Source organism: the organism of the source record quoted next, unplaced genomic scaffold, assembly GCF_019419815.1.
Source record: "Pyrus x bretschneideri cultivar Hongxiangsu unplaced genomic scaffold, Pyrus_bretschneideri_v1 Contig7, whole genome shotgun sequence".
In the NCBI taxonomy this organism is placed as follows: Eukaryota; Viridiplantae; Streptophyta; class Magnoliopsida; order Rosales; family Rosaceae; genus Pyrus; species Pyrus x bretschneideri.
Window position 1 is genome coordinate 11265135 of NW_025999809.1, and position 282999 is coordinate 11548133.

General features: G+C 36.7%; 32 protein-coding genes, 2 long non-coding RNA genes and 4 pseudogenes across 46 annotated transcripts; 12 read left to right on the plus strand and 26 right to left on the minus strand.

The window, feature by feature from the left end:
- The first annotated feature begins 11014 nt into the window (after window positions 1-11014).
- Window positions 11015-11761, plus strand: LOC103966074 (LOB domain-containing protein 36-like). Its single transcript, XM_009379202.3, has one exon. The coding sequence runs from the start codon at window positions 11015-11017 to the stop codon at window positions 11759-11761; it is 747 nt and encodes a 248-aa protein (XP_009377477.1).
- Window positions 11762-14488: 2727 nt separating this feature from the next.
- LOC103966112 lies at window positions 14489-16033 on the minus strand (annotated as a pseudogene).
- Window positions 16034-18213: 2180 nt separating this feature from the next.
- LOC103966075 lies at window positions 18214-21784 on the minus strand. Its single transcript, XM_009379203.3, has 4 exons — window positions 21200-21784; window positions 20563-20787; window positions 19497-19877; window positions 18214-19013 (listed from the first exon to the last, which is right to left on the minus strand). Exons 1-4 carry the CDS (start codon window positions 21779-21781, stop codon window positions 18552-18554), a joined length of 1650 nt encoding a protein of 549 aa, XP_009377478.2. The 5' UTR covers window positions 21782-21784; the 3' UTR covers window positions 18214-18551.
- A 1752-nt stretch (window positions 21785-23536) lies between these two features.
- On the minus strand, window positions 23537-26978 carry LOC103966077 (annotated as a pseudogene).
- An 8841-nt stretch (window positions 26979-35819) lies between these two features.
- LOC103966076 (CSC1-like protein ERD4) lies at window positions 35820-40216 on the minus strand. Its single transcript, XM_009379204.3, has 6 exons — window positions 39767-40216; window positions 38329-38477; window positions 37906-38181; window positions 36908-37752; window positions 36510-36765; window positions 35820-36374 (listed from the first exon to the last, which is right to left on the minus strand). Exons 1-6 carry the CDS (start codon window positions 40035-40037, stop codon window positions 35982-35984), a joined length of 2190 nt encoding a protein of 729 aa, XP_009377479.2. The 5' UTR covers window positions 40038-40216; the 3' UTR covers window positions 35820-35981.
- Window positions 40217-47814: 7598 nt separating this feature from the next.
- LOC103966078 (CSC1-like protein ERD4) lies at window positions 47815-51632 on the minus strand. Its single transcript, XM_009379206.3, has 6 exons — window positions 51342-51632; window positions 50384-50532; window positions 49960-50235; window positions 48960-49804; window positions 48564-48819; window positions 47815-48428 (listed from the first exon to the last, which is right to left on the minus strand). Exons 1-6 carry the CDS (start codon window positions 51610-51612, stop codon window positions 48051-48053), a joined length of 2175 nt encoding a protein of 724 aa, XP_009377481.1. The 5' UTR covers window positions 51613-51632; the 3' UTR covers window positions 47815-48050.
- A 5206-nt stretch (window positions 51633-56838) lies between these two features.
- Window positions 56839-62526, minus strand: LOC103951351 (probable inactive methyltransferase Os04g0175900). The gene is made up of 5 exons (XM_048574224.1): window positions 61908-62526; window positions 61493-61557; window positions 61000-61294; window positions 58209-58639; window positions 56839-57608 (listed from the first exon to the last, which is right to left on the minus strand). Exons 1-5 carry the CDS (start codon window positions 62524-62526, stop codon window positions 57132-57134), a joined length of 1887 nt encoding a protein of 628 aa, XP_048430181.1. The 3' UTR covers window positions 56839-57131.
- On the minus strand, window positions 58073-59107 carry LOC103966113 ((S)-scoulerine 9-O-methyltransferase-like). The gene has a single exon (XM_048574271.1). It carries the CDS (start codon window positions 58764-58766, stop codon window positions 58176-58178), a length of 591 nt encoding a protein of 196 aa, XP_048430228.1. The 5' UTR covers window positions 58767-59107; the 3' UTR covers window positions 58073-58175.
- A 2125-nt stretch (window positions 62527-64651) lies between the features above and the next one.
- Window positions 64652-66349, minus strand: LOC103951323 ((S)-scoulerine 9-O-methyltransferase-like). The gene is made up of 3 exons (XM_009362676.3): window positions 65635-66349; window positions 65078-65142; window positions 64652-64957 (listed from the first exon to the last, which is right to left on the minus strand). Exons 1-3 carry the CDS (start codon window positions 66347-66349, stop codon window positions 64652-64654), a joined length of 1086 nt encoding a protein of 361 aa, XP_009360951.2.
- Window positions 66350-67071: 722 nt separating this feature from the next.
- LOC103951321 (hydroxyproline O-galactosyltransferase GALT2) lies at window positions 67072-72052 on the minus strand. The gene is made up of 7 exons (XM_009362674.3): window positions 70556-72052; window positions 70093-70328; window positions 69600-69890; window positions 68577-68705; window positions 68241-68414; window positions 67710-67817; window positions 67072-67560 (listed from the first exon to the last, which is right to left on the minus strand). The coding sequence occupies exons 1-7, from the start codon at window positions 71442-71444 to the stop codon at window positions 67351-67353; spliced, it is 2037 nt and encodes a 678-aa protein (XP_009360949.2). The 5' UTR covers window positions 71445-72052; the 3' UTR covers window positions 67072-67350.
- Window positions 72053-72893: 841 nt separating this feature from the next.
- On the plus strand, window positions 72894-78733 carry LOC103966081 (protein PLASTID TRANSCRIPTIONALLY ACTIVE 12, chloroplastic). Of its 4 annotated transcripts, XR_007254356.1 has the most exons (12): window positions 72895-73104; window positions 73339-73407; window positions 73570-73640; window positions 73923-74603; window positions 74954-75066; window positions 75548-75807; window positions 76069-76190; window positions 76320-76388; window positions 77379-77429; window positions 77582-77683; window positions 77976-78138; window positions 78286-78733. XR_007254356.1 is itself a non-coding variant. In XM_048573786.1 (11 exons), the coding sequence occupies exons 2-11, from the start codon at window positions 73374-73376 to the stop codon at window positions 78072-78074; spliced, it is 1602 nt and encodes a 533-aa protein (XP_048429743.1). In that variant the 5' UTR covers window positions 72894-73129; window positions 73339-73373; the 3' UTR covers window positions 78075-78237. The 4 variants fall into 4 exon arrangements, 3 of the variants coding, with proteins under 3 accessions (XP_048429743.1, XP_048429742.1, XP_048429741.1); XM_048573786.1 differs by lacking the exon at window positions 78286-78733 and having other exon boundaries at window positions 72894-73129; window positions 77976-78237; XM_048573785.1 differs by lacking the exon at window positions 78286-78733 and having other exon boundaries at window positions 72894-73124; window positions 77976-78237.
- A 7977-nt stretch (window positions 78734-86710) lies between these two features.
- On the minus strand, window positions 86711-87511 carry LOC125472412. The gene is made up of 2 exons (XM_048573790.1): window positions 87307-87511; window positions 86711-87231 (listed from the first exon to the last, which is right to left on the minus strand). The coding sequence occupies exons 1-2, from the start codon at window positions 87502-87504 to the stop codon at window positions 86884-86886; spliced, it is 546 nt and encodes a 181-aa protein (XP_048429747.1). The 5' UTR covers window positions 87505-87511; the 3' UTR covers window positions 86711-86883.
- Window positions 87512-92819: 5308 nt separating this feature from the next.
- On the plus strand, window positions 92820-98717 carry LOC103951320 (auxin response factor 6). Its single transcript, XM_009362673.3, is given in 15 exon segments — window positions 92820-93319; window positions 93322-93333; window positions 93864-93976; window positions 94184-94282; window positions 94365-94421; window positions 94494-94649; window positions 94812-94896; window positions 95141-95231; window positions 95329-95493; window positions 95570-95692; window positions 95956-96031; window positions 96169-96316; window positions 96409-97544; window positions 97678-97868; window positions 98275-98717. Coding segments are annotated over 15 exon segments (2679 nt in total). The 5' UTR covers window positions 92820-93291; the 3' UTR covers window positions 98474-98717.
- Window positions 98718-101829: 3112 nt separating this feature from the next.
- On the minus strand, window positions 101830-105170 carry LOC103951319. The gene is given in 7 exon segments (XM_009362671.3): window positions 101830-102290; window positions 102561-102642; window positions 102801-103227; window positions 103427-104021; window positions 104023-104117; window positions 104250-104418; window positions 104988-105170. Coding segments are annotated over 7 exon segments (1596 nt in total). The 5' UTR covers window positions 105018-105170; the 3' UTR covers window positions 101830-102092.
- Window positions 105171-114588: 9418 nt separating this feature from the next.
- LOC103951317 lies at window positions 114589-116609 on the minus strand. Its single transcript, XM_009362666.3, has 3 exons — window positions 116303-116609; window positions 116110-116175; window positions 114589-115266 (listed from the first exon to the last, which is right to left on the minus strand). Exons 1-3 carry the CDS (start codon window positions 116474-116476, stop codon window positions 114751-114753), a joined length of 756 nt encoding a protein of 251 aa, XP_009360941.2. The 5' UTR covers window positions 116477-116609; the 3' UTR covers window positions 114589-114750.
- Window positions 116610-120015: 3406 nt separating this feature from the next.
- Window positions 120016-124425, minus strand: LOC103951318 (putative hydrolase C777.06c). 2 transcript variants are annotated; one of them, XM_009362667.3, is made up of 10 exons: window positions 124235-124425; window positions 123991-124126; window positions 122842-122969; window positions 122313-122460; window positions 122118-122223; window positions 121417-121475; window positions 121290-121325; window positions 121105-121214; window positions 120850-120910; window positions 120016-120488 (listed from the first exon to the last, which is right to left on the minus strand). In XM_009362667.3, exons 1-9 carry the CDS (start codon window positions 124396-124398, stop codon window positions 120853-120855), a joined length of 945 nt encoding a protein of 314 aa, XP_009360942.1. In that variant the 5' UTR covers window positions 124399-124425; the 3' UTR covers window positions 120016-120488; window positions 120850-120852. The 2 variants fall into 2 exon arrangements, with proteins under 2 accessions (XP_009360942.1, XP_009360943.1); XM_009362668.3 differs by having other exon boundaries at window positions 120831-120910.
- An 825-nt stretch (window positions 124426-125250) lies between these two features.
- LOC103951316 (pentatricopeptide repeat-containing protein At1g62680, mitochondrial) lies at window positions 125251-128944 on the plus strand. The gene has a single exon (XM_009362665.3). It carries the CDS (start codon window positions 125315-125317, stop codon window positions 127949-127951), a length of 2637 nt encoding a protein of 878 aa, XP_009360940.3. The 5' UTR covers window positions 125251-125314; the 3' UTR covers window positions 127952-128944.
- Window positions 128945-132830: 3886 nt separating this feature from the next.
- LOC103951315 lies at window positions 132831-136400 on the plus strand. 2 transcript variants are annotated; one of them, XM_048573787.1, is made up of 7 exons: window positions 132831-133475; window positions 134435-134988; window positions 135111-135187; window positions 135287-135343; window positions 135447-135536; window positions 135819-135932; window positions 136084-136400. In XM_048573787.1, the coding sequence occupies exons 1-7, from the start codon at window positions 132988-132990 to the stop codon at window positions 136126-136128; spliced, it is 1425 nt and encodes a 474-aa protein (XP_048429744.1). In that variant the 5' UTR covers window positions 132831-132987; the 3' UTR covers window positions 136129-136400. The 2 variants fall into 2 exon arrangements, with proteins under 2 accessions (XP_048429744.1, XP_009360938.2); XM_009362663.3 differs by having other exon boundaries at window positions 132834-133475; window positions 135756-135932.
- A 377-nt stretch (window positions 136401-136777) lies between these two features.
- Window positions 136778-143807, minus strand: LOC103951314 (solanesyl diphosphate synthase 3, chloroplastic/mitochondrial). The gene is made up of 12 exons (XM_009362662.3): window positions 143435-143807; window positions 143244-143339; window positions 142793-142873; window positions 142578-142649; window positions 142265-142393; window positions 141747-141833; window positions 141075-141146; window positions 140209-140294; window positions 139491-139623; window positions 139163-139252; window positions 137968-138069; window positions 136778-137334 (listed from the first exon to the last, which is right to left on the minus strand). The coding sequence occupies exons 1-12, from the start codon at window positions 143573-143575 to the stop codon at window positions 137155-137157; spliced, it is 1269 nt and encodes a 422-aa protein (XP_009360937.1). The 5' UTR covers window positions 143576-143807; the 3' UTR covers window positions 136778-137154.
- Window positions 143808-144413: 606 nt separating this feature from the next.
- On the minus strand, window positions 144414-145910 carry LOC103951313 (annotated as a pseudogene).
- A 152-nt stretch (window positions 145911-146062) lies between these two features.
- LOC125472408 lies at window positions 146063-151910 on the minus strand. The gene is given in 9 exon segments (XM_048573783.1): window positions 146063-146358; window positions 146659-146760; window positions 147022-147275; window positions 147577-148516; window positions 148518-149339; window positions 149441-149769; window positions 150498-150621; window positions 151068-151335; window positions 151753-151910. Coding segments are annotated over 8 exon segments (2865 nt in total). The 5' UTR covers window positions 151809-151910; the 3' UTR covers window positions 146063-146358; window positions 146659-146688.
- Window positions 151911-154239: 2329 nt separating this feature from the next.
- On the minus strand, window positions 154240-159242 carry LOC103951310 (CBL-interacting serine/threonine-protein kinase 23). Of its 2 annotated transcripts, none has more exons than XM_048573789.1 (15): window positions 158552-159242; window positions 157705-157788; window positions 157323-157394; window positions 157122-157229; window positions 156855-156935; window positions 156620-156673; window positions 156415-156540; window positions 156178-156267; window positions 155932-156051; window positions 155721-155846; window positions 155436-155552; window positions 155245-155301; window positions 155059-155133; window positions 154712-154790; window positions 154240-154632 (listed from the first exon to the last, which is right to left on the minus strand). In XM_048573789.1, exons 1-15 carry the CDS (start codon window positions 158729-158731, stop codon window positions 154565-154567), a joined length of 1437 nt encoding a protein of 478 aa, XP_048429746.1. In that variant the 5' UTR covers window positions 158732-159242; the 3' UTR covers window positions 154240-154564. The 2 variants fall into 2 exon arrangements, with proteins under 2 accessions (XP_048429746.1, XP_009360931.2); XM_009362656.3 differs by having other exon boundaries at window positions 157705-157767; window positions 158552-159241.
- A 2491-nt stretch (window positions 159243-161733) lies between these two features.
- Window positions 161734-165371, plus strand: LOC103951309 (thymidine kinase a). Its single transcript, XM_009362655.3, has 4 exons — window positions 161734-162219; window positions 164450-164594; window positions 164713-164834; window positions 164944-165371. The coding sequence occupies exons 1-4, from the start codon at window positions 161909-161911 to the stop codon at window positions 165188-165190; spliced, it is 825 nt and encodes a 274-aa protein (XP_009360930.2). The 5' UTR covers window positions 161734-161908; the 3' UTR covers window positions 165191-165371.
- On the plus strand, window positions 162237-164402 carry LOC125472411 (annotated as a pseudogene).
- Window positions 165372-182365: 16994 nt separating the features above from the next.
- Window positions 182366-184608, plus strand: LOC103951305 (pentatricopeptide repeat-containing protein At2g20540-like). Its single transcript, XM_009362651.2, is given in 2 exon segments — window positions 182366-183870; window positions 183872-184608. Coding segments are annotated over 2 exon segments (2115 nt in total). The 5' UTR covers window positions 182366-182409; the 3' UTR covers window positions 184526-184608.
- LOC103951306 (p21-activated protein kinase-interacting protein 1-like) lies at window positions 184578-188007 on the minus strand. Its single transcript, XM_009362652.3, is given in 4 exon segments — window positions 184578-184948; window positions 185221-185296; window positions 185298-185519; window positions 187295-188007. Coding segments are annotated over 4 exon segments (1017 nt in total). The 5' UTR covers window positions 187952-188007; the 3' UTR covers window positions 184578-184886.
- A 626-nt stretch (window positions 188008-188633) lies between these two features.
- LOC103951304 lies at window positions 188634-191166 on the plus strand. The gene is made up of 4 exons (XM_048574000.1): window positions 188634-188749; window positions 188839-189056; window positions 189960-190072; window positions 190776-191166. Exons 2-4 carry the CDS (start codon window positions 188933-188935, stop codon window positions 190860-190862), a joined length of 324 nt encoding a protein of 107 aa, XP_048429957.1. The 5' UTR covers window positions 188634-188749; window positions 188839-188932; the 3' UTR covers window positions 190863-191166.
- Window positions 191167-191315: 149 nt separating this feature from the next.
- Window positions 191316-195540, minus strand: LOC103951303 (endoplasmic reticulum oxidoreductin-1). Of its 2 annotated transcripts, none has more exons than XM_018648439.2 (10): window positions 195211-195540; window positions 194746-194877; window positions 194322-194577; window positions 194059-194169; window positions 193435-193553; window positions 193188-193292; window positions 192829-193031; window positions 192476-192599; window positions 191587-191914; window positions 191316-191488 (listed from the first exon to the last, which is right to left on the minus strand). In XM_018648439.2, exons 1-10 carry the CDS (start codon window positions 195355-195357, stop codon window positions 191475-191477), a joined length of 1539 nt encoding a protein of 512 aa, XP_018503955.2. In that variant the 5' UTR covers window positions 195358-195540; the 3' UTR covers window positions 191316-191474. The 2 variants fall into 2 exon arrangements, with proteins under 2 accessions (XP_018503955.2, XP_009360923.2); XM_009362648.3 differs by having other exon boundaries at window positions 191583-191914; window positions 195211-195539.
- Window positions 195541-213346: 17806 nt separating this feature from the next.
- LOC103951300 (transcription factor TCP2) lies at window positions 213347-220045 on the plus strand. Of its 2 annotated transcripts, XM_009362644.2 has the most exons (5): window positions 213347-213642; window positions 213758-213810; window positions 214005-214165; window positions 214622-216569; window positions 219828-220045. In XM_009362644.2, exon 4 carries the CDS (start codon window positions 215071-215073, stop codon window positions 216520-216522), a length of 1452 nt encoding a protein of 483 aa, XP_009360919.1. In that variant the 5' UTR covers window positions 213347-213642; window positions 213758-213810; window positions 214005-214165; window positions 214622-215070; the 3' UTR covers window positions 216523-216569; window positions 219828-220045. The 2 variants fall into 2 exon arrangements, with proteins under 2 accessions (XP_009360919.1, XP_009360918.1); XM_009362643.2 differs by lacking the exon at window positions 213758-213810.
- Window positions 220046-224026: 3981 nt separating this feature from the next.
- Window positions 224027-226474, minus strand: LOC125472477 (F-box protein At5g46170-like). Its single transcript, XM_048573982.1, has 2 exons — window positions 224963-226474; window positions 224027-224443 (listed from the first exon to the last, which is right to left on the minus strand). The coding sequence occupies exon 1, from the start codon at window positions 226291-226293 to the stop codon at window positions 224983-224985; it is 1311 nt and encodes a 436-aa protein (XP_048429939.1). The 5' UTR covers window positions 226294-226474; the 3' UTR covers window positions 224027-224443; window positions 224963-224982.
- A 15752-nt stretch (window positions 226475-242226) lies between these two features.
- LOC103951298 (ornithine aminotransferase, mitochondrial) lies at window positions 242227-246596 on the minus strand. The gene is made up of 10 exons (XM_009362640.3): window positions 246430-246596; window positions 245808-245916; window positions 245152-245382; window positions 244640-244799; window positions 244404-244459; window positions 244080-244232; window positions 243791-243888; window positions 243417-243497; window positions 243089-243322; window positions 242227-242638 (listed from the first exon to the last, which is right to left on the minus strand). Exons 1-10 carry the CDS (start codon window positions 246579-246581, stop codon window positions 242476-242478), a joined length of 1437 nt encoding a protein of 478 aa, XP_009360915.2. The 5' UTR covers window positions 246582-246596; the 3' UTR covers window positions 242227-242475.
- Window positions 246597-249881: 3285 nt separating this feature from the next.
- LOC103951297 (KH domain-containing protein At4g18375) lies at window positions 249882-253953 on the minus strand. 2 transcript variants are annotated; one of them, XM_048573836.1, is made up of 9 exons: window positions 253842-253953; window positions 252946-253561; window positions 252040-252531; window positions 251300-251536; window positions 250948-251214; window positions 250797-250858; window positions 250614-250710; window positions 250306-250466; window positions 249882-250214 (listed from the first exon to the last, which is right to left on the minus strand). In XM_048573836.1, exons 2-8 carry the CDS (start codon window positions 253534-253536, stop codon window positions 250335-250337), a joined length of 1878 nt encoding a protein of 625 aa, XP_048429793.1. In that variant the 5' UTR covers window positions 253537-253561; window positions 253842-253953; the 3' UTR covers window positions 249882-250214; window positions 250306-250334. The 2 variants fall into 2 exon arrangements, with proteins under 2 accessions (XP_048429793.1, XP_009360912.1); XM_009362637.3 differs by having other exon boundaries at window positions 249882-250466.
- Window positions 253954-255131: 1178 nt separating this feature from the next.
- On the plus strand, window positions 255132-255826 carry LOC103951296. Its single transcript, XM_009362635.3, has one exon. It carries the CDS (start codon window positions 255267-255269, stop codon window positions 255594-255596), a length of 330 nt encoding a protein of 109 aa, XP_009360910.3. The 5' UTR covers window positions 255132-255266; the 3' UTR covers window positions 255597-255826.
- Window positions 255827-255886: 60 nt separating this feature from the next.
- LOC125472337 lies at window positions 255887-258298 on the minus strand. Its single transcript, XR_007254258.1, has 2 exons — window positions 256418-258298; window positions 255887-256195 (listed from the first exon to the last, which is right to left on the minus strand). It is a non-coding gene; the product is annotated as an uncharacterized LOC125472337 (long non-coding RNA).
- A 2144-nt stretch (window positions 258299-260442) lies between these two features.
- LOC103951295 lies at window positions 260443-261201 on the minus strand. Its single transcript, XM_009362634.3, has one exon. It carries the CDS (start codon window positions 261199-261201, stop codon window positions 260443-260445), a length of 759 nt encoding a protein of 252 aa, XP_009360909.1.
- Window positions 261202-266418: 5217 nt separating this feature from the next.
- Window positions 266419-267905, minus strand: LOC103951294. Its single transcript, XR_007254229.1, has 3 exons — window positions 267679-267905; window positions 267248-267326; window positions 266419-267116 (listed from the first exon to the last, which is right to left on the minus strand). It is a non-coding gene; the product is annotated as an uncharacterized LOC103951294 (long non-coding RNA).
- Window positions 267906-274087: 6182 nt separating this feature from the next.
- Window positions 274088-277859, plus strand: LOC103951291 (glycolate oxidase 1). 4 transcript variants are annotated; one of them, XM_048573611.1, is made up of 12 exons: window positions 274088-274361; window positions 275163-275340; window positions 275532-275656; window positions 275805-275851; window positions 275958-276035; window positions 276244-276368; window positions 276477-276543; window positions 276639-276701; window positions 276784-276853; window positions 276965-277065; window positions 277259-277363; window positions 277552-277859. In XM_048573611.1, exons 2-12 carry the CDS (start codon window positions 275264-275266, stop codon window positions 277735-277737), a joined length of 1044 nt encoding a protein of 347 aa, XP_048429568.1. In that variant the 5' UTR covers window positions 274088-274361; window positions 275163-275263; the 3' UTR covers window positions 277738-277859. The 4 variants fall into 4 exon arrangements, with proteins under 4 accessions (XP_048429568.1, XP_048429566.1, XP_048429567.1 ...); XM_048573610.1 differs by having other exon boundaries at window positions 274090-274361; window positions 275163-275336; window positions 277259-277414; window positions 277552-277675; XM_009362627.3 differs by having other exon boundaries at window positions 274091-274361; window positions 275163-275336.
- Window positions 277860-281485: 3626 nt separating this feature from the next.
- Window positions 281486-282592, minus strand: LOC103951292 (protein TIFY 5A-like). The gene is made up of 2 exons (XM_009362628.3): window positions 282316-282592; window positions 281486-281890 (listed from the first exon to the last, which is right to left on the minus strand). Exons 1-2 carry the CDS (start codon window positions 282496-282498, stop codon window positions 281681-281683), a joined length of 393 nt encoding a protein of 130 aa, XP_009360903.2. The 5' UTR covers window positions 282499-282592; the 3' UTR covers window positions 281486-281680.
- Between the last annotated feature and the right edge of the window lie 407 nt (window positions 282593-282999).

Consider the following 282999-nt stretch of genomic DNA (forward strand, 5'->3'; position numbering starts at 1 on the left):
TATATAAAGTTTCGAACCCGACAAACATGAATGAAAACTCAACACTCTATCTATTAGGATATTAAGCCGAATGCAAATTATATTATCAACAAAACAGACATACATAACTAAAGGCCCAGATACATGTAAAGTGCACATACAAGAAACTGGGCCTGTAAAGCAACTCCAAAAAAAACCCAACCCAAACTTTGAGCCCAAAAAAAAAAAAAAAAAAAAAACACAAAACAAAAAGAACCTAACAACTTAGCCGCTGCCGAATCTGCCACCGCCGACCATGAACAAATACCTTCAGCAAAGGATCTAACCAAGCAAAGCCCCATAATCGGGGGGAAAGAAAAAAAGGACTCCAGCATCCTCCACCAAGCACCTCAAAGTTAGAATCCGTAGCCACCAAAGAAAGGAAACAGTAGGAAAACACTTCCCACAAGCAACAGTGCCGAAATCGACACATATATGAAAGGTGGTGGTGTGAACGCCCGAGCTAACCAAGCTGGAGCCTTACACACCTTCTAATTAAGCTGCGAAACGCGGTAGGAAGAAATGGTTGCAAATCTGAAATACTGCGGGATTGAGGGAGGACGGAGCCGATTGGGATAGAGAGAAGATGGATTGATTAGAGCCATGGAGGCTGAAAAGCAGAAGGGAGAGAAAAAAGAGGGAGGTTGGAGTTGGGGCCTTTCCGATTGGACGATTAGGAGGTTTGGATTACTGAGAAATCAGGCCCAAAAAACATGAAATACAATAGACAAAGGAGGAAAGAAAGGAAGACACAAAGGAAAGAGCTTGCCACCGATCCTTGACACTACTAAGGCCGACAGCTGAACGGCTTGACGGAAAGGAAGCACTCACATAGAAGTGAGAAAGTCTCTCACACAGAGAGAGATACTCTCACCTAACGGAGAGAAAATTATTCCTTCTACACTTGAACTTGCTCAATCACATGAATACAACAACACCAACAAATTAACTTTAATTTGTACTTTCTTCAACCATTTAAATTGTCTAATTTTAGTGCATCTTTTTTACAAAAAATTCGACAAATTCAAAACTATTAAGACATTCAATTGCAATGAAGAAGGTAGACGAATACAGTTTTTCAAAGAAACAATAATATGACTATCATTTAATATAACAATAAATGATTTTAGATTTGGATGATTTTTAATAGAGATAAACTTTGATGGAATTACCTCAAAAATAAATGGTTGAATTGTTGAGTTACAATATTAAGTAAGTCCTACAAAGAATACACACATACACACATATATATTTATATAATTTTGTCATTCACAGTTAAAAAAGACAATCAAAAGAAGGATAAAATAACGAAATTTATCGAACTACGCTAATGTTGGATTTTGAAGGGGCTCCAAATGAAATAGGATATTTTGCTTTTGTTTCATTCTTCTCTACCATATATACTAGTCTATTGACACACACTCTCGTGTATGCATGAGGCCTTTAATCACGCATGCATCTAATTCATCACACTGTGCTAATGTTGGATTTTGAAGGGATTCCAAATGGAATTGGATATATTGCTTTTGTTTCATTCTTCTCTACCATATATATTAGTCTTTTCACACATACTCTCGTGTGTGCAGAAGGCCTTAATCACGCACGCACGTAATTCATCACAATATGCTAATGTTGGATTTTGAAGTGATTCCAAATGAAATTGGATATATTGCTTTTGTTTCATTCTTTTCTACCATAAATACTAGATTTTTTCACATACACTCTCTTGCGTGCAAAAGGTCTTTAATCACGCAGGTACCTGCGATTTAAGAATTTTTATTTTTATTTTGGCAATTACTAGTACCTGCACCATTAGACTACAGAAGTAAATTCCTTAAACAGGCTGTGCATTTCAAACAAGCCTAGAAGCAACATATATAATTTACCCTGCAAAATAGTGATAGGCCTCACGTACACTCTTCAAAAAACAAGTTGTCAAATGTATAACAATTAACGAATACATCTCAAAACTATTAAGTCAGTCCACCATTTATTTTCCTTCATTTTCCCAGCAATCAAACAGACCTCACACTGATTAAAGCCTTGTTAGACCAAACCTGCCTCTACTCCCCATCTCTGTATCACAAAATAAAATCATGGAGTAGTAATGTAATTTTGCACAACCTAAATTTGCTATTTTTAAAAGCATCACACACATATTGTTTTTTCATAGAAGCATCAAGTACATGTCATCACAGCTTATCCCTGCTTTAAAAAATAAAATAAAATAAAACCTCTCTCCACTCCACGTTCTCTCTCACTATAAGAAAAATGGCCTTTGGGAACAAAATTAGGGGCACAAAATTAGGGACACAAATGAGGTGTTTGTGTCTGTTTAAACACCAATAGGGTGGAACGGTGCTCATTCCGTAATGGGCACCATGTATGGTAATCAATGTGAAGAAAAATAGACACAAACACATTATTGGGCATATAACCATGACTTTTGTGCATTTAATGTCAGCAACAGAATTTTTTTTATTAATTTGCAATGACACCATAAATTGTTATCGTGCCCTGTAATTTAATATATTTAAGTAAAGGTAGATTTTTTGTGCCCTTTTGTTCAAAATAATGTTTTAAACAAAATAAAAAACACTTTCCTCAATCTTTACACCTCTCACTGTCCTCATTTTCCTTCATTCTGCCTCTCTGTGTTTCCCCATTTAAACCCACCATCTCCTCAATTCCTCCGCCTCTCCTCTCTCTCTTGTTTTCCCTTAATCGAACCGAGCCTCTATTCAACCCCAAGCTCTCTCTCTCTCTTTATCATTTTCCCCAAATTTTTCTATTTCCCTCTCTCTCTCTTTTTCATTCGGTGGTATCAACGAGTATGTGGGATTTGGTAAGGGGATAGGTTACGAGAAAGAACCTTCGACTTGCAGAGAGGGAGGGGGAGAGAGAGAGAGAGGAGAGAGAGAGAGAGAGAGAGAGAGAGAGAGCTTGCGGATAGAAGAAGAAGCTCAGAGGTATGATATGCCACTTCGGAGGAACCCTAAAAACCAGAGAAGTAGAAGATGCTAAGAAATCGAAGCATTCAAATCATGGGTCGAGGAAGATGAGGCAGATACGATTGTCAGATCACAATTTTCTTGCCTGAAGGTTGCCTTTTCCAAGTCGGTATGTGATAATCTCCAATCCCTTCTATGCGATTTCTCTGATTTTGAATATCGAATGGTTCCTTAGGGAGGGCATATTTGTGGGTTTTTGGTTTTTTAGGGTTTCATGTTTTGGAAATTTTCTTTCTTTTTTGGGTATAATTCTTGAGGTTTTGGGGGTTTTTACAGTAGTGGGTTTTTGGAAATTCAAATTCTTGCATTTGCAAATCCATGTAAAACCCTTCAATTTTGTTTTGTTTTACCTTTTGAGGTATGATTTTATAGAAATTAATGGTTGGAATTAACTTTGGTAATCTTGATTTTAGTTTGGTTCAGCTAGGGTTTAGATGAGTCCACCTACTATGGTGAAGATGGAAGATGCTAAATTTTGCTTGATGGAGGTAAATTTTGCTCAACTTTACTTATTTGTTGTTGTGAATTTAATACATATGTATGTTTGGCTTTGGGGTTTTGATTTGGGGAATTACCATTGATAGATAGCATTCAAGCAAGATGCATAACTTATACACACATTTTTTTTTTTTTCCACAGTCCTCTTCTGCCATCTCTTATTTAGATTTTTCATATAATAGACAAAAGAGAAGGATTTTCCTTTGGTATTCTACTGAACTATAACAAACTGGATAATTGCTAATACATCCCCTCGCAACCCTTTTTTTGGATTTAGGTTCTGAAAGTAAAGGTTTTTTTGACATAGAATACATCTTACCCATGCTTTCATCTGTATGTTTGATTAAATATAGATTTTTTTTTTCTTTTCAAACCGTCTTTGTCAATTGTGTAGGGATTGTTTGAATTGCTTGGTTATCTTGGGGGTTTGCTTCATTTGAAAAGTTAAATCAAATTGAAAGTAATAAATTATTTTTAACAAGTTGGTGCTTTCTTACATCCCATTATATCTATTTGCTCCCTCCTAATCTCTGAAAAAAGGTCCTTAGTTTTATTCATTGTATGATACAGGAAAAATGGAAAGGGAATATGAGATGGTATTGAAGAAGACCTTGCAAAGCATCTGCCTACTTGATTCAAATACCACAACCTCATTTATTGTTTAGGTGAGGTGCTTTATTTATATGAAAATATTTGTCTGAAATATCTTAGGCATTGTGTCAGCAGCTTGAGAAGATTGTAAAACAGTACATGGAGCCTTGATGTCTTTTGCTTTACTCACATATTTGTTTCATTGGAATTAAACTTGCATGTACAAATTTATGCCAAGGAAAGGTCACATGCTCTTAACCCCTTCCCTTCCCTTGTCATTAGTTGTTAAACGATCTCTTTGTATGAATTTTTTTTTTTTTTCAATTTATAATTTTTAATCCGTGTCTATTCCTTCTAATCTTATCCACCCTGCATCTCCTCTGTCGTTGTCCATATTCTTCTTAGTGAGTCAATGATTAATTTTCATGGGCGGTGCAAAATTTTTTAATGAAAATTTTGATGGATGAAATTGGTCTATGTAAAAATAAGGGAACTTTTGGGTCTGATTTGTTGGGAACTTGGCATAAAAAGGAACTTGATTTGAGACAGAGAAAAGAAGATGGTATGGACGTGTGCTTAATATTTTTCGTGGGTAACACTCTCTTTACATTTCATAAACACCATTCAATAAATTTGAGTAAAGGTTTTGTTCAATTCAATTTCATTAGTTTGATTCTAATTCAGTGAATAAATTTTCTTTCATAGTTCATTCAATTTGTTTCATTTTCTGATTTGGATTTTGTAAGTGAGTAAAGTTTCTATTTGTTTGCTTGCTACAATTATTGAACTTATGCCGCTGCAATATTTGTTTCCTTCTGTTTTGTCTTCTGCATTATTTATACGTAGAACTACCATTTGGATCAAGTGAATGACAACTTTCATGTATATTTTTGTTGCATCTACACATGATCAAGACGTCTTCAGCTTCGATGAGGACGAGCAACATTGTAATGGATTCGAAGAAGTATTGACACGATATGGAGACATTGTTCCCCATATTTGACTTATAGGTAGTGCGGCCTCTAGCCATCGTAAGGGTTAATCTGTATTTTTTTGTTTCTTATTGCAGGACCTATGTCTTTTGGACCAACTATTGAGATGGCCATGACAAAAGCAGAAACCTCACCTTCCATTTCCCTCAAAATAACTTCCATTTCAAATTGCAACCTTCAGTTGAACCACTGCTTAGTTCTCTCAGAAACTGCTAACGAGAACATCTTTTGAAAATCGCAAATCTGGTGCACATTCAAAGAAAAGCTTAATCCTAGAGGAGGTTGGGTTTCTTGGTGAGTTTTATGGCCGATTTCGCGTTGGTCATCTTTTGGTTTGAATATTATGTTTTTAGAATTGAAATTTTCCAAATGGATTTTCTGTGCAAATTTTGTTTTAGTGATTTGGGGGGTTTTGTTTCCAGGAGGAGATCAGCTTGTTGGTGATGAGGATATGCAACAGCAGGGGTGGTATGATGATGCATCTGCATTTGATAATAAATGCGATGAAATTGACTAGTAATTAACAATATTACCATTTAGATGTCTTTAATTGTTCTTATTGAAAGTATTTAGTTGAATTCTACTATTTACAGCGAACCATGTAAACAATGATATGTAATTATGAGATGAGAGATTTAATGGCAATACTGTGTTTTGAGTTCGATTCAATGATGCAAACTGTTAATTTTCTTTGCGGTTACTTTTATTTCAAGATTTTGCACTCTTCTTTCAATACTGCAGCATTGCGGAGGCATTCATTGGTAGTTGTACATAAGATGCATTTTTTTCTTTAATTATTCTTACGAAAGACTAAAGAATACCGACTTTTGTTTGTGTGTTTGTCTTGTTACCAGAGATTTGGAAGTACCAGCAAGCTGGCCTCCCTATTTAGACGTTCCATGCTTTGAAGATTTAAGTATCACCAACAATTCAGACTAATTTTTTCCATTGTTTAGTTGTAGATTTGTGAATATTCTATTTATCCATTGTTTCCAACAGTTAAGACTCATTTTCTCCTTTAAAATTGCAAGTTTATTGATGATGTATACTAGATATGTCATTAAAATAAGCAACTCACCTTGACCCTAAATAATATGCAAACTTACATATTTTTTCCATTCAAGTTTTATTGTATTAGAGATAAAATATGTAACATTACATTATGTTTGTGAAATTGGGAATGTGTTGTAGGCCTTTTCATTTTCAGAAAATTAAAAATTTTCATTTCCTCAATTTTAGTTTCAATTTTTTTTAATATTTAATTCATGTTGGCATAATTACAATATGAAGTGCCAACTTGTATGGAAAAGGTTATCTGACAAGTTGTAAAAAACGAGGCACAAATTTACCACTATTTGTGCCTGCCTCCTTGAGCACCAAATAGTCTATTGTGCTCTTTTAGCAAAGGCAACGCCTATAGAGGGCACAAATAGAAATATAGTTGCTGCACTATTGCTATTGGTATGGGCACATATGTTGGTGCTCTTTGGCCTCAAGGGGCACAAATAATTTATTGTGTGCAGTGACCATATTTTTTGTAGTGTCTCTCCCTTTCTCATTCCCATTCTAAAAACAAAAATAAAATATGTTTTCACGCACATATGTGGGCATATACTAGTATTTAATTAATAAAATGTATAATTAATTTTAATCATTTAAATCTAGTTATCAGTAAAAAGTAAGGGTAATCTAGGACGACCAAATTTATTTGTAAATTAAATGATGTAGATGTTGATAATTGGATTATTACTTAAGTGTTGATTAACCTGTTTATTTTTTATTGGTGACTGTAGACATCGAAATTTTAGTGAAATAAAGGTTAACCAATGTATTAAAATTACAACATTTATTTCACCTACAACCTCCACTCACTTCACCAACAACCTCCAATCATTTCACCTACATCATCCACTTACTTCACCTACATCATCCACTTACTTCACCTACAACCTCCACTCACTTCACCTACAACCTCCATTCACTTCACCTACATCATCCACTCACTTCACCAAAAAAATGAAAGGTGGTGATTCACTCTCAAAGCCTATAAATAGGCTTCTCCACCTATAAATAGGCTTCTCCATCAAGAGGAATAGGATACCAATTCACAAATACATTTCTCTACTCCCAAAATGGAAGAGAATACTCCCCACACATCCAAAATCCTTGAAGCTTTGAAACTCTAAAGCTCTCAAGCATCCAACCCCCAAATTCCCAAGAATCCCGAAGGATCAAGAAAGCCCTCTTCATTCTTCGTCAAATCCTCCTTCAAGATCAAGCCCCGACGGCCCTTGAAGAAAGTGTTCATCGTTCATCCTAAGATCAAGCCCCAACGGCCCTTTGGATCAACAACACAAACAAATCCACACATCTATCCTTCAAGATCAAGCCCAAAAGCCCTTGAAGAAATCCACACATCTATTCTTTAAGATCAAGCCCAAAAGCCCTTGAAGAAAACCATCCATTCTTCAAGATCAAGCCCAACGCCCCTTGAAGATCCATTCATCAACTGTTCATCCTTAGATCAAGCCCCGACGGCCCCTTGGATCAACAAACAAATCCACACATCTATTCTTCAAGATCAAGCCCAAAAGCCCTTGAAGAAAACCAACTGTTCATTCAAGATCAAGCCCCGATGGCCCTTGAAGAAAACCAACCGTTCTTCAAGATCAAGCCCAAAAGCCCTTGAAGATCCGCTCATCCATCAACATTCAAGATCAAGCCCTGAAGGCCCTTGAAGAAACTTCCATCAACCTTCAAGATCAAAGCCCCAACGCCCCTTGAAGATCCATTCATCAACTATTCATCCTTAGATCAAGCCCCAACGGCCCTTTGGATCAACAACTCATCCACAACACACACCAAAAAACCTTGAAGCCTTAAAGTTCTAAAGCTCTCAAGAAAATCCCGAAGGATCAAGAAAGCACTCTTCGTTCTTCGTCAAATCCTCCTTCAAGATCAAGCCTCGACGGCCCTTGAAGAAAGTGTTCATCGTTCATCCTAAGATCAAGCCCCAACGGCCCTTTGGATCAACAACCTCAACAAATCCACACATTCAATCGTTCTTCAAGATTAAGCCCAAAAGCCCTTGAAGATCCACTCATCCATCAACCTTCAAGATCAAGCCCAAAAGCCCTTGAAGAAATCCACACAACCATTATTTAAGATCAAGCCCCGACGGCCCTTGAAGAAAGTGTTCATCATTCATCATCCGTTCATCCTAAGATCAAGCCCCAACGGCCCTTTAGATCAACAAACTCAACAAATCCACACATCCAATCATTCTTCAAGATTAAGCCCAAAAGCCCTTGAAGATCCGCTCATCCATCAACCTTCAAGATCAAGCCCAAAAGCCCTTGAAGAAATCCACACAACCATTATTCAAGATCAAGCCCCGACGGCCCTTGAAGAAAGTGTTCATCGTTCATCCTAAGATCAAGCCCCAACGGCCCTTTGGATCAACAGCACAAACAAATCCACACATCTATTCTTCAAGATCAAGCCCAAAAGCCCTTGAAGAAAACCAACTGTTCATTCAAGATCAAGCCTCGACGGCCCTTGAAGAAAACCAACCGTTCTTCAAGATCAAGCCCAAAAGCCCTTGAAGATCCGCTCATCCATCAACATTCAAGATCAAGCCCCGAAGGCCCTTGAAGAAACTTCCATCAACCTTCAAGATCAAAGCCACGAAGGTCCTTGAAGAAACTTACAACTGTTCATCCAAGATCAAGCCTCGACGGCCCTTGGATCAACAAATCTACATCTTACGGAGATTGAATCAGAGGACCAAATTTAAGAGATCGTAACCCAAAAATCATAAACACAAAAATATTATTTTGTACACGTATTCTTGTTTTAGGAATTTTTCGTGTTCACAGTGACACATCATTTGGTTTGCAAATTTGGTTCAAAATTTTGGTCTCCCTAGCATTATCCAAAAAGTAAAAGGAGAATGCTATGTAGACCAAACTTTTAAACTAAATTTACAAACCAAATGATGTGTCACCAATAGGAATGAAGCACGTTAATCAACACTTAAGTAATATTCAACCACCACGGGATGATCCAGTGGTGGGAGACGAATTCCAAGCCTGTATTTCACACGGCACATCCTTGGTTCGATTCTTAGCGCTAGTGAATCACACGATGGTGGCTATGAGAGGTCAAAATGTTTCTGAAAGTCTTTCCGGGCCTCAGAAGGGTAGATTGCCATGACGAAGCCACTAGCCGTTTTTTTTTTTTTTTTTTTTTTTTAAAGAAAAACTTAAGTATCAACAACCACATCATTTGATTTACAATTTAATCTCCTTAACATTACCCAAAGTCAAAACAATGTCAAGTCTTAATACAATAAAAAATTAAAAAAAAAAAAAAAAATATATATATATATATATATATATATATATATATATATATATATATATATATATATAGAATAAACAAACGCCCAGCCACCAGAAGGAGCCGAATCACACCTAACTCCTGCAGCCTCCCAATCCTACCGGCCGGCTCCTTCCGCTACAAACGAAATTTGGGATATGGGTTATGTAACCCACTTTTGGATTCATATAAAACGTTTCAGGATTAGGAAGAAAACCCATATAGGATTTCAAGACAACCCCAAATCCACTCCATAAACTTGCCTTAATAGGAATTGGAAGGGGTTCATACCGTACCGACCCAGGATAGATGTAAATACATGCCTTTTAATTGATTTACCACAGCTGAACGATGGGTAGTCACTTTTCATGAAAAAGAAACCCTAAAATTTTGCTCCGAACTTTCATAACATCACTTTAGTTGATGCTCCATTACAGCTTATGTGTCAAAATATTGAATTGAATGATGCTCATTTATAGGGTAAACGCATCTATATATGCATCACAAACCTTTAAAATTAAAGACTAGAGTTCCTTTAACAACAGAGTTGACGGTCTCATCATAATCAAAATTATGTTGTTGATGACAACTTTTGGCAACAAGGCAAACTTTATAGCATTTATTGGTGCCAATGCCATTTTAATTGCGCTTGATACGGATCGAATAGAGACTTGAAAACTCTCATCACGTCCCAAATCAAATTTCGTCAACAGAAAGAGGAATATGGAATGTCTTGTTGAGTTTATTATAATCAAGTTTCATATGGTTAATATGGTACTATATATATGTATATATACCTTATATATTATTTTGCCTAATTACCTTCTATATTAGCATATATAACTCCCCATAAAAGATTTTTGGAATACTACTAACGACACCCATTAACATATATAACATCTATATATATACCATATATATAGATTCTGCCAGTTATACTTCTTATTAGTAGCAGAGGCCCCGGAGGAGAAAAAATAACCAGTCTCTCGCTTCCCTTCTTCACTCTCTTAAACACTTCCCTCTAACTAATTCATCTCACTTCTTCTCATCGAAAGACAGAAAGACGAAGAGGCGACAAAGGAAATTCGAAATTGTGGAGATATCGCTTCGCCTGTCTATATAAAAAATTCTTCCTCGCTGCTTTCTTCATTGTCTATCTAGGGTTAGGGTCTTCTTTTTCTTTTCCTTTTTTTTTTTTTTTGTCAAAGGTTAGGGTTTTCTTTTTCCAATAGAATCAAAATTTAGCTATAGAACTCTAAAATTATTCTCATCGTGGGTTAAAGAATAAGGAACATAAATAAATGGATTAAATTTAGGGTTGATTACGAACTAATTATTTTCCTTTTCTTAATCCCAATTCTCCTAGGGTGTATTCGATTGAGATTTTAGGAATTTTAATTCTTTTACTGAATATTTATCGTTCTCTGACAATTAATTTATGCAAATGAAATGATCACTGATTCTTGTTCTTGTTAATTCCTCTTTGCAGTTTGTTGTGACAAATCAAGTAAAACCTAAAAAAAAATGTCGTCAAACACTCATTCACCGTGCGCTGCGTGCAAGTTTCAACGGCGAAAATGTACGCAAGAATGCGTGTTCGCCCCCTATTTCCCACCAGACCAACCTCAAAAATTCGCTAACGTTCACACCGTTTACGGTGCGAGCAACGTCGGCAAGATCCTGAACGAACTCAATGTTGCATACCGTGAAGATGCAGTGACGTCATTGGCCTATGAGGCAGAGGCTCGTCTTCGGGACCCAGTGTATGGGTGTGTTGGTTTCATCTCATTTCTCCAGAACAGGCTTAGGCAAGTCCAGACTGATCTCTACAACGCCAAGAAAGACCTATCTGCCTATATTGGCCCTCAGGCATTGATGATCCCTCTGTTGGGGGCTACCACTGGTCCTCCGCCCCAGCAGGGCTGCAGGGAAGGCCAGCTTTTGATTCGCGACCAACATCAGCAGCAACTGTTCGAGGCTCATCAGCAAGAGCTTGTGAGGTTCAATATCAATGGGATGGACGCCGCAGCGAGTTTGGTTAATGGAAATGGGTTTAATCAGATTCCCGCAGCTGCTGCTAGTAAAGGTGTGGTGTCTGGTTCATTGGGTTTGGGTGGAGCTTTTGATAATAACCATTATAACCAGATCGAACAACAAGCAGCTGCACATCACCTGAATTCCCTAGACCATCAGCTTCAGGCTCAGCTGATGTTCCAACCACACCCGGCGGCCCTGGAATCACAGCAGAAATCAGTAGGCGAGGAGAGTTGAGATTCTCCCTTGCATGTCTGCCTTCTTCTTCAATAAACAATTTCCCATCCTTGGTATGTACTATGTACCTAGTACACTTTCTTTATTAATTCATCCATAGATCGATAGAGTAAAATTGTACTATAAATTAAAAGAAAGTTGTTATTAGCTCTCCAAAATGATTATCCTACACTCCAATTTTATAAACATATAAATAAAATTTGTATAGAAAGAAGTGTGTGATTATTTTTGAAGTGTCAATAAAAGCCCCGACACCAAAATAAACAAATTAAAATTCTGGTTATTTTTCCTGTTTGGTGGTTTTCTACTGGTTTTATTTGCATTAAGTGATTGTGGTCTTAGGTTTAAGTTTGTGCCCATGAAAGTGCTTCAGAATTAGATGTATGCTTTTCTTAAACGGGCAAATGTTATATAATGCTTTGACGTGCAATTCGAATTAATGTTCCACGACTAAACTTTTAGCCATATCACCTTCTCAATTCTGTAAGATTTTTTTGCCGATAATTGGCATTATATATGGATTCTTACTGGAAAAAATATAAAATCAGTGCCCTATTATCTGATACATATTCTTCCGTCAGTAAAGCATCATTTGCATGCCAAAGTGTGTGTGGGAACAAAACTGATTAGAAATATGGACATCTTGCTTTATTTTTCTAACAAAGGGGAGTTGAAGTACCAATTGTTTGGTATTTAATTTGAAACCAATTTATAGTTTTAGGAAATGATGAATGTAAATATTGAAGCTAATACTCCTTTATTTCAAAAACAAAAAAATAGATCCAAAAGGATACGAAACATGACCTAAACTTAGATCGTATAGGGTTTCTTAGGATTCATGAACAATATTTGATCATCAGTGTACTCTTAATAAGTTTGTTGCCCTTTATCATTTCTTCAAGGTCTACGTATTTACGTACTTGCTGTGCAAAATAAGTTCTTTAAATTTCTTTTCTATTTCCCTTTTTGGAGAGGAGTGTTTTTCTTTGCTCATTGTGGTGAGAAAGTTTGTTTCTGTGTTTTCTGTGCTTTGAATTTGTCTTTGAATTTGCCTTAGTCACTTGAGTTGCAAGCTCTTAGCCCAGTTGTGTGCATGCATTGTATTTGTAATTTGTCCTTTCTATATAGGAAAGGCTCACACATAAACCACTCACAACCTAGAGCTCCAACTACACCATTGTACTCTATCAAGTTTCTCACACGTTCATGATGAGTAACAATCTTTGGCTCTCAAGTTTCTCCGACATTCATTAGTTTGGTGTTTTCTTAAACCTTTGCACCCTTTTGTGTTGGGTTCTCCGGGCACAATCACTTTCTCTTGACAGCAGCCGCCCCTTGACTGAGACACTCTCTCTTGTTGCCTTTGATACGGGACATTCTTGTGTGCTCTGGAGTACTCGGTACTACTAGTGTTTTAACCATTAGATGTACTCATATACTTCTTTGCTTTATCTTTTGTATATTGTAGTTTTCCTTCAGGTTTTATCTTATTTAATTTTGTTGATGAAATGCAAGACATCATGACAAAAACATAGAAGGATGCTCTATGTATCAAAGGAAAATTTTGAATTTGCTACAACATAGAGGTTTAGAACTGCGGAATGTCTTTCAGTACATTGTAAAACTACTCCCGTGATTTATTAATTAAATGACTATTGCTTTACTTATTTCCTCTATTCCCCTCCACTCTTTGCAGTTTAATTTGTAAGTCCAGCACAGAGATGAAGATACATACTGAAAGATAACTCCATTTATGAAACTCCACGAAGATGTGCAAGTGTAGCCAAACACTATAAGTTGGTGAGGGATTGGTTTCGAGCTTAAAGAAAAACTCTGCTTGGTGATGTGATTGAATTGTAAAATCATGTTCTTGAGCAAAGACTTTCTTCCGATATGCATTCTCCATTGGTTTTCTAGTTTATTACTTGTGTTGTCGCAGTGGTTGGCTGGTTGGCTTTGACATTTTACAACGACAATTGTTGTTATTGGTAATAAGCAGTAGTTAATCGTTGTAGTAGTTCTTAGACCCCACTTAATGTGACAGTCGTACTATGTGTTCTGGAGGTCCTATACATGTTTTTAACAAATAAGAGACTTTCATCATGTATTAAGATGAGTTGGGAACCACAATTTGAAAAAATTGTTACTGCATACCTTTACATTCATTGTGATTGTCTCGTTTAGTTATGTATGGAGTATCTAAACATCTTTTTATTTCTTGTATGCCAATTTTACATGTATTAATCAACTTTTTCAGAAACATTTAGAGCTCTGGACCCTAAACCACTACTAGAAATCTTGGCATAGGGCACCTTTTTTGAAGTGTGCCAATGTTAGACATCTGTTAAAGGTGCCCACTGAGCATTAGGCACCAAGTGCGCACACTACCATCAAGAGTTCCCTATAACATAGTTTCTAAAGATCATTAGGCACCAAAACCATCTTCGCGTAAGAAAGCCTTGCCCTATGCCAACATTTCTTGCAGTGAGCCCTTAGCAAATAAACTTTCATGATAACAAGATTGGAGCTGTCAAACTTTTCGGTTGGCACTTGTGATAACACCTATCATGTTACATTCCACTCAGCAATAAAGTTTTCGATTGTCACTTTAAAAAAATTATTGTGCACCCCAATTTTATTTGTATAAGAAAAAGTACAACTCATCCCTGATATAAGGGGTTTAGTCCCGGTTGAATTTCTAATAATACAAAACACCCCTAGACATGTCTAGCAATACATGCTGAGGATGGCATCTGTATGCTCTTGCACCACCTTAAAAGCCATGACTACGTGTTTTTCCTCCGTGAGAGTTGCACCAATTGCACATCGTAACACATACATACCTCGCACCACAGCATGAGTCATGTACACACGACCTGACCCATTGATGGCCTCCAGTAACCTGCAATTCACCTCGTTAATTACACGGTTTTCATCACTTGGAGTTGGAGCCTTGTTGCTAATTGCCAATGGCGAAACCCTGAAACAAACCAAAGAGAAATTCCTGGGGACAACAACTTCAAACCTTTTTTCCATCCCCACAAGCCCTTCAAAACGCTTGGCCATTTTTACACCACTTCTAATAAAGTTTCTAAGGTTTTCCACTCCATAGCTTCTAAGCACAAGCCATAGCTTCATGGCCGGAAACCCTCGGGTTAAGGCTATTTGCCAGTCTTTGTAGTCCACCACTTACTTTGAATCTGTGGCCTTGTTCCTCAACCCCTCAAGATTCACAGACATTGAGTTTGTCAATGAACTTGGATTCTTAACCCAAAGGCAGCAACAATTGAGAGTAGTGAAGAACCATTTATGCGCACTAAGACTGAACGAATTTGCACCCTCAATAGTCAATTCCATCAATAAAATGACAAAACTCAGGGCAAATGCAAGCATTCCCGGCATATGCAGCGTCCACATGAACCCACATGCCATAATCTTTTGCAACATCGCATAGTGGCCCCAATGGATCAACGGCAGTGGTTGCGGTTGTTCCTACTGTGGCACATAAATAAAATGGAACCAACCCAGATTTCACGTCTGAACAAATCGCCAATTGTAGCAATTCGGGTGAGAGTGCAAATGATGATGATCTTGTAGTCTCAATGGCCCGAAAATTTTTCGAGTGGATTCCAACAATTTGAGAAACTTTTTGGAGTGCGCTGTGTGTTTGATCTGATCCATACACAACTAACTTTCCTATATTCTCTTTACCGATTTGACTTAAGATTTGATCTCTTGCAGCTACCATGGTACAAACTACGGACTCATGCGTACTCCCATGTAACACACCACCACCATTGTCAGAGAAAAGAAAAGACTTGGGAAGTTTGAGCATGTCTCCAAGCCAATCCATGACCATGGTTTCAAGCTCAGTGGCAGCTGGTGATGCCATCCAGTTGAACCCCACGACATTGAATCCCGTGGTGAGCATTTCGCCGAGGAATCCTGCGGTGCTGATAGTTGCAGGGAAGTAGGCAAGGTGGTTAGGGTTTTGCCAATGTGTTATGCCAGGAACAATATGGTCCTGAACATCTTGGAGGATGGCTTCTATGGATTCAGGGTGATATGGGGCAGTTCTGGCAAACGTTTTCGGAGATAGCCTGGTTGGACTTGGCTTAGAACCGGGTGTTTCTCTATGTTTTGGTAATAATCTTCAATGAAGTCTATCATCATGTGTCCTTGTCTCCTGAACTCCACAAGTTCCAGAGGGTTTTTAGTAATGTGGTGGGCAGAGTTGTTTTCAGGTGGATTGTCAATATTTAAGCTACCCATTGGGATATTGAGGACCTACTAAATCTCAATTACGAAAACACGAAGTAGAAGACGAAATCAAAATAGCTTTTGAGTAGTACTTGAGTTCCAGGGCACGAAGATATATGTATTGGTTTGTTTATATAGATGTATTTCAGAATAAAATCGTATCACACAAACAACTTGGGGACATGTGTTCCATATCACTCAACATAATTATGCGTTCGACTTATTTTAGCCTCACACATGAGTAAAATTTCAAGGACTTTCTTTTGTAATACTAAGACTTGCATGCATTGCAAGGCTTGAATGCTCTAACATTAACAAGGAAATAAGAATCTGGCCAAACTCTGGTACTTTGCCTATTGTAGAATTAATCAAAATTCATATCTTAGTACGTTGTTGTGTGGTACAATTCTCTCAAGGTCCAAATCGAGGCACATATAGAAAGTGCGCAATTGCTTCTGCCGAGAGTTTTGGACGTTTTGTTAATTTGTATGGCTGGAGAATAATGATATGTCTTGTCCAATAAATAGTTTTATTCCACTTATTTTTCCAATGTTAAGATAATTTTGTGAACCATTTATTTTTTTATATAAAAAACTAATGAAAAGGGTTTGAAAACTTTGAGTTTTAATTATTAAGACAAAATAAAGGGTAATGTAAATAGTACCAGAATTGACTTTTTAGTGTAAAAATATGATTTTTCGTTAAAGTGAACAGTATCGGGAGCTTTTCATTAAAATTCTCTTTTATATATGCTTAACAATATGGGTTTGTAACTAATTAGTAGGGCAATAAAATAAGGGTTGTGTTATACATACAATTATTTTTACTTCTTGCATACATTTATCAATTTTCAACCGTCAAATCGAATGAATTGATGAAGATTAATCGCAAAAAACTAATAAGGATCCTAAAGTAATGATTATATGAGAAAATTGAGTCCAGCTCTAGGCCAACAGGACACACTCTACCCACCACGGGAAGGCAGCAAACACCAAATGATTTGAAATATGATAACTAGGTGGGCAATTGCTTCTGCCCAGAGTTTTGGACGTTTTGTTAATTTGTTTGGCTAGAGAATAATGATATGTCTTGTCCACTATGGTGTGCAAAATTCTCATCCATTAATCGGAGTCTCGCAATAAAGTCCCACACCGAACAAGAGTTTACAGTCGCCCTCGACTCTTGCATGGCTGCTTTGGTTGTTATTCTCATGTTAATTTGGTCATGGTTATCATTATAAATGACTTTGGATTCCAAATTTCTACGTTCATAGTGGCGAAACTATAAATTTAACCTCATGAGGTCATGATAATGGAGAAGTTAAATACGTATCATAAGATAAATTTTGAAGGTTTAGAGACTCTCCGTTTAAAAAGTCTAAGACTGACTAATAAAAAATTATTATCTAAGACTATTTGTCACATCCCGACCCGGGCTCCACCACATCCTGGGCTCGACTCCGTCGTAGCACAATATTGTTCACTTTGGACTCCGATCACGCCCTCACGGCTTGCCAGTGGGTCACCACTCCTGAGATTGCTCAGGCGCGAACTCGCTTAAGTGAGTGAGCTCCCAAAATACCTTGTGCTATATGAAGGTGGGCATGTACATATAAGGCATAGAAGATTCTCTCCCCTGGGCAATGTGGGATCTAACACTATTCCCATTAGTTGTTCCATAATTATGATCCTAATTGTATGTCACTTAGTACTATGGTCTGATAGTATTCATCTTCACTTGTAATTGAGAGGTTTTATATTGTATTCGATCACTTGTAATTGAAAGGTTTTAGGTTGATATTCGTCTTCACTTATAATTGAGAGCTCTTAGGTTCGATTTTTATTACAGTCCGACACCAACAACTGATAAGCGACATTCTTTTTTCCTTCTATAGTTTGATTCTTTAGCATTTTCTTATGTACTTTTGACTAACATTAGTGGTTTATAGAAGTAAAAGCCAAACAAACAAAAAAAGAATCGTTCCATTTTGTCAACTTTTTATTTGCTCGGATCATCATCCCAGCAAAGCATGGCCAGAAATACTCAAATCATGTCGTTGACATGTTAGAAATAGCTTGAGTAAGGCATTACCAATTTGATCCAGGCTTAATCCTACTAGCAGAGCATAATAAGCAATAAGAACAAAGTAAACGAGGGAAATATTTTTGAGAAAAAAATAAAAACAAGGGAAATAATTTAACCATCACGGGATGTTTTAGTAGTTGGAGAGAATCAGAGCACGTATTTCATATAGCTGGTTCTAGGTTCAATAGGCAATAATACAAAGTAAACCGGAAATTTTTTATTTCGGTATACTAGTTGATGCTAGTGCTTCCTATCAACCATACAACTTAATTATAAGATCCAAATTTGATATTTCTTTGTACTAAATCCGATGCTATCTCCTTCAGCTCATCCCATCCACCAATCATGTTTGGGGTTAAGAAACAAAACCAGCTCTTCGTATGCGTCCGCAAGTCAGTCCAATGATTAAAGGAAGAGGCTTGAATCCCAGCAAATTAACAAGCAATTAGCTGGCTCTAAAGTCGAGGAATAGAAGCAGTTTCTGCACAAGAAGTTCGCGTGGTCCGAAAGGAGGCTTGCCCCTAACGATCCAATCCTTCTCAAGAAAGCCCTTTTTAGCACTGCTTGCCATCTGATCATGGAAAGCAGACACAATTTGGTAGATTGAGTTCCTCAGTACATCAGCAACAGCATATGCTTTTGAATGAAGCGGGCTGGCTCTCTTTTTACTCATGCTAGTATTGGCCATGCTCGTGTTTCTCAATTTAAAACCAGTTAACCCCATGAACTGATTAGCAGACTGCAAAGTGGTCTTCTTCCCCATGTATGTTTCAACAGCAAGAAGGCAAGAAATCAGCGTTGACATCACAGCAGCGTTACTACCAGTGATCTGGGAAACCCCGTATCTGTCCTCTTTGTGTGAGCATGCAGTTAGCGAGGCAGCTGTCCACGCACACCATGCATACAACTGCATTAAAAGAGTATATATTAGGTTTTTTTAGTTGATGAGAAAAACAATTGAAAGTTATTCCAAATATTCAATAACATTCTCTTCACATGCATAACTGCAAGTTGCCGCCAATTAGCATACCGATTATCATTTGTGACGTACTGACTCCTATAGATAACAAACTGTCCCAATCTAAGAACAATTGCCCCTGGTCCAAACCCGTAGAACAATACTAAAATGCATTGTTAGAATTTCAGGTGGAGAAAATGGCATATTAATGCTATTCAATCCTCCAAAATTCAGCCCTTCATCCATCATATCAACAAGTAGTTCGTGAAGCTCAGCATTTACTCATGTAACGTTTTGCCACAAAAGATGAGTAAGTTATTATTTATTACTCTCCATAGATGATGCTAGTTCACAGTTTGACTAAACGGAGTAGGAAGACATACACACATGTAGGTTATATCCACAAGTATAATCAAGAATCGAAATGTTTACCTGGAAGTTATTCAAAGGTTCAGAGTATTTTGAGTCTAGTCGCTGGTCAGTTGGGGACAGTAACTGACTGGATATTCGGGAGCCGTTTTCAATGGAACTTTCCAAGCCTTCACCCAGCTTTGATGCAAGCTGCTCCAGAGGCCGCAAGCATACAGATATAACTCTTCTGTAAGTTTCACCAGTTTCCTCAAAAAATGCAGCTCTTCTCCAAGCATCCACGTTATTCTCGCAAACCATACAGAGATCAAGATAGGCAAGATACTGAAGAAGAGAACTAGGCCTGCTCTCCTCCAGAGCTGCAAGGAGAATTTCACTTGGATTTGTTTCTGCTGCTGCTGATCCTTTAGGTGGTGCAAATACGAATCTCTTTGTATGAAGCACCTACATTACAACACAATTTCAAACACATATAGATTCAAATCAGAAGACTGACATGGTTAACTATAAAAGGAAAGGGGCAAACAAATAGCACCAAGTATTCAGGTTCTTAACAAGAGATCAAGCTGTGTAATTTATAAAGAGTATGCCATATAGCATGGCATATGACCAAGATGTATGTTTTCTAGTGTCATTAAGTAGTAAAGTTCACATCTAGAAAAAAGAGAAGTTATCTGATTCATATTACAATCCCATCAAAAGCTACTAAGAATAAACACTGATATGCATGTCCATGGAGTGATGTCTGAATGTTCAATGCTAACACCAGACCCACAAGGTTCCTAATGCAATCATATAAGATGGGCCAAATTAAAGTAGCACAAAATTGCAAGAAATATTCTTCATCAATTGAACAGGTCAATGCTGCATGAAGCTCTATTTATTCCACTCACGACTTCTGTTACTTTTAAGTTATATTCATTCTTATAACTGTAGGGGGAGAGGATCCAATGAAGAGCAAGCATTTGAAGGGGTTAATAAAACAAGCAAGAATGTTCCACAAACTTCTATATTCAAATAATCATAAACACAAGTCATAAAAACAATAGCTAATTCAATGCTTCTTTCAAGTACCTGCAGTAGTATTAATGAAAATTAACAAACATGTTGATATGTTTGAAGAACCAACCCGATGTAAATGGTGACTTAGTTCCCAGCATAGTAACACTAAGAAACTCCCAGTGTAGAGTCTGATCTGCTCAGCAATAAACTTTCCGGTTGTAGCCTGGTTCTGATTGAGGTGTGGCAGAAACACCAGCAGAGCAGCTGAAAAAAGGTACGCCACAAGGGAAAGCTTCAAGGATTGTGTGATAGCCGAAGGAAGCCCCATTTTGAAGCTGAAAAAAGGAGGACGCTGTTGACATAAACAAGTAGTGTAAGAGTCATGACTTGTGTGAGTAGAAAGCAGAACACAACATGAGAAAATCAAAGCAAGGCTAAGAATTTCTTATGATAGAAAACTTAGTAAATGAGTGCAAAGCAATCTCAAATCTCTACCAGTAAATTGAACATGCTTCCACGCGCAATGTATTGCAAGCCAGCAAAAAAGAAGTAGAGAGAATTAGGCCAGGATCGTAATTCAAAATAACAACTAAGATAAAAAAATTAACGATCTGATCTCCTAGACTGAAAAATCATATCACATAAACTGCATATTTTTGTCATATTTTTGTACTCAGCTATGCATTTCTCTTAACACACCTCATGTAACATCACATTACACAGAGAAAGATTCAAACTTTGTATAAAAGTAGCCAAAAACTGACCTGAATAATGGGAAACTCCAAGACCCACCTGCGATTGTACACATAATACAGCCCATAAAGCAACCCCATGACTAAACCCCTAAACCCCACTCTCCCAATCGCCGAAACCCCATCGCCAAACCCCCCACACACCGAAGCCACCGCAACAAACCCTGACACCGCCGCGGCGCCCAAAAACATCAGGAAACCCACCGAAAGCTTAGCCCGGGCCCGGGAATCCGGCGTCTCTGACGAATCAGGGCCGCCCGGAATGGAAAGGAATCGAACGAGCCCAAGAACAAGCTGGAGAAGAGAAGCAGGGCGGTGGGGGTGGGGCGAGGAGACGAGGGAGAGCGAGAACGAGAAGAGGACCTGGGAAAGGTGGAAGGTCAAAAACGTAAAAAGGGCGAATATCGATGGGGAGAACGGGAATGTGAGTGGGGGTTTGGCGGCCGAGGGAGAAGCAAAGGGGACGGCTGATGAGAGGGCTTTGAAGAGGAAGAAGATGACGATGGAGGGGATGGACTGCCATATGAGGAACCCTAAGAAGCGGTTGTGGACCACCATCTCCGGCGGCATCGACGGTGAAGCTGGAGGCGGCATTGATTTCTTGGCAGAGGGTTTTAGGTGGGTTTTTGGAGGTTCAGACAACAGGAGTCGATTTGAAATCTTTCATAGGAGGGATTTGTGGTGGCGTTTTGAGGTTTTTGGTCCTAAGACCACCTACTCCAAAGATGTCAAAAATACCATGTAAACTTATAACGGTAACAAATAACATCTTACTTGCTCCGTCAAATATGACATGGAAAATAAGGATGTCAAAAATACAACATAGATTTATAACAGTAATAAATGACGTATCACTTACTCCATCAAAGATGACATGAAAAAGAAAGCTAAGTTTACATGGACAAAGATATGTCAAATTTGAAGCTGTCTTCGTATTTAATTTTTGCTATTTCCAAAGGCATTCCACTTGCCTTCCCTTAGAGCATCTCCTTTCAAAATTTAAATATCAAAATGATAGTTGATAGCTTATGTGGCAATTTGACACTTTGTACAATATTTTACTTCACCCGATATGTTAAATAATAATGTCATTTAATAAATTTTTTTATCTTTTTGTGGAGTCCAATAATTAAGGCAACCAATCAAATATTTCAAAAACATAACAACATTTATTATATATTACATTAATCTATTAAAAAATCATTTAATGAATTTGACATCTGCTGTCAAATTTGACAACAAAAAACTTTGCCTTCAAATGACTCAACGCCACGTAAGAAATTGAAGAATCGGATGGAGAGAGTTTGCCGCCATTTTTTATTATTGTATGCCTATGTGGCAATTTTGACATCTCTTTGAAGATGCTCTTATATGCTACCATATTTAAGTATTATTTTATTATTTTTAAACCAACAACAACCCAACTTTTATTATTTTTGTTTAAAAAAAACCATAAATGAAGCAATAAATTTTGACATACTGGGTGGAAGGAAAATATTGACAATATTTTAACTTGTCAAGTCAGCCATCAATTTTATTTTGAATTTGACGTTTCTTTTAAGATGCTCTAAGGCACCAACTAAAAACTATGAACTGAGAAAGTACAGGGATTTTGTGAGTCTTCCTTGCTTTTACTTTTATTTTGAAATTATATTTTCTTCTTTGGGTTTATTTATTTTTTAGGGTTTTGCCAATTGACTTTATATTCGATCCACTGACATAAATTTTTTTTGTCTATGCGCTCTGGTGCAGTTTCGATTTCTACCAATTTTCCTTCCTCCTAACAACTAACTTTAACTCAGTAATGATATCGTTTTAATAAAAAACAAGTTAACTGGTAAAATATGAAATGTTTTTACAATAACCCTTCAAACGAAGCCACAGTCAAAAGAATTAAGGTTTTATATCAAAACAACCCCCATGGGGTTGGTCTAGTAAAAAGCAAGAACAAAGAATTGGAGTCCTTAGTCCGAATTCAAACTCCCACAGATAAATTTATTGGGACCACTAGTTCTGTTTTGGTGTACTGTTTGATTCGAGACCAAAAGTACGCTACTGCCTCATACAGTACTAATAAGGTTTAATTACTCGAAATTGCATATTTTTCAACAAAACTTTCTGTTTTTTTATCTCAATTAAATTTTAACCAACATAAGATCTCCAAGTTTGTGGAAAATGTATGAAAACACTTTGTTATCCTTTTCCAACAACAATGTAACCTAGAATTGCAATCACCATCTTCAATCTATTCCTTCTACTAAGTGGTTATTTGAATCCTCAAGTGTCACTGCGCTCTATTTTCGGCTAAGTCATAATTTAAAAAAAAAAAATCACCAAACACACTTTGCAAGGAATAATATATCCAAAATGCTACAACCAACCAACCCAATCAAGCTCGTGCTTACTAATCACATGTTATATCAACAAACGACACTCCAAATGCAAACTAGTTTCACTAAACTCAAACTAAATCACCCCTGGCTAGTAACTACACTACAGCACTATCATACATTAGGCCAACGATGCTGTTCTCGAAACGTGAGATTGAGCGTCTTTGAATTAATCATCGTCTACCTTCACGGAGCCTCGTCGTCTATCTTCCCGGAGCTCAGGCTCGGTGGGATGAAAGCTCTGTAAACTTGTTCCATGTAAGGAATTTCCTTGAGCTCGTGTGCAGCAACTTCAAGCGCAGTGTGTTGGAAAAACCGGTAGAATTTCTTGCCGCAGACGAAACTAAAGACAAAGGACATGATAGGAAGTGGAATTAAGAATGGTGCATAGTAGAATTTCTTCACCCCAAAGTAACCAAACATGGTAACTTGGTACAGTATCAGAGATGCAATGAGTCGAATTTGGATGTACAGCCACATCCTTCCATAGCTTTCATACGATGGAATATTAACTTTCAGTGCCTGCTCGATGAAACAACAAAAGCTTTAGTTTTCGATAGCATATACTTGCTTTAGAACAAAAAAGTAGGCTATGTTGTGTATCCCTTTGGTAAAACTTGCAAGCTCGAAAAAGGCTGAGGATACCTGATTTTGAAGGACAAGCTATCCAAGGCCAAAGTAGAGCACACCAAATGGAAGAATCAGCAGAGCAATAACAGAGTAGCAGAGGACAATTGTAATGATGAGCGTATCACCGGGTACTCTAGTCCCATATCCAAGATCCCTAGGATGCAAGCTGCTTTCACCTCAGCTTCGGACTTACAGTGATACTTCCTCTTTATATGGAAAATGATCAGAGGAAATAGTCGGGACAGTTCAAGACCATATCCAATGAAAAACCTGTCATCAACAGTGAAGTATTTTGCAATCTTGTTTCGGTTACTGATATGGAAAACAAGAGCTAGAAGACGTAAATTGTTACTTACTTCAGGGCCACAAAGGTGAGGAAGTAAGTCGCATTGTCGGGGAGGCTAGTTGCGAGTAAGTCAACAAGAGAGTTAGGATCCTTCTTGATGCTCTTGAATGTACTGAATAAAATAAGGTTCCACCTACCGTAACTCCAAGAAAAATGTTGAAGATAATGAAGTAGAAGTATTTCCCGGAAGTAGCCCTTACTGCATGGCTCTGGGAAGGGATTCCCTCAGCCTTAGACAAAAACAGAAGGAACTTTGACAAGAAAGCTAGAAAGAGTATAAGTACAATTTGAGGTAGATAAGCCTCTAGCACTGTCCTAATCGTCTCTTGCTTCAAAATTGGCTTCAGAAACGGAAGAAGTTTCTTCAGATTGTCCAGAGTTGTGAATGCAGAGACAAAAGCAATCGGAACCATAAAAAAAAAAAAAAACTACGGTCAGAGCCACAACGATATACACAACATACTGCCGCGCCCGTCTCTGAAAAAACTTGATACTGAGATTACGCCGAAGTAGTTGACGAGGTTCAGGAGCATCTGTGACTGTCCATGCGTCAACAAGTTGGGCATGTAGAGTCTGAGCTGCAGCAGCTGCAGTCACCCTATTGGTGAAAAAAACTAAAGCGGCATTTTGCTGCTTGTCTCTGAGAGTGGCTTTCTGTTCAGCTTCCAATTTCAGCGTTAATTCATTAATCTTCTCAGTGTAGTACTCATTACCGTCGATTTTTGCCCCACAAAGGACCAAGGAACCCAGTTTTGTTAGTGGGTCTTGTTCCTTCTGAGTTGCCAGTTTCCTTCGATAGTGCATAAACTGCTTCAGCGCGCGCAAGTTTCTTCTTATACCCTTCTAACTCTTCCCAAATTTTGTTCACCTATAAGAATAGCGTTAATATGAATGGAAGAGAAATACTACTCAAACGACGAACACACCATCAAAGAGTCGTATTACCTAAGCAACGATTCCAGATATATGTAACAGTTAACAAAGGCATAAAATGAGGAGAAAACGGAGGAAAAACAAGCATACCTCTTTGTTGTCTGTGACAATCAATGATCTGTAAAATGTATCAGGGTAGATGGTCTTAAAATAAGAATCGACCTGTTCCTTTCTAATTTGACCTTCGGGGAAGTTAGATATGTCTCTGACAAGAATGGCAAATTGTTCAGGCTTCGCTTGAGGAGACATTAAAGCACTGGCTCTCAGGTCGGAGGCATGTTTATATGCCTTCCACAGCAAGGCATACGTGACGAAAGAAACCCAGTAAACACCAAATAGAAATGCCCACAACCTAGGACTCTTCTCCTGCACATAGAGAAAGACATACGTAAATGCAATCAGCACTCAGAAGACAATTCAATTGAGAGAATTATTCTAAAAACCACAGCTAAAAAGACCATGACATTTCATGAAAATGTTTTATATCTTACCTTGAGATGTCCAATGGATAACTTGTCAAGGTCACTGAAAGTGCCATTGCTTACGGTTGTGTTGGTTAATTTCGGCTCGACTTCGGTGGCAGCAACCGGCAGAAGGCTTGGTAGCAGAACAATGCTAGATAAAACCAATATACCCAACACTGCCACATCAAATAGGAAAGTTAGAGCCTTGAGATTTCTGGCTTTATAAATTAGGCCAACCATTGCATACTGTTATTCCAAAACAGGGAAGCAATATAATCACATGAAGTAAGATCATTTCATTCTTTCAAGAGCAACTCTCTCTCCCTCTCTCTCTCTTTCTCAACAGAAAAAATTATTCGAAACGCTGAAAGCATTCTCAGAGTTCCAGAATTTCACTTCTCAAAGCCAGAAAGAAATTAACTTACCAATTTCATCAAATAAACTTCAAGTATCCAAATTTGCAGCAGTAAAATAATTAGAAATCTGAGAGTCAACTTCTAAATTAGTCCATCCAACAAAAACAACCACAAAGCAGCAATAATTTCAAACTTTTGAGCAAACAGAACCAAACCCAGAAACAGTATCATGGTAAACACAAAGGAGACAAAAAGTAGATTTGAAAACTATCAAACAGTTAAAGGGGTAGAGAGACAAACAAACCAGTGCTCAAGAACACAAAGTACACAGCAGTGTCGACCCCTGACATGGAAATAACTTCCCGCTCAGTGGAAGAGAGAACCTCTTTGAGCCAAGCAAACGGGTTCCGGGTCATAGACCCGCCCTCCCACGGTTCCAACCCTCTCAAGATCCGATTCGGATGGTAAACTACAGTGTTCCCAGGCTCTCTCGAAAGCCATGCAAACAAAAACATCAGAAGCAAAAATATGAGGAAGGAAGTCCCTAAGGACGTCAAGAACGAAGAGAGATCCATCTGGGGTTTCTTTAAATTGCCAAAGATTCTAGCTTTTTCTCTCTCTAAGCAGTTTGGAGTGAAGGTTCTACTGAGAGAACATGCACAGAAGTAGTGTAAAATCAGATAGGAACGGTCCAACGGAAGTAAAACGAGGGAAAGTGGGACAGATTTTTTAACGAAATTGGAACACGAGATAGTACATCACGTGTTATTATACTAATGATGGAATATGTGTGTTAAAAAATTAATAACTTAAAAATATAATTTTTCACTACTTATATAAAAACACATGATGTACCACATGTTCTCATCACAACTAAAAATTTATTGGAAAGTGGAGGGTTAGATAGAGATGTTAGAGGGAAATTGCATTGGGAACAATGATTGTCTACTCACTTAGTCATTTGGCCCAAAAAAAAAAAAAAAAAAAAAAAAGATTGTCTACTCGTTGTAGGAACTTCTACTCAATGAGTGGTACCTATTACGCAAATGTGTTCGAATTATAGAATTTTTTATTTTTTATCAGAATTATTTATATTATAAATCACTTAATAAATTGTTTTTGAAAAAAAGGTAAATTACAGTTTACCATCAGGTTTGAGGTCTATTATAACATCATACCACATCTTCAAAAAATTTCACTTTCATACATCATGTACTATTTTATTTCAATATAATACATTTGTTACATTTTCTATCCATTGGTTCATTAAGAAATAACGTGGCTGCCAAATTTGTGTCACGTGGCAAAAAAAAATTATGCATTTAAAATATTATAATAATTTATCCTATTTACAAAAAAAAAAAAAAAAAAACCCAAACCCACAAACAAATCCCCTTCCTTCCCCCTCACCTCTTTGCAACTCACGCCTTCTCTTCCTCCATCTCCACCTTCTTCCTATGGCGCTCCTCCCCCTCCTCCTCCTACACACCCATCACCATTTTCTCCCTTCTTCGTCCAAACCATCTTCCCCATCCACCTTCCTCGTTTGATATCCTCACCCATCTTCCCCGTCCATCTTCCACGTTCTCTACAATTTCTAGGGTTTCTGATACCTTCACATGGCTTTCATGGCCGCATCGTCTTCCTGGTGCTACATGTGTAGCCAATATATTCAAGTTGGTTCGGACCCAAGATTCAAACTTATGCCGCGAGATTCATTCGATCCCCCACCTTGCCCAACGAATCGCGCCCGTCGCTCGCCCGCAGTTCATCCCCATTAACCTGGTTATCTGGGCTTGCATGCCTTCACATGGAACCTGCATGGGGAAGTCGAGAGGTCTAAGTCCAGTGGAGGAGATGGTGGTGGGAGCGGTGGGGGAGATGTGGAAGGTTCTAATGATGGGGTTGATTGCATGGGAGCGGAGAGGGTGGAGTGGGAGATGGGTTTCTGGGTTTGTTGGTTTTTTTTTTTTTTTTGGGTAAATTACACTTTCATACCTCAGGTTTGGGGTTTATTTCAATTTTTTACAACATCTTCAAAACATTTCACTTTCATACCTTAAGTACTATTTTATTTCAAAATAATATATCCGTTACATTTTCCATCAATTGATCCGTTAAGTGCTGACGTGGCTGCCAAATGTATTACACGTGGCAAAAAAATATTAATTTTTTTTATAACCTTAATCTTCAAAAAAATAAAAAAAAAAAAAAAAATTCAAAAGCTGCAACCCACCCCGCCCATTATTCCTTCTGGCCCCCCCTCCCGGTGCGCGAACGACCCACTCAAACCCACCTTCCTCCATGACCTACCTCACCCAGAAACCCACACTCTTCTACACATCCCACTCTTTAAATCCACACCTATCGGGATGATCTGGATTGCAGGGAAAGGATATGGGTTTTTTTTTTTTTTCCTTTTCTTTTATGGGTTGCAGGTAGTGGGTGTGAAGGAGGACGTGAAGGATGGGTGCACAGTGGGTTTGGGGAAGACGGGAAGGAGAAGAAAGTGGTGATTTTTTTTTTTTCCTTCTTCTGGGTTGCGGGTTGGGCTCAGGTTGGGGAGGATGGGAAGATGGGTGCGGAGGAGGATGTGGAGGATGGGTGGGAGTGGTTTTGCATTTGGGTTGTAGGGAGGGATAACGAATGGGGGTGATGATGAAAAGGATGGGGTTTCGGCGGTGCCCCCGGGCGGGGGGGAGGGGGGTGATTAATGGGTTTTGGTTTGGGGGGGGAAGGAATAATGGGCAGGGGGTGGGTTGCAACTTTTGAATTTTTTTTTTTTTTTTCTTTTTGAAGATTAAGGTTTTAAAAAAAATTAATATTTTTTTGCCACGTGTTATACATTTGGTAGCCACATCAGCACTTAATGGATTAATAGATGACAAATGTAACGGAGGTATGATTTTGAAATAAAATAGTACATAAGGTCTGAAAGTGAAATGTTTTGAAGATGTTGTAAGGAATTAAAATAGACCCCAAAGCTGAGGTGTGAAAGTGTAATTTACCCTTTTTTTTTTTAAATAGGGTCAATATTATAATATTTTTAATGCATAATTTTTTTTTGCCACGTGGCACAAATTGGCAACCACGTGGCACAAATGTGGCTGCTCTTAACAAACCAATGGATGGAAAATGTAACAGATATATTATATTGAAATAAAATAGTACGTAAGGTATGAAAGTGAAATTTTTTGAAGATGTTGTATGAGGTTGCAATAAACCTCAAACTTGAGGTGTTAAAGTGTAATTTACCCTTGAAAAAATAAATTAAAACTAAGGTGAAAGTAACCATTGGAGGATGAGGGAGAGAATTAAAGGAAGGAAGGTTGATAGCTTTTGGTAGTTGTGAAGTTGTGTGGAAATGAAAAGAGTAAATCTAAATAGAGCAATATTTTAAGGATAATGCTGGAGAGACTAAATTTAGAGACAAAATTTGTAAACTAAATAGTGTCACTAATAAGAATAAGCATGTTTATCAACGCTTAAGTAATAAACAAATCATCAATTTTCATATCTTTTATTTTCCAAAGTTTTGTTTACAATTTTAGTTTTCTTAGCATTATCCATTTTTTAAATCATATTTGTAAATTATGTGATGTGTCATTAATAAGAATAAGTATGTTAATCAATCTTTAAATAATAATTTAATCATTACATAATATTATTTAAATAGATAATCTCCACAGTATTGCCTTAATAAAAACTAGCATATGCCTACATACTGGGAACCGGATCCCCTTAGGATCCAAAGGAACTGAGCCCAATGATCAAATGATTCAGGCCATTGAAATTTGATCCAACGGCTACAATTATTATAACTTTCAGAGGGTCCTCTTGTTTGTAGTCGTTAGATCAAATTTTAATGGCCCAAATCATTTGATGAGTAGGCTTAGTTCCTTTAGGTCCGGAAAGGATCCGGTTCCTACATACTGGGAGTGAGAGTGGGAAGATAGTTTTTTTATTTATTTTATATATATATATATATATATATGCTAAAATACCATGTAGGTGAGGTTTCAATAAAAACTAACAAATTTGATTTTGTGAAATTACATTCTTGCCCATTATTTTTTTATTTTTGTTTCTTTTGTGATAGAAGACTGTGCGAATGAGCAAGACATTGAGGAATTGTGCATACGTAAAATCACAATTATTGATACGGCCCTTTTCCACATAAAAAGAAAATCCTTTTGTTACAATAAAAGCAGAAGTAATGTGAATTATTCAATAATCGAAGTCAATTTGCATTATAAAAAGCAGAAGTGATGTGGATGGTACTTTTGTTTTTGGGAACAAGGAATTGGAGTGTTTTAGTTGAAAGGAGAAAAATAGAAATATTAAAAACTTCATGTGTAAAACATTCTTGTGCCATTGATGACGTTTATGTAGACATAATTTGCTGACTGCAATGACATGAACACATTTTAACTTAAATAATGGATGGTTGGTGCCACTTAGTACTATAGTCTAGTGGTATTCATTTTCACTTGTAAGTGAGAGGTCTTAAGTTCGATTCTCGCTAAAGGTGCATTTAAACCATATTATTGCTAACTCATTGTGAGGCTAGCCCACTCCTTCCCCATAGTGTAGATACTATTGTTTGGTCCAAAAAAAAAATAGGACGGTAGGTATCATAAACAAAAAAAACTACATTGTATTATGTGGAGTAATTACTTTTTAGGGTTAATCTCAGTTTACTACCCTTCAATTTTTTGGTTTACAACATTTCATACATCAAGCTTTTTTCGTTTCAGTCTGGTACCTAAAGTCATAATTTTGAGAAACTTTCATACAACCATTAAGTTTTTTGCATGAACCACCTTTAACTGATGATGTAGCACTTTTATGGACAATGACTGGGCACCACGTGTCAATATAGGCCACATGAATATTAAAAAATTTAAAGGGGCCAAAAGGCATAATTTGTAAAGTGATAAATAATAGGCAGTGTTCGAAGTTTCTTCAATACAACGGAAATATTCAAAAAATCAAATAGATATTAAGGGGGTGAAGTGTAAACTGCATTATATATCGGAGAAACTCTTAAATTTTGGCTAAATTCGACATATTTCGTCAATATTTCCAACAAATCGGTTGAATATCAAAGAAACTTTCATATTTCGTCTAAACCATTCATATTTCGTCTAAACCATGCATGATATTTCCTAAAGTTTCATTTTAAATTTTCACAATTTCACTATAAAACAACTGATATTGAAATCGATTGAATATCAAATAACTGCATACCATTGCTATTATGATTGATCAGATTTGAAAAAAAAGAAACGAAAAAATCATAGCTCCGACCGTTTCGTTCCCAATCGCAGCGTGTGGGCTCCTACCATCTTGGCCAACCTATTTCGCCGTTCTCTTTATTCAGCGACCCATCATCATCATCTTCATCTTCTTTAGCTTGATTTTCTAGTTTTTCTGCAATGAGTTTAGTTTGCTCCTTGCTGGGTTTGCGATTGCGAGGCGGACGAGCACAAAAGCCGAATGCTATTTTTGTGCTAGATTTACCATTGTTCGATGAGAATAGACGCTCCAGATTAACCCGTTTGGTTTAACTTTTGGTTTTTATTTATTTTTTAGTTATTTTATTAAAACTTAATAGTGTTAGAAGTGGGTGTAAAGTAAGAGACACATGTTAAAAAATTAAACGAGACACAAACAAGACATGAAATCCAGGACAACAGACCTCAAGCCAAAAAAATGATAGTCTGCTCATTGTAGGAACTTCTACTCGATGAGTGGTAACTATTAGTCTATTACGCAAAATTCTTTATGTTCGAATCATAGAATTTTGTGATTTTGATCATAACTATTTATATTATAAATCACTCAATAAATCCTCTTTGAAAAAATGAATTAAAACTAAGGTGAAAGTAACCATTGGAGAATCAGGGAGAGAATTAAAGGAAGTTGTGTGGAAATGAAAAGAGTAATGCTAAGTAGAGCAATATTTTAAGGGTGATGCAAGGGAGACAAAATTTGTAAACTAAATAATGTGTTACCAATAGGAATAAACACATTTATCAACCTTTAAGTAATAAACCAATCATGAACTTCTATATCTTTTATTTTCCAAAGTTTTGTCTACAATTTTAGTCTCCCTAGCATTACCCATTTTTGAAATCACATTTGTAAATTATGTGATGTGTCATTAATAAGAATAAGTATATTAAACAATCTTTAAATAATAATTTAATCATTACATAATATTATTTAAATAGACAATCTCTCCAGTATTACCTTAATAAAAACTAGAATATGCCTACATATTGGGAGTGAGGCTGGGTACATAGTTTTTTTTATTTTTTTATTTTTTTATAATTATATATATACTAAAATGTAACATCCCACATCGCCCAGAGGAGTGGATCATGTAAGCCTTATATATATATATTCACATCTCTACCTAGCACGAGACCTTTTGGGAGCACTGGCTTCGGGTTTCATCGGAACTCCTAAGTTAAGCGAGCGGACAATATCGTGCTACGGTGGAGTTGAGCCCAAGATGTGGTGGGGACCCAAGCCGGGATGTGACAATTTGGTATCAGAGTCAATCCCTAGCCGGAAGTGTACCGACAAGGACGTTGGGCCCCAAAAAGGGGATGGATTGTAGCATCCCACATCGCCCAGGGAAGTGGATCCTATAAGCCTTATATGTATATTCACATCTCTACCTAGCACGAGGTTTTTTGGGAGCTCACTGGCTTCGAGTTCCATCGGAACTCTGAAGTTAAGCGAGTAGCGCGCGAGAGCAATCCCATGATGGGTGACCCACTAGGAAGTTCTCATGTGAGTTCCCATAAACAAAATCGTGAGGGCGTGGTCGGAGCGCAAAGCGGACAATATCGTGCTATGGTGAAGTCGAGCCGGGGATGTGGGATGTGACATAAAATCACTTGTAGGTGAGGCTTCAATAAAAACTAACAAATTTTGGTTTTGTGAAATTACATTATTGCCCATCATTTTTTTTTTTATTTTTTTTTTGTGATAGAAGACTATGCGAATGAGCAAGACATTGAGGAATTGTCCATACATAAAATCACAATTATTGATACGGACATTTTCCACATAAAAAGAAAATCTTTTTGTTACAATAAAAGCAAAAGTGATGTGGATTATTCAAGAATCGAAGACAATTTGCTTTATAAAAAGCAAAAGTGATGTGGATGGTACTTTTGTTTTTGGGGGACAAGGAATTGGAGTGTTTTAGTTGAAATGACAAAAATAGAAATATTAAAAATTTCATGTGTAAAACGTTCTTGTGTCATTGATGATGTTTATATAGACATAATTTGCTAACTGCAATGACATCAACACATTTTAACTTAAATAATGGATGGTTAGTGCCACTTAGTACTATAGTCTAGTGGTATTCATCTTCACTTGTAAGTAAGATGTCTTAAGTTCGATTCTCATCAAAAGCAAATTTGAATCATATTATTGCTAGTCCATTGTGAGGCTATCTCACTCCCTCCCATTAGTGTAGATACTATTATTTGGTCCAAAAAAAAAAAGGATGGTAGGTATCATAAACAAAAAAAAAAACTACATTGTATTATGTGGAGTAATTATTTTTTAGGGTTAATCTCAATTTACTACCTTTAAATTTTTTGGTTTTCAACATTTCATACATCAAATTTTTTCGTCGTAGTCTAGTATCTAAAGTCATAATTCTGGGACACCTTCATATATCCGTTAAGTTTTCTATCAGAACCTCCTTTAACTGATGATTTAGCACCCACATGGATAATAACTAGGCACCACGTGTCAATATGGGCCACATTGATATTAAAAAAATTAAGGGGGCCAACGGGCATAGTTTGCAAAGTGAAGGACGGTAGGTATCATAAACAAAAAAAAAAACTACATTGTATTATGTGGAGTAATTATTTTTTAGGGTTAATCTCAATTTACTTGTAGACATCAAAATTTCGGTGAAATGAATGTTGACCAATAATTAAAATTTCAATGTTCACGTGTCACATAAATTTTACATGTAGCGTGTGATTCAACGAAAAATCGAAATAAATTGGAAAAGTCATCAAATATGACACGTGTCAATACCTGGCAGAAATGATTTATTTCATCTGATTATTTAAATCCAAAAATCAAGTTTTGAAATTCTATAAATAGGAGGCCAATGCATTCATTTTAAAGGAAGAAGGAAAGGAAGAAGGAAAAGAAGAAAAGAAGGAAGGAAGAAAGAAAGAAGCCTTGAAACTCTAAAGCTCTCAAGCAAATCCCGAAGGATCAAGAAATCACTCTTCGTTCTTCGTCAAAACCAATTCAAGATCAAGCCCCAACGGCCCTTGAAGAACTCCCACCAACTCAAGATTAAGCCCCGACGGCCCTTGAAGAAAGTGTTCATCGCTCATCATCCGTTCATCCTAAGATCAAGCCCCAACGGCCCCTTTGGATCAACAACCTCAACAAATCCACACATCCGTTCATCCTTCAAGATTAAGCCCAGAAGCCCTTGAAGATCCGTTCATCCATCAACCTTCAAGATCAAGCCCCAACGGCCCCTTTGGATCAACAACCTCAACAAATCCACACATCCGTTCATCCTTCAAGATTAAGCCCAGAAGCCCTTGAAGATCCGTTCATCCATCAACCTTCAAGATCAAGCCCCAACGGCCCCTTTGGATCAACAACCTCAACAAATCCACACATCCGTTCATCCTTCAAGATTAAGCCCAAAAGCCCTTGAAGATCCGTTCATCCATCAACCTTCAAGATCAAGCCCAACGCCCCTTGAAGATCCATTCATCAACTGTGCATCCTTAGATCAAGCCCCGACGGCCCTTTGGATCAACAACTCATCCACAAACTCACATCCTACGAAGATAGAATCAGAGGATCAAATTACAAAGAGATTGTAACCCCAAAATCATTAATACAAAAAATATATTTTGTACACGTATTCTTGTCTCTTGTTTCAGGAATTATTCGTGTTTACATTACTACCTTTAAATTTTTTGGTTTTCAACATTTCATACATCAAATTTTTTCGTCGTAGTCTAGTATCTAAAGTCATAATTCTGGGACACCTTCATATATCCGTTAAGTTTTCTATCAGAACCTCCTTTAACTGATGATTTAGCACCCACATGGATAATAACTAGGCACCACGTGTCAATATGGGCCACATTGATATTAAAAAAATTAAGGGGGCCAACGGGCATAGTTTGCAAAGTGGTAAATAATAGGCAGTGTTTGAAGTTTCTTCGATACCACGGAAATATTCAAAAGAATCAGAGAGATATATGATGGGGGTGAAGTGTAAACTTCACTATATATCGGAAAAACTCTTAAATTTTGGCTAAAGTAGACAGATTTTGTCGATATTTCCAACATATTAGTTGAATATCAAATAAACTTTTATATTTCGTCTAAACTATGTATGACATTTCCTAAAGTTTCATTTAAATTTTCACCATTTCACTATAAAACAACTGATATTGAAATCGATATTGATATATCCTTCGATATTGCCACAAATTTGCATATCGATATTTCTACTAATAACCAATATTTTAAACATAAATTAATTCATCTTAAACACAAAATATTTCACCACACAAACATTGCAAGGAATAATATATTCAAGATGTGCTACAACCAACCAACCCAATCAAGCTTGTGCTCCCTAATCACATGTTATGGGAACTCCACAGTTTCACTAATTTGGTCAACGTTTCTGTCAGGTGCAGCGTCTTCGAATAGATCATCGTCTAGCTTCTTGGAGCTCAGGCTTGGTGGGATGAAAGCTCTGTAAACTTGCTCCATGTTAGGAATCACCTTGAGTTCGTGGGCAGCAACTTCAAGCGCAGTGTGTTGGAAAAAATGGTAGAATTTCTTGCTGCAGATGAAACTAAAAAGCAATGACACGACAGGAAGTGGAAGTAAGAATGGTGCATAGTAGAATTTCTTCACCCCAAAGTAACCAAACATGGTAACTTGGTACAGTATCAGAGATGCAATGAGTCGAACTTGGATGTGCGGCCACATCCTTCCATAGCTTTCATACGATGGAATGTAGACTTTTAGTGCCTGCTCGATGAAACAACAAAAGCTTTAGTTTTCGAAAGCATATGCTTGCTTAGGAAAAAAGCAGGCTAAGTTGTATATCCCTTCGGTAGAGTTTTTTTACTAGAAACTTGCAAGCTCGGAAAAGTCTGAGGATACCTGATTTCGAAGGACAAGCCATCCAAGGCCAAAGTAAAGCACACCAAATGGAAGAATCAGCGGAGCAATAACGGAGTAGCAGAGGACAATTGTAATCATGAGCATATCACTCGGTACTCTAGTCCCATATCCAAGACCACGAGGAAGCCAAGCTGCTTTCACCTCATCTTCGGACTTACAGAAATACTTCCTCTTTATATGGAAAATGATCAGAGGAACTAGTCGGGACAGTTCAAGACCATATCCAACGAAAAACCTGTCATCCACGCAATTGCGAAAACCAGTTCACTAATAAAGGCATAATTTAGATAGTGTGGACAAACGGTAAAGTATTTTGTAAGCTTGTTTTGGTTACTGACATGGAAAACAAGAGCTAGAAGATGCAAAATGTTACTTACTTCAGGGCCACAAAGGTGAGGAAGTAAGTTGAATTGGCGGGGAGGCTAGTTGCGAGTAAGTCAACAAGAGAGTTAGGATCCTTCTCGATTGTCTTCAATGTACTGAATAAGGTTCCACCCACCGTAACTCCAAGAAAAACATTGAAGATAATGAAGTAGAAGTATTTCCCGGAAGTAGCCCTTACTGCATGGCTCTGGGAAGGGATTCCCTCAGCCTTAGACAAAAACAGAAGGAACTTTGGCAAGAAAGCTAGAAAGAGTAAGAGTGCAATTTGAGGTAGATAAGCCTCTAGCACTGTCCTAATCGCCTCTTGCTTCAAAATTGGCTTTAGAAACGGAAGAAGTTTCTTCAGATTGTCCAGAGTTGTGAATGCAGAGATAAAAGCAATCGGAACCATAAAAAATAATACGGTCAGAGCCACAATGATATACACAACATACTGCCGCACCTGTCTCTGAAAAAACTTGATTTTGAGGTTACGCCAAAGTAGTTGACGAGGTTCAGGAGCATCTGTGACGGTCCATGTGTCAACAAGTTGGGCATGTAGAGTCTGAGCTGCAGCAGCTGCAGTCACCCTACTGGTGAAAAAAACAAGCGCGGCATTTTGCTGCTTATCTTTGAGAGTGATTTCCTGTTCAGCCTCGAGTTTCGTGGTTAATTCATTAATCTTCTCAGTGTAGTACTCAATACTGTCTACTTTTTCCCCACAAAGACCAAGGAACCCAGTTTTGTTAGTGGGTTTTGTTCCTTCTGAGTTGCCAGTTTTCTTCGATAGTGCATAAACTGCTTCAGCGTGCGCACGCTTTTTCTTACACCCTTCTAACTCTTCCCAAATTTTGTTCACCTATAAGAATAGCGTTAATATGAATGGAAGAGAAATACTACTAACTGAGAAACACACCATCAAACAACCGTATTACCTAAACAACGATTCCAGGTATATGTAACAGTCAACAAAGGCACAGAAGGAGGAGAAACCTATGAAAAACAAGCATACCTCTTTGTTGTCTGTGACAACCAACGATCTGTAAAACGTATCAGGGTAGATGGTCTTAAAATAAGAATCGACCTGATCCCCTATAGTTTGACCTTCGGGGGCGTTAGGTATGTCTCTGACAAGAACGGCAAATTGTTCAGGCTTCGCTTGAGGAGACATTAAAGCACTGGCTCTCAGGTCGGAGGCATGTTTACATGCCTTCCACAGAAAGAAATATGTGACGAAAGAAACCCAGTAGACACCAAATAGAAATGCCCACAACCTAGAACTCATCTCCTGCACATACAGACAGACATACATAAATGCAATCAGCACCCAGAAGAAAATTCAATTGAGTGAATAATTCTAAGAAATCAATACAATAAATCAATGGGAAAAGGAAAAAAAACCAACACATTTCAAGAAAAATGTTTTATATCTTACCTTGAGATGTCCCATGGATAACTTGTCAAGGTCACTATAAGTGCCATTGCTTACGGTTATATTGGTTAACTTCGTCACTTCTTCGGTGGCAGCAACTGGCAGAAGAATTGGTAGCAGAACAATGCTAGATAAAACCAATATACCCAACACTGCCACGTCAAATAGGAAAGTTAGAACCTTTAGATTTCTGGCTTTATAAATTGAGAACTTTAACGAAAAATTCTCGGTACTGTTCATTTTAAGCCAAGCATTGCATACTGTTATTCCGGAACATGGAAGCATTATAATCACAGGAAGTAAGATCTTTTCATTCTTTCAAGAGCAACCCTCTCGCTCTCTCTCTCTCTGTCTCTCTCAAAACAAAAGGAAGTCCATTAAAATTCAAAAGATTCAGTTGTAACCAAGGTTTCAAATTCTTCCAGACAGATTGAAACTGTTATTAACTGGCCAAAATTGTTATACAACTTACTACTTCAGTCGTATTGATCATATCTAAGCAAGTACGATATCCAAAATCGTCGGCGAAATAGAAGAATATCAATTGCAAAGTAACATCTTAAAACAACAGATTTTTTTTTTTTTGTTTTTTTTTCAATTCCAACCGCACTCATCTTAAAACTATATTTAACATTTTTTTTATAAACAAATCAATAACTCTTAAAATTAAAATCTAAAGTCTAATCTAGTTTTATAAAAAAAAATATTCTCACATTGTCCAACTGAAGAATAATAAACTTTCAGTTTTTCCTCCTCTTTCTTGAAATCTCATGTATTTTGTCCTCAAAATTCCAGCCACAACAATATCAAGGTTTATAAATCTCTATGTTCTCTCTAATTTTTTACCAAATTCATAAAATTTTATATATTTTTTGTTCTCTAAATTCTCAATCCATTTTTCTCATTTTTTGTTCGTAAATTCCAAATCCATTCTATTTTCATTATCTTGATATTGGAAAGTTTATTTCTCTTAGTCCTCTTTAACTTTTTATTAACTACTTTTCACGTTGACTATTTGACTTGGTATTGGAAGATTAATTTTAACATGAAAAAAACATTTAGCGCCTCAAAAATTTTAATTAGTTCACAATTTCAAACATGTATTCTACTCTATTGTAAATACTATCCATTTTTTTTTTTTTATCTTTTTAACGTTTATGTGAGGGCTCTCATCACATAAAATCTTAGCTCTGTCACTAACCAAAAAGAAAATAACTTTACCAATTCACCAAACAAACTTCAATTATCCAAAATTGCAGCTGTAAAATAGTTAGAAATCTGAGAGTAAACTTCTAAATTAGTCCATCCAACAAAAACCACCACAAAGCAGCAGCAATTTCAAACTTTTTCGCAAACAGAACAAAACCCAGAAACAGTTTTTGTCTTTTTTTATGTGAAATTCCACTGTCAAACAGTTAAAATGGCAGGGAGACAAACAAACCAGTGCTCAAGAACACAAAGTACACAGCAGTGTCGACCCCTGACATGGAAATAACTTTCTGCTCAGTGGAATACAGAGCCTCTTTGATCCAAGCAAACGGGTTCCGGGTCCTGGACTCGCCCTCCCACGGTTCCAACCCTCTCAAGATCCGATTCGGATAGTAAACTACAGCGTTCCCAGGCTTTCTCGAAAGCCATGCAAACAAAAACATCAGAACCACAAATATGAGGAAGGAAGTCCCTAAGGAAGTCAAGAACGAAGAGAGATCCATCCGGGGTTTCTCTAAATCGCCAAAGATTCTAGCTTTTTCTCTCTCTAAGCAGTTTGGAGTGAAAGTTGTACTGAGAGAACATGCACAGAAGTAGGTATATAAAATCAGATAGGAACGGAAATAAAACGAGGGAAAATGGAGGGTTAGAGAGAGACGTTAGAGGGAAATTGCATTTGGAACAATGATTGTCTACTCATTTGACCAAAAAAAAAAAAAATGATTGTCTACTCAATGAGTGGTAACTATTACGCAAAATTATTTAGGGTCGAATCATAGAATTTTGTAATTTTGATCAAAACTGTTTATATTATAAATTACTCAATAAATCATCTTTGAAAAAATGAAATAAAACTCAGGTGAAGGTAACCATTGGAGGAGGAGGGAGAGAATTAAGGGAAGGAAGGTTGATAGCTTTTGGTAGTTGTGAAGTTGTGTGGAAATGAAAAAAGTAATGCTAAGTAGAGTAATTTTTTAGATCATATTTGTAAATTATGTGATTTTTCATTAATAAAAAATAAGTATGTTCATCAATCTTTAAATAGTAATTTAATCATTACAAAATATTATTTAAATTGATAATCTCCCTAGTATTACCATAATAAAAACTACCATATGCCTTCGTCTGTGAATATTTTTTATTTTTGTTTTTAAAATATGAATGAGAGGGAGAGAGAACGTGGGAGTGAGAGTGGGAAGATTGGTTTTTTTGTTTTATTTTTTTATTTTTTTTTATATTAGATATATGCTAAAATCACTTATAAGTGAGGTTTTAATAAAAACCAACAAAATTTGGTATTGTGAAATTACATTATTGCCCTTTTTTTTGTGATAAAAGACCATGCGAATGAGCAAGACATTAAGGAATTGTCCATACGTAAAATCATAATTATTGATAGGGCCCTTTTCCACGTAAAAAAGAAATCATTTGCTACAATAAAAGCAGAAGTGATATAGATTATTCAAGAATCGAAATTGTCACATCCCAACCCGGGCGGGACCACTTCCCGGGCCCGACTCCACCGTAGCACGATATTGTCTGCTTTGGGCCCCTAGCACACCCTCACGGTTTTGTTTCTGAGAACTCAGACGATAACTTCCCAATGGGTCACCCATCATGGGATTGCTCTCACGCGCTACTCGCTTAACTTCGGAGTTCCCATGGAACCCGAAGCTAATGAGCTCCCAAAAGACCTCGTGCTAGGTAGAGATGAGAATATACATATAAGGATCACTCCCCTGAGCGATGTGGGATGTCACAATCCACCTCCCTTAGGGGCCCGACGTCCTCGTCGGCACACCACGGTCAGGGTTAGGCTCTGATACCAAATTGTCACATCCCGACCTAGGCGAGACCACTTCCCGGGCCCGACTCCACCGTAGCACAATATTGTCTGCTTTGGGCCCCCAGCACAGCCTCACGATTTTGTTTCTGGGAACTCACACGAGAACTTCCCAGTGGGTCACCCATCATGGGATTGCTCTCACGCGCTACTCGCTTAACTTCAGAGTTCCCACAGAACCCGAAGCCAGTGAGCTCCCAAAAGGCCTCATGCTAGGTAAAGATAGAAATATACATATAAGGATCATTCCCCTGAACGATGTGGGATGTCACAAAAGTCAATTTGCTTTTATAAAAAGAAGTGAATAAAAATTAAAAAATAAATATGAAAACATGATTAGCAGGTTGTGTGCCCTTTTGATTGGATTGTACTTTGGTTTTTGGGGGACAAGGAATTGGAGTGTTTGAAAGGACAAAATTAGACATATAAAAAGCTTCATGTGTAAAACGTTATCGTGTCATTGATAGTGTTTATATGACATAATTTGCTGACTGCAATGATATCGACACATATTAACTTAAATAATGGATGGTTGGTATCATAAACAAAAAAAAAAACTACATTGTACATGTTTTTAATTATGTGGAGTAATTACTTTTTATTATGAGAGATTGGGAAACTCTGTATTTCCAAAGATGGTAATATTGCTTGCAAGAATTTTATTATTATTATTTTTTTCTGAACAAATGCTTGCAGGAAATATAAATGTGGTAAAAATGAGTAATCTGCAAACGTGTGACTGCAGCTTGGGAGTCATGTGATCCCTTTAAATGGAAAAAAAAAAAAAAAAAAAAAAAAAAGAGAGAATGTTGTAGTTATGTATTGATATGGATGTTTTGTAAAGTTTAAATCGTCCATTGAAGGAAGCAAACAAGCAAGACTTGGCGGTTTTAAAATTGTATAAAATAAATCGATTGAAAAAGGTTATGCCCCACATCACTGGTATGAATCAATCGGCTTTTGTTTTTTTGTTTTTGTGTTTGGGGGTGGGTGGGGTGGGGTGGGGTTGGATAACATATTAGTGGTGCACGAGATATTACATTCTCTCAAGCGACAAAGTAACAGTGAGGAGTCTTTCATGGCAATGAAATTGGATATGGCTAAGGCGAATGACCGTGTTGAATGGCCATTTCTCTTTGCCATGATGCGAACATTGGGGTTTTCTAAGTTTTTGTGTCGAAGAATTGAAGAATGTATATCTACGGTGTCTTATAGTATTTTGATTAATGGGTCGTCCTTATGATTCATACAACCGCAATAAGGGTTGCGGCAAGGGAATCCTATGTCCCCTTTTTTGTTTTTAATTTGTGCTAAAGGCCTTTAGGCTTTGTTGCGACGTAGAGAGGAGATAGGTGGTCTCCACAGCATTAGGGTGTCTGAGGGAGGATTGCCTATTTCACTTTCTTTTTTTTTTTTTGGCCGATGATGCGGTTATTTTTTGTAAAGCTTCGGAAGGTGAAGCGTTGGAGGTTATGAGTGGACGGTTCTGGGCGAGTTATAATCAGGGAGAAGATTTTGCTTTTTTCGATGCTCATTGTGCGAAGAAAAGGAGGAAAAAGTTTGTGGGGTGTACAAATATTAGGGGAAGGGATGACTTTGGGAAGTACCTAGGGTTATCTGCGGACTTTGGTCATTCCAAAACTGCGGTATTCGAGGAAGTGAGAGAGGTGCTAAATGGTTGGATTAATGGATGGGCCGAACAATTCCTTTCTTTGGCGGGGAAAGAGATTTTAATAAAGGCGGTAGCTATGGTCTTACCAAACTATGAGATGTCTTGTTTTAAACTACTGGTCAAATTGTGTAAAGATATGAAGAGGCTGATTGCAAATTACTGGTGGTGTGGTAATAAACGAACTATGGGCATGCATTGGATTTCTTGGGACAAAATGAAGAGAATGAAGAAAGTGGGTGGTTTGGGTTTTCGGGATCTCTTACGTTTCAATCTTGCGTTTGTTGCTAAGATTGGCTGGAGGGTAATGATGAACCCCACCTCACTGATGTCTCGTGTTCTCAAGGAAAAATACTACCTGGATAGACCATTTATAGAGGCAAAACAAGGGAGGATATCTTCATGGGGTTGGAAAGGTATACTTCAGGGACGCCATATTGTGGAGCGAGGGCTAAGATGGAGGGTTGGAGATGGGTAGAGTATCAGGATTGTACATGATCCTTGGATTCCAAGGTTATGTACGTTCTGTATACGGTCTAGGCATGCGGAGATGTCGTTGATGGTAGGAGACTTAATTAAGCATTCTACGGGATCGTGGAAAAAGGAGTTGGTACTTAACTATTTTGAAGAGGAGGAAGCAAAACTTACCAATTATTTTAGATGGTTGTCATGATTAACTAATTTGGCATTATTCTAGGAACGGAGAGTACACAGTCAAAAGTGCCTATGGAGTGGCTATGGATCTTCAAGCAAATGGGGAATTAGGTAGGAAGGGTATGGGAATGGGAAGTAGAAGTATGGTCTCTGACCGTGTTTGGGAATCTAGCCCGAAGTAGAATGCGAGTGGAGACGACATGCGTTTTGTGTGGTTCCTTTGAGGAAACGGATGAGCATCTGTTCTTTGGGTGGGAATTTAGCCAAGTCTTTTGGTATTGCTGGCCTTTACAAATTGATGTGGATGCCATCAAATGGATGGATTTTCTGGAAAGTTGGAAGAAGATTGAAGCATGGTTTAAGGATGAAGCGGTAAGAGACGAGTTGCTACAGGAAGTTGTTTTCGGCCTTCGGAGAATATGGAAATGTCGAAATGCATTGGCTTTTGAAGGTACGTATAGAACTCCAAAGGATGCGATCAATTTATCACAAAGCCATATTCAAGAGTTTAGAGATGCCCAGCCGGTAAAGACAAGGGAGAATGAGCGATGCGGGAGACCTTCAACGTCGGTTTTTGCTGGGCAATAAGTTCATTGGAAACGTCCTAGTTTTGGGACTTTGAAAATTAACTGTGATGGGGCATAGCATGGGAAATCAATGCTAGGTGGCTATGGGTGGGTGGCGCGAGATTTGCGAGACTTTTGCAGATGGCTGGTGGGGTGGGAGGTGAGTTTTTCCATGATGTAGCTATGGTAGAAGCGGCCGCAATTTGTGCAGCTTTGGTGATGTGTAGGGACATGCATTATGAGATGGTAGAGACAGAGATAGAGTTTTAAACTCTATCTCTTATCAACATGATAAATGGGGAATGCTTAATTGATGCAAACTTGGAGTGCTTCATTTTTTATATTCAGAATTTGGCATCTCATATTAGGGAAGTGAAGTTTATGTATGTTCAACGGAGTAGCAACCTTCATGCCTATGCAGTGGCTTCCTATGCTACCTCACATGGTGGTTCATTCCTGTGGAATGCTTATGGTCCTGAATTTCTTTTTAATATTATTGTATAAGATGTAAACGTTTCTATTAGAATTTAATAAAATTTATCCTGTGACCAAAAAAAAAAAAAAAAAACTTTCACCAACAGTGATTTGACTGTTTCATCCCTGCTTCACTATTTCTTTTCATTTTTATTTTTCAATATGTACAATAAAATGACTAAAATGCCCTTTAGTCATCTGCTTCTTTCCGTTCCCTTCGCTTCCCTTCGCTTTTCCTTTCTTTCTCCTTTCTTTTTCTCCCGACTCGCTTCGGTTTGTCCGACTAATTTTCTTCAAATCTGGGCACGGCGTGGCTCGGATCACCCCTAAACGATTTCTATTGAAATCAGGTGAATCGTAGAACAATTGCATGTCAATTTTCATTTGGGTTTTATTGCTTTCACCCCTTCTTATAATTATATTGGTTTTGTTGTTGTTGTTGTTGGCTTTTTTTTTTTTTTTTTGTTAGTATGAATTTTGTTTGATAATAGGTTGGTTCAGTGTGTAAAAGATTGTATTGGTCCTCTGTATTTGAGGGAATATTGTCATATAATCACTATAATTTTTGTATGGGTTCAAGTTAATTACTTCGATGTGAACTAATGTGTCATATATGTTTCAAAGATATGAAATGGATGTAGGATTAAGGTAATATTTCTGCAAGATTGAGCAAAAGAGAGGATCAATTGAAAGATACATAACTATGAAGCTAAACATCATGGTAAATATCTGGATATGAATACTGCTTCCAATCCCGTAGAGAGGCCCGGAAGAATTGATTGAGAATAACAAGACGATTGACCCATTTTTTTTCATCTTAAATAAAGACATCATGCCCTAGACGCGAAGGTGAGTAAGAGACTCAGGTGAATTTTGCGAAGATAAAAGAGCGGACTTCTGAGGAAACCAGAAGCCTATAAATAATAGGAATGGTGAACTGGAACCTCATCCTTCAAAGGCTTGGTGTATATTTGTCCTATTCGTAACGACCCCGACCTTGCGTCAGGGAAAGTGGGAAAACCCCTAAGACTCATTGTGACGCTTAGCTCGTTCCCCCACTTCTTTAGTATAAATAATATCGTTTGTTCAAGAAAAAAAAAATGGTAACAGAGGATTTATAGAGATTGCTCACACCCCCAAAGGAATGTGATGGTAAAATTAATTAAAAATTGCATTCAACTGATTGAAACATTATACAATACTAAAGTTCACAGAGTAATTGCAATACATCTTTACAAGTCATTAAGATTATGGAAACGTAATTGCTGGTGTTGTTAAGAAATTTGTATAGCTTGGGCGGACTCTCTCGTTGGATTGCCCATCAACTGCACTTTCCTCCTCTTTAGATCTGTCATCCAACTTATAGGTTGTGCAACGTATGTCATTTTTAATACTATTTTTCTTTTATGTACCATCGGATATGATCAGAGATGTTAGTCGTAAGTGCAATTTGAAACATTTCAGTGCCAGATATGTTCATCCTGTAAGGCTATATATGCTGAAAAACATTCTCATCATCATCATTTCTATTCTAAAGGCAAATCTGTTTAACAATCAAGGGTGGTTCGTAAGTTTTTGTTTGGTAACTGAGAAAATGTGATCCCATCTTTTAGTTTCTTTTTTCTTTCTGTTTTTATGATATTGAGAATTTTGTGGGATTTTGAGAATTGCACTGATTAAATCCAATTTAATTTTCTACGTTAATAATAAGAATTAAACCAATTACCCAAATATGTGTTCAGATGCAATGTGTTAAATATGGTTTACATTATCATTCCACCATCAGTAATTTGGTTTCAAAACTAAACATAATTTATTTGTGTGCGACGCTCTTTTTTCCTAGTCCAGGTTGAAACTCCGGGCATGTTTTTATCGACACCCTTGTATGCACACTATCTCCTATTTGCATTTGTGCTTGTTCTCTTCCAATAAATGAATATTGTTACTCTTTAACCAAAAAAAATACGAAACATAATCTGTTTAGCATGTGTAATTTATTGCAGGCTCCCTGATATTGGTGTCACTTATTGCAGGCTCCGTGATCTTAAACAACTTGGGGCGTTCAACTTACAAATGAATTAGCAATAACAAACGTTAAGACTTACAAATATCTAGGATATTAAATTTCTAGATATTGATTGTTATGCCAACATAACCTAAGAGTATCTCCAAAGGAGATGTCAAATTTTGAACATAAATTTTAAATTTGATAGCCTATGTGGCATTTTAACATCTTTTAAAGTTTTAATATGTCAAATTAAATATTATTTTATTATATTATAAAATAAATGATTTAATAAAAACTTAATAAAAGACCTTTAATAAAAGGGTTTTTTGAAATAGGTGCAAAGTAACTAAAAATTGAACCTATTTCAAAAGTCAAAAGTCACTAAAAATTGAACTTATTTCAAAAGTCAAAAGTCACTAAAAATTGGACCTATTTCAAAATGTAAGCTATAAAATTGGACCTATTTCAAATTTTTCCTTTAATAATTATTATGAAATCCGGACCTTTCACCTTTTCTTTTTAACAAGAGGGGACCGTTCACTTACCTCGATTGAACAAAAGAGAAACGGGTCAACAACAACATTAATTGCAATAATGATTAAACCGATAAAAAGCATTAATAGTTAATTTTGAAACTGCTGTCAAATTTGACAGCAACTCTCTTGCGGCCAATCCATGTTATCGCCACACAAGATTTGACATTTCGGTTGAGAACATTAATGTGGTCTTTTTTTACTGTTACAGCTTATGTGAACATTTTGACATCTCCTTTGGAGATGCTCTAATAATCTCTTTCCCCAACTTCATGAAAGTTGAGTACCAATTTCATTTTGTTTGTGATTGTTACTGTGTGTATTTTGGGTTGAAGAGAGGAGAAGAAGGAAGAAAGAGAGTAAAGGAGGAGAATTTTAGAAATTGGAGAGAAAGAGTAACATTAGGCAGACAGAAATATATTTGTGCTTTTCACATGTAACCGTTCGATATCATCACATTTTATAGGTATTTGTGAATACGTTTCAGAATAACGGTGTCTTAATTTTCACCATTTTCAGTAAAATTTTTGGTATTTAGCAAAAATATTCACTCACATTTGTCATTACTATTTTGTGCAAGGAATAACATATCCAAAGATGCTACAACCACAAAAAAAATCACCACACAAACATTGCAAGGAATGATATATCCAAGATGCTACAACCAACCAACTCAATCAAGCTTGTGCTTCCTAATCACACGTTATATAAACAAATGACACTCCAAATCCAAACGAAATCACTTCTAACTACACAGCACTATCATACATTACGCCAACGATGCTGTCCTCGAAACGTTAGATTGAGCGTCTTCGAATTGATCATCGTCGAGCTTCTCGGAGCTCAGGCTTGGGGGGATGAAAGCTCTGTAAACTTGCTCCATGTTAGGAATCTCCTTGAGTTCGTGTGCAGCAACTTTAAGCGCAGTGTGTTGGAAAAAATGGTAGAATTTCTTGCTGCAGATGAAACAGTAAAGCAAGGACACGATAGGAAGTGGAAGTAAGAACGGTGCATAGTAGAATTTCTTCACCCCAAAGTAACCAAACATGGTAACTTGGTACAGTATAAGAGATGCAATGAGTCGAACTTGGATGTGTGGCCACATCCTTCCATAGCTTTCATACGATGGAACGTAAACTTTGAGTGCCTGCTCGATGAAACAACAAAAGCTTTAGTTTTCGATAGCATGTGCTTGCTTAGGAACAAGTAGGCTAAAGTTGTATATCACTTCAGTAGAGGTTTTCGACTAAAAACTTGCAAGCTCGAAAAAGGCGGAGGATACCTGATTTCGAAGGACAAGCCATCCAAGGCCAAAGTATAGCACACCAAATGGAAGAATCAGCGGAGCAATAACAGAGTAGCAGAGGACAATTGTAATGATGAGCATATCACCAGGTACTCTAGTCCCATATCCAAGATCACTAGGAAACCAAGCTGCTTTCAACTCAGCTTCGGTCTTACAGAGATACTTCCTCTTTATATGGAAAATGATCAGAGGAACTAGTCGGAACAGTTCAAGACCATATCCAACGAAAAACCTGTCATCAAAGCAATTGTAAAAACCAGTTCACTAATAACGGCATAATTTAGATAGTGTGGACAAATAGTAAAGTAATTTGCAATCTTGTTTCGGTTACTGATATGGAAAATAAGAGCTAGAAGACAAACTGTTACTTACTTCAGGGCCACAAAGGTGAGGAAGTAAGTTGCATTGGCGGGGAGGCTAGTTGCGAGTAAGTCAACAAGAGAGTTGGGATCCTTCTCGATGCTCTTGAATGTACTGAATAAGGTTCCACCTACGGTAACTCCAATAAAAACATTGAAGATAGTGAAGTAGAAGTATTTCCCGGAAGAGGCCCTTACTGCATGGCTCAGGGAAGGGATTCCCTCAGTCTTAGACAAAAACAGAAGGAACTTTGGCAAGAAAGCTAGAAAGAGTATGAGTGCAATTTGAGGTAGATAAGCCTCTAGCACTGTCCTAATCGCCTCTTGCTTCAAAATTGGCTTTAGAAACGGAAGAAGCTTCTTCAGATTCTCCAGAGTTGTGAATGCAGAGATAGCAGCAATGGGAACCATAAAAAATACAACGGTCAGAGCCACAATGATGTAAACAACATATTGCCGCACCTGTCTCTGAAAAAACTTGATTTTGAGATTACGCCAAAGTAGTTGACGAGGTTCAGGAGCCTCTGTGACTGTCCATGTGTCGACAAGTTGGGCATGTAGTGTCTGAGCTGCAGCAGCTGCAGTCACCCTACTGGTGAAAAAAACTAAAGCAGCATTTTGCTGCTTCTCTCTGAGAGTGGCTTTCTGTTCAGCCTCCAGTTTCGGGGTTAATTCATTAATCTTCTTAGTGTAGTACTCAATACTGTCTACTTTTGCCCCACAAAGACCAAGGAACCCAGTTTTGTTAGTGGGTCTTGTTCCTTCTGATTTGCCAGTTTCCTTCGATATTGCATAAACTGCTTCAGCGCGCGCAAGCTTCTTCTTACAACCTTCTAACTCTTCCCAAATTTTGTTCACCTATAAGAATAGCGTTAACATGAATGGAAGAGAAATACTACTCAAATGAGAAACACACCATCAAACAGTCGTTTTACCTAAGCAATGATTCCAGATATACACGACAGTTAACAAAGGCGCAAAATGAGGAGAAAAGGGGAGAAAAACAAGTATACCTCTTTGTTGTCTGTGACAACCAATGATCTGTAAAATGTATCAGGGTAGATGGTCTTAAAATAAGAATCGACCTGTTCCTTCCTAATTTGACCTTCGGAGGCGTCAGGTATGTCTCTGACAAGAATGGCAAATTGTTCAGGCTTCGCTTGAGGAGACATTAAAGCACTGGCTCTCAGGTCGGAGGCATGTTTATATGCCTTCCACAACAAGACATATGTGACAAAAGAAACCCAGTAGACACCAAATAGAAATGCCCACAACCTAGGACTCTTCTCCTGCACATACAGAAAGACATACATATATGCAATCAGCACTCAGAATACAATTCAATTGAGAGAATTATACAAAAAACCACAGCTGCAATAAATCAAGGGGGAAAGAAAAAAAGACCAACACATTTCATGAAAATGTTTTATAGCTTACCTTGAGATGTCCCATGGATAACTGGTCAAGGTCACTAAAAGTGCCATTGCTTACGGTTGCGTTGGTTAACTTATGCGCTTCTTCGGTGGCAGCAACTGGCAGAAGAATTGGTAGCAGAACAATGCTAGATAAAACCAATATACCCAACACTGCCACATCAAATAGGAAAGTTAAAACATTGAGATTTCTGGCTTTATAAATTAGGCCAACCATTGCGTGCTGTTATTCCAAAACATGGAAGCAATATAATCGCAGGAAGTAATATCTTTTCAATCTTTAAAAAGCAACTCTCTCTCTCTCTCTCTCTCTCTCTCTCTCTCTCTCTGTGAACAAAAACAAGTCCATTAAAACTCAAAAAATTCAGTATGTATTATGCAACCAAGGTTTCAAATTCTTCCAGACAGATTGAAACTGTTAATAATTGGTCAAAATTGTTATACAACTTACTACTTCAGTCATAACTACGCAAGTATGATATCGAAAATCATCAGCGAAGTAGAAGATTATCAATTCCAAAGCAACATCTTTCTTGTAAAACAACTGTGGTCTGTGGTCAGGTGCCAATGACATAAATTCCCTTTCATTTTACACAAATCCATAGTTTTTAGAGTATAAGCAAAACTGGTACACACTCTTCCGTAATACAAATATTGTTCGAAACGTTGAAACCATTCTAAGAGTTCCAGATCTCACATCTCAAAGCCAGAAAGAAATTAACTTTACCAATCTCATCAAACAAACTTCATCTATCCAAATTTACAGCAGTAAAAAAGTTAGAAATCTGAGAGAAAACTTCTAAATTAGTCCATCCAACAAAAACAACCACAAAGCAGCAACAATTTCAAACTTTTGAGCAAACAGAACAAAACCCAGAAACAGTATCACGGTAAAAGTAAAGGAGACAAAAAGTAAATTCGAAAACTGTCAAACGGTTAAAATGGCAGAGAGACAAACACACCAGTGCTCAAGAACACAAAGTACACAGCAGTGTCGACCCCTGACATGGAAATAATTTCCTGCTCAGTGGAATACAGAGCCTCTTTGATCCAAGCAAACGGGTTCCGGGTCATGGACCCGCCCTCCCACGGATCCAACCCTCTCAAGATCCGATTCGGATAGTAAACCACAGTGTTCCCAGGCTTTCTCGAAAGCCATGCGAACAAAAACATCAGAACCACAAATATGAGGAAGGAAGTCCCCAAGGACGTCAAGAACGAACTGAGATCCATCTGGGGTTTTCTCTAAATTGCCAAAGATTCAAGCTTTTTCTCTCTCTAAGCAGTTTGGAGTGAAAGTTCTAGTGAGAGAACATGCACATAAGCAATAGAAAATCAGATAGGAATGGAAATAAAACGAGAGAAAATGGAGGGTTAGAGAGAAAGAGAGACACGTTAAAGGGACATTAAATTGGAGGAAGGGGAAAGTAACCGTTGGAGGAGGAGTGGGACTGCGGGGGGGAGGAGGAGGGTGAGGGAGAGAATTCAAGCAAGGAACGTTGATAGCTTTTGGTGGTTGTGAAGTTACAAATATCTTAAAAGCATGATCGGCAAGTTGTGGGGCCCTTTTGATTAGTTGGTACTTTTATTTTGGGAATATTTTTGTTAAAAATTGTTATGCGGAGTATAAATTTTAAGATATATTTAATGAATAGATATAAATCTTAAAATTTAAACACATTTAATAATAATAAATATCATTATCACTTGAGAATGACGAGAAAAATGCACCTCTTTTATTTTTGAGGGACAGTAATTGAAGTGCTTCAGTTGAACTGACAAAAGTAGGAATAGAATGCATCACAATCACTATAAAATTCCATTAAATTGGTGTGGCTCCATCTGAGCCTTAAAATATATTTAAAACTTTATGTGTGAAACGGTTCACGTACCGTTGATTATGTTTACACGGATATAATTTGTTCATCCAATGATATCGACACATATTAATTTAAATAATGAACGGTCAGTATCAGATGGACAAACAAAAATTGCATTGTACAAGTTTTTAATTATGTGGAGTAATTACATTTTATTATGAGAGATTGGGAGACACTGTGTTTCCGAAAAAAAAAAAAAAAAGATGATAGGTACAATTATGTATTGATATTGATGTTTTGTATAGAGCTTTTCGTTTTAATGTTATACATTTATTAGAAAATTCATCAATTTGATTGTTAAACTACTAACGTGGCAAGCGTAAAGCCACTCTCTTGTCAGCATGAATTGAGAAATTAATTAAAAGATGAGGTATAAGTTAATTTTTTTCATTATGCTATACACATAAGCATATTAGAATTTTGGTTTGCAGAGGTATTTCACATGCATTGTAAATCACTAATTAACACATACTTATAAAAACATAAAATCTTATTTACACTAAAGAGTAAGTGTATGAACTCAACTTCACAATGATTTAGGTATAAAAAAATTAGTTCAAATTTATCTATAGCGAGAATTGAACATAAGACCTCACACTTTCAAATGAAGAGGAATTAAAGAAAGTTGAGGTTCCACCATAAAACGAATTGGCAGTATAGGGAGTCACTCGATTACTTATAAGCACATGCAAGGTCCCTCATATCTCTAGTGTGAGATTCATACCCTCAACAGGAATATCACTTGACCGTAATGCGTATACTTACGCAATTTACATTGTAAAAGTAATGAGCTAAGTATTTTCCTTATCAATTTAAACTTTAGGGTCTTTCATTATCTTTTTTAAAACAAAAAAAAAACAAAAAAAAATTGTGGAAAGACATTTGGGTTGAGATTTTAACTAAATTACTGAATAAATTATCATAATTAGATATAAAATTCGTCGGCAATAAGAGTCGAAATCATTTACGAAAGAAGAATAATATGTGGGTAATGCAGTGGAAATGGCTGGCCCTTCAACGTGACTTTTCATAATTTGGATTGAAGATAGTGTTTGGTGAGTGAGGTCGGTCAAGTGCTTTTTCGACTTAAAAAACAATCTTTTGTGATTCTGTTTCTTTATGTATGTGGGTGGATTCTTTACTCTTCTTTTATCATCTTTCTCTTTCATTCCCTTATACTCTTTTGTTGTTTTTTTTTTTCTGTATAAATAATTCAAAGTAAGATGTTAACGTGTTTTAATCGTAACATTTAAATAGGAAGAGAGAAAGGAAGAGAGATTAGAAAGGAAGAAAATTCTACCGCTTTCTGTATTGGCATCAAACAGTTATATTTGTGAGATTTTTTTAATCAAAGTTAAACCCATAATTGGTATTTGAAGTGTTTCGTGTTAAGGAAAACATGTACCCTTTCCACTACTAACACCCATTTCTACGATTGCATTATGTCAAACAGCCTTTGGACATTTATCTTTTGGGTTCATTTTAATCATATAGGTTTTGGGATTAAATTGTGTCAAATAGCTCTTTTTTTCTTCTTCTTATATATACTAACTTGGTATTAATAACTCTAAAGAAAATAATAATGTGAGAAGTGGAGGAATGCAAGAAAAGTACAGAATTTTTAGGGTCCCATTGAAAAATAAGAAGGAGAAATTACAGGAGGTTTCAAAATGCTTCAAATTGCATGAGGTTTCAAATTTTAGAAACAGCTTCTGCAACACAAGAAATGACATCAACTATCAAATTCTTAAACCCTTAAATTCTAAAATTCAACCGCAATTCGAAAACCCTACTTCAATCTCAAAATCCCCAAGTCGAAAACCATAATTCCAATTCAAAATCACCAAAGTTCAGTTGAGTTTCTTTTCATCCCTCGCTCTTGTAATGGAGCTTCGCATTTGGTGGCAACTCACGTCACGCATGTGGGTCATAGGTGGGATTGTTTTAAACCGAAGTGGTTGTTTAATATTCTGGTACATGATGTAAACATTTCAATTCGTGTCTAATAATATTCTACTCTTTGGAGAAAAAAAAAAAAAAAACCCTCATTTCTTTTCAAAATTCCTAATTTCATGTATGTATATTTTTTATTACATTCACTTCGGTTCGATATCACCGAACTTACGTCGGTGATCCTAATTTCAATACCGATGTTTCAAGAATGTTTAATTTCAGTTACCAAATGATTCGATAATATCGATTCGATTTTTTTTTTTTTTTTTTAAGTCGGATTTCGATATGACTCGGTCGGGTTCCTTTTTTTGTTTTTTTTTTTCAGCCCTACTTTGGAGTGTCCACAAGATAATATCGGTGCGGTTTGTTTTTTTCTTTTTATATGTCGGGTTTCGATATGATTCGGTCGGGTTCATTTTTTTCAGCCCTACTTTGGAGTGTCCACAAAATCGCCCTTACCTCTATTTGGCAGGGTAGAAATATGAGATTCAAGATCTTCTTTTCCAATAATTTAATAAAATTCTATCTTTTTTTTACAATAAAACAATAATAATAATAATCTAAATATTTTTATTTTGTCAATTTATTCAGGTCTTGCAGATATCGAAAGCTGCTGTTCAATGTTTGGGTCTGTAAAATTTCGATTTTAGTCACTTAGTATTATTATTTAGTGGAATTTTTTTTCACTTGTAAGTTAAAAATTTTAAATTCAATTCTCGTCAAATACAAGTTTAAATCAACTTTTATTTAATATAGATAATATTATTTGTTTAAAAAAAAAGAAAAAAAGATCGCGAAAGGTAAACGCTGTCATCTGATGAATTAGGTGACCTTTGACCTCTGTATTCCGCCTCAAACGCAAACCAGTCGTCTTAAATGCCAGCCAACACGTGTCATCACAAGTATTCTGCCGACAAACAGTGTACGTGACTTTTGACCGTTGCGCGTTCGTAACGCAATCCGTTACAAAGGTCCCAACTGACGTGGAGGGACCCAGTTTCGGATAAGGTGATTTATTTCTGTTTTTGTCCGATACGAGTCAGTGTTGTTTCCGCGTATTCGTTTTGTCGGTCTTTGCAGGGCTTAAAGATTGTGATTTGATGCCACGCGGTGCACAGGGGACTCGTGGGGCCGTTACACGTGGGAGCAGGATGGAGGTTGAGAAGGACAGTTCTATAGTATGAGGAGGACTGGACTGATGGAGTTCGACCCACCTATCGATGTGGCGAGTTCTACCTAGGTTGTGTTAAAAATAGTAAATATTACAAGGACCAATTTCCAACCGTAAGAACAGATGAAAGTCGTATGCCACTCACATATTTTATAATATGTTAATTATGTGAGAGGTCGACGATTCATCTGTATTGTTACGGTTGGATTCATCAAACTCTTCAATACATTAGCTGTTAAACTCATTTATGCTTGCATGCATGCGAGCAACTGTACTTAACAATATTAGCTGATTTATTGTACGTTATGATTTCAATATGAAAACAATGATTGCTTCCTTGGTTGATAAGCATGCAGACTGGAAGGCTTTCCAATTATTGATCCCACAAAAATCAATGAAAACTACCTGTGAAACACGAGAAGTTTTCGAAAAATGAATACTACATCACGTATTATTATATAAGTAAAAAAAAGTTTTACTTTTTATATTATTAATTTTTAACACAAATACCTCATCATTGTATAATAACACGTAACGTATCATCCTATGTTCCAAACCTACTTAAAAATTTCTCGTAAAATACAAGAAAAGTGGGGTTCCATTCTAGTAAGCTCTTTCAATAATGCATTGCAGTCCTATTCTTTGTGGCTCAAATCATGACACACCAGTCAGACACAAGAAAAGTGGGATCCTATTTTAGTTGTTGTACGTGGTGGGACCGATATACCTGATTATGCAGAAGAAACTACATTGTACTTCCTTTTTTTCGTTAAAGTAGTCTTTTTTTTTTTTTTTTTTTTTTTTTTTTTTTTTTTTTTTTTGGTTGATGGTCGCTTGGCTGCAGTGACTTCTAAGTTATGTATTAGAGGAGTTTTGGTCCCTTTCCCCTCTTTTCTTAGTATTTATTTTCTTCAAGTTTCAAGAAGAATCAAGTTTTTGTTCCCTCTTCGTTTTTAATTTATGAGAGGTAAGATTTTTGTTCTTTTTAATTAAGTGAAAATTGTATTTTTTATATTAATAATTTTTTCTCGTACCACTGAGATTTAATAAAATGCTATACATAGCTTTCCCGGCAATTGGACAAATTCTACAGTTAGTAGATCCAATCCCAACCACCTAAATCCTACTGCGCGCACACAAAAACATCCCTGTTTCCTTGCTTTCTTGTAGTTTGGAGTTGATTATTGTACTATCTCTTAGTAGCTATTAACTTGATATAATGACTCTTTAACTTCCCAGATTTTTCAAAGCGACCATTGAGTGCGTTCGTCGAACACATGATTCAAATAATGACACTTGGTGCCCTTACTCAGGAGAAATCTTAAATTACAGAATAATACTACGACGTTAACGAAATATGTATCATTTATCATGCAAATACATAACAAAAACTATTATTTGATTATCAGTTTGATAAATTTTTCGTAATACAAGAGTTTATTTTAGGATCAAAGAAACCCAAGATCTAGCACATTCTAAAGGAAGGAGATGTGGTGTATATAGACCTGGATCTTCGCCGGATCTTCTTTGTGAGGATCTCGGGAATTCGTCATTCATGTCCGTTCATCGTATATCATGCAATCAGAAATTATTTTAAATATTTTTATTTAAAATTAAACACAAACAATACTTGATAAAAACTGATCACACGATATACGATGAACAGACATGATTCATGAATCAGGATCCTCGCCAAAAAGATCCGGAGAGGATCTTGTTGGGTGCATAAGTAAACACACAGATGCATACTACTTCTTGAATGGTTTACCCTTGATAAACTCAATCGCATGATATCCATATGAAACTGGAAAAAGGTTTGTTCCAACAAAACCTGCAGATTTTGCTAGGTTATCAAATTCAACTGCTGTTCGCTCCTTGCCCCCAGGAAAAAGGGCCGTCATCGTCATGTCCAGTGCGAGTGTGTTCCTTGTTTCTGGTGTATTTTCCAGTACTTCAGGTACTACAAATTCCACAACTATTACCTTCCCAGTTTCCGGTAACGCATTCCAACAGTTTTTCAGCAACTTAATGCACACGTCATCAGCCCAGTTATGAAGTACCCACTGCAAAGCATAATATTGTGAACATGCATGACGTAGGTTTTGATGAAGGGTAATGCTAAGGGGACAACGACCACATTGTACTACTTTTTTAATACGAACAGAGGTCATCTCTATTAAAGAGATGGTAAAATATAGTCCCGCTAACATTTTCTTTGATAAATACTAAAAGTAAGCAAAACCGTACCTTCAACATTATCGACTGAGCAAAGTGGTATTGACTCAAAAATATTTCCTGCAACATGCTTCACACCTATATATAAATGAAATCAGTAAAGAACGTGAGCCAACTAATAGTTAAATAAGATCTGTAGCTGTTGCATTTGTACCATAATTCAGATAAGAAAGTGTGTGAGCTGAATTAAACGCTATTTGATTAAGTATTTCAGCTTTAGCCAATTCTTTATATTTTGGTTTTAGTTTTCAATTTTCTATTTCAATTTTTGTTTTTCCAAAAATTTGTATCGTAACTGTTTTCATTTTTTCAAAAAATGAAAATTGAAAACTTAAATCAAGCCAAATTTTGAAAACCAAAAACCGAAAACCACCTTCGTACGTTAATTTCTAATTGGTTTTCAGTTTTCGGTACTCTTTGGATATACTAACCTTGATATTTAGGAGCACGGGCAATAGCATCAGGCAAATCGAAGTTAATACCATGGATGTAGGGATATTTAGATACTATTTTCGCAAGCGAATTACCCATGCCACCTCCTACATCCATCACCTCTGTCACCTCTTCAAAACCTCTATATTCAGTGATACCTTTTGATCAAAACATATAGTAGAGTAAACGGTCATAGCCTCACTGAACAATCGACCAAGCTCAGGTCTTTTCGACATATGCTCGAACGTAGTCTCTCCATGGGCCTTGTAGAAAGGATCGCACCCCTCTTCGAGCACGCAGTGCTTGAGCATGTACAAGCTCTTCACAGGGACCATTTCAGATGATAGCTTTAGTATTGGGGCTAGAGAAACTCCACTCTCATTGGACACTAAACAAAGTGTGTCCTTTATTAGGGCATAAGTCCTTTCTTGCTTGGACTTACCAATTGGGCATGGTCTTAGAGATGTAGATAGGAGGGAATTGACACTCAGCAATCTTAGCATTCTCTCCAAACTCAAAATTGCATTTGGATGATTTGCAGTCGGAATTCGAGAAGCGATTTCCTCCACAGTAAGATGAGCTCCAGGCCCTGAGTTGGAAAGGATATTGAAGACATTTAGGTCAACTGCAGCTCTTAGAACCATTTGATTGCAGATGGAATTTGTCAAACCCCAAGCTGAGATGTAATTTTCTAAACTTAATCCCTGGCTTTCCATCTTCTTTTTTTTTTTTTTTTTTTTTTTTTGGATTTTTCAAGCTCTCAGTCAATTTTAGTTTGTTGGATTGCCTTGTTTATTTTGGCTCCGAGCATCAGTTCTCTATATATACAGATACACTTGCATGCATGATAGACGTCGTATTGAACGCAAAAAAGTGGGTGAGCATGTCTAGCCAGCTGGGTTTAGCTAAGGGGCGCCTAACCATATATGGCCCCCAAGAATAGTAGGTTTTTAGGTAGATAACTCACCAATCTCTTTACAACAACAACAATTAAGTCTTATCTCACTATGTGAGGTCGGCTATATGGATTATAGAACATCACAGCATTCAGTTTTGCGATATATATTTTGTTAGCTCCAAGTACTCCATATCTTTCCTTAAAGTCTCTTTCCAAGTTTTTGTCTCAAACTCTTTGACAAAAAATACCCACCAAACTCATGACAAATTGGAAGGAATGGATGGAAACTCTCAAACATTGTCCATGGAATGTTGAAGGTAGAATACCGTTAGAGCATTAGTAAGGGAGAAGAAATGAAGGACCCCCGCATGTAAGACCATTAGTCAGGGTTATATTGAGGCTAAATAGCCAAAATGGTAAATATATTATAAGGACCAATTTTCAACCGTAGTAACAGATGAAAATCGTATGCCACTCACAGGTTTTATAATATGTTAATTATGTGAGTGATCGACGATTCATCTGAATTGTTACGGTGGATGCATCAAACTCTTCAATACATTAGCGGTTAAACTCATTTATGCTTGCATGCATGTGAGCAACTGTACTTAATACTATTACCTGATTTATTGTATGTTATGATTCAATATAAAAACAATGATTGCTTCCTTGGTTCATAAGCAAGCACACTGGAAAGCTTTCCAATTATTTGATCCCACAAAAATCAACGAAAACTACCTGTGAGAAATTTTTTATTGTGCTTCAAATATGAGTAGTACATCACGTGTCATTATATAAGTAAAAGAAAGTTTTATTGTTCATGTTATTAACTTTTAATACAAGTATCTCACTACTTATATAGTGATACGTGACGTATTATTCTGTGTTCCAAATACACTGAAAAATACAGGATAAGTGGGGTTCCATTCTAGTAAGCTCCTTTAATAATGCATTGCAGTCCTATTCTTTGTGGCCCAAATGATGGCACACCAGTATGACACAAGAAAAGTGGGATCCTATTTTGAAAGAGAAACTCTCTGGATCTCTTCCACCAAGGTCACCAGATTAAATGATCTGTATTCTTAAAATTTGATCCAACGGCTAAAAACAGGGCCCTCTTTTAAAAGTTATAATAATTTTAGCCGTTTGATCAAATTTCAAGGGTCCGGATCACTGTATTTGATGGTCTTGATGGAAGAGATCCAAAGAGGATATCTTTCCATCCTATTTTAGTTGTTTTACGTGGTGAGACTGATACTTGATTATGCAGGTGCATTATATAGAAGAAACTACGTTGTACTTCTATTTTTTCCGTTAATCTTTTTTTTTTTTTTTTTAATATGGTTTGTTGGTTGTCGCTTGGCTGCAGTGACTTCTAAGTTTTGTATTAGAGGAGTTTTGGTCCTTTGTTCCCTCTTTTTTCTTGTAATTATTCTCTTCAAGTTTCAAGAAGAGTTAAGTTTTTGTTCCCTCATCGTTTCTAATTTTATGAGAGGTAAGATTTTTATTATTTCACTAAGTGTAACTTGTATTTTTTATATCAATAAATTTTTCTCGCATTACTAAGATTTAATAAAAAGCTATATATAGCTTTACCAGCAATTGGACAAATTCTACAGTCGGTCGTCCCAACCACCTGAATCCTACGGCGCACACACAAAAACACCCCTGCTTCCTTGCTTTCTTGTAGTTTGGAGTTGATTATTGTACTTACTATTTCTTAGTAGCTATTAACTTGATTTAATTACTCTTTTAACTTCCCAGATTTTTCAAAGCGACCATTGAGTGTGTTCGTCGAACACATGATTCAAATAATGACACTTGGTGCTCTTACTCGGGAGAAATCTTAAATTACAGAATAATTCTATGACATAAACGAAATATGTATCACCTACCATGCAAATACGTAACAAAAACTATTATTTGATTATCAGTTTCATAATTTTTTTGTAGTACAAGAGTTTATTTTAGGACCAAGGAAACCCGAGATCTAGCACATTTTAAAGGGAAGAGATGTCACACAGATGCACACTACTTTTAAAATGGTTTACCCTTGATAAACTCAATCGCATGATATCCATATGAAATTGGAAAAAGCTTTGTTCCAACAAAACCTGCAGATTTTGCTAGGTTATCAAATTCAACTGCTGTTCGCTCCTTGCCCCCAGGAAAAAGGGCCATCATCGTCATGTCTAGTACGAGTTTGTTCCTTGTTTCTGGTGTATTTTCCAGTACTTCAGGTACTACAAATTCCACAACTATTACCTTCCCAGTTTCCGGTAACGCATTCCAACAGTTTTTCAGCAACTTAATGCACACGTCATCAGCCCAGTTATGAAGTACCCACTGCAAAGCACAAGGGTAAATCAAATTTTCATATTGTGAACATGCATGAAGTAGGTTTTGATGAAGAGTAATGCTAAGGAGACGACCACCACATCATACTACTTTTTTAATATGAACAAAGGTCATCTCTATTAAAGAGATGGTAAAATGTAATCCCGCTAACATTTTCTTCGATAAATACTAAAAGCAAAACCGAACCTTCATCATTATCGACTGGGCATGTGGTATTGACTCAAACATATTTCCCGCAACATGCTTCACACCTAAATGAAATCAGTAAAGAACGTGAGCCAACTAATAGTTAAATAGGATCTGTAGCTGTTGCATTTGGACCATAATTCAAATAAGAAAGTGTGTGAGCTGAGTTAAAGGCTATTTGTTTTAGTATTTCAGCTTTAGCCAATTCTTTATATTTTTGTTTTAGTTTTCAGTTTTCTATTTCAATTTTTGTTTTTTTTCCAAAAATTTGTATCGTAACTGTTTTCACTTTTTGAAAAAATGAAAATAGAGAACTTAAATCAAGCCAAATTTTGAAAACCAAAAACCGAAAACCACTTTCGTACGTTAATTTCTAATTGGTTTTCAGTTTTCGGTACTCTTTGGATATACTAACCTTGATATTTAGGAGCACGGGCAATAGCATCAGGCAAATCAAAGTTAATACCATGGATGTAGGGATATTTAGATACTATTTTCGCAAGAGAATTACCCACGCCACCTCCTACGTCCATCAGCTCTGTCACCTCTTCAAAACCTCTGTAGTCAGTGAATACCTTTTGATCAAAACATATAGCAGAGTAAGCGGTCATAGCGTCACTGAACAATCGACCAAGCTCAGGTCTCTTCGACATATGCTCGAACGTAGTCTCTCCGTGGGCCTTGTAGAAAGTATCGCACCCCTCTTCAAGCACGCAGTGCTTGAGCATGTACAAGCTCTTCACAGTGGCCATTTCAGATGACAGCTTTAGTATTGGGGCTAGAGAAACTCCACTCTCATTGGACACTAAACAAAGTGTGTCCTTTGTTAGGGCATAAGTCCTTTCTTGCTTGGATTTATCATTTGGGCATGGTCTTAGAGATGTAGATAGGAGGGAATTGACACTCAGAAATCTTAGCATTCTCTCCAAACTCAAAATTGCATTTGGATGATTTGTCAGTCGGAATTCGAGAAGCGATTTCCTCCACAGTAAGATGAGCTCCAGGCCCTGAGTTGGAAAGGATATTGAAGACATTTAGGTCAACTGCGGCTCTTAGAACCATTTGATTGCAGATGGAATTTGTCAAACCCAAAGCTGAGATGTAATTTTCTAAACTTAATCCCTGGCTTTCCATCTTTTTTTTTTTTGGATTTTTCAAGCTCTCAGTCAATTTTAGTTTGTTGGATTGCCTTGTTTATTTTGGCTCCGAGCATCAGTTCTCTATATACACAGATACACTTGCATGCATGATACACGTCGTTTTGAACGGAAAAAAGTGGGTGAGCGTGTCTAGCTAGCCAGCTGGGTTTAGCTAAGGGGCGCCTAACCATATATGGCCTCCAAGAATAGTAGGTTTTTAGGTAGATTACTCACCAAACTCTTTACAACAACAACAATTAAGTCTTATCTCACTAGGTAATCGAGGTCAGCTATATGGATTATAGAACATCACAGCGCTCGGTTTTGCGATATATCTTTTGTTAGTTCCAAGTACTCCATATCTTTCCTTAAAGTCTCTTTCCAAGTCTTCGTCTCAAACTCTTTGACAAAAAATACCCACCAAACTCAAGACAAATTGGAAGGAATGGATGGAAACTCTCAAACATTGTCCATGGAATGTTGAAGGTAGAATACCGTTAGAGCATTAGTAAGGGAGAAGAAATTAAGGACCCCCACATGTAAGACCATTAGTAAGGGGTATATTTATCACCCTTAATTTCGTGTAACTAGCCACGACTTTTAGCAAATTCACCAACATTTCGTGTAATATTTGGCAAATTCATGGACTACACATCCCTAATTAATATATATCAACGAATTCAAGTGGGCATTGGACTAGCTAGAGGTAGCCACGAAATGAAAGGTTGTCACCAGCGTTGAAGATTTTAAAGAATTATAGATTAGGGCATGTCTAATGCAAGGCATGAATGGTGGATTATTGCAGTGATTATGATTTGTCTGTTTAACTTATTGTGTTTCAGATTCAAATTATCTTTCCACTCCTTAATTTAGTTTGAGTAGAAATTTTGCTTACTGAACAGGAAAATACTTAGGTATTATCAATGAATACTCACTTTTTGATTTGGCTCAATAAAAAAATGTCACGTTTTTCTTTTTAATTAATCCCAAAGAAAAATTAATAACATGTCCATTATTTTTTATAAGAGTAAATTGGAGCAATGGTCCTTCAACTAAAAATTCATTACCATTGGTCCCTCAACTCATCAAAATGCGTAGCTAAGGTTCTTTTCATCAACTTCATTAGAATTTTGTCAAAATAAGTTATATTTGAAGGACTATTGCTACAATTAGAGTCCCTCAACTCATGAAAAAGTGTAGCTACGGTCATTTTCGTCAACTTCGTTAGAATTTTGTCAAAATGAATTATGTTGGAAAGACTATTGCTACAATTGGGTTAAAGTTGAGGGACCATTGCTCTAATTGGGTTAAAGTTGAGATACCATTACTCCAATTGGGTTAAAGTTGAGGAACCATTTCTCCAGTTGAATTAAAGTTGGACTAATGGTAATGAATTTTTAGTTGAGGGACCATAACTACACGTTTTGCTGAGTTGAGGGACCAATGGTAATTGATTTTTAATTGATGGATCATTGCTCCAATTAAGTTAAAGTTAAGAGATAATTGCTATAATTTACTCTTTTTATAACAATTAAACATGTGTTAAAATATCATTGCACAAAATTAAAATGTGAGTAGTACTCGAGTATTATCTATTAAAAAGGGTCATGTTTTAATGGGTTCTATATATATTATAGATTGAATAATGTGTATTTAATTAGTATTTTGTATATAGCAACAGTTTTCAGACAAAAGAATTAAAAAAAAGATATAAACTAGGGAACTTTAACGAAAAACTTTTGGTACTGATCACTTTAATGAAAAATCACATTTTTACTGTTAAAAAGTCAATCATAGTACCTATTCACTTTACCCTTTATTTTGTCCTTATTATTAAAACTCAAAGTTTTCAAATTATTTTCATTAGTTTTTATAAACTAATCTTCTGCTCATTTCAAAACTAGATCATGCACGTGATTAGAAAAATAGATACAGTAGCAATTAATGTACCTGAAGATAATAGACTACTGCAGAATAAAAAAATATAAACCAAGACGCATTGTTTTGTTTACTATTTGTATCATGCTTCTTCCCTCTTGAGAAATTCCATAACACAAATCCCCTGTGCGATTGGAAAAATCGTTGTTTCCACAAAACCCACAGATTTTGCTAAGTTATCAAATTCAGCAGTTGTTCTTTCTCTACCACCAGGCAATGCCATCATTGAGATGTCCAACGTTACTATGTTCAGCACTGCTTTAGTATTCTCCAATACTTCTGGAATTGTAAATTCCACAACTATCACCTTCCCATTTTTTGGTAATGCCTCCCAACAGCTTTTCAATAATTTCTTGCACCGGTCGTCTTCCCAGTTGTGGAGCACCCACTGAAAGTGAAAACCATGTATAAGATTATATCAGGGTTGATGATAAATTAATTTTCAATAATTCATGGGAAAAAAAAGAACAATTAAAACGAGTACAAGCTAGAAGCAAACCATGCATACCTTCAGCATAATTGATTGTGCATTTGGTATGGTCTCAAACATATTTCCACCGATATGATTCACACCTGCATGTATTTATAATGATTTATATAACCAAATAAGGGGTCAAATTGATTAATATTAAGAAGTGTACATGAGATGATGATAACAACTAAATAATCGTATCCGGCAAGAGGCTTATAATTCTTTTCTTTTTTTTTTTCTTTTTTTCCAAAGTAAGAGGCTTTTAATTTAAGTTGTTACGATTATTTATTATTGCAAGCGAGACTCAGTGTTTGTATATAAAAAAATAAACCGACTGCCTTCTAATCTTTTAGTTTCATTATTAATCTATAAGGAATAAAGGAGGAAATTTTATGTGTGATACATATGTCATATTAAAGTCAAGTTTAGTATTAACAAAGATCTATTATGGTTTGAGGACCCTCCTGACACTACTTAAGACGTTCTCATCCATAATTGAGTGTAATCTTCTTCCTTTAAACAAGTGAAGGAAAAAAAAAAGACGAGATTATAAAATCTATTTTCTAATTAATTGACGATACTAAGTTACTAACCTTGGTAAGGAGGAGCTTGAGCAACAACATTAGGCAAATCGAAGTTAATTCCATGGATGTGGGGATACTTGGAAACTACTTTCCAAATCGTTTTTCCAATTCCACCTCCAACATCCATCAACTCTTTCACCTCTTCAAAACCTTTATAAACCTTCAACACCTCATCAAAATTTAGGTTAGAACTCTCTGCCATGGACTTATTAAACAACTGGCTCAGCTCAGCTTTCGTGGACATGTACTCAAATATGGTGGTTCCATGAGCCTTGTGGAAGGGCACAATCTCCGGTTCGAGCACGGAATCCTTGAGCATGGAAAGGCTCTTCACAATGTCAAGCTCACAGTTGAAACTAATCAATGGAGCTAATGAGACTCCATTTTCATCCGGCACCAAGCAAAGTGTCTCCTTTGTGAGGCCATAAGCCCTGTCTTGCAATGCCTCATTGTCCGCAGACGGTTTTAGAGAGGTCGAGAGGAGGGAATGGACGGCCAGCATTCTTAGTATTCTGTCCAAATTCCGGGCTGAATTCGGATTCAAAGTCGGAATTTGGGAAGCGATTTCTTTTGCAGTGAGATGAGATCCTGTAGGGCCTGATTTGGCAATGATGCTGAAGACATTTAGCTCAATGGCAGCTTCTAGAGTCATTTGGAGGGGAATGAAATTCATCAAACTCCTAGCTGACACAATATTTTCAATGCTTCTTTGGTTTTCCTCCATGTTTTTGGGAACGTTGTTCTAGATTGCTTGTGCTTTGCATGGCTTCGCTTTCGGGCACCAATTTATATTTTGATAGTTGAAGGCAAAAGACTTTCTCCCCTGGCGGAGATTAATTTCCGCACCAAAACTAAAGCTTGACCTAGTTACACAGTGGTTGATTTTTTTGTCCCGTTACCTTGGAATGCTTTTTTAATATAAATACACAACGATATTCTATTCGAGAGTTCTAAAATGCACCCGTGGATGAGATACATTGTTTTGGTGGATGTTTGAATTTTTGTATTTAATTTAAACATTTCTATCCAGCCATCCATAAAGTGCATCAAATACACCGGTATACTGTAGAATTGGTCATTCATAATAAATTGATATCGAACTCGCCATTCACGAGGTCAAACTTAAAATCTCCCACTTACAACCATAATGTTAAGTAGCAAAATTTGGCACGTTTTATATACACTGAATTTGAAGAGAACAAAATTTGTATAACGAAAAAAGATGGTGGAAAAAGAAAAACACATTTTCCTTATTTGAAATCCACTTTATCTCAACAAAAAAACTTCACATGTTGATAAAAATAAGTATTTGAAACACAATGTTACTCAAAATTCGAATGCAAAATCTGTTCACATCGAAGCGAAATGCTGCATATGATGCTATGGTATATGGTGACTACTAGTTTTATGATCGAGATGGCAGGTGCAATTTTGCTCAACGACAAATGGATAAGACATTCTACGTCTTTTGTTAAATCTCAAGATTTTGAGCATAATTACAATCTAGTGGTACAAGGAGAATTTGTCAATCATCCCATTTTACAACACAATCTATACTACTCTTCGATGATTCATTTTTTGACAACAATCATTTATCACGATTCATCGTTAGGAGCTTGTACTTTCAATTGAAACTAGTAGATAAAAACCGGCACAAGCGTGAGGATACCAGAAAGAAGGGTGAAGAGTGCTGCAATCTACTTGTATGAATTAGACGGCTCAGTGTCATCGGAAGTTACAGCATTGAGCTTGACCTCTAGCCAACTTGTCCCAAAGACAGATCATTTGCCTTGGCGATTGGTAATGTGCGGTGAAGTAGTTCTCCATGCACCCGTACTGACAAAACTTCCAGTTATGGGAGTATTGGACAATTGCTGTGGTGCTGTTGAATTGCTCAACCCACATTCCCATGCTCACATCTTCCATCTTGAAAAGCTGCAACCAAACACGTCTTTCAGCAACCACATATATTATAGCTTTTCTTTTGGCCAATGCATATTAATTTTGAACAGGAACTGAAGGAAAACGAAAGAAATCATCCTTCGAACAGAGGCACGTAATAAGGCAGACAATTAGTAACTTACCCTTAGCCTATGACTAACGTGCTGAGAAATGATGAACTTAGCAATATCAATGGAAATTACATATCCAGGGCCATTGGCATATGGAGGATAAACTTCTTCCGGCCACTCCTGTCACAATAGACAATAATGCTTCAGAGGGAGAGAGAAAGAAGAATAGAAGAAAAAATACAAACATAAAGGGATTAACGTCCATCCTCTTTGAAAACTTTTAATCCTCTCAGGGGAAAACTAAAAATGAATTACAATTAGATAACAGCGACAACAGTAGGGAAGGAGCCCTATGCATGGAAATTATTTCTTGTCCATTCAATATGATTCTATTGGAACCATGGAGCTGCAATTGACTTGGGTCCAACCACTATATCCAATTTTCAGAATATACGATTAAGAAAAGAAGCTCCTACTAAACAGGATGGATCATTCATGACACTCCAAAAACCCACAAGACAGCTTATCAAATGCAACTCTTAAACAAAAGCAGATAACTGGGTGACTTGAGAACCAAGTAGAGATGCACGCAAACTTGCATACCTCATAGGTTACAGCCCATTTTCCACTTCTGAGTGGGCGATGCAAGAGGTTAAGATTGCCCATATAAAGGGATTTTTTAGAAGAGATGCCCACAATTTCCTTTAAGACAGTGTCCACTCTAACAAATGTGTCATCGTCACATTTCATGATGTATGCAGCTGTCACGTTCTGAGACTGCATCAAGATGTTAAAGCTTTTAAATACAACGAATACAAGCTCAGAAAAGGCCAGTTGAATGGTTTACTAAATTACAGATACATAACCTTTTTTATTTATAACAATATATATGTAATATGTATACTGAACGACAAATACTGGAGAATAAACTGAACTCACCCCAAACTCACAAATAGAAATGGTTTTCAGAACAACAAGCTCGTATCGATCCATAAAGGGCAAAATAACAATATCACCAAAGTAAGCAGCCTCTTTCTTCAGCATTTGATTTACCTCCTTCCTTGGATTCTGCAAAACTTAATAATTAGTAAACCAAATGTTGAAGGAACAGATTCATATAAAACAGAAACAGTTTCAAAATAAGATTGAAACTCATCAATCTACAAGTCACTGAGTGCCGTAATTCAAATTCATTACTTTTTTATTGCTAGGCAAATTCAAAGGTTACAACCCTAAGGCTAAAATTCAAGCCAATTCCCACTGAAGGGTGGGTCATGCTATCACTGCCCTGCACCTGTAGGAACAATTCACTTTTTTTTGCTAAAATAAATATTGTAAAATGATCCAGGTATAAAATTTGAATCAACTCATTCCATTTAGAACAAGTAGTTTTCTTTCATCCAATCAACTTTACTACGTACATTCCATATCAGGTAATTGAGCCCATACAATTCAAACACATATCTACATCAGCATCTACGCAATAAAAGATAGACATTAATCTGGCCTGTCTGACGTTATGAAAGGGAAACAAAACCAATCCAGAATTTCTTCCTCTTTCAGTCAAAGAATCTTTTTAACACAAACAAAATCCAAGCTTGAAAGGAGCAAATAAATTAGTTACAAGCATAAACAGAGGTTTACAATTGGAGCTAGAACTTCAAAATAGATAACAAACAGAAAGCTTGGAAGACTGAATCGCACACTTTTGATCAATTACAGCCACACCTATATCTTCTCATGCATGATGAGATATAAATACTCAAGGACGTTATACTTTTAAAGAAACAAGGACTTGTGTAATATTTGTTCTCCAGCCTTATAAATGTAGAGGATTTCTGTTGTTCTGGCAATAGATAGGACATAATCTTGTAAAAATGTCAGCACACCAGATCCTGGGACCTGACTGCTCAACTCTTAATACAAAACCAATTATTGAATAGCTAAAAGCAATAAACTTACCAATGCAACAAAGAAACGGACTACTACATTGGAGGACTTGATTGCTGATGATTGCATCCAAGTTTTTCTCACTGCCATGCGCTCTGCAAAGTGATTTGTAGCAGAAAGAACCCCAATAAACAGCTGAAAAGGTCTCTTTGGTAAAGGACGAGCTTTCCACTTCTCTGCCATCTCCAGTACTGTTTGAGGTGAGAAACTTGGATGAGAAGCGGGAAGAGAAGTAGCATAAACAGAGTGAACATCAACATCTCCTTTAATTGCTAATCCAGTTGCATCTTGAAGTGTAAAACCCTAAAGTTAAAGGATAAAAATAATTAGAAAAAAGTGCACCGCTATTGATGGGAAGGAATACAAGAAATAAAACTGAAATGACACAACCAGATGCTTAAGAACAGATATGATCATTAATCATAACTATGGCCTTAGCACATCCGTGCAATGTCAGAGGCAAAGCATAAGCAACATAAGTAAGTTACTCATTTATCTGACATACCATCCGATATGGAAATGAAGTGACATGCTTGCCCCCAACACTAGTATGGAATCCATCCACACCAGCACGTATGGTCAGGACAAACAATCTACCCTCTGTAAACGGAAATGGCCAGGTTACTTCTGGCTTCTGCTCACGCCCTATGAATCGTTTGAACCATGAGGTAGTCTTGGTCTTGGACTCCTTTGAGTCCATACCATTCCGCATCCACTTTTCACATCTCCCATATCCATCAACTGCCACATATGTGCATTAAAGTTATGTCATAACCCAAAAGGTATAGACAATGGTTTATATATACAATCTTCAGAATCAACAGCATTAGTATTATTCATACAGAGGTATACTCATGTTTTTTTCTTTAGTTTTGTACTTTCATGAATATTCATGCCTTTTTACAAATATCATGGCTGCAGAAATACAATGAAGGACTTTATCTTCTAAATGAATGGAAAACTTTTACCTAGCATGTCTTCATTGCTCTTGGATGGTAAGCCGTCACACCTTTGAGCTGTTCCCCATTGCATCCTGTAACAGGTGTTGTGCTCAATGACTGGCTGCTTACTCCAATCACCTTTTAATCGTGGATTCAAGTGCAGTATTTTTGGCGGGTCTTCCCCATCTACTGACTTCAGCCCTTGCAACTCAACCATGAACTGCGAGACCATAACTGTTCCATCACCCCTCCTCAACTTTGCAAGCTGGGGCACATACTCCTCGTGAGCATAATGGGATGTTCCCACCACCGTAATTGAAGAACCTGCAGCAAGCCCACAAGGAAGAAACATCAACTTATCTCCTGTTGCCAATTCTTCCCCACTCATTGATAACCATGAAGGACATGACTCAGGTTTTCCCTCAATTATAGAACTCTCTCCAATCTCCTTCCCATCAAGTTTACCCACTTCTTCCCAAGCACTTAAACCCAATGTCCAAGCCTCATCTGCCATCCTCTCAAGCACCGAAAGTTCATTAGTTCTATTTCTTCGCCTCATAATCTCACCAGTGATCCGACCATATTGATGTTGTAGTGGCTTTATAGGCTTAGATCCACCTTTACTCTCTTCCAAAGGTTCCTTCCTAGGCCTCACAGGCGCATCTTGGTTTTGGTCTTCCAATTTGCGATGAAACGTGTCCTTATAAACAGAATTAAATAACGGTTTACTCAAATCCACATCTTCGACCAGTTCCAATCCATCATAACTATCATCACCACTCAGCGTCTTTGCTATCTCAAGAAACTGGGGAAACTTAAAGGATATGAAGACCAAGTACAATGCCGCTATACCAAACAACAAATGCTGCAATTTGAACCTCCTCGCAACTGAAGGTTCAATTTTTAGCCTCTTCATCTTTACGAAACCAATACACAGACTGCAATATACTCTACAACAACAACCACCACCAAACAGTTCCTCCAACTCCAATACCCATTTCTTCAATCACAAAAAGAAACCCAATTCAAGCTCCAAACCCAAGAAAAACTCCAAAACCAAAGCTTTCCAAATCCTCAAGAAGAAACCAAATCCAAATCAACAATGGCAAGAAATACAAAGCATCGTACAGTGAGAGAACTCGAACCCCCCAACGGGTTCGGAGAGATCGAGTTCAAGAATCCAATCAACGTCACAATTCAGCAACACAATGCAGGAAAAGTGGAAAACCCATCAAAAATTTCAAGTCAGAAAAGCTTAAAATGTCAACAGTCTCACCGGCATTCTCCAAACAGTTCGATCTCGACCAAGATGAACAGACCCCGCAATGGCAATGCAGATGGGCGAGAAAAACCCTATGCAGACTGGCAGATCGCTGAGCAGAGGAGCAGAAGGGCGTGGGGGAAGGTAGGGAGGGAATGTTGTGTTAAATGGGAAAATGCATTGGGAGAAATTAAGAAGATATTTGACTGAAACGGGAAATGTTGGTCGGTAGATTTCATTCCCCATTTCTTTTAGGTTTTTATTTTCCTTTTTTTCTGTTTTTTTTATTTAACAAATTGATTCAACAAGTGTTTTCGTGAGATGTTGGTCGGTCACCAACCACCAAACCATGATGTCACGGTTTCATGCTCCTCTTTTGTTGTAACAAATTAAACAAACTTCCAACCTATTGTTTGTTGTTAAATAAAATTTTAACTAATTAAAAAAAGCGGTTCTCTTACCCGATGTTTGAACGAAGAAAATAAATTTAAAATTTGAATAAAAATTAGAATTTATAAATTAACATGCATTATTTTATTTGTTTAGATTCAATTTTCGCTTAAAAAATAACTTGAATTTGGAACATCTAATTCTCAAATTTGAATTCCATGCAAATATGTGTCATTTCCCAATTTTTATGATCGAGCGTTTAAAAATAACAAATTTCATATTCAATTTCATTAAACAAGAAAATTCACAAATTCTAGAAATAAAATTCCGTCATTTTAAAATCCTTAGTAATCTTAAATTTCATCATCTAAATATAGTGTTAATTTTAATCACAAGAAGAGGAGAGAAGATGAAAGAAATACCGTGTATAATTGAATTGAAATATTAAAACAACTCTGTGATTGATTGAAATCAGCGCAAATAGAATGATACTAAAATTTATAATATCTCATACTTAAATGTTTTACGAATGACGTGATGAAGGTCTTCATATCCAAAAGAAAAATATCAGAACGATAAAAACTTTGTATCACAATTATCTGACGTGATAAGTAACATGAAATCATACTGTTTGAAGATTTTTCTTATTAAGTCATGTTGGACTATTTTAAAGTAGAAAATTAAATAAATAAAAGGGGAAAATTAAATAAATAAAAGCAAAGCCCCTTATCCAATTTTCCAAAACCCTCTCTCAGTCCCCCTCTCCGTCTTCACTTCTCACTCTGGAGCGGGTGACCCCATAACTGAAAGCTCCAAACTTTAATCCCCAGCACCAATTCAAACCTTCGTCTCTACAGAAACGAATCGCTAGCCAGCAGTTGAACCAGGCTCTCCAACTCCAGTTTTCAAAATTCGGAATATAAAGGGGCATTTCATTCCCTCAAAGTTCAGTTCAGTTCATTTCAGTTGTACCTTTTTTCCCACTATTTTTTTGTTACAAAATGATTTGTAGTGCAAGATTATAACTTTTCGATTTCTTTGCAATTAAAGCAGTTGGTAGTGTAAATTTGCTTGGTACCCAAAGTGGTTTTTTTTTTTTTTTTTTTTTTTTTTTTTTTAAACAAATAAGTTTGGTTTGGTTTGATTTTTTTTTCTTCAGATTTTGGTGATATTTATGCTGCGTTGAAGTGAAAAATGGCATCTCTACCAGGAACTTGGCTGTATCAAGGTGAGCTCATTTGTTCTTATTTAATAACGAAGATAATTTTGTATTAAGTCCTCAAAGCGGCTTGTGGTATGCCTGGCCGCTGGCCGTGAGATGGGGTAGCCTTCTCTCCCCCTAAACTTTTTTGTATCCTTTTTGTCACAATTTGTGGTGTGCTTTTGTCAGATAGGGGATTGATAGGTGTAGTCTCAGCACAGAGCCATGCTTCTGGGAAGCCATGTTTCAATCACCCCAAGGTTTATATTCTTCTCAATTTATTCAATTTTACATGTACACATATGTGTTTGTGTCTACGCCTCTCCGGTTATTTTGGATTTCCTCTTGTTTTTCTTTTAATGTTTATTAATTGTGTTGCTTGAATTTTAGGCTTTCGATACTCAATCTCTTTTTCACTGTGAAATGATTTCTTTAGTAATTAAACATGGGTGATTTGTAATATAAAGGACACTTCATTGGTTTTTTTAGCCATTTATCGTCATGCTAATTTGGTCATATATAATTTTATGTGCATGGTACAGGCATCAACTGTAAGTTCATTTCCAGTTGGATTATTCCAAGTTAGAGTTGGCTCGAATCTATTGCCAAAGAGGGCACCTTTACTTCCTTGTATAAAGTGTGAGAAGGATGATGAGTCCTCCAAAGAGGTCTCTATTGAGCGTCCACCCTACGATAGTTATATGGACTCGACATCTGGGCAGCTTGAACCCGCATCTGGTGCTCGTGCCAGCATTCCAGGGCAGGATTATTGGCCTGAAGGCACAGCTAGTCGAGTTAGGGCTGCCAGGGCTCCTGAGCCTACTGGTAAGTCAGTTGGATCACCATCTTATGGTAAAAATCCTGGAAGTAGGAGGAGGAAGAATAAAACATCAGTTGCTGCCAGTGAATCTACTGAGCAAAGTGTAGAGTCAAGTGATACAGTGGCAGTGGAACTGCTGGAACCAGAAACTTCAGAGGACGCACTAGAGGATCCTAAAGATACCCCATCTGAATATGTTGTGTATCAGACTGAACCTGAAAAAGAAGAAGAAACAGGATTTGACCTGGACAAGAAACTCGGACGTCCTCATCCCTTTATTGATCCAGAAACAAGGAAGCCACTAGGTGAGCCACTCACAAGTGATGAGCTATGGTGGAACTGGAGAAAACCAGAGAAAGAAAATTGGTCCAGATGGCAAAGGAGACGACCTGATTCTGAAACGGTTAGTGCTTTCGTATATATAATGGAGAAATATGATAATGTTGTATTTAATTTGAAAATTATGATTTAAGGCTCACGGGCCATATTCAAGGGATTTGTAAGCCAAATTTTTTATGTAGAGTTGATTTGAACCATGCATATCATTTTGGATTTCAACGTTTGGATCTTGTTTACATGAGGTTGTTACAAAAAGCAATGTTGCTTGTATTATATATATGGATGATATCAATATACGCTCATTTGTTGTTAAAGCGCCCATGTAATCAATTCATAAACGAACTGGGGAACTGGAATATCAGAAGGAAAGTGGTCTTTGACTTTCACGTTGATATTGTCTTTCAACTTCTTCAGGTTTTTCTCAAAGCAATGGCAGAGACTGGGCAGGTAAAGCTTTATGGTGAAAATCCAACATTGACGGAAACTTCACTTTACAGAGCAAGACGACATCTTTTCAAGGAAGAAAGGTATAATTGATGAATATTATAAGAATCTTCTGTATATGCAAATATAATATTATATGGGCAGACATATATATGTAGTATAGGATTATGTATGTAACTGAAGCAAAAGAAAACTAGGATCTGGTGAATATTGATGATTGGTTTTGTCATCTTTCGGACAGTATTAACTATAAAGGAGAGTGATAACGATTTGAGAAACATTAATCAAACTAAAAGAGAGGAAAGGATGGTTCCAGTGCTCAGCTCTTGGTTTTCGAATCCTTTGCTTATGGAAGTCTCTCTTGGGACTTTGCATTGTCAACTTAGAGTGGTTTGTGTCTTAGGTTAGGATTTATTTAGGTTAGGCTTTTCCTTGCACCTGCTTCTCTGTCTTAGTTTGTTTACATGTAGTGATTGCCTTGTGACCTCATAATATTCACTTAAAAGTTCTATGGAGTTTTTTTTTTCCTTTTATGGATTTTTCATGTAGCTGCTGAATTTGTAGGCTTCAAGCGGAACAAGAAAGACTGGATAGAACAGGTCCACTTGCATACTATTCGGAATGGGTAAAAGCGTGGAAAAGGGACACTTCTCGAGAAGCTGTTCAGAAACATTATGAAGAGACTGGTGAAAATGAAACAACCCAACTAATTGAAATGTTTTCTCATCAAACAGATCGAGAGTATCGCATAATGATGGGGACAGATACCCGTATACGTAGGGACCCCTTAGCAATGCGTATGCGAGAGGATCAAATCAAGCAAAGTACTCACTCTAAAGCTGATAATTTTGTGCATTATTATCATGAATTACGTTCTTTATATCTCTATTAATCATTTCGACCCCTGAGAGAGTTCAGTTCATTTAAAAAAGGTTTCTAACTTAAATGGATAAGTGATGCATTCTTGTACATTTTTAATTCAGTACTTTAGTTTGTCATCTGTTATTCACCAGTTACACTGTAGTTTCATTAAACATGTTTAATGATGCAGTGTAGTTTGTTGACTAATTTATTTGGCCTTGCAGTATGGGGCGGAGATCCTGTTTACCCAACTGTGAACTATATTCAAGATCCAGATGAAGTGATTGATTACAGAGGCGCAGATTTTCATGAACCGACACCAGATATGCTGTCTTTTCTGAAGGAGGTCGGCACTTTTCACATTCCCCTTTTTTTTTTTCTTTTTCTTTTTATTATTTGGCTCACTGGATTTCTATAGCATCTGCTGTATCATTATTTTTTTACTTACGTTCTTACTTTCCTGCTCTGTAATCAGCACAAAAAAATCATATCAAGGGAGGAGCTTGAGAAAATTCTGTCAAAAGAGAAGACTCAAGAGCTTGAGGTAATCAATTGACTGTGTAAAGTTTAGTTAGTCTGATGAACTATCTGTCTAGAAACTTGAATAACAGAGAATGTGCACACGATTAACTATTTCTTGTTATCGTATGAAAATACTCTCTCGATTCCACCTCCATTGTTAACAAAGCTTTATTAGTCTTTCTCCAAGTTGAGTTATCAATTTTCCAAAGGTTGCTCTTCTTCTTTTGAGCTTTGGGTCAGCTCCTCGAGTGATGCTATGGATTTTAAATGTGTCATTTTTTGTCCATTTGGACTAAAATTTAACACCACAGATAGGTTCACTGCATAATGCCTGGGTGGCAAACTCCCACTAAAGGGCTGTCTGAGGTGGCAAATCATCCATTGGGGTGAAATCAAATTGAATGGGTCTTAATGATTACCCATTAAGCATTAGCAACCCAATGGGTTGATTTGCCACCTCTCCGCTGTGCAACGATTCCACATGCAGAGTGTACTGACAAACAAAGGCTCACTGCATGCTTCATAAAAAGTTCAGCATCGATATGATATACCTATCCTGAGTTCAGGCAATGCCTTTCCTAATTAGTGACAACCATTATCGTATTCAACCCCTATAGTGCAAAGAGCATCTTATATATGAGATCCTGCCCTTGTTCGTTAAAGACCTGCCGCATATTCTGGTTATAATCCTAAAGTAAATGTACAAAACTTTAGGGAAACTACCTACAGTAAACATATTGTGACATTTGGTTTGCAGAAATGATCAGTTTTTAGTAACGACAACAGGTTTGATCATATCTTGATGACACAGCATGACTGACATAACAACAACACAACGATGATATAATGACAACATAATAAACACTGATCATTTCTGCGATCAAATGTCAAAATATGTTTATTGTAGCTTATTGCCGAAAACTTTATTTGATTGGAAGATTTGAAACGTAATAGAATGTGTGGAAGCAAAACATCTAATCCAGCTGTTCTTTGTTTAACTCTTATATTGCAGGCACCTGATATAGAAGAAGCTATGGCACAAGCAGTTGACATCGGTGAAGACGTAAGTTTAATTGCTTCAGATACATTAGTTCCATATTGCGTGTTCTTACACCAACACCGATGCAGGTTAAATGTAGCTATCCAGCATACTTGTAATCCAGTTATGGTTGTTATGTATGAAACTGAAATCTTATTTGACACTGTTTATAATAGGATGAAGGAGAAGATAGTGAAACCGAGGTTGATGAACAAGGAGAGAAAATCACACGCAACTGGAGTGTTTTGAAAACTACTCCTGAGCTTACCAAGTCAAAGGTGATTCTCATTTCTCAGTTTTGCAGCATGTTTTCGTATTAAAACTTTTGGTTGTTTGACATATCCAAATGTCATTATCTAAATGTCTGGTTGCCATATGATATTATTTCAATGTCGGGTTTTATGACGTACTTGTATTGTAGTAGATGGTCTGGGATCTCTGTGCACAGCAGCAAAAGATTATCGAACGCTAGCTGGTTAAACTTGCATCAAATGCATTTACATGCTAACCATTTCTTATCCTTTTCAAGTAAATGTATTTCTTAAGTATTTTTTTCTGTCAATCCTGCAGGATAAACCGAAAAAGAACGACAGCATGTCTTTGGAAGAAGCTGTAGACGATTCAGAGAACTTAACTGACTTTCTGATGGACTTTGAGGAAGACGTGTAGATTACGTTCTTTGGAAGATTTTGGCCTTTTGAGATTCACAGAGAAGTAGGCGATGAAGATGTAGGTGCGTGCAATATGTAGTCCAGCAATAAAACTAAGTTAAGTATAAATTAGACAAAAGTCACACAATTTTCTACATGGATGAAAGTTACTGATGATCAAAGGGAATTGTGATCGGAACTCTAAAAAAGTCCTCGTGCATTTCTTGCAGGGAAACTTCGCTCACACAATTTTATAAGCGCACAGGCCTTTTTTTTATCTTTGCATAACACTGTTTATTTCTGGTCTTTAGATGGGATAAATCAAAGAAGAATCAATAGAAAAATATAGATAAGAGGTTTGTAAAAGAGAAAAACACGAAGGACAACAAAGCCTTATTCCATTAAGTATAATCGGTTGTATAACTAGAGGTTTGTAAAAAGAGAAAAATAATTTTCCATTTATGGAGGTTAGGATGAATTCCACATCGTGGAAGGGAGGGACTTACATGTACTTACAAGTAGTTAGTCTTTTTCATATTGCCAATTAGTTTTATGGTGGAGCCTCAACTTCTTTGTGGTATCAAAGCAGGTCATACGTGCTTCACGCCACCCAATCTATGTTGTCCACATGTTAGACTTAAAAATTTGTCATACATGAGAGGACGTGTTGAGAGTGAATCTCATATCGAAAAAAGTAGACTCTATATGTGCTTATAAGTAGTTGGACTTTGCCAATTGTTTTAGAGTGAAACCTCAACTTCTTCAGTGAGGCACCACTTAGTATTACAGTCTAGTGGTATTCCTTTTTACTTGTAAGTGAGAGATATTAGGTTTGATTATCACCAAATGCGAATTTGATCCACGTTATTGCTAGCCCATTATGAGGCTAGGCCCACCCCTTCCCCTTAGTGTAGATAGTGTGGATAATATCGTTTGTTAAAAAAAAAAAAACTTTTCTCGTCAAATGCGAATTCAATCCACGTTATTGCTAGCCTATTTTGAGGTTAAGTCCGTCCCTCCTCCTTAGTGTAGATAAAAAAAAAACTTCTTCAGTATACGTGTTATAATATTAAGAGATTGAAAACACTTCTATTGTATTAAAAGTTTCCATAATAATATTTTCAAAGCAGAAATACTGTTTTACAAACTAATTTATGTCCATGACATCAGGGGCAATTCAAGTGGGCCTTACAAGATACAACGGGCCACATATAAATGGATCGTCCAACGTTGTGTAGAAAAAGCCAAACCAAGACAACATACAGATAAACGAGGAGAAACTTTTGACTATTAACTTCTCAACGTCGCAGAATGTTATTAATTCACGCATTAATAAATAATACAAGAAAGTATATGTTATGACATATAATATTGCGTAAAGCGCGACGATTACATCAAAATATTTCTGGATCACGAGAGCAAAAGCTCTTTTAGATTTTGGCCTCAGGTTAGATTCTCTTACGTAAGCAAATTGCCCACTTAGTGACTTCCAGAACAAATTAAGTATTTGCTAATCAAGATGCTCAGGTGCTTAGCTAATCCACCTTAATTAATTAATGAATTTCCCTCTGGCCTACACTATCTATCTGATGCCTCTGCAAGATCTTGAAAGTGCTTTTAATTATATTAACCTCTTCTTTGCTTCACATTAACACTCAATTAAATATAATAATCATTTGGATCCCACTTATTCTGTTTAGGTTCAGGCATCAATGTACAAAAACCAAAATTAAAGCTTTAGAACAAGTTGATTAAAACATTTCACGCTTTCAGGGGTCAAAGTTGATGGGTTTATAAAGTGGACCCATTTAGGTATGAGCACATATTCTTAGTTGGACCTCAAATTATCAAATATATTAATAAATCGTTAAAAATATATATGCATAGATTCTTAACAAGAACGTATAACGTATAATATTTGTGTTCAATTTAATTTCTAACGGTAAGTAACTCGTATTGTGGTCTAGTCTAATTCCTGATTTCCATTAAAGTAGAGTATTGTTTATATTAAATGAGAACTATGTTAATTATTATTTATTTGTTGAGCATGCATTGCGTATAAACCCTAAACAGCTTTATGCAGACAATGATACCTAAAAGAAGACACATTATATTAGGGTTCTGCTTATGTCCCCAATTAGATTGGACTAATCGAGAAACAAACCTTGATTACTGTACAGTCTCTTTGTGTGTGTGTGTGTGTGTGTATTTATACATACATACACATATATCTATATATGTATATATATGACTTGAAAGTAAGAGATGATGGAGAAATGATTAGGGATGCTTGCTGGCAGCAAAAACATCAGAACTAATCAAAGCAGATTTTACTAATGACGACAGTTTCTGTCACCCAAAACATGGTCAAGAAAAAATCTAAGTAATGCTGGCTTGCTTTCTTGCCTTGCCCCCCCCTTCCCACCATTTTTATTTCTATTTGGTCAACTAAGTTTGATTCTGTGTTTGTGTCTTTCCAGCATTGTATGCTGTTTGGATGCGATCATATTTTTGAGAAGGGTCATTCCCTCCACAGTCCTCACTAGTGGTTCTAATCCTTTTTAATTATGCTAATCGTCATCATTAACTAAGTGCCCTTTCCGCCTTTCGACCTTTCGTTTTCGTTAATTAGTGTATGTTCTTGGTCACAACCCACACTTAATCATAATTAACACATGGGCTCCATGCTAATCATCTGTTTGTTAGTCTTTGCCTGCCCATTTGCATGTCATGTTGTTATGTACTTTTTCCATATTCCTCACTTGCTTAGTGTAAACTCTAATTGTCCGATTAGGACTATATGCTTCAAAGTTTAACTGTGTACGTCTTGTCGTTTTTCTATCATGTCTAATTAGAGGTGTACTCAAACTGAACACAAATACATCAGCTCGAAGTTGACTAACACTTGACATGAAGTTGTGACACAACTTTTTTTAACTAAACAATAAACAAGTTAGGTCAATATCATATGGGTGAATGCTTCTTATTAGTGAAGAAATTAGGGTTTTGGTCATACCAAATTGACATTGTGTTTTTCCCCTATTCCGCTATGCACTTGTACAGGCAACACAAATGTTTGGGCTTGATCAGTTGAGTCGTATCAATTCTAAGCTTTTTGAGCATGGGCTATAGTTCTTTCCATCATCACCATCACCAATAGGAAATAAGAGTTACATGCACATAAAAGCCCTTGCTAATTTAGTTTAGAAATAGAATTGTGTAAGAAATTTTAGATGAAATTTTACCTTAATTATCAAGAAACAAATTATAGAAGCCTGCTTAGGTCCGTCTCACAATGTGGTCCACCGACGTCCTCGTTGCAACTATTAACATTCTGTAAAGATCACCACGCAAAAAATAATCAAAACTAAGGTTATTTAGTTAATCTATTGTAGCAAATACATAGATAGTTCGTAGAACTTTTACCAATTCCATTTATCTGTGTTTATACAATTTAATGACTAAACTACCTTAGTTTTAATTGATTTTTTGCAGATACGATATCTACAGAGTGATTTATGATATGAACGGTTTCAATTATAAACACGAAATCTATAAATCAACAACAAACAAATTTAAGTAGCCAAGTATTATTCTATTCAAAACTCTTGAAGCACTTGAAATATACACTTTTTTTTTGTTTGGAATATTAGGTAAAGTTCATGTCGAGTCAACCTTCATGCGTTTTGAGAATATCCACATATTTTGGAGAATTTATTAAGGAAGGGGAAGGGAAGGGCATATCATATTTTCTGTATTTAAAATAAACGTGGTATTTTTACGATCTTAATTATGTTTGACATATATTAAATTTATGATAATACAGCTAAGAAAATTGAATTTTATAAGTACATGTGAGTCAATAATTATGATACGAAGTTATGATTTTATGTGTAGAAGATTTGATATCGTCGATAGAATAATGGATAACGCAAAAGGTACGTAGTAGAGGAGAGGGCAATGGATTTCCATGGATGGTGATGAATTATGAGCGTCTGGGGCCACGCGCGTGTGAAGACGAGCGTGGGGGAAGCCCATATTCCAATCACGTCGCGTCAAAAAGGTAAACGAGGAAATCTAGAGAGAGGAATTGATTGGGACCCACAAATCTAGGTGGTGAGCTGTCGCTTTTTCTCTTGACGTCTCACCGATCGTTTTTTTACCCAGAAGAAGAATATCGATATCAAAAACCCTACAAGCTACGCTGGCATGCTCCTCTCACTCAATTAATTTTTAATTTTTTTTTTAAAACCAAATTTAAATAAATAAATAAATAAACGAAATGATCTACATTAAGAGGGTAAATTTAGTCTCACAATAAGCTAGCAATGAAGTAGTTCAAATTCTCTTTCGGCGATAATCGAACCTAAGACCTCTTACTTACAAGTAAAGAGGAACGCCACTCGACTGTAGTATTAAGTGTTTATTCACTTAAAAATCATGGTCAGTGTTAATTATTATTGTGAATGAAAAATGAAGTTAAAAATCATAGCAAACTTTTTAGATATTCCACTATGAAAATTGAATACATCAATGTGTAGCACGTATAATTAAATTTAACAGTTGAATGTGTCTTGAAGAATTAAAAAATTAAACGAGTTTATCTAAGCTACTTAAAAAGATTGTATAACATACAAACAAGATGGACTAGTTATGCTTTGCATGAAATTATAGCAAACTTCTTTTATTTTAATAGGTTGTTTTATTAACACCCCATATTTTATTTATCACACTTCAAATATTGAAAACATACCATATTATTAAGTTTCACAGTAGGTTAGCAATAATGTATGTATTTTATGTTAGTTTTAAGGCAAATCTCATTCATTTGCTCTCTCCAAAGTAAAAGGAAATCTAAAACATAAAAATAAAAAAAAAGCAAAACTTGATCATCAAAGAACGTGCTTAGGACCCACGAATTTTGTTGGGGTGTGATCTGCTTGCAAGACACCTTGTTTGAATCTTAAAATTTTGCGACTCTGGCCATACAATTAGGTCGTTAATTCGGCTCACTCAATGGGATCCTATTCATGGCTGGTTCGTTATTGCTGTACTTTAAAAAAAAATTATTTTTGTTGTACTGTGAAAATAAGCTCATTTTTGTTGTTTTACGTTTTCAATTTTTTTTCATCAAAAACTATAAAAATAAGTTGTTTTCAAATATTTACCAAATATCTTTTTAAACTTAATTTTTTTTATTTTCACATTTCATAAAAATATATTAGTACAAAACCAGTACTGAACTCCTACCTATCGTCTTCCTCCAGCTTCTGGAGAAAAAGATCGATTGCATGTTTTGTAATTATACAATGCACTTGATAAGTAACACGAGTCGGTGGTGCTTCTCTTATCCAAATTTTTTGAAACCTCTCGTACTCATGATTTGACTGTTTGAGAGGTGGGTACTGCTAATTGAAAGTTTTCAAATTCCACACGGCACAATAATACAATACAATTCATAGTTTTAATTATTGCCTTTTTGTATAATTTTATGTAAATCTATATTTACGATTGAAATAATATAAAATTAGAAAATACCCTAACAATTATAAGTTTTATATAAAATAAAATAAACATCAGGATCCTCTCCTGATCTAAGGATGAGGATCTTCTTGACCAAGGAGCGTGGGCCGTTGGATGAAAATCTAACGGCTACAAACAGGAGGTCCTTTTAAAGTTATAATAATTATAACCGTTAGATTTTTATCTAACGGCCTACATTCTTTGATCAGAAGGATCCTCATCCTTAGATCAGGAGAGGATCTTGATCCCTTTAAGGGATTAATCTGGTTATCATGTTCCCTACTAATTCTCACTTGCAAAACCTTTTTCTCAATGTAAGGTAAGATGTCACATCTGGGCCCCCACCACATCCTAGACTAACTCCACCGTCGTTCACACGAGAACTTCCCAGGGAGTCATCTATCTTGGGATTGCTCTTGCGCGAACTCGCTTAACTTCAGAGTTCCGATGGAACCAAAAGCCAATGAGCTCCCAAAAGGCCTCGTGCTAGGTAGAAATGAGAATATACATATAAAGCTTACAAGATCCACTCTCCTGGGCGATGTGGGTAGTCACATAAGAAGGGTATTTTTCTAATTTTTTTAATACATCGATATCTATACTAAGCCTTTCATATTGAGTTAAAAAAATTGAGAGTGCTACCAATAATATAAAAATCAAACTCCTACAATGAGCTAGAAAATCTAAGTGCAATGAGAGTGATTCATATTTATGAGTTTAATATACTGAACGCATGAGTGTAATTAATACAATAAATGACAAGAGAGAAAAGAGGCGACCAATCATAAAATATGCAAAAGGAAAAAGTAGAATGGTCTCACATTTAATATATGACTCACTTTTATTAAACTCACACAAGTGGGACAATAGTGTAATACGAAAAAAATTTACGGTGCTGATTCTTATATTTAGGTATCAATCTCACCTAAGACCTCTTAGATGGTAAACTAAAGTTAATTTGTTTAATTTTGTGAAATAAAGACGAGTAAGTTCTAATGATAATATATAAACCATATTTGTATTTTATTATATTTTGACTTAAATCATTATATCATATAGAGGTAGCATGCAGAATAAATATCTTTATGCATATTCTACTGTTAGAAGAACTTTTAATAACATGCTCACTCCTCAAAGAAAAGGTTTCTTAATTTTCTTGTTGCTAATAATTTGAGAAGATGAAACAAAAGGAAAAACTTAAGAATCTTGGTTTCTTGTTAAATACCGTATATAAACTTCATTGGATATTAAAATCTAAGCAGGCTTTGATTAGGAATATGATTGAAGCTTGAAAGGGACGGTAATATTCTCCACTTGGACTTTTTGGTCTTTAGCTAGCTAGAATTCAAATTCTTATCACAGTTCACTTAATTGATTTAACATCAGTGATAATTCTTGCCTAAAGTCACAATAGAATTCCGAGTCTCTACATTTACACATTTCGCATTCTTACTCATTTACTCACATTTCATTAAATCTTTACCATTTTATTAATCTAATGTTTCAAGATATGACACGTCAATTTTAAAGATTCACATATATCCACTTGATTGACTCCCAATTAACTGTGAAGTGTTAACAAAAATAAAGCAATAAAGAATAATATATCAGCCAACAACCCCCACAACCCTAGCAAGGCACCAACGACACCCTCCCACACCGTCGGCTACCTTGCCCCACCCCCACCACACAAATCAACGAGTCTTGGTCGCCTTTGTTCAGTTTTTTCTCTTTTCTCTATCCAAACTTCTTTCTTCAATCCCTGTACCCATCATCACTAGGACCCTCCTACGAACAAGTGAACTAGGCAAAAACACCACACCAAGCTTTTATATCCACCAACAAGAAGGAAAAAAAAAAATATATATATATATATATATAGGAAGCTTTAAGGGGAAGGAGCCCTATTTTTCAAAAAAAATGAGGATCATCCTCTTAACCGTTAGATTTGGCTTTAATGAATCCTGTAGTTGAGATTCTGTGATTTAATCGCAGCCATAAAATTTCATTAAAGTCAAATCTAATGGTTAAGAGAATGTCCCCATTTTTTTTTTGAAAAATAGGGATCATTTCCCTTAAAGGGCTTGTGTGTATATATATACACACACACACACGCATACACACACATATATTATATATAATAGAGAGTTTTAACGAAAAACCCACTGTACTATTTATTTTAACGAAAAACCACATTTTTACATTAAAAAGTCAATCTAGTACTATTCATTTTACCCTTTATTTTGTTTTTATCATTAAAACTCAAAGTTTTCAAATTTTTTTTATTAGTTTTTCTTATATAATATCTAGCACTATAGCTTTGAAATCCAAAACAAGAAAAACAAGAGGAAAACAATGCCGACGACCAAAAGAATGGTGGTGAAGGTCCAAAATTACATTTCTCCCACTGACGTCGCTTGTAGTAGTATAGCTGCACGTAGTAAAATTGTAGTAGTACGTGTGGGGTAACGTATTGTTCGTGGTATAGTTCAGGGTACGGTTGACAGCGACCAATGGGAAAGGCAATAATTTGTGGTCATGTCACGTCATAATTCCCTGAGACCCATTTTTCTCCACACTCCTCAGTGAAAGGTTAGGTTTCGTCCTTTTGCCTTTGTTAGGTATTTTTGTACATATGTTCCGTACAATGGTGACACCTTGTTACAACGTCAATTGTGTTCGAAAATGCACCCCAAAATGCAATGTTGATACAAGACTTATCGGGAAGAAAAGAATTGTATTAGGAATTTCAATTAAGAGTTAATTCTTCTATATATGAGTCACTACTCCTCCACCTCCTGGGGCGGCATCCATTAGGAGAAGTAGGTTCGCAACTCCGTCCAGATCCATTGCTCCAGCTACATGTCTGTTCTCCTAACCAACGTTATTGGATTCCTCAAGATCCACGTTGAAAGAGTGACGCAAATAATAAATAACTTGGTTGACTGACACTAGATAATGAAAATCAGAGAGAAATCACAAGTAAACATTCAAAGATAAACAACTCATCACTCTAAGGAATCCATCAAAGAAATGAGAGTAGTTTACAAATAGGAAGAAAAACACTCTTCACCAAACCAAGTTTAAAAGTAATTCTTAATTTCTGAATGATCCATTTCCATACATGAGTAGTGGTTTTAAATAGTCTAGGCATGGAACAACTTTCAACCTTTCATGAAGAGGTTACAGCCTTCAACCTTCCGTGAATAAGTTACTAAGCATAAACTTAATGTAATACTAATCATAAACTTAAATGAAACATGAACCATCTTTGAATTAAATATAATAAATGCACCATATTATAATTAGACAAGTCCAGATTCGGTGTCATATACTTCCGCTGCATAATAACCCGTCCCCGAGTTCTCTTCATCTTTGCAACCATGATAAGGAGAAAGGCTTGCAACATCGAAGGTTGCTGATACTCCATAGTCTCTTGGAAGTTCAATCTTGTAAGCATTGTCTCCTACACGTTTGAGTACCTTGAAAGGACCATCAGCTCGTGGTTTCAGCTTCCTATGCTTGCCTCGAGGGAACCTTCCCTTGTGAAGATGAACCCACACCAAATTTCCTTCTTTGAAAGCAGCTGGCTTCCTGTGCTTGTTGGCTTGCCTTTGATACTTCTTATTTTGCTTAATGATACGTTCCCGAACCTGTTCATGTAATTTCTTTATAATTTTTTTTTTTCCAAAAGAAAATTGAACTAAGCACTTTTTATTCACTTTTACCTCATTCCCTTTGTGCAGCCAAGAGAGCTTGTACGATCGTGGGTGATCCATCGTTTTCAAATTCAACTTCTCCACCATAATAGTAGCTATCTCGTTTTCGCAGCTACCCCCATCGATTATCACATTGCATACCTTGCCATGAGAAGTACACGTTGTATGTAAGATGTCATTCCGAAGCCAATTGTCTTCTTCCACCATAAAATAATTAGACAAGTTCAGATTCAGTGTCATTGACGTCAACCTAATGTCAAATAGACTCAGCCACCCACTTGGGCTATTCCTATCCGATTGCTCAATCTGGTTGTTTTGGGCCCACAAGTAGCCTGACCAATTAGACTATGGTGGAAAGAGTTTTTTGAGTTTAGGAGGATTCAATTGCCCAATTGATTGGGCAATTGGGATGGGGTGGACTTGCTCTTAGAGCATAGTAATAGTTTTAGGTGCGTGACATTTCCTTCAATCAGGTTAAAAGCTCTATGAAAATTTAACAAGGTCACATAAATACCATATCATCTTTACATGTTATATATTCTTATCACCATCCAACAAATATATATATTACTTCTTTCGAAAACTTTGAACCATCCAATTTCCGACCTTATAACTTTTTACCAAATGCTAATATATGATTAGGTTATATTAAAATAAAATAACATATAGATCATGTTAAAAAAAGAAAAAAAAGAAATCAAGTTATATACGGTCCCATGTATAGTTGTATGAATTAAATGAGATGGAGACTATGATCTAATATATCTCTACTAGGCCATCCCTACAACCATGGATCAGGTGGACCTAAAGAAAGAAAAATAACAAACTATGTTATCTTTGAAATATCTGTGATCTGAACTGAAATATCATCTCTGAAATATATTGAATATGATAATTCTCAAAAGACACAAGTTTCTCTCACATTTTTCTCCACAATAACGATAATTTATTTACTACGGTTTATATTATGAGTGAGAGAGAAACAAAAATTATCAGAATAAAATTATTTTATTGAACAATCATAGTAACAGATTATTAATCATATAAAATCAAGTAAACTCGAGAATCCCGAACCACACTCATAAAATTTCAATTTTTTTGGAAATATCGTTAATTAATTGGCAACCAAACATAGCATAAGAGGACATGGAACAAATATTTTACCTTTGGAGGAGAGAGGGAGCTGACATGGCCGTGAAGGGAGGGACTTTTGGAGAGACAAAACGTAAAAGGAAGAAGCAGACGACGTGATTGTAGGAGAAGACTTTTTTGGCCGTTGGATTTGTATCAATGATTACGATCAATTGGTTTGTAACATCTGCATGAAACTAGTCTAGAGAGGATCTTAATCCCATTGACCGATGATAACCTATTCCCATTCTTGTAAACCAACCTCCTTATCCTTGTAGACTTTTATTTTTTTATTTTTTTAAGTCACAAATGATCATAGCTGCCACTCCACCTAGTCCACTATTGTTGGAGACGTATTCTTCCTTAATTTTTATTATTTTTTCCCTAAAGATCTCCTAGATTTTCTTAAAAGGCTCTAATCCATGAATATTTTTGGAGTCACATTGTAGGTCAGGCAAATGCTTCATCCCATGATTTGACTTCTATATAATACCCATCTTACGTTGGATCGCATATAACTTAAAAATTCCAGATTAAAATTCCATAGCTGTTGTAAAATCAACGGTATATGTGCAGTGAAATAAATAAAACAAGACACAAAATTTACGAGGTTCCTCTACCGTCAGTGTGACTGGAGTACGTCCTCGGGTAGCAGTGATGCTTTCATTATAATTTGAATAATAGGAGTACAAAGATAACTCTATGTATTCTCTCCTCTCCTCTTCCTCTTTTTTTTTTCTTTGCTCACTATTGAAAGCATACGGAATGCTCTATTTATAGAGCAACTCCAAGCACACATCTTTGACAATATAATATTTCTTCATCTCCCAAATCAAGATTAATTTTATGGGCATTGAAAATCTACCCAATATCTTCAGTTTCTATGTGGGCATTCATTACCCACTATTATTTTCAACAATAGCATATATACGAGCAGCTTTTTACTTTTTTAGAATATGATGGTCCTATACGGTTAATACATGATTATTGCATAAGTCATATCGTTCTATTTTTACTACAGTGTAACAAGATCCCTGCTAAGAAGCAACTCATATAAATGAGTTTCAGTTAAATTGCAGCTGTGTCATGTCAACTATTTTTCAACATGAACAAATTTTTTCAGAGAATAATATCTAAAGCCAGATTATACCAATGAAATGCTTGGAATTTCTTATGCTAGCTAGGCCTATCATTGCATTTCACTTTGCGGCCAAATTTGAAGTTTAGCAGTGGAGATAATATGGGCAGAATTTAATTATAGCACTTTCATAATTTCATGTGTGGATGGAATCCGTGTTGGCCCATCTCGACCGTGCAAGAATACTGAGTGGATGAGCAGTGTAAAGAGTGAGTACTGAGCAGTGAGCAGTAACTATTACTAAATTGAGATCTTCTTCGAATTTTTGTGTTCGGAGGCAATCAATTGAAAGATTCAAACTACTTATTTTAATTCTGTGATTCTTATTAGTTCATTTTATTAGTTCACATCACATAAATCAAAGATCATATATCTCTTTCTTTAAGGCTTGAATTTATGAATGCTTGATTTCTAGACACAAAAATTCGAAAAGGATCTCGACTCAGCAAATACTTGCAAGTTGCAAGCCATAGCTACCAGCAATCACTCTATCACCATACTACAAATGTATAGTGCCATCTAATCAATCCATGCATTATATACCAAATTTCAAACTGGTTTTTTACTGCCATGGGTGGTGGAATTTTAGTACATAACTGGTTATACATTGTCTTCTTTCTCTTTTTCGTATTTTACATCAGAAATTTTACCATGTAATTAGTTATACATAAGAATTTTCTTTTCTATTTCTCACATTATGCGAAAGATTTTATTATGCAACTAGTCGTACATTTTTGTCTTTTTATCTCCCACCTCACGTGAGAGATTTTACCATGTAACTAGTCTTACATCTATATGTTTCTATCTCTCACATCAAATGAGGGATTTAACTGGTTATGCATTGTTCTTTTTAATCTTTTGAAAATTTGAAGGATTATATATATATATATATATATATTATTTTTTTATTTCTCACATCACACGAAAATTGTTACCATGCAATCGGTTATATACGAAATTTTAACATTTAACTAGTCACACGTCTTCATGTTTTTATATCTCACTTCAAGTGAGTGATTTATCGTGCAATGAGGTATACATCATCATCTCATTTCTATTTCTCATATTCCATGAGTGAGGACATGAAATGGAGAAAAAAATTTATGACCGCAAGTCAGGCTAATTGAGAAAAGCAATGTAACCGCTCCTTAAACCTAATTTAGGGTACGTTTATTGTATCGGACTATTTCAGACTTGATTAACTTCATGGACTAAGTTAGATTGACTTAGACTAGACTAAGTTGGACTGACTTAGACTAGACTAAGTTGGATTGACTTAGTGATGCGTTTGGTACAGTGTCGGACTAAAAAAAGGATAATTACTAAACTATAATATTATATTATACAATACACATCTAATAATATTTTATTACTAAATCAAGCTTTTTCTTTTTTATTTCTGAAGCAGACACTCCACCTCTCACTTTGGAGAGTTATTTCCTTTTCTTCCTCTTTAGTTTCGTCCCCCATCACTTCTTTTCTCCATCTTTTTTCCTGCAACACAACATCCTTCAAATCATTCTTCTTGCAAATCGTCCCCGTGCTACTCTCCCCTCCCTCTTTGTCTCTCCATTTCTCTTTGTCCCAAAGCTACTCACCCCCCTTCTCTATCTATTCTTTCTGAAATTTTCTAGGGAAAAGGAAAAAAATTTGGAAATTTTATGGGAATTTTCGGGAATAAGGAAGAATTTCGCTATTGGGATTGTTGTTGTTATCGTTTTGCATATATGTTTTTGAATTTGGGTGTTGAGATTTAGGCAATGGGTGGTGCTGGGTTTCAAATCTGGACATGGGTTGGCAAACGGAGTTGCCCAGAAGCATTCTTGCAGATTTGCAGTTCACAAGACTTGCTGCTTGCGATCGTCCTACGCAAGTTTGGAGATGGGATTAGCAATCCCATGGTTTTTGGGGGGGCTTAGCTAAGACTGGTTAGGCCTTGTTTTAGTCTGAATGAGTGAGAGCTAATCTCATTAACTCTAAAACCTATGAGGAACAAACATGGGACTGGACTAACCTTTAGTCCAGTCCAGCCCAGTCTAGTGAACCTTAGTGAAGGAAAACAAACACCCCTTTAAAGTTTTTTTCTTCTGTAAATTAGAGTATATAAGATTATCCAAACTACCAACTTATAGACCTGTTTGTCAAGTAAAATACCAGAAAATTACCATTCTAATCTCTTCACCAAAATTGAACAAAAAAAAAAATGGACAATTTAATAGTTACATGCAACGTAATTTTACTATTTTTACACAAATCATACAGCCATGTAATATAGCATACCTTATTTAAAAACATAAAAAAAATATGCCCATGTTAGAAGAAATGGCCCCATCATTGTCTCATATTTCATAATTTTTTTTCTTTAGAATTTTAGAAACTAATCACTCCTTAATAAATAAAATAAAAAAAAATGTTTACACATACAGTGTGTTTGGGCATCTACTTGTAATTTTAAAAGCAACATATTTTCTTGCAACCCTGCTACCTAGTTTATTCCACAATTTAACTTTTCAAAATTTCAAGGTTATTTCTGCAAAAATCATCACCACTGTGCCCATATTTTTCATTTCATAACTCAAGGCTCAAAAATAGGCAGGCAAAGAAAACAAATTAATTAAAAAGGAAAATCAGCTAAACCTTCTCCTCTGAAAATCTGACACTTTCTCTCTCTCATCCTGTACCTAAAGTCTTTCTTTAATAACTTGTTCCCTTGGTATAAAAATGACAGCAAAAAATAATGGCGGTTGTGCTTTGATTGACTGAAGCAGAGAGAGAGAGAGAGAGAGAGAGAGAGAGAGGTAAAGCAATAGTGGCAAAGCCAGCAAGCACTAGTAGTGTACTAGAACAATCACCACCACCACCACCGCACCCAGCAGCAAACCTTGTGTTTCCATTACTGGAAAGTTTGGAAGCAAACCCAACTCTTGGATTCTCCATCTGTGCATATATTCTTCCTCAACAGTCTCTGTTTCTGTCATCTGTCAGCCTATTTTCTGCAGAGTTGATCATCGCGTAGCTTTGAGTTTCCTCTTAGAATAATGCACAGGCCGTTTGATTGCACCTTGCTTTCACTTGGGTTCCTTGCAGTTTGAGATCTGGTCCTTTCCTGCTTTCATGGTGGCACAAGCAACTTGGTGTTCTGAAGCTGAGATCTGGGGATTCAGCTAGCCGTTCTGGGGCTTCTGAGTTTTGCTGGGTTTTTTGCTGTAATTGCTGGTTTTTTAGATTGGACTATCGGGGACTGAAAGTGTACAATCTGTGACTTTGAAGCTCTGTTAGTCACAAATGGTGATGTGGGTTTGTTGAAGATTGTGACAAGAAGTCTTTAGTTGCAGATTGGACATTTTGGGGGGTTTGGTTGAGGCTGGCTACGTGCGAATGAAGCTGAAATTGATCGTTTTTTTAAACGAAACCGGTTTCGGTTGAAGTTTCAGGACTTGGGGAATTGAGGGTTCATCTATTTATTTTTGCATGAATGTGAAGCTTCATGCTTTTGTGATTTCCTGGTAAAGTTTTGCATGAAAGTTTGTTTCTTTGGGGGGTTTGGATGTGTGTTTGCTGGTGAAATATGATATTTTGCAGAAAAAAAAAGGAGGGGAAGAAAAGGATTGTCTTGTAATTTGGTGAATTTTGGTGTTAAGTTGTCGTGATTGTGACTGGGTTTAATAACTTTTTGTGGAGTCAAATTCTTGGAGGCTTCTATAGTTTTTGAATCTCTGCAAATAATGAGGCTCTCATCTGCTGGTTTTAGTCCCAATCCCAGGAAGGTATGGTCAATTAATGTTGCCTTGCAGAATTGTTTTTGTGGGTATTTTTCTTTTTCTTTTCAGGATTTTAAACTGAACTTTAGCTGTAACATGTTGTATGAATTAGATTTGGGATGTTGATAGTTCTGTTTGGTTGCCCAAAAATTGTGGGGGGAAAAAAGTTAGATTTTAGAACTTCATAACCCAAGTTAGCAATTGTATTAAGCTCTCTCTCTCTCTCTCTCTGTGTTTTCTACCGTCTCTCTCTCTCCTCCATTTCTCAGCTGCAAGTGTCTTAATCTGGCTTAATTTTGTTTCTGCCTCTGTCTTAATCGTCGTAAACTTAAAAAAATTAGTCTGAGATTTGGAAGTTTACCATAATTTCCAGAAGTCCATATACTGATGGAAAACTGTTTCCGTTTATAATAAGAATCTCAGAGATGACATTTTAGTTTGTTTTTTTGGTATTCTTTAATTGGTAGATTTAATCGAATTCTGAATCCAAGTGTTGGCTTTAATTGGTATTCGTTTTCATGGACTCCGTTTTGCAGGGGAGAAGCGAGTTTTGAATTCTGAACTTTGGCATGCTTGTGCCGGTCCTCTTGTTTCTTTGCCCGCTGTTGGAAGCCGTGTGGTTTATTTTCCTCAAGGTCACAGCGAACAGGTTTGTATAAATAATTTGTCGGTTCTGCTTTTGCAAATTTAGTGGCATGTCGTTTTTATTCGTCAATTTATGTTAGCGAAAGGATAAGTTTAATTTTGCCTACTTTTTGGGCAAGAAATGTGGTATTCTGGGTGATGAATCTTCTGTAAACGTTCTACTTTTTTGCTCATTTTCCGCATGTGCAAACCGAAATGCTTCATAATGTAGGTTGCGGCATCAACCAACAAGGAAGCGGACGCCCATATTCCTAACTATCCAAGCTTGCCACCGCAGCTCATCTGTCAACTCCACAATGTGACAATGCATGTAAGGCTTGTTTGGTTTGGGAGTTCTTGTTCTTAATATTCCTATATAATGGTTTCTAAAGGTTCGATGTTGTTAACTTCAGGCAGATGTTGAGACAGATGAAGTGTATGCACAGATGACCTTGCAACCTCTAAATCCGGTATGCCACTTTACCTTGATTGGCTTTTGGAACATGTTGGTCGCTTTCTCACATGTTAACCTTCATCTGCAGCAAGAGCAAAAAGATGGCTACCTTCCAGCAGGGTTGGGCAGCCCAAACAAACAGCCTACAAATTATTTTTGTAAAACCTTGACAGCCAGTGACACAAGTACTCATGGTGGTTTCTCTGTCCCTCGCCGGGCAGCTGAAAAAGTGTTTCCTCCATTGGTAAATTCTCTAACTATATGCAGTACGACCATCACTTTTGAGCATTTCTAGTGTTTGTGCAATAGTTCTGGCACTTGGTTTGTGAAAAAAATGACGTTTAATGTTCCTGTCTGCAAATTATAGGATTTTCCCTTGTTTTTTTTTTATCGTTTTTGTTGGCAGGATTTTTCCCAACAACCACCTGCCCAAGAGTTAATTGCAAGGGATCTACATGATAATGAATGGAAGTTTAGACACATTTTTCGAGGTGAGGTTTCTAAGGACAATTTTCGTGAAAAATGAAGAAATATTTTAAACCTCTCTTCATATCTTGAAGGAGAGAAGTAGACAGGACTTTAGATGAGTACAAACGTAAACACTTGTTGATGCTTTCCAGCCGTTGTGACTTCTTTTAGTTTCCCAACTTGAATAGTGAGAATATCATGTTACAAAGCCTTTCATTCTATAAAATGAATATTGACATGTTTGTTGATTTTTCTTTTCTATTTCAGGCCAGCCCAAAAGGCACCTCCTTACAACGGGTTGGAGTGTGTTCGTAAGTGCAAAAAGACTTGTTGCTGGAGACTCGGTCCTTTTCATCTGGTAGGCTGTTCACCCATTCTCTGCTGTGTTGTTTTGTTTTGGTCAAATAAATAATGTGTTATTTTTCAATGCTCATACTATTTTTACCTGCTTGCAGGAATGAAAAGAATCAGCTACTCCTTGGTATCCGGAGAGCTAACCGACCCCAAACTGTGATGCCTTCATCAGTTTTATCAAGCGATAGCATGCACTTGGGACTTCTTGCTGCTGCAGCTCATGCAGCTGCAACAAACAGTCGTTTCACCATATTTTATAATCCAAGGTATGAGTCTATATAGTCTGATGATACCAAATTTTTTTAGGTTTATTACTTTGGAACTTCAACACCTTTCGTGCAGGGCGAGCCCATCTGAGTTTGTCATTCCCCTGGCCACGTACATTAAAGCGGTCTATCATACATGCATTTCTGTTGGCATGCGTTTTCGGATGCTGTTTGAAACAGAAGAATCAAGCGTCCGCCGGTAGGTTCTACACTTATATTTCCTTGAGATGTTATAACCAAAACGATTTTTTTTCAACAAGTCTTGGATGCTTGTAATCTCGTACTGAAAATAACATAAAAAATTTATGGGTTGGGTATGATGGTGGTGATTTATAAACTAGAATAATACAAAAGAATTATGAGGGCTTTCGGTACATTGAAGACTGCTAGCCTCCTTTATATTATTTTATTCTAGAAGTTACAAACTTTATGGGTTGATATCTGACAATTATACATTATCAGCTACATGGGAACAATAACTGGCATAAGTGACCTAGATCCAGCTCGGTGGCCTAATTCACATTGGCGCTCAGTCAAGGTTTGTTCTATAATTCTTAATATGTAGATACGTATTGAATATCATAATCTGATTTTTTTTTTTTTTTTTGTTAAGTTCATTCAGAATATTGTTTTACATTGCTGGAACATTGATGGGAAAATTTTAATTTAATTCAGGTGGGTTGGGATGAATCCACGGCTGGGGATAGACAGCCAAGAGTCTCACTGTGGGAGGTTGAACCATTAACAACATTTCCTATGTATCCATCTACGTTCCCCCTCAGGCTTAAGCGGCCGTGGCCACCTGGACTACCTTCTTTCAGTGGTATGCTCATTTACTGCTACATATAGCTAGTTTCAACTCCTGAGTTTACATCTTCTAGCATTGAGGCAGCAAGAAAATCTTTGTTCTCTCAGGTATGAGGGACGACGACCTTGGCATGAATTCTCAACTTATGTGGCTTCAAGGAAATAATGGAGACCGTGGAATGCAATCGCTGAGCTTTTCTGGCATGGGGATCACACCATGGATGCAGCCAAGACTTGATGCTTCTATGATTGGCTTGCAACCAGACATGTACCAAGCTATGGCTGCTGCTGCACTTCAAGAGATGAGGGCAGTAGATCCTTCCAGACCGCTACCTACATCCCATCTACAGTTCCAGCAGCCCCAAAGCCTCCCTAATAGGTCTGCTGCCTTGATGCAGCCTCAGATGGTGCAAGTGTCTCAATCTCAACAACCCTTTCTCCAAGGTGTTCAAGAGCACCATCGCCAGTCTCAGCCTCAGGCGCAAACTCAGTCTCACCTTCTTCAGCAGCAATTGCAGCATCAGAATTCTTTCAGTAACCAGCAGCAGCAGCAATTAGTTGATCATCAGCAGATTCCAAGTGCTGTCTCTTCCATGACTCAGTTTGCTTCCACCTCTCAATCCCAGTCACCATCTTTGCAAGTCTTCACATCGCAATGCCAGCAACAGAGTTTTTCTGATTCTAATGGGAGCCCTGCAACCAGCACCATTTTATCTCCCTTGCACAGTCTCATGGGTTCATTTCCACAGAATGAATCATCCCACCTGCTCAACCTGCCTAGAACCAATCAATTAATATCTTCTGATGGCTGGCCATCAAAGCGAGCAGCAATTGACCCCCTTTCCTCTGGAGTTTCTCAATGTATTCTGCCTCGAGCAGAACAGTTGGGACCTCCCCACATTACTATGTCTCAGAATTCTATTTCATTGCCACCCTTTCCAGGGAGAGAGTGCTCACTAGACCAAGAAGGTGGTACCGATCCTCAAAGCCATCTTTTATTCGGTGTCAATATAGAGTCCTCACCTCTTATAATGCAGAGCGGGATGTCAAACCTTAGAGGAGTTGGCAGCAATTGTGATACTACGACCTTGCATTTTCCTTCTTCTAATTACATGAGCACTGGAGGCACAGATTTTTCACTTCAAACAGCAGTTACACCTTCTAGTTGTATTGATGAATCAGGGTTCCTGCAGTCTCCAGAAAATGCGGACCATGGAGACCCACTAAAAAGAAATTTTGTTAAGGTAAGTTGCAGTGGCCTCTTTAAGGCTTATAAATTATTTTGTAAAGTTCAATAATTTTCAACTAGACCACATGTGATATTATAGTTGCCTTAATATGTTCTCATCTTTTAATCAAAACCATAATTATTTGCAGGTTCATAAGTCAGGGTCCTTTGGAAGGTCCCTGGACATTACCAAGTTCAACAGCTATCAGGAACTACGTAACGAGCTTGCTCGTATGTTCGGCCTTGAAGGTGAATTGGACGACCCTGTGAGATCAGGCTGGCAGCTTGTATTTGTTGACCGGGAGAATGATGTTCTTCTCCTCGGGGATGACCCCTGGCCGTGAGTTCCTTCTTCTATAATTTTGTTTTGGTTGCAAACTCGGGCAAATACTCCTAGGCTCCTAGCTATGAATTGTAGGATAAAAAATTCATGAGTCCACCTGAGTCTGAACTTTCGGAGACTTAAAAAGTTCCTCTAGCTGTAAGTTGTGAAGAGTTAAGACGAGGCGTTGTTGAGAAAACTTGTTTAGTATTTTTGTCATTGCCAACTGTTCTAAGTAAGAACAACTTAATTTCCATGTGGACTAGGCTCCCAATTTTGTAGCGAATGACTTGCATCTATTTAGGCACTATTGAAATGTTGACCACTTGACAGTAAACTTTCCGGTGCACCTTTGAATTAGTTACATCTGAATTCGGTTATTGATTAACTGACTCTTGATTCATTGTTCTTATGCTGATACCAGGGAGTTTGTAAATAGCGTGTGGTGTATCAAAATACTCTCACCACAGGAAGTGCAGCAAATGGGGAAACGAGGCCTAGAACTTCTAAAGTCAGTCCCAAATCAGAGGCTCCCAAACAATAGTTGCGACGACTATGGAAGCCGGCAGGACTCAAGAAACTTGAGCAGCGGGATAACGTCCGTGGGGTCACTCGAGTATTGAACGACTTAACCGGTTAAGATACCATTCTCTCTTCTGTAATATTATTTGCAACCCCTCCAACCCTTTTAAAGAGTTGGAAGGGCAGCCTAATACTTTAGCTTTAAAGCCTAGTTTATATATAAGCCAATACTGTAATTAAATGATACGTATTTTTTTTCGTTATTTCCTTCTATCGAAATACGTACGACGCTGTATTAGGAGATTAATGTTTGTGAAAATAGCCTTAAAAAGGTTTATTACAGTATGTTTCTGGTGTAGTTTACAAATTGTGGGGAAGGCGAAGCCCCTCATTTGCTCAATTAATCTCTCTCATTGCATATGAACTGTAAGTTCGTGTCTGCATGGCTTTCTCTAAGCGATATTGACAGAGGACGGAGGACGAACTGAACTCTGGACTTCGGCTGCAGGAGTGAAAGCTTTACATGCATATCAAAACACCTAATTCTCTCATGTTTCATATCTACGCGTGATTCGCTTGTGCATTTTAAAAGCAGAATATTTGAGGTAATGTGGATATATACCCACATCTACCTAATTTTCTCGCGTATTTAAATCGTTTGCAAAGAATTCTATTAGCCGCTCGGTGGAAATTGTAATTCTAGGCCACTCTCGCGGCTTGTCCACTGCGAAGGGCCATTGACACGTGCCTCTTGAGCCGGAGGCCCCTACTGCAGTTCCGAGGCTCCTACTGAATGTTTATCAACCTTCTTTCACAATTATTTGAGGGCCCCATGCTGTGTCGGCATGCATGTTCTCAAAATTAAAAACTTTTTTTTTTTTTTTTTTTTTTTCAGTTTTTCTTTTAATTGAAATTTTATAAATTGGGTTGGTGAGTAATCTCCAATTCCCCAACCACTCGAATGATGAGTTATAAGCTTCTTTTTTTTACTCGAACTTTGCCAAACTCTACAATTCTAACTTTTTATTTTTATTTTTATTTTTTATTTTTAAAAATGCTTCAATGACAAAATGGTCTTTTTATTGTAGCCATATGGTCAATTTAGTTCCCATGTTTGTCTATATTAGCCAATTAAGAACATTTCATTCAATCTCTTTTAAAAAATTCACAAAAAAAATTATATGAGATATAATTACCCTTTATTTTTACAGAAAAATAAAAATCAATGAGAAATAACACATATAAGAAATAAAACTTCTAATCTGAAAAATGATTAAGGCTGTGACGTAGAAAAGAGAGGCGGTCAAGGAGTTGGGAGGAGAATAATTTTTCTTTTAATTTTTAATTTTATTCATTTTTGAATACTTTAAATCAAATAAATAATTTTATATATAAGTTTGTAATAATTTATAATAAAAAAATAATTTTATAAATAATTTATAAAAAAAATTACAAAAATTAGGTGGAAATGTCCTTAATTGACTAACATAGATAAACACAAAGATCAAATTGACCAAATTAAAAACACAAGGACTAAATTAACCCGATGACTAAACCACATAAACCATTTTAACATTTAAACCTTTAAGAAACCCATGCACTTGAAGTCGGATAAAGGGTCGAACATACATATTTATACAAAAAAAGGTTAAATAAATTGTCAATCATGTATATTTCCTGTGTCAAATAAAGGGAAGAACAAACGAGCATTTTGATTCAAAAGACAATCAAAGAAAATGACTTGATTACGGTACATTCATGTACGTATTAAATAATAAATGTATTAAATAAATGCATGTACAGTAGGTCAAAGAACAAAGAGATATTAAACCACTAAAGTCACTAGTGGACCCGATGGCAGATGAGTAAAAGTTTGGGTTATGCATGTTGTGGGGTTACCTCCAAAGATGGGACATTTTGATGGATGGAAAGGTGACAAAGGTAGGGCACCCTCCACAACAATAATAGGATCCTGCCCCTTTAAAAGGTAGGTTGGCATGGACCAATAGGATCCTGCCCCTTTAAAAGGTAGGTTGGCATGGACCTGGGTTGTCTTCCTTCCCCATCTCATACCCTTCTTATCATTTTTTATTTCTGTGGTCACGGTTAAGTTACGACGTTACGTTAATATTTTATATTAATTTTTTTATAGAAATAATAAGACAAAAAATAATGAGAATATAAGATTTTGATCTGACGTAACCATAACCACAAAAATAAGAGGGGATGAGAATGGTATAAGATGGGAATGACAGACAATCCAGATCCGGTTGGCATACAATTATAAGGCAGTGACTTTTTTCTTGAACTTGCATTGTAATTTGCATGCTCACTTTTGTGCATGACCCCATGCTCTGTCATCCACACCATCACTAGATCAAAGTCTCCCATCTTTGTTTAAACAGACACGATGAACATCAACCCTTTTATTGTCTGCCTGAATTGAAGCTCAGTCCAAAAATCTTTGGAGGAGAAAATTTGTACATGATCTCGACGTTTAATTATTGGACTTCTTTTTTCTTTTTAATTTCTTCCAAATGTTGTGTCATAGTGTGATGGTAACACCATGTGAGCTTGCGCTAGCATGAGTACAATCATTTATGCAGCATGTCGGGTTAGAGGTCGTGTGCTAACGGCTGTGCAGGTGTCATAATTTGCTGACACGTTTTCAAAAAGTTATTCATATGCTTTTATTAACACGTGAGAACTTAAAAATCAAAATAATTTTGATACCTAGTTTTGTTAAATGCAGAAAAGTAAAGAATTAGAATGATTATATCTCGTGTAAGTAAACATATCACGAGTGACACAAATAACTATTTCTTTGCTTGCAAGGATTGCTCCTGTAGACATAAGCAACTCAGAAAAGTAAGATTACGGAGGGAATTGTTATTTAGTTTATCAGAAAGACAAGTTCCAAAAAGTGGATGCTGAAAAATGTATGTTAAGCCATGTTTGAAGCATGCCTAGAGGTGTCTAGGTTAAGTGGCCTGGCCTAGGGCATTGGGGGTGCCAAATATAAAAGAGCCCTCCAACTCTAGGGGTGTGCACAAGCATGTGGGGTTTCATTAAACAATACGCAGTATAAGCTTTTTGTCATGTGAGGTCGGAATACTTATCTCATCAAAAGTTGGGTTGGGAATTGGAAGATGTCCCATGAATTTCAAGTGGGACTAGGGACACCTATATCCAGGAATCTTTCTTAGGGCTAGGAGCCTAGGACTTTCTACAATGCTCCTTTCTGGGCTGAAATAAGTTTTTAAGTTTGATGGTGGTGGGCTTAATTTAAGGTACACCAACTTTCAATTTGAGGTAGTCTCCTATGTGCATAGTTGTGTGGGTGTGAGAAGCCAGTCGAGGACTCAATATTGTTCATTGACAGGCCACTCACACCCTCTGTTGGGCACTGTTAGAGTTTGAAAGAGAGAATTCCGCCTTCAACGTATATAAGCTAAAATAAGTCTAACTAGTATAAAATTGCTTTAGATTTTTCTGCTCTCAAGAGTCAACATTTCCTATTTGTTATCTTCTTTTCCTCAAATCTCAGAAAGTTGGGGGAGATGGTGCAAACAACGACGGAACATGGATGTTCAAAAACACTGGTTGTTCTTTAGATACAAAGTTTGTATGTTACACAAACTCCTTCCATCATATTAATGTGTACCACGTACAACACAAGCGGTGTATGAAACTTTTCTTCTATATTTTGTTTCTGGTTTCTCACAACCAACCGCAACAATTGTATGATGGCATTCGTCCAGTCTGGCGGATGTATTCAGCTTGAGCTGCAGTTTTCTCTGCATTTTGATTCTTTCTGGCTTCCGCTGCTGCCCGTTTCTCTTCGGATCTTTGCTTTGCTAGTGTTATCTTCTTCACTATCTTGGATTGAGCTTGCGCTCTCATTTGTTCAACTTGAGCCTGAAAAGAAGTACTCCGGAATTAGTTATGACAAATAAGGAGTTATCCTCCCTACCAAAAACATATCATTGGTAAGTACGAAACACAACTTGTTGAGAGTCAAGAAAAGCATAAATTATAATACTTTCCCAATCGCCAGGTATAAAGTTAATAAATGGAGCTCACTGAACCAGTTCAATACAATACACCAGAAATATCGATCAAGGTTTCAGACTCGAAAATAGAACAGTTCTGCTGACTAATGATGCAAAATCAAAAGAACTCAAATACCTCTATTCTCCGCATCTCTGCTTCGAGTTTTGCCTTCTGCTGACTTTCCCATGCTTGGATTTGGATTTCATCGCGCTTGTACCTGAGAAATGTTAGCGATCTCTAGTCATGTTAGGATGGCAGAATATATCTACATGGTTTCTACTACAAAAGCATAACAGTACTCTATAAGAAGCAACGAACAAAGGTGATCCAATTGAAGTTCTAAAAGTATGGGGATTATTGGGTTGAAGAAGAAACCTTGCTGTATGTCTACATTTTTCAGCTTCCTCCCAGGCAGCTGCACGTTTTTCATATTCTATCCGCTGAAGTTCTGCTGCATCAGTTTTTTCAGCAGAAAGTTTTTTCTCCTGCTCATCTTTACTTGCCCAAGCGGCAATGTTCATCTTACCAAGCTGAACACCAAGTTCTACAATCTCCCTTCTTGTCTTGAGCTTTAATTCTTCTTCCGACAATTGCTTTTTGTTGTTTGGCCGTGATTCCCCATCAGTGGTAGGTGTGGGAGCCGGTGCACCTCCTCGGGGGGTTGACGGCATTGAAGAGATTGGACTGCGGAGTGGGGTTGTTGCCCCTTCAGGAGTGGCAGTCCTTGAAGGCTCTTGACTTGGGATAGGTGTCATTTCTGTTCCCATGTCTCTCATTGAGACTGCTCTTATGGCAGCAGTGCCTGCATAAACCGAATGCAAAATGTCAATTTCCCCTGCCTCTGCTATACACTTTGAAGTCTACGAACAAGGAAGCTATAAGCAATGCAACAACAAATCTCATGGAACTTGATATAGGTAATGTAAATTTTCATCAAAAAGAAATACAACACCTACAAAACAAAGTACCACATGAAGTTCTTAAAGCCAATGAAAGCGTACCTGCAGTATTTTCAGCAGTACTCTTAGAACACGGTGCATTCCCATGACCTACTTCCATTAAATCTTTACTTTGTGTGGATTCATCAAACAGAGCATTCCTGTCAGAAGCTTGACCTGAACTCAATTGAGACTCCGAAGGAACAAAAGAGAATTTATCAAATCCAATCTGCGATGAAGGCTGACAGAAATCAACCCGCTTTGTGTCTGCTCCTCTGCCATTTGGCTTATAATCATAATTAGCAGACTCCGGAACCACCCTCACCATATTTGTCACCGGCAAACGAATTGTTTGGTTTTGTAAAGCACTCTTTCTGGGAAAATTAGCTTGAACAATTTGCTTACTCATTATCCATTTCTCGGCGTCATTCCACTTAGATGGCATAGTTCTTGAAAGTGTTCTCGAAAGGTGCTTATGTACCGACTTCTCCCCTTTATGAAACTCAAAACTGGATGAACTAGCATTACTATCATAATCAAGATTTTCGTCATCCATCATTCTCACGGGGTGAATTGCGCTTGAATTACCACTCTCACCCTTTGCATAATGCTGCAATTTAACACGACCGGCATCACTATTTTCTCGTGGCAACGACTGCCTTTGGTTGGCAAGAAGCTTGATCGCTTTGTCCAACGTCCAATGCCGCTGCCCTCAACAAATTCATAGACAGAACTTCCAAACTGGAAGATGTAACTGGACAGCACAAGACTCAATCAGTAAACAGTTAAGCATTTCCGCAATGCACGTAAAAGCCATTCGAGAGCTAAGCTGGGATTAATCGACGCTCATGTTACAAATTTTCAAACCAAAAGAAGAGAGACAAACCTTCCTCATCTCCATTCATGGGGTCTAACAAGCTATTCTTCACGAATTCGGAATCATCAAGCTTCGAGGGCGAAGTTCTTGAGGAGTTGCTGTTTGATCCATCCTTCTTTTTGTGATGGTGAGGCCCTATTAGCTTCATCCTCAATTTACTGGGAGAAATTATACCGGTCTGAAAAGGAAAACAAAAAAGACACAGTAAAAATTATTACCCTCATTCCACTAATAAAAAAGATGCTAAAAGCTGTGATCTTTGTGAACAAAATAAACTGATTAAACAAATCCAATTAATAAAGTTACTTCAATCATTCTAAATCATCTCAAATTCGAACCAAATAGCATTATTTTGAGTTTCATTTTATTTTTAAAATTAAAAAATAGAGGAAAATTAACAATTATTACAGAAATATAAAGCCATAATTTCACATCATTCCACTGTGACTTGAAACTCATAATTAAGCAAGTCTTAATTTTAAACAGGGCTAATAATTAAATATTACAATGAAGTAGCAAATGGGAATCCAAATTTGATTGAGCACATAAATATTATAGCAAATCCAGTTTCAACAAAATTCATGATTCTTCAGTGCATTTTCTCATTTTTCCCTCCACCCCATTTCAGAAACAACCCCACAAAGTAAAAAAATCATTCAGGAAAAAGTCCATAACCAAGGAGAAAAACTCCATTCATCTCCAAAAGAAAATAAAAAAGTTAAAAACATGGGTTTTTGTTAAATTTACCTGAACTTTGTGTATCCTCTCGTACTCCATTAGATCTCTCTCTAACTCTCTCTCTCTCTCTCCCTCTCTCTCTCTCTCTCTCTCTCCAACTTTCTCTCTCTAAAAGAACCTTCTTTGCTCTCTACAATATCATTCTGAGGAGGAACTAGAAAGCAAGAAGGGACCTTTAAATTGGGGAAAATACATCTCTCTCTCTCTCTGTATTTTGACTGTCTGTATTTTTTTGGTAGGCAGACAGAGTCTCAGACAGGCGTGTTTTCACTGTTCCTAGTTATAAGATCGCACGATTTTGTTTTGTTTAGTTGTACTCCTCTGCAGCACAAGGCCGTGCTGTACTTCTTTCTGATCCTGACACGTCATTAATTGACCCCACAATCACCGGGGACCACATGACGTGCCAAAAATCTGCAGGCGGACCTCTCTTCCATTTAAATTATAGTTGGCGGGCTTCCCACGAGAACAGATTTCTCTGTATGACCAGTATATAAGATGGTACATCATATATCATTATATAAATAGTACGATATGTGTTTTAAAAATTTAATTATTTAAAAAATAAAATTTTTTACCACTTACATTAAAACACGTGATATACCACTCGTGTTCCTGTCTCAATAAAAAATTTATCTTCCACCAGAAATTGCCGATTTTTTCATAGACCCAATTATTATTATTTTCCTTTGTATTATAATTTTATCAACTAATTAATTTTTCTATTTTTGAAAATGAAACAAATGATTAAAGGCAGAGTTTTTTGAACAGTGACAATGCTGAAAAGTGGAATTTCAGTTTGCTCTACATATAAACTAGGGATGGGCATTTAAAAAAAAAAAACCGACTGAACCGCCCAAACAGAACGGGTGGCTTGTTTGGTTTTTTTTATTTATTTTTTATAATTTTTTGTTGTTAAATCGAACAAGACCGACCTTAATAATTTGGTAATTGGTTTCCCAAATTCTTAGAATGTGGTTAATCAAATTGACTGGCATATATTTATTTATTTTTAATCATAATTAATATGTATAGTAATATAAATGGTTAGTTCTTTACGAGTTAGCGTGGTTTCATCACATGAAAACAAAACTTGATTGATTTAAGAGTCTCTTTGGAGAAGAATAGAGAGCATCATTTGGAGAAAGCAGCAACTATTGGTTTCGTACTCTCCTTGGGTAGCTTCATTTGAGCTTTCATTTGAGCAATCGCTCATATTAATGCTACGTTTTATACCTTTAAGGAAAGACATATGTTATGTATTTTCGCCTTCACACAACTAAGAACTGATCCAAACCAACCTGTCATTATCGGTTAATCGACCTGATCGGTTTAAGATCCAACTTGGTTTCGATTTACAATTTTATCCTTGACTAGATTGATTTGATTTCAGTTTTGATCCAATACCGAGTTGCCCACCCTATAAATTGAAGAAAGCTTGTGGGTCGATACTCAATCAATCACAAAAATTTACTATAAATAGAAATACCATTTTGCTTGAAGAAAATGGAGGTGAAAAAATAATTACTTGTCAATCTATCTAATCTAATCACCTAATTTGTGGGCCCTAATCTTGGATGATTGTCAATCAAGCTTATGTAACAAATGATTTCGGTTGCTATTCATGCATCATTTTTTATTTCAAACTGTTAATTTTTGTTTTTTAATCTTATTTCATTAATATTTCTTCATTCCATCTCAAATTAAAATGTAACGTTGAACCTAACCGTAAACATAAGATGATTCAACTGTATAGATGGAGGTATATCCATCTATCCATATTTTTCATCACGTAGTTGGATCACAGATTCGACAAATAATCACAAAATTATTGCATAATTAAAGCAAGAACAAGAAACAAGTGAATCATATAGCATATCATTGTCGATATTCGTGAGGAAAATGATGTGGCACATGAGCGAGAGACCTCATATTTAATTAGCTCTATCTTAGCTAATTATTGTAATTGAGAGTTCTTACAAAAAAATGTTAATAATCACAAATACATATTTGTGTTCAATTTTTTTTATACACTGAATGATTACGGGCTTATATTTGGACATGGACGATGGTAGCATGGCCAGAAATGTACCACATAATTGGATGTTCAGTCTTACCTTCTTCTTCTTCTACCTTCCCTCGGATTATGTGTGTATTTAGCAAAAGATAATCTGCGGAAATGTAAGACTGTCTGCCACAGTTTTTTCAAACTTATATCCTTAATTATTATTTGTCCTCCTATTTTTAAATATTTCTGTCATTTCATAAGAATTTTTTTAAGAAAACCAATTAGATAATTTGTTTGGAATGCTCGATGAAGCAGAAATCAAATTAATTCCCTTAATCACGGGATAATATAGTGGAAGTGGTTAATAGCTGCATAATTGTTAACTAACCAGTTGCTCACTTTTTAAAATGAATTTATAATGTATCATGTCTAATTAAGTTCATCTCATATTTTAATACAATTAATAAAAAACTGAATTCGAATTCATTTCAATAGATCACAATTTGCTACGTTCAGTCCGCCAATGAATGCCTAAAGAGATGAACAAAGTTCGACTCAGACTAAAAGGGAAAATGCCAAATGGTTTGTTGAAACTTAAATCGCGGAGGTGGCAATTGTCGATTAGTTGAATTGACGTGAATGGAAGAATATATTAGGGGGAGGGGTGAGGTCAGCAGTCAAAGTGTCAAATATACTTTTGGTAAACACATGCACCAAAGCAAGACTCATTATTAAATTTGGACGTGAATGAACAGTGTCAGTCACATCAGATGGGTCATTTCATTGTGGTTGTTTGTAGGGTTCAGAATTCTATAATCCTATCATAAACCCTAACCTTTGTGTCGTTTGCTATGTGAAGAAATATTTACACTCTTTTTTCGCATATTTCAAATCAATAACTCAATGCGTGTTGTTATTTAGACGTGTTAAAATACATGGTATTGCGATATTGATGGTGTATATTATCCTGACGTATCAAAAGATGCAAATCTTAACGCACTAATGAATCTTTAAAAATAATGAATAATCGTGACTTTCTATCAATTTTCTTATTTTAAAAGAGACCTATAGTAGCAATTTAGTCTTTATCTTTGCACTTTAATGTTCCATTCTTAAGTCATTTACTTATCTCAATTAAAAAAATAATAGAAGTAGGATATGAAAAATTAGGTACGAATAACATTTTTTATTATATTATTACCTAAGAATGAAAATGTAGTGCTCAAAGCCCTAGGAGGCAAAGTAACTAGGGATCCCTTATATTATAATCCTGGGTCCCACACCTACGATTGTAATTCATCAAGAAAATAATTTGAACCAAGACATTCTTCACACAGTTTCTATTGGCAATTTGGCATTACTCTTTGCAATGTGCTCGATCAGCAGATTGGGACTTGTAACCCTACTCACATGTGTGTTTTCCTTGTCAACTGGTCCAATGCAAGCATCCATGGACGAAATTGAAAGCTTGGCACTTACAAAATGTTTGAAAAATTGGCTCAATCTGTAGCCTACTTCTCTGACCACATTCTCCACATGCCGAGTCAACAGAGAACAAGTCGGCACCCTTCGTTTTCTCCTTTTTCTTCTGCAGACTGCTCATATATCATACTCCAAAACCAATCATGCGTTTGATATTCTTATTGTGATTGTGACGTAACAAAGAGTAATGCTAGAGAGGCACAATTTGAAATTAAATTTTGTAAGTACTTAAGTATTGATTAACGTGCTTATTTTCTATTGGTGACATATCATTTGGTTTGCAAATTTTATTTAAAATTTTGATCTTCTTAGCATTATTTTATTGAAAACTTTTTTGGGTTCTGAAGTTTTAAAAGAGTTGTTTTTCGATATCATTAAACCTGCGTTCAAATTTTTCTCACTTTTACACTGGATATTTTTACTAGCAATAAAAATATTTGATTTTCATTTTTTTTTTTTGGTAATCTTGTGGTGAATACCCTATAAACACTAAACTATTTGAGAAGTACAAACTAGGCAGTTCCTACCGACTCGCCAAATATCATCAAACAAAAGATCACAAATCCAAACAGGAAATTCTTCAAGAAAATAAAGACCCATGTCAAGGTTGTAGCTCCAATTGGCTAAACAGTTTGCAACAGAATTCTTCTCTCTGTAAATATGCTTGAGCTGAGAGTACTCGAATTAGTTCAAAAGCTCATGACAATTACGCAAAGAGACTGATCAAGAGTATGAAGATTATTGGATTACATATATAGCTTAGTTTCTACATAGTTAAGATATTTTTCTTTTGTTCAAGTGATATTCCAATTTAATTTAACGTGTTGGAAGAAGATTTTTCGAACTTAGATTCAATGAGCAAATTAACACATTGTTTTAACTAACTTGTTTATGTTTGTACAAGAGGGAATGAGGAAAGTAATTGAAAGGTTACTAGGGAGTAATATGAAACGGTTATTACTATGAAAATTTATGATAAGGCTGAACCTTGATGTTAGGTGGGTACGTATAGCAAAGGATACTCAATTATGGACAAATCATATGAGGCTTAGGCTTAGGCAAAGGATACTACATATTAAAACCTTGAGGAGGCTTAGGCAAGACGATTCGCTATAACCTTCCTCTTGTCGACGCGTTTTAGTGTTTCATGTTGCTACGATTTTTAAACCTCGTTATGCTTTATTGTAATTTGCCATTGTTAGACATTTACCTCTGTCGTTAACCAAAAAGAATTCACAATTGGAAATGGTAAGAAAAATGAAAGCCATATTTCATATTCTATAGGCAAAAGACCCGAGCAGTAGTAGTCAATTTTATATTGCACGCCCTTTAGTCACATAATTCAAACACTCTTTTTAAACTTTTGGTTGTAGGACTTGTAGACCCGGGCAAAGACCTAACATGCACCCACCATAGAAAATAAAGGCATCAATAGTTGCACATATTGCGGTATGAATGATTTAATAGTAAAAAGAACAAGCTAGAGAGGGAGTGTGTTAGACCTTTTGTAGCAGAGAATACTATGTTTGTTTTGATCCTATTTGAATCAAAAGGCTCAATGACCTTTTAGCTTTATTTTATTTCGGTCCCCTAAGTACTTGCCACTTTTTCTTTCTCCAATATTTGAAAGTTGCAAGGGAATAGCTTTGTTTTGATATGTGAAGCACCTTGTTTCATTAATATAATTTTAATTCGATCCCTTTTTTCTTGACACAAGGATAAGGTTGGGTGAGCTTTAATTTATAGTCATTGAAGGTTTGCAAACTAATGACTTGTTTAAGACTATTTTTAAAAATACTAAAATAGCTTTCTGACGGCCAAAAGTTGTAAATATATGTGTGTAGCATAAAGTTTTAAAATGTTTTTGGTTCATATAAGTGAATTTTGAAGAAATACTTGCTAAATGCTTTCACTTTCAAGTGTTTTTCTACGAAATACCTATATTTTAGTAAAAAAGCGTTCAACGTTTTTATTTTAAAAGTACTTCTAGTTGTACTTATGAGCAAAAATGTTTTCAAGCCATCATTCTTATTATCTTAATGTTGGATGTGGTTCTCGTTGAAGATGGAAATTAGGAAAGGGGAAATTCTCATTTCTGGGTTTATAATCATGCGTTGTGGGCCTTTGCAGTTCATTGCAGGCATTAGCTTCCTGAAGATGGATAGAGAAAGCAAAGGATATGATACCTAATAAAGGTGATTTGCCTTGGAAAGTTTGACAATTTGTTAGTTTGGTTATGATTTCTCCAAGAGATTTTCCAGTAGGGTCCTTAAATGATTGAAAAGTCATGAAATGGCTTTGTAATTTTGACTATCCCAGCTAAGAGCATCAAATGCAGATTTAAATCTCTAATATGCATGCCAGATCCAAACCTAACTTCTTATTATCTTTAAATTGGCAGGCGAGGTCTTTTAATTGGGTCCCTATAAACAGTTTGCACATTGATGTCAAACTACTCTTCAAATGTGTAGAAAATTGTACTTTGCTTGTAGCGTGATTGATGACACATAATTATATGTAAAAAGCTGAACATTTTTCTTTATTACATTGGAATGAATCAAACTCTGAACTTATGATGCATAATTCTAATTCATTGCCCCTGCCTTTCCCTCACCACTTGAGCTAACCCTAAGAGTGAGCATTAAGAAGCCAAATATTATTCTTCTAGAAGACATAGCTGCGTCAATATATGTATTGCTTGCCATGCAAGTTAAAGAGAAAAGGGTTCGTAACAATCATGTGTATTTATTTATTATATATTAGGCCAAATCGGATAAATGATTCATGTGGTCATAAGGTATTCGGAAGATAGGTTATGTGCTAAAAAAATTCAGATTTAAACCCCTGTGGTGTACATTGTTAGCAAATTTAGTCTAAAAGTGATTTTTCCGTTAACTATTTGTTAATACATGGGTAAAATTATACTTTGACATGAATTGAAGGTGGCAAAATAAAAGATGATACAAAAGAGAAGAAAGTGTTGATGCAGTTGCAGGCAGCGTCGGTGGTGGCGGTACAAGAAGCGGAGGAAGAAGAAGAAGTGAAAGACAGGCAAATGCATTTCTTGAGATGTGAGTCGATTCCGACAAAAAGGGAACCTTCTCCATACTCCTCCTTTTCCTCCTTTGATCCTCATTCTTCCTAGTATTTAATTTCTTCAATTTCTGATAGGAGCATATTTATGCTACTTAGTTATGTTATTTCCTTACATTTAGTGAGCTAATTACTACTTATTATAGTGTTTTGAGCTATTTTCGTTTGTTTGTAGGTCCTAATGACAAACTTGGCAAGAAAAGGCAATTTTGAGCCTTTTAGAGCAGTTTTGGGCTTATTTTGGATAGCTTGTATATGGAGCTACATGGATGGACAAATTTGGAGTCAAAAGAGGTTAGAAACATGCTACAAATCAGAAAAGGAAAGTTCATGACAAAGAAGATAAGGAAAGTGCAAGAAAAGAGGAAACATTATCCAAAACCTTATCCAACCTTATCTTATCCAAACCTTATCTTATCTTATCCTAACCTAATCTTGTTCCACCTTAATCCTAACTACAAGTGGACCTAAAAACCTAACTTCTAGAAGCCTTATTTGACCCTAAAAGGGTGCCACACCTTCCCCCTTTTATGCCTTCTAGAACACCCAAAATCAGCCATAAAACACTTAGTTTCTAGAAGACCCAATTTTGGACGAAAATTCTTAAACCTTTTTCTGATTGGATTCTGATTTTATTTGGCCCTTTTTCTCTTGGATTTGGATTGTATAAGTCTATATCTGAGATTGATTGGGCTAGGACTTAATCCCCAAACCCTTGCCGCAACTTAGGGGCCCAAAAACACTTGTATCAGCTAGGTTTAACCCTAAATCTGATTGCTAGGGTTTTGCCATGCTATATATATATAAAACTTAAAGTTGCCGCAGCCCTTAGACACCCTAGGCAGCCATTCATCCCTTAATTCATTCATCGATTCACATCATTCACCATCCATTCGGAAAATACATCTTGTGCCGCAAGTCCTAGGGAGAAGAAGGAGTGCCGTGGCTTCCATAGGAGAAAGACCATCTTGTGCCGCAAGAAATCTACATCCATTGGAGACTTTCAGAGTTCTTTCTTCCCTTGTTTCGTTTCCATGTTTATTTTAATTTGCTTTTCAATTGTTATGAACATGTGTAACTAAGTTTTTCTTAGTTAGGGGTGAATTCGAAACTATGGGCATATGTTTTATATGAATTGATTTCCTCCAGATTTTGTTTCTTGAATTGTGGATGTGATTTGCTTAATTGATTTATTGAGAACTTGTTCTTGTGTGTTGATTAAGGATGCATACTTAGTTTTCATACATGAATTTGATGTTAGGATATAAGGAAATTTCACCTAATCGTTATGACTTTATATGCATAAGTAGTGGAAATCACTAATCATGATTGTATTAAGTAAATTCTAGGCAAGAGTATCATGCAATTCATAGTTACGAATGCCTAGTTAATGCTTAGGGTTTTCAAAAAACTTAATGATCTTTGATTTTATCTCTATTATGTAGTTCATGTAGGGAATTTGATAAGAATAATTTGATTGTCGATGCGTTTTCCATCCAATTCAATGAAACTAGGAAAATCTGAAAGTTAATTTGTACTTTTCACAATTAATTTGGGGCATTGTCATTCATGGTTTAAAGGGATCAAATCTGGAAATCAATTTATGTTACATATGTGCATGTGTGGAGAAGGACCCCCTAACTAGCCTTTTTCCCATTCAATTCACCTAGTTTAGTGCCTAATCTGTTTAGTTTACAATCTGTCCATTTTAATTAATTTCGTCCAAATCAATTCCCCATTTTATTAAGTGTGTTAGATTAGTTAGAAAAGTGTTTGAATCTGTCCAAATTAGTGTTTTGAGTCTAAGTTAGTTAAATTTCGTCCAAATCACCCTTTAGAGTCTAAGTTGAGTCTATTTGAATGTTTTGGGCTGTTTTGAGCCTTTTTAAGTTGTTTTGAGTCTATAGGTCTAGGTAAGTGTTTTAAAGTTTAATTTTGTGTTTCTAGGTCAGTTTAGAGTAGATTAACATCCTTAGTTAATCCCCGGTTAGAACGATCCCTACTTGCATTTATACTATAATTGTCACAAATAGGGTTTAATTTGTGTGTCAACATAATTTTCACATCAATCTCTCTCTCCTCTTTTCTCTCTTTCTACATAGAGACTTCTGGTTCTTCTTCATCTGCTTTTGCTTTGCTCATACCCCGTCGTATTGTCCTCTTCATCTCGTTCTATGCTGGCGTTGGCTTCCATATCTCTTGGATTTCTCATGGTTTTTCAATCTGCTTGGACTCGTGGACTTGCTGCTGCTCCGATTGAATCGCCGGTATATGCTCCAATCAATCGCCGGATGCATTCTTGAAGACTCTGGAATCGGTTAGGGTTTCTTTACTGTTTAAGTTTTTTCGAGTTGTTGCTGCCGCTTAATTTTTAAGCACTTCGTTGGTGATATTATTTTGGCTGTAAATATTGTCAGATTTTGTGCATCCTAAGCCGTCTGATTTCCTCCTGTGATATTGTTTTGTGTGATTCTTGGAGGAAGAAGAGGAGGAGGAGGATTTGCCTTTCTGTTTTCGTTCCAAATTTTTGCAAAAAGAGGAAACAAGAGAAAAGGGAAACCAAAATCATATAAAAAGAAAGAAAATAAATAGCTTTTATTTCAATTCACCCACCATTTTTATTGTGGGGGATTTTATTTTTATTTGTTGATTATACTGAAATTTAGAAGAAGAAAATGAATTTAGCTTTGAGGAGGAGGAGGAGGAGGAAGAGCTGCGGCTTCCTTGTTCTTTGTTGGGTTGTTGCCATTCTATGGGAATACCTGATCGTTCACTACTGGATCTAAAAGACAAAGTCAGGTCTTGGATTTCTGGAGGATCAAGCGTTTTGTGGGTGTTGTGAAACTACAAATTACGGACCTTGTTATTATACATTGGACAGTATAAAGACGAGGAAGAAGGTGCACACGTCAAAGTACAATTTACCCATGTATTAGGAGATAGTTAACGGAAAAATCATTTTTGGACTAAAATTGCTAACGGAGTACACCACAGGGGTTTAAATCCGAGTTTTTTTAACACAAAAGCTATCTTCCGAATAGCATATGATCACATGGATCATTTATCCGATTTGGCCATATTATTTATAAATATATGTAGGTTTACAAAAAAATTGATATGATCGATGGCCAGATAATACACTCATCATCATCATATATATATATATATTAATTCAATTCAGTCGTACGATTATACTATGGAAGTACTTTGCATGAGCTGCCCTTCTTTGTTTTCGCATGCAGCTGGTTCTAACATCTGATGAGGAGGATATAAGACCTGCAGGTTGATATCACTGTCGCCGCTGACATAGACTACTCGAAAAATGTCGTACTTAATCTCAATCGAGACGCTTTCGAGATAGGGCAGCATTGCTTTTCTTTGGTCGGAATTTAGAATCCATGAGTAACAATAGTGCAGAGACTTCCACACGAAGAGAGAAGCAATTCTTGGCCCGGTTTGGCATTTCAAACAAACACCGGCTGTCACGCCTTGCATCCTTTGAAAACCCGACCTGAACAACGCTAAGCATGCGTAAGAGACGTTGTTTATGTCACCGCCGTTGATGAGGGCTGTGCTCAGTGATACTGTGTCACCTCTGCGAAATTTTGCTGCACAAGAACCGTCACTTGATTCTCCAGCATACGCGTCGAAGAAGGAGTGATCGAGTAAGATAGCCATGTTCGATAAATTCGTTAACATTGAGAGCTGCATGGGATCATTAAACCTCCAATTAATGGTACTGAATTTCAAAATTCTGATATCTTCGAAATTATATAAAGGGGTAAAGAGGTTTTCTTATTCGTTGGATTTCCAACACTACACGTACATTTTGAGTGTGTTACATGCGCATTTCTTTTTTCATGCGTATGTTAGACTAATTGCATAGGTAATTTGAGGTGGAGATAGAAGCACTTCTATACTAAAGTCTTGGTATGGAAATACTATTAAGATGACTAGAAGTGCTTCTAGAAAAAAAGTGAGTTTCAAAAGCACTTAAAATACTCCTTGTAAGTGCTTCTTGTAGGAAGCACTTCAAGTGTTTCTTGTATGAAGCACTTATTCACTTGCATTTTTACTAAAGATTAGTTTCAAAAACTTTTTCACATAAAGCGCTTTCAACTATTTTAAAATCAGTTTCAAACGAGCTCTTTGTGCATAAGATGTAGTCACCATACATGATCCGTTCGAGAGCAAGGATGGTGCGTCAAAATTCGCATAACAATTTTTAGCAATTTTGATTTATAAATATCTAGCAATTGGATTTGTAAGTTTGAATATTTGATATATCATTGGCTATTGGATTTACTTCAAAATTTATGCTCAGGTTCAATGCTTGACACGCCATCTATTTACATCGAGCTGAGAAAGTATATATAAAATTATTATAATCTTTATTTCGAAAATTTGGAGGTTTAGAAAGTATAATTTAAGGAAAAGAGCTTAATTTCTGTTTTGAGATTAAACAAAAAACAAAAAAGAAAAACAAAAGAGAGGTGAGAGAGAATATATAAGAGCAAGATATGAGTAATTAACAGGAAATGGACTTACAAGGCTTGCAGTCAATGAATCTTTGTTTTCACATGATCTCTTCAGCCACGCTCCAAACCATATGAACTGTTGATGATCAAGGAGAAAAAACAGCCCGATTAATTAAGATCGAATTATCGCGAAGAATATAAACAAGTATTTTAAATATAAAATAGGGTAAACAATATCATCTGATATATAAATGTGTACGTACCATATTTCCATGGATGCTCTGCAAGATGGAACTTTGAACACAACCAAGAGACTCAGTGCACACAGAGAATTGCTTGAGAGCATTAAGAAGGTCATCGACGAACACAATTGTTGGCCTGAACACAAACATGCTTATGTCCAAATTTTTACTGTTGAAAGGCACAAAGCACGCCATTTCTAATCTCTCTCTCTCTTTTTTCCTCTGCAGCTTATTTTCTGTTTGGTTAGCAAGAAACAGAAAAGCAGAAAGCTAAGAGATAACTAGAAAGTAGAAAGGTCGACGAGAAAGTGAGAGAAAGTGTGGCGTTATTTATGGAGGTGGTTAGAAAGAAAATGAAACTTGATCAAGGGGGCATCGCAGTCTGTTTCTTTGGTCTTCTTTGGCTTGTTTTGAAAAGGACAAAGGGATGGCTATCAGTAATAATAATAATAAATAAACAATAAAAAATGAAAGACTTGGAAGCTGGAAGCATAGCAAACATGGAGTGGTTGTTGGTCTTGTGCATGCTTTGACTCTTTCTAGATGTATTGACAGTGTTGCAGATGTTGAAATTTTGTGTTCCAAATTTAACATACAAGATAGCGGAAAAGATAGGGGGATACATGTAACATCCATGATTATATATTGTTTTAGTGTTGGTTTGGATGTACTTTTAAAATGATTAAAAGCGTTTTTGGTGAAAATATTTTTGAAACCAATCCTTAGTAAAAATGCAAGTAGATTTTGGAAAAGCACTTAAAGTGCTTCCTGGAATAAGCACAAAACCGGTGCTTCTTGCAGAAAGCACTTTAAGTGTTTTTGAACAAAAAAATATTTTCTCTAAAAATACTTTCAATCATTTTAATAATATATCCAAATGAGCCCTTAGTTTTAAGGCATATGTAAACTAGAAGCGCTTACAAGTGAGCAAAAAATTATTAGATTGTAATACTAAGTGGGGTTGATCAATAATATTTAGAAAAGCCTTTAACAAGCTTTCACCACCGTTAACAAGACACAATAACTACAAATAATATCAAATTTACTATAAATATATATATCGTTCTCACATTTGTGTTAAGTTAAGTTATTAGTCAAATATAAAACTGTCTTCGTTCTAATAAGGTATCAATGGACCATTTGCGGATTCGCACCACCGTTAAGAAGACATGCGTGGAGACACATGAAGCTTACTTCTAGTAAATAGTACTGAGAAAATAATTGGTAATTAGTAATTTGGTATTGGTGGGTCAACAAATTGTAGGATCTTGTTGTTGGAAGAACTGTGAGCTGTTTCTGTCCTTATTGACACAATTCACGCACAAGTGGCACGTTTTCATCGGCCTTACAAAATGAGTGACGGTGGCAGTCAGAACGTCCGGTGGTCCTTCCTTCCCCAAAGAGAAAAAACGTCATCGATGAAAATTTTGATTTGTTTGAGAAATTTGGCAGTCAAAGTATGGGTTTGAGTTTGACTGGTCAATTAGAAGATTTAATTTGAAATGATCAAAACCACCCACCATTTATAAACGAACCCAGCTTTTCTAGTTCTCATACATTTTCATCTTCTTTTATTTTGTGATGTCACGATTAAACCACGTTAACATTTTATATTAATTTTTTATAGAGATAATAAGACAAAAAGCAATAATGATATAAAATATTAATGTGACTTAACCATGACCGTACATATAAGAAAGAATGTGAGTGTATGGGAAGTGGAAAGACAGAGAAATCAGGTCCTATATAAACTTGAGTAAAAAGGAGATATCAATTGCCAAGGACAAGTCTCTTGAACAGTTACTATTCGCTTGAAGTAATTAAATTGCCTATTGTCAAGACAAGTCTTTATACACCGGAAGTGTTCTTAAGTTATTTCCAATCGAAGTGGTTAAATATAACACTGTATAAAACTAAAGTTCTGAAGAAAAAAAAATATTTTTAAATGAACAGTATCAGGTCGTACTCATATATCATCTCCAATCAAATAGAATAAACATAACTTATCAATAATTTATTAGTTTTAAGCTTATACATTACATTTATTTACTAATTTAATTAAACTACCATACGATGTTTTCAAATATGGCCGTTGAATTTGAATCAATTATTGCAACTGAGGAGTTGAACCCTAAAAAAGAGCTAAGAAGGGAGCTACATTTGGCTAGCTTGATACCCTTTTGACCAAATAATGACCTGGTAAGCTTCATAACATTATAGTTCAGCCATCGGTTTCGAAATAATTTTGGACAAATTAAACCATTTTTTTGCTTTTGGACTTTTAGTCCTCTCCATTGGAGATGACCTTACTGTCCAGATTCCTGAAAGTGCCATGCTTCTACTACTGTTGCACACTCAATCCACAACTCCAGCTATGAGGAAACCAATTGCATTCGCATTGCAACGGACAAGGATTGTCTACCCTCCCACTTCCGGTGTCCTTCCGTGCCCTCCTGTTTGTGTGGTCACGGTTAAATCACGTCAACATTTTATATTACTATTCATTTTTGTCTTATTATCTCTATAAAAAAAAAAATTTAAATATTGACGTGGCTTAATCGTAACCACACAAAACAGAAGGGCACTAGAAGTGGGAGGGCAGACAATCCTTATCCCATTGCAACAACACCATTTGGCTCAAGTTTCGAAACCTAAACCAAACGAAAAGAATTTGTATGCAACGAAATGTGATTGTAACAATATCTAAAATCAATTACACAATGAAGTAAAAAAAGTTAAAACGCATGACAATGCGAACGTGACTTGGATTACCGCATTCTAACACCCAGTAGTAGAATCTTGTTGTTGGAAGAACTAGTGAGCTGTTTCTGTCCTTATTGACACAATTCACGCACAAGTGGCACGTTTTCATCGGTCTAACAAAATGAGTGACGGTGGCAGTCAGAACGTCCGGTGGTCCTTCCTTCCCCAAAGAGAAAAAACGTCATCGATGAAATTTGGATTAGTTTGAGATATTTGGCATTCAAAGTATGAGTCTGGGTTTGACTGGTCAATTAGAAGATTTATTTGAAATGATCAAAACCACCCACCATTTATAAACTAGAGTAAAAAGGAGATACCAATTGCCAAGGGCAAGTCTCTTGAATAGTTACTATTCGCTTGAAGGAATTAATTGCCTTATGTCAAGACGAGCTTTTACATACTACAAGTGTTTTTAAGTTATTTTCAATCGAAATAGTTAAATATAGCACTGTCCAAAACTATAATTTTGTAAATAAATTTATTTTTAAATGAACAGTGTTAGGTCATACTCATATACTATCTCCAACTGAATAGAATAAACATAGCCCATCAATAATTTATTAGTTTTAAACTTATACATTACATTTATTTACTAATTAATTGAACTACCATATTATGTTTTCAAATCAGGCAATTGAATTTGAACCAATTATTGCAACTAAGTAGCTGAACCCTAAAAATGAGCAGCTAAGAAGAGGAGCTACATTTAGCTAGCTTGATGAGCTTTATAAAATTATAGCCTAACCATCGGTTCAAAATAATTTTGGACAAATTAGACTATTTTTTTGGTTTTGAACTTTAAGCCACTCTCGATTGGAGATGGCCTTATTGTCCAGATTCCTGAAAGCGCCATGCTTCCAGTACCGTTGCACACTCAACCCACAGATCCAGCTATGAGGAAACCAAACGCATTCGCATTGCAAGAACACCATTTGGCTTGAGTTTCGAAACATAAACCAAACGAAAGGAACTTCCATGCAACGAAATGTGATTGCAACAATATCTCAAGTTAATTACACAGTCAAGTAGAAAAATTAAAAACGCATGACAACGCGAACCTGGCTTGGATTACCGCATTCTAACACCCAGTAGTAGTAGCTAAATTTCTCTCTAACCAGAAAGCGTAATCATTCAATATTAAATGATTGTTGAAATATTTAGTGATCAACTGCTGTAACATCACACTGTATAAACGTAAATGTAGGCTCACCATAATACAAGTTTGATGAGCGTAAAGTTTCCGTCTGCCGTCGAAGTGAAGTGGGTTTTGGTGAACTAACTGTTCTAAAATCCCTGTTAAATAATTTTACGTCTTCAGAGACACTGGTTGATACAACCACCGAGTATGGACTTCAAGAATATTGCATGCATCTGCTTTCCTCCCATCAACATGGGGATGGAAACTGTATACGGTATATTCATCTTAATGCACAGCAGCATTAACCTGCACGCAGAGCACAAAATGTATGAGCCTTTGTTTGTGCATCTTTCGACTCTATTTGCGTAAGGTAACATGAGACGGGAAAAAAATTTAGTTCAAAAGATTTTAACGCTGTTCAGTTGGAATCCCACTATCACATGTTCTCTTGTTTCAAGTCACTTGTAGACTCGAAGATGCATGTGGTTCTGAGTGGAGGGAGGTTGAGGAAAGGATTGAACGAAGAAAATCACTCCACGAGTGAGTAGAGGTAAAAAAGGGATTGAGTTACTTTCATTTGCCCACCTAATCGAGTTCTCATTAATCTTTGCATTTCAAATACGTACTTGCATTAATACCATAATTCACCTAATGTTTCACGGCGCACCTTTCATAGGTCTACAGGCACTCTCAAACCATCATGCGCAAGCTGCACTTGAATCCCTTCCCTATATGCAAACAACAGAAAAGTTGAAAGCTTAAGTTTCTTTAAGTAACAATGTTTCTTACCTGTACAGAAAAGTGAATTGCAAAAGTAGTTCCATAATTCAATTTAGTCTCAACTCTAAAGCTAGATGATGAAAGCCACAGAACCCCTGGACTGTTATCCAATTCGATAAAGGAATGCGATCATAATTCTTACCTCTCAGACCATTCCATAAGAAACTTATTGTCTACATGGTGATCAAACTGATGAGTCATTCCAATTAACAGGGCTTTTTTTGGACAAATCCTCTTCACGGCTTCAAGAGTCTGCGAACATTATAGTCGCTGCCATGAACATTTGGCTATAACAAATAAAGATATTTTTTTAGTGTATAAACCAACCTGTGGGAGGCAAAGGTGAACATTATGGGATCCAGTCTGCAATGAAACAAAAGGCAAAGCAGATTATGAAGAATATGCCTTAATAATAACAGGAAACACAAGATGAGCTAACAGACTTTCTCCTGACCTTGAATAGTGTGTCCAAGATAAGAAGATCCAACTGTCCAGCTCCATCTTTTGAAATAACTGCAAGATTCAAATGTATGGTTTTTCCAAATAAAAGGTAAGAAACACAGAGAATGTTTCGTAAATGACACAGCAGATCAAGAGCAAGGGCATGTTCAAAGGATCAAATGTTTTGGGAAGGCATTTTATGTCAAGAACTAATTCTCCCTACTAAAGGTGAGAAAGTTTCTACGAAATGTTTCTCCGTAAGGAACAATCCCCATAGCCAAGCAACCGATTCGCTTAAGAAGTCATTTTTCTTATAAAAGGTGAAAGACTCATCCTTATCACTGCATAAGTTAATCCAAATTTATTGACAAAGAATAAACTAAAATAGAAATGATAAAATGTCTCAAGAGTACTTATACTCTCCTGTGTAAAGGGTTTTCCAAGTGCTTTGTTAGCAGATTAAAGAGTAGGAAGGTCAAAACGAACTCAGCTATAAGGTGTTTTACGAAGGGAATCCTAAAGATCTTATCTTCAAATACTCTAACATAGTTTACATTTCCCTTAATCACGATTGAGCCCCATCATTTGGGAAATGTCTAACAATAAAATTCCCTAACTATTAATCTATTCAGAAAATAACACTAATATGTTTACAAAATGCACTGACAGTATAAGAAATATCCATAAAGTACCAAGGAACTAAGCAATACTCACCATATTCTGTGCTTGCAGGAAAGCGTGAAACGTCAGATATATACGCTATTCTACATCTTTCACCAAATAGATAACCCAAACAAATATAATCCTCCCCATGCATCACCTAATATAAGGAATAGCAGTAAGAAACTCCAAGAATAACAAGAAATAGGATTTTCATATCATGACTGAGTAAGGTTTGATGAGAGTAACCGGCAAAGGAACAAATTGTAGGCCTGACGCAAGAAACGGTGTTTCAATACTCTCCTCAATTATCGTCCAGTCAAGTTGTGATACTCGTCTCACTTCTTGTCCTTCAACAAGTTTTTTCTTAACCAGGTAAGGAAATTTCACTGCAATGCTATTCAAAGGTAAAACAGACACATTAAGATTCATTTGTATTTAGTATTTACACATAAACTGAAAAACAAAAATATCAGATATAATGCCTAGAGTAATTTCTTTTACATATTCCTCAGTCCACAGTTACAATTTTTTTTTTTTTTTTTTTTTTATGTGAATCCTAGATTTTAAGTCGATAATGTAATCAGAGCAGACTAAGGATTTATTTCCATCAAAAGAGATGGAGCAACAAAATACCAAAAAGAACATCAAAGAATCACACGGTCATAAGTATTGCACTACTTGCAACCGTATCCAGATTAAGCTAAAAAAGCAAAACTTTGCCTTTGAACCAAGCAGTTTAACAGAACAGTATCCAAGTTCACCCAAAAGATTGTACCTCTCCATTGCATAATGACTTAGGTAGATGGGAGTAGGATCAATGTCATTTGTGGGACTATGAGGTTGAATGGCACGTATATCATCCAGACCAAGAACTGCATCAGCATGTTCATGAGTCAAAATAATCTGCAGTTGGTGAAAAATTAGTTCTTAAACTCCCTGTATTTACAATCTTTCAAATACCAAAAAATAAGGGAATTGTTATTGGCACTCCAAAAATCTCATTCTACACTCCAAACTTTCTATATTTAGAAAGAAAAATACACTTGTGAGGAGTGTAGAATGAGATTTTTGGAGTGCCAATAACACTTTCCAAAAATAAAAACTTGGACGTAACAGTAATCGTGTTATCTTTGTTATTACTGAAGAAACCCCTATTACTATTCTGCGTGTACATGCAATGCCCAATATACTCCAGCCACAAATGGTAATTACACACTGAGCCACATCTTCAATTCAACCGCCCATTGTTTTAAAATGTTTACTTTTATGATCTCTGTCAAATACCCACTCCTCTCTTTGACACTCCTACAACTTTCTCATTCCATCCCCAACTCTTACCACGTTTCATGCGCATCATGATTGCAGGGACCTTCCAGTGCACAAAAATTCATTGTATACATACAAAACTGCGATTACAATCTATGAACATAACCAACATCCACAAATTACTTTCAAATAACTCGCCATTTTCACTTCATAAATTTTTTCTCTCTTCCAAGGACAAGTTACAGTCACATTGGGGGGAATTCTATCAACTTTCAAATAGTTTAGATTAAAAGCACCCATAACCTATGTAAGCTCCCCCACTTCGAGATGGTTCCGCACACTCATACCATGAACCTACCTCTTCCTAATCTGGCATGCTACTGAAGTTCTAGCAAATAATTCATAGAAAGCAAGCATCCCACCACCATATCGCACTACAATGCTTTCCAAACAAAACCAATTTCTTTCCTTTAATTTCTTGCTTTTCGGAATCCCTCCTTGTGAAAAGCAAATGTACATCGCGTAAATAAATTTCAACCCTTTTAAAAGCATCCAAGTCAAAGCTAAACATGCATTCGTCTAAACCATTGATGCTAATCGGCCAAATGTTCCGAAGATCATAACTAGTCATACGAAAATGTGCACAAACAAAACTCACAGAATCAACTCTCGGAATCTTATAGCGAGTGAACCATCGAAGCACTTGCTCCCGGAACGTCTTTCCGACATCGATCAATATGTAGCTGTGGTTACCATCGCTTCCGCAACGATCAATCAAAAGCGACGTATTGCACCTGCAAACACAAATCGTTCAAAAGTTTTTTTTTTTTTTTTCCCCACTTTCCTTCACTTTCTCGCGATACAAACAAGCACAAAAGGGCAGATCTAAATCTCAAAATTACCGGTAATTAGGGTTTTGGTCCGGGGGGATGGAGAGCGCCTGAGCGCAGACGTGGCAGGGATCGGAGGCCTGGATCAGGCACATTGCGTTGGGAACGGCGCTGGAGCACCCGGTTCCGAGAAAGATCAGCGCCGATCGACCACCGTCTTGGTTCCCGGCCGCCATTGGGGTCTCCTACACGGAAGACAAGGGTTTCGGTCTTTGGGGGCGAGGGAGAGAGAGGAAGAGCGAGAGAACTGGCGGAAGAGGGAACGGAGAAATGAATATGGGAATATTTGGGGCGACACATGGCCCGGGAAATGTTAACGGTTGCGTAGGTGGGTATTTGTCTACGTGGCCGTGATGTATTGGTTCCTGTTGTTTCCGAGGTTGGTAAGTTGGAAAAATATGAATGGAAAAATAGCGAGTTTGATATCACGTTATTATGTCGCATTAAAAAATTAACTTTTTCTTTTCTGTTACTGTTGAAGAGGACAAAGAGATTTTAATCTAAATACTGCAATAAAGAAAAAAAAAAAAAGAAGATAAATCAATGTGATAACAAGACAAATTCACTATATTAAATTTCAACAAACTAATAAAGTCATAACTAAAATCAATTTTTATATTGTAATTAAAATTATTTTGATATGTATGGTTTAAAGATCCGTTGAATGTCACTTCTGTAACTCAGCCATCTTTCTTTTTTGTTTTTTTTTTGCTTTAGAAAACAGGAATAGTGGGTTGTAAAAACTTTTAGGACCGTTTGATGAGTTGGATAAAATAAATTATGTACTTGCAATCCATGTTGAGCAACGGGTTACAAAACCCTTGTTACCTTGGATTAGAAATCTAAAATGGTATCTCATCCATAATGTTGTTTACTTGCATCAAATAACAACAAAGACTCAAATTTATTTTAATTGATCGCATCCTAACCTGCCTGCTAAATATGCCCTTGAAGGGAAACGTAAAACGATATATGGGCTCAAAAGAATATAGCTATTGCTGTGGACGGGCCTGGGTTGAGAGTGAGACAATAGCCCACCATTGATACGCCGTCGTCCCGCCCGTGCACGCCGCTTTTTCCTCCTCCTCCACAATGAACACCCAAACGAAAACCCCATTTCTACTCATTCATCTCAGATTGTTTCCATTCGTATTTTCTTCACATTTCAGAGCTTCTGCGGCAACTGCAATGCTTTCTGGTCGTAGCCGTTGCGTTAGAACTGTTGGAACTTGCGTCGGACCTCATAACTCTATTACCGGAAAGGCGCTTGCCTGTGAGCCCACTAGCCATTTTTCTGGGCACCCATTGATCTTCGCCGAGCTCGCTGCATTTTTCTCATCGTTTTCCTCGAGAAATTCCGACCCAGGTTCTGATTTTAGCTCTGAATTCAAAGCTCGTTCTTTTGACATTGATGGTATTGGAGATTCAAGTAATGGGTATGATAGAGCTAGGAAAATGGGTTCTGAAAATTTCGGGGATTTGAGTCTCTTAGGGAGTAGGAAGAATGATTGCGATAATGATCAGAGTAAAAAGTTTGGTATTTTTGATGACATTGAAGGGTCTGATGGTGGAGAAGAAGAGAGTAGCGGTGACGAGGATGATGACGGTGGTGGTGGTGGTGGTGGTGGTGATGGGGATTTAACGGTGTTGGATTCGTCGAATCGGGTTCACGAAAAAGGCGAAAACTTTGGGAGAGTTGATGGAGATGAAGAGGAATTCAGGCATCCATTGGTGAGAGAGGTTTGTAGGTTAATTGAGTTTAGGTCAGGTTGGAGCCCTAAGCTTGAAGGAGAATTAAAGAACTTGTTAAGAAGCTTGAAGCCGAGGCAAGTTTGCGCCGTGTTGAAGTCTCAGAGTGATGAGAGAGTTGCTTTGAAGTTTTTCTATTGGGCTGATAGGCAGTGGAGGTATAAGCACCACCCAGTTGTGTACTATGCAATGCTTGATGTGTTAAGCAAGACTAAGTTGTGTCAAGGTGCTAAGAGGGTTCTCCGTCTTATGGCACGTAGAGGAATTGAGCGTAGCCCTGAAGCTTTTGGTTGTGTGATGGTGTCTTATAGCAGGGCGGGCAAGTTGAGGCATGCCCTGCGTGTGCTGACATTGATGCAGAAGGCCGGAGTTGAGCTTAATGTGTCAATGTGCAACACTGCAATTCATGTTTTGGTGATGGGGAGTAAGTTGGAGAAGGCTTTGAGGGTGTTGGAAAGGATGCAACTTGTTGGAATTACACCAGATGTTGTCACTTATAATTGCTTGATAAAGGGGTATTGTGATGTGCATCGCGTCCAGGATGCATTGGAGCTGATTGATGAAATGCCGAAAAGAGGGTGCGCGCCGGATAAAGTTAGTTACTATACTGTGATGGGTTTCCTCTGTAAGGAGAATAGGGTCGAAGAAGTGAGGGGATTGATGGAGAAGATGATTAAGGACAGTGGATTGTTACCGGACCAGGTCACTTATAATAATCTTGTCCATGTGCTTTCTAAGCACGGTTATGGAGACGAGGCTCTTGAGTTTTTAAGGGAAGCTGAAGAGAGGGGACTTCGGTTTGATAAGGTTGGGTATAGTGCAATTGTTCATTCATTCTGTAAGGACAGTAGGATTGATAAGGCAAAAGAAATTGTGAATGAAATGTTCTCAAAAGGTTGCACTCCAGATGTTGTAACATACACTGCTGTTCTTGATGGGTATTGCCGACTTGGGAAGGTGGATCAAGCTAAAAAGATGCTTCAACACATGTACAAGCATGGTTGCAGGCCTAATACCGTATCATATACAGCCTTGTTAAATGGGCTTTGTCGTAGTCAAAACTCATTAGAGGCAAGAGAGATGATGAAGGTGAGCGAGGAAGAATGGTGGACTCCGAATGGCATCACTTATAGTGTTGTGATGCATGGGTTCCGTAGGGAAGGGAAGTTAGTTGAGGCTTGTGATGTCGTCAGAGAGATGGTTAATAAGGGTTTTTTCCCGAACCCAGTCGAAATTAATTTACTAATTCAGTCTCTTTGCCGAGAAGGGAAGATAACCGAGGCTAAACGTTTCATGGAGGAGTGTCTAAGTAAGGGATGTGCAATTAATGTTGTAAATTTTACAACTGTGATTCATGGATATTGTCAAAAGGATGACTTGGACGCTGCGTTGTCATTGCTTGATGACATGTATCTGAGCAACAAACACCCAGACACGGTCACTTATACAACAGTGATCCATGCGTTGGGAAAGAATGGTCGAATACAAGAGGCAACCGAACTTATGAAGAAGATGCTGGGAAAAGGGTTGGATCCGACTCCAGTAACATACAGGACAGTCATCCACTGGTATTGTCAAATGGGTAAGGTGGACGAGTTATTACAATTATTGGAGAAGATGTTCTTAAGACAAAATTGCAAAACAGCATATAATCAAGTGATTGAGAAGCTTTGTAGTTTTGGGAACCTTGAGGAGGCTGATAAACTATTAGGTAAGGTGTTGAGAACAGCTTCTAGAGTCGATGCTAAGACGTGCCATTCTCTTATGGGTGGTTATTTAAGAAATGGGGATCCTCTGTCAGCATACAAAGTGGCTTGTCGAATGTTCAACCGGAATCTTATTCCTGATTTAAAGTTATGTGAGAAGGTGACCAAGAGACTGATGTTAGATGGAAACTCCAAAGAGGCAGACAACCTAATGTTACGTTTTGTTGAGCGTGGATGCATATCAAACCAACATCAGGAACATTTGCAAAGCTAAAGAGAACTGTTCTGAGATCAGACTGCAAAAAGTATCGTTTCTCTCCATACAGCATCATCTGCTGATGTTCTGTCATGAAGGGCTTTAGTATGGTAGGGCCTTCTTTTCTTTATTGGTTTCTCGATTGTATATTGGACTCCGTATTTTCCTAGCATTCTTTCTCTATTTGGAGAATGTGAACTTATCTTGTATATTCATGAAATGTAATAGAGTATGGCCTTGGATAGGGAAGTCGTTTACTTGACCCCGGTGAACTAGTCAAGAGAGGCGTATGCACTAACCATAGAGCTTCTATGTCCCTTATGCAATTGCAGTAAGAAAACTAAATCCACAATTTTGTGGCCCTCGCAAGAATGGAGCTACATGTATCTTCCACAGCTGGTGCTTTCAGAGACTTGCTTTTGTGAGCTTTCGGTGAATGGCTTCGTTTGAGTGTTTAATTTACTCTGAATAACTTCGAGCACCTAGCAAATGGAAACTACAATGTTTGGAAACAAAGGAAGCTTATGTGGTTAAAAGTTGATGCAGATCTTTTTTCCAGTGAACGGAATATGAGATTCCACAAGAAATGGAACCAAACTTCTCATAATGGTGCAACTCCTAAGAGCTGATTAGCGGAGATTAGGCGATATGTGACTTAGTTTTGAAGAGGGATCCGTTGATTTTTTTGTCTCGATCAAGCAAAAGGGTTTCCCGGCTGCAACAGACTGGTTTCTTCTTTACTGTGACCCATCAAACGTTATCTCATTATTGAATATCGACGTTCAGTGCAACTATGTTGTGGGGCTTCACTTTTGCATTATTTGAAGAGATAAAACAATGTCTGCTTCATCGAGGACAGCCCATCCGCTGCCAAAGATTCTACTGTTGCATGCATAAGCAGCTTAGTATCTCATTCAGCTCTGTGAGTAGTCTTTGTTTACTGCCGCTGTATATTCTTAAACTTCTGTAGCAGTAGTATGTTGATTAGTGCATTATTTGAGGTACCTGTTGAAACTTGTGGAACTAAAACACTGGCTTTGCGTTCAGTTTCTGCCCACGTCGTCTCCTGCCATGTAAAATATCTGAGACTGAGTTCATTCTTGTTGGAAGTATGCCTGTCTTGTGGATACTGTTGTGAAACGTGTCCAGTCTACCGTATATTTGTCCCTAAGAATGCACAAACGTTTGTTTCGTAGTGTGTAGTGTGTAGTGTGTAGTATGTACTGCCTTGATTTGGCCCTTACATATTTTCATTCATTTCCTTGGATGCTGCTTGCATTGGGGAACAAATTACTGATTACGCAAGAAAAAGTCCATATGTTACATGCATAATGCATAAAATCATCAGAGCGTAGCTTTTGGTTTTTTCGGGTTTTTCCAACGTAACAGTCAGTAATCGTGTGTGCACTACGTCTGCACCAGTACGTTTGCTTCTTCTTCCTCCTTTTTTCTGGAGATGTTTCTCTTGGATTGATGAATTTACTTTCATTGATGTTTCATATTTTCGTGCCTGGCCAGCCCGATTGCTGCTTCTCTTGTCGATGTAATACGAAACTGAACGAGATAATGGCATCTGATCTTTCAACTATTTTTCCGTTTGAAGTACTTCAAAAGAAGTGATGCTGCAGAACTTGACACACTAGACAGCAAGACGTCTCCTACAGTACACCGGTGTAAGTGATGCACAGGAACTACGAACGTCCACTGCAGCGATGCATCCCACATGCCGTTGCATTGCAGAGTTTTCGCAGCAAAACTGACGACCATATGTGTGATCAACTCAGCAAGTTGTTTACAGTGAGCACTAGAATAATTGAGGGGCACATAATTGATGAAGCTTGAAGACTCTGACATTATTGTGCCTCCAATATTAAAATCGATTGAAGGTGGCCCTTCAAAGGACTGCTGAGATTACTGTACCTACAATAGGTTAAGACCCCTTCCGTGTCTTCTCACTCTTGGCGAGATGGCACACAGAAGGGTGTGCATTTCCGTTGCAGGCAAGTCACTCTACATTCAAATTCACTCATCGGCGGAGCCACATAAGGACTACCCTGGGCTGTAGCCCAGGTAGCTTTTGGTAGAAAATAAAAATTTTACATGAAATTTTTATTGATTTTCGAAAGTAGCCCACCATATATTTAGTCACTGAGTTGAATTTTCTTGGTTTAATTATATAATACAATTTACAAACCATCTCTTTTTCTCACATCTTTTTTCTCATTGTTTCTTGTACATGTACAAGTTTGAATTTGTTTGAATAACGAAAGTGGCTCACCTTGTGAAAATTTTCTTAAGCTAGCTGATACTGTAAAAAATATAGTATCAAGTTTCTTTATTTATAAAGATTTAAATCTTTAAGTTAGCCCACCCGGTGAAAAATTTCCAACTCCGTCGTTGAAGACACTAACTAAATAACCAATTTCTTTCCTTTCTTGTTGAATCGATCATATGCGACCACACATTGACAGTTGAATCGATCACATGTCGATAACTATGTCTATAAGTTCTCAGTATCAACAATATCAAATTTTACATTGACGACAAGTCTAAATTAAAGAAAATGCAGTTAATATAGAATCATTCTACTTTCAGTCATGTATGTTGACTATAAATCTTATGAAATTAAACAAACGAAACTCTCCCATGAGGCCAAAAGTCTCAAATTTTTTAGAAAGATTCTCAAGCCAACGAAATCAACTTGGAATAATTGGCAGGAAATGCACCCCACTACAAGAACCAAGAATTCATTGTTGAACCCCATATGCAATGCGAAAAGGGAAAAAGTGGTAAAAAGGGGCATCAAAGTGCTTTGCATGATTTCTTTCCTTTAATTATTTTATTCCAATAGTCCATTCCCTTCCCCCTGTGACTCATATTTTTTTAATCATACATGACAACAAATCTTTGATGTTGAACGAGAATATTAGTCAATTATTATCCACACTTCATTTTTTTTTTTTGTTCTAAACTTCTCTTTCCTTCATCTCTTGAGTGGGACAGACTTTTTAATGTGCTAGGAATATAGAGCGTTACATCAAGTGTAATATACAATTGGTTGAAAACTTGAAAAAAAAAAAAATTCCAACCAATTGTATTATGACGCTTGGTGTATCACAGTATTAGACAGTGTTTCCGGCACAATGAAAAATTTCTCCTTGATTGATAATTAACTTTGAAGTTAATTCTTTGTTTAATTATTAGCATAAATCATAAGACACATATAGTAAGTGGTATCATATGATTGGGTTTTGTTCACTCTTCATAAACCGAACTGAGACTTTGAAATTGCACTTATACATACCAAGTTTTGTACTAGCATAGTCAAAAGTGTACATTCCACCATGCATGCATTGTCAACTACTATTGCCCTTGGAGAGTGAGTTTAAGACATCTGATGACAGAAACTAAGGAACCCTTTTTAAAAAATAATTAGTTAAGTTAGAGTAAATTTTTGATATGTTCTTTTTATTTCGATAATTTTCATATTAATTAAGATTATACGAAGTTGATGAGATTCACGAGAATCATACAATACAAAGAATATCATACTTAAACAACAATTGTCTTACAAATGATGTATTGGACAATCCTTACTCAGTTTTTTTCTCGTTAAGCTAGATAGCTATCTACGTCAACACTCAACAAACCTTTTCATTTTATGTTTATTGAAGAGAGTTGTTATTAGACACTAAAAATGTCATTTTAAGCTAATCCCTAAATACGCAACAAAACCATATATCAAAGCAGGGCATACTCATACTAACTCTATGATCTAGTGATATGATATTCTTCACTTGAAGTTGAAGGTTTCAGGTTTAACGCACTTGGTAATGAGTTTGATACCTAAATAGTACAATTGGCTTTTGAGGTTTACCCAACTCAAAGTCGAATCCTAAATTCTCACTTACTTGATATTAATTAGTTAGAAATTAATTTATTTTAGCAAAGGGAATCACTTACCAACCAGAGGCGTTAGGTTAGGAAAGATACAAAAATAGTGGGATTCAACAAACATAAGCATAAAACTCACCCAAAATCCAAAAAGAAAAGTTTGATAAAAAATGACCTTGGATGATCTTTGTGGGGACAAATTAAGCAATGAATTGCAAACCCCTTAAGAAATGATTTTTTTCTTTCTTTGCGTATCTTATTTACCTTCGACTTTTGAATTATATAATTAAAAAAAATCAATAAATATGTACAAAGAAAATATAAAAAAAGCCTGTAGAAATCATTTTTCCCTACGAAATCAACCAAACTCCCCTATAATCTCCAGAGAAGCAATGAGCCTAGGTTATGCCTCACACTATCCTTCACACGTTACATTTTGAAGAAAATTGAGGTTTTAGGGTTTAGGGTTTAGGATATTTTTACGTGTGACAAATTTTCAAATTTAATTCATAGATAACACAAATTGTGTGATGTGGAGCATGTGTAGCCATTAGGCTTCACACATGGGATAACATGCTTTAATACTATGAAAGAACGTTGAGGTTTCAGTTCATCATAAAACCAATCAGTAGCCCAATTACTTATAAACACATGCAATGTCGTTTCTTTTCTCGATGAGAGATTTAGTACTCTAAGTGCACCTCCTTCATGTGTGATGAATTTGGAAGCCTAACACATAGACAACATGAATCGGTTAACGTGGATCACGTGTGACCGTTGAGTTTCAAACATGAAACAACTGCTCTAATTCCACAAAAGAAAATTAAAACTTCACCATAAAATTAATTGATAATATAAAAAATATCCCAAAAACTTCATATGCAAAATCTCTCATTTTTCCGACGTAGAATTCATAGTAACACATTCCATCATCAACATTTCAAATCATCACAAAACTTATCACATTCATAAAGAAATTAGAGGGCCCAACTAACCCCATCCAAAATATAAAAAAGTGGGAAACTTTGTCACAAAGTTCCATTTCTTCATATCATGTATATCATACGATCTCTTCTTCCTTCTTCTGTATATATCAAAACAACACACATCATAATTTCTCCAAGTTAATTTCTCTTCCGCACATAAATTCTCCGACTAAAATGGACGAGTCGTGGCGCATGCGCATGGGATTAATGCCGGGCCTCCCGCGGCGGCGCTCCGCTGAGCACGCCTCCACGCGCTCTATATTTGCCGCCGCGGCCGCCAAGGACTCCCATATGACCCTTGATCCCGACGACTATGCCGACGTATTCGGCGGACCGCCGCGGAGCGTACTTCTGCGCCAACTCTCCCGTGGCTCGACTTCCTTATACGAGGAGATTTTCCGGCCGCCGAATTTCTGCTCTACGGCGAAGAATAGAGGGGGAAGCTTGCCGGCGTTTAGAATTCCGGCGAGGAACGAGGGGTTTTATTGTGATATTTTTGGATCGGACGACGATGGCCGCCAGCGGAAGTCGAGAGAGCGCTCGAGGCCGAATTCGAAGGCGAAATCGAACTCGTCTTCGGTGCTGAGCTCCGAGGAGCTGAGTCCTCTCCGGCCGGTCATCGGAGATGACGTGGCATTCTCCTCCTTCGCTTCGAAGCTCAGGTAGTTTGCTGTAGTGAATGTGTCAGTTCGCGGTACGGCCAACTGTTTTTGCCGCTGTTATTTAGTTTGACGATTATACCCTTGACATTGCTTTATATTTGCACTCATTCTGCCTTGAATTTGGTTAAATACTAAGGGTATTTAAATCTTGTTTTTGGCCAAAATATTTGGATTTTAAATAAAAAAATAACTATTCTTATGAATTATTATTAGTGTTTTTTAATTTATTTATGCCTTGGATTTATTGGGTTGGTCCCAAGTAAATTTAAGATTTTGGTTGGATAAAATAGCTAAAATATTTTAACATTTGGGTCAAGTTAACTAAGTTAAAACATTTTAAACACTTTTTTTCTTTTCTGTTAAGCAATGTGTACATGTTACGTCAATTAAATCTTAATACTTTTATCGCAGTATCCATCATTTGGCATTCAGACGCAGTACAAAAATGTGTCATCTATAGCATTGCTTTTTTTTTTATTTTTTTTTTATTTTTTTTAACAAACGATAGTATCTACTATCTACACTAAGAGGGAGGGGTGGACTTAGCTCACATTAGGCAAGGGGAGGGGTGGGCTTAACCTCACAATGAGCTAGCAATAATGTGGTTCAAACTCACCTTTGGCGAGAATTGAATTTAAGACCTCTTACTTACAAGTGAAGAAGAATATTATTAGACTGTAGTACTAAGTGGCAGCATTATTTTTAAAAGAAAACTAAAATGGTTTGAAACTTTGAGTTTTAACGATAATGACAAAGTAAAAGGTAAAGTGAATTATACCAGGATTGACTTTTTAGTGTAAAAAATGTGGTTTTTTGTTAAAATGAACAGTACCAAGAGTTTTTCGTTAAAATTCTCTACTTTTAATCAGAAGATTAAGATCCAATTTATCTTTAAAAAAAAATTAGTAATCCAATTATCAATGAGTTTTCTCAACCCAACATATTCTTGATTTCTACAGACCACTAAATGTACCATGTAGATGGAACTCATCAACTATGAAGCCAACAAATGAACACCCAAAGAAACAAGGCACATCAGCTATGCATTGCAACCCTCTTTCCTTCAATGAAAACCAAGTCCTGGAAAAATTATATGATGAAAAGTTCAGGAGCTCCAACAATTTCGGATTCACAAGGAAGGTCTTGTCCCCAGAAATCATTAGTATTGGACCCAATTCGCGTCGAAGTGTCAAATTACCTGTGGATGATCTGGAGCTCCCCTCACCATCCTCAGCAGTCTCTTCACTCTGCCAAGAACATGAGATTAAATCCGGGATTTGGGATAGCGTTTTGCAGGAGAAAGAAGTGGGGGTATTGGAACAAGAAGAAGAAGAAGATGATGATGAAGTGATGAGCTCTTATGTGATTGAGATCAATTCTGATCAGCAAAGAGAAGACGCAGTTGGTATTGAAGAAGCAATTGCATGGGCTAAAGAGAAGTTTCAAACACATAGTAATTCCGAGAAAGAAGAGAACTCGACACAACGAGACAATCAGCAGTCGATGGATGAAGGTGATTTTTGTTACTCTCTAAACTAAACCCGAAACCTTGAACCCTAAACCCTGGAATTTCAAATTATGCTTGAGTACTAACTACATATAATATATATATATATATATATATGGATCATTTAGGTAGGCCTAATGTGGATGAGTACTCGGATCATCAGCAGCGAGATGAACTACTTCTTGAATTGACTCAATCTCCAGAGGTAAATTATTTTGGTTAATCTTGAAGGCATGGGGCGAACTGTATTCTACGTGTATATATACATTATTTATCATTTTTCCAACATCGACTTGTTGGGTAGGATGAAGAGGAAAGGACATGGATAACTGAAGACGAAAGGAAACCTTCAGATAAAGATGTAAGCTCTCTCTTCTTGCATGATATTCTGCTGCATAAATTTGTACTTGGAATAATTATACCATAAGTTTGAGCAATGCTTTGTGTCTTATATATTATTACAGTTGGAATTGGAGCTCTTGGATGAAGACATAAGGTTATGGTCATCTGGTAAGGAATCCAACATTCGTATGCTGCTTTCGACGCTACACCATGTAAGTAAAGATCTTTGGATTTACTTTGAATAATTAATACTGCACGGCTCCTTACAGATAAAGATTTGTTTCTTCTTACGTGCGAATATGTAACTTATTGAAAGCACAACTGAAAACATTTATGCATGCGGATCAAACACTGATTAATCTGTAAGGAGGATCGGCCACTGATAGTTCACGTTACATGGTTTGTTTTGTGTGGTGTTGACTGGGGATCAGATTGTATGGCCCAACAGTGGATGGTATGCAATTCCATTGACAAGCCTAATAGAAAGTTCACAGGTGAAGAAAGCCTATCAGAAAGCAAGGCTGTGCCTCCACCCAGACAAACTGCAACAAAGAGGAGCAACATCTGCTCAAAAATATATTGCTGAAAAGGCCTTCACCATCCTCCAGGTAAATAAATATTTGGTTATCTATCGAGAACTAAAACCTCGTGGTCCATTTTGAAAAACAGCCCCCCGCCTCGAGGGATAAATTACTAACCCTAATTGTTAACAAAGAACAATTAGACTAATTCTGACAAGTAATGATGTGGGAACTGTAGGATGCATGGGCTGTGTTCATCTCCAAAGATGTATTCATTATTTAGTGGATGATCTGAATTACTTATGCCTTTTGAACTCATTTTTTACTCCAAGGTTGCAAGTGAAGAATAAGCATCAGCAACTTTGTATGAAAACTCGGTCGCTATCCTTTTCTTGTGAAAAATATGTACATTAATTTGTTCGATTAATTACGCTTGGTTTTTTGTATCTGTATATTTTATTTTTGAGTCCCTTTTTGACTCTCATACAAAGTCCCGTCCTGTCCGGACCATCCAGACGTGTTGAGAAAATCATATTTCTACTCAATGTTCTTTAACTTTGATTACATTTGTTGATGGGGTGCGCTTTGACATGTACAATCATCATTTAGAAAGGTGGTCTCGCAAGGAGAAATTCTAAGAAACTACCAGCGGACGGACCACGCATATAACCCCAGACAAAACCTTGGCCTCCTGCATGGAGGAATGAATTATATGACACGGGTACACCGCTACTAACGATTACACATGGATTGTAGTAGTTGGCCGCTTGGTGTTTCGCCCCGTTTATGTAACCCATTTTCTCACAACCTTCATCTAAATTTGCACTTGCTCAGCATCAACAAGATGAGCACTAGCAATGACAATTGGAGAGATCACCAGGCTCTAGACGCTGTAGTTCTGCATGCCATTTTCGTTCGGAGAAGCCGACGAATAACATTTAAACATTTTAAGAACAAGGAAAGGCAAAACAAGACTCCAAAATACTCTGAGCATCCTCCAAACATCGGAAACCAGAGGCGAAAGTCGCTACTAGCTTCACTCTTGAAGCCGAGCGAATACGATCCAATTACATCATTTGTTACTCGAGAGTTTAATTTACACAATTAAGGGTAAAGTGAATTTTACAAAACAAAATGTAGTCTGCGTAACAAATTTTGGAAAAGAAAACGAAATGATTGAAAGAATATGATGAAGAAAACCGAATCGTCCCTCGTTCTTATGGGGACAATGAAGTTCAATATAGGGGCAATGACAAATAATTGGAACTTCGACACCTTATTATGTCAATATGGCGCCAGATCTTCTCCATCACTTGGTTCTTGTAATGACTATGTGGGTGAGATCTAGGAGTGCCCTCCTTGATTTTCTTACATTCTCGTCTTCGCTCTCGGGCAGAGATTCTATTGCTGCAGCGGCAAGGTTTGCATGTTTTGTGGCTAGCTCTCTTGTCCTATGTATTCCGCGGCTCCTACCTAGATAGTCAAGAGCCTGTAGAAATATACCATGAAAACCAATAACAGGAATTGAACACAATAAAACTAAGTCGACTGCATTCAACTATTCATATTCATTCAAAAATTGTTTCTGTTTTCTGCTTTTCACCTCTCATTAATAAGATTGCATGAACAATACTGGTTAGAGTTGGACATTTAATGAGGCGAAAAATAGGAAACGGAAACATTATCTAAAGCTGGACGACAGAAACAGGTTTAGATGGGCAGGTTCTTTGAAACAACGCCAAACTAGCCCCCAACAGCACTTCCTGAGGACTAGTCTCAGTCTTGGCACTATCAGGTGGCGGATTTCTCAAACTTAATATTTCTTTTTAAAGGGATTACTACATCATGCTTGACGTCTGCCAAGAGGATTTAGAAGTAATTCCAAACACTTGACATGCCAAACTCTTGACCAATGAAATGAGTCAAAACTGTCGAATTTTAAAAGAAAAGTTGGGACATTGGCTGTACAAATTTTCAATATCAGCTACTAATAATGGAATTGCAGGAAAGACTTTCGACGAAAAGAAAAACCAGATCGCATTCATCATGAAATCGCATCACAATCACACTAAAATAAAACATTACAGTAATAAAACTTGTGAAGCAAACTATGCAAACTTACGAGTTCAATATTTGCAGGGTTGTTGTCAAGGCCCTGTTCAACAACTGTACGCAACTGAGGAAACTCTTCCATGGCAAACAATATTGGAGCAGTTACGATGCCCTACAAAACAATTATATAGTAGCACAAAATTATGACAAATAACTAAAAAAGTAAGGGGGCTCTCAATCATGAAAGTTGAAAACATAGCATGACGTGATTTAGAATAGTTGAGGATTTCTCTCAATTTACTATGAACTGAAGGTTTCAACACGCTAAAATACTGGCCATGAAATACATAGTATCTTAAGGTCAAGTGCACCATGCATTTTCTTCATAGAAAATGCAAGCAAGCAAGCTTGTTGAGCATGCAAATATGGAAAAGAGAGGAAAGAATGAAAGATGAATACTGTTATTGCAAATTAGAAAAACCAAAACATTTTCAGGCTGACAGACACAGATATACTCTCACTTTAAGCTACCAAACTCAGCCATGAGATGTACCTAGCTCAGTAAGGAGCAGGAGAGAGAGACAAACCTCACGTGTTCAAACAAAGAAATAGGGTTTTTCTATTTAAACACCACATCCTAGCTAAGTTCACGCCACTACTTAAGTCTAATTTGTTTTAAAATTTTAATTGTATGAAACGACAAAAGAGGACATATATCTATATAGACCCTACAAACCCTAATCTTTTTTAAAAACAAAATAAACCTGCATCTTCCTCTATCGCTCATCTTTCTCTATCACTTGAGTTCATACTTATCTACACATCAACCTATAAAACTTACTTGGGTTCATACTTGATAGGAATCCGGGTGGCTGCTGAACTTAGTGATTAGACAATTAGTTACAAAACAAATTGGTTAATGATTCTAATTAACGGAATTACAATATATAGTTTTACTGAGATGGCTTCTCTTTCGACGGATTGATCTGGACTTCCCCACTGGGTTTGATTTAGAAATGGGGCAATTCATGTTAAATTGGAATCGGGATTGATAACAACTAAAACACATACAAACATGTAATTTATCTGTTGGTGGGGGTGGTGTTAGTGTTTAAGGATGTTTTTGGAATAAATATGGTGAACTTAGCAGAAGTTAAAATATAAAATTTTAAGGGGGTGTGGAAAGAAATTGGGGTGAAGTCAGATGAGAGATGGTGTTTTAATAGAAAAACTCTAGAAATATTCCATTACCAATCAACACTTACATGGCGGATGTCAGATAAAGAGCCCTTTCCAAGTGAAGCCGATGTGCCCGTAAAATCAAGAACATCATCTATTAATTGAAATGCCAATCCCTGAAGCAAAAAAAATTAGTCAGCTTGATTCACATGCACGCACATCGACCCATCAATCGAACATGCATGTCAAAAAACCATCGGAAAATATACATTGTTTGAGCATATAATTATTATTATTATTTTTCTCTATAAGTGCTTCCGTTTGGAACATGACTATTAAAATCATAAAAAAAATCCTAGAATTAAGCTTGCTCGTCAAGAAAATTAGACAAAAGAATTCCAAGAGCTTACTCACCAGATTTTTTCCATACTCATAAGCCAATGTAGCAACTTCAGTTGTATGCCCAGCAAGAACGGCAATTGCCTTGCAACTATTTGAAATCAGTGATGCAGTCTTGAAATAAGTCTTCTGTATATAAAATTCCATGCTGCAACGAATACCAAATTTGATCATAAATAGCAATACTTAAATCTTAAAGAAACCTGAATCAAGACATCTATAGAAAAAAAAAAAAAAATCTGTTTATATACATAATATCAACAATGATTTGCACACACTCAACTAATTGAAGCTTTTGAAAATGGAAGATTGAGTATTATAAGTATGAGTTATGCATGCCTATTTTGTCTCTCTCACTTCCACTCTCTCTACAACACGCTTCGTTGTAAGTTGTAACATCCCCCAACTTTAATTTTTTCCTCCATATAATCCCCAATTCTCACCCCTAAGTGGCATTATTCAAGAATTTTTTCATGTATTAAAAAACTATAAAGATGAGCAGCATACTACATACAAGACGAGACAAGCCAAATCCCAACCTAATAATGCCACACCTATAGATATACTTTTATAACATAGTAGTTTATTACCTCAAGGGAAAAGGAACAAATATTAAGGAGTTAATGGTTTACAAACACTACATGGCCTAAACATCTACTCACATCATGTATCAAGCAAATAGAAAAAAGCAAACAAAATGTAAATATATGACAGAAGCAGCAGAGCAGTGTACCTACAACGTTGATCAGATGTGGTAGTCATTTGCATGGTTTCACCTGTCACAAGATGCTCAACAACCGTTGACAGTAATGATACAACCTACAAATGCACAAAAATGATGCAAAAACATGTTAAAACAACTGAAGTGAAAGCACATCCTTGTGTCTGTGATACTTGAGAATATAACTATGAAAAGGTATGGGATCCATGTCCAGACTTAGTGATATTTCAGGCAGATCACCTTCATACCTCACTGGTGGATGATAATGTTGAAGGTTGTCGTGTTTGGTGATGAAAAAATTGATTCAGTAGTTTATCTCCGAGTGTGAAAGTTCATAAGAAGGAAGGGGGAGGCAAAACTAAATTAACTGGTTTGCTTGACAAGATAAGGAGCTGACACATTTGATTGAATAAAATATATCAGGGATTTTGCTCTTTCGTATTACTTGTATGGCCTTAAGATACTTTATTCTTGCTCCATCATCTTTCGTAGTAGCTTACATGACATGGAACATTGCAATGTGCTAAAAATAATAAGCAACGGCATCGAGGTGGACCTGGAAGATAGTATGGACCTTGGTAATATACCATTCCAAATTGAGTCCCAAATCCCAGTCATTAAGGGACTCACAACACTCCCTCCCCACCCCCACCTCCCTGCAGCCTGACCCCACCAAATAAACTTTCTAGTTATAGGCTAATAAGAATCAAGATTATGCGTTAAATCTAAATAACATTTTTTTATCGAATATGTGGACCTTTGTAGCCAAGTCTCTCATATCCCTAATATCAGAAACAATATGAGCCAAAAAGCATGAAATATAGTCCCACGTGTTATTGCTTATCTCAGTATATTAGTACATAATAATCCATCCGTACCTCTGTGTTTCTCAAAGAGGCAAGTGCAACACAAGCTCGGGAAAGCAGAAAATCCCCTGCTAAAACAGCTAACTGCATTCAATAGTGGAAAGATGAGTAACTATCATATCATACAATACCCATTCATAACTTTGTATGTTCCCAAAGCAGAATCATTATTAATAATGGAAAGAAAAAAGGGAAAAAATTGATATTGTACTGCAATCAATCTCACATTCTATTAAAATGTTCAACAGTTTAGCAATAATTAATATCATTCAGCGGGAGGGGTGATCAGCAGCAGCCATGTATCCCCTTCCACTTTTAGACATCAAAATAAGCTCTTATAGGAATGGAAATTACATAACTAGCAGTTGTCCCAAATAGCATTTAATAGGAAACATACCATTCCTTCATGTTCTGAGCCTTTATCATATTGATTGTTGGATATTATCCAACGACTAGAACATGATATGGGCCTTATTTGAATGCTAAATATGATGCATATGGGCACTCTTAGACGTATGTAAAATAATAACAGAAACTCTCCAAAACTCCAACAAACACATTTGTCCCTATACGTTTGATTAAAATGTAAGTAACTTTTAAGGAGAGAAGAAGAAATGCGTCAAAATGAATTATGTTCTTATAAGAAAAGGAAATTTGACCAGTTTAAAGGGACCAAAAGCACACCTTATTTCCCATTACACAATTTAATGAACCAACACCACGCCTTGTGTCTGCATCATCCAATACATCATCATGTAAAAGACTTGCCACCTGACACATAAAAATAGTTACATTACAAGCTTTTTTTGGCTTCAATCTTGAGAACAATATCATATCCTCAATGTCAACAACTTACTCATTAAGCATTATAACACATATACCATTCCTATCAAGTAAATGCCAAGTTAATAGTATTACTGTAGATAACTTGCTGGGGCGGAAAGGTAAGATGATACATTTATGCTTACCAAAAATTTTTGGGGAAAAAAGAGTTCTAATTCGAGCAAGTGCAACTCAGAAAGAATTTATAACAACCCATTAAAAACAGTTTTGCAAGGACATGAATGAATTGGTCTAGGGTTCCCCACAGACGATGAATGTTATTAGTACACTAGAAAACAATATTAAAATAATATGTACTATGTAGCATATATTAAAATAAAAACGATACCAACAAAATCACTAGCAACGGTATAACTAACATGAATCATCTCTGTAACTTCTGCTATACATTGTTGTCTTGCGCGTAGCTCTGTTGACAAAGCCTCTCGCAACTGCGCAGGAGGTTCAGGTACAGTGATATTCAAAGCAGTTGACATCAGCAATAAGACCTGCGTATAGAATAAATTGAGTAACTTTTAACCTTGACAACAATCATAATTCCTGAAAACATAAGGTTGGGATCAAGAGTTTGCATGTTAGTCACAGATCAATAATCTTCAGCCACTTATCTATTCCAACAATATTCTGTGAAACAGAGAAAGTGAAACAATGAAATAGTACTATTTATATTACCGTGGGACGAAACCTCTTTCCTTCTACCCCCATTTTAAAGAAGTACTCGGCAGCGGAGGCAAGCTTAGGGACCTGGAATAATGAACAAATCTGATCAATGATCATATGATATAACATTTGAATCTTATGAAACCATCAGGATCAACCCTCCGCTCTAACATGTATGTCCTTAGAGTAAAATCAATCAAATCCAAGGAGACAGAAAATAGATATACCTCAGCAACTACCATTGCCCGCAACCTGTTCGCAATAATTGACAGTTCATCAGAAACAAGTGAGAATGGGTCAAGTGGTTCCTGAAAATCAGTATGTAAGCACATTAGTAGAGTGGACAAACAAAATTATCTATGACAAACGAAAACTAAAGTTTCTAAGAGAATGGTACATGAGAATTTTGAGCCTTGACAACGACGACAAGTTAAACTTACTTCCAACTTTGTAATTGGCCACAAGAAACAATAAACATCTCATACATTTCGCTCAAGAGGCTGATCTCACATAAACTAACTACTTAAACTTTTGCATAATCAGCCAGGATTCAATTAAAAAAATAACACCTTGGAAATTCGAAATTTTCATGCTTTCATACATTTGACATTGAACTTCCAAATGGGCGTGTGGGAAAATTAAAAAATAACCATAAATATGAATACCCAAAAACCTCACCTCAACTACGGAGCTGCTTTGCTGGTGAATTTGGTGCTTCGAAACATGGAAAACCGGCGGCAAGCCCCACGAAAAGAACTCTCTGCAACCCATAATCTACCAACACACAACCAATCAAAACCCTGAAACATAACATAATACAAACACATTCCCAAAGCTTTCAATCCCAGAGATTTACGGAGCGAAATTACCTTCTGGGTCGAATCACTCAGCGACAGAGAGTAAGCGCTGGCGGCAACGAACTGCGGGTCCCGGCGATGGGAAAGAAAACACCGACACAACCCATTGAAGCTGCTTCTTTGAATCCGAGAAAATCCCCGCGAAAATAACATACTTTTCTTTTCTCTGTCGCAGTAAAACTGAAAGCGATTAAAAGGGACGAACTTTGAGAGAGAGAGAGAGAGAGAGAGTTTCAGAGAGATTTTTGGGTTTTTTTTGGGAGAGGAGGGTCAAAGTGGAAGAAGAAGAAGGAACGCCTAAGGGAGGAGCGAGGTGTGCGGGTTATGTGTAAGCCCCACAGCCATGTGACGAATTGACGACGGCCAAACGCACGCAGAGCATGTAACAAAACGCGCACTTTTGCTACTCAAGGTTTTACTTTTATACATAATTAAGTGCCAATAATGCAGCAAAAGTTGCAATTATCTTGGAAGGGATGGCACCTATTAGGGTTTAAGGAAAAGAGTGCACCTAAACCCCAAAAAATAAAAATAAAAAATAAAAAAAGGGTAGTTGTAGTACAAATGATATTTTTATTTTTATTTTTATTTTTATTAGATGAAAAGGGTTTACATATAGGAAGATCTTAATCATCAGAACAATTCATCACTTGCTCGATTTGTGGACTTTAGATAGACTGATTTTTTTATAGAAAATGATATTTTTACATTTAAAAGAGTAAGGAGTTTCGATTAAATCATACAATAAGCTAGTCATAATAAATTAATGTCAAATCCAATTTTTATGAAAAATCATATTTTAGTGGTAGAAATTTCACCAAACCATAATACTGGCAATTTAAAATTTATAAATTTTTCCACACCCTGCATATTGTTCTCCAACAAGATAGTGTTGTTCACCATTTTTTACCTCCCGCACACATTTTTTTTTATTTTTTATGATTAATCTATTTTAATTCATTTGATCAAACGGCTAAAAACTGAAAGAGTGTAAGAAGTAAAATAAAATTATATTAAAATTTTAGTGGTCGAGAAGGGAGAATCAAACACATTATCTCGGGTGCATGATAAAGACGCTCTTAACTAAACGATTTAGGAGCTTAGATGAAAGTATACATCTTGGATAACCTTGTACAATGAGCAGTGCTAATGCTCATCTGATCCACCCCCTAATTCCCTGAGCAACTCCCTAAACTCCTCATCGGTGCTCTTAAGCATCAATGGCAAAGGCACTTCCACTCCCCTCTCCACAACCTCCAAGTGCCTCGGCCTTACCCTCTTCTCCAAACTAAACGCAAAGTACTGCGGAAACCCCTTCAGTTCCTCCAACCCTTTCCCCATCTCCACCGAAAAGTACTCGAACTTCGGCTTTAAGTTGTTCTCAATGCTGAAGGTCAGCAATCCAGGGCACCTCAGCACCATCCCCACAGCCTCCTCTCTTGGGAATCCCAAGCGCTCCAAATACTCCAGCTTGGGGACCAATGTCCTCTCCACATTGGAAACCAGCAGCACAGAGTCATGGTAGGCTAGGGCATTCAGGTCTTTGAATCCAAGTCTTTGGAGGTAAGAGAGGGCTGGTTTGAGCTGGTTTTTCACACTTGAGGCAAGCAATCTAGGGCACTTGTTGATGTACCATTCGGAAGTTGTAGTCCGGGACTTTTAGTTCTTCAGAGAGGAAAGCGAAAACCGGGTTGAGGTCGGTCGGACTTGATGCTGGAGGTGAGGATGTTGGGGCACATCCCAAAGATCTTGGCCAGGTCCTTTTGGTGGATGACTTTGGAGTGGAGGAAGGAGATGACGGAGCGGATGGAGTCGAGAGTCGCGGAGTGGAGATTAGGGTTTTGGGAGAGGGCTTTGCCTATAACAACTCCCATGATTTCAAGGCAGAGGATTTTCTCTTTGAATTGGAGGGAGAGTTTAGTGTGGGTGGGTGTGTAGAGAGGATACTTGTGGAGCAGGCTTTTTGGTTTTGCAGTCAATTGGGTGTCTAGATTAGATGATGATGATGATGCCTGGGAATTGAAGGGAATAGAAGTAGATTTAGAAGAGCAGCAGAGAGATGATTGCAGAGCTGCTGCTGCTGCTGAAAATGGCATGGCTTTTTTGGAGAGGGAGGGAGAGAGAGTTTGTTTGTTTGTCTTTGTTTTTTTTTTTTTTTTTTTGTCTGTTGGAATATCATCGGCTGGGAAGTTTTTAATGGTATGGGCGGACAGGGAGTCAGTTTGGTTGAATCTAATTGGTTGAGGTTGGATTTCAAAGATTTTTAGGGGATTAAAACCAGACCAAACCAATTTCTGCTGCATACCAATGGAAAACAGAGTGAAACGAGTGGATGAAAATCTAAAGGGAAGCGATTCCCACAGACCATTTTTTCTCCCTGCACATCCATGTTTACTTCTGGCTTTGTTGGATTAATCACGAATCGGAAATAAACAAGAGTGCGGATATTTATTTCCCAAATCTAGCCTCCCCTAATTATTAGTGGTGTTTGAGTACAACATTTGCTAAACAACGAAATGCTCCAAAACATCGAAATGGGATAAACGCGGAATAAAATTTATTCATCGATCGAGCAGAGTAAGGGTTCCCATCACTGCCCATAAGAAATCTCACTTGACACCATCACAGTTCACCATAATGTGCAGTCTAAGACGGTATAACAACATTACAGCAAAATTCAGGAAATTATGATTGTTCAAACACGTCCGTTCGATTAGTCATAAACAAAAACCTTTAAATAAGGTAAAGACAAGGAAGTTAACTCCTCCGAATGAGAATGCATCTAAAATTCTTACCAGAACAAAAACGCATCTAAAATTGCAGCGATTATATAAATTACACCACCGTAAAGAGGGGGAATAGGGGGAGCGGCTCCAGTTGCAACTAGCGAAACTTTGCTCTCAATTTTCTTTCGACACTGAATGAGGTTTCTGATCCTGCGAAGAACGTATGAACAAATATATTAAAATAAAAAGCGCCAAAGAAAAAGATTGTTGGCTTTGTAATATATAGAAGATGCAGATCAGTTTAGCTGTGCAGTAGCCATTTACAGACTTATGAACAGTACTGAGTTCCTACCCACGATATCACCCTCGTGGGTAGTAATAATCATTTCAGCAAACCATAACTTCTTGATGCAGATTTACAGAGATATAAAACCACGTGTTTGCTAATGAAATATGACCATGAATCCTTTCAAGACTACCAAAAGAGCTTCGTTCTAGTGAAATGTTTACCTTTAATTGGAAATAGCTCCACTGCTCCTCTCAATATTGCCCCTGGCTTCGACTTATAGAGTGGTTTTGAAGGAGTTTCTGGCTAGGGGTTTGGTGATCATCCTGAAAGTACAAATGCAATCAATGTGTATAATGCAACGAGAAGATATTGTTCAAATGATTGGTTATTTTTATGGGTGCTGCATCCACACACCCCCTGTTAATTTATGTCGTTTGATCTTCTTCAATTCATTCGATCTGACGGTCGGAAATTGAGGTGTGTGGAGCACCACCCCATTTTTTATGCATTCATCTACTCATATGGTGTACTTAATTAGCATCAGAGTAGGTACAACACCAAAGTGTAAATGTAAAGAAACAAACCTTGTATAAAGATGCTGCTGACTCAGACTGTAATGTTTGAATTGCATCCTGCCCCAGTGAACGCAGAGCATCAAGGGCATCTAAGGTTAGCTGCCAACCACAAAGTGCAACAGCATCAGCACTGGTACCAGGGCCACAGCTACTACCACCAGCAGCAGCAACATTCCCATTGACCCAGGGGCAGAATTGGTTGTGATGGCCAATTGGATCAAATTCCATAGGTTCTTCATAATTGCTTTCACCTTTTGGAGGTCCTGGATAACCAAATAGAGTTATCAAAATACTAGTAAATGAATACATCTGAGCAGAACATCATTCTCCTTTATAGGTATAACTCAATAAATGCAAAATACGCAGTAAAAGTGTGTTTTTTTTTGTAGGATGGAGTCATTCACAATATCACATTACAATTTTAAAGTCTTAAATCATACTAATCCTCAAAAATAAAAACAAGAACGAATAGAAGTCATGTCTTCGTATTTGTCAAATGTTTTGCTAGAAGAACAATGAGAAAAGATGGACAAATATGCATAATTGCCCTAATAGAAATTTTACCTAGCCCGTTGGCAACTGCATACTCTGATTCTTGGTACACACAGTTGTTCGTAAATGAAGATTTACCAGCACTTTTAACCTCCTTCTTGGTTGTCCGATAATTGGAGAAGACATTAGCATTGCATGAAAGAGAAGGGTGGGCACTGTTCTCGAACTTGAAGCTTTGACTGATCTTTTCACCACTTTCCACAGATTCAGCCTTAGTAGAACCATCAATCTTTGAGCCACTATCAGCCCTCCCTATAGACCGAGATATCATCTCCTGACTATCACCATGGGGATCTTCCCTATTTATTTCATCAGGGACAATTTCATCCATTAGTCCAGGATCTGGAGCAGATTCGCCTGTCTGGCCCTGATTTTCAGCATCTTCTGTTCTAGGTTCCACATCGCCAACTACACTATCTGCTCTATGGACAGATACATCAGCCCCATGAATCTCAGCTTCATGACTCGCACACATTCCAACACTTCCTACACTAATCCCGAAACTAATACCATCCCTGGCCTGAGCAGTCACAGTTTCTGTGTTAAAAATTTCCTCCCCATCATTTGTACTACTAACACCTATTTCCCCAATAACTACATCAACCGCGGGTTGGAAACCAACACTCTGCTGAGCTTGATTACTATAATTCAATTCTGATGTATCATTCATGTCCAGATTTCCATATGTACTAGAAGTGGGGAAATGAACATCATCAACATCTCCGGGATAATTTTCAACACTTTCCATAGAGTCGTCATCTGTACCGTGACCGATTGTATCCATTGCAATGACTGAAGATGCACGTGCTGAATCCATATTTGAATGGATTCCAAATTGGTCGCTACCTTGTGGAAACGAAGCAACTTTATTAGCATCAGCATAAATATCAAGACCCATTGAATGACTGGGACCAGCACCAGATGAACAGTACGTATCGAACATATCTGAATCTACGAGCACGTTTTGAAGGCCCAGCTGAGTATTGTCCACCATCTGTAACTTCATCACCATCACGATCAATGACAGTTCCTTCAACACTATCAGCGTGCTGTGTCCTTAAATGTGGCCTATCAACAGAACTGCCTCCTTTTTCCAAACTCCGCTTACGAGAACTGGGACCCCTTGATTCATATGAAGCTGCACGATCACCAACCTCACTGCCTGCAGGTTGCCCAATCATCAGATCCCTTCCCATATCTGCGTCCTGAATGTTTTCTGACATTTCTGGTCTGCCAAACCGATTAAAAGTAAAACCTCCTCCCATTGTAAGATTCAAATCAACATCTGTTTTTGGAAACAAGCTCCCCTCAGTTGTTGTTGCTACTTCGTCACGGTCTTCAGTCTGTTCTTTCTCTGCATCATCAGTAGCAACCCAACCACTAATTCCACTTGCCGCACTTGCGCCACGTATCAATCCCAATTTTTTGCTTGTGTCAGGAATATCAATGTTGTTGGGAGTAAATCGCACAGGTCGAGGAATGGTTAAGAAATCCAATATTCTAACTGTAGCCCCACATAAGCTGCAATCTAGTAAGGGTGATCTGGGATCACGTCTAGATTCCTTAACCAACATTTTACTCTTTCCAGCATCTTTCCTAGCAGAAGCAGAGACTGCTTTCTTGCTTGGTCCAGGTTCTTGTGAAAGATGGACCTGGGCATACGTTGGCCCAAGAGAATATCCATTTCTAGCTGATTGGGCAGAATGTTCTTCACAGTCTTGTGCATTTAAAAGCCATCTTGGTTCCCATCCACAAAGACTTATAAGCTTCTGCGCCTGATAATAGAAAGGAACTGGATTAGAAGAACATATACTTCAGTTTAATTTGACCAATACAACAAATCACAAAGAGAGACAAGTTTATAAATAACTCTTACACGAGAATATAAACAGATTGATCCATCCCGGGAGCTTTCCTGTTCTGGTATACTTTCAGGTTTAAAATCTACTTCCCCTGCCATAAGAAAGCGATCAACCTGCGGACCCCGAGAAACCAACATTTGCTCAATTGCAGATGCAGCTACCTTAGGTAGAGAGTGGAATTGAAAAAGTCCATCACATCTATCCTTATATCCCCCAATTAAAGCGGACTGAGGGGTAGGAGGGAATTGCACCAGGCTTTCTGGGCAGCTGTTTCCTCTCCAAGGACAAGCAACTTTGTGACCGGAATCCAGCTGCTTGACAAAGGCATCCCCCACATTTTGAACTTTGCATTGAAATGAAGAGGACAAGAAAATTTTAAAAAGTAGGAATAGACAAGCTTATGCCGATATCATTGAATTCTTAACACAATTTCTGATCAAATAAAAAAAAGAAGAAATAGCATATTCTAAAACTGAAAGTTAGCATCATTATACTTTCTTTTATAAGAAACAAGAAATTATTAACAGCTGAAAATTGAAGTATAGAGCAAGATGTTCAAGAAGTCCAGCAGGAAAATCCAACTAAAAGCAGTGGCAGGACCACACCAAACCAAACAAACACTTATCCCAAAACAGAAAACAAATCCAGTTGGATCAAACCAAAGGGTGCATCCTTCAGATGCTTAGACAAGGTCACAACGAAGCCTAACTATAAGCAAGGAATTTAACTGCACCCAGAGTTTGGACTACAGCTACTCATTTAGATGTTAATTTTGCAAGTGAAATAAATATGGATGTAGAAGACCGAAAAACAACTTTCAACCAAAATAATATAATGCCTTAATAACATAAGAAGTCATCCTAAGCTGACTGTAGCAATTTTTCGTACATTTTTTTAGTATAATGGACATGCCAAAAGCAACACCACAGCGTTTTATGTGTAAAATCAGAAATAAAAAGTCTATCATGCACAAATGGAGGCTAAGTAGGTTTATATAAATTATAATGTATTTTAAAAGACATTGTTTTAAATTTAAATTACTAGAAATCCCCTAAGACAGCTATAGCCAACCTTCGTCAGGAGTCCAAGATGACAACAAAGCAAAACCAAGGGATGCACCGCATGATTCACATGCAATTTTATCCACATCAACATTCACCCAACCTCTCCGAGCACATGCCAATGAACTGATGACCTGAAAGAAATGACATAAGCAAAAGTTAGATGCTTTGAAATTGTCTTGAGCCTGTTGCAGGAAGGAAATGAAGGGAAACGTATGTTCGACTGCTTACAATTGAACGTTTAAGAGTTGTCCAAGAATATCATATTTTCACTTCAAAGGATATATTGCATATAACATTTAATATGAGAATCAAAATGTACCAAAAAATTTAGCAGAAATTTACTAAATGATGAGTCAACAAAAAGGTATTTCATTTATGTAACATAATATTAATAATATATTAAATGGACATACAGCATAACTATAGATGCATGTATCTGTATATATGCGTGTGTGTGTGTGTGTGTATGTTCTAAATGACTTAAAATAAAATGGAAGTATTAACAACTCAATTAAGTACAGAAAGACTTCAGATTTGAAAGACTTGAGTGTATGGATATAGCAGCAAAAGTTCAAACCTTGGGCTTTGAAAACCAATTTGAAGGTTTAAAAGTAGCCAAGCGGCGCAGTAAGTCGCCTCTTTCCCAAGGTCTACACGACAGCCTTGATGATCCAAAAACAGAACTATCCCCACCCCCACCACCGCCAGCACTGGTGCTCAAAGAAGTCACCGGTGGTTGCGAACCAACACAAGATATAGATGCTCCTTTGGAGCCTTGTCCATGAATAGACCCGTCTACACTGCCCACATTTGCCGGAACAGTCGGCGACGATGCCCCCGCCGAACTAACATACGCAAAGCGAACATATTTAACCACAATTGAACAATAATACACATAACAAATTCTAATCGACCAAAGATCAATTCTTTCACCAAAAAAATGAACAGCACGTTTAATTAAATTAAGCTGAAAATCACGCAACACTAAGAAATGAAGCTGAAATCTCCACTATCCGAGCAAGGCACTAATCGACCAATTCGTCACAGAAATGACCAAAACCCTAACACTAACTGCACAAATTGATACAAATTGGAACACTACACTCGCAGCTCGAACCAAACAGCAAGCAAATGCAAAACCCTAATTAGATCAGCAGGAGATATTGGAGGAAAACGAAGACCGAGAAGCTTGACGAAGACGGAGATTTAGAGAGAGAGAGAGAGAGAGAGAGAGAGAGAGAGAGAGAGAGAGGATAGGGTACCTGGCAGCAGGAGCAGGATCAATGTTCCCTCCGGAGCTGATGACCTCCTCTCTCATTGCTTCTGGTGATTTTTCGGAAGCAGAGAACGCGATAGAGTGTGCGCACTGGCAGCTCCTTTAATATACCAAGTACCGAATGCGTGTGGTGTGGCGCGTAAACGGTACTCTCACTTCCTTTTCCGCTTTGGAGGAAAGGCTTATTAGTCTACAAGGTAGTCCAAAGATAGCTTTCGTGCTAAAAAGAGTTAGGATTAGTTTTCGTGGTAAAACCTGTTAGGATTTAAACCACATATATGAAACTAAAATAAAATTCTGTTAATTGTTAACACATGATGCTTACATGTGAGGTTAATTTTATTCTTTTAACCTCAAGTGCTTACAATTAAAATTTGACAAAGTTTTCAATTTTTACCCTAAATTCTAACAAATTGCATTGCAAGAGCTTAAATCTAATTTTTTTTTCTTCTTTTCACTATGACTATCCTATCTCTACGAGGACTATTATTCTAATTAGGCCGGGAGGAAATGGAGTTGTAGCAACATTTTTTCACTTCTTTTTATTTTAATTTTTTTCAGTTTTATTTATGTCGCGCATATTTTATTAAAATTAATTATTATTTAATTAATAAACTAAAATTTAAGTTATGAAGGGGAATGAGAATTTTAATATAATTACGAGTGCTAGTAAAAGAGTAAAGATCTTTGTCGGATTCTCTTTGTGAGGATTTCAAAGATTCTTAAATCATATTTGTTCATTGTATATCGGGTGGTCATCAATTATTGTAAATTTTTTTATTTAAAATTGAATATAAACAGTACCTTGACGAAAAATAACCTCACAGTGCAAGATGAACATATGTAATTAGAGGATTCCCGAATCCTCACAAAGAAGACCCGGCAAGAATCATCTATCCTAGGAAATCCATGAGGATCCTCGTCGGATCCTCTTTGTGAGGATCCTCGCCTGATCCTCTTTGTGAGGATCCTAGGAATCCTCTAATCACATCCGTTTATTGTATATCATGCGGTAAAAAATCATTGTAAATTTTTTTATTTAAAATTATATATAAATGGTATTTGATAAAAATTGACCATATAATGTACAATGAATAGATATGATTGAAGGATCTTCAAACAGAGAAAACCCGGCAAAAGTCCTATCTCCTAATAAAATACACGTTGTACGAAAAAGTGACAAAATTTAAATAATAAAGTAAGTTTGAAGATAGGTAGCATTGAGTCACGGCTTTGCGGTTGGGTGGACCCATCCACCGCCTCCCTCAGCGCCGGATCCGGCCCCAATTTGACTGGACAACGTGACTAGACCAGCCTAGTTTTTTTTTATTGGCTAGACCAGCCTAGCAGCCTTAAATTTTAAGAAAAATAACAAAAAAGTTTGGAAACTTTGAGTTTTCGAGATAAAGACCAAAATAAATGGTAAAATGAATAGTATCAGGATTGATTTTTTAGTGTAAAAATATAATTTTTCGTTAAAGTTCCCTAAATTTTATCTTACTAATCTTTTATAATACGATTTACTTTAAGCGAGTGATTTATATCAGATAATGACTTACATGATCTAATTACATTGTTACGTAGTATTTCGTGTTAATGACATAAAAATGTGTGTACGTGTTTATGCACTACTATTGTTTCGTTAGCATGCAATGCCACATGACAGTGTATCTATGCTATATAAATTCTTATTTCAATGTGAAATTTCTCTTTACTTATAAATGAAATAGATTTTAATCCTCATACAGAGTAGCTTGAGAACTCATTTAAGGAATTGGATCCGCTTCGGACCTTAGTGTCTGAAGCCTAAGGATCAACTTATATAGGCCGCACAAATTGAATACAACGGTCTCCATTAACTCATTTTGCTAGCCCACCGCACACTAATCAAAAACTCTGATTTCTTTTACACATCAATCAACGATCCAAATGAATTGATCCTTAAGCTCTGAACACTAAGGTTTGGAGCGGATTCAATTCCCTCATTTAGAAGTATTTTCAATATTTGAAAACGTTTTGGTGAAAATATTTTGAAACCAATTTTTTGTAAAAGTGCAAGTAATTCCTGAAAAAACACTTGGAGTGCTTTCTGCAAGAAGCACAAAAAACACTTCAAGTGCTTTTCGGTCCACAAAACATTTTCTCTAAAAGTGGTTCTAATCATTTAAAAGTAGGATAAATTACATTTTACCTCCTCAGGTTTGGGGTCGATTTAACAGATTTTCTAACGGATGTATGAAATTAAAATAAAATGATAAGTAAATGTATGAAATTGAAATATTTTAAAGATGTTGTAAGAAATTAAAATCGACCCCAAACCTGAGAGGGTAAAATGTAATTTACCCTTAGAAGTATTTCCAAACAAGCAATTTACGACCCACTTCTTCATCGGTTTTACAAGAATTCTTGAGGTAAAACACCCGGAATTTACCTTTTGCCTGCACCCTCCAAGGAGGATACACTTTCCAAAAAGTAAAATACAATTTGCATATGTTTTCATATTAACTTTAAAATGTTTTTCAATTGCGAAGAGAGTCTAACTTGACGTTGAATCTTCTTCTCTCTCAAAAGATACAACCCCCAACAAGTATACTGCATTCATTTGACTTCTGAATGACAGGGTCACTCGAAGGAGATAAACCAAGGTACTAGTTATACATAATACTGTATACACTCCCATAATACTGTTTGTACTCGATAGACAACGGACGTCCGATGATGTTCACTGAAAAACTCGAAAAAACAGAAACAGCATTCAACAAAGAAACCCCATCAACATGTTCGGCCGAGGAAGTCAATCACCTAGATGGCCCAGCACCTGCACCTGCACCTGCACCTACGGCTGCACCTGCGGCTGCGGCTGCGGCTGTGGGAGAAAGAAGTGTATGAGGGTTTTGCTCTGTGATGGATCCTAGAATTTAGACAGATTAGGAGGTGATACTTACCATCATGTGCTTCCTTCCTTGATTCATCTGCTGATTTCCACACTATATCCTTCAGCCCCGTCGACAGGTTCTTGTAGAACTGTAAATACAAGACAATCGACTAAATATGCGCAAAAGACAAAAAGTTCACAACACAGAACAAATAATGGTGCAAGATAGGTGCAATTTCAAATGTTGGCCCAAGCTGCAGCTAGATGTGCACTAACTCTAATGCCGTAGGGGATTAATAACACGTCTGATCCCCTAGGGACACTCTTCCGAGGTGTAGTTCTCGGTAATTGCTCTTAATTAGATGAATATACAATACTTAATAGATCAATAAGTGCATCGACGTTGCAATAACATACATTGTGAAATTCCAGAGTGTCTCCCCCTGACTTGCGAACCTCAACCATGTAAAGCGAGGGGGCCACCTCAAAAATCTGGAAAAGAAAGTCATTTTGTAACACATTTGTCAACAGAACACAAAAAAGAAAATTAAAAAAAAAAAAAGTGAAAGGCATGAACAAAAAATGAAAATGAACGAGGCAAACCTCTGTTGCAACAGATAAATGACCTTTACGTCCCGTTTTTTCACCTTGCAGCTTCAACTGATATATAAAAAAGATGTGTCACATAACGATGCAATTTTCCTCTCTTTAAAGAATTTTACCAGTTACAATCCCCCTTTCCCCAGTAACAGAGAAAAAGAAAATCAAAATGCAAAAGAGAATAGCCATTGTACCTTGAAGTTATTTTTCTTTACACCAAAACCCAAAGGCCCTGCAGCTTCCTCAATTTTAGAAATTATCTCATTAGCTGGACGTTTGGATGTGAACCTTGTTTCTCGTTTAACAAGATCCTGGTTTGTAAAAGAAATGTCAGCTGTTTCCTTACATTTTATGTTCATGAATAAACTAAATAAACAGAACTAGAGAGGAAAGGTTAAAACTTGCCAATTAAGCAAACAGAAAACCAACAATGTGCGACAAATTACAATTTTACGTTTGTTTTTCAAATTTAACCATACCATTTGTTTCTCAAAAAGACTATTGAGATTCAGGCCCTGGGATGTAGAGATAAGCTCAAAGGCATTCATTGTGACAGGCGCCACATTCCGCTCTTCTCGCCTCTCCACTACAAGGTTCTGAGAATCCTGTGCTTGGGAAGAATCGAGTAGAAAGTCAAGCCCTGGCATCATGAACCAAAATAAATCATAATACATAATGTCTCGCTCTTACCGCCGATTCATTGAATATAGAATCCACATCGTCAAGACTGACATCAACTTGTTCAAAACTAGGTGGCTTATATCCTTTCTTAAACCACTCATTCTCAATGACCTCAGCAATTGTAATTCTCTGTTGCATGAAATTAGCTTGTACAATAAATGCAAGATATAAATAATAATTTAAAGAAACTGAAATGCCCGAAAAACAGACAAATCTATTGTATAAAGTTAAAAAGGACAGGAGACAGGGACATACTGTCAAGGGGTTAGGATCCAAGATTCTCTTGATTAGCTTCTTTGCACTTGAGGAGAACCATGGAGGGCATGTGAAGTCAGCCTTGAATATCTGGTGATCACACAAAAACGATAGATGTAATCATGTAAGACAAAGATAACAGAGCCATATATTGACCAAATTTATGGCTGTGCTGTCTGTTTTTCCTCCATCGCCATGCGTTGGTCTACGAGTGATGAGAAAAAGAGAGAGAATCACCTTTTTGTATAATGCCATGAGGTTGGAATCTTCAAAAGGCAAATAGCCAGCCACTAAGACAAAAAGAATCACACCACAAGACCATAAATCCGCTTTCGCACCATCATACCCTTTGTTGTTGATCACCTAGAGACAAAAAAATGTCATTAAGTGGAACAGGGTAACAAAATGGGAAACTAGCTAGTCTGAGCAAAAGCTAATATACCTCAGGGGCAACATAATTTGGTGTCCCACATGTCGTATGAAGCAATCCATCTTCCTGAATGAAAGGAATAAGATAATCACTCACACAATCTGTAACAAATGAACATGTGAAACTGGCTGCCTAATTATTCACCATGGTATGTTTATGACTAAAAGTATGAGATAGGTATTGCTAAAAGAAGCCATCCAATACTGACTATCAAATTTGAACGGATACATGAAAGCATAGCACTCACCCGAACTTGCTGAGGTAGTGCACTCAGTCCAAAATCTGAAACTTTAAGAGTCCCGCTAACATCCAGCAGCAAATTCTCTGGCTGCAGTTGACAACCACAAAATCAATTTAGTGGTACACTATGATATATATACATCACACGGCGCAACTACAGATCCAAATTTCCTGCAAACAATAGATCTGAACTTATTACGACAAAAAAAAAAAAAATCATATATACATATGTAGATATTAGGTCTCTATGAAAGGGGGCAATGATAATTCACACCTTTAGGTCTCTATGAAAAACACCTCTGCTGTGACAGTAATCAACAGCATTTATAAGCTGCTGAAAATACTTTCTTGCTTCATCTTCTTTCAATCTTCCTTTACTTGCCTAACAATACAAATAGCGCAAGGATTCTAATTATATATATCATCAGAAATAAATAGAAAGTCCAGCAATTCAATTGAATAAGCACTATCTTACAATTTTGTCAAATAGTTCTCCACCAGTCACAAATTCCAAAACAATGTATATTTTCGTCTTGCTAGCCATCACCTACATCATTAATACATCCAAAAGTCATTTGTAAGTACTAAATAAATCACAGTTTTAAAATTCCGCCCACACCAAGCACCAACAATATTGACAGTGGACATTGTACTATTGTCATGACTCGTGCCACAAACCAAAAAGAAAACAAGAAATAGAAAGAAATCCAACTGCAATGACCACCGCATCATCGTAAATGTTTGTTCTGATAATGATTAAACGCATGTATAAGTCTATGCCAAAGATGTAATTCATCTTAGCTTATACATATAAACCATTAGGAATCCAAAAACAATTCAAGATCAGATTTGACTACCTCATACATGCGGATGACATTTGGATGTCTAATTAGTTTCATTGTTGATATTTCTCGTTTGATCTGCAAAAGGAGAGAATATGACTGCAATTCATCAGAAATCAGAATTAGGATTGTGTACCGTCAAAGAAAAATGATTGTGTAAATTGTTCAATTTCTAATTTCAATTAAATTTGTGCGTATAGAATCTAGATGCTGCAGCTGAAGAAATCAGCAAGGCAAGGTGAGGGTGCCGAGCAAATCCATCAAGTCAGACCATGTGATCGGTTTGTTTTTTCGTGGTTGAAGTTAATCTCAACTCAACCTTCAATCATTGGAGATGGTACATAACATCTACTAATAGGGTATGCCAATAGCAAATTATGTCGATTCAATTCTGATGTTCGTCAAGTTTAGTTCAATTCTGATGATATCCTATGCAAATCGTCTAACTTAAACTCAAATATGTTTACGAAAAATCATAATCTCCCTAATCTCGTTTTGCTTGCGTAACTGATGATATCGGAAAACAAAACAAGAACCCCTCTAAATTTCTTCGGAGTCAAGAAAGTCAATAAATTTCTCCAGATTCAAAAAGTCAACAAAGCAGTAGCAATCAAACAGTAAAATGTTCATGTCATCAAACGACAAACCCCAATCTTTTCAAAGTTGACTTTTTTTCCCTCTAATTTTATGTAAACAATAAAATATTTTTCATTTTCCGTGATTCTTTCATCACTTTCTCACCAACCAAACAGCGGGTCATCCAATATTCCCAGAAAATAATCCAACTAACATGCAACGAAACGCTAAATTAAATAAAACTGATCAAATTAAAAAAATTTGAAAAAAAATAAATAAATCAAACCTGGCCGATCATCTTGTGCTTGAGGACCTTCTCCTTGTCGAGAATTTTGATCGCAAAGTTCTCATCTGTCTCGACGTTGCGCGCGAACTTGACCTTGGCAAAATTCCCCTCCCCGAGAGTCCGACCCAGCTCGTACCGCCCGACCCGCGTCCTGCTTCCAGTGTTCGACCTCGACGCCATCTCCTCCAACCCTCTCTCCCCTCGCTTCTCTCTCTAAAATCTTCCAAATTTCTCTCTCAAAATTCCAGTCCGCAATACCTCTTCCTTTCTCTCTCTAAAACTACCTCTTCTTCTTGCAAGGCTGCCAAACCTGAGACTTCGTCACGCTCATCCTTCCTGAATTTTAATCCGAAAAAAAAAACCCGAAATCCTTAGTCCGCAGAGACAAACGAATCCGAGACGCGATTTGGCGGTTCAAATCGGGAAAGAAGAAAGAGACTCGGAGGCAAAAGAGAAAGAAAAGGTTGAAGAATCGTTGACCGTCCGATCCGACAAGAAACCCATCAATTCGGATTTCCAATCATACAAAAATCGAACGGATTGCGATGCATGCAGAGAATCTGAAAGCTTTTGTTTTGGGGCGAAAGCGATCGGAGATCTCCAGGAGATTGAATCAGGGCCGTGGACGGTGGATCTGATGATTGATTCTTTTTTTTGGAGCTTTTGGTTTTGTGCTTTTTTGGGTGAAAAATTGGAAATAAATGGCACCGCGGGGTTTTTTTTGTAATTAACTGAAAAGCGAATATTCTGGGGCGATGATTGGGTTCTTTTGTCTACTTCGTCTCTATACGAGGAAGGTTGCATCTGCGGATATTTTGAAATTACTTTTTCAACCTCGGAAGCTGGGATCGGGTGTTTTGCAGGCCACCTCTCCACGGATCCGTTCTGGTGTCTTTTTATAATAGAGCGATAATGTTAAGCCTGGTATTAGGTACATAAAAATTTTAAATTAAATAATATGCCGCGGAACACAAAAATTATGTTAATTAATATTTAAGTAATAATTTAATTATTTATAGTTATATTATTTAATTTACTAAATTTAATTTAAAATTTTAGTCTTTCTAAATTACCCTAAATTAGTAATGTGTTATTTTAGTACAGGGTTGGTGAAAATTGAAAAATGGGTGGGAGTTGAATTCACACTAGGATGCCAATTCAGTAAAACTTATATGTAATAATAAAAAATACAAAAAAATATTATGTTTGACACTAACATTAAAAGGTAATTATACATACACTATGTGTGTGAAATTTTTAAAAATTTTATAGGAGCAATAAGGAGAGAAAGTGGGTTAATTCAGTTTTTATTGAATTTTTTTTTTTCATTTTTTGAGGGAGAAGAGATAAAGTAAACGTAGGATTTATAGAAAGATGCTTTGAAAATAATAACATTTTTTTATATGAAATTATTTTAATGTCTATGATTTTTTATTGAATTGTGAAGAGAAAATTAAATTATCTTTTCGCCTACTTTTAATTAACTTAAATAATTTTATTATTAGGTAGGATAGACTTTTTTAAATATGATATTAAAAAAGGAGAATCAATGAATATGGCGGCTTTATATTTCAATCTCATTAAGTAACATTAGATTCAAGGTTAAACAATTATGCATTTCTTAATCACGATATGATTAAGATAAACATTTATACGTTTCATAACCTTTGTTGATAAACTATTTGGAGAAATCACCCTTCCATTGTCTTCTCTGTATTCAAACATTTTTTTTTGTAGACTATTGTTGGTACTTAAAAAACTAATTGTGCATTTTTTTAATTGGAGTGCTACTAATAATTCATTTATTTATTCTATCCAACATTTGGTAAGTGTTCTTATAATTTTAAGGTAGTGTAAATACGCGTGTTCTTTAGTAGTTAATTTTGTTTTGGTTTTTTTTTTATTATTATTAATTTTGAGAGGAGTAGCTTAATTCTATTCTAAGTTAGTAGCTTAATTAAACTATTCCTCTCAAAATTATAAGAACAGTCATTATAAAAATACTTCCAAACGAGTTAATAGTCATTGTGTTATGTTGGCTATGATTAATCGTGATGTGGGATTGTGAGCAAACGAACTTGAAACAACAATTGGTTTGTCTTTATTTCTTTTTATATTTATTTAATCTGTGAGCAAAAGAAAGTTTTGGTGTCAATAACATTTCTCTTTATTTATTTTCTGTTAAAGCGAGTCAAAACTCAGCTGGTTCTGCCATTCACATTCATCTTGTGATTAAAAGCTCATCGTCCGCTTAAGCAAGGACCGCACTACAAAATCAAAACGACAAAACTCTTCCAAATTAAAAACCTAACATTGAAACACATGGGACTAGAATCAAACCAAAGGCGGATTTTAAAATTTTACTATATTAAAGATCGACACTTTTTTTTTTTTTAATACACGGATATATTTACAATAGAATTATAAAAGAAAAAAAAAATATTTTCGAACACTTCATTATGTTTGGACGAAGAAATTTAAGATTACTAAGGAATATTAAAATAACGGAAATTGAAATGACGAGATTTTATTTTATAGAATTTGTGAATTTTCTTGTTTGGTTAACCTAAAATGTAACATCCTACATCGCACATGGGAGTGAATCCTGTAAGCATTATATGTATATTATCATCTCTACCTACCGCGAGGCCTTTTGGGAGCTTATTGGCTTCGGATTCCGTAGAAACTCCAAAGTTAAGCGAGTTCACGCGAGAGCAATTCCAAGATGGGTGACCCAGTTCTCGTTTGAGTTCCCAAAAACAAAACCATGAGGGCCCAGAACAAAACCGTTTTGAGTTCCCAAAAACAAAACCGTGAGGGCGTGGTCGGGGCCCAAAGCAGACAATATCGTGCTTCGATGGAGTTGAGCCGGAGATGTGGTGGGAGCCCGAGTGGGATGTGACATAAAAGAACAATGGAATTGAATATATAATTTGTTATTTTTAAGCTCTCAATCATAGAAATTAGGAAATGACACATATTTACCTGAAATTTAAACTTGGAAATTGAAGGTTACAAATTCTAAGTTTTTTTTTTTCACGCGAAAATTCTAAATTTTATGTTTATAAATCTAAAAAAGGAATTAATATATGTCAATTTATAACTTCTGATTTTATCCAAACTCCAAGTTTATCCTCATCCAAACATAGTTACATAGTGTTAGGTAACCTTTTTTCCGGTTAATTGCCTAGGTTTCCTTCCCTCCAAAAAAAATTTCCGAGCTCCGTTGCCAATTTGTTTCCTTTTTTCTCGAAGAAAATTGAAATAAGCAAAACCCTTAAACCCTCTCTCTCTCTCTCTCTCTCTCTCGCTCTCTCCATCTCTCTCCGGCCTTGTCTCTCAACCCACTCCAAGTAGATGTTAGCTATTTCAAGGATGAAGGCCTTCATCTCCTCCGCCCCTCACGTTTCCAAGACCACACCTTTCGCCCTTTTATCTTCCGCCTCCTCCTCCAAGTCCTTCTCCTTCAGCCCTCCTACCCTTTTCCAAAAACCCAATATTTTTCTCCCCAAAAGATCTATTTTTTCACCTCAGAACGTCCGATGTCTGCAAATGGAGGCGGAATCTCACCAGCGCTCCGGTGAGATTCACGTCATCGTCGGCCCCATGTTCGCCGGCAAGACCACCACGCTTCTTCGCAAAGTTCAGTCCGAGAGAGGCAACGGCAGGTTTGACTCCCCCACCTTTTCTGTTGCATTTTTTAGTTTTGAAGTCTGAAATTTTATGCTTGACAAAAAAAAAAAGTATGAATTCCATTTGTGCTGAAGAGGAATAATTTGGCTGGCTATTAAGATTTTGAATGTTTGGATGATATCTGTAGTATGCCGGAGAAATTTGAAGTTTCTTAATTTGTATATTGAATGTGAGTTGTTCTTCCATGTGAGTTAATGGCTCCCTTTTTTCTGCAACTGACAATTCAGAGCTTGTATGCTGACATTTATGGAAATTTTGTATAAAGAGAATAGATTAGAATTAAATGTAAGTATTTGGCGGCTTTTTTTTTTTCATTTACATGTAATTGGGGTGCACATTCAGTCTCTGTGTCTTGTACTGATGTCTCGGGTCTCTTAATTGAGTACATATATCACCAGTAAGATATTCCAGCCTTCAGGTCAAGCCTCAAAAGCACATTCAACTGGATAAAACACTCAAGGGACTCTGCTATTCCGGAAGATTGGCGGAAAATGTTGGACTATTGTGCCATACAAAGTTAGAGCTGAATCCAGCCACATATGCCCTTCTGTTGCAAAATGTATATTTAGGAAAGAGTATAAGAAGGGGAAGCGAATCCATGCGCAAATGATTGTTGTGGGTTTTGTTCTTATCGAATATCTGAAGACCAAGTTATTGATTTTGTATGCAAAATCAGGGGATTTAGGAACTGCCTCACAGTTTGCTTGATATGTTGCTTGAGAAAAGCTTGGTTTCACGGAACCCAATAATTGCAGGATATGTGCAAAAGGGGCTTGAGGATGTGGGGTTGAGTCTTTATAATAAGATGAGACAGAGTGGTTTGATCCCAGACCAACATACCTTTGCATCGGTCTTCAGAGCGTGTGCCTCTTTAGCAACACTGGAGCATGGAGCAAGCCCACAGTGTCATGATATAGTGCCAAATTGACAAATGTAGTAGTCAGAAGTGCCCTCATGGATATGTACTGTAAATGTAGTGATATATCTGACGGGCATAGGGTATTTGATACCTCTCAAAATAGGAATGCCATTACTTGGACTGCTTTGATGTCCAGGTATGGTCAGAATGGAAGAGTTGTAGAGGTCTTAGATCTTTTTCATAGGATAAAGAGTGAAGGTTTCAGACCAATCTCATAGGATAAAGAGTGAAGGTTTCAGACCAATCTATGTTTAATTTTATCTCAGTTCTTTCTGCTTGTAGTCATGGAAGTTTAGTTGACAATGCATGATTGCCAGGGAATACTTTTCTTCCATGACAAGAGATTATGAAATTCAGCCAAGAGCACAACATTATGCAGTCTTGGTAGATGTTTTAGGACGTGCTGGGCAGTTAGAAGAAGCCTATTAGTTTGTTTCAAACTCACCTTATAAGGAGCACTCAGTGATATGGGGTGCTTTTCTTTGGGCTTGTAGAATTCTTGGAGATAGAGAATTGTTAAAACTTGCAGCAAAGAAGTACTTCAAATTGGAACCAGAGAATGCTGGGAAGTATGTGGTCTTGTCTAATGCTTATGCCACTTTTGGATTGTGGGACAATGTTGCTAAGATTAGGTACATGATGAAGGAATCAGGGATAGTAAAGGAACCCACTTATAGCAAAATAGAGGTTCAAAAGGAGGTCCATTTCTTTCTCAAGGCTGATACATATCACAAGCAATCCGAAGAGATTTATGAAATGGTTAAATTGGTTGATTTCTCTCTAAAGGATTCGGCCTGTGCTCCTCGGTAAGGGGAAGCTAATTCATGTTACGGAAAAGAGCTATCTAAGAGCTTCATGATTGAGAGGTATTCTCGGTCTTGTCTGAAACACCAGTTGAATATGCAGTGATATACTCATGCAAAGTTATTTAAACGGTGTCATAAGTGAGAAATTTCATTTTTTAGGAAGCTGAAAAGCATGTAAGAGAGAGAATATTGTTTATATTCAGATTTCAGTACATGTGCCCCATGCATGACACTGATACACAAAACCGAGCATCTTCTGACTCTTCTCCTTTGGGTTTTCAGTGCTTCACTGAATGATATTGTACATTATCTATGTACTTGCAAGTTCCAAGTATCTGCATGGATTTTCTTGCAATGTAATGGTTTCTGATTTCTTTGTAAACGAAGGGCTAATCGTTCCAAATCTTTGCTTGAATATTATATATCATTAATTAGTTCCTGCATATAATTCATTAATTCCTTTGTTTAATCTTTTGCCAGAAATGTTGCTATAATCAAATCGATCAAGGATACAAGATATGGATTGGATTCAATTGTGACACATGACGGGGTCAAGTTGCCATGCTGGCCTTTAAAAGATTTATCATCGTTCAAACAAAAGTTTACCCCTGAGGCATATGATAAGGTATATTAGCACCGTTATTTGATTAAGAAGCAATTCAAGTTTCAAATGTTTATCCAGGTTACATCTTTTTGCCATGTATGATTCATATTATCTACTCGTAACCAATATGCGGCGACAGCTAGATGTGATTGGTATCGATGAAGCTCAATTCTTTGAAGACCTGTATGATTTCTGCTCCGAAGCTGCTGATCATGATGGTAAAAAGGTGATAGTCGCCGGACTAGATGGTGACTATTTAAGGTAATTGTTCGATTTCTCCACCAGTTGACGTTCTCGTGACTTTGCAATGACTAGTTTTCCTTGTCACTCGGAGAATGTTGTTCCCTTCTAATTCTAAATTTGATGGCAGGAGGAGCTTTGGTTCTGTGCTAGATATAATTCCCCTTGCTGACTCTGTAACCAAGTTAACTGCTCGATGCGAGCTTTGTGGGAAACGTGCTTTCTTTACACTAAGAAAGACGGAGGAGTTGCAGACTGAACTCATTGGCGGGCCTGACGTCTACATGCCTGTCTGCCGGCAACACTACGTTGGTGGCCAAGTAGCCATAGAAGCTGCGAGAGTTGTGCTGGAGTCTCAAGTTCAGTGCGCGTCATAGACATAGTACCCTTTTCTGGTTAGTAAGAAGTAGTACATGTATTTTAGAACCTCATTACATGTCTTGTTGGAAATTTTACCGGAGTAGGGTTTTCTTTCTTCCTAATCTCTCTCCCCTTCCCTCCCCTCCTATTTAAACAGTTAGGATTCTTGATCAAGAATGTATATATTTCTTTCCACCACCCATAGAATGCGCAAACACCATGACAAAAAGTTTTATTATGGTTTTGAAGATTTTTGCAAAACCGATCAAAACCATGGGTTGTAACTCACAAATTTTGAGAAAAAAATGCAATTTCTGAGTTTTTGTGAGATCTTTTGTAGATGATCGGAAAAATTTATTTGACATTTGGAACCGGTCTTATTATTTCTTGAAAACCGTTAAAAACTGTGGGTTATAACTCAAAGCTTTTGAGAAAAATGCAAATTTTGAGTTTTTATGATATATTTAGTAGATGATAATCAGAAATTTTTTTGGAACCGGTCTTATTATTTCATGAGCAAAACCGATCAAAACCATGGGTTATAAATCACAATTTTTTAGTTTTTGTGAGATTTGTTGTGGATGGTAATCGAAAAAAATTATTAGCGATTTGGAATCGGTCTTATTATTTTTTAAGCAAATGAAAATCGTGGGTTATAATTCACAATTTTGTGAAAAATGCAATTTTCCAGTTTTATATGTTGATTTAAAGTTCGTTCTTCTTGAAACATTCAGTCCCGAAAGATGGTGTGTTTTATAGCCGGCAAATTACCAACAAATGTCGGTCTCATGGCCCGCCAAAATGGTGGAGGCAGTGATACCGCATCACCACAAGGCAACAGGATATGACACCACGGTCGGCGGAGGAGCCCCCGAGCCGAAGCCGGAAGGACAGTCAACGTCGACGATAATCTTTATGCGACGTTAACTTTACTTTTGAAGTGTACAGGCACCGATTTTGCTCGCTCCTTTCAGTTGGGGACGGATCAATTTCCCCCGTCACAGCAAATTTCATTCACAACAAACAAAAAAGCATCAAAATTTAGAACAGAAAAGGGAAAATATTTACGGAAGATCGAAAAGCCCTAAATAAATTGAAAACAAATCGACCCAGAGTTTGCCGATAAACCCTTAAAAAGGGGTCGGCTGATAGTTTTGCCATAGCATTCCATCCTTCCGGGTGCTGGCTCATAGAGTCTCCTCTTGGCTTGCGATTCATAGCACCAAGAATCAAATTCAGAATGTGTCGTGTGAAATACAAGTCTAAAAGTCACCCCACCACTAAGCCAACCCGTGATGGTTAAATAACATAACCAAATTTAATATATAATGCTGTGATGAATTATAAAAGCTTTAGGTAGTTCCTACACTACAGTATCTCTTTTTGCAAACTTTCAAAATTGGTATCAGAATTTTTTGGTAATCTCTTATATGGAAAAGCACATGATGGTTTATAGGTTGTTGATGAAACAGATCGACTGCTAAGGGAGGCATACCAATCTTGGCTACCCGCTGTGCTTCAAATCACTCGCCCTAACGATGAACGTTTCCTTTCCTGTGCTCAAAATTTTGTACCTTCCCCATTCGGTTCCTTAAAAACCATAAGGAGATCGTAAGTTCCATGTCCATTTTCTATTCCTCCGTCAATTTATTTACTTATTTCAGATCTCTGCCATGGCACAGAATCGAGCAATATTAATTCCTCTTGTCATTTTGAAATAGAACTACATCGTAGTTTTTCCACATCGCTTCCATTCTCATGTTCTAAGTTACTTTTATGCTGCATCAATTTAGCGTTTAGGATAAATAGAGTAGTGTCCTATTTGATGTAATGGCAAAGCCTATTTCTAAGCTCATATTATGCACACTGTCTTGTTTGCCTTTCAAGCGGGCGATGATGGTGAGGTTAGATTCATTTAGTCTCTTGGTAGCATATATAAATTGAAAAATCTGTGTATCGTATTTTGATAAATTTTTAATATTTTGATGTCTAAGGGGAACACTTTGCGAATCAAAGTACAAGCCATTACATTTAGTCGGGCTCCTGCAAAGTTTAGGAGCAGACAAGTGCATCGTTTTCACATCCTCTGTGGAGTCAACTCATCGTCTATGCACCTTGTTGAACTCTTTTGATCATCTGCCTTTCAAGATTAAGGAGTATTCAAGCCTTCAACGCCAATCTATACGAAGGTAAGTTCCTGGATATTTAATAAATTTAAAGGGATAAGATTGTGAATATTTGATTAATTATGGCAGCAAGACATTGAAGGCATTCCGGAAAGGGGAGATTCAAGTACTCGTTTCATCTGATGCAATGACTTCATGTCTATATAGATTAACTGCACTGCATAATTTTTTTTTATTACAAATAAATACACTGGTTTGGGTGAACTATATTGGGTCAATGGTTTTTAAATCATATCGGTGTTCGCCCTAATGGCTTCCACCATTACAATGTTTGGCCTCATCGAATTTACGTGTTATCTCTAATGGTTTTAAGCTTCCATAGACACCAGCTAGATTTAGTCGAGTGACTTTAGATGCTTAAACGAACAATGCCTCCTTATCATATCTTTTCTTTCTCAATGTGACGGCTCTGGAAGAGACTGTTGAAATGGAAACATCACGGAAGAGAAAGCGGTGAAAGGAAATGAAATAGAGCATCCTTGAATTGAAGCAAGTTCTGCCTAAGAGAGAAGATTTCGGGAGGGGTAGTTTTATCAACAAAACATTTTTGCTACCTTCTTAGTCGTAAATGGTTGGTTCAGATGACATAGCAGGACCTTGCAGGCATGTATAGTTTGATACAGAGCTAAATTTAAAGAGTACTCCCACATCGGTAAAAAAAGCACGTGAATGTTAAAGAGTCTCACATCGATATTTTAATCAATGTGCGAGGATTTGATATATTAGTCCTCATATTTCTCAAAACGAATAAGAGCAAATATATATGAAACATTGATTGATGGTAAAGTAAATAGTTAGTGACTCTGTACAGCATAAATAATATTGCCTCTCAATTTCCATATTATATTTTATATTTCCTCCATTGGCCTAATAGAAAAGGTCCTTTCACAATCTCTCAACGGTTCAGCTAGTTTGGTCATCTCGCTAAAATTCTCCATGACCATGTTTGTTGAACCGAAAAAAAGAAAAAGAGAGAACATAAAATAGAGTCCGAATCCTCTTTGTGAGGATTTCATGAATCCGTAAATCATGTATGTTTATCGTACATTATGCGGTCAGAAATCATTTTAAATATTTTTATTTAAAACAAAAATTGACTGCACGATGTACGATAAAAATAACACGATTCACGGATTCCCAAAATTCTCACCAAAAGCAGCCGGAGAGGATCCTGTTGGCATAAAATAGGGCCTCAAAAACACGGCTGCAACTCATATTTGTCACAAAATAACGCCTTCAAGGCTAGCTAGCGAGCTTCACGGTTTATTTGCTCGGACTTCAAAGGTGTAAGTTTAGTGTCCAAACACCGACAAAGACCTACGAACCTTCCTCAGAAAGTAGTTCGACTCAGCTCTGGCGGAAGAAGAAGAAGCGAAACTTGGTGGCGATGACAACGACGACAATGACGATGATGAAGAGGAATGAGCAAAACCGTTGGATGATGATGAAGTGAGAGAATCGTTTGGGGTATGAGCATTTTCTCTCTCCTCCTCATAGATTGTTTCCAACACCTTTGAAGTTCTGTGCCTCATCACACTCACAAACTGTGGTGGCGCAACTTCTGTGACGAACCTTGCTAGCCGTGAATTCGCCATTTCCTTCACTAAAAGTTGAAGAAAACTATACTAACGATTGAGAACTTAGAAGTGATCACGAAAGAGCAAAGAGAAGAGAGAAATGTGTTGAAGAAAAAGGTATTGCTCGTCAATACTGAGCATACGAACACAAACTTATATAGATGAAATTTGTTAGGGTTTGTAGTACTTAAGCCCACAGGTCCTTAGTCCAAGAACGTTAAATCATGTTTTAATAGTTAGTGCCGCCACTTGCTTTTAACATTAATTGTTAGGGCTGACGTCGGACCCATGTATTGTTAGGTGTCGATTCTTGGGTGGAAGTCAGATATCTGCGAGAGATAGGGTCTTTGTTGGGAACGATGGCTTCCAAATTTGCACTTTTCCCACCCGCAACCGAAGTAGGCATTTACCGTGCCACGTTTCGGATTAGTCGGCCTGATTTGGGCACAGTGATGCTGACAAAATTTTCTCGAGAAAACTTCTTTCTTCCGAGAAAATAATGGTCCAACCATTTGGCTGGCTCAAATTCATTTGGGTTGACAAGTTAGGAAAATATCCCAATCATGGTTTACCAGTACGCGATACGTACCGTGTTTGTTGGGCTGACAATGATCAGGATGATCAGTTTATTTAGCCCATGAAATTATGTAACAGCATGCTTTTAAACATGATTAATTAGTGATTATAATTGTTTGGAGTTTGATTAGTTATGAACATGTATCAGATCTTTCATCCGGTATAGAGTAGGATATGATTTGGATTAAGGCCTACCTGGGAAAACCTAACTTTCAAACTCCAATTAATTGCAGGAAAATCCATCAAACACAACCACACCAGCAAGCCCATCTGAAAGCAGTGGGTCTGATTGACCAAAGGCGTCGTATGCCAGGAAGGACTTTGCCCTTGAGCTCAATTGAAAAAAGAAAGCCCAGGCGCACTCTCAGTATTAGTTCAGTTCGAAACGGATCTGCTCCTATAATCAAAGATACAGCTGAGTTCGCAGCTACAGGCAAATTTCACATCGTCTTATCGCCTTCAACCTTCATAGCTGTACGAGAGTAGTGATCCCATCCCATTTCAGGAGGAGGGGGGGAGGAGATGGCCACTATCGTCATTGCATATGCCTTCCCGGTGTGGTGGGAAACATCATAGCTTGATGATAGTCGGGAGAAGAGCTTCAAGCCATCAGCAAACTCAAAGGGTTTCAGAACTTAGTTGCTCACACTTGCAAGGAAAGTTTCAAAAAAGGATAATGCTTGTATTCCTCTATAGGGAAACCTACTTGTTCCCCTACCTAGATTATACCACTAATTTGTGTGTGATCTAACACTCAATCGACTGTCAAAATGCTAGGTGAGGTTCTCGTACGACAATCCTTCCTTACATTAGGAGGGTTCGCTTTGATTGTTGATGGGATGGATATCTTTTCCAATTCTTGTATCATTATGTAGTAAGAAGATTTGAGTTTGGAACTTTTTCCAACATTCATTTTTATTAATCAACTTTGAAAGTTTTGCTTCAAGTGAAACCCTGACTCATGAATGTAGAAATTCTTGTACTCGACCGTGGTTCATGACATTTCTAAAGGTTGAGCCAATATTGTTGGCACGACTAACTAACTATATCACAGTTCTTAAATTTTTATTACAAATGTAAGCGACTGGCTGTAATACAACTCTCAAATTTTTATTCAAGTGATGAACATTTTAGACGACTATGATTCGATCTATAATTAATTGGAACTTGATCGATTGCTCAGCCTGATTTTCCAGCCATAGCCCATGATCCTAAATAAAAAATGCTAGCCTTAGCCCAATTATACATCCTTGGAGAAAATTGCAAAGCAAAAAGGCATACAGACGATCTTATACATGGTCCTACAAATCACATGCTAGAAAGTGCTAATTTGGACAAGAATGCTCAAAGGGAAAGGGATATGGATGTTGTCAAATTACAATCACTATACATGGTTGCCAAGCATACTCGGCCATATGATCATCCTCATTTATTCAGCTCGATCGTCATGCATTGGTCAAAGTTCATACATTATTTCTCTTCCATGCTTATAAATTGCTTCTTATCCGATTCATGAACAGTCACTACTCTTGGAGAAAAGTGTCAAATGGTCCACACTCATATTCTTGCTCTAACAATTTCCATGCTCTTTCCCTTTTCGTCTGCATCCTATCAGACATTTAGGGCTTTTTTCTGATGGTTCTTTCCAATTAGTTTTTTTCCGGACGTGGCATTTGCCTTTTAGATCGTGATAAAACAAAGGAATGATGACCTAAGACGGCATGAATAGAGAACACTGCATTGTGAGCATAGTAGAAAGGAATTTACTGATGTACTTCAAACCCTGCTTAATATGTCGGCCGCCGAATCAGTAACAGATCAACTTGTAGTGTGACCAATGACTAATATATATCTTAAGAATATGTTAGTGAAGTAATTTGATAATAATGCCAGAGGGGCCATATTATAGTGAATGATCCGTGATGTGCCAATACCCATGGATCATAATATGATGTTATTAGTCGCATAATGTGGTTCACTAATGCGGTCTAGAAATGCAATACATCTATCTAGATATTTGAATAACATGTGTTTTGTAACTGATAACTACAGATAGCTATTTGAATATATAACTTTTTTCGTTAATGAGGAAGATTTTAAGACATATAATAAGGGTATAAATGAGGCCTAATTTAAAGTGAGACTCAAAACACATGTCTTGTTCGCCTTATCTTTGGGTTGCCTCTGCATATGACGATCTTGACGTACGTGTGCCGTGTGAAGTAGGACACCAATAAATGCGAAGAGCTAAAATAAAGTTGTCGAAATTGGTACAGTATGTTGGTCTGTGAATAAGCCCGTGTGATCGAGAACGGACAATCAGTCAGGCCCCCCTTACCCCAAATTGTCAAATGACTCCATTGACTTATGTGGATAAAAACTAAAAAGACCTTACTGGATGAAGACTGAGTACGTACATAGCTCCAAGATTTCCATTCAATTCATAAAGTACTCGTGCTCATATGCTTACCAAGCGATCGACGCAGTTTCTAAACTTGGCAGCAAAGTGTTCATCTGATTTTCAATCCCCCAAACCCTAATTCCATGCAATACATGATCAGTAAATGTTCTAAATTTTACAGAGGAAGATACATATGCGTGTTAATTTTACTGAGTTACAGTCAATACATGTTATGATTTTCTCTCTTTACTTAAAATGAAGTTAATTATAGTAACGTTTCCTCAAATAAAGTTGTATTAGTTGAAGAATCACCTCTGAGCTGAGGCTGCTCAGCTCACATGGGGCGGCGGAGAGAAGATAATGATAGGTCCTAACCTGCACGACCTTTAACGAAAGTTTAATCCGTACCAAATATATTATACTACGTGAATTCATATTTTCCTATATAATATATATATATATATATATATATATATATATGAGGCATTAATCAAAACAGATTTAGGTTAAGCACAACGATCTTTCAACATTATTGAGTCATAGTGTAGTCAATTGTAAAAGAACGTTGTTAACAAATGATGAAATGATGAAAGAAGAATATCATGTGAAGACTTCATTTTTCTACTAAATTACAAGGTGTATTTATAAAGACTTAATTCTGAAACAAATAGAGTAGCAATCTAACCCTAATAAAAAACAGGGAATAAAACACAATCTTTATCCCACTAAAAAAACATGTACATAAATATCAAAAAAGCCCTAACGGAAAAACAAACCAACTTCCTAACTTAAGGGAAAAAAAAAACAGTGTCCTAATTTAATTATTTTCCAACACTCTCTTCAAAAAAATATTTTCCAACAATTGTACCCAAAATTCAATGAAACAAATAAAAAAAAAAACTCAGAAATATCTGGAATTATTCGATAATGGTATTGAAGTAGGCAGGTAATTGTGAGCTACTTGTTTGCAAACAAGGAGAGCAACTTGCTTTCTATTTCCACAAAACAAAAATGGAAATGGAGCAAGTTGAAAAGTTTCAACTTCAATATACAATATCCATTATCCAAAATTAGTTACTACATGATTAAGTAATACACCTGTTCAATTCCAACCACATCAGGACCTCTATATAAACCGACCATGGCATACCAAACCCCCAACTTGTCCGTCCTTCTCCCTCTGCAATATTCATATACAAATTAAGCTTAGCCAATTGAGGTTCTAAAATCTGGTCCGACCTACTTATTATATTTATAACAGAATGGCCAACGCTACTGAAACTTCCTCATTGACCCCATTATCTGCAGTTGCACCTTCTCGCTTTCTTCCACTGCTTAAAAATTCTAGCAGGGTGCAAATTTTGGAAACAATCCACGAGGAAGAATCCGAAGGCGATAATATGATTTCTGAAGAGGTGTGTTCTCAGGTGCCTTCTTCACCGGTTTCATCATTCTTTTCGACAGCCTGCTTCTTGCAAGTGATGGACAAGCCCCTTCCATCGTGCACTCGCCCTACAATTGCATGCCAGTACTGTGCTTAGAAAAGAAATTAAATATATTTAGGATCCATTAGATAATTAATTTTTCTTTTCAACCGTTTTGTTAAGATTAAGCCAAAAGTGTATGCTTCCATTTATCCTTTCATTGCCTGGCTACAAGCCTTTTCCATTGTAAACTGGTTATGTCATTTATGCTCCTAGTTAAGCCTAATTAAATCACAAATTAAGCAGTATTTAATTTGTAATAATCTCTGTGCCCCTTCCCCAGCCTATTTTCTCTATTAATTTTGCCCATTGCCTCAATTCATTTTTTACTATAATTTGTGCGGAGATTTTTGGATAAGAAATTAGTTTACATGCTACAATTTAGGGGTGGGCAAACCGGTCCTAGATTCGCGGGTTGGGGCGGGTTCATGCAGTTTGGGACGGGTCCAAAAATTATAAACACCAAATGGGGCGGGGCGGGACGGTTCCATGGAATTAGAGGGCCCGGCCTAAACCGTTTCCATGCTTAGCTTCGAGTCCTCAGCTTCAAAGGCAACTCCCTCTCCAGCCAAATCCCCAACTTCTCTGGCCTCCTCAACCTCAAATCCCTCTTCCTAAATGACAACAACTTCTCCGGTGTTTTCCCCTCTTCTATATCCGACCTCCACCGCCTCAAAGTCGTCATCCTCAGTTGGAAACAAAATCTTCGGCAAAATCCCAATATCGCTGCTCAGGCTCCGCCGCCTCTACGTCCTATACTTGCAGGACAACAGGTTCATTAGTCCCGTTCTACCGCTCAACCAGACCTCCCTCTGGTTCTACAACGTGTCAATTAACCAGCTATCCGGAGAAATTCCGGTGACACCAACTCTGATTCTGTTCAATGCGTCGTCGTTAGGGGTGCTAAGCTAGCAATAGAGAGAGGAGAAGGATCAGGGGAGGGCCCAGTGGCAAGGGAGGTAATAATGGTGGGAAACAGGGTGGGTTTTCTTGGGACGGTGAAGGGTTGGGGAGTTTGGTGTTCTGCGGAGCAGGGGATCAGCAGATGGGTTACAGTCTGGAGGATTTGCTCAAGGCGTCGGCAGAGGCGCTGGGAAGGGGCACAATAGGAAGTACATCCAGGGCGGTGATGGAGTCTGGGTTTATCGTTACAGTGAAGCGGCTGAAGGACACGAGGTACCCGAGGATGGAAGAGTTTAGGAGACACGTGGACTTGCGAGGGAAGTTGAGGTTCCCACACTAGGACCCGTACGAACTGGCCGGTTTCAAAAGAGACCAGGTTAGGTCTGGATCCTATTTTGAAAAATTCAAAACCCACCCTGTCCTGCTTTGTTTTATTTACAAAAAGGTTTGGTCCGATTCTTTCAATTTTGGCCCCGGCCTGCCCGGCCCATGCCCACCCCTATTACAATTCGCAACCATATGGAAATAAACTTAGTTCAGAAATATGTTCAAGGTTCTCGCACTAAATTTTTAGATACTATATGATGTTTCATCTGTTTTTTTATTTAACCTTACTTTGCAACTAATTTATTCACATCAATTAAATACTTCCACATCAGATGGTAACCAAAAATTAGTATAATTCTTAGTGTCTCTAATGTCATTGAAGATAAAAGAAAACACCAATAACTCCCTGATCGTTTGGTCTCTAAGATTGCATTGGAATGGAAAACTAATATATTTAAAATATGTTGAAAAAAGGAAGTGATAAAAATGTGGCCAACTTAAAGGTAAAGACAGATTATGCATTGAAAAAACTTGTTAGTTCCAATTCTCTTCAAAATTGGAGAAATGAAAGAGTACATAATTATGCCTAATGCCTTATTCTAACCTGAAGAAAAAAAAAATCATTTACTTCCATCTCCAATATATCTTAACTTTAGTGAATTAATTAATTATCTATATCAATTCAATTTTAAAAACCAAGTGAAGACTTAAAAGTAATATCACGTATAATGCAACTTTGACTATTGATGGAGATCCATTGTCCAAAAAATAGTGTTATTTACATATACTCATTTTTACTTCTTATACACTCTTTTTAATTTTGAACTGTCGGATCAAATTAATTGAAGAAAATCAATGACTAAAAATTAACAAGACTGTGTGAATAACACTATCCTTCTCCTAAATGTGGCCCAAATTTTTTAATATAGCATCATTTTCACATGTATGTCCTTAAATAATCTAGTACTTGATCGAGCCAACTCACCAACAAGTGTAAGAAAAATATGCTGAAATTATTATGATTCCATCAGACACTTCTTTGGCGGATTAACCTAGCTCTAGTTATTGTGTGGTCGAGAAAAATCTCCACGACCTTGAATAAGGATAATGCTCGGGAGAGCTTTTATTTAAATTAATTTTTGTTAATAAAAAATATTATGAATACTAAAGGAGAAAGAGGTAGGCTTAACCTCATAATGAGTTAGCAATAATGTAGTTCAAATTCACCTTTGGCGATAATTGAAATTGAACCTAAGATCTCTTACTTACAAATATTAATAGACCGTAGTACTAAGTGGTTATTTAAATTAAATTTTATAAATTATATGCAGTGATTGTTGATAATTGAATTATTACTTGATTGTTGATAATTGAATTATTACTTAAGTGTTGGTATAAAATGTTAGTCTACTTAACATTACTCCTTTATATAATTAATCTACGAATGCCATGCTAGATGCATGCACTTTGGGTCTACACCGTCCACGTGTCCGTGCATAACCCATACAAGCGGTTTTAGGGTTACGCAATTTTGCCAATTTGGCAATTACGCGCTTATTTGTTACTACTTGTGAGGTGCGTGCTTTTGCCATTCTGTTAACTGTTAAAATTGAAATCTATCGTTTCCTACATTTTCTCCGATCGTTTTGCTCATCACATGACTAGGCATCTTGTCAACCGCTGATTGCTGCAGCAGGGCCACCCACCACCCTCCTATTTTTGCACCCTTCTTCCTTCACGAACCTGCACCTATATATACCATGCTTCACCAAACCCTTTTTCTCCAACACAACAATATTCATGAGCATACAATTCCTACAAGAGAACATATATAATATTACCTTTCCACCTCAAGAATTATACATTCAGTAAAATATGGGTTTGATGGAAAGGGAAATGAGTTACATGCACAACTGGGGTGAGGTTGCACCAGCTCTTGTCATCCCCCACGAGAAGCCTTCGAATAACGTTTCGAAATTGGAGACCATTGCTGAAGAAGGATCTGAATGCCAGAGCTTCGAGATTCTACCGAAACGAGTGGTGTTTCTCTTTCCAGTGTTTCTTTCTTTAATGACATACTTCATCTTCTGTAGACAGATTGCCTAATCTGTATGGGGAGTTCTCTCGTGTGATGTGGCCATAGAGGCGAAATTGTATGTCGAATGGATCCATTCGCAGACTAGAATCTGAGGTGTATTCACCTCTAAAAAAGTGATGATACATTTTGCACATTATAAACGATTCTTTCATTGCTGAACTCTCCTCTCTCTCTCTCTCTCTCTCTCTCTCTCAGATTAAAGTTAAATGTTTTGACACGATTAATTAAATAGGTCATGCTTGAAAGAAATCAAACTAACACGACAAGAACACAATACGACTCAAATTTTACCCCCTAACTCTCGTAACTCATAAAAGCATTATTACTTTGAAGTTAAATTTAAATCTTTCACCAATCTATGAATCAGATTTGTGAATGATCTCTTCCCCTTAAATGATTCAATCTCAATAAAAAACAATTACATATTCAATTAATAGAATTATTGGAGAAGCGTTATCCTTATGAAAGTGGCAACTTGTGTTTCATTGAGTAAAATTAGCCAAATTTTGACTAGCCGTTGTGTTAAAATGCTCTAAGTTGAGCTCTATCTTATTCGGCAATTGGGGGAGATTTCGTTTTTATTCGTTTTTATCTCTATATATAAGTGAGAAGCTAAAGTTACAATGTCAATACAATACAACGTGAACTTCGTGGCTTGTTATATGTCAAGTACCTAAAAACTTTATTTATAGTTTTTTCGTACAAATAGGAATATATATACATTTTAATCACTCGAATTACAAACTTTTTGCTTGAGAATGAAACACTTCTAACAATAAAAAACCGCCATATGATAGGTAAATTGTAAAAGAAAGGATATGTATACAAAATCGTTGTGTTACAAACTTGTAGTCTTCCAGATTTCCTTCCGTCGACTTTTCCTGCGTACGTAACACTTGTATAATTCCAAATGGATGAGGCATCGCACGCGGTTTCTAACATGTGGCTTTGTGAAAATTACGACGTTGTTAAACGACAAATCTGCAAATTTTAGAAAGTTCCTAGACTTCTTCAAACTTAATGCCTTACGTGTCACCCTATGATTGATCCACCATGGTCATTTGCCGGCTCCCACCTTCTAGAATCTCGGATCAGTTTTCAGTATATATAGAACGTTGCACACATCAATTCCTACAAACTCAATATCTCCACTTCTCTCTTAGTAATCTTACAAGATTATTGATCATATTCTGTATTTTCAAGGTGCTTAATTTAGAGAAACCGTATAATCTCACAGAGATCATGATGGTGAAGGAGGTGAGCTACATGCACAACTGGGGTGAAGTTGCACCGACCCTTTCATATCTCATCAGAAATCTTCGAAATGTCCGGAGCTGGAGACAATTGTTGAAGAAGCGGGACCAGTTGGACCTCAGATTAACATTGAAATTCTACCGTTTTCAAAGAGGGCGTTGTTTCTGGTTCCAGTGTTTGTTTCTTGTATTTCTTATTTCTTGTTGTACAGATATGATGTTTGATTCTTGACTGGTGTACATGGAATAGATTGAAAGATCGAGGGTAGATTCATCTCCGAAGATATTTAGGATTAATTGCTAATGGATCCGGATTATGTATCATAGCAGATTGATTAATTTCATTGCAATGTACATGCTCATGGCATTCACATTGGAAAGTATAAAGGCAGATTCTTTGAATTCATGAATTGATAACATTTTGCATTTCAATCTTAAAATTTTGTTATTGTATAAAGTATTGATCACATGATGACTGTATGTGGTCTCGTCTTTTAACAATGACATTACATGATCTTGCTCTTTGATGATGACTTTATGTGGCTTCTCTATTCAACGACAATCGGTGTGGATGCTGATTCGGATATGTTGTGTCTATCGTGTTTAGTGATAGATTTGCATTGGTGTCATTTGTAGTTTTGTGCATGTGGTAGCCGTTTAGGGGTTTTACTCGTTGTGTGTTTGTGCAATCAATTTATTGGTTTGGGAATGGAAAATCACTTGTTTTCCTATGTTTTGTAAAGGGAAATTTTATTTGAACCCAATAACCTCTTTCTACACCCAACTTAAACTTTAATTTTAATTGTCTTTTTTATTTTATTGCATAATTGCCATCAAGTACAAAATGAAATTAACAATAAAACTAAAACTTATCAATAAACCCACTGCATAATTAAACTCTAGCATCACCCCTTATTTCATCCACATAATCCATGTAATGATTTCATTCGGCCTTCTAGTGTATGCATGGTTCTTTCGTTTGATTAAATCACTACAGATACAGTACCAAGAATGAGACATGATTCATTCAAGCCATGAAACTGGCTACCACTGAAACTTCATGTACTTCTGGTATGGATAGATTATATGAAACTTCGCCTGAGAAGTCCTTTAAGAATTGATAAAGCCATTTCAGATATGAAAGAGTAACAATATACCTAATTGACTGAACTAATGTTAATAAACGAATGGGAGAGTGAGAGGGCTAGAGAATGAGAGAGATTTTAAACCATGGAGAAAAGGGCCATGCTTCAGTAGATGGTTTGATTTCAACTTTTGATGAACTCTCTTCAAAAAAAACCCAATGCATGGTTTTTATAGTTTCACAATTTAGTTTAGTGAAACAGAAAAAGAAATATTATTGATTGGTAACCCTATTATAATATAATTGCAAGAACGATCATATTGCATAGATTATGAATTTGTCAATTTTTTTTCATAGTCCTAACTTGAAATGGACTTCTGTTTTCAAATTTAGGATTTCTATTTTCTAAATGGGTGTGGAGAAAAATTTATAAATTGAATTAAGTTTGTGAGGATAATTTAGGTAGTAAATTTGGGTTTAAAAAGATATTGGTAGTTTAATTCAAAGTAATATGGGTGAAAAAAGTAAGTTAAGTGTCGAAAGAGGTTACCTGAGTTTAAATAAAATTTCCCTTTTGTAAATCAGGCTGGGAAAAAAAATGTAATTAATGCCAAAAAATGAGGCGGGAAAATAAAACCCACGAGGGATGGAGGGTTTGTATAGGATTTGGATCCTCTCCGGATCCCCTTCCTGGGGATCCCGGGGATCAAGATAGGAGAAATACATTTTCCTAGTACCATGTTTGGTAAAGATAGGAAAGTAAATATGAAATTCTGGAAAAAAAAAAAAAATTGTATTTTTATTTCGTAACAGGGATAAAATTGAAAAAGAAAAGTACGAAGAGTAATTATGGGCATATTTGGTTTTTCAACATTTAATGAGGATAATATTGTCCTAAACAAATGTGATTGATGTTCGAAGTGCGTAATAAATGACAAGAAAAAGAGTGGGTAATATGCAAACGGATTTGGATCCTCTCCGGATCCCCTCCCTGGGGATCCCGGAGATCAAGATACAAGGGCCGTTCATCAAAGATCGTGCGGTCACAATTAAATGCTTTTTATATTTTTAAAAGTAAAACAATCTCGTTTTGCGTAAAAAGCATTTAATTGTGGCCGCACGATCTTTGATGAACGGTCGTATTTTTCATGTATTCTTTTTCGCCTACCAAATGCACCTTAAAGCATTGATGAAGAAAAATATATCACTAATGTAGTATATATCCCAAGTCATCATTATGGTTCACTTTGTGTCTAGGATTGAAGTGGATGGTGTATGTCATAAAATTCAATGTGTGATGAATGAAAATGTGAAGATAGAAGCGTACGATTTTCATTTTTCTGGGGGATTAGAAGAATTAATTCTACTATCTTATGGGACCGAAATGAATGAATTTTCCTCATGGTATTTTTATTTTCACCTCACCTTAGGACAAAAAATTACTTCATTTCCTTAAAGAATCTATTAAGTTATCCAAATCATTTATGACCAGATCATACTTGAAGGCTTTGAGAGGGGAGATAGAGAGATAAGAAATATTTTACCTTGTGGGAAGCCAATTCCCTTTTTCAATTAATGGCACTATTACAAAAATATTTGGCTAAAAACCATTCCATGCCTCACATTGCAACATATTGTTTGTTTCAATATGTTTCTTCCTAATACATGACATGCATGCATTTGCTAGATATCTCATATCTTCTACTTTTGCATAAAAAAAGGCTAGGTGAGCACATCATCAGGCTGATCAATAAAGACAATGAAGTGAACGCGATGACTACCTAGCGCCACATATATGCTTTCATGCACCAATATATATATGTCAAACCACAAATTCATTGAACAACAAGATATACATAAATCCAGAGAGGAACAAAGGAAGAGCATAGAAGAACACCCCCTTCTGCACAACTTGGAAGCTCCCTTCTGACCCCTCTTCGATTATGGGCTCTAGTTTTGTAAAGCTGGAAGATTTTCTGTTGTGGGATGTCGAAATGGCCGCCGGTGCAACCTCTCCCCAACTCTGCATGCTTTTGAACCCCTTCCCCATTTTATTTCTCTCCAAACTCTTTGTATAAAGATTGCTTTTGAAGATCACTTGCTAGTTCCTTCTTCTTCGTCGTCGTCTTCTTCTTTTTGGAAGATTTTTCGGGTGAAGGGTTTTAATTAATTTAGGAGAAGAATGAAGAAAGGTTTTGAAGGAACTAGCAAATCAATGGTGTAGGGAATTGATCGTCAATATTATTGCGTTTTTCAATTGGGAATTAATTGGGATAGAGTGACATAGATTATATAGGGCTCAAAGGATGATTACGGTTCCGAAAATAGGGAAAGGAAGGATGGGTTTCGGAAACGTGAACCAACCAATATATTGCAGGCAAATCCATGTTTGAACATGTCTTAAAACTAAATTTCAAATTATGGTTTTTTTTAGCCAATGGAATCCATGAAACTTGTTAAATGTTTTTTTTTTTTTCACTCAAAAGGATATCAATTTTCATAAAATTAGGAAGGATAATAGAAAATTCATAGTCGTTGTGAAACCACATATTTATACCACATTGGTGCACTACATGATATGGCAAATGATTCCTACAATTGCTAGCCAATGAGATGAATTCATTAATTGATGTGTCAAGTATACATCATCTGTCACGTGAAATGGTACACCAATGTGCTATCCGTAGCATTTTCCATGTAGGTTACTTAAAAATAGAGACCAACTTGCATTTCACCCAAAATAAATTTTCATTCATCCTATAGTACAAGGATACAGAGAAAATCTTCCTCATGAAAAAAAGAAAAAAATATAAAGAGAAGAAAAAAAAAGGATCCCCTTTCTATTTTTCCAAGTACAATTTTGAAATCGCTTGAGATTTCGATAATTCGTGTGTGAGTGTTGATGTTAAATTACTTCCACTTGATTCAAACTATTCAAAAAGTATCATCACCTCTTCTGTTTGGAAATCTGTACATGCAGACGTGATGTCACATTGATTAAGACAGTTGTGTTTGTCGATATTTTCGAGTTTAAATTTCTTTCCCGCACGTATAAGTGTAATGGATTTTCTAACTAATTAAGATTGATATATGGTGTTGTTTGGTTATGTGTTTTTTTTATGTGTTCCTTATGCTTCCATTAAATAAATAGAATTTTTCTAAAATTCACTGGAACAAGAAATATTTCGAATTTTCAACCGTTAAATTTTTGTTTAAAAATAAAAAAAATCGAGATTAAATCTTTTAAAAAAATTAGGAGTTTACTGTGCTCCGAAGCAGGAGGCAATTCTTACTTACATGAGCACATCACACCAAGAATATGCCCCGTGGCCTCACTTCTGCCTGACATGTTTCAACGGTCACCACACATTCTCCACAGCCCTCTCCTCCTCAAATTCCTTCACTTTCCCGCTACCCAAACAACCCCTTTCAGCACGCTCTCCTCCCTCTTCAGCCTCTGCACCGAACCTAGAAAGCTCCAGCAAATCCACGCGAGGTTCGTCCTTCACGGCCTGCACCAAAACCCAACACTCTCTTCCCAACTCATCGACCGCTATGCCAACCTTGGCCTCCTCGGTCGTTCCGAACAGGTCTTCAACTCTGTCACCGACCCAAGTCCGATTCTTTACGACGCAATCATTAGAAAGCTGTCGGAGTTTGGTCAGTTCGAGAAAACCCTTTTGGTTTACAATGATATGGTCATGAAATCAATTTACCCAGATCGAAATACTTACCCTTTTGTTTTGAAATCGTGTTCGCATGCTAGAATTGGGGGAAAGATTCATGGGCATGTGGTGAAATTGGGCTTTGATTCGTATGATTTGGTGGGTGCTGCTTTGGTTGATGTGTATGGAAATTATGGTGGATTTGGGAATGCAGGAGAGGTGGTTGATGAAATGTCTGTTTGGGAGGGTGGTTTGGATTTTTCGATTTCTGAGGCTTCACGAAGTGGGAAAGCAATGGAGAAACTTGAGCCTGAATCGGTTAATTCAGTTACTGTGATTAACTTGCTGAGATCAAGTGTGGATTTGAACTCACTGAAGGCGGGAAAGGCTGTTCATTGTGTGGTGGTTGTGAGAAATTTGTGTGAGGATTTGTCTGTGAATACTGCATTGTTGTCTATGTATGCCAAGTTGGGTGATTTGAAATATGCAGAATTGTTGTTTGGAAAAATGCCTGACAAGGACTCTGTTGTTTGGAATATAATGATCTCAGCTTATGCTCGAAATCGGCATCCTAAGGAATCACTTGAGCTATTGAGATGCATGGGAAGATCAGGGGTTAGAGCTGATTTATTTACTGCAATCCCTGCAATTTCGTCAATTGCGCAGTTAAGAGCTACTGATTGGGGCAAGCAAATGCATGCTCATGTGATAAGAAATGGTTCAGATTATCAAGTTTCTATTCACAATTCTCTAATTGACATGTACTGTGCTTGTGATGATCTGAATTCGGCACAAAAGATTTTTGACTTGGTGCCGAACAAGACTGTGGTTTCATGGAGTGCAATGATCAAAGGATATGTAACCCATGATCGGAGTCTTGATGCGCTTTCTCTCTTCTCCAAGATGAAAGCTGATGGATTAGTTGTTGATTTCATTACAGTTATTAACATCTTGCCTGCTTGTGTGAACCTTGGGGCACTAGAGAATGTAAAGTACCTTCATGGGTACTCGATGAAACTCAGCCTTAACTCGCTTTCATCTGTTAATACAGCGTTTCTAGTTAGCTATGCGAAATGTGGATGCATAGAGATGGCCCGGAAGCTTTTTGACGAAGAAAACATCAACACTAAAGATGTAATCACAGTGGAATTCTATGATTAGCGCTTATGCTAAGCATGGAGACTGGTCTCGTTCATTCGAGTTGTACCACCAAATGAAGAAATCGAGCTTGAAACCAGATCAAGTAACCTTTCTCGGAGTACTGACAGCCTGTGTAAATGCAGGTCTTGTTCAGGAAGGAAAGGAATGTTTCAAGGAGATGGTTGAAAAATACGATTGCCAACCAAGCCATGAACACTATGCTTGCATGGTGGATCTGCTAGGGCGTGCCGGGCATGTCAACGAAGCCAGAGAGCTAGTAAAATCTATGCCTTTCAGACCGGATGCTCGGGTTTGGGGGCCTTTGTTGAGCGCGTGCAAGTTGCATTCGGAGACTGGAGTTGCAGAGTTCGCTGCTGAGAAGCTTATAACTATGGAACCGAAAAATCCCGGAAATTATATATTGCTTGCCAACATATATGCTGCAGATGGAAAGTGGGATAGAGTTGCTAAGTTGAGGAGTTCCCTCAGAAACTTAGGCCTGAAGAAAACTCCCGGATTGAGCTGGGTAGAGATAAACGGACTTCAACATGAATTCCGAGTAGCGGACCGTTCTCATCCGAGGTCCGACGGTATATATGCCATATTAAGAAACCTGGAGTGGGAAATCAAGGATGCAAGAGACAGAGATAGCGTATAGAAACGGTCATAAATTCCGATTTGTACATTGGATTTGGAGGAACATTTTAGCCTTCACTTCAATTCTTAAACACATTTAGGTTTTGATTTTACTTCCATAAAGTTTTACTCAAAACTCAAACAGCATCCAGAAATACAGATAATAAGCTCACGATTAAATGCTTTAACATCGATACAAACAAGTTCTAAGGCAAAATTGATATGTTGGATCAAGCAACGCCACTTTGGGTAACAACTCTCATGTTTCCGGTTTCTCAGCAACGCCAATAACCACACAGGCACACGCACAGGAAGCCATTACAAAGACCGTCAAGCCAATTTCCGTTGGTCAGCTAGTTTGATTTGGTTATAACTTATATGCCTTATGTTTCTGCATCGTGTTTCTCTTCTGGAACGCTTTTTCCAACCTGTGGCCGTTTGAAAGCTGTACAAGAAGGAACGAGAGAATAATAAGAGAACTGGCCACTTGACACAAGAATTACAGAACAATTCTACATTCATAAACATAATCGCATATTCAAATTGCAGCATCGGAGCAGGTAAATTGGAAAATCAAGATAGGTACTACGGTACTACACAAGCAAATCCAACTGCTCGGGAGAAAAAGATAACTCTAGAACAATACAACTAATAATTCACTATACATGACATCCAACAATAAAGTAATTCAAGCAACCACATAAGCAGAAATCTTACATTTAAGAGATGATCCAGCCAGACAAGTAAGCCTTGATTTTGTGTTAGCCTCGGCCAATGGATTTGCCTTCTCAGGTAACAGCCATGCGAACATCCCAAACACGTATAATCCCATCTGACGAGGCAGATGCCACAAGATAGGGATCCTCATTGACTTCAGCACCAGCTTTGCTTGTAAGCGTAACAATTCCCTTCACACGGGTAGGATGTGCATCCTCAATGCAATATGCAACTTTCCCACTTTTTGTGTCCCACGCTGTAATACTCCGGTCCTCACCACCGGTAAATAAAATTCCATTCTGTCAAACATTAAAATGTAAACTTAGGCAAACTGAAAGGTGAAAGATCTTACCAAAAGGCAATGCAATTGAGCAATTCCCTTAAACAAATGGAAGTTTAAAGACAGTATAATAATGGGTAATAAATATTTCCCCCACGGGTTGAACCCAACAGAACTACCCCATATACAACAAACACATATAGCTTTGTGTAAGGGTCAATTTGGGAATGCCCTCGGAAGGGCTAGAAGCACTCTTAGATAACCAAAAGCGCTTATGGCAGCGTTTGTGTTTGGGTTAATATTTGAACATTGGGCTGCAAGTGTGTGAAAACCCAGAGATGCCAATTAAGAGAAGACAGCATTAAGCCCAGAGACAAATTGGCGCCTTCCCATTAATGCATAGGCCATGTGCCTATGATTTAAATGTCAAGTGATGGAGACTAACTCACAATCAGCCAAAAAGTACTTTTCAATGGCAATACAAGTAAAAAGCTGATGACTCACTACCCTTCAAGTGCTTTCGGGTAAAAGCAAAGTTACTGCAGTCAGGCTAATTTGCCTATAAAAGGAGGAAGAGGCCCCAAAGACAAGGACACTCAACCAATCAAACAAACAAACAAGCACTCAACCAATCAAACAAACATGCAAACTTTGCTCTCAAGCCAGATTTGCATCTAAAAGCTGTAATTAGCTCAGATCTCAGTCCTTTTCAAGATATCCCCCTTACAAAAGCCATCTTTTGTCTTGTTTAGAAGCTTTGCTATCACCCCTAGTGGCGTAGTATGGATTCCCTTGTGTAAACTGGTTTACCATCCATCTTTTTCTAACATAGAAACCTCTGTAAACTCAAAGAGAAGTGATTGCAAGAAGTTCAACCTTGCCCGACAAGGTGAAATCTTGCTTAAAGTTCTTTGTGTGTTTTCTAAGATAATAGATCTACTGCTTAATGTATTCTCCAATATGTATTCAAGTCATTTCCGCATGTTTTCCTACTTTAAAAGTCTTATTTGTATCTGGATCTGGTCAGCTTAACGGACATGCTTTCATTTAAAACCAATCAAGAACCAAACAAATGACTTAAGGGATCTGGACTCTCCTCATTCGAATATACAAGACTATGAACTGAAAGTCCTTGGTCACAAGACAAGAAAAAGAACTTAATGTGGACTTAACCCATCCACAACAATTCTTTGATAACAAGAAGTCTGAGTAACTTGGGGCGCAAGTAATCGACTAAACACAATCTTGTTCTACATTTGCTATACTGAGGCACGCCTAGCACTTAGTTTTGACTGCGAGCCTCAAGGCCTACACCTAAGACCCCACAAAGGCACCTTTCAAAACTAACTATGCCCTTTTCTTGCAGCACATCAACAGGCAAGAGCCCGACTACACATCCAAAGTGCCAATCCCTTGGGGAGCTGTGCTGAGAGCCGAGGAGCCCTCTCCGGAGAAATCTTTGCCCGAACAGTTTGGCTTGGTGCTTTCTAGAGAAGCACCTGCAATTCAGAAAACACTTTCAGGTGCTTCTCCTGGAAGCACTTGGACTTTTAACAAAACTTTTGTTGTGCTTATAATAAAACAAGTTCTAGCATAAGTGCTTATGATCAGAAGTGCTTACAGAAGCAATCCAAACGGGCATCAAGTGCCTTAGGATACAATTTTTAGGATTCTTACGCACAAATCACAACAGCAGATAACCCGATTACTCACATTATCAATGTGCAGATCATAAACTGCAAAAAGGAGACAAATTTAACCCGGAACCGAAAACCCAAATGTCCGAAAACTCACCTCACCGGGCTCAATGCACAGAACCCGCTTTGAATTCTCGAATTCACACAGCAACTTAGCATCCTCAGCCTCATGAACCAGCACCTTCTCCTCCATAGTCATATAGAACTTCTCTCCGGAGAAATCATAGCTCACCAAGCTTGCCTCCTTCGCCACTCTGCAATAGAAGCTCCTCTTCCCCCTCACCAAATTAATCATCGCCAAGCACTCGTCTTTCCCCACCGTCAACGCCAGCTTCCCGGACGGGTGCAACGCCACGTCGTTAATCGCCTTCCTGTGCGGCTTGAGGGTCTTGAGGAGGACGAAAGGGTCGGCCTCGTAGATGCAGAGGGACCCCTCGGCGTCGGCGGAGATGAGGTTGAGGGGGAAGGAGAGGTGGGGAGGGGTGAAGAAGGATAGGGAGGTAACGGTGGCGGAGTGGTCGTGGAGGGAGCCGAGGGAGGTGGCGGAGGACATGTCGTAGAGGTGGACGGTGTCATCGGTGCCGCCGGATGCGGCGGCTGAACCAGCGGTGGCGACAGAGGTGATTGAGGAGAGGTGGGAGGGGTAGGAGAAGAGAGGGGTTAGGGTTAGGGATTGAGAATCGGGGCTAGGGTTTAGGGGTCTGAGCTTGAAGCCCCATATGAATTTCTCGTAGGAGCCGGCGATTAGGCTCATGGTGGAAATTGGCGCTAGCGGTTCTGCTGATTTTGCTTGATGTGCGTCTGCAAGGGTTTTAGGGAAGGGAGAAGGGTTTTAGTAGTCTTACCCGGAATTATTTTTTAGGAGAACTGAAATTGAAAACTTTGAGTTTCAACGTAAGTACAAAATAAAGAGTAAAGTGATAAGAACAAAACAAAGAGTAAAGTGAATAGTACAAGGATTGATATTTTAGTGTAAAAATGTGGTTTTTCGTTAAAGTGAACAGTATCAGAAGCTTTTCGTTAAAATTTCCTTATTTTTTTGGTTTTTTTAGCCAATATGTTCCATCATATTCACGTAATTTATCACTTTGGTACTTAAGATTTGAAATTAATAGTAATCTCTGACTTTGTTCATCGTCAATTATTTTGATTATTATGTGAAAATTTTCTAATATTTGTTTTTTTGTTAAAAGAAAAATCATTGGCTCATTATTTATTAAATTGAGAGCATTTTTATCATTTTGGTCTTTATTAACAGAACTTTTCACGAAAGAATGAAAATGTTTGACAATAAACAAACTCAGAAACTAATTCTATTAATTTCAAATCTTAAAAATCAAAATAAAGAGTTATGTAAATCGTATCCCCATTTTAGCTAAAAATTCTTATTTTTTAAATGTACAAAAATTTGACCCAAAAAGCCCAAAGGACAGGTGAGAGGCCCAAACAAACACATGTTTGAGACTCGGGGGGAAACTAGGAAACGCAGTCGTGAGTCCGTGTCCGTGTCCATGGCATAAACCGCAAACGGAAGAAGAGATGTAGAAGAAAGGTCAGGGTGGCACCTTTGCCGTACAATGTTGTCGGCTTATAATCATACCTAACTTTGTTTACCGATGTTGTACTTATATACATGTACAGAAACATCCTTGGTAATTCCGAGCTATTCATATTAGTGTGATTTGCCTGGAGAGGATTTCTGGGAATTCCGAGAGGGAAAAGGACCCCCTACCCAATGGGTCAAGAAGAAGAACAGCAACAACTGCAGCAGCGACAAGGAGAAGAAGCTCCTCCACCTTCTTCTCAGGAACCCTCCACCCAAACCACCCCTCCTCCTCCCCCGTTCGATCCCAGTCGAAGTAACCCTCTCTCTCTCTGCAACTAATGTTTTTAAGATGCCTTTTTATGTATCTGAATTTTTTGCATCTGTTTTTTTATTTTTTTATTTACTTATGGAATCATGGTTTATTGAAAGGTGTTGAATTTCAGAATCTAAGTTGAGTTTCTGCAGGTTGTATAATGCGATTTAGTTAAGGTTTACGTGTTAGAGCTTGTCAATCTGTTAAATTTTATGTTGGGCGAGTTCTTGTGACATTTGAAATATCGGGTCAGTGATTGCGATTTCTTGTGTAACTGCATCTGTGTTAAAAGTAATGTATTTCCCTGTAAGATGTTGGAACAAAGATGAATCCTTGTTCTTATGTTTGACATATTTCCATGTAATTTATGATTGAGAGTTCTGTAATCTTTCCCATTCTCTTTGAGATGGTTTTGATATGAAGCTCAGAACACGCGTTGATACTTCAATAACTGATGATAGAGGGCTAGTTTGAATGTGCTTTTAAAATGACTAAAAGTGCTTTTAGAGAAAATGTTTTTTTTTGTTCCAAAAGCCTTGAAGTGTTTTATACAAGAAGCACCAGTTATGTGCTTCTTCCAAGAAGCACTTTAAGTGCTTTTCCAAGATTTACTAGCATTTTTACTGAAGATTGTTTCTAAAAATATTTTCATCAAAAGTACTTTCAATTATTTTAAAAGCACATCCAAACGAACTCATAATTTGTCATGCATCCAAATCACATGTTGAAATTCATTCCCCAATTCAAGTGCTATCTCTCCTTCGGAAACTTCAGGTCAAATGTGTTGTTCTTGCCATTTACTGTTAAAGCAGGATTTGTTATTTGTTCCTTGTGGGTTCCGAGCACTGACATTGTAATGAACCTTTAGAAAGATCCTAACCTTTGTCATATTATTTTTTGAAGTGATTGGCATCATCAAAAGAAAGGCCATGATAAAAGAGTTAGCTGCTGCATACCACGCAGAGTGCCTCGCATACTGTCAAGAGATTTTGGAACTTCAAAGGAAATCGGATGAGGTCAGAGACGATGCACTCTTATTTATTTACAAGTTTCTTTTGATTTATTGTTACTCATCTGATGAACACGTTATGCATGTTTACGCATTGTGGAATGCGTTAATTTGACAGTACAGTCTAACTCCCTCATCAAGTGATCTGTATATTCGAATTAAACAGTTTGTCTAGGAACGGCAACAAAGCAAAGGGAGGGTCAGTTTTTCCGTCCCCACCTTGTCCTGCTAATAGAGTTGAAATGGGTGGCGGGGAGATGTTACGCTTGCTCCCTGAGTGTTCTGATGAAACTGGTGTTCGTTTGATTAGAATTCCTGTGATGCCTTCCCATTCTGGTCAGTTGTAATTACATCTCTTGAAATCGGAGTTAGAGTATAAGCACTCTCTCCGTCCCTAGACTCACTCCCATCAAGACTGGTCCGCATGGGGCTTGGCTAGTAACGCGTTGATGACTCTTGGCTTAGGCGATAATGCTATGTAGTGTAGGTTGGAGTTTGGTAGGTCTACGGTGAATAGTTTTCCCGTTCTATGGCTTGAAGGATATCTCGGAAACTTATTATGCCTTGAAAAAATTGCTTAGTTCTCATTAATCTTCTCGATTATGGAATTTCGCTGTATGTTTGTCGTGAGTGTTGGTTTTAAGTTTTACATAATGATGATTTCCTTTCAATTGGTTCTCACTCTTGGTGGATTTTGAATATGGTTGCAGCCATTTATTGACCTGAAACCTCCAGAGGATATGAAGAAGGAGATAATGCGGCCCCCCAAGCGTCTAAAGAAACCCGCTAGACACTGATATTGTTGTTAGCAGCTTACTCTCGGATATGCACAGAAAAGTTCCTTGAAGCGCAGTTCCCGACTTTCGGTTTGTTTAGGCACAACACAGGATACAAAAGTTTATCATCTCATATGATGAATGTAAATTTCAAACGATGCACAAAAAGTGCCCTGTTATTTTGGTCATAACGGTTGCAGAAGCAGCAGTTTGTAAAAATTGGTAATCGCAAGGGAGCTTCCTTTGTCTTGTTTTGTGTAGGTTTTACTTATCAAATGTGGATCAGATGAATGCTATTTGTCTGAATGTATCTTGTTTGAGTGCATGTGCGACTGCTTCAGTTGGAAGCACTTATTCACCTGGAAGTGCTCTTGATTGTTAGAAAGTGCTTTTAGACCTTCCAAAAGAAGGCGCAAACATGCCCTCACAAGAATGGTACTTAATTAAGTATAACAATGGCATTATCCTCGCAAGAAAGTCAAGTAGGGTAATTGTATTCCAAAAGTTCAAATTTCGGTGAAGTACAAAATTTACAATGCTCACGTTGTTTTACTTCACGTTTGTGTACACGTCTATATCCCTTTGCTGTTGCTTAAACGATTTTGAAGATGTTCTGTATGGATGTCTCGCCGATTAGTTCTCCTTACCTGCGAAAACATAGGTAATCCGCTTAGCAACAACAAAAATCGAAGAGCTAGAATAGGAAGGGTGATTAAACATGTTGAACATCAAGTTACCTACCTACGTTTTAACGATGCCCAAATCTTTTGCAACGGGCAACTTGGGGCCGGTGTTTTAAATATTGACCCCCACATCCTTTGCAACGGGCAACTTGGGGCTGGTGTATTAAGCATTGACGCCCACATCTTTCGCAATGGGCAACTTGGGGCTGGTGTATTAAACATCGACGCCCACATCCTTTGCAAAGGGCAATTTGGGGTGGTGGGTGAAGAAATCTGCCCTTTTGCAAGCATTTCGGTTGATGATCCGATTTCATTAACAAACTTGACGGATTCTGAGAGCCGATTTAGTAGGTTCATCAAGGCAATCACCTCATTCCTTTGCAGGTGCAGCTGAAGAACAATACAATAGAGTTCAGTTGAAATACAGAGTGTGTCGGACACTCGATTACACCTACAAATTATGTACAAATGACAAGTAGCATTGAATCTTCATGCATGAGTTGGCAAACGGAATTAAATAAAATTGCACTTCCATTTTAAATTGATGAGAATACTCATGTGGGATGCAGGTACACCTGCGGTCCGCAACACAGGAGTCATAGAGATGACCATACGGTCCATTCCCACAAAAATCACTCTTGATGTTGATGGTAAGTTTGTATGTGCCATATGTCATTTTTAACAAACTAGGAAATGAGGTCGACATGGCTTACTGCGAGTTCCATAATTAGGATCCATTAGATAAGCCATAAAATCACAACTAGAATCTTAACCTCTATCATAATTAGGGTCGATCAGATAAGCCAAAAAATCTTGGTTACTATAAAATAGCTGTTGTGTACATGTCTCTAAATCAAAGGCAAAAGACTCGGGGAAAGAAGGGTCCATTAGCAAACTTTTGAGACCTTACTAAATGTGCCATACAGAATTAGCTTTTAACGAGATACTTACAGTTTGAACAGCATTTTGTTGACCGTCAACAGAGAAGAGGATTTTAAGTGCAGTGCCAAGACCAAGGACCTGAAGCTTCCCCCAAAGTCGACATTTTTCGCATCCGACACAATCCATCAATGCACTACAATGATAATGCAAACATTTAAATTAGTCACGTAAATGATATGGTTCTGAAGACACCCGGCCCCAAAAAAAATACACACACGGACACACACACTCATATCCATCAATGCACTACTTAGTTGATGCCAGTTAAAAATTCGGGATACCCTCAACATTTTCTACGAAAATGATAATCATGATCAACTACTATGTATAAGACACTAAGGCCAAAAGAAAACCTATGATACCTGATGTTTCTGAACTGTTTCTGTATTTTCTGCTTTAGTTCAGGTCCACGTTGGCCTTTCCACAGCTTAGCTTCATCAAATGGGACAGGGCAAGCAGCTTGTAGATTGGGATTATAGAGTAGCTGTCTCACCAAGGATTGTGTCTTCAGATCCTCAGTAGGATTACCAGTGTCATATTCAGCATGTTCCAAGTAATCTGCAGCCTGAATGCATTTGACCAAGATTGATATTATTGTCTCAGAAAGAATAACAATATGAAAAGCAAAGTGAAAACTGTTGTCAGTAGACTCAGTATGCTTCAGTATCCCTGCCAGTAAGAATAACATAATACTTTGAAAAGGATTCTAGCTTATACCCACCTTTGTCACTGCTCGGAGAACGAAGAGATATGTGAAGTACAAGTTTCTGACACGGTCTGGGTATCTTAGGACCCGATCAGACAACAATGAGAGATTTGGACCCCACTGAAACAGAAATTTTAGAAAGAAGAAAAAGAAGTAAGATCTTTACATATAAACAGTATGAAATGTTTCAGAAACCATGGAAACTGTGTGTTGTCTGCATAAAATGTAAGTTTTAAAGGAAATGATATATCAGAACTTGTACCGTCTGTGTAGTTTCATCAAGGAGATAATCGGAAGCTATGTGGACTGAAATAGAGGAATGAAGACCCGATATCAACTTGTACAGAATTCTTTCTTCAGCGCATAACTCTTCAGATGGATCTAGAGACGAAGTTGAAAATGAACACGATACTTAGTCTTAAATACAATGAAACATGCAGTGCAACTGTCCAAAAGATTAACACTAAGTGTATAAACTGAAATATATCTCAGAAGTTTAAAAATAAGCATACAAGTCAACTGAAAAACACATGCAAACATTTTGAATAGGAAGATCGAAACCCACTACGTAACATAATTACGGTCAACAGAAGTTAATCTGCTAATGAATAGACACCCAAAGTAGAATGGAGTACAACCGGAAATGGACACAATGATATCAAAAGATCCCGGCTAACCCAAGTTACAAGATTATGGTGCCCGCAATAGTCCAACAAAAGGGTTCGATAAGAGCTTCAGCTCCCATTAAACTTGTGCAAGTAGAGCAACTTTTAAGAAGCTTTAATAAGCATTTATCGACTAACTTACATGTCTATAAACAATAGACAAGAACATTTTAGTTACATTCATTAGAGTGAAAGAAAAAAAAAAGGAGAAAATATCTTACATTTAGGACAGTTCTCTGCGTAGACAGCATCCCATATCCTTCTAGCAGATGGACCAGTGTAGCCGGTATATCGTTCAGGATTCAGTTGAAGATTCACATATGTCATCTCAGCTGCAGATTTAAATGTGCAGTTAATCAATGCAAACTCAATAAAATATTTTCGAAGAAGATACAATTGGCAGGAATGGCATTCAACTGCAAACATAAGCTAACATATACGAAACAGAACTGTTAAGCTGAGAAAGAAAAGCAAGGATACAAACCATTGTCTGTCTCATCGTCATTTGTCCAGGGATTATCTATTTCTGTCCATCCTCTGAAAGCTTTATTATCTAGTGTACGATCAACAGCTGCTTCAGGCTTTCCCTCCTGACAAACAAGATCATCCACTGGAAGGCCATGATAGGGTTTCTTGAATGACTCGGGGAACTCACTATCCGGGCATTCGCATACACTGCAATCCCGCAGACGGCACATACCATCATCAGGCCAGAAAGGGCAGTCGCACCATAACTTAACCTAATACAAATTATATCAACCATGCTCCACAAATCAGATACACAGCAGAACAACCGAGTGCTAATAATAAATTTCAAGAATCGTATACGGCAGCAAAGCATCAAATATCCGATTAATTGATACTCAAACATGCAAATCTAGCCAATGTATACGGATCATCTAACCTACCTTGAAATACCGGAAGAACGGAGTTTGGACAAGTTCTTGGAGTGATGGATGCAGAACTTCCTTGTTAAGATGGTCTGCGGTCTCATAATCACAACAACAATCCTCCACTATCCCACTGTACTTATGCGTTTCCTACACAGATCATGACAGGGGTAAAAATTAAGCAAAAGAACAATCAAAATCCCAATTTTAACAACCAACAGAAATAAAATTTAAACTTTAAATAACATCAAGTCCAATTTTTGCACATATTCAAACAACAAACCATTCATCTGATTAATGTAAAGCAGGATTTAAATTCAGCACAATTCTGATTAAACAATTTCAACAATATACCATCTTACTTACAATGACCAATAATTTAAAGCTCAAAACTTTCACAACCAAAAACCAACTTTTCAATTTTCTCATGACATTTTCCCTCTACTTTCTCGGCAACCAAACAGAACATGCAAGAAACCATACCTGAGTACAATTACAAGCCTTGTTAGACCGTCCAAAGAACGATATCTTCGGAGCACGTTGGGATGTCATGGCGACGGCAACGAAGACGGCGATCACCGCCCCGACGACCCAAACCCATCGCCTCGGTTTTCCCTTCGCCCCAACCATTAATGCAACAAAAATTGTGAGCAAAAGCCTATAAATCTCAATAAAACCCTGTTTGTTTCCCGAGAAAATGAGGAAGAAAATTATGGGTTTTTGGTTGTGATCTCTGCTAGCTTAGCTGGGAAGGAAATGTATTTATAAGGAGGGTAAGTTTTAATTGGGAAGAATTAAAGAGCGGTAAGTTTTGTTTGATGGTTTTTGGGGTGATTTATTTGATTTAATTAGGCGGCGTAACTGTGGGCGAGAAGGAAAGTGCCGGGAAAATCAACGGCCGACTATGGGCGGGTGGGAAAGGTCCTAGAAAAATCGGCGCCAACGGGCTTCGGGAAGGAGGTGAGAATTTAGGGCTGGGCCGAGTCAGGAAATATTGGGTTGGATTAGTGTTTTTCAATCTATGGCTGAGCTGGTTTGAAAGCCCAAATCTGAATATGCGCAATGAACTAAGGGCCCTTTGCCCTTCAACATTTAGCCTAATTTTAATGTCCCACTGTTATAAATAGACAAAAGTTAAAAAGATAATCTTTACTAGTGACAGGAACGAAGTAGGTGTAAAATATCATACTATAACTATAACACAAGAGGATGACAAATAAAAGAGGGAGGGATGATGTTATTGATCTTTTCTTCTTCTCAGTCTATTTTGATAGCACATGAAGCGCTCTATTTATAGAGCAACTCCAAACAAGCGTAATAATTACATTTTAAAATTTACAGCACACACATTTTGAAAATACAATCCTTATTCATTTCCCTAATCAATATTACTGTGTAGGCATTCATTAACCCACAAATATTTTCAACACGCACAACATTTTTCAATGTTTTCAATCTCATACAACCACTCCCGTTTTCGTACCAATATCGTACATTGGTTTACCTTGTCGTTACAATTCATGTTAAATTATGATGTGGCGCATGCGGAGCCCACCTTAGGAGATTGTTTCTCGCCAAATTTTCGACACGCAGACAAAAAGTGTCACGTAGGCTCCACGTGATGATGTTGAAGTGGATGAATCCAAGCACTTAGATGATGAAGATGACAGTGACTTTGTAGTGGAGTACCCTGAAGATAAGGCCATAGGGAGTTTGTTTATGCAGTATGTGGATAGAGATTTCGGTGCATGTACAAGAAGATGGAGTTCTTAATGGAATGAGGAGGAGGCAAGGTCATCAGGAGCAAGGGACTTCAATGAGGAGGTTAGAGAAATGGAAGGAGATGTTGAGGTTGACGCTGAAGTTGTGCATGAGCCAGATTACAACATTGTCATTCAGAGGATGAGGAAGGAGGCACAGAACATGTTACTTATCCAGAATAGTCGAGGAGAAAACTGACATGAATAACCCACAGTTGAGTGTTGGATTGATTTTTAGAGATGCAATGCAGTTCAAGAAGGCTGTAAGCACACATTCTCTTTATTCATGGCTACGAAATGTACATTTCCCATGGAACGAAAGATACAAGGTTGGTGCAGAATGCAATGGAGATTGCCCTTGGTTTTGCATGGCTGGGAAGATGGTAAACTCAGTAAGTGTTAATCCAACATGACCTTAGTGGAAAGGACTTGTTCATGCAGAAAGTATATATGATCTCACATGCATACCTTGCACTCAAGCAATTGCTGGTATCAACTTGAAGATGGAGCAACCCGAGGACTATGTTATGTACATCCATGCTATTCCAAGACAAAATACTTGGAAACATACTCCCATTTAATTCAGCCAATGAATGGCATGTCTTTATGGAATGTGACTGATAATCCGCCAATTCAACCTCCTCTGTATACAACCATGATTTCAATTGTGTCAATTTTACGTCTGAGGTACTTCCAATACCAATTTAAGTTGTTGTTATGGGATTTATTTTGTATGAAATAACATTGTTTTAGTTGATTAAGTACTCGTTTGGATGTTTTTAAAATAACTAAAAGCGTTTTTTATGAAAGTATTTTCGGGTTCTAAAAACACTTTAAGTGCATTTTGAAAGAAGCTCAGATCTCCCACTTATAAAGTAAAGAAGCATTCTATCAAACCGTCAAAAGTTACAATACAATTACATATATATGTAACTCAGAAATTATAATACAAAACGAATATTATTATATACAAATGGATCTGAAACCCTAGAAGAAAAAAAAAAAAAGAGGCAGAAATTATAGGGTAAAAATCCGGAAAGGAAAAAAACCCGTCTTACAGAACATCAATATTAATTAATTAATTAATCATATTTGCTAACTAATTATATAGCTTCAAGATATTGGAATATTGTTCAACGTAGTCCTCACATTCCCGACCATGCAAGCTAAAAATTGCAAAATAGGCCGAAGACAAGCGTCTATAGGATTCCTAACAAAGGCATACCAGCGTGACCCTAATGCCCTCTCCCAGAAGCTCACAATGAAGTTTTGGTTCCGACTGCTGGCCAACAAAGCTGACTGCACGTACGCCGAAGCTGCACGCTGCACCAGCTTGTTCCGAATTGTTATGTTCGAAGGGTCGAATTCGAAGTCGTTTTCCTCCGGAACTGTCGTGCTGTGTTGCGGTGAGTTCAACATGATGTCCTTCAAACTTGTGTACCGATGTTCATCGTCAATTTCGGGGTCCGTTCTGCTGCTTGTTGATGAGTTTCTGCGTAGAATTATGGCAGGCAGGCTTTTTGTGAGGTGAAGTTCTGCGTCCATTATAATTACAAAGCATGAGAGTTTGATAACGATGAAGTTTTGTGTGTAACAAATATGGCCATTCTGGAAAAGGCCGATCGGGAAGTTATTAGGGTTTTTGAAGGGAAGTTTTTAGGTTAACTGGTTTTGGGTTGCAAGCTGTATATTGTGAAAGAGGGAAAATGCTAGAGGTTTCTATGCATGAATTTGGATTCAAAATTAACCAATCCGGTTTATATTTTTGTTCATTGGTTATATTGGTAGATTTAGGAGCTACATTTTTTGCGGGTTTCCTTTGATACAGGACAGTTAAACTGGGAAAATGCTATATATAAAGATTGGTTTTATTTAACTCACATATGGCCGGTTTATAATTGATGGTGCTAAATTAGGGTTCTTGCAAGTTCATCATGCATCTTTTGAAAACCACCCCCTTCCCCCATATATATTTGAAGTTTTGAACATAAGTTCTGTTAGCATCGGTGTGCATCGTTGATGTAATGTGAGCCTCTCTTGCATCAGCAGTCTGCATTCACAAACATTTGTGTAGGTGACGGGGGATAACATTGTTCTTCGTAATGCAGATCATTTGTGACTCGATGCATTAATTGATCACATCTCACAAAAATACAATATACTTGGTTGTGATGAGAGATACTCATCGACTTTTTCTAAAAATTGAAGAATTTTTTTGAAAAAGAACACTGGCAGATTTTCAGGCTAATTAAGTTTGTTCTCCATTGATATAGGATGCTCCTTTGAATCTACTCCCTCTCTTATCGGTTATAATCCTGCTGTCTTTGGATCGATGAACTGGCTGAAGTTGCAAGGCCGAAGGCCGTTTGTATACGCCTAGTGAGCTAGTTTTTTCCCTTTCGTTTGCTGTTTGCTTGGGCTTTGTGGGATCCCATTTTAACCAAAAGAGTAACACTTTACTAAGAGTTCCGTTTGATAATTATTTTGTTTTTAATTTTAAAAATGCCATTATAGTTTTCAAATTTTTTATTAGGGATAGATGAGAGAAATAGGAGACGAAGAAGGGAGATGGAAAAGGTTAGGCGGGATATGAAAAGAGGTGTTTGGAGCGCTAATGATCTGAGTTAAATGAATGTTTCACCATAATTGTCATTCAAGTTAATTACTGTGATGTCAACTTTGTTTAACTTTTATCTCCGTGGTTTACTTTCCTCCCAAAATTTGGATCAAATTGTCACTTTTTCATACATGTTGCAGTATCATGTGTGGGATTTTTTGTAATCCTTTCCACCAAAACAATCCGGGTTGGGCGGTTCCTGCCCGACTTAACCCAATAGGAGTATTTGAAGCCTTTTTAGTGGGGTGCGTATTTAAAAATTGCGTAATCCGTCCATGGGAAAGCTCTGACCTACCAAATTTTAACCCTAAAATAAGTTATGAAAAATGATCAAGTCATGGAGTTTGTTGATTCGTGCACATTTTATTGTAATCATGAGGTTGTCGAATTTGTTGATAACTAATTGTTATCTCTGACCTTTTAAGTGGGAGTTTAAACCACGAAAATGATGGTTTAGGGGTGAGAACTGGGAAGAGTAGCCACCTATTGTAAACCTTTTCTTAATGATGTTACCTAAAAATAAGTAAATAAAAAGATTAAACCACTTTTAATACAAGTGATAATTGAAGACGGTAATCGAACTTAAAACTTCGACTTTGCATGCATGGAATGAAATAATTGTGTAGTACATGAAATTAAAGTAGTAGAAGTAAGAAAATATTGTCTTATCAAAGAGTCGGATGTATTTTTGAAAGAAAAAAACAAGAGTCGGACATATTGTGCTTGTATTTTTAAATTGTTTTTTTTGTTTTTTTTTAACAAACGATATTATCTACACTAAGGACGAGAATCGAATCTAATACCTCTTACTTACATGTGAAGAGGAATACTATTAGACCGTAGTACTAAGTGGCTATATATTAAAACTGTTAATTGTGAGAATTGTTTATAAATAAATTATTAACAGTTTGATAACATAACATGTAATAAAATTATTAATAATTAATGCTCCAATAAGGGATATAGTTTCTTCAAGTGCATAAGCGCCTATTGCCATACAATGGAAGCATTCGAATTAACATCCCGTCTGCTAAAAATTTTGTCCCTCAAGTGACAATGCTTATTTATTAATTCATAAAATTGTCCCTCAAAATACAAACATATTATCTTAACTAGCTTGCTTCATTCACAAATTCAACTAATACATATATTTGAATGATTTCCTTTTACGTGATTTGTCTAAAGATACAAAAGCCACATACATATACAATATAATTAGCCGATGTAGATGTCAACATTTCTGTCGATGTGAACTCTTGAAGAAAATCAGTATATTATCCTAATCTAACATTCATCCGTTGTGGAGGGGGACAAAATTTGTAGGAGCATAAAATCTTACCAAAATTAAGCAAATCTAACAAAACCATTTTCCACTTGAGAAATCACAACGTGGAAGTAAAGTAAACCCTACATGTTAGGGTCAATTCCTAGACATTTAGGTCAAATTCAACTAAGCATGTGGGGTTTCCCCTAAAAGGATTGTTCTTCCTATACGTTACGTCAAATGTGTATTCTCTCCATGCCTTGAAATAATAACCATGATTTATGCATCTCTGTCGTTAACTCGTTATAATTTGACTTGTCTCAAATGTCATTATTTTGAAAGCAAAACCAAAGCTCATCAGGTCAGGCAAATGCATGGTCCAATTTTGACAACAAAAGCAGAAAAAAATCCCCTGCGGCTGAGGAAGCAGTCAACTCCCAAGCTTGGATTTGGACCACTTGTAAAACAAGTGAACAATTTGCTCTCTACCAAACTGGAAATATCTAGTGGGACAGAAATTTTCAATGTGATCAGTACACGGAACAGTACATCACGTATCACTATATAAATAGTGAGATATGTGTGTTTAAAAGTTAATAACTTAAAAAATAAAATTTCTCACTACCTCTATTAAAACACGTGGTGTACCACTTATATTTCCATCACAACTAAAAATTTCTCTTAATTAGGGATGGACGTGGGAGAGGTTTTATTTATATTTTTACAACGTGACGTTAACTTGCTTGTAAAAACTCACAATAGGTTGTAACTTAATATTTATTTCGCTAAATGTATACCGTATGTATTGTTTGTGTATTTGTATGAGGTGAACAGACAAATTGTAAATTTTTAATCAACCGAAGACTGAATAGTGCTAGACGAACTGATCATAAACAAAGAGGTTTTAATTATTTATCTATGTATTTTGTTTTTCTAGCCTTTTATAATTTATACCGCATGTTGCTTTCACTTTGCCCGTCACATCTTTCCCAAAAGGAAAACCTCTTCTACAATTTCAATATTGTATTTTAAATAAGATGTTTTTCTTTTCGTTCACTTATCCACTTTTATTTTATAAAAAAAAAATGATATTAATCTAATTTCATTAAAATATTTTATTGGTGTGAGTTGCATATTATTTGAATTTAAGGATGTGATCCAATTAAGGTGCAATTTATGTGCAAATGTCAAATTCAATCAACGGTAGAGCCAGACTTCTAAAAAACGATGGACCATTTATACTCGAAAGGACCTATAGTGTAAGGGAGGGAGAAAACTGTGATGGACCATTTAAATTGTGTTGTAATTGTAAGTCACATGATATAAGGTTCGTACAACTTTGTATCTCCTAAAGAAAGCCATTTAAGACTAAATTTGGATTGCAGTCTTCCATTAAAAGAAGTATGAAGTTCGTACAATCCCACAGAGATATTATTAGGTTTTAGGAGGGAATATTTATACTTTATATTATTAATTAATGAGTAAGCTTGCGCGTGTACATGGTTGAGCATGTTTGTTAAGATTGTGATTAACAGATAATCAATCCAATTAGTCAGACGCATGCCCCATTAAACTAAAAGGAGCTCTTTTTTTTTTTTTTTTTTTTTTTCTCTTGGTCCCTTGGATTTCTAAAAAATAATAATAACTACCATGGGATGGCCTAGTGGTTCGGGACGAATTATAGACCTGTATTTCACACGGCACGTTCTGAGTTGGATTTCTGACGCTGGTGAATCACACGAGGATGGCTAGGGAGAGGCTGAAATGTCTCTGTGAGTCTTTCTGACCCCCGAAAATGTGAACTGCTGTGGTGAAGCTGCAGATCCATTTAAAGAAAATAATAATAATAATAGAAAGATTTTTATTAATTCAAGAACATATACTTTATTTTATTTTATTTTTGTCAAACGATAGATTTTATTAGACCGCAGGTCCATTTAAAAAACTAAAATAATAATAATAATAGAAAGATTTTTATTAATTCAAGAACATATACTTTATTTTATTTTATTTTTGTTAAACGATAGATTTTATTAGACCGCAGGTCCATTAAAAAACTAAAATAATAATAATAATAGAAAGATTTTTATTAATTCGAGAACATATACTTTTTTTTTTTTTTGTCAAACGATAGATGTGAGATTAGGCATTGACGAGGTTCGAACCCATACTGTTATGCAAGGGCGCAACTCTTTTTCATCACTGTGAAAAATGGCCACTTGCGAGAACATATGCCTAATTGAAAATGATATATCGAAGAAGAAACCATTAACCAATATGATTTCATTAATGAAATGAAATATCATGTGTATCAACTTGGTGGTTAAATTATGCATACTTGTTTGAACCTTGAACCAAATTTCATTAATTAGTTGCCTTGAGTGATGCTGACACAAGATTCTATTTTGTTTTTCTTTTTCCATGTTTAAAGTTTAATTTTGTATATAATTAAGATTGATATATAGAATTACGATAAAATACGTTAGAATTTAGTTCATTTCATATTAACAATTAACAGAAGAGATGGATTGCCCCCTATTGGTTAGGATTTTTCTTTTCAACTATTATTCTATCCCGAGTTCAACAACTACAAGAGTTTCGAAGAGTTAGGAAGCATCCGTGCAGTGCTGACCAAGGATCGTTCGACATATGCTCAATATGATGATGTTGATTGAAGTTTGAAAGTGTTTTATCTTAGGGTTATGTATATATATGTATGTATATAGCTTGGAGTTTGGGTCCTTATGGTAGTCGTACACCTAGACTATACGCGTGACTAAAAAGTTTAGGAGAGGATCTTGTCAAGGGATTACTCCTTAATTAGTAGCCCTTACCTTGGAGTCTAATTTTCCTTGGGCCTCAAGGCAAGTCTTAGTACCTTCTCATTCTTCTAAAGCCAAGTTGGATCTGTTTCTGGTTCTACGAACTTGCACCTAAGTTAGAACGACTTCTTAGAGCACTTCTACCCCTAACAAATGTGCTAGTCTAAAGTCTATTTTTCAGGCCGCGCCCCCCCCCCCCAAAAAAAAAAAAAAAAAAAAAAACCACTCCACCCCAGCCAATAGGCTGGCCCAAAATGGAGGCTAGCTTTGAGCATAGCACATAGTGGATTGAGCAAGAAACCGGGTTGTATGAGGTATAGCTGACGTCAGCCACATGAAACCCTTTTTTTGCGCCAGACATGTGGAAAACACGCACATGTGGGCGCGAATTGCCAACAGCATAGCAGAGGTGGGGCCCACCGTGCATGCACATTATGGGATTCTGGCGTGGGAATACGTGGACCTCCATGTTTGCCGGATTTCCAATGGCTAGTTTTCTAGGTTGTTGGATTTCCAACGGTAAAAAATATTTGACATTCAAAATTAACGGCTACTGACGTGTCACAATCTGGACAGTTCGATTTTTAGATCAACAGTCCAGATTTTTCGACAAAAAAACTTTAAAATAAATTAATTAATAAAATGTCAGATGTTAATACTTTTTTTTTTATAAATAAAGAAAATATCATAAATTAAAAATCTATTTTTTATTTTTTATTTTATAATAAAAATTTAATAAAATTGACTAGGCTATTTAGTTTTACGAGTGGAGGTGCACTTGACCAATTACTGTTCATTGGAGTCAATTACTATTCATTTAGTTGGATTAAATGGACTTTGAACCAACTCATTTTTTAGGGATGGAGTTGCTCTTAGGTTTGATACTTAACTGATCTCTTCTTTTGGGAGAATCGAAAAAGGGTAACTATGAACTTAAAAGACATGTTTTCATGCTATCATATTTTATGGTCTCACATGTTTTCTTTAAACTAAAAGGGCTAAAGCTATCGAGTAAATGAAATGTTATCATGATATGTGTAGCTTCGATGATAGAACATTCAAATGAATTTCGATCGCAATTATAGTTTGGCTTCGCTTCCTTGTTTATGATTGGAATCAGAAAAGAACATTGTTGCTTCTTTTCTTTTCTTTTTTTTTTTTTTGAAAGGAGAACATTGTTGCTTTTAGTGGCACTAAAAGTAGTACTCCTTTGTCAAATAATCAAATATGTTATGTCGTTAACAATCTAATTGAGAGTATTGACGGTGTAATGTACTAAATCATATATAGGGTGGGTTAGATTCATGCTGTCATACTTTTGGTCTGAAAAGCTAGAGGAGTTCTCTGTCACACCACCAAAAATAATTGATCTTCCAAAGTGAAAAATCAAAAAACTAGCAAGGGGGTACAAATGCAGTCATTAAAAGTGAAAAAAGAACAAGTACAAAGCAAGAAAGAAAGAAAGCAGAAGTCATGAGAAGTAGGAAAGCAAAGCAACGCTTGGATGCAGTGCAGAGAGGAGCAGCTGCCTCTGCCTGCACCTGCAGGTAGCAACTAGCAAGCAATAGCAGCATCAGGACTCAGGAGATGCATTGCACGATGGGGCTACTGCTTCACAAAGACCGTGACACGTGCTCTGGTCTCTGTTTCTCATCCACTCATCGATATCTCACCCCAACGCATATGTATTGATGCATTACACATCGACACGCGCCCCTGCCTCCTCTGTCTCTCCCTCCCTCCCTCCCTCGTCGTCCTCCTTCTCCTCCTCCTCCTTCAAACCCCCTCTCTCTCACTCTCTCGAGCTTGTCACTCACAAAGTCTGTCACTCACACACAGACACACAAGTTGGCTTTGCTTTAGTTAACTCAAAATAGAAGAAGGATTCTCTTCCTTCTTTTTTTCTCCTCTTTTTCTTTCTCTTCTATTTGAACGATCACGATTAAACTACGCAAATATCTTATATTAATTTTTTATAGAAAGAAAAAAACAAAATAAAGAATATAAAAGAAGATGATGAAAGGTGATGCAAATAAAAGAAAAGAGAATCTTAGTCCCTAAAAATAACTCAACTTTTCTTCATCTCCCACTTCCTTTAGACTATCTTCAATGGTTGGGCTAAAAGTCAAATTTTTTAGCCCGAAAAATTTAGCTTTTAACCCAAAAACAGCTTTTCTACTCCAACCATTCTACCTTAAAATTTTAGCCCGGGATTATTAAAGAATGAATTTAGGTTTTTTTTTTTTTGTTAAATTAAATTTTTTTAAAAAAATAAATATGTAGACTATCGTAAATTAATTTTATGAACATTTTAATCTAAAAAAATTTAAATTCCGATAAATATTGGGTAGAGTCCACCCCGATTTCTGGGCTAAATTTCGGGGGGAATTTGGCATTGGTTTAGCATTTAGCATTTAGCTTAAAATTTTCCCTTGGGTTGGAGTGCGTTTGAGGAGAAATTTTAAGGGGTAATTTGACTTTTAGCCCACCATTGGAGTTGGTCTTAACGTAAGCATTTTTCATCAGCCTTTTTTCTTCCTCATATCATATGCATGCTTAATTAACTTAAGAAAAACTTGGATAAATTGCATGCAGTTAAACTTTTTCAGTTTTGTGAAGTTACTCATGCAAATCAGTAGTTTACGATTCAAACTTACAATTTCGCCAATTTTCGCACACCATTTTTTTATTAAATAATGACAATAGAATGCAAGAAGAACACGTACCCATTTTGTTACGGTTTTTCTTTCACTCGAATAGAGTTCATTCAAGAAAAAAAATATGAGTTCTTAAAAAATGGTTCTCGTGAAGTTACATTATGTTTGGATGAGAGAAATAAACATGGAATTTGGTAAAAGTCAGAATTTATAAATTAACAGGCACCAATTCTCTTGTTTGGATTCATAAGCATAGAAATTTAGAATTTCCGCATGGAAAAAAACTTGGAATTTGGGACCTTCAAATCCCAAGTTCAAATTCCATGTAAATAGGTGTCATTTCTCAATTTCTATGATTGAGAGTTTAAAAATAACAAATTCTGCATTCAATTCCATTGTTCTTTTAGGTTAACCAAACAAGAAAATTTACAAATTCTAGAAAATAAAATCTCGTCATTTTTAAATTCCTTAGTAATCTTAAATTTCTTCATCCAAACATAGTGTTAGGGAACCAAATTACAGCATAACTTGAAATTCGAGTGGTTAAATGTAAAATTGTTTAGCTCGTGTGGTAATTATCCAAAATTTTATCAACTAATAAAATAGTTGTTTGATTTTTTTTAACAAACCACAAAATAATTGTACCAATATCATTTAGAGCTGTAAACTTGAGTGCAAAAAATGAAGCACATTGTTTCCGCCAATTTTGCTAAACCCAAGTCTACATTTGTTTAATAGTATATAGTACGTGAGATTGGCTTTTGTTTAGTACGAAATTGTATATGTTTCTTTGTATATTATATTTTAATTTTATAATTAGGGCTAACAACGATAAAGGAATTAGTAGTGCAGAAGCATAAAGTGGGTACTTTCTTTCTTTGGGAGATTAAATTAATGTTGGCTTCTTTTTACCCGGCAAGTGATTGAGCATGGAACTCTGAGAACACGCTCTCTTAATAAATTAATCAATTTTTTTTGCTGTTAATTAGTCTAAACATGTACGTTAATTTCGTTTTTTTGTAATTACTGTCGGAGGAGACTGTGCATAGTACTATGATTTAGATACCTAATGTTTGTGTTGTGTGCAACCAGGTCTAGCAAATTTTTATATGACTCGTTAATCCATATAAAATAATACAAAAATAATAGGTTTTCGGGTTAACATGATAACGAGTCAGGTCGTTATCGGGTTATCCGTTTAAGAACTCATCAACGAATGAAGTCGTTATTAGATTACTTGTTAAGAACTAGATAAAGTATCATTTGCCAGATCTAGGCATTATGAATGATAATTTCTTACACGATCCGTTAAACCGACACAAAACAACATGACTCATTAACAAATCGTGTCGATATCGGGCCACCTGTTAAACTCTATTCTTTTGAACAAACAATATTATCTACACTAAAGGGAGATGGTGGGTTTGGCCTCACAATGGGCTAGCAATAATGTGCTTCAAATTCGCTTTTGACGATAATCGAACCTAAGACTTCTAACTTACAAATAAAGAGGACAACCACTAAATCATATTACTAAATAGCACCTATTAAAAACTCGTTAAGATAACGAATATAACACGAACACAATAAACACAATCCAATTTACCAGCTTTATGTGCAACTGCCAATTTTTCTTAGTTTTCACATTTTCTATAAAAAATTAAAAAAATTAATGTCTAATTTGTAATAGTAAACTACCGAGCTGTCTGACATAAAGAAAAGCATATGACACTGTGCGTATGATTCCGTTTTAATCATGGGAAATTTAGTAAAGAAATAGGTGTTTCATTATTCTCTACCGTCCTTGCCATCGCTTTGGCAATGGTATGAATTATGATTTCCATGCCTAGTACTGTTTTGATGCTAGACCTAAACACAATATCGAAAAATATCACAACAAATTATAATATAAGTAGTTGGCAGAAGGGCAATGATAAAGTAAGGGTAAGGCCCGTAAGGACAATGACCTTTTCTTATTATTCACACGGGAAGGTAATTATCTTTGTACAAGTTAACTCATTTGAGAAGAGGAAAGGCAAAGGTAAATGCAGTTACTATTTATAAATATTTTTTTTATGTTTTATGCTTGTAAGTGTGTACTTAGTATATTTGTTATTTGAAAATGAAACTCCTTATCTAATTTCGTAATTTATCTTTAAATACAAAACATATCATAACATTACAAACAAACGTAATTAATTAAAATAAAAGGCAAATGAAGAAGATGGTTGAAATTTGTAGGCTTGTTAAGTGTGTGTAATTTTAAGTGTGTTGTTGAAAACATTTGTACTTTTTTAGATTTTGTTACATTCGAATTAATCCAGGCTGTTGATTTACTAAATTTTGTTTAAATCAAATGCATTAAATTGTGCCAAGTGGGACAACATTTAATTTTCAATTTTTTGAACATTGGAAATCCAACGGTTTGCAAAGGCAAGACAACGGTCTACAAGGGCGTTGGGTTGTGCTTGTGGGTGTGCCCCGCTGCTGCAATTTGGCAGCTACAAAGGCACAAGCCAAGACAATTCTTGCATGGGTAGCTGAAAGGGCACAAGCCCTTGGCCAAATTGCCTCCATCGGGACCATGGGTGGCGGTGCTCTAATAGTATCAAGGCAATTTCATATAATAACATAACATTCAGATAATTGGATGAGAACATTGATCTTGAGTCACTTTGTGATGAACCTGGGTAGTTAAGTTTGAGAAAATATCAATGTCGCATGAAACTTAGTAATGAATCCATTTTGGTCTATTTGTTCGAATGCATAGTTGATTACATCTTCGATTAAGGTGAAATCGGTTCATGTTTCTCACATGACATTCCAGCCTAATTGCTAACCCGAAATTAGCTAAGCACAAAGATTATACAGTGTGTTTAAACTACTCAACCTTAGTGCCTAGAAATGAAAGGTAGGATAAACTGTATACGTTGTACTCTACTTTCAAACCCTACCCGGACAAATCCAGCATGGTATCTTTCTTATCATTCCTTCCCAATACGAAATGTGCAATGCAATGAAGTCATGTTTGTCACGTTTATGTTGTTTTTGTGTTATACACGTTGTCTTAACGGGTCGTGTTGTGTTAAACTCGTTATCTTAATGAGTTATTAACAGATGATTTGATAACGACTCGATTTGTTAACGAGTTGCATCAACGTCGTTATCAACAATTTTAAGTGTGTGTAATTAGTTGCACCAAAATTTAAGTGTGTTGTTGAAAACACTTGAAAACATTTGTACCAAAAAAATACCTGTTAAAAAAATACCTCCTTATCTATAACAATTTTGGTCTACATTGCTACAATTTGTTCTTTCTCAAAGAAAACTTCGTTAAAACCAAAATTTATAATGTTTTAAAATTAGCTTAATCAACGTCGTAGATGTTTTTTTGTCTACTTATTAAAAAAATTATGTATGTTTCAGAAGTAAACATGTAATACTATTTAAAAGTTAAAATGTTACATACATTTTATTTACATTATTATACCGAAACATGATAGCAACATATAAAAAGACATAAGTGGACACGAATAATGCACTTCTGGTAAAAATAACACCACTCCATTCCAAAGTATAATAACTTGAGTGGCCTACATGGGATTTTTGTAGGTTTGTGCATATATGAGAATGTGGGTTCTAAGCTTGTCTCCCCTAACACAATTATAAAAATATAATTGTTCCTGTCATGTTAAAGCAGGGATGACAACGTGTCAGATCGAGTTCAAATGTGCCATTTTCATACTCGAACCTATTTATTTTCTTTGAATTTGAAATCTTAATAACCCTGAACGGATTTTTCTTGTAAATGAACTTGTCGAATAATGAATTTCTATCGAAAAACGGTTTTTCTCACTATGATATTTATATATTTGTTTATATTATTAAGCAAATACGGAATGTTAAATAAAAATAAGATTAACTAGATTACTATTATTAATGCAAGTGATAAAATGCATATAATAAAATAATATTAAATTATGTTATTGATAATTATAAGCATATAATTACTAGCACGAACTGTCATATTTAATAATGGATGACTATTGATAACTCGTTTCTCTATATATATAGGGATGTGCTATTCACATACCTTTTGATAATTTATATCCGTTGATCTTCTTTAATTCATCCGATCTAACAACCGAAAATTAAAAAAGTACGTGAGAAGTAAAATAGGGTGTGTGAATATCACATCTCTATATATAATATATATATATATATATATATATATATATATATATATATTGAATCCAAGTATGGGTTCGAGGCGGATACCACAATAACTATAATTGAATCCAAAATTGAAAATTTTATCCGGTAGTTACTCATAATCTCAAAATACCCAAAATTTAATTTTTAAAACCGAACCGTTCGAATTAGTTATCTGCGAGAATCGAGTTGACGGGTTAAATTGTCATCCCCAGTACTATATTATATAAGTACTTATGTCATCAATTCCATTTGTTACCTCAAAATATACGTACCTAAATCAAAAGCAAAGACTGTATTAAGTAAATTATAATTTCTTTTCTTTTCACTAATAGTAATGCAAAACTTTTTATCCCTTTGATTAAGTATAGGTGCTCAATAAATCAAAATAATTGATCTCCCCCTTTTGTACATTGTTTTCCAGCAAAGAGATCATGTTTTCATATAGTTGGTCCATAGACTGCTGCCACATTGTATATACGCTAAACATAATTAAAGAAAAAGAACAAAAATATTTAATTACATAATAAGGATGGGTAGGAAAGAGACACATCATGATCCGTACGGACCAATAAGGCTTAATCCCATTAATTAAATCTTTTAAATAACCACCATAGATGGTCTAGTAATCGAAAACGAATTTCATGCTCGTATTTTGCATAACACATCCTGAATTCGATTATTGACATGTATGAATTACATGATGAAGGCTAGAGAAATTGAGATGCCTCTGTAAGTTTTTTTAGTCCATGAAAAAATAGATCGACTGCCACCAACTAGTTTTTTGTTTTGGTTCTTATTTCTTTTTTCTCTCTCTACAATATGAAGTCCTGATTATTCAAATAGAAGGAGAGGGAAGGGGAAGAAAAAAAATATAGGGGAGGGAATTCTTGTTAATTTTGTTGGAGAATTTTTTTTTTTTTCTATCTCTTTTATATGCCCCTCAAGTCCTTGCTTCAAGCGAATTAATTAAATATAAATCACCCCCCAAAGGACACTTTATTTAAAGGCTGATCGGTTGGGAAGGTGAGTAAGTTCTCAACTCGACATTTGGGTGGTGGGAAAGGCCTTTTATTCTTGTACTTGATTTTTGGAGGAGAACTTGTTGGTGCTCTCCTTTTTGTGATGGATTCTAATTAGCACTAATCCTCCTGCTTAACTCTCAATTACAATTTTGCCATTTCAAAACAATAATTAATTAATGGGTTCTTCGTAAATATGCCTCTCAAAACTCAATTACATTTTAAAAACATTTAAAGTTTTTGTTCTAACGCATCTATAAATCTTGTTATCAATCAACGACGATGAGCAGAACTATCACATCCTAGACCTGCTCTGCTGTAGCAAGATATTGTTCGCTTTGGGCTTACCATTTCTTCACGGTTTTGTTTCTGGGAACTCACGAGCAACTTCCCAATGGGTAACCCATCATGGGATTGCTCTCGCCCGAACTCACTTAACTTCGGAGTTGTAATATCCCACATTGACCAACGGAGAGGGGGTGATGTGCCTTATATGTACATGCCCACCTCCTATAGCACGAGGCATTTTGGAAACTTACTGGCTTCGGATTCCATCGGAACTCTAAAGTTAAGCGAGTTCGGACGAGAGCAATCTCAGGATGGGTGACCCACTAGGAAGTTTTCGTCTGAGTTCCTAGAAACAAAACCGTGAGGGTGTGGCCGGAGCCCAAAACGGACAATATCGTGTTACAACGGAGTTGATATGGGATGTGATAAGAACATTCAAACCAATCACAAGAAAATGCCAAACCAACAAAAGCAAATGTCAAAAAACACAAATCATGAACAATTGTTATTGCACTACATATGAAATCATTTTTATTTCTAGAATTTAATTTCGTAAGTGTTTCTTTATGAACTTTTATCTCTTGGTATATATTTTTCCCTCAGTTTGTAAATTTAAAACTTGGTAGATTCTCATTGATTTCAAATTATGCAATCACATTGTACTCTAATAACACAATATTTAATTTATTGGGTACAAATATTCAATGCTGAAACTTTTACCACCAGTTAAAATAACTGCAAAAACAATCTGGTAAAATTAACTTATTTCTCACTTTTTTCCATGCTTTAATTTGTTTCAATTTTGACATTGGTGGATCGTTTGAATGGTAGTTACAAGAGAGTATGATTTTCTCCTCTCTCTTTTCCCTCCTCTTTCCTCTCCTTCTATTTGAATACTTACGATTAAGACACGTCAACATCTTGTGATGAATTCTTAGAGAAAGATAAAGTGGAAAGTGTGAGAGAAGGAGAGGGAAGGAAAGGGAATTGGAGGGAGAGAATCTAGTCCGACCGGAGGGATACTAAAATGTTTCTATGAGTCATTTTTATTTTGGCAGGAAAAATAAATTGCCATAACGAAACTACCCGTTGGTCTTAAAAAAAAAAAAGTTTTCAAAGTCAAATATGTGGAGGCAAATTAACTTGTTTCTGATTAGATGACAACTAATGTCGGTGGTGGCTGAAAATTGAGGCAGATTTTATTAAATTAGGGGATCTAAAGAAGTCTGATTTTAATTGGGAATTAACTTTTTTTGGTAAAATAATGGATCTTTGCAGCCTGAATTTGTACAGTTAAGACTGTTAAGTCATAACATGGGCTGCACTGTGCACTCCAATAATGGGAATCCATGTTATCTTGAACAGATTATACATATAAGAAATAAATAAAAAGATATTTAAAGTCTTTCTTTCTAATTTACTGTATTTCGACAAATTTTTTTTTGTTTTTCGAATTTACATTGAATTACAATTAGCAATCATCAATTCATGCATGAACGATGTTTGTTAACTTTTGCTTTGTCTGACTGTTTGTTGATTGCTAACCATTTATACATGTGGGTGTTATACTAAGGTCTACACTGAGTTTGGCCAACTATCATCATGCGTGCATGAGTCACGTTCATCCGCTTTTGCCTTCTTAATTGCCTACTAGTTGCTATTAATTAACTACATATGACGGAAATTTTAAAATACTGAAAAGTTTGACAATATTCACTAGATTATCAACAACATATTAATAGATTTGATCTTATTGTTTAGTTCAAACTCTTCACCCCTCCAAATGAAAGAAAATACAAAATATATTTAGTCGTCCATTTTCTAATTTTCTTGTCGGAATTTATAATTAGAAAAAAATAATAATAATAAAATTAACAAACAAAGAGGGTAATGGCATAGAGGTAAAAAGGAAAGAGCATAAGGGGTAAAAGGGAGAGAAAGATAATATATATCTATAAAGTGGAGAGAACGGCGCTGTGTGCTGTCTTTTCCCGATAAGCCCGGTGGTTTGCTCAAATGGGGAAGAAGCAAACAACTCTCTCTCTCCTCTTCCATCTCTCTCCTCTTCTTCTTTCACTGCTCACTTCTTCTGCTACTTAACCCTCTCAAGCCCCACTTTCCATTTTTCAGTTTTGAAACCTCTCCCCTCCGCTTTCCATCAATTTCCCACATTTTCTCTGATTATTTTCTTACCCGCCAAACATCAACCCTAACTCGCTCCCACCTCCCGACCCCTCTCGAATTCTCAGCTCACAAACACATATCCAGCTTCTGTGAGTCTGTTTCTCACTCAATTTTTCAACTTTCTGCAGATAAAGCTCAAATCTGTTTACTTTTTGTTTCTGGGTTCTTTGGTTAGGCCAGTTAGTGGTGCTTTTCTGGTTTCAGGAAGTCTGGATTTGTATGCCAAGGGTAGTCCTTGCAACTTGGGAGGTTCTTAGGTCATCTCATCAGTCTAATTTTCTTGATTCAGCTTAAATTTTGCATTTTTAATTGTAATTAGTGTTAATTAGGTTGTCATTAATACGGGGTTTGAGATTGGAGGCAATGGGAGGGATAAAGTATCAACATTTTGTCTTGATTTGACGGATTTTTTGCAGCAAATGAACTGATCCCATCAAGTTTAAATGCGCAGATCTGTGAGCTTGCGTGCTCCAAATCTCAAACTGCTCATGAATCTGCAGACAAAGAATCACACTGCTCCATTTCTGCTGTCTTTACATTTGTTTAAGTTTTAACAATCAGAGAGAGCTTGACATCTGTCTGTCCCAATCAAAACGCACAACATTATTCAAGGTTTTAATTTTCCCATTTTTTATTTAAGCTACCAATTATCATTTCTTCTAGTTTTTAATTGTTTAATATATATAGAGGAGAGCAAGAACATGCCTGGCATTTTTAGGGCACAGGAAAAAAATTGTGTGAAATTTACTGCTGCTGCTTGAATCTAAAGCAGAAAAGGGATTACATACTAATTATACTTTTTTTGGTTTCTAAATTGGTTATATTGAAAAGTTCATCTTCTTTAAAAACCCTTTTGTTAGGTTTAGGCATTTAACTTTTATTAGCTTGAGATCTCTGAAAGCTGGTTTTTTTAGTGTAAATATGTACTGTATTTAGGCATCTGATCAGCTGTTTTTACTTGCTTTTGTGTTATGTGTATTTTGGGAAAATTTTCTTCGTTTTTCTTTTCATTTATTGAATTAAAAATGGAAATGAAATATCAAAATTACTGCTGGTGGTTTTTTGCAGAGCTGAGAGACTGTGAAGAGTAAAACTGTGCAGGCTTTGGTTTGCTGCTTTTGAAAGCACACTGCGGGAACTGCAAAAAGCTTGAGAGAGAGAGAGAGAGAGAGAGAGTAGAGAGAGAGCCTCTCTCTCCTGACTTAGACCGTGATATATCAGCAGCGTGAAAAAGGCCTTTTTATCACTACACAGCCAAAGTACCCTCTGAGTTATCGTCATCAATGCATAGGACACTGCAACCCCACCTCCTCCTGCACTCCTCCTCCCCTTCTTTCTCTCTCTAAAACCGCTCTCTCCCTCCCCCAAATTCAACCCCTTTCTCCCTCTCTCTCTCCTCCCCTTTCTCTCTCTAGAAAGAGCTAAGTGGTGAAAAGGATAAGAAGCCAGCAAAGCAGAACAGCACAAGTGCCCAAATTGAATGAGTCTTTATGTGAGAAAGGCATGAAACTACTGCTATGGAGGTGGAGGAGATTCAAGCCAGCAACAAGTTCCCAAGAATCGGAAATGGCAGCAGCAGAGATCACAAGCCATCACCCGAAGACGAAGACAATCAAGACCCATCATGCCTAGACCTCAAGAGGGCTGCCGCTGCCACCGCCGCAGCTGATGCGGGCAACCGTCTCCGTGGGTGGCACCACTCCCGCATCATCCGCGTTTCCAGAGCATCCGGCGGCAAAGATCGGCACAGCAAGGTGTGGACTTCAAAAGGGTTGAGAGACCGGAGGGTCCGCTTGTCTGTAACCACCGCTATTCAGTTCTATGATCTCCAAGATCGGTTGGGTTACGACCAGCCCAGCAAAGCAGTTGAGTGGCTGATCAAAGCCGCTGCCGATGCCATCGCTGAGCTCCCTTCTCTGAACAATTCTTCGTTCCCCGACACGCCGAAGCAGCTCAGCGACGAGAAGAGGGCGAGCTGCGAGCGAGGCGGATTTGATTCGGCGGAGATTGAGTTCGATCAGAATTACCACCAGAATCAGAGCCAGCCCGGGAATCAAAGCCAGCACCTTTCGTTGTCGAAATCTGCTTGCTCGAGTACTTCCGAGACCAGCAAGGGATCGGGGCTTTCCCTCTCCCGGTCGGAGATTCGGGTGAACCGGTCGAAGGCCCGGGAGCGAGCGAGGGAGAGAGCCGCTAAGGACAAAGAGAAAGAGAGCATCGAGTCAACTTACCCAGGGAACATAAACAACATATCCCAACAAAATGGTTCTTTCACTGAGCTTCTCACTGCCGGCATCGGCAACATTCACAACAACAATTCTCCGACCGCATCTGCTCAGCATCATCAGCAGAATCATGGTGGCGGCGGCGAGCCCATTTTGTTCCACAAGGCAGCAGCACCGATGGATTACTTCAGCCCCGGGCTTCTGGGGCTGTCGTCTTCGGCCCGGACCCATCACTCGTCCGGATTCTCCGGACAAATCCATCTGGGGATGAACTCGATTCCGCAGACAATGTCGGTTGTCTCCCCGTTCAATGTGTCCGGGGAACATCACCACGGACATCACAGTTCGGAGCTTCAGCATTTCTCATTTGTTCCCGACCTCATCCCGGTCACTACTTCGTCGCAACCGGGCAGTGGCGTTGACTACAACCTGAATTTTTCGATCTCTTCTTCCGGCGGCCTTGCTGGTTTCAATAGGGGGACCCTTCAGTCCAATTCTTCCTCTTCACCGTCTCTTTTGCCTCATCACCTTCAGAGGTTTTCTCCCATAGACGGATCGTCCAATGTACCCTTCTTCATCGGAGCTGCCGCGGCTGCGGCTTCTCCAACCATGGAGAATCACCACCACCACCACCACCATCAGCAGCACCAGCAGCAATTCCCTGGTGGATTTGATCGCCGCTTGCAGCAGCTCTACGGTGACGGAACCCGGCATTCAGACCACAAGGGCAAGGCAAAGAACTGATCTTTTTCAACGATCAATACTTGATAGCCCATCTAAGCTTCTTTCTGGTAAACCTTCAACGATCTGATTTTTTATTATCTTTTCTTTTCTTTTCTTTTCTTTTCTTTTTCTCTACATATAATATACATTTTCTGCTTCTTTTCTTTGCATTGGTTGCTTGCTTCTCTATTTCTGTGCTTGTTTTTGCCTCATATATATATGTGTGTGTGTGTGTCTACATAACCCTATTTATACTATCTTTTTATAGCATTATTGATATATAATTGTTAATTTGTTTATAATTTTGCATAGAAGTAGGGTTTGCTTGCTTTTCTTGGTAATCATAAACAAGTGAAGGAATCGGGTAAAGGGTTTCATGGAGATTTTAAAATATATTGTTGTCTGTCTGCTTTTGATTCCTGCATGGATTGGAGTGAATGGGGGGATCGGCTGGTTGTCTCCTCGTTTGTTCTCTTGTTTTGGTTCCCTTCTCTCTTAGCATATGAGGTCCTCCATGGAGGCTTGACAGGTGTTGGCAATCACTTGGCTCAGGCCATGTCGTTTGTCACTCGGAGGAGGCTTTGCTTTTCTGGTTAGCTTTAGGATACTTAATTTGGGAACTGGATCCTCTCCTGAGCTCAGGATGGGGATCCTCCTGAGCAGCCCATCCGGGCCGTTGAATTTTGATCCAAAGGCTTCAAACAGGGGGCTCCTCTAAAAATTATAATAATTGCAGCCGTTGGATCAAGTTTGAACGGCCTGGATGGCTGCTCATGAGGATCCCCATCCTGAGCTCAGGAGAGGATCCAGTTCCCCTAATTTGTTGTTTTCTGCCCTTCCAAGCTGCACCACATGACAAACTGCTCAGTGGCCTGTCGGTCTTTGCTTGTAAATAATTTGGCAGGAGTTGTTGTCTTTTGCTAATTAGCATGGTGAATCGTATTGGAGAGCTAACTTTCAACTTTGTTTGCTTAGCATTTAGCATATAGCATATAGCAGTTAGCATGAGCCCTAACTAACTTTTTGGTTCCTTTTTATTAGGATCCCATGCACGTAGGCAAGCATTGGCATTAATAAACTAAGTTGCTTCAATCTGTTCTCTCTAAAATGTACAAGAAACATAAGAATACATGTATATATGGAAAAAGAATTTTAAAAAATAATTCCTATTTACAGAAAAATTGGAGCGATTTTGACACTCATTTTATGCGTTCGCAGGTCCTTGTATTTTTATGCTTTAGTTTTACTTTTTCTTTACTCAATTACCAAAACAAGAAAACAATGAGTGAAAATAGATAAAATAGGAGTGTATATGAAAATCAGACACCAAAGAGAAAAAAGAAAGGGTTTGAAATGGAGAAGAAATATGTTTAAGTCATAGATGTTATGGGAAAGGAGCAAAATATTTATAAAATAACAACTATATATGTTTTGTATAGAATTTTATTTAGTTTTAGTTGATTACATAAGGGTTAAAATGAATCATAAATTGGGTATGTTCTCGACTCTCTATCCTAAGTGATTAGATAGCAGTTAACTTAATCTAATAGTTGGGTATCTTGTAGTTTGTTTCTGGCTCAGAAGTATACCTCTATAAGTTGGTGTTTTATTAAAAGAGAAATGAAAAGTAGATTCTTTTAAAGTGGGACTCTTTATGGATTCTGTGTCATTTTACAGTTTAACGTTTATTTTCGTGACAGTATTATAAAACATGGTGCCAACATATGAGGTGACAGAGAGTTTATAGGGAGTCCCACTTCTGAGAGTCTCCTTAATATTTCTCTTATTATAAAAGACCTAGGTGTTATTTGTAGGGAAAATAGACTTTTAATTTATAGATTGTTGTGATATGTTTCTGTGTGATCACAGTTACCCATCTCTGGCTTGCATTGAGCCACACCACCACAACTCCAATTTAGTTAAAGCTCCTCAATTGCCATACGTATATTTTGAGTAATAATATACTTTTTCTCTTTTGGAATATTTACTAATCTGTTTATGTTAATGGGCAAGACGTTGTACAATGGCCCCCTTTAGGGTTTCCATATTTAAAAAAATTGGTGGCAGATTTGAAGAACTGCCATTAATGACAAAATTTCAAGAACTATAATACACATATTGCTCCTAGTAAAAAAATATAACATGATATAATGCTAGACTATCAATCTGAAAATAAGCCCCTCTTTAGTTTAGAATTTTCCAAAAACTGGAACTCGTTGATTTTCCAGCTTTAAGTTTTGCTTGCTTAGTTATTTCTTATCCTTTAGGTTCCTTCCTTTCAAAACACATTTCTTGAAATTAGTTGTGCGTAAATCTTTTTGCTCAACAATCCATGCAACCCAATTTGTTCTTTTCTTTCTTCCTCCTCTTTGTTTTGTTTTGTATAGTTTAGTGTCATAAGACTGGCAGTTGGAGGAAAGAGTTGAAGCATGTGTCTTTTTTTTCTTCTTCTTCTTCTTCAATACTTCTATTGATATTGCTAGTTAATTAAGTAATGCAGGAAGGCAAATATTTGCAGTTCTGTTCGTAGTTTAAACGAAACAGTTTCAAAAAAGGACTCTGTGAAAGGGTATTTATTTCATCTTTCCAGATTAAAGGATTAGGGTAAGAGGCAGACAGATAATAAAGATATAATTAGGCTTCATGGATATTATAATTTCTTAGTCGGATCGAGTTATCCTTGTAGTATTTCAAACCTAGTCCATTTCAGTAGTGATCAACCCTTGTAGTGTTTTTTAATGCTTCATAGTGTGCCTTTAAAAGTGCGGTCGAGATTTGGACTTTGAGACCTCGGATCATTTGCAGACTTAATCTTCGAGTTTTCCAACCGAGTATGTTCTTCATGTGCTAGATATTGCTTGTTACTGTGATTTAAAGGTGCTCACTGGTCAGGTCTTAGAAAATCTGTTGTCACCCTTAGTTCTTGTTGATTGCTTTTACTCCGCAGGGGAGATTTTTTTATTTTACCGGAACACGGCCTGATACATCACGTGACATAATATAAGTGGAGAGAAGTTTTTTATTCAAGTGTCCTTCCACTTAACATATGGGGCCGTGTTCCTGGTACACGGACGGATGTTAATGGTATTTGCATGCGGAGTCTCAATTTTCTTGCGATTTATACTGCTCAAATCATAATATCTTCTGTTCGACAAAAAAAAAAAAAAAAAATCATAATATCTTCTGCATTTTCCCATGAGTTTACTGCAGGATTTGTCCTTCACTTGTATTTAACTATAATTATTACCAATATCTTCAATTAGAATTATTTCTTTGGTTATTTATTAATTCATGCATGATAATTTCGATCATAAATACTTATGCAGGAAAGTGAAGTTAAACAAGCAATGGGAAAGCTGCGATGGAATTCATGTGCTTCTCTCTGCATATCGGATGATAACTTAATATTATAATCCTTCTGGAATTGTTGGTATTTCTGCTTTTAACCATTTTCCGTTTCTTTATTTTCGGATATATATATTTATTTGTCTGTGTTGGAGAAGATGTAACTGACAATTTGTTTGAAGTTATTTTCTTTTCTCCTTTTCTTGCTCTTCAAGTGATCTTGAATGTATTTGGTTTTGTTGAAGCTCAAGTTTGGACCAATAAGTTGACTAGGAAAATGTGCATGCATATACTTGACATGCTTGCTAAGTTGGTAATCTTTGATACGGGGTTAGGTCGGTTGGCCAAGATAGTGTTCCTGCTCCTTTGCACTCGAGGTCTTGCCCAACTTGTGCGCACATGATTTATACGCGTATCAAACATAAAATCTTGCTTGACGTAACTTGAAAGTTAGAGAAAGTGGTGGATTACTCTGGCAGATAGGATGTTCCTCTTCAATTTCTTTTAGTGATATTGCTGTTTGAACTTGAAATGCAAGTATTTTTTAGGAAAGTTTGCTGTTGAAATTCAATTTAGAGTGGGCCCAAAAATTTCCGAAGCGTATTACTTTAGCCCAATAGTTACAGAGGTGTATGAAGTAGGCCCAAAAGTAATAAGGCTTAAGCAACACTAACAAATAAATATATTTAATATTTTCCATAGGACGGACACACTTTCTTGACTAACTGCCACTTACACAATGCGTGCAGATTTGTATTGCCTGATACGCCATAAAAGCACGGGTTGATTAAAAAAACCGAAAATCAAAAGAAAAAAAAAATACTGAATACCAAAATCGAAGAAAAAAAAAAATACTGAATACCAAAATCGAAGGAAAAAAAAAAGAGGACAAAATTAGAAATATTAAACCGAACTGAATTATGTTGGTTTGGTTTAGGTTTCAGAATTTAAAAATCGAACCAAATCGAATCAAACTGAACCACAGAAACCCTTAAAACGATTGGGGGTCTGCTATTTATTTTGATTGCTATGGTTTTGAGGTTCTGAGATGGGAGCTGGGGAGTGTATTTAATAATAATGGTCTTAGTTCTTAGTTTCTATCTGGTGCGTCTTCTTTGTTCAGTTGTACCGGTTTGTTTTATTTTGTCAAACTGGTTGATGCAATCAATAACAAAAATCAATATGTTAATAGAGAAAATTTTTATATTCAAATGAGTTCAAAGGCGTCAAGCTCAAGCTCAAACTCAAAACACGTTATCTACTTCTTTTAAAAGGACCAACTTTCAGATTTGTTTTTTCGAAAAAATTAATAATAATTTTCAGCTTTAATAAAAGAAACCAAATGAAAGCGAATTGAATAGAACTGAAAGAACCAAAGAAAACCGAACTAAATAAGATTTTCAATTTTGACAAACAACCGAACCGACTAAAACCAAACTCACACTTACTTAAAAAGAACCTATGTACTAGCCCAAAAATCTGGTCACATGAATTAAGCCCAAAATATATAAGCATCAAGGCTTTTTAGGGCAAAATAATCTAAGAGTTAATAGTTGAAAGTACTTTTTCAGAAAAAGAAAAGATCCATACGTCCAAATGCAGTACTTGTACTTTTCAGAAAGCTTCTTCAAAGTACTTTCATTCTTTTGAGAGCACACACTCGAAGTAAGTTTTGCTTTCGCACATACAATTAAAGTTCATCCTCAACGTACCCAAACAATAATGCCTAAATATATTCATACGCAGAGTCTGTCGCAATGCCGTATTTTAGTATGAATCGAAGCATAGTATGCATTAAAAATTTTGGTTGGCGGATTCTTTGTCAATTTAAACATTACTTATATCAATTTTGGAAGAACAATAGAAAAACAAGAATTAGTACTACTACAATGAATGTCAATAATTAAAATCAACAAACCCTCCACCTGTTAGCAGGAAAATTCAAGGAGCATGTGTACTTCTTCAATTGTTGAAATTGATTATTGAGTTTCATGTTTTTATTTTCCAACCATACCGCTGGTTACAAAAACAATAAATTAGTAACAGCATGCGACAACATGACCATCACATCAAAACATTAAGATGAGTAGTTTTTCAGTAGGTGTCAATCTATAAGCATAGTTTTAAAAGAAAACTAATGAAAAGAACTTGAAAACTTTGAGTTTTAATCAAATCAAAAGGACTATGAGTGACTTTTTAGAGTAAAAATGTCATTTTCGTTAAAAGTAAACAGTACCGAAAATGTTTCATTAAAACTCTGTAGTTTTAATTGAGTGGAGCGTTTGGAGGGTGTTAGGTTTTGAGTCCAGGTTTTAATTTAAATCACGTGGATTGTGACTGTGTGGGTGTACAAAGCAAATAAATCTCATGTGATAATAAACAGATAAAGTGGAAGCACAACCAGCTCATATTTTTAAATTAAATCAAAATAAATTGAATTAAATAAATAATGTGGCTGGAAAAAGTTACCTGGAAACTTCCTAAACCCCTTTTTTTTTTCCCGCTTACGATATTCGAGAAATTCTGGAATTTATAGTCTTAACGAAATATTATCACGCGGTATTTTTTTCGTTGGTAATTTAGATGTTATAATATGATTAGAAGATATAGTTGATATATCACGAAATTGAAATATATAGGGAAAACGATACGCTGTTGCCTCCGACTCCCAGCCTACAAGGGCATTGAAGATGCGATTAAATACATCTATAACTTTGAAGTTGGAATATATTCCCAATAAACAATATAAATGTTTTACAGTGAAAGTTACTTTTCCCACTAAAATTTGTCACGATGGTGGCTGAATTCGATCTACAAGATGACGGTAGCAATACAACGAAGCTTGTGTATAGAGATTTATACGAATCTAGACCACAAATTCAGATCCCTTCCTTCTAATCCACCAAGATCATAAATTTGGACCTTTGAAAATTGATTCAACGATTAAAGTTATTATAACATTTAAGGTGAGCCCTTATTTGTAGCCGTTGGATCAAATTTCAAAGGTTTAGATTTGTGATCTTGGTGAATTAGGAAGAAAGAATCCCTTCCCAGTCAAAATATTATATCGCATTTTAAATAAAGACATGCTATTTTATGGGAAAGGAAATAAAAAAAACAAGGATTATATTGGTGCATGCAAGTTGAAATAAATAAGAACAAAACGACGATGGATGCCAATCTTTGAAGCATCTTTCCCTTTAGTAGGGCAGGGCAGGGGGCAGCCACGAATACTAATAATAGAATTGACTATTTTTTGCACGATTAGTTAATCTGATACGAAATGATATGAAAATAACAGATTTTGAATTATCGGTTACTAACCCGTTAAGAATCCGATAAAATATCGTTTGCCTGATCTAGACATTAGGTATGACAATGTCTTGCATGACATGTTAACTTGACACAAAACGACACGATCCGTTAACGAATTGGATCATTATAATACGAAAACGATACGAAGACAGCCTATTTGCGCAAACTAATAGGCATCTTTTTCATGCTTCATTTATCGCCTAATCTAATCACACAAAATTCAACCCACTTGGCACTTGAACAGAATTTTATTTGTGTAATTATTTTTAAACCACCTGCTGCTTCTATCTACCGGGAGACAAAGCATTTGTTCACGAGCCAAGAGAAGAAGATATTCCCTCTCTATTTGGGAGCCAGAAAGTGATGTTTTATTCCAAAATTAGTAGGTAATTTTTCACTAAACCAAGCTCTTGGTGATTGCAAAAATGGCAAAAATGGCTTTAATGTGATGAAATTGAAAAGCCAAGATACCTTTTAGGTTGAGTGAACGACACAGTCACGCAAAGACCATTTCCTGTTTCCTTTTTATCCTTGCCATCGCAAGTGCTTGCGAGATCCACAAAGCAAGTTCGGTCCACGGGAACTCGTCCTGCTTTGTGGGTCTCACAAACATGATACCCACAAAGGAGGATCGGTAGCCCGGAACTCATCCTCCTTTGTGGATCTCACAAACTGATCCTAGCACATAAATGGGAGAAGAAAAGGGAACAATTACTTCATTATCTCCATGGAAGTTCTCTCACAGAACATTCAAACGTTGCACCATTCGGACAGTTCCTGCTATCGATTCTATACCCGCAGTCATGAGAACGAAGCACATTTCTGTTATTTTCTACGAGGACGGAAACTTTGCATGGAAGTTGTCTTTGAAATGAACTTTTGACATACATCACATAACCAGAGAACAGTTTCATGATACCTACAATATTCACATACATTTGGAAGAAAGAAAGGTAAAACTAGATCACTGCAAACCCAAAATCTCTATAACATCAATCTTAGTTGCATGCGAGCACTCACTCTTACAAGCGTAATGCCCGAAACAGAAACATCCAGCAGATGCAGCAGCATTTTCAACTCTCAGCTCAAGCATACGAGAGTGGGGGATCTGCAGTGCATGTTCCGTCGGTGTATCTCCTCTTTCTGCGTCGTTCCAATCAAGATTCATTTCAACTGAGAGGCACCGCAGTTAACTTAGTCTTCCGATGAGGCAAAATTGTTCTCCCCTTCTCCACTTTCAATTATGCAGCTCCCCATTTTCCCTCGAAGGACACTGTTTCCCCTGTCAAAATCCCAAGTTGAACTAAATCAGTACCAAACCATGAATGAGTAATCACATGGAAACTTGTACATCAGCATTAAGCAATCATAGAGACAACCAGAGCGGAATAAGAAATCGGAAAACATACTCGTGCCAAAATTGCTACCTAACATAATGCATTCGATTGTTTATCCAAACTCTCATTCAATTATTTATCAAATGACATATGCTTCTAAGCTACTTTATAATTCATTGTCTTGGCAATCCAATACCTAATACAATTTAGAGTTTGGAACTTTGGACTGAGAGCAACATGCAGATCAACCCAATTCCCTGTAATACCATTAAATTTGGGAACTTTGGATTGCAAGCAAGAACAAGGACGAAATAAATGACTTCTGGTTCTAATGTACAGGAAATATTTGCCGAACATTTGAAGCCAACCAGTCATTGAATTGCAGCCAAAAGGCATTAAAACCTAAGCAATCATCCAATTCAATCCGAATCATTCATACACGAATACATTAACAGCAAATTTACCTGAGACACCTGAAATAGAATCAGAAGGAGTTCATCTCAAGACAGTATGTGCGCCTCTTGACCAGCATCTTGGCCGCCGTCCCGTACGGCTCTTCGAAGGCGGTCGAAATCCAGGACAGATCAGAGGAAACCTCCTTCTTGGCGGTCAGAGATTGCTCGCTGGGCCTTATAGCTACCAAAGTCGCACCCTTTAGCACGACCCCATCAGGCAATTCCAGCTGGGGAGCATACCAGAGCCGCATGTTCAGTGCCGGCACGAGCGTCCGCTTCGACGCCGAAGAGGCCGACAATGGCTTCACCCGCAACTCCTCGAGCTGGTCCCTGTTCATGTGCAACACCCCCTGACCATCGGCATCGGTCAGAACCAAGCTGTCTAGCGTTTTGTGCTCGGAAATGATTGGCTGAAGCAGGTAGTGCCTGGCTGAGGCGGCGATCAACGAGCTGATCGTCCACACAACCCTCAGCTTCAGGCCGCCGTTGGTGTAAAACGAGTCGGGTATGCTTCCGTTGTCTTCCGTCACGGCGGCGTTGTTGGTGGCGCACAACCCATCGGACCCAGTGTCCGGAAGGAGCGATGCTTTGGTGGGTCCCGGGTGGATGACTGAGGATGCGCCGAGGATGACGCAGTTGTCTAAGGTGGAGCCGAAATCGGCCCTCCACTTGAGCAAAACGCCGTCGTCGATGCCGAGCTCACCGCTGGGAAGCTCGATCCGGAGGAATCGAATCTCGTTGAAATTCTTCAAGACTTGGGTCGGGGAGTGGTGGGTGACGCCGGACTGGTCGAGGCTGTTGCTGTCGGCGGCGGAGGAATCTGGGTCATCGACGGAGAGAGCGGAGTGGGACCCATTCGGGGATCGCCGGTTGGGTCCCAGGAACTGCCCGAGCGCCTGCAGAGGCTTGACAATGCCGCCGAGGACGAGGCGGAAGAGGGCAGAGAAGGGGGCCCGGGACTTGTCGGAGGAGGAAGACGAGGAGGCGGAGGAGGGGGAGGAGTCGTCGTCGGAGATGACGCAGTCGACGCGGACGACGACGTTATCGACCTGGGGGACAAGGGAGTGGAAGCGGCGGGAAACGACGCAGCAGCGGCCGAGGGCCTTGACGTCGCCGATCTTGTTGAAGACGAGGAGGAGGAGGGAGTCCGGGAGGCGATCGAAGTGGTCGTCGTCGACGGAGGAGTAGGGTTCCGGGTAAACTCTAGAGGAGAAGGTCAGATCTGAGCGCACAGAGGACATCGTTTCGCTTGTGGATTCTGGGTCGGATTGAAACGGATAGGAAAGTTGGAAGAGATCAGATTGGGGTGGAGGTGCGTAGATCTGAGAGGGGAAACGCATGGCAGATTGCAGGTTGCAGAGAGGGATTTTAGAGAGAGAAAGAGAGAAAATCTTAGAGAGAGAGAGGGGGAGATGGGGGAAGAAATGGTAGGAGGAGGAGATATATCCAAGCTGATGGGTTAGGCTTGTTGTTCTGTCATTTTACGATGCGCAGAGTAGAGAGAGAGAGGATTGACAGAGAGAGACGCGGCACAATATTATGTTTCTTTGTAAAATATATTCTTACTTTTGTCTTCTACTTTGCTGGCTTTACCCTCCTTTTTCTCACCCTTTAACTTTGATTCCTTTCCCTCTTGGGTAAATTCTATTTGAGCTTATAATTTCGAGAAGAGATAAATTATTACAACTTTTAAGGAGTCAATACAAGTGGATCGTTAGATGAAATTTAAAAAGTTCGGATCATTTGATCCGGTAACCTTGATGATAGAGATCAAGAGAGGATCTCTTCTCTATGATTTCAAGTAATTCCCGGAAAACATATAATAGAAACTTGGGTCACCCACAATAACTTAAAACCTTATACTTATAAATAAAAAGAAATATCAAGTTTCGGTTGAGATCCATTAAACCATAATATTAAATAACAAAATACATTAATTTTAAGGGAACTTTAATGAAAAACTCCCAAAACTATTTACTTTAACGAAAAATCACATTTTTACACTAAAAAATCAATTATGGTGTTATTCACTTTACCTTTTATTTTGTCGTTATCGATAAACTCAAAGTTTTCAAACCATTTTCATTAGTTTTCTTTAATTTTAACTAAACAATCAAATCAGTTTTTTTCTTAATTATTTTGTATTTTTTTTTTAAACTCTATTTTGTTTACAAACTAGTACTATAGTCTTGTGAGATTCATTTGCATGTAAGAGGCGTGAGACTAGATTCAAATAGGTCAAATGAAACTTGAAATCGTCATTCGTAAATATCAAATATGAGATTTTTCTCTTACAAGTTGAGAAATTTATTGTTAACCTACTTTTGCTAATTAATATTTTTTTATCACATTTATGATAATTAAGTTGGCATCAATACATGAATAGCGAGTGATTGAATGTTGAGCGTTGGCATGACAACGTCTCTCTATAGGAGAAATATTAAAGAAACTCTCTTTTTATAGATTATTCGTCACTCCACAATTTAACGTTAATTTATTTCTCAATATTATAAGATATTGTACTAAAAACTTAAAATGACAGAAAGTATAAAAAATCTGATTTTTTTTTTTTTTTTAAATTCTCCTTAGCATTTCTCCGCTCCATAGACATAGCTGGCAATGCCAATTTTGGAGTTCGCCTGGGCATTGGCGTTGGCGTAGGACCGCTGCCGATAGAGCACCATGGTTCCGGGATGTAAGGGTTTATTTTTAAAAATTATTTTTGACATGAACCCATACTATTTAAAACATGAAATAGTGTAATAATTTGTTTTTCCTAAAAGGAATGGCAATATGTTAAGTGTAAAATGAGGAACTATTCTTTATTTCAATTTTTCTTATCAACGTTTACGCTTTGTTTTTCCTCTCATTCTTTTATAGACAATAATTGTGTCCTCTCAATTATAATTACTGTAAAAATTTTATAACTTAATTGGTAAAATATTAACCTGTACATTTGAGGTCTCGAGTTTTAATCCTTCCATCTTTAGGGGTGGTATTGGTACGATTACCGTATCAAAACTCATGTACCAATTACCATACCAAACTTTTGGTATGACAAAATTTATTACCGTTACAGTACCAAACTTTAAGTATACCCATGCTAAATAGTTCGATTGACATGAAATGGTAATGGTAATTACTACTTGGTTTTGAGCCAAAATTTGATTTTTTTTTCCAACCCAATTTAAGGCCCAAACGTGTTTTGGCCACTCCTTTTGGGTTTCTCAAACTTTTTTATTTAATTATGAGAATTTTATAGAGATTCATTTAAGAAACAAGAAGTATTTGATGAAAGAATTGCTGAAAGAACCCAATATCCCTAAAAAAAATAGTACAAAGATTCCTAAATTTCATCTCTACATTCTTTAAAATTGTACAAAAGTTAACTTGATAGACGAAGCCAGGGAGAAAGACATCCCAATTTGATGAAGGAGAAGATGAGATGGATTTCGAAGAGAGAGAGTCGCTGGAACTGGAGCAACAGAGATGAAATCAGTGGCTAGATGAGTGAAAAGATGAAGAGTCGCAGCGCAAGAAGGCTTAGGTTTTTTTATTCGGAAAGTAGAGGTTAGAGGGTAAGATGATTGAATAAATGACTAGGAAAAAAAATATATAATGTATATATAATGATAATAATACCTAATTATATATAAATGAATAAATAAATTATATAATATTAATAGTAGTGGTACGGTACGGTATACCACTAGTAATGGATTTGAACCATTACCAATGGTACAAATTTTTTGACACAACTTCAATATAGTATAGTTGGTATGATAATTTGGCAAAAAATTCCACCCATCCTAATGTCGATGGTAAACGAAAGCCACATGCATGTAAGAGACTAGCTGTGAGAGGACTGTGGAGAGATTTTTTTTCTTTTTTCTTTTTTTTTTGGGCTAGGGATCTTTTAGTTTAAGTACCGATTCGTACTAAAAAAAAGTATCAATTCTAAGAAAAGTTTTAGCTAATATAACTTGTTTTTAGTTTAGGTATCACTGAAAAAGTCAACCAAAATATACTGCTATAATTCAAAATAATGACATGATTGTCGCTCAAACATACCATGATAGAGGCAAAAGCCGGGGCCACGGGAGCTATACGTGTGGACAACGGGCCAACTTTTTCCTGCAACCAGTTGATCAAATTTTTCGGCAATCGACCGGTCTCAATTCCACTGTCCAATAGTATCCTTAAAAAACATGCTAAATAATTAGCATAAATGATCACTTTTTGACATTTAATTGCAAAAGTAATCAAGTGTCGTATGTCATCATTTTGTGATTGTTATGTTATCGTTTTGCAATCAAATATCAAACAGTGATTATTTCTACTAATTGCAATAAAGTAATTAGCACGAACTTGAACGCTTACAATATTGAAAAAAGAGAGTATCACTAGACAAATAGTTACTTGTCAATTAAAAGATGGTGAGAAGACAATATTGTTTGTCTTTTATTACAAAATAAAATCATGGGTAGTAATGTAATTTCACACAAACTAAATTTTACTGTTTTTTTTTTTTTGAAACGTCACACACATGTCATTACTTAGTACTACGGTCTAGTGACATTTCTCTTTATTGGTAAGTGAGAGGTCTTAGGTTCAATTATCGTCAAAGACAAATTTGAACCACATTATTGCTAGTCTATTGTGAGACTTAGCCCGCTCCTTCACCACCTTATTGTAGGTAATATCGTTTGATTAAAAAATAAAATAAAAAAGATAATAATAAAACCTCACACACATGTCATTATAACATCTATAATTTAGAAAGAAAGAAAAAAAAAAACTCATGTACAAAAAACTACCTCAACTATGGGATCACGCAGTTTCATACCTCATCTTTTAAATTGACAATGTCATACCGCATCTTATGAATTTGTAACAATGTCATACCTCTGTCAATTTTTCTATTAGTTTTTCTGTTAAGTGCTGACATGGCTTGATTCGTGACCTACTTTCTATTATAAAATTATTAAAAACTAAAAAAAATTATTTAATATTTTTTAAATATTAAAATAATAATAAAAGGCAAAAAAAAACCCTCACTTTTGTCCCTCCCCTCCCCCTCCTCCCTCCTCCCTCCTCTCTCTCTCACTTTCTTCATCTTCTTCCCCCACTGCAAATCCCAACAAAAAAAAAAAAAAAAATCCAATTTGTCCTCCCCCCACACGCGCACTCAATTTCCCCACACCACACCCATACCCACACCCAAACCCCACTCTTGTCCCTCCTGCAACCCAGGAAGAAAAAAAAAAAAAACCCAGATCTCGTCGGTGGAAGATGGTGCACAAAGAAGGTGGAGGATAGGTGTGGAAGAGGATGTGGAGAATGGATGAAAGTGGTGGATTTGGGGTTTGATGGGTTTTCAAAAAAATTTTTTTTTTTTTTCCTTCTTCTTCCGCAGGGGAGTTGATGTTTTTTTTTTTTTTTTTTTTAAAAAAAAATAAAATAAAATTCCTTCCTCCTTTTTTTCCTCTTCTTCTTCTTCCTTCTCCTTCTCCTTCTCCTTCTCCTTCTCCTTCTTCTTCTTCTGCAGGGGGTGTTGATGGGTTTTCAAATTTATTTTTTATTTTTTCTTCCTCTTCTTCTTCTTCCTCCTTCTCCTTCTCCCTTCTTCTTCTTCCGCGCCGATAGGGGGAATTTTTTTTTTCCTTTCTCCTTTTTTTTCCTCTTCTTCTTCTTCTTCTTCCTCCTCCTCCTCCTCCTCCTCCTTCTTGTTCTTCTGTAGGGGGTTGTTGGGTTTTCAAAATTTTTTTTATTTTTTTTTATTTTTTTGGGTTTGCAGTTGGGGGGAAAGAAAATGAAGATGGGGAGAAGAGAGAGGAGGGGGGAGGGGGAGGGGAGGGACAAACTGATGGTTTTTTCTCTCTGCTTTTATTATATTTAATATTAAAAAATATTAAATAATTGTTTTTAGTTTTAATAATTTTTTAATAGAAAGTATGTCCCGAATCAAGCCACATCAGAACTTAACAGAAAAACTAACAAAAAATTGACAGAGGTATGACATTGTCACAAATTGTAAGATGCGGTATAACATTGTCAATTTTAAAAGATAAGGTATGAACTGTCGTGACCCCAATAATTGAGGTAGTTTTTTGTACTTTACCCCTTTTTTTTAATTTTACTTTTATTTATATTTAATATTTAAAAAATATTAAATATTTTTTTAATTTTTAATAATTTTTTATTAATTTTTAATAGAAAGTGGTCCCGTCTATTGCCACGTCAGCATTAACAGAAAGACTACAGAAAAATTGACGGAGGTATGACATTGCAACCTTCATTTTCTCTTTCTCTCACATTTCTCTTTTTTTTCCACATATTTTTTTTTTCATAAAATTTTATATTTACACACATTATATGTGAGCTTCATTTAGCGAAGGTTTTAATAAAACATCTAATATTACAAAAAAAAAAAATATCTCTCTTTTTTTTATTTTTTTATTTAAAAGGGGATCTGCTATGGCGATCATTTCAGAAGTCGGAAAAACTCACAGAGGCATTTCAGCCTTCCCCTAGCCACCATCGTGCGATTCACCAACTGCATAAATCAAACCCAAGACTTATCGTGCAGAATATGTGTCGGGAATTCATCCTAACCACTAGACCACGCCATGATGTTGATGATTTACAAAAAAAATATCTCTAATTCATTGAAAATGAATTTAAGTACAATGAACAAACAGTAAATTCCGACCAACTCGAATAATCCACATCGGTTCAATTGGTAACTAGTAAGAATCACATAAAATTTACGGTGGTTGAAAGTAAGAAGATGGTGGGTGGGTGGATAGGTAGGGGATGTCCACAACTTGTGATCCTAGGATGATTATATTGTCGGGTAAAGACGGTAAAAAGCCGCAACATAAGGCCGCAAAGTAGGTCAAGTTTTGTTGGTTTAGGGCTTTGGTCCGGCCCTATTTCATTTTTCACCTTTTTTTATTGTGCTCTCAAGTTTGCTTTTCCCGTCCTTTTAAACAATTTTATTGCTGTTTTGTACCTTGAATGACGCTTTGGGATTTGCTTGAAGTTTAATGGTAACTTTGATTCAGATGAAAGCAAAGTATGGAACCTCTTCTTTCCCAGTAACCTGGGGCCACATAAAGTTAGGCTCGTAAGTTACACACCTGAGCTTATTCGTCGGCTACTATTCTTTCAACCAGCCTACTCATCTTTCGCCTAGAGCAATTGAAGAGAACCGAACCCAGTTGAACATCCCCCATTGCCCAACATATCATGGAGAAATTTTTTATTGTGACGGGAACACGGATGGTACACCACGTGTTTTTATGTAAGTGGTGAGAAATTTTATTTTTTAAGTTATTCACTTTTTAACGCACATATCTCACCATTTGTATAATGACATGTGGTGTACCACCCCGTGTGCTGATCACACTGAAAAATCTCTCCACATCATGAGGAAGGCGGGGATGACGACCACTCATCATTTTTCTTATACCTCGGGCGACACACTTGTTGCCAGCTCAAACAAAGGTTCGCCATCCTACAAGACCCATGCCAGTCCTGAGGGGGTGCAAGTGGTGCTACCATACAAGGTTCCAAAATCAGAAGGGCCCCCGATTTTTCAAATTTGCATGTATATACGTATATATAGCAATATGTGTAAAATATTATAAACTTGAGTCTAAGCGCAAGTGGTATTACCGCTTCTTTACATCGGCCTAGGTGATGGGTTTGAAACTCGTCTCCATTTTTTTTTTTTCAGTTTATTTTTATTAAATGCATAAGCTTCCACAAAATAATATAAAATTTTCACATAATAACATGAAAATTCAAACATTGACCCTCTAAATAGTTAAGGAAAAACAATACGCCACCTTTCCACTTATTTATTTGTTAAATTTGTTTGTGCTATTAGAATTTAAAGAAACTCAAATGAAAACTAAAATTATTTTTTTGAACAAAAAAAGAAAAAAATAAAATTCTTAAGTACTTTTTAGGGCCGCCAATTGACTTTCGTACAAGGTCTTGAAATCTCAGGACCGACCCTGACAAGACCCAACACACTACCAAAATCAGCCCTCAATTCAACTTGTTGGATGCAACTCATCTACACGAAGCCGTCGCTAATAACCAATTCAAGACACTTTTAAGTTTTTAACTAGTTGCCTTTGGCTGCATACCTTCACTTTAGCCTCTTTGAGGCACTTTCTTAGCCATCTTAACCAGTAATTAAGCGAGAAAAATTGCATACTCTAACGCCTGTGTGTGGATCCGTCTATGACTTTATATTTATACAAGGTTGCTTACACTAAACCCAATGACAGAAAATAGTTGGTGATGATGTGTTGTGAAAAAATAGAACACGAGCTTACCAAAACGAATCAAATTCATATCATGAAATATTTATTTTTCAGATGAATTAAACGACTAATGCTATTCATATTATGTTTTTGTACCATATTTTCATACCATTTTAGGTGACATTTAATGTGAATAGCCACATCATTGAATTAATCAGATTTTTTAATTTAGTTCATTATTTAATAAACTAATAATTAAGAAAAACTAATTAATTAAATGATGATTGTGGTATACGAGAAGTTTTTCTCCTTCCTTTCCTTGGGTTTTGCAAATTTTTCAAATGATGTGTCTGTCCACATCAGATGCCACCTAAGGTAGTATAGAAATGTGATATAAAAATATTGTATGAATAACATTTAAATCCACTTATATTACATAAAGTAATTAACTTTCCACACGTAATACTAAATACCATATAATTAATTACTTGATGGCCTCGAAAGGCTGAATAAAATGCAGATTAAGCAAGTGCAATTAATTGAACTTAAGCACAATAATTATTTAATTAATTAAAACAGATCCAAGAAAAATACAAATCACACACACACGCACGCGCGTTGTGGGCCCTTGTGGGATGGCATGTGTGTCTTCATAAAAACGTTTTCACACGTGCCGTGGCGTCCGTACTCTTGAGACGGTATCGTGGTACAAACTACAACACATGAAATCACCTATTTCATTTCATGATGTCATGTGTCGCGTAATTCACGGCGAGATTGGTGTTTGTAACGGACGCTGAACATTATATTTGACAAATTGATGTAAATCACAATGCGAATCGGATTATTCAACAACTTGACAGGCGTAAATTTGAAAAAAATAAATATTAGAATTCGTAAATTTGGAGACATTACTGTCTAATTTGAGCTCATAATATGTTTTTTAGAATAGAATGACAAACGATCAAATTACATGACTTTGCAGTTAGTTAAATCGTTTTTGGTATTTCGATATCTTTTGCCAGGTCAATTGTGCATTTATAGATTTTAGTTTATTTTGTAAGTGTTTTGTTTTGAGTGATTAATAAAAGTGTAAATTGTTAAAAATGATGTGTAAATAATACTATCCTTCGCTTTTATATTCTTTAGAGGTAGAGTTGATAGGTGGGAATATTGGAGTATTTAAATAAGTTTTGGAGGTTGGAGAATTTTCTCAAGTCTATCATTTTCAAGATTTAAAGTCGGTTTGTTGTTTATCAAATTGCTTTCGCCGTGATAAAATTCTTCAATTCTCCTTTTGCCCAATCAAACTTGGAATTTCGCCTTTCGGTTTGAACTTTGACGTGATTTTGTGTCATTGTCAATTTAGTACTTTTCTCCTTATTTCATTTCATTTTATGAATGAAGATAATCATCTTCTTTTGGCTTGTGAATACACGTATACGTATAATATATGGGTAGTGCTAACTAGACATCTGTTTTTACTTCTTTTATAAATTGAAAAAGATCAATTTCCAAAAATTAATAAGAACGTATCAGAGTAAAATAGGTATGTAATAGCACTCTCCATATATATATGTGTTTGAAATTTTTGTATTTAGACTTCAAATTCAGTTAGTCCAATCCATACAAAATTTTAAAGGTTCCCATGCATGACACTAATGCTTATAGCCAGTAAATATAACCATTTCAGTACTTCTATTTCTCCTCAATTTGGATGTTCAAGTGGCACATTTTTATCTGCCACATATGGAAGTCGTATAAAATACATAGTTTTTAGTAAAGAAAGTTGACGTTTCACCGTAAAATTAATTGGTAATATGGAGAGTTGTTCAATTACTTATAAGTACATGTAAGGTCTCTTCTTTCCTAGATGTAGGATTTATATGTTCAACATGCCCCCTCACATGTGAAGAATTTTTAAGCCTAACATGTGGGCAACACAAATCAGATGACGTAGAGAATATGTGGTCATTAGGCTTCACACATAGACAACTTGCTCTGATACCACAAAGAAAGTTGAGGTTCCACTATAAAACCAATTGCCAATATGGCGAGTCACTCAATTACTTATAAACACGTAGGCTTCACACATTAGGCAACTTGCTCTGATACCATGAAGAAAATTGAGGTTCAACTACAAAACCAATTGGCATATATGGGGATCACCCAATTACTTATAAGCACGTATAAGGTCTCTCATTTTCTCAACATGGAATTCATACTCTCAACATGAGCACATTTCTTTTTTGTATTTCTCATAGTCTATGATAGAGTGAACTATATCATTCATGGGTAGGGCAACAAATTCTTGGTTTCATCGTAAGGTTAGATTTGTCATGTATGGGGAGAAAAAAAGAACCCTAAAACAAAAACTTGGAAATATACTTTGGAACTTCATAATGTAAAGAGAGAAGAACCATATCTTCACAACCCATGAAAGACCCATTCATAAGGAGACAGGCTGTTTTTTTTTTTTTTTAATGGCACTCATTAGAAACTGTAAAAACATGCATAAAAATGGTCCTGGGAAATTGAATTGAATTCATGTCACAAGAAGTTTATAGTTGAGCAATAAATAAAAGTTGCAATCAAAGGGCAAGAGGGACAAATTTGTTGGTTAGCTTTTTATCTAAAATGGTTTTTGAAATTAGCATAACTCTTCATTTTGGTTTTTGAGATTTAAAATGAATAGAAGTGGTTCTTGAGATTGTCCACCGTCAATCATTTAGTCATTTTGTGAGAAATTTTTGTTAAGTTGAGGGCATTTTTGTTAAATCAACCATTCTCCTAAAACCAGTGGTTTCTTCAATTTAACATATATTTTTCATAGAATGACCAAAATAATTGACGGTGAATAATCTCATGGATCACTTCTATCGATTTTAAATCTCAAGGGCCAAAGTGAGAAGTTATGACAATCTCAATGATCATTTTGGCTAAAAAACCTTATTTGGTATAATTGAAACACTTGTTACGTGATATATTTTTTATGTATTATAAAACTAATTGACGATATAATTGATGTGTCTCATTTAAAAAAAAAAAAAAAAAAATATATATATATATATATATATATATAAAGTTTCGATTCAATTTGGATTCATAAATCTTAATGATATGGTCCCCTAACTTTTTATAATCTGGATCCATACCTTGTTATGATTAGTGATTACCTTAAATTGTGGTGATGGAGGATCCCATTGAGTGTAAATTTCCATTTACCCATTAATAATTATTAGGTGAATGATGTTCAATGATAAGCACATTTTAATGCGTGACAATCTAATGATAGTGACAATAGAGGAAACATCCATATCCCCATCAGACAAGATAAGGTGTACATTTATGTACACACACATAACCTTTTGTATAAGATCCTTCAAGTTGAGTGGAGGCAGCTTCGGAAGTGGGATGTGAGATACCCTGGCGATTGACAATGCATGTCAATCGCCTAATTGTCTCTTATTTTTTAAATCAGAATAAATTTTTATTTGTCCGACCATTTTATACCGTTAAATACAAGATCCTACCCCTTCACTAATATTAAGTGGGCATAGCAATTTTGTGTATGACAATTGAAGAGTACTCATAAGATTACTCGTAGTGAATCCTAGGAAAGGAAGCTTTAATAAAAATAGTTTGGGTTAAGTTTATTTTAACTAAAAACCGTCTAATAAATTTATTTAATAAAAATGGCTTAGATTTTAATGAGTATGGAAAATATTTAATATAATAAAAAATTGGCACGTGGGACCCAACTGTCCATCACACACTTTCTCCCCTCTCTCTCACTATTTCTTAAAGTGAACGTTAATTATTTACCGATCACATGTAATACATTATTTCTTAAACTGAACATTGATTATTTCTGAAAATTGAACACGGTTACTATCACTATTTCTTAAACTGAATACTCATTATTTCTTAAACTGACTATTTCTGAAACTAAATACAGGTTCTTGAACTGAACACGAGTACTATTTTTAAAACTAAACACGGATTAGAATGCCCTTGCATTCGCTTTTGGTTGAATTTTTTTTTTTGTCATTTTCTTTCTTTTGTCTTCATTATTAAATAAAGTTATTAGAAGACTTTTAGTTAAAATTCAAAGTTTTAAGTTATTTTCATTAGTTTTCCTTTCTCATTAACCTCATTTTTTCCCACCATTTTTAAAAGGATAGTGCTATCCACACACCATTTTTTACCTTTTCATATCGCTCTCACTTTTCGACGTCGGATCGAATGAATTAAAAAAATATCAAATGACATAAATTAACAAATAGTGTGTGAGAGGTAAAAATAAGTATAAAGCCATCTCATCTAGAACAAAATTTCTAGTCCGACCCCGTCATCCTTTTTGCATTTGTGTGATTCTCTTCAATTCGTATCAATTTTGTGTTCGAATTTGCTTCAAAATTATTGAGATTGGCAATGAGAAAGGTTTACATATTAGGTGTCGTGTTTGATCTTCATTTCATCTTCTACAATTATTCCTCTATATCATTCCTCGATGCCAGTCACTGCCAACCGTATACAGAGCGGGGCCTAAGGGTAGTCGGAGTAGGCGCCAGCCTAGGGCCTCCAATTTTTAGGTGGAGTTAGGCAGGTCTGGACGAGGATGGGCGGGGCTATGCAGGCTTATATGTACAAGCCGGAATTTGGAAATCTTTTGTTGCAGGATCAGCCTCATGCGAGGAAGAAGACAACCCTATTCCCAATATCATTTTAATTGCACGATTTTACTTAAGATGGTCCCACCATCTTTTTTTTTTTTTTTTTAAATATCTGCACGTCTTCTCCCCTTTAAATAGTCCCCACCATCTTATTTTTACTTTTTTGCTTCTTTCTTAAATATCACCTTTATGTTTATTTTTATGGGATTTTATTACCCTATTTTAAGTTTACACCACATATATCATTATTATGTACCTAAAGGGCTAAAACTCTTACCTTTTTGAAAAATGACATTGTTAAATGTTCAAATTAATTAGTTTATATAATATATAATAAATTATTCAACTCCGTTTTGTCCGCCTAGGCACGTATACGAAAATTACTATTGTAACATCCCACATCACCTAGGGGAGTGGATTCTGTAAGCCTTATAGGTATATTCTCATCTCTACCTAGCACGAGGCCTTTTGGGACCTCACTGGCTTCGGGTTCCGTAGGAACTCCGAAGTTAAGTGAGAAGGGGGCCAGAGCATTCCCAGGATGGACGACCCATTGGGAAGTTCTGCTCGTATGAGTTCCTAGAAACAAAACCTATGAGGGCGTGGTTGAGGCCCAAAGCGGACAATATAGTGCTATGGTGGAGTCGAGCCCGGGATGTGGTGGGGGCCCGGGCTGGGATGTGAAAATTTGGTATCAGAGTCAATTCCTGGCTGGAAGTGTGCTGACAAGGACATCGAGCTCCTAAGAGGGGTGCATTGTAACATCCCACATCGCTCAGGGGAGCAGATCCTGTAAGCCTTATAGGTATATTCCCATATCTACCTAGCACAAGGCCTTTTGGAAGCTCACTGGTTTCGGGTTCCGTAGGAACTCCGAAGTTAAGCAAGAAGGGGGCCAGAGCATTCCCAGGATGGGCGACCCATTGAAAAGTTCTGCTCGCGTGAGTTCCTAGAAACAAAACTGTGAGGGTGTGGTCGGGGCCCAAAGCGGACAATATCGTGCTACGGTGGAGTCGAGCCCGGGATGTAGTAGGGGGCCCGGGCCGAGATGTGACAACTATCCTCTTTACTCTAGTATTTTTCCTAGTTGTAAGATGTTGTCTCTGTAATCCAACCATTCATTCATTTATTGAATATAATAAGTAACATTGTAACAATAGAAAAATGATTGGAATTTGGCGTACTGGGTAGGGACTTCTCTTTTGGTTTGAATTTGTTGAAGAATTAGATTATGTAAACTTAATAAGTGCATTTGCATCTAAAAATGTGAGACGGGTAATATACTAGTATCTGAGTAATGTTTATATATCTTTCTTCTTTTGATATTAATTTTTAATGATATTTGATGTAGAAATAGACTTTTCATGTATTTAGTGAATTTTTTTTACACATGTTAATGTACAAAGGATCGGGAGTCAGAGAACTCTAGAACCCTATTTCAAAGGCTCGCCTAAGGTTCCCAAATTCTGAGGGCCGGCCCTAACCGGATACTCCAAACTATTGGCTCTGGCTTCAAAGTTGAAGGACAGAGAGCACCATTACCATTTGGTGCATAGGCAGCCATATCTTTTGTCGCAGCCTTTGACCTAAATTCCTTTCTCTCGTGTCAATTTTCTTGCCCTAATTTGTGCAATTTCACGTGGGCATTAATAAGTATAACGCATTTTGGGATTTTGTAACATACTTTGGAGTATCTTATATTCTAAGGCATTTAATTTTCAGATCCTTAATTAAATATACGATGATCAAAATTAACGTTAAAAAGCTTTGTAATATAAGATACTCCGAAACAGCATCGAATTTTTCCCGCTTTTCTCTCTTCATTCCTTCTTTGTTGTCTCTTGTGAGGCGATTCTGGATGGAGAACAGGGACAGATTACTATCAGAGCATCATTTTTGCTGAAAGAGGCAGCATGCTGCTGAAACATCCACATCAGGAATGGACAGGACTTAGGTCAATCACCCAACTTTTTTTCCCCATTTTTCTTTGTACAAGCTTTATGAATTAAAACCTATGGGGCCTGCTTTAATGAAGATCTCTCTAGTCTCTACCAAAATAATTCAAGTAAACGTATTTGAAATTTGAACTGTATTTAGGGGGATTAATCAACGAAAAAGCTCCAATTTTTTTTTCTGAATTTTAATTTTAGTCCATTATTTATGGATGTTTATAATTAGTCAATCTTTCTCTGAATTTTATTTTTGTAATTGGAAAAAGATAATTTTGTTCGAATGTGGACAACATATATTTTTTTTTCTCTTCCGCTAGTTCACTCTATACATTTTTATTTTCAGGGTTTAGGAAGGGGATTAAAGTTTAGGAGAAAATTTGGCCAATTATAAAAGTTCAAGGAGTAATTAGCTAAAATCAAAATTTAAGGGGTGGGGGAATTTGCTAATTATAAAAAGAATAATTGGCTAAAATTAAAGTATTGGGAGAATTGTCAGCTCCTTGAAAGTTTCCCGGTGGGTTTGAAGAATTGGCCAGTACGAACTTGCTTGATAACTTTTGAAAAGTATGTTGCGATATGAATTTGATAGCTCTTGAGGTGGTGTGTTCGCTTCTAATATATCGCTTGTTATTAAAAAAAAAAAACACAACCACCACTAATCGACTAGTGCTTGCAAAAAGAATCTCAACAAAAATGGTGGCCACAACATCACATGATATGGTTTGATATTCGATAGAAATTGGACAATTTGATATCTAGATATTTAGGTGCACTTGGTATTTTGGGGCACATCGAAATTTTAATGGAATTCGAAACAGCTAAGCTAATGAAATCCAGCTAAGCTTCACTATGTGATGTGTCCACCTAGCAAATATATTAGACTAATATTATTGTTAATTAGTAATTATTAATTAATAATTAAGTCTAATTATAATAAGCTTTCTAGGGCTCTCTCATGGGTTAACATGATCTGTTTACATTAATTTGATTTAATATAGTCATTAAGAAGCTGTCTCTTGCCTTACAATTACGTAACAACCAAAAGTATTGCATTATTGTGTCTCTACCATGTCCCCTCCTACCTATCAAATACCAATAAAACAAAGAAACTTTTAAGCTTGCAATATTCCCATCTAAATAAAAGAAACCATTGGGAGGAAAATTTGTTTTATTCGGCTAATTAGCCCGATATGTTTACTCACTTGAAATAAGAAAGTTCTAAATCGTAGAATAGGAAAAGAAGAACCATAATGTGGTAAACTAGCACTACTGCATGATATGGTTCATGATCTTGTAGCTACTTGACATCGGTTAATGTGGAACTCGTATATTTTTTATAGTTTACATGTATTACAAAATATAGAGGAAGTCAAGAATTAAGGTAATTTCTCACCATGTTAAACGCAATTTTCATTCTCATTTTATGTAAGCAAAAATACATGTCATGAGCATTAAAATAATATTCTAAGAAAAGAAACTAGTACATTTTTTTTTTACCCTTTTTTTCATCAAATATTTTGTTTTACTTTGAACTAAGAAAGATATACTGAAAGTTGGTTAGTTGAGAGTAGACGATTGTAAAATTTTATTCAAGTTTTTAAAATAAACTTCATTTAAAGAGAAAATTATATATACTAGGATCCTCATTGATATAATGTAGAAGTAAACACGTGACATCTCACATGTGGAAACCAGCGCACACTACATAATTGCAAGTAAATTAACAACCACTCCCCCTCACCACCAAACCAACAACATAGGTACTAAACATATCATGTGAATGTGATCACAAAATCTGCAAAAAATACCAAAAAAGGTAAGATATCGAGCTCACCGTTCACAAGAGTTTGAACTTAAGATCTCTCGTTACAAGTGAAGATGAATATTATTAGACTGTAATCCTAGTAGTAGAGTCTAATCCAGTGAGGGGACGACTATCTTACTTATAATGAGAATATATTCCAACTCTCTCGGTCATATGTGTCACGTAAAATGTGATAAGTAAGATAAAAGGTAAGTGACACCCAAGACAGAGAATGTGAGAATCTATCCCCGTGACATGGAAGTTTTCCTCGATCGAGGGGGAGGATTTACCACACCAGTCCAGAACAGAGTACGTTCCCCAGAAAAGGAGAAGACAAATTTCATCACAGAAGCTGGGTTAAACTTTGAGCAAAGACAAACTTCACAAGGAAATTCCAGCTAATGCTCTTAAAAACAAAACGTTTGACAATAACTAGTAAGCACAATACCGATACCACCAAAGCTATGTTCATGTCTGCTTCAAAGTACAAAATCAGAAAATTACAGGGAAAAACATCACACTCAAGGAAATGTCCTCAGAATAATACGACACTGAAAGCACGTCGAAAATCTACATATTCTTATAAGATTCTGTAATTTCTTCCCATCCAAACAATCCACATATAACTGTCATGATACCGTGAAAAACTAGAGCTATAGAAAATAAAATGTAGACCTATGATGTTTCTTTTATACCGAAGTTACGTATCATCCACGTGAGGTTAGGTATTTGGACAAATAATACTTTATTGAGAAAGTATATAGTTTGAGAAGGACAAAGATAAATTCTCAGGATTCACAGAACATATGATTCAGTGATCGTTGTGTGTAGAATCATACAAGTTTCGCCCACAACGGTCGCATATGTTAGAAGCAGTCGAAGATGCGTTCTCGGGTTTTTCCTTCTGCATCTTTGGTAGATCATGTTCCAGAACATCTGAAAGTGCTTTTGATCCTTCTTGGACTTCCTCCAAACTGAAAACAGCGCATCGAAGTTATATGATTAGAACACAGAAAATATCCTGAAACCTTTTATTTTAAATGCAGGTAAACATGCTGTCATTTCTGTGGCACAGGAGAGATCTTATACAACATATTGGCTTGTAACATAGAACGTACTAGTCTACCTGATTGAATCCACGACCACACTTGCCAATGCTAAAACTGTTACAGTAGCGTAGCCTTTAAACTCTATGTAACGAATGACCGGACTTATCTCTTAAGCAGACTACTTTGCTTACTCGTTTAAGTATATGCATGTCTGTGTTCATCATGCCTCATCCATAAAAAAAATTACCCTCTCATTAAATCCCTTTTTCCCGATCATTGTGCAGGAAAAAGGTACCACCGGATCATAGTTATGCTTGTCAAGTATTTAATTTCAATGAGATTAAAACATGATTGATCATCAACACCTGTATTTACCTTATCGAGAGTGGAGGAGTCAATCGGATAATAGTATCGTGTGTTGGCTTGGCAAGAACTCCTCTCTCCTTCAACTTTAGGCAGATATCGTAAGCAGAAACAGGGGATAAATTCTTGCTATTGAGCTCCACAGCGTTGAACAAACCTCTTCCTCGAACCTCCTTTATGTAGTTTGGGAATTGCTGATGAATCTTGACTAGCTGATTCCTAAGCTCTTGTCCCATTTCAGCTGATCTATAGGTAGTTGAATGTCAAGAAACATAATTTCTACAATGATTTTATAATGAGGCCGTAAAGCGAGGATAGTGAAAGGGTTTATATTTGATACCTTTCAGCAAGTCTCTCATGTCTGATTACATCTAGTGAGGCAACAGCAACTGCACTAGCCAACGGATTACCCCCAAAGGTGCTGCAGATGACCCCAAATTAATAGTAAGGTTAGCCATTATATAAGCCCGAAACCAAGGCAAGCAAGTGAGAGAAAGAATGACAAAATATTAGTAGTTACGGAAACCATTAAACAACTCTCGGAAAATGGCAATCATGTTTCTCAGGCATGGTCATGCAAATTGCTCATGAGTCAATCTTATCTGAAAAAGCTACTAAGAATTGTATAAGAACTTTTCCGGTACAAAACATGAATATGGCGACGAGAACACTCAAAGTACTAGAAGAGATCATAGATGGAAGCAGCCAGCAAACCTTCCATGCTCTCCCGGTCGGATACAAAGCATTACATCTTTGTCTGCAAGCACCGCACTTACAGGTATCACTCCACCACCCAATGCTTTTCCTAGTATCTGAATAAAACCCATAAAGTCTTGGTTAAGCATCCGGTATAATTATAAACAAAACTGCACAGTCTGCACTGCACAAATCATGAAGACAAAACAGCTTCCATATTTTAAGAACAGATTGTCAAAGTTTTAGATTAAGAAGAAACATGGTTCAGAGCTAGGCGAACTTGTTCCCAATACTTAAGGAAACTCACCACTACATCTGGGCGAACTTCTTCCCAATCAACAGCAAGCATTTTTCCTGACCGTGCTAAACCAGATTGTATTTCATCAGCAATCATTAAAACATTATATTTCGAGCATAGATCTCTAACAGTTTTCAAATAACCATCTGGAGGAATTATAACCTGTGATCACAACATAAAATTTTTCTCAAAAGAACTGATTGAAGATGGAATTTATGGTTTAAATTTTAGAACACGTGTTCGAATCCTACATCCAACAACTGTATACATGTCGGTCACATTTCTATTGACGAGCGTAAATCAATCAAATATTGAATTGCGAAAAACACATACCCCAGCCTCTCCTTGAATGGGTTCAAAGAGAAATCCAGCTGTGCGGTCTCCATTCTCTGCACTCCATAACAAAAAAATTTGTCAGTTCAATTTTACTACACAAATCTGGTAAATAAATATTAAAAATGTGCAAGCTATATGATGGTCTAAATGGATGTGATCTTTTAAGTTGCAGGGTGGAGTACATATCGAACAAGCTCTACACATTCTTAAACACACAAAAACTGTTATCAAACCTTTAAAAACTTTTTCAAGGCCAATTGCATCACCAAAATCAACTTTAAGATGTCCAGGCAACAAGGGTCCAAAGCCACGGGTTGCTTCATTGTCACAGCTCATGGAGATGACTGCCAAAGTCCGACCATGGAAGCAGCCACAACACGACACAATAATAGCCTGTGTATGGCTTAGTTGAGTTAGGGACATAACTGAAACAATAACCTTGCCCTTGTCCTACTAATGTTCAAGTCGCCGAACTAGAATGGCACAATTCTAAATGAAACGATTTGAAAAGTGTTGGAGAATAATACTTACATACAAATCAGGATTCTAAGTCAGAATATCTGTGTTCTAACTTGTTTTGAGGTGTGATCTAATTCCCTAGATTATGTGGTTCTATAAGATACATAATCATGCATACATATTCAGGTGAGTGCAATTATCAGAAGTACCCCAAGAAAAGGAAAACTAAAACGAATAAGATTATGTAAAAATAGTAAAATACGAGATACATCTCATTGAGATCTACCTCATCTTTTGGAATTTTTTTCTTCTCATGACCCCATTTCCTTGCCACCTTTAAAGCTGTTTCCACAGCTTCAGCACCAGTGTTCATAGGCAGCACCATGTCATAGCCAAACATGCTTGTTAGATACTTGGCAAATCTTGGAAATCTATCATTATAGAAAGCCCGAGAACTAAGGGTGAGCCTTTCTGCCTGTTCTTGTAATGCCTTGATGATTTTTGGATGGCAATGTCCCTACAGCAGGAAATTCCATTGAATAATGAGAAAAAAAATGTTATTCGCTATAAATCTGCTTCAAGAATTGGTGTTTCTTATGTGAACAAGCTTCTTCACTTGCTTTAAATTTACTCGGATGTAAAGAAACAAGCCAGTGCCACATTAATAATTGATTAAAAAGGAGAACATAATGCATGAAAAAGGAACATCATTGTAGTGAATTTTCCATTTTGTAATTCGAATGGAAAATAAAATTCATGTCATCTGGTGCAGAAAGCAGATAAGGCAGTTTCAATTACAGGCTGGTTACAGATATGTATGCATATTGTATGTGCAAGCGTGTGTGCACGTTCGTGAGGGCGTGCACATTGTATGTGCAAGCGTGTGTGCACGTTCGTGCTGGCCTGCACGAGTGCTGTAACATATTGACTTACATTTTATACCTGATTAACAGCAGAGTAAGCTGAAAGAAAGTCCAGATATCTGTTTCCCTCTGGATCCTGTATACATGATCCTTTTGCTTGAGAAAACACAATGGGAATTGGGTGGTAACTGAAAAGGAGGAGGAGACTTCAGCATTGTAGTTATTCAAACCGATCAAAAAAGGAGGAGACTTTACAATTGTAATCAATTATTTAACACAGTTAGCTTTTCCGGAGGCTCCTTACAGGTGAAATGCACAGCCAAACACACAGAATTAGTTGAAATTGAATGTGCAGACAATCCCAGTATTCCTCATTTTATACAGTTCATCCATGATAATCACAATTAAAAGTCACACCAGAAAGAAAAAAATGGAAAGTGGGCTCGGATCAATCAACGCAGGCTCAGAAAGTGCAGGAGATCCGAAGAATTTAACCACAAAACAATAAGAAATTATATACAAAACCCAATTTATATAATTAGAACTGCATTCATAACCCACGGATACGGAATTAGATGGAAACAAGCAGAGAACCCAGAAGGCAGAACATGAAGAAGAATGGAAAAAGTAGCAGAAATGAGAAATTTTGGATGAGACATGAAGATTTTAGAGAGAGAGAGAGAGAGAGAGAGAGAGATGACTTGTGGGCGCTGTATTGATATTCAGAGTTGATGAGCTCCTGCGAAGATGAAGGGGAGCTGGCTTGAGGGAAAGCAGCAAAGCTCCTCCTAATCACTCTCCTCTTCAAGCTCGATGTGCTCAGAGCACGCTGCAAACATCTCCTGCTCGCCATTGATGGATGACGACGATGATGTTCTTCTCGTTACTCGTTATTTGTTTGCTAATATCAACTTTCCAAATTATTTCGGATAAAATTATGGTAGAAAGGGAGAATATGTTTACTCGCTTTCTTTTTTTGGGCGTTTTGACATCCTCGATCCGAAAACAGACTCCGGATCCTCGCAGCATCTTTTATGAGGATCGGAGATTCGTGAATTATATTCATTTATCGTACATTGTACGTCATAAATTATTTTAAATATTTTTATTTAAATAAAATACAAACAGTACCTGATAAAAACTGACCGTACGATGTACGATGTACGATGTACGATGAACGGATACGATTTACAGATCCCCATGATTCGGAGAGGATCTGTTGGCTGAAACACTACTACTCACGTCACATGTCATCCTATCTAATTAAAATGTCAGAGAGACGATGGTTAAATTTTTTTTTTTTACTTTTATTTATTTATAAATAGGATTAATTGGTGGTTTCGCCACGACAGTCCACTCTTTTGAAGGTGTGAAGACTCACAAAGACATTTCACTAAGTTGAAGAAGAATCAACTGTTATATTATGTGGTTTACAAAATATAATTCAAGTGTATCGTTTTTTAACATTACTCTATATCTAATTTACATTTTGCTCGTTTTGTTGCTTCTATTCTATCAGATAAGTTAGGACTTCCATAGTAGCTCGAAAAAAGTGAGATACTATTGAACTTATATGGCAATCACACTTGCATATTAGATCGAAAAATTTGAGTGTGATACCATGAATTCAATATATTAAACCCATGAAATACTTATACCAACTTTTGTATAGCATAACTCAAATTATTGAACTCACATTGTAGTAGTATTGTACCCTATAAGTATCAAACCCAGTCTGTTTGATTTTTATATATAAGTATCACACTCACTCAAACTTATTGCGAGAGACTTATAGTACAAATCAGATGCCAATTTATCTCTTAGGATTGAAATTTACTTAATCGGTAATTTATCATATGTCTTGAATTTGGACAAGATTAGAAGTTAATTTCCATTAAATACGTTTAAATTTCAAACTTTGAATAGTAAAATAAATTAAATCACTCATCTGAAAGCAATTATCCAACACCACAAAATTTTAAGATCACTCAAGTGAATAATCAATTCTTTTTCTATTTATTGTTCAGCACTAAACTTAAATTATTTGAATGCTTTGACATGTCATATGAAAATTGATTAGGTTATTTTGATAAGTTATCTAATCACAGTGATTAGTGAGTGGACAGAATAAGTTGAGTACACGTTCGAACCCATTGGATAAACGAGCCATCGACCCTGCCCCCTTGAATGATGAAATTCTTCAGCGTGACGAGAATATTGCCTGTTACACTTTGTGTTATAATACAAGTGATTGAAATTTGTTTTCAAATATCCAACCACATATATTATCACAGTTGATGTACCAAACCGATTTATTGACACATTGAAAACTCTCCCCTTTAAGTGGGATGCAAGTATTGGTCTCAAACTCCATAAGAAAACCACCTAATATGACAGCCACAACACAAATCATATGTTTTAATTTTCCACTCATTTTTCAAGATTTTTTTTCCTAATTTCACCCCCTTTTTGTCATCATAATTTTCCTAATTTCTCTACGCTTTTGATTCCTGAGAGTCAATTGATTAAATTATTATTAGCACTCCAAAATGTCATCTACACTCCCGAGTGCAAAAAAATGAAGAAAACAAGAGCGGGTGCACGTGCCTTTTTTTCTAGTGTCAATAACAACTCTCCATCTGTATCGTATCATGTAAGTTTTTCGTATAAACTAGCTGCAAAACGAACAAAGCATCAACTCCACTCATAAATTCACAAGCAACAAGCAAACCTCAAAAAAAATCTTCATTTACAGACAAATGCAAGTTATACTCAGTGTACATTTGACAACCCCCTTCCCAAGCTATCAAACCGATCCTCCGCCACCTTCCGGTGGCTTCAATCTCAATCTCGAAGCATCGCATATCAATTTCAGTACACAAGCAATCAATAGCCTGTAAAATGCGGCCACAGCTACGGTATACCACTGATTCAACACAAGCCCCCAGCACCGGTGAAATACCTACTTGAAATATACTTAAAGTTCAAAGAGACAAGAGTAGAATGTGTTCGATAATAAGTATTCGGAAGGGAGTGGCTTGACAAAAATCTAGAATAGAAACGGAGCTGAAGTAACTAGAAAGATCGGGTCCTTAGCACGCACCTAAGAGCTTTTTGATGAGATCAGTATTCAGCAAACACCTACATGAATGTTCCATTGTAATCTATAGGAAGGAAGTCACCTAAATGCTACATTTCTGTGTACCATATCTTCCTCTATATGAAACTAGAAGCTTATGCATTGTAAACGACTGAAGCTAAACCACTACAACAACGATTAGGACATATCAAAATGGCATTGTGGTAATGAGAGCATGCGACTTCTAGGGAAGCATCATTTAAACTGCAACACTACTACACAAGCAGGCCCTATTTGCAGAAAAGAATTCGACGACAGAATGAATAACTAGAACCAGAAGATGATAACTCAATCTGCACCACAACCAGAAGATGGTATCTCAATAAGTGAGTAGTTTGATCCGTGAGGGGATAATATTGGTAAAGAGTCTGCTTACAAGTCTAATATGATCAATGAAGATACCGAAGATTATCTGTTATCGGTATCCTAGCTTAGTTGAATTTGAGAAAAGAGAGTAAGCGGTGCTAGAAGCACAGTAGTTCACTCATGGATTAGAATCAAGAGGATACAATGAATTCTAAGTGTCAAAAAGAGAGCCCCATAGTTGTGAATCTTAACTTTAATCCAACGATATCATGAAACTAAACAAGGGTATTAAGGAGTCCCAGGAGGTCAATTTACAAAACGCCTCCCTGAGAGTTTTTTGTGTGGGGCACACGGATTAATATTAGAGAAATGTTGTGAGATTTACTTTAACTATGGTGGAGGATGGCACCAAAAACGAGCCAAAAGATCAATTAGTATTTAATATATACAGTGATTTCAAAAATTTGATTCTTCGGTGACGTTTCAGATAACCTAGATGAAGACAGAAGATAGAGAATAAAGAAGCAAAAAGATTCCCTGTGGTTTATCTAATTGCAGAAAGTGATTCCTCTCCGTCTGCAAAGTGCATTTCAGTTAAGGAGAACAGCACAAAGAAGAGATCATTACGAATAGCATTTCACTCACATAACTGATTTAGAAGATGCTTCAAGCAAGAAGCTGAGAGCAAGAGTTCAATGGCCAGAGAAATAACAAGCATATACTATAAGATTGAAAATTATGGTCATTACTGATAATCTTCTGGCCAGAACAACAATTTATAAAATATAGAGTGTGACAATACCGAAAATTAGATGAATTCCATACTAGTAAAGATAAGACCAGATGAAGCGACGCGACAGGAAAGAAAGGAATTAATATTGCAGATAAAGAATAGATTCGGCGACAAAGATGGGGCCTACATGCCTAAAGCATAAACCCTGCAGCGAATCCTTTTGGCAGTCTCAATACCAGCTTTAGTGGGAGAATCAGGAAGAGTCAAGTTGAATAAGCCTAGAGAAGAAGCTCTTCCCAGAATCAAACCTAAAGAACTAGGAGAGGAAACATGAGGGAGAGATGTCCAAGATTCTTTGTTGTAAGCACCAGACATATATTAGCTTAAAGGACTATTCACCTTTAAACAGCAAGAATCAGCCTGGAAAGTTAGGGGGCCATTATAAATGCCTGAATCAAGTTCTCTGCCATACGCTTCTGTTCAGGTGTGCCAGATATATGTGCAACACGATCACCCCGGGAAGATTTGGACTCAGAGATCTCTACCATTGCTCCCGATATCTGGAAAATACACAAATATGAATGATAATGACATTCAAACACACAAAGCCTACATGTTTAGGCAGAAGCTAGCTAGATTTTTCATGTTGACATCTCTACACAATAACCAACCAGTAGATACAGATCCAAAAGGAAAGGTCATCCCACCTTCCGGATATTGGCTATATTTGCCCCGCCTTTGCCCATCACTTTACCCACTGCATTCGCTGGAACTAGCATCTCAAGTGTTGAAGGGGGTGGCAACCTGCATAATGTTATTGAAAAACAATTTGAGGATGAATAGAAACCGAACTAGACAAGCTTCAAAACAAGGTAGAAGAAACTACATACGCTGACCCTCCATATAGCTTGGATGAATACGAAGACATGGATCCATAGCCATTTTCTCCCATCTCAAAGAAAAGAAAACATATATCAAGTACTATCAGAGGTTTATTTATGAGTTTATTCAGCTACAAATAACTTAGTTAAATGGACATACCGACACAGATCCATATCCATAGAGGCTACCAGAAGAAAGCAGGCCCAAGCCACTTCCACTTTCAGCCCTCTGATCATAACGCATCGAAGAAACTGGGGGGACAGAAGGCAGGACAGATGGCATTGAGAGAGTAGGGCCACCCGAGTACATGGATTCAGCACCGCCAGAGGTGTTAAGACCATCATCTCTATCTTTCAAGACATCGTCTCTGAGTCTTAGAACAATCTGAATAAGCGCATCCCTCAAACTACTGGGATCTCCTGCCACCTATATTAGGAAAAAAGAATTGATAAAGAGGTGATCAACAAGAAAAAATTGAATCGCAAAGGTTGAAGATTTATGTAGAACCAACCTCAACAAGTTCATTAGCATCAGCACCCCTAGGCTTATCAGCTTTTGAAATACGGATGTCAGCTTTTGTTCTTTTTCGGATTTCATTTATAATCGAACCACTTTTTCCAATAATACAACCAATAAATTTAGATGGAACAAGGAGCCGAATTGAAACAGAGTCATCATCTTCATCATTTATCTTCTCTTGCAGCAAAAGAACAGCTTCCACTGCCATGGATTTTAGATCATCAGGTGACTGCCAAAAAAGAAACCCAACATGATCAACATGTCCAAGAAGATGAATGCCAAGCACTGTTGTGAGGCCCATAGAAAAATACCAGTTCAGATTATTCACAATTTAATCACCCAACACAATGTTGACATTTAACTTTTAAAAGTTGAGGAATGTATTATAATGAGTCTTTCTCACAATGAAATCTATATTTTTGACAGTCTAACGGTGAATAAACATGAGCTCATGCTCAGAGAAAGATCCTGGAATTGTTGATGTCTGCACAAAACCAGCAACAATAGCAAAAATTTGATAGAATATTCCAGGTTATTTTGTCCTGCAAAATACTATGCAGACGCATAACAAAACAAAAATAGAAATACTGAACCCTTAGTGGAACATGCATTTATACCGAGCTCTTCCCAAATTTTGTTCTTTATAAATCTACCCAAACATAAAGAATAAGAATACCATCGCAGTCATACTTCCATTGCAGTAATAATAATAGTATATTATCATGGTCATACCTCTGTTGCAGTAACACTGATTATACACTCATCACGGTCCTTGGTATCATCAACCTCTATACGAGCACCACTCACCTGCCTTATGCTTTTAATGGTGCCCCCACCCTTGCCAATTACACGACCAATCTTGTCAAAGGGACACAATACTCGCACAATTAACTCCTCAGATCGAGAGGCAACACCGAAACCAGAAACTAAAGGAAGGGCAGATGAATACATGGGCCATGTGTTCCCTTTATCCGTGTAACCCTGAAGATCCTGTAAAGATGTAGCACCTATGATTGGAGGTACAGCTCTAGAAGAGACAATAGAATCTCCACTTTGATATAGTCCACCTGATTGATAAATAGGGACATCTGATGGGATAATTATACTTGGCAGGGCCTCTGGTACCGATGTCTCAAGAGAAATCTCTTCCTTAGGAGCAAACTTGTACATAATTGCAGAAACTGCAAACAATGCTTTTTTAACTGCTTCTGATTCTCCATTTATCTGTTTGCAAAGGGAAATGAACTCTTACAGAAAAATATTACTGGATAAGAAGTTAACCAAACAGAAAAGTGAAACATCTGGAGCAAAATTTGCAAGTGTGTAAACATATTACATTTTATGCACAAAGAAGGTCCATTTAGCACACCAGTTGAGGAACTTCATATTAAAATTTTCTAACACGGTGTAGAAAAGACTATTCACTCCGACTATTGCATGCTACTATGAGAGTGTAGTATACCCAAAATAATTCATAAACACAAGAAATATGAAAACAATTCTAAACCAAGGCAAGGCAGCAAATATGAACTAAAGAGCTACTGTACTGACTGGGCGCCTTTGAAAACAAGAATTAAAATGCCTAATTGCACAAGCAAAACATTGAGGAATTATTCTTATTTAATAACAAATACTAACCATAAGAAAATTGTCAAAGTCCATAGCGCAAGAATGTGTTGGATCAGTGGCATCTTTTGCAACAATCTTAATGTTGGTCCTCGTCTTGCTTCTCAGTTTCTTTATAGTCGACCCCGCCTTACCAATAATATTTGCAGACTGGCTAGAAGGAACAAGAATTTGGCAGTCTTCCCTACTATCCCTCCGTCTCTTATCCGAATCCCCAACACTAGCCAATGCATTCGAAATTGCAGAATGAACTCTAAGAAGAGCATCCTGGGCAGCACACAAAGGCTCCATATCATTGAACTCATCATCAACCTCAACCTCTTCCTTATCCTTAACATAGCTATAAATAGTTATTACCCTCTCTTTCGCACCCGGAAATGGGTCCACAACCTTGATTTTCGCTCTAGTATCTTGGCGAATCGAGTTGATGACTTTCCCACTCTTGCCAATAACACTCCCAATAACCCCATCAGGGCATAGAATCCTATAAACCACCAAATCATCACTACCCTTTTCGTCTCGGTCATTGAATCGTCTCTTTTGGTTCTTGTTTCCCCCATCATGGTCTCTCTGCGACCGATACCGCTTACCCGTCTCCCCCATTGTTCCTCTGGATTGGTTTTTCCTCCTAAACCACACCAAAATAATAATAAAAATTCAAAAACTGGGCACTCACCTAAATTACAACTGAAAAACAATAAGCAGATAAAAGAAAGAAAAAAATTTGATTGAAATTATATTGGATTGCCTTCCCTCTGGCAATCTTTGTACCAAAAGAAACAGAAAAAAAAATTGGGTTTTCTTCGATTGACAAAGTAGGGTTTATTTGCAGCGGAAAGGAATAAACTTTGCATAAATAAGAGAATCAAAGCTTCTGATCGAATGGGTAACCTTAGTCGAAAACTCACCTGTTGAAATACGGGGAGCTTCAGAAACTATAGGAAGCGGCCGTCGAGTTCCTTGGTTTTTTGTCTTTTTCTCGTCGCGCTTTGCAGTCTGATATGTGACGTAGGAAGGAACAGTTAGTTCGTCATCTTTTTATTATTATAATTGCTGCTTTCTGGATCCAATTGGGCCCAAACCCAAGATAAAAATAGACAGAACAGTTAAGCCCATTGGATCTTTGGATTCCCCATTAAGTTGCTCATAATTTTGAGTAATTTTCAAGGAAGGAGGGACTCGAGAGCGATGGAAATATCGAAAAAATTAGAGACAGATATGAAAAGAGAAGTGAAGTGAAGTTTAAATTAGTGGTTGACACTCTCTAAAGTTTCATTTTAAATTTTCATCATTTCCTTGAAAGTTACTGCTATCGATATTTCCACAAACTTCCACATTGATATTTCGATATTTCCACCAAAATTGTTATTTTAAACACCGCTCGAGAAAGAGATGGCAGGACAAGGAAGATGAAGTTGTTTGAAACGGATTGTCGGGTAAAAAAAAATTCGTGTAAGAGTGATTAATAAAAATGGAACGATTGACTAAATCTAACGACCATAATAAAATGAATCCTCACATGTCCTTAAAATGAGGACCTTAGGTGAGCATCACTCTTAAAAGGAGAAATTTTTTTGGATACTTTATATTCATCAAATTTTTGGGTGCACTTTTGTTTACTACTATTGAGTGGTAGTAGCACTCACTACTTATTTATCAACGTTAAATAAGTTTAAATTTAAGATTTGTGTTTATCTATGAAACATATCTCAAAATTTAAAATTTATCAGCAATAAATTGAGAGTGGTGAGCAAAAATATTCCCTTAAACTTTGTATCAACTAAAACTACTAAACTAACTAAATTAAATGGAACAAAAGTAACTGAATAAAAGCCGATCAAAAAAGTACAAGCCCATATTCCACGTAACACGTCTTGAGTTTAATTCATGACGTTAGTGAATCACACGATAATGGTTAAGGAGAGATGGAAATGCTTTTTTCAGTTTTTCCGGCCCTTTTAAAGGTGGATTGCCATGACGAAACCACCAGCTGATCCCTTTTGAAAAAAAAATTGGATATGTATTTCTTCGTTGACAAAGTTAAATTACACTCGCTGTGGTTATGTTGATTTTTGTAACCGACCGTGTATGAAACGTTCTTTTAAAGTTAAAACTAACTTGGTTTGATAACAAATTTGAGGACGAAAATGGACCAATCACTATAATTCAAGGGGCAAATTTAAAATTGCCTCAAACTTTTCTGAGGTTTTATTTTATATTGCATTTGCCCCAAATATCCTTTTTTTCAACTATCTTCTTTCTCCTTCTTTTACCCAGCAGCAGTGGCCGATTCGAATCCGATCTTTCTAAACCCGGAACCCCGAACCCCGAACATGGAACAAGAAGCGGCGGAAACGCTGATTCAGGCGGCGAGCTCAGATGGGTCGGAGCCGGCGGCCGTGAACCGCGCCAGGAAGCTTCTGTTCCGGCGAATGCTAGTTGGGATAAGGGACGGCCGGTTTTTCCTGGGGACCTTTCACTGCATCGACAAACAAGGCAACATCATTCTTCAGGATGCGGTGGAGTATCGGAGCACCCGGCGGTCCTCGCCGTCTCCGATGGAGCAGCGCTGCCTCGGTCTCATTCTAATCCCTTCTTCTTGCCGTGCTTCTTGTCACGTTGGTTGCTCTGTTGAAGAACAGTTGTCTCTGCTTTCGTTCTAGAACCATAACAATTTATAAAATAGTGTTTTGTATTGGGATGTTTTGCATTCATTGTTTTGACAAGATGATATTCGAAACTACTCTTATTCGAATCTGCAGGTAAGTGTTCGGTTCTATGAATGATAGAAACTGTTTTGTATTCATGTCAATTTGCTTAGAACTTGCATTGTGAGTGTGTGGCTACCCATGAATGAATTCGATTTTCTTTTGAAGATCGATGTTTTCGTTCATCGAAGAGTTTCTTGAACAGATTTGGCACGAAGCTTTCTTTTCACATTTGAGATATCTGATGTGCTAATGTCTTGTGATTTATGACATGTTCTGTGAAATGTTATGCACATTGTTTCTCACAGAGACATCTGAATATGATGAATACGTACAACGCTAAGTTTTGATCAAAACACTTCAAGAGCATAGTCCACCAACGGTTTCAAGCAAAAGCAACCGAAAATAAAACGGAAACATAAGCTGTCAATGATCATCTATCGTCCATGAACGAAAATAAACACCTTCAGAGCAGCTAGATTATAGGTTGGATCTACACCAACAACCTTTCCTTCCCTGTGAAAACCATTGCCTCTTGCGTCCGCAAGGTAAACCTATCAAGAAGGGCACCAAAGAAACTTTGAAACTCAAACGAAATGACTTGAACTCCGAAATAAACCATTCAATAACATTCAACGCTGTAATCCGCTTTGATCTGCAGCCAATTTAGCTGTAACATGGTAATTTGTGACCCGGAGGCACAACGGATTAACTGAGTTTAGGAACACGGTAATGATCTGGGAGAAGATGCAAACCAATAGATATCTCAAACTTACAGTTTACAAGAAAATCTGTCTTTACGGCATCGAAATTAAGGCACAGCTGCAGATGCATATAAAAACTGCTACGTCATTGGTGCAATAATCTTAGCAAAACTAAGCCTATACAAGTTTGTAGATTGTATTTTCTTCCTGAGTACAACTGATGGAGAGGTTTCCTGCAAAAACACTTTACAAATGGTGAAGACTGAGAAAAAAGAAACCATATGTTTGAAATCACCAGTTCATTGAGATGAGGTTACTAAGTTCTTTGAAAATCTTACGACGACAAAATAACAATTCATCGAGGTAACGTTAATAACATATGCACCTAGAAACATAACATAGAGTTTGGTTACACGGAAGCGGTTTTGAGAAGCAATGACTATAAACCATAAGAGTTTGATTTGTTTGGGAGCAACTCTAAGAAGGAAGGGGTTTCCGAAACCATCTGAATTTTATGCACAGGTGGTTCATCAGTGTGAATTTCTAGTTTATCTGTAACTTGATTGTTCCCCATTTTGAATAAAGTCTTCTGAGCACAAAACTCATACACAAACAACCACAAGACCCGCCCCAAGCAAATCCCAGAGATCCGGGGAACAAATTCGTAAGGCTTTTGAACTGATTTCAGAAAATTAAGCAATACTTAGCCATCAAACACTCCCAATTAATCACATCAGAAGTCACATGGGTCACAAAAAATTAAGGTTGCATGATTGTATGATAGTGTCATTGTTAAAAAGGTGCATTCGAGGTGTAAAAGAACTAAAAAGTTAGGAATTTTGAGCCGCAGATTGATCAAAAAATTATTAGAAAAGAAAAAGGTGACAATTTTCCAGTGACCCAGCTCCAGTTTCTGCATAATATCAACAATTCCCTTGAAAAAAAGCTGCTCTCACCATCCAAGTTCTTATCTTTTCTAAACTAACCACATAAACTACCAAATGGGTAAGATCAAATTAGCAAAATTAACATAATCTATCTCAATTCTAAGACCTACATTCAATTCAATAGAAAAAAAGTCACGCAAAAAATAAAAAAATTGTGAATTTAGGGAGAGTGAGAGAGAGTGTGAGACCTGGAAGAGATTGACGGCGCGGTCTTCGTTTTGCAGAAGCTCATCATCTTGTTGCAGAGCAAGTGCAAGGCGAGATGAAGGTGTGGGGAAATGGGGTCATAGAAATGGAGCAAGGAAGCCTCACAAGGCTTGGGGCAAGCACTATGGATCTTCTCCTTGTGATAATTTTGTTCTTCTGTGAATTGTGTGAAGGGTTTGAGGAAGAAGAAGAATGACGGTTGACCGTTTTTCTTTTTCTTTCCCGGGAATTTAACTGAAATTTGACCTTTATTTACCTCTAAAATGGAACTTGAATGTGCTTTTGTACCATATCCCTTAAACCAAATTTCATTCTACTCAATTTGGGCCTACTCTTAAATGGGCTTTTTTTTTTTTTTTTTTTTGTAATTATAGTTTGAGTGTTGTTCAATTAGAATTTTGAAAAAATTTAACGGATTTATGAAATTCAATCTTGTTCTCCTAAGGTTTTCATCTTCAGGATTTTTGATAACCAAATGCATATTAACTACAAAATTATATTAGTTTAGATACAAAGTCTTAAAATATTTGACAACTTAATAAAGCAAAACAAGAAAATGGGTTTTCTAATAGTTTATGGATTTTAAGTTGGTTTTACTTTATTAAGTTGTTAAATATTTTAAGTTTTTGAATCTAAACTAATATAATTTTGTGGCTAATATACATTTGGTCATCATAAGTCCTAAAAATAAGAACCTTAGGAGAGCAAGACTGTTTATAAATTTATGGATTTATATGGAGTTTAATTGGTTTCTAGAGATTTTATGTAAAATTTGGAGTGAATTCTCTCAAATTCTCAGAGGGAGAAGTGGAATTTGTGAATGTTTAAAATACACTATATATGAAATCTCTCCAATTCTCTCGAATTTATCAAATTTTTAAATGAATTTGGTTCTTATGGTTTCTCTCTAATACTAATATTTTTCAGTAATTAAGTTAAAAAAAAAAAGGTCCAAAAGTGGTGTGCTAAAGTGCATATAAGATTGGGCACTACGTGTTGATTGCTTCCATGGTTGAGTCTATTTTTTTCTCCACACTTTTTGATTTGTGGCTACCTTCACTAGTCCAAATAATTAACTTGAAAATTACAGAAGCTGAAGCTGAAGTGTACATCTAAAAACTTGAACAATATTAAGGTTGTAACTAAAGCTAAATAAAAATTACAACAGGAAAGGGATTCGACTATGAAAAGGAGTACTCCTGAACCAAATGGAGATGGGGACTGACATTTTTGGAGTAATGCAATCTGTCTTTTCTTCTCTTCCGACGTTCGTGCATGGTCGGAAAGATGAGATCTGATTTGCCTTGATGCTTTATGTCATTGTTAAGCTTGATTGATGCTTTAGTCATTGTCTAGCGACAAACTGATTAGTTTATCATCTTATATATCATGGCAAAACTTCATGAAATGTAAGACTAATCATATCAATTATGAGTTTTTCTCGTTTCATGGGTGGTCATGTGCGATGAGATAGATAAAAATAAAAAGGTACGAAACAATAGATATGATCTTTTTTCCCACTATATATGCATAGAGCAGATTCTCTCTTATAATTACAAACAAGATTTACTGAGCACTGGCAGATGGCGATTTACCATAGTGACGAAAAGCAATCGTGCTTATGCACCTTAGTGTGGGTTCATTCCTCATCGATTCTCCTCCCTCTAACAACTAACAATTTAACCAACTAACGCTATAACTCTATTAAAAAAAAAATTTATGGAGGACAATGAAATATAAGGATATACAATATGGATGATGCTATTCACACATTCATTTTTATCTTTCACACACTCCTTGATAATTTTTGTCCATTGATCATCTTCAATCAATTGAATTTGAAATTGAGAGATATGTGGAAGAGAAAAAAAAAAGTGTGTGAATAGCATCATCCTAAAAAATATGTAGTATTACAACATATTTCACTATCGGACTTGTAAAGTTTCAACTACACAATTCCTCGTCTTCGTAGAATATGCCTCTGAAATTGGTAATAAAGTTGCAAATGAGATACCAATGAAGCAGGTAGCAACACAGGAAGAATCATCTTTGTGGATTGCAAAAAGTTGCAATCATTTATAGAAGATGGCCAGTTAATTAGCACCTTCTGTGAAAGCAACAACTCACACGTCCACGTTCATCCACCCTAATAAAATAGAATCAGCTTCTCCGTCGTTATCAACCAAACAAAAAAAACTTTGGTTAGATCCGTTTCTTGGTTTACTCTCTCGAGTTAATTAGCTATGGCCTCCGTCCCTTCCTCCCATGTATGTATCTATTTTTCGAGTGAACTAACCCACCCTAACTTTCTCAGCATTACAAGAAACAATTTTTAATTTTGAAGATAGACACAAGAAAGAATTCAACAACCCTACATCTTATATGGTACATACATATAGAGGTGGCAATCAACCCATCAGTTTGTTAACATTAGTTTGAATTCATCTTACATCATCATCACCACCACCAATTTCACCCTTCTATTATGGTGATATCAAATTAAATGCGTCTTATCGGATACACATGTAATAACTCAATGTGTTGATTTGTTACCTCTACATTCGTACATATATATGTACCCCTTCTGGTTTCATGCTTATGAAGCATTAAAGAAGTGCTCAGATGTTTCTAAAGTGCATAAAATGACAATATAAGTATGGGACAAATATACTAAGAAGGAATTCAAGGAAAAAGGAAAATTCTTAATGAATTGCTAGATACACATTGGTACAAATATATATACATACATATATATATATATATATATATTCATACTAAACTAAAAGTCCAAAGCATTTACATATATATATGGAAGATCTCCAAAGCATTTACAGATGAACGAAAAAGAAAAAAAAAAGTTGAAGAAAGAAGGCATCAAAATTATGGAAGATCTCTACTTAACTCTCTTTGATATATATATGTATGGAACTATAATTTCTAGATTTAAGGGAAGGTTGTAGCTGTTGATTGAAGCCTAATTTGTCTGTTAAATCTCTGAATAAACTCTTCGGCTCTTTTGTTTAGTTCTTCGTTAGACATGGTCGAAAATTCATTGTCTTCATCAGCAGTTGGTTTGTGCTTCTGATAAGTCGTCTCTGACCTCCTTGGAGTGTTCTTCCTCTCATTGATGATCACTCCTCTTTTCGCTTTCTCAGACTTACTTCGCTGATAAGTTTTTTCCCGAACATTTTCTCTTCCAGTGCTACAACTTTTATTCTGATCATTATCGCCCTTCGACACGTGGACTACCCTCTTTTCTTGGACGATTTCTGTATTTTGAGGTACGAGGAGTACTTCTTCATTCTTTGTTTTCCTATTGTTTCCCGCCTCTAATTGGTTGGGACTGCATTCATTGACAATTTGAGGGTATTGGGAAACAAATGAGGAAGCACTACGAGCTGCTTGGCTATGCATCATGTACTCTTGGTAAAAATGGTCTTGTTGGTCTTTGCAGGCCGAAGAGAATGCGCCACAGTCGATGGCGATAATGAGGATGAGGGTGTTGGATATGGCAAACCAGAACTTGGAGTTGTTGAAGACAGTTGAGAGGGAGATGTTGAAGATATAGAAGATGCAAATGTAAATTAGTATAGAGAAGAAAAAAGCCAAGATGGATATCCCTTTAGCTTTGTGAGGATAATATTCTCTGGATTTGTAGGGTTTCGCTAAATCCTGCACTAGATTTTGTTGAAGTTTGGCCATCTTATGTGGGAAAGAGAAGAAGTGGCAGTGCTTGAGATGCCTGTGGGGCGAAATGTGGGTTTTTATATTTGGTTGGTAAAGGAAGTTCCAAATGAAGGAGTTTTAATACTGTGAGATTAGGGCACTGCCGGATATTTGATCAATAATTAAGACACTTCAATTATTAGAGATGTCACCTTGGCTTTTTTAGTGATTTACCAGTTATGCCCCTAGGGTTCCAAATTGAGCTTGGCGTAGGAATATTGGCTGCTTCCGTAAATAGCCAAAATAATGGAAAATTCTGCATTTTTATATACTTTTTTTTGGCCGGATAAAGGTGAAAATAACAATTGGATTTGTATTTGTATTTGTATAACCATTTGGCTAAGCGAACCTTAATTGAGAAGATTGGAACTTGCTACCTAAAAGAACTCTGCTAAATATGGCCCCGTCTACAAGCTGCCACTTGTGCTTTTTTAACACCACAAAAGCCAATCACGTAAAGGAATTAACGTCAAATAGCAAAATCTATGTCAGAAAATTACAAGTAATGTTATCCATAACATGTTTTTGTACCATATTTTCAAACCATCTTAAGTGGCATTTGATGTGGACAACCATATCATTTGAATTAATCAGATTTTAAAATTTAGTTCATTATTTAATAAACTAATAATTAAGAAAAACTAATTAATTAAATGATGATTGTGGTATACGAGGAGTCTTTCTCCTTCATTTTCTTGGGTTTTGCAAATTTTTCAAATGATGTGGTTGTCCACATCAGATGCCACTTAAGATGGTATAAAATTGTGGTATAAAAACATGATATGAATAATATTATTCGAAAATGACTTGACGCGTGGCTTTTGATGGCTAAAGATCGATCGTCTTGTATATATGTACAGATATGTACAGACTGTGACGTGCATGCATGCATGGCCCGTAGTTCTGTATTATTATGGCCACGTAGGAAGGTAGGTATTACCATTACGGAAGTGACCCTTGCTAGGTTATGTGGTTTCTTGTGCTTTTGAGCAATTTATTAGAAACAGCTCTCTCTCTCTCTCTCTCTCTCTCTCTCTGTATGTGTTTTTTAAACTCTACAGGTGTTTCCATTCACGTAGTTGGATGTCGAAATCAAAGACCTGAAGTTTCGGTTACTCATCTTTTACACAAGTTTACAATTTTTTCTTCTTATCTTAGGCAAGCTATGGTGGGTGTGGATCAATCCTTGACACCTCAGCTTTTTAATAAATCATGGCTTTAAGACTCGTAACCAAATTGTTAAAACTCAAATGCACATAATTAAATTGTTAAAACTTAAACATGAGTTTTGAGTCTAATCATGAACCTAATCAAATTGTTAAATTTCAGATATGAATTTTAAGTCTAATGTTTTATTCCCCAATACAAAGACTCAAATCTTAAACTCAAAATGAGTCTTAAGATTTGAGTCTTTGTATCAGAGAACAAGACCGAAAATACATATTCTACCTTTTCGAAGTCCAAATATTCTCATAGGTCTAGATTAAGTTTGAACTTATCTAAAAGTCTAAGCATGATTAATCATAGAATCATAATGACAATATAGACGTGCATCCCCGTTATCAACCTACTGTGAGACATTGGATAACTCGCGTTTCACATCTGACTCCTATTTTATTTAGAAATGTATAAAATTGGAAGCTATCATATATATATATATATATTTTTTTTCTTTTTTAACAAACAGTATTATCTATACTAAGGAGGTGGACGAATGGGCTAAGCCTCATAATGAACTAGCAATAATGTGGTTCAAATTTGCCTTTAGCGAGAAATGAAGACCTCTCACTTACAGTTAAAGAGGAATACTACTAAACCGTAATATCAAGTAACAACTACCATATAACTATATATCTACTAGATTTCATGTGGTGCCTATAAAAATATAATTCCCAAATTAATAAAACTGTAATATTGGATCATTTTATAAAAATAATAAACCGTAACTTCGCTTACTTAGCTTGCATTTCACTACTCTGGCCACAAAATTTTGGGTGGTGTCTTTGTGACTTGCTTTATTTTAATTAAAAGCTGGGGAACATTCACTCATGGAGATCCAGGCATGTCCTTTGCTGATTGGTTACTTCAATATCTCTCTGTTTCGTAATCGAATCATGGAAGATATTATTAGCCAAATAGTCATATTTTATGTATGTAATGAGATTTTGTAGTACCGAGAGGGACACTCCAAGAACACAAAAACAAAAACGAGTTTGGTTTTATTTGGCTAAACTATACACTACTTTCATATGATTAGAAAATAAATATTTATATACTGCTTCGATCACGGAACGAATGCAATGATTTAGGGCGGATGCATGTTCTAGAGGTTGATGACTCGTCCTAACTCAATCTTAATCAGTCAATTTATGGGGCTTGCTGATGTTCTCTATCATTGATGAACGATACGAGGAACTCATGATTGTGTTGACATGGACACAGAAAAATTGCTTTAATTTTCATAATTTTTTCGTCTTAAATTTTGCTTAAAATTGTAAGAAATAAAGGTGTTAAATCGCTACAAACAATAAACAGAAATTAAATATGTGAATATGTACACAATAGAACAAAAATAGAAAACCCTCAAATTGAGCCGAGGTAAGTGGTGAAGCTAGAAATTTACAACGATGGGGTCATAAAACATAAGCTTCAAAAAACTGATCATACTTTTACTTATAATTGCCAATTTATAATTTATTCTGCAAAAAATTCATTCCAAATCAATCAATCAATACAAAAACCCTAAAAATCCCAATGAGCTCAAGGTGAGAAAAATACTAATATGATTGATTCACAGATACAACCAAGTGAGATGAAGGTGCATGACCGAACTTTAACACCAGAGAAACTTTAATTTAGGAGATATGAAGTCTTAATGGAGAAGGGGTTTGCGTGTTTGAGAAATAGCATGCTAAATTTTTTTATCTTTTTATTTTATTTTAAATGAAACAGAATACAAAACAGTTTTGGTTTATGTCAATCTAAAGAATATTGATTAAAGGTCTCCTTATTTCATTTGTCAAGCTAGTATAAGGGTCAAACGAAATTTCAAAGGGGGATTTTATATGCTATTAGGTTCTACAACAACCAACTCCCCCACATTGGCTCCGCCACTAGAGGCAAGCCTTAGATGTTCTGATCTTAAGACAATTTTCGCCCCACATTGATGCTTATTGTTTGATGACGCTTGTCTCTCAGGCTACCACTACCTCCTTGTAAAGGAAGCACTGCGATTCACACGGCTCCTTCGAACCTGAATCTGCAGAACTCTCTATAATTGTTTATCCCTAAATGATATCTAGTATGTAGAATGCAGTGAATGAATTGAGTGAAAAATCAGGAGTATTCCTGTATTTATAGCACTGAGCCTCTTCAGAAAGAGAGTGTCACAACTCGAAGACTCAACTAATGCATGATTTCGATGAAAGAATTCAATTGATAACTCTTCACATCAATTTGAAAGGGGACGACATTCTTTGGAAAGGAATAGTCATTCCCTTGATATCAGACCCCAAAACAAATTCCTAATGAATATTTAAATCTCTACTAATTAATAAAACACTCATTGTCAACCAAAATCCTATGAAATTATCAGTTTAACCCTCTAATTAAAACATAACATGAATCAGAAATATGGGGCAAAAATATAATTTCACACAACCAAATTTTGCTGTTTTTTTTTAAATCTCACTTACATGTAATCCTAACATATTTCTAATAAAAAAAAATTAAAAATTAAATAAAAAAAAAGTTTCTTGCTCCCACATTCTCTATTTCTTTCTTCCTCTCTCCTTCTATTTCAAAAACAAAAATAAAAAAATTTCTCACATACTTTTTGTATGCCTATATATGTTAGTCAATAATTAAAAAAATCATATTGGGCTGATTGTAATAAATCCAATGGGCTCCGTATTGGGCTATGTAATTAACCTCACACAAAATATTAATTTTTATTCAATTAAAGAATTTAATGTTAGTGTTAGGATAATAGTAGAGAGGACAAGTTTTTAAACCAAATTGTAAACTAAATAATGTACCATCAGAAAGAAGCACGTTAATCAACACTTAAGTAATAATTCAATCATCAACATCCACATCATCTAATTTACAAAATTTAGTCTTCTTAACATTATTTTTTAATATCTAAACAAAAAGAGATAAGACCAAATACACCAGCAGTACGCATGGCTTTGAATCTCTGTTTTCTGTCTCTAATTAAGACCAAATAAACCAGTATACATGGCATTGAATCTCTGTTTTTTTTGTCTCTAATCCGCCGTTAACATCTCCTTCTCCTTGGTCAATCTTCGTTATAACCCACCTGCATGAGGTACTTGTCTTCAAGCAGCATTTATAGCATTTTCAAGTTCACATCCACACACCCGGCAATGCTTAGCTTTCCCGTTTCCAGAGAAGCCAAAAATAATGGAATATATGTATAGGTGGTGCTATACATATCCACACACCTATGTTTACTTTCTACACACCCATTCAGTTTCAGTTGTTGGGTTGAATGAATTGAAGAAAATCAAAAGACAAAACTTAACATGGTATGCGTGGGCGGTAAAAAGAGGTGTGTTGATAACACCATCTTTTGTACATGCACGCACACACATCTTCTAGGTTTAACATGCGTAATTAAAATGGGTATCAGTATCGGCCTATTTAGTTGACATAGACACTGGAAGTTCATAATGTCATCAAAATGACTCGTTATTAGGAAAGATTCTTGTGACAAGGCGCCGAACAAAATATATGGGGTGACTATTTTGCGTGTGCAAACAGACGGCCGTGGTTTCCAAAGAGCAGACCTAAAATTTTCTCCATAACTAAACAATTATCGTTATTGCGTTCATATCTCCTTTTATATCTCTCGCATGGTCGCTAAATGTAAGAGGTAGAGATCAAGAAATAAATAAATCACTGATTATACGACAGAATACCACCGAACTTGAGCTAATTCAGTTGAAAAGCAAAGAAATAATATCGATGGTGTGATAATCGTGCAAAGTGTGACAATCACTAGCCTCGTAATAATTTGGATAATTTCCTAATAGCATCTCTATTTTTTTGAGACATTGATAGTCTGAAAGATTGATGTAAATACAGAGGAATCTTAGTTTAAGTGTCTTATTCAGCAAACATACCAACAAATCTTAGTTTTAATATCTAATATGTCTAACTAAAATCTTTTCCTAAAACAACAACACTTGCACAACACACACAAATCCATGGGATGCCTTGCTGTCTGGCGATAGTTTTGGTGAGGTTTCGGTGCTTGGTATGTCAGGTTGTCTATGAGATATATCAATCTTGAAATTTTTTGTTGTAGTGGTGTGATTTGTGTGATGGTCATATAGGAGTTTAAAATTATTTGTAATTTGTGCTTATTATTATCTTCAGATCAAAAAATTGATCACTAGAGCATATATACCCATTTAGCATATTTGTAAATGGTTGATTACGGTAATGAAATTTTATCCTTTTATTCAAAAAAAAAAAAAAAAAAAAAGGGAATTGAGTGCCGTATTGGAAGGTTCCACAACATTTATGGTCCTTTCAGAACTTGAAGGTTATATTCCAGACTTCACTGGTATATGATATGTAAAATATGGATTACCTAGATTCGTTCCAATAAGCAGTCCTAACATTGCCCCGTCTTTTAAATGCAAGTTGGTTGCATTTAAAAGACGGGCAATACCAACACCATCACATAACTGCACTCGACATAAATAAATTTTCAGGCTTAGCAAAGTGGAATATAAAAAGCAATCGCAAAGTTGCTTCAATCGCTCACATCTCTTCTCATCTGATTAAGGCGCCCATAGCAATCCACTCGAATGAATCCATTACTCTTTGATGGCAGAGCTGCAGCAAACGAATGCAATTGTCTGCAGTGATAGATAAATAAGGGGGCTGACTCAGAATATCAAAAAACTATGCAGTAACCTCACCTCAATCCTAATTCTATTCCCATCAATCACAGCCAAATGCAATGGAAGCAAAATAAGTTGGAATGTACCAGTGAGGTGCCCTTGTAGCCACCACTTGCAAGGTCTCCATTCTACCATCCTCCCAACACTCCATTATCCAATTTGCTCCTGCATTCACAAAGTCAATCAGAAACTCATACTTTTCACAGTTTTTCGTCCCACAGTAACCGCAAATCCACACTTCAAACTAGTCCTGAATCACATCGTAATTCTCATTTCTCAGATTTTAACAGCAACCCAACTCAGACACCATCAAAAACACCAAACCCCAGAAAAAAAAATCACCCGTTAATCACTCTCTCTCATCGTAATTCTTTCCCATCTATATAATATGAAAACCCTTCAAGATCTAAACTTTCCTACTACTTCTTTACCAATAAAACCAGTTGAAAAATTAAAGATAAGAAAAGTAAAAGAATGGTAAGAATAAGTAGTTGCAGAAGAGCTAACGAACACATACATGGGTGAATTGAGAAAGAGAGGGGTTTTGTAGAAAGGGGGAAGTGGGGGCCGATAAGAGGAGGGTGGTGAGGATGAGAGAGAGAAAGAGTGAGGACTCCTGCAATGAAGATTGGCTTTGTGGATGCAAATTTCCGTCTTCTCTTTCTTAGACAAAATTGCACCTACAAAACAAATCATATATTTGGTCAATGCCAAAACGCCTCAAAAAAAATCACACATTTGGTCAAGGCCAAAAAGCCTTGCGCGCCCATGATGAATTTGGAGGGGGGCTTTGGCCGAAGAACCTCCGATGCCAAAGTTAGAATTTTGAGGGAAGAGTGTTTGGAAAATTTTGTAGAGTTTTGCCAGAAACTTTGAAGTAGTTTTTTGAGAGAATGGAGAGTTATTTATAGGGATATGGCCGGCCCTATTAGGAGAATAGGGACCGGCCATTTGTGGTATTTTTTTGGGTGTAATTTGTAGTTAATTAGCCATTAATAGATTAATTAGGTAATAAATCCATTAATTGACTAATTAACATAATTTAAAAGAAATGTTTTGGGGGTTATGGAATAATTACCTTGTGGAGAATATAGGATGAGGGTGGATTAAATAGTTTTGAATTTGTTACCTATTTTGGGCAATTTTGACTTGGTTGAGGGATGATTGCTTGCTGCTCGCGAGTAGGAATCCCAGTATGCCTCAAGGGTATTTTTGTCCTCTTCTATCCAAATGTGTCACCTTGTGATTATTTTTGGCTCCACAGGCTTCACTGAAATCGCCACCATCTCATTTCTCAGCTCTGTCAATTCGATTTGGATCTCTTTAATGCCACTCAGCAATACGAGCGGAGAAGAAGAAGAAGCTGGGTTTGGGTTCAGATGGGTTTGCTGGGATTGGGTTGGCCATAGTTGGGTTGCTGGGTTTGTGGTGGAGGAGGGGGCTGCTACAGGAGTGAATGAGGTTACGGGAGAGAGAAGGAGGGTAGACAGTGGAATTAATGAAAAAGAATAGGGGTATTGTTCAAAAAAATTATAATTTTGTGTTCCATAAGCTGGAACAAGTTGTTCCAAGGAGAAAGTGGAACGAAAAAATGGATTTGGATCCTCTTCTGAGCTTAGGAGGCTAAGGCTCATAAGCAAAGCACACGGGCCGTTGGATTTTGATCCAACGGCCCATGTGCTTTGCTTATGAGGCTTAGCCTCCTACACTCAGAAGAGGATCCAAATCTTGAAAAAATGACTAAAATTCGTTCCACAGTACAACTCGTCCGAGACAATTTGGAGCAGCAAATGTGGGACGGTGTTTTTCGTCCCATCCCATGTACCAAACAGTACCTATTGCTCTCCACTGAACCTTTTCATGGCTTATTTGCCTCTTTTCTTTCTTGGGTTTCTTGTTTTGGGAGGTGGGTTGATTTCAGGGCAACAAAACTTAGATGGGATGATAGAAAATGAGGAGCATTTGGGACTTTATGAAGTTTTGGGTGCCCTTCTGGAGGACCCCAGCAGGGCCCAAGAACATCCATAGCCTTGTGATGATCTATGAGACTCCATGGCTGGGTGTTCAATGTGAGATTGGTGATGAAAATCCTCCAATTTTTCATGTCACAAAGATTCACATTGCCCCTGATACTTTCACCCCTCCTTTCAAATCCTCTGCTTCCCTTTCAAGTTCCTTCCTCAAATTACCTTACTTGAAAAATTGGTAACTACACCAATCGCTCTCTCTCCATCACTATTTGGTGCATTGTCTTCCTTGGAAACCCTAGCCCTTGTTTCCAATCCAGCTCTCGCAAGAGAAATCCCCCCAAACTTGTAAAAAAATAAAAACTTAAGGGTCCTCAGTCTCTCACAAAACAACCTACAAGGAAAAATTCCTAGGGAAATTGGTGGGTTGGTGAGACATGAGCAGCTTGACCTAAGTTACAACAACCCAAGTGGTGACATACCACAAGAAATTGGAGGGTTAAGGAGTTTGACAATCTTGGATTTGAGCTAGAATGTTCTAGAAAGTCAGGTGCCTAGCTCTGTAGGACAACTTCAGCTCCTCCAAAAGATTGATTTGAGCTCTAATAGGCTCAGAGGAATAATCCTTCAAGATGTAGGGCAGCTCCAGTGGTTGGTGTTGTTTGATCTAAGTCAAAACTTGATCAATGGGTCAATCCCAGACTCCCTTTCAGGTTTGGAGATTTTAGAGTGTTGGGTAGTTGAGAAAAACCCAATCAATTCAGAAATTCCTTAGTTTGTAGGGAAACTAAAAATCTCAAATCTCTTAGGGCCTGTTTGGTACTCTATTTGAATCTAACTTTTTAAACTCAAAAACAATTTTCAAGTTTTAGATCTTAAAAACTTGTTTGTTAGAACTATTTTCAAAATCTGAACTCAAGACTAACTCAAAAATATAGTTTATTCTCTAAAAACATAAAAAGTGAGGTTTTAGATTTTTTTTTTTAAATTAAACTTACTCATTTCTTTTCTCTACCTCCTCCCCTCTCACTCCAAATCTATTTCTCTTTTCTTCTTTCTATCTCCTTTTTTTTTAACCTTTTTTGTCTCTCCTTTAATCCGCTCTTTTCGTTCTCTCGGTTCTTTTTCTCACTCATTTTCCTCTCTATCTCGTCTGAACCTATCTCTTCTTCTTTCTCTTTTATTCAATCATCTCTTAATTTCTTTCCTCCTCTTTTCTCCTTCTCCCTCTCCTGCGACCTCCTCATTTTAGATCTCTTTGTCTAGTTTAAATCGTAAGATTTAAAAATTTTAAATCGCAAACCAATCAAGTTTTTTAGTCTTAAAGAAAATTGTTTTCAAGAAATGTTCTTAAGAAATATTTTGAGAAATGATAAAAATTTTCAAATAGGATATCAAACAGACCCGTAACTTTTTAGGATGTGAGTTGATTAGCAAATTACCTAACTCTCTTATCTTCCTCGAAAAATCTCAGTGCTTTCTCTCTCTAGACAACAACAGACTCAATGGGATAGTAAGTTTGGGACACTCCCAAGTTTGGATCGGCCGAACCTGAGCAACAACCAGCTGAGTGGGGCCCTGTCACTTCCAGAGGATTTCATTGAGAGGCTTGGGAAGAGGTTGGATGTGAGAGGAAATAATGGGCTTTGTGCAATCAATCCATTGTACAAGAAGAAGGGCACTTCGGCAAATCTGATAAGTACCCCTCTTTGTTTGAAAGCAAGTGGAGCAACAAATGACACGGCCTTGGCTGGTGAAGAAGAAGAACCAAATGTGTCTGAGAGAATGAAGCCATTTGGTCAATACCCTGTTGAGAATAATAGTTATGGTTTTCTGTGTGTGTCAAATGAAAAGATGAAATTTTTGGTTTTGTTATATTTTTCCTGTGCCTCTTTTTGTAATGAACACTTATTTTTTAGTTAAATTTTAGGCCAGTTCGGAACTTGTTTTCATTTGAATTAGCTTTAGCTCATTCATGGGTTCATGAGTCCACTTTGATCTTCCTGGAAAATTGAAGCCATAGGAAACGAGCCCAAGTTCGCATATGTGGGTTAGACTAGTAGAATGTCCGCTTCGGTTTTTTGTCCCCATAAATTAGTGTAATTTAAAATATAATATCGCATTTGAAGAAAAACTAACAAGTTGTTTAGAGCAACTTCACTCCTAAAAAATGAGATGGCCCAAAATCCATTTAATCCACCCAAATGAATAGTAATTAACTCCAATAAACAGTAATTGGTCAAATGTATCTCCACTCCTTAAAAAATGAGATGGCCCAAAGTCTAGTCCATTCGTATTAAAATATTATTAATTTTTTTATAAAATAATTTTATTTTTAACTTTCAGATAAGATTTTTAGCCAATATTGTCACACCGCGTGTCATTATTCGAAAGTACAATTTTTGTGGATAGATTTCTGATCAGATTTTGAACCAATCCCGCCGCGGAATTTTAACCAGTTTTGTCACGTCACGTGTCATTATCCGAGAATACTAACAAGTTGTTTAGAGCAAGTTCACTCCTAAAAAATGAGATGGCCCAAAATCCATTTAATCCACCCAAATGAATAGTAATTAACTCCAATGAACAGTAATTGGCCAAATGTATCTCCACTCCTAAAAAATGAGATGGCCCAAAGTCTAGTCCATTCGTATTAAAATATTATTAATTTTTTTATAAAATAATTTTATTTTTAACTTTCAGATAAGATTTTTAGCCAATATTGTCACACCGCGTGTCATTATCCGAAAGTACAATTTTTGTGGATAGATTTCTGATCAGATTTTGAACCAATCCCGCCGCGGAATTTTAACCAGTTTTGTCACGTCACGTGTCATTATCCGAGAATATTATTTTTGTGGATAGATTTCTGATAAGATTTTGAATCAATCTCGTTGCAGATTTTTAACCAATCTTGTCACGTCACGTGTCATTATCCAAAAGTACTATTTTTGTGGAAGGATTTCCGATAAGATTTTGAACCAATCTCGTCGCGTCATGTGTCACTATCTGTTTGGAATCCTTTAGAATAGATTTTAATAAGATTTCAACCAATCATGTAGTGTCATGTGGTGTAAAGTGGAAGATGATGGTTAAGTATTTATAGAAAAATAATAATAAATTTTTATTTTATTTTTTCTGTATTTTTAAACAATTTTTAATAATTTTTATTAAGTTAATTAATCTAGACCGTTGGATTTGAAAAAGATTGAAATCCAGCAGCTCAAAATTGGACAAGTGGCCAACGGTAAGAATTCTGACATTTTTTAAATGTTTTTTGGTTGAAAATCCTGAACCGTTGATCTAGGAATCAAACAGTCTAGATGTTGCCACGTCACTAGCCGTTGGGTTTGAAATTCAAAATTTTTTTACTATTGGAAATCCAACGATTCAGAAAACATGCCATTGGAAATCCAATGACTGAAGACGCACCACGTGGCCCATGTCCCGCACCCCTTTAGTGTGCATGCTGCGGCGGGGCCCGCCGTATGTTTGCTGTCGAGAGCGCACGCTCATGCACTTGACGCAAAAAAAAAAATATCAGGCCTTCGCTTAGTTCATTTTGGGCCGGCCTACAAACTGGGATGGACTTTGAGCTGACCTATTTTGAGGCGTGGAGGGGTTTTTTTTGGTGCCAACCTATTTTTTTAGGTTTTAGGCTAGCCTTTTAGAGAGGGTTGGAGTTGCTTTTATAGAGAGATGAAAAAAAGAAGAAGCCTTCTAAACTCAAGTTCAAAATTTGTCTGACCTAGTCTATATATTTTGCAGGCTTTTGCTGGCAAGATCAAGCATTGAAGAGATGCCTTGAACATTCATAAAATTTTGACTTTTACACCAAATATTTGTTATGCAGTTGGGACCGAATCTTATAAGCAATTAAGCATAGAAGAAGAGGACCAAAGGTGTAGGAATTGCAGTTGCAAGGAACTTGGGCTGGGCTCTTGATAGCATGGTAGAAGAGAAAGGCTTCCCTTTTCTTTTTATAATTTTTTATTGAACATCCAAATTCAAATGCTTGATGGTTGTAACTGTCCAAAAGTTGCATTTACTCCGTTCCTTATGCAGCTCCTTGTGTCTCATACATGCATCACATAAATTAACAAGAACAAGGAAAAGCAGCAACAACAACAAATTTTTATCCTACTAAGTGCGGTCAGTTATATGAATCTTTAAACGTAAATTATACAATCACGTTCAGTTTTGCGTCAATCATTCCTATAGCAAAGTATTTTTGTTTCATTTTTCCACTTGCACCTGGTGTGGGCCTACAAAAGAAAAAGACAAATAGTGGTGATTAAGATGGTCATTAATAAAATGATTGTAAAATCCAATTTTGATAGTAATGCTGCACAATCATCACCTCATTAGCAATACTTTCTTTTAATTAGGGTTAATATTTATTAAAATGTTCTATATACATGGGTTGCAGAATGTTTGATTCCACATCTGTTTCTACCCAAATCTTTATTTATAAAAAATTAAAAATTAAAAAAAATTTGCACATGTAATTGTGTGATTCTGTTCTGTTTGCTGGAAATGTCCTATAAGACAACATCATACGATCTCCCAAGGGGTGAACTGCATACTGTGAATAAGTCCCAAATTTCTCTACCCCTTAATTTTGTGAAGTGAAATTCTTATTAGTTACTAATCACACCGTGGCACCGAAAATTCACTCATATTATCTTATGATCAAAGTTTATACAAAAATAATAATAATAATAGACTACACGACGTGATTTGCTTAAAACGCAATTTTTTTTTTTAGCAAAACCTGGTCAAAAATAGAGAATGTAATAATCCCCCATAAAAAACTTAACAAAATAAGTTACACATATATAAATAGCTCTATTACTAATGACACTGATATTTTTAAATTCTAATTATTATTTTTTTCTAAATATTATTAACCCATAAGATTATTATTTTGCCATAAATGGGATGAGCATGGAGGAGTGAGAGTGATGCTCACATTACCATGAAAACAGATTGGCTTTAGCATTGCTCTCACCTTGAAAACCCAAACCCAGTCCCCATTCTTATCTGATGCTTACGTCTTTTGTCTTCACCCCTTCTTTATTATTTTCTCCAATCCCTCCAATCACTCGCTTTCTTTTTTTGCAAAAAAATTGTATATCAGTATCCAAGTGGGAATTTGAGTGTTCATTTTCCTCTCCTTTTCTCTTCAGCCACCATTTTCTGCAGCTCCTCTCTGTTTCTACAATCCCACAAGGTGTGTTCTTTTGCTTCATAGTTCATCCAGTTTCATTTTATTTTATTTTTTGCATCTGGGATTGCACTCTTTGATGATTTTTTTTAGATTATTTGATTGAATTTCGACTTGGGTTTTGATTGTTTTGATTAAAATCATGTATGATGTATTACAAATGAAATCTTTTCTTACTGTTGTATCGAAATCAATGTTTTTCTGAAGTGACATAGTAGAGTTCGAGACATGAGTGCAACAAAGTTCGATTATTTAAATCCGATACTGGTGTTTGGATTGTTGGGTTATTGTTAGATTTGTTCAAAGCTTAATCCTGATTTTTTTATTAGTGAGTCTAATCAGAAGTTTAATTAACATAAAAAGCCCCATCAGTCTAGGATGGATCACCAGTCATAGCTTATGAGTTCGATCGTTCATAGCCCCCCTCTGTTATTGTAAATGCTTGGGATACCGTCACCTTAGCTTTCCGGTTGCAAGTAAGTTCTTCGCCAATCTAAGATGGCCCAAGAATGTATTGAAGTTGGCGATCACATCCCCTGAAGTTAAAATCTTGAAAGTCGGAAAATTGGAAGCCAATGGTTTCATGGTTGTACTATCCAAGAGTTGATATCTCAAGGCCTAATTAGGCAGTGGGGTTTTTCTCATTCCCCTTTACTAGGTTGCTTTTGTTGGTTCATAGTTTCTATTACCATGCACCTAAAAATTAGGATAGCTTTTTCGGTGAATTGTTTGATTATCTGAATTCGAAAGAATCTGACATAACGTAATATTCAAGTGATTTTCGTTCACTACTCAAATTTCTTTCAGAATAGCGTGGGGATAGCATAAACAAATTGCAGAGATGGTGGAGATAACCAATGTTTCTGAGTATGAAGCCATTGCTAAGGAGAAATTGCCAAAGATGATTTATGACTACTATGCATCTGGTGCAGAGGACCAGTGGACTCTCAAGGAGAATGAACGCGCATTTTCGCGGATTTTGTAAGCTCTTCTCTTGTTTTTGGACTATCATGTCAAAAGTAGTTTTTCTGTTTTTGTTTTTTGGGGTTTGATTTTCATTCCCTCATAAAAAAAATTAAATTAAAGTTCTTATAGATGTAAGCAAGATAGACTTTTGTGTTTTGATTTTTGGGGTTAGATTTTTGTGTTTTGATTTTGATTTTTCTGATGCACCAGGTTTCGACCTCGTATTCTTATAGATGTTAGCAAGATAGACTTGAGAACAACTGTTCTGGGCTTCAACATTTCGATGCCGATCATGATTGCACCAACAGCCATGCAGAAGATGGCTCACCCTGAAGGTATAAGCTCCTTCTATAAGTTGCATTAACAAATTTAAGTTAACTTAACAGCAGTTGGAATGAAAAAACGCTCTTTGAATTGTTATCTTTGCAAAAATTTTCCTATAAAGCAGAGATAGTTAAATTTGATTTGGTAATTCTTAATCAGGTGAGTATGCAACGGCAAGAGCAGCATCCGCAGCCGACACAATTATGGTATGACTTCTCATCATTGATTTAAATGCATGGCTTATTCAACTTATATATCCAATGATTTGAATGTGTGGCTTATTCATCTTATATATGCAATTTTGGTTGTTAGACACTGTCGTCTTGGGCTACTTCCAGTGTTGAAGAGGTTGCGTCAACAGGACCTGGCGTTCGCTTTCTCCAACTCTATGCAAGTTTTGAATTTGCCCTTTTGTATTAGCTAAATTCACTCTTTTAACATACTGTCTTAAGATCTTTGAACCCCATTTAAGTGGCCTTTGTGCGTAATTTGCATTATTAAAGCTAATAAGGGCCTAATACAAGTAGATACTTTCAAGGTTCTCGTTTGTCATGCGTTGTAAACCTAATAGTCAATGATTTCTTTGGTTCTTGTTTAGGTGCACAAAGACAGAAATGTTGTTGCACAGCTTGTAAAAAGAGCTGAGAGGGCCGGTTTCAAGGCAATAGCTCTTACTGTGGACACTCCGAGGCTTGGGCGCAGGGAGGCGGATATCAAGAACAGGTGAGCATTGATTCAAAATGGTACTTATAAAACTAAGAAAGATAGTTACTAGAAACATTTTATGTTGTTTTATTATGCAATAAAATCTCACTTTAAGGTCTTCAACAGATTTGTTTTGCCACCAAACTTAACATTGAAGAACTTTGAGGATTTGGATCTCGGAAAGATGGATAAGGTGGATGACTGACCTATACAACTTTCAGTATCAGACAATAAGTAACTTCATAGTAATAGAGACATTTCTTGACCGTTTTGGTGATGAAATTTCAGACCAATGATTCTGGACTTGCATCTTATGTTGCTGGACAAATCGACCGGTCTCTCAGCTGGAAGGTAATGGTTGCTTCAATACATGATAGTTGAAACATTTAATGTGCAGTAAGAATTCAAACGATCTTCTTGGCCACATACGCAGGATATACAATGGCTTCAGACAATCACCAAATTACCAATTCTTGTTAAGGGTGTAATTACTGCGGAGGATGGTAAGCAACCATATCCCTGACTCCACATTCCAAAAGAAAGCCAAGTCCCCTGCTTGGTCTATTATCGATAGTTTACAACAAATTCAATGATGCGTGTGCTGAAAAATGTAGCACGACTAGCTGTACAATATGGAGCTGCAGGAATTATTGTCTCCAACCACGGAGCTCGCCAACTCGATTATGTCCCTGCAACTATTATGGCATTGGAAGAGGTACATTTGCTTCATATTTTCTGCTTTTATCGATTTTTTAAATGCTTCCGAGGTTCTGAAGTTGTTGAGTATTCTCTTCAATAGTTCGTATTCTTGAAACTTCAGTCATTCTAAATTCCAAGTCACTTTCTTTGGTGTATAGAACTGTAAATCGTAATATTCTAAATCATGGTTTTGTTGTAATGGCTTATAGGTCGTCAAAGCCGCACAAGGCCAAATTCCTGTGTTTTTGGATGGTGGGGTAAGGCGAGGAACGGATGTTTTTAAAGCTCTGGCCCTTGGCGCATCGGGCGTATTTGTGAGTAGAGCTTATGTTACTTGACACGTACAGCAGAAACAAGATACTGCAGCTATGATTCATTCCTGCCTCTAATATCTGTTATATTAAAGCAACAAATTTGAAGCAATGCCTTAATTGCCACAGAACCGTATAATTAATTAGCCTACGAGTTCTAATTCGATACTTAAAACCTCAATTTTGCTCAGATTGGTAGACCGGTGGTGTTCTCGTTAGCAGCAGATGGTGAGGCTGGTGTAAGGAAAGTTCTTCAAATGCTTCGTGACGAGTTTGAGCTAACAATGGCATTGAGTGGTTGCCGATCGCTGAAGGAGATCACGCGGAACCACATTATAACTGAATGGGATCGTCCTCGCATTGCACCGAGATTATAAGACGATCACATTTATCTTTTGTGCAATCATTGAACTGTCAATTTTTTTTCTGTCTTGAACTAAATATATTTGAGAACTCAACTTCTGTATTGGGAATAAAATGGCAGTCAATATTGGTTTAAGTTTTGTTTCTGCACCAAACGGTACTTTCTTTCTTGGACTACTACCAGACCAGACCGAAAGCAATGGTTGGCAAAGACCATGTGTTTGATTTTTTAAACTATTAGTTTATCCTCTACTTTCTGGGATTAACTTATGGGTGATGTTATCCACACTTTCTTTTTTTACCTTTTACATAGCTGACTGGAAGTTGAGATAAGGAGAAATGGATGAATAACATTAGGAGAGAAAATTCTTAAACTGTATAGAAAACTAATTGTCTTTCTGAAGTTGACTGAAAGTTGAGATGAGTGAGAAATGGATGAATAATAGTATAAGAGAAGGGAAGTGTTGGCACTCCAAAAATCTTATTCTACACTCCTCACAAGTGTATTTTTCTTTCTAAAAATAGAAAGTATGGAGTGTAGAATGAGATTTTTGGAGTGTAGAATGAGATTTTTGGAGTGTCAATAACAATTCTTTAAGGGAAAATCTTTAAACTGTACAGAAAACTAACTGAGCATGTCTTCTGGAAGTTGAGACAAAATTCTTAAACTGAAATTAACATAAATTGTGTAGAAAGTAAATAAGGGTATGCACCCTAACTTATAAGCAACCGACATGTCAAGGTGATCGTATCCCAACTCAATCGTAGATTCATAGTTCTTCATGTGTTCAGTTCTCTTCTTCTACAGGGTTTAACATGCGTCGGTTTGAAATACCCGCGCATTACATACTCCCTTTTTTCCTGAGCAGAGCCAAAATATTGGACCATAAATTTTTTGAAGTTGTTTGAGAGAAGGAGAGAATCCAAATTCCAAGGGGGTGATAAGCATGAGAGGGCTGCTCCAGTTCCAAATAAGTCATGTCATGTCACCTCAATTATCCCCACAGCCGTTAATTAAGCGTAAAAATGAAGATTAGTAAAAACATTTAAAACGTTTTTGTCTCTTCAATATTACAGGCAAGACGGAAAAGCAAAAGCTTGATTCGCATAGAAAGTTTGTAACGTTGAAATGAAGGCATGATAAGAAGCTGCAACACTTAACCTTCTTTAATATTTATTTTATCTTTTCCAGTTAAACATTTTAAATCGTTTTGATTATGGTTACTGTTTTTAACATTTTTTATAACATTTTTGTTACCTCACAGTTTTAACGTTAATTACTGTCCAACAATAAAATATTCACTAAAAAACATAGATGGCATAGAGCTTCATTTTTACAGAATTTCATATTTAGAAAGTCTCATTAGTACTTCTCATAAAACTATCTGTCTTCGCAAAAAAAGAGATACACAACCAATCGGGAATATGTATGAATCCCTTGTATGAATGCTAGTGGTAGCAAGCAAGCTAATCCCCATGCCTTGTAACTTTACAAAACCTTCCAGGAAATTACCATGCAATTTCGTGTGAAAGATACTCGTTTCCATTTTTTCTTTAGCTCCAATACCATTTGACAATATTTTTTTTTCATTTAGCTTATATATACTGAGACATTTGTCAATGGTGGGCTGAACTTGGCATGGCCTTGTTCAAGATTATAGCTCAAATTACAATTACTTATATGCAACCTCTGTCTTTTATTTGATTTAAAAAAATATCATTTGAATAAGGTATTTTACAGTAGTTTAGGTGAGTGTGAAACCTATAGATAGTAATCAAGCATCTTGAGTTTGATTTCTATAACACTATTGCTACACTAGTGTGAGTTCAATATATGTGTATCACTAGGGATGGCAACGGTTCGGCTTGGAGACGTAAAATGCTATATCCACCCCATAACCATAAAAATTAACTATTTTCATAATCGCAAATTATCCATCGGGGATTATCCATAATCATACCCAGGGGTAAAAAATTCCCCATCGGTTAACAGTTATATCCTTCTTCGTCAATACCAAAAACATATTCATTCAATTGATGCATTCTAATATAATATATACTAATTTCGCCATTATAATATAATATATACATTGATGATGTTGGCTGATCTTTGATCTCTCTCATAAGCACCATTGAATTCTCATTGGTTTTGATTCAAAACTTGTGAATTTTCCCACAAATGCAACTTTTGGTATCAAGGTAAGGGATGCGGTGAATATACATAATTATTATATATGAATTATATTATATATAATATATAATATTCCGATTGGATTCGAGGACGGATACGGATCAGAGACCCCTATGACCATATCCGAAACCATAATTGAATAATACTTTCAGTTTTTCCCCATATCTGAAATATAACCAAATTTTCATCCCAAATCCGTTCCATTCGGTGGTTATCCATGGTTATTGAGTTTGATGGTTTGAATTGCCTTCCCTGTCACATCCCGACCCGGGGCGGATCACTTCCCGGGCCCGCTCCACCACCGTAGCACGATATTGTCCGCTTTGGGCTTACCATTTCCTCACGGTTTTGTTTTTGGGAACTCACGAGCAACTTCCCAGTGGGTCACCCATCATGGGATTGCTCTAACCCCCTTCTCGCTTAAATTCGGAGTTCATACGGAACCCGAAACCAGTGAGCTTCCAAAAGGCCTCGTGCTAGGTAGGGATGAGAATATACATATAAGGATCACTCTCCTGGGCGATGTGGGATGTCACAATCCACCCCTCTTAGGAGCCCGACATCCTCGTCAGCACACCACAGCCAGGGTTAGGCTTTGATACCAAATTGTCACATCCCAGCCTGGGGTGGATCACTTCCCGGGCCCGCTCCACCACCGTAGCACGATATTGTCCGCTTTGGGTTGGGATGTGACATTTGGTATCAAAGCCTAACACTGGTCGCATGTGTGCCGACGAGGACGTCGGGCCCCTAAGGGGGGTGGATTGTAAGATCCCACATCGCCCAAGGGAGTGATCCTTAAATGTATATTCTCATCCCTACCTAGCACGAGGCCTTTTGGGAGCTCACTGGCTTCGGGTTCCGTAGGAACTCCGAAGCTAAGCGAGAAGGGGGCTAGAGCAATCCCATGATGGATGACCCACTAGGAAGTTGCTCGACCGTGAGGGAATGGTAAGCTCAAAGTGGACAATATCGTGCTACGATGGTGGAGCGGGCCCAGGAAGTGATCCGTCCCGGGCCAGGATGTGACATTCCCTATACCATACTCATGAGTTTGATATATTGAAATCATGAGTCTAATATATTGAACTAATGAGTTCAATAAACTGGTATCACACTCAAATTTTATAGTTCACTGTAAAAGTGTGATTCTTGTATGAGTTTAATGTATTGATATCATACTTTTTTGTTTTTTGACCTACTGTGGTAGGCCTAAGTAGTGTTGTACTAGAAGAAGAACAAGAAGAAGAAGAACAAGAAGAAAGCATTGGCATAAAAACATCTAACAAAATAAAATATAATGTATATTGCATAGTTACACTGATACTTTCGTCAAATTTTTGTTATATAAAAACATCTTAAATATTCTTGTTTTCTTAGTTGGTTAATTATCATCCAATGAAATTAGTGAACCATGTCGAAATTGGTATATTGTTTGAATTTTTGCAATTTTTTAAAATATATTGTATTCTAATGGTTTATTTGTGTAAAAAAAGAAAATTATTAGCCATAATGGATGTAATCTTCTCAGTCATATCATCTTCCACCCACATCAACAAAAGAACAACAAATGAAAAATGTTTTGCCATAATCCGATTAACACCATCTAACATTAAGGATCTAAAATCAACCCAAACAATGTATATATGATGTCTCCCACACGATGATTAGAAGTGCTTAGAATTAACTAATTTACAGAAAGCTCTCTTCGATCAGTCGATCTCCATCTAATTTACGTAAATAATAAACTTGACGTGCCTTAGTTCCTAGTGATGGTATGGAGATGTTGCTTGATTCCGATGCTTTCTCTTCTGCAAAAAGCTTTGGAGTGATCTCTTCAGAGACCTGCCAGCAACTGGGCTACCCAGCGGAGACATAAAATTTGGTGAAGGTGGTTCTGATGATCCACTTGGAGTAAATGGACTCTTTACCCTCTCTTCCATTTCTTTGTTTGCAAGAAAAATGATGGATCTGGCCTGCAAAGTACCAACAAATTTAATTAATTATTGGTTTAATTTAATAAGTTATTAGAGGATAACTATTCATTGATATGATTAATATCTGAATAATACTTGTACTTCTACTTCCCCCTTGGGAAGATGAGCTCATTCATCAATTAGTGACTCAAATGTATTAAAATAATCGACCGTATAGATATCAAATAATATATTTATGATGAATCGTCCGCTTAATTAATACGTTTGGATGATTAAGCTATCTTCAATTGAAATGATATTTTTTTTTTTTAGAAGTGATCTACAAATGAAGATATAAATTGACGGTTCCAATCGTTGATTTTATTCGATCAAGATATGTTATTCGCAAATGGAAAATATTTGTGACTTAATATCTATTTGGCTTGGTAGATCATCTTAAACTTTAAAGGAAGAACGTGACGTACCTGAAGCTCTGTAACATCACGAACGCACATCATTCTGTTGTAAAAAATTGTCATCTGCTGCTGCTGCTGCTGCTGTTGTTCGTGCTGTTCTTGTTGCTGGGTTTCATTAAGGTTAGGGAAGCTGGAATCAGCAGAAGGATGATGAAGCTGAAGCTGAAGCTCCAGATTGCAGTTTCTCCTCATGGTAATTTAGGGTTTGGAATCAAGGTTACTACCAAACCAAGAGACTGAAGGATGATGATGAAGATTGAAGAGAGAACAAATGAAGATCGATGTGGAGTGGGTTTTAGATCGATGTGGAGTGACTATATATATAAAACTATCAGATTCATGCGGACTGAGAAGGGCCCCACATAAACTTGACTAGAACCCTTCAAACGCGAAACGCACGCACTTTACACCAATATACTGTTTGGCGGCGAAAAAGCTCCTCTTTTCATTTAATCACGTGTATCATGATTTTTAAAATTGGTTTTTCCCTTAGGTTTCATCATTCAATTCTATTTGTTTATACAGTAATGTTATGTGGGCCTATTTTGGTGGACTCTATCATTGTGACCCGTATATATTGGGAAACTTCTCAATAATTGTGTTAATTTTGTGAATACAACTGCAATTTCTCCAACTTATGAATTTGACTTTTATGGTATGTATCACTTAGTGGACCGAAAAATTAACAGTTAG

Bases quoted from the DNA above. Each gene is read 5' to 3' on its own strand.
- LOC103966074 (XM_009379202.3), top strand. From the start codon at position 11,015: ATGTCGTCAAACACTCATTCACCGTGCGCTGCGTGCAAGTTTCAACGG.
- LOC103966075 (XM_009379203.3), bottom strand. From the start codon at position 21,781: ATGCCGCCTCCAGCTTCACCGTCGATGCCGCCGGAGATGGTGGTCCAC. The intron at 20,788-21,199 runs GTCAGTTTTTGG...TTATGTCAACAG, and splicing joins TGGAGTTTCCCATTATTCAG to CGTCCTCCTTTTTTCAGCTT. The intron at 19,878-20,562 runs GTTGGTTCTTCA...GTTGTAATGTAG, and splicing joins TAAGTCACCATTTACATCGG to GTGCTTCATACAAAGAGATT.
- LOC103966076 (XM_009379204.3), bottom strand. From the start codon at position 40,037: ATGGATCTCTCTTCGTTCTTGACTTCCTTAGGGACTTCCTTCCTCATA. The intron at 38,478-39,766 runs GTTTGTTTGTCT...TTGACGTGGCAG, and splicing joins CTTTGTGTTCTTGAGCACTG to TGTTGGGTATATTGGTTTTA. The intron at 37,753-37,905 runs GTATGCTTGTTT...CTATTCTTATAG, and splicing joins TTGTCACAGACAACAAAGAG to GTGAACAAAATTTGGGAAGA.
- LOC103966078 (XM_009379206.3), bottom strand. From the start codon at position 51,612: ATGGATCTCAGTTCGTTCTTGACGTCCTTGGGGACTTCCTTCCTCATA. The intron at 49,805-49,959 runs GTATACTTGTTT...CTATTCTTATAG, and splicing joins TTGTCACAGACAACAAAGAG to GTGAACAAAATTTGGGAAGA. The intron at 48,429-48,563 runs GTATCCTCCGCC...TTCATCGAGCAG, and splicing joins GGCTTGTCCTTCGAAATCAG to GCACTCAAAGTTTACGTTCC.
- LOC103966113 (XM_048574271.1), bottom strand. From the start codon at position 58,766: ATGGAAAGCCAGGGATTAAGTTTAGAAAATTACATCTCAGCTTGGGGT.
- LOC103951351 (XM_048574224.1), bottom strand. From the start codon at position 62,526: ATGTCTTCAATATCCTTTCCAACTCAGGGCCTGGAGCTCATCTTACTG. The intron at 61,558-61,907 runs GTTAGTATATCC...GATTTCATTTAG, and splicing joins CCGTGCTCCTAAATATCAAG to GTGTGAAGCATGTTGCGGGA. The intron at 61,295-61,492 runs GTTCGGTTTTGC...TGTGCTTTGCAG, and splicing joins CCCAGTCGATAATGATGAAG to TGGGTACTTCATAACTGGGC.
- LOC103951323 (XM_009362676.3), bottom strand. From the start codon at position 66,349: ATGGAGGAAAACCAAAGAAGCATTGAAAATATTGTGTCAGCTAGGAGT. The intron at 65,143-65,634 runs GTTAGTAACTTA...AAATACATGCAG, and splicing joins TCAAGCTCCTCCTTACCAAG to GTGTGAATCATATCGGTGGA. The intron at 64,958-65,077 runs GTATGCATGGTT...TTTCACTTTCAG, and splicing joins CACAATCAATTATGCTGAAG to TGGGTGCTCCACAACTGGGA.
- LOC103951321 (XM_009362674.3), bottom strand. From the start codon at position 71,444: ATGAAGAGGCTAAAAATTGAACCTTCAGTTGCGAGGAGGTTCAAATTG. The intron at 68,415-68,576 runs GTGAGTTCAGTT...ATCTTGATGCAG, and splicing joins TTTCTATTTGTGAGTTTGGG to TCTCAGAACGTGACAGCTGC. The intron at 67,818-68,240 runs GTATGCAAGTTT...CTATTGTGACAG, and splicing joins AATGGGCTGTAACCTATGAG to GAGTGGCCGGAAGAAGTTTA.
- LOC103966081 (XM_048573786.1), top strand. From the start codon at position 73,374: ATGGCATCTCTACCAGGAACTTGGCTGTATCAAG. The intron at 75,067-75,547 runs GTATAATTGATG...CTGAATTTGTAG, and splicing joins CATCTTTTCAAGGAAGAAAG to GCTTCAAGCGGAACAAGAAA. The intron at 77,430-77,581 runs GTAAGTTTAATT...TGTTTATAATAG, and splicing joins CAGTTGACATCGGTGAAGAC to GATGAAGGAGAAGATAGTGA.
- LOC125472412 (XM_048573790.1), bottom strand. From the start codon at position 87,504: ATGGTGGAAGAAGACAATTGGCTTCGGAATGACATCTTACATACAACG. The intron at 87,232-87,306 runs GTAAAAGTGAAT...TTACATGAACAG, and splicing joins GGCTGCACAAAGGGAATGAG to GTTCGGGAACGTATCATTAA.
- LOC103951317 (XM_009362666.3), bottom strand. From the start codon at position 116,476: ATGGCGTGCTTTGTGCCTTTCAACAGTAAAAATTTGGACATAAGCATG. The intron at 116,176-116,302 runs GTACGTACACAT...GATCATCAACAG, and splicing joins AGAGCATCCATGGAAATATG to TTCATATGGTTTGGAGCGTG. The intron at 115,267-116,109 runs GTAAGTCCATTT...GATCCCATGCAG, and splicing joins ATTCATTGACTGCAAGCCTT to CTCTCAATGTTAACGAATTT.
- LOC103951318 (XM_009362667.3), bottom strand. From the start codon at position 124,398: ATGGCGGCCGGGAACCAAGACGGTGGTCGATCGGCGCTGATCTTTCTC. The intron at 122,970-123,990 runs GTGAGTTTTGTT...CACCAACTGCAG, and splicing joins AGATTCCGAGAGTTGATTCT to ATTATTTTGACTCATGAACA. The intron at 121,215-121,289 runs GTTGGTTTATAC...TAATGTTCGCAG, and splicing joins TTCACCTTTGCCTCCCACAG to ACTCTTGAAGCCGTGAAGAG.
- LOC103951316 (XM_009362665.3), top strand. From the start codon at position 125,315: ATGAACACCCAAACGAAAACCCCATTTCTACTCATTCATCTCAGATTG.
- LOC103951315 (XM_009362663.3), top strand. From the start codon at position 132,988: ATGGACGAGTCGTGGCGCATGCGCATGGGATTAATGCCGGGCCTCCCG. The intron at 135,188-135,286 runs GTAAATTATTTT...CTTGTTGGGTAG, and splicing joins AATTGACTCAATCTCCAGAG to GATGAAGAGGAAAGGACATG. The intron at 135,537-135,755 runs GTAAGTAAAGAT...ACTGGGGATCAG, and splicing joins TGCTTTCGACGCTACACCAT to ATTGTATGGCCCAACAGTGG.
- LOC103951314 (XM_009362662.3), bottom strand. From the start codon at position 143,575: ATGTTATTTTCGCGGGGATTTTCTCGGATTCAAAGAAGCAGCTTCAAT. The intron at 142,650-142,792 runs GTATATCTATTT...TCATTATTCCAG, and splicing joins GGGCAATGGTAGTTGCTGAG to GTCCCTAAGCTTGCCTCCGC. The intron at 138,070-139,162 runs GTAAGTGTTGAT...ATTGTTTTGTAG, and splicing joins CTTTATCTGACATCCGCCAT to GGCATCGTAACTGCTCCAAT.
- LOC103951310 (XM_048573789.1), bottom strand. From the start codon at position 158,731: ATGGCGTCGAGGTCGAACACTGGAAGCAGGACGCGGGTCGGGCGGTAC. The intron at 155,847-155,931 runs GTAAGAGCGAGA...TCCCAAGCACAG, and splicing joins CTATATTCAATGAATCGGCG to GATTCTCAGAACCTTGTAGT. The intron at 154,633-154,711 runs GTAAGTATCACC...TTTCTCCCACAG, and splicing joins AAGGAAGGAAGCACATGATG to CCGCAGCCGCAGCCGCAGGT.
- LOC103951309 (XM_009362655.3), top strand. From the start codon at position 161,909: ATGTTAGCTATTTCAAGGATGAAGGCCTTCATCTCCTCCGCCCCTCAC. The intron at 164,595-164,712 runs GTATATTAGCAC...ATGCGGCGACAG, and splicing joins CCCCTGAGGCATATGATAAG to CTAGATGTGATTGGTATCGA. The intron at 164,835-164,943 runs GTAATTGTTCGA...ATTTGATGGCAG, and splicing joins CTAGATGGTGACTATTTAAG to GAGGAGCTTTGGTTCTGTGC.
- LOC103951304 (XM_048574000.1), top strand. From the start codon at position 188,933: ATGGGTCAAGAAGAAGAACAGCAACAACTGCAGCAGCGACAAGGAGAA. The intron at 189,057-189,959 runs GTAACCCTCTCT...TATTTTTTGAAG, and splicing joins CCCGTTCGATCCCAGTCGAA to TGATTGGCATCATCAAAAGA. The intron at 190,073-190,775 runs GTCAGAGACGAT...ATATGGTTGCAG, and splicing joins TTCAAAGGAAATCGGATGAG to CCATTTATTGACCTGAAACC.
- LOC103951303 (XM_018648439.2), bottom strand. From the start codon at position 195,357: ATGGTTGGGGCGAAGGGAAAACCGAGGCGATGGGTTTGGGTCGTCGGG. The intron at 194,878-195,210 runs GTATGGTTTCTT...TGATCTGTGTAG, and splicing joins AGGCTTGTAATTGTACTCAG to GAAACGCATAAGTACAGTGG. The intron at 193,554-194,058 runs GTAAGATATTTT...CTTCGTCTCTAG, and splicing joins CGCAGAGAACTGTCCTAAAT to ATCCATCTGAAGAGTTATGC.
- LOC103951300 (XM_009362644.2), top strand. From the start codon at position 215,071: ATGGAGGTGGAGGAGATTCAAGCCAGCAACAAGTTCCCAAGAATCGGA.
- LOC125472477 (XM_048573982.1), bottom strand. From the start codon at position 226,293: ATGCGTTTCCCCTCTCAGATCTACGCACCTCCACCCCAATCTGATCTC.
- LOC103951298 (XM_009362640.3), bottom strand. From the start codon at position 246,581: ATGGCGAGCAGGAGATGTTTGCAGCGTGCTCTGAGCACATCGAGCTTG. The intron at 245,383-245,807 runs GTATAAAATGTA...TTCCTGCTGTAG, and splicing joins CTTACTCTGCTGTTAATCAG to GGACATTGCCATCCAAAAAT. The intron at 243,889-244,079 runs GTGAGTTTCCTT...GGTTTTATTCAG, and splicing joins AAGTTCGCCCAGATGTAGTG to ATACTAGGAAAAGCATTGGG.
- LOC103951297 (XM_048573836.1), bottom strand. From the start codon at position 253,536: ATGGGGGAGACGGGTAAGCGGTATCGGTCGCAGAGAGACCATGATGGG. The intron at 251,215-251,299 runs GTTGGTTCTACA...TTCCTAATATAG, and splicing joins ATGCTAATGAACTTGTTGAG to GTGGCAGGAGATCCCAGTAG. The intron at 250,859-250,947 runs GTATGTCCATTT...CTTTTCTTTGAG, and splicing joins ATGGATATGGATCTGTGTCG to ATGGGAGAAAATGGCTATGG.
- LOC103951296 (XM_009362635.3), top strand. From the start codon at position 255,267: ATGGAACAAGAAGCGGCGGAAACGCTGATTCAGGCGGCGAGCTCAGAT.
- LOC103951295 (XM_009362634.3), bottom strand. From the start codon at position 261,201: ATGGCCAAACTTCAACAAAATCTAGTGCAGGATTTAGCGAAACCCTAC.
- LOC103951291 (XM_009362627.3), top strand. From the start codon at position 275,197: ATGGTGGAGATAACCAATGTTTCTGAGTATGAAGCCATTGCTAAGGAG. The intron at 275,657-275,804 runs GTATAAGCTCCT...ATTCTTAATCAG, and splicing joins GAAGATGGCTCACCCTGAAG to GTGAGTATGCAACGGCAAGA. The intron at 276,544-276,638 runs GTGGATGACTGA...ATGAAATTTCAG, and splicing joins ATCTCGGAAAGATGGATAAG to ACCAATGATTCTGGACTTGC.
- LOC103951292 (XM_009362628.3), bottom strand. From the start codon at position 282,498: ATGAGGAGAAACTGCAATCTGGAGCTTCAGCTTCAGCTTCATCATCCT. The intron at 281,891-282,315 runs GTACGTCACGTT...GGTACTTTGCAG, and splicing joins GTGATGTTACAGAGCTTCAG to GCCAGATCCATCATTTTTCT.